This window comes from Lissotriton vulgaris, unplaced genomic scaffold (assembly GCF_964263255.1).
Source record: "Lissotriton vulgaris unplaced genomic scaffold, aLisVul1.2 SCAFFOLD_2511, whole genome shotgun sequence".
NCBI lineage: Eukaryota > Metazoa > Chordata > Amphibia > Caudata > Salamandridae > Lissotriton > Lissotriton vulgaris.
In genome coordinates this window covers 31498-319855 of record NW_028244933.1, presented here as the reverse complement: position 1 = coordinate 319855, position 288358 = coordinate 31498, and the positions used below count along the sequence as shown (strand labels likewise).

Here is a 288358-nt window from a genome sequence, read left to right as displayed (position 1 = left end):
AACAAATGAGCAGCAATGTGTCTGTAAGTGGCACACACTAACTACGCAGTATCTCACAGCCATTCCTTTTTTTAGGCACCGATACCTGGGCAGCTCACGCCTCCACAAAGGCTGTAGCAGGGATATTTCTCCTATGCAGCCTCCACAAGCAGGTTGGCTTTCTGTTTAACCACATTCCCTGCAAGGTGGGTATGAAAGGGTATTCCTTTATGCTACCTTATTATAAAACTACTGCGTGAAAAGTAAAAATTGGTTATTAAGACAGCAGGTATTAGAAGGACCTTAGTGATCAACATGCTTTCTACAGACTGTCAACAGATTTCAAATAAGAACATTTATGTTATCAACATTTTAAAGATAGAGGAGTCAATAATACACTATAGAGAATCATGCTGGAAAAAACAATACTAAATTGTGAGAGGATGAATCAGGGAAGTATGGGATTACTCCAAAAGCAGTGGAAGAAAAAGGAAAAAGTATGTATATAGCATGTCTGCTATATGATAGTTTTACTACAGAAATGTAACAAGTGGATTTGGGAAACACTGCATGTATGTGTTTGGATCTTGAGGTTCAACATTCATTCCCAGTGCTGTGAAATATTAACACTTATATTTTACATCCCTGAATCCTTTTGGAGCCGCTCATAGTCATTTAAGCAGCTCTAAGTCTCTTTAAAGCACATCTTCAAAACAGTATCCACCTCTTCAGGTTAACTCTCCGATTTAAAGCACCAGCCCTTTTTAAAACAAGCTTTTTGCTTAAAGAATCCGCCCTATTAAGCACTTCTGCCTTTATAGCACTGCATACTTCATTGTATATCACCTCTTTACAGCACATCTAATCTGTAAAGCACCTCTTTCTGGTGAACGATCTCTCTCTATCTCTCTCTGGCAAAGCAACTCTGTCATCTGAAGCACCTTTCTGCTGTAAAGCACCTCACTCTTGTAAAACACAGCTGTCATGTAAACCACCTTATTCCTGTAAAGCACACCTCTTCTCAAAAGTACCCTTCTTGTTTAAGAAACTCCCCTCTTCAGGGTCGGACTGGGACAGAAAATAGGCTTGGGCACCAAAATAAAAGTGGCCCCTTTTGCGAACAATATTACTGAAAAATTGGCCAATGCTTGAACATTGGGGCAATTATGACCTTGTAAAGACACACTGAATAGATATTTTGGAGACTGCATGCATTTGAGATTGCTGCAGGTATAAATAGTGGCAATTTCAGGGAAATCAACAGTAGAAGCCAGCCCAAAAACAGGCCCACAAAGAGCCAAACAAAAAAACAGCCCACGCAGTGACCTGTCAAACCAGCCCTTCTGGCACTGTTGGAAAGTACCCTTCTCTAAAGCATCTTTCTCTTCTTCAGGATCACCTCAATTATAGCTCTCTTTGTCTCCATGCACCAGTCTCCTATACTGCATGCCACACCTGTAAAGGTCACCTAATGTGAAGCACAGGTAATGTGAAACACCTTTTCTGCACATAATATCTTGATTATAGTATCCCTTTCTGGTTGGTAAAGTACCTATGTTTTAAAAAGAAATCTTCACCTATAAAGCACTCCTTTCCTGTAATGAGGCCATAAAGGATAAAACCACAGAGGTTCCACGCCACACATGGCCAACTGGTAACAGTGTTTTGTAGATCTGAGTTTGTCCCTTCCTGACATGACCCTTTATTTACTTGGTTTCCAGTCCAAGGCATTGGTCATTCTCTCACTTAGCAGCATCTGTGGCCACATTTGGAAGGCATTAGGCAGGCTGGAGGACACGTTCTTTTATGTTATCAGTAACTCACTTGTGTGCCTGCCTCAGACTAGGAAATGTTGTTCAGCATGAGTCTTCCATCATTCAGCTGGGTTACATGACTGCAAGACAGCAGTGGATGCCCACTGGCAGAGCTTGCCTATGTTGTTATGTCACACAGATTCTGCAGGTAATGCAGAACTGTGCCTTGAAACATCAGAATGTAGGGGCTGAATCTCTCCACAATGTCAGCATCTGTCAGCCCTAATCCTGGTTAGCTCACAGTGCCTCACCTGAACTCCTAAACTTCCCAGAGCAGCAGGTGAGTTGGGCAACCTAGAACATGACCTTCTAGTCCCTAAAGGATCCATGGAAACAGATCCTTACCTTTCTTCACTTACTAATGCTTTATTGAAACTATCATAGTCTATTATGAAGCAAATGTGCTACAATCACTAGGCAGATGAAACTAGAAAAGTCATCAGCATTACTATCAGGCTGAATAAAATAAACATCCCCACCATGGCAAATTATCTATCAGTCTAGGACTATCCTGGCTGTGTGAACACAGGGATATATAAGTGATCTCTGGGATTGGCAACAGACCCCATACCTGGTGTATGTAGTTAGGTGGTCTGCATCATGAGTGTAAACTCAGTTTATGCAAGGCTGCACATCAGGCTATGCAGATCAGATTTTCGTTCTTAGACAGGTCTCTCTGCCAGAATTCTCTTCATGAGCCCTGAAAGGGGATGAGAACAAACAAAATATGCCCCCTCACTCAATCACTTCAGTTTTGGGGACCCAATAAACGAAAACGTTAAATTTGGTCCGGTATATTTATTTATACCTTTTTCTTTAGATAAATGTTTCAAAAAACAATTTTGTTTGGCAGATAGATAATACAACATACACAATTATTGACAATTAACACTAACCTACATTTACACAATGATACTAACAAACTGTGTGAAGAAGACTGTGTGGAAAAAAAGATTTCAAATGTAACATCCCACAAATAATACAGTGCTGGACCATAAACATTACGATTAGACAATTTGATACAAACAAATCAAAATATACGAAAAAAGAGCCAATTCAATACAAGAGCAAACAAGCATGAGGCAGATATATTTTTAGTACACATTCAATGTATATAATTAACGCCGGATAATGCCGGTAGCGCCGTGGTACCAGGAAATCCAGTCGTGCCGACTGATCCGGCATTCCTGGTCCAGGACCCTAGCGCAACACGGCGCTACCGGCATTATCCGGCGTCTAAGGTTCATGCGAAAACGGAACACTAACCCTACCCGCCCCTGGACCTTCGCTATAAATGCATTCTTGGAAACTCAATTGGACCAAAATCTTAATTCGCTCCTGGTCTAACTTTTTGCCTGCATGCTCGTATATGAGCTATCTCCTCCCTGGAACATCAATTGGACCAAAAAAATGTATTCACTCCTGGTCTAACTCTATGTCTGCGCGCTCTTATATGAGCTCTCTCTCCCCCCTGGAAAACCAATTGGACCGAAATAATTATTCGCTCCTGGCCTAACTTCTTGCCTGTGCGCACTTATATGAGCTCTCCCTCCATATACCCCCTGGCTAAAGAGGCTAGTAACACAAAAGGCAACCACTGTTTTGTCCTGATGATGGACCCCATCATTTAGTAAGGGGGTCCGAAACGTCGTCGACCTACTGTGTACCATATACTTGTGGAATTTTCTATACAAAATTATGTAATGGTACCCATAAGTAATTCTCTGCTAATAATTTGGAAACTTACAGAGACTGTTGACTTTGCCTTATAAGCCCTTTTGTGTATGTTTTTTGTCTTTGTATTGTCGTGGGTTGGTACAGGCTTGTGCCCCACGTACGTGAATTGTTGAAGGTGTTATTTGTTTTGTACTTCTATATTTAAATATAAACTTTGAGGACCTCTGCCCGGCTGGGCACGTCTTCTCTAATATAGAACTGATTGGGTCTATATTCATTTTCGCTTTATTTCTCTTCCTGCAAGGGACCACTGTTGTGTACATATGACTAAGCTCCCCGAGGTCCCTCGCTGATACTTATTGGGGTCCCCTTGTTGTTTAAAATAGATCCTGTGGGAAAGTGAGCATTTTGATCCTCGGGGCTCTGTGTGCCTGCCGGCCTGTGTACTAATTCACAACTGGGGGCTACGGGGGCAGCCACATCTGTGCATTCCTGATAAAGGGTCATAAACAAGGGGGCCTTTCCGGGATGGTTAGGGGGGATTGGCACCTGCATTCAAAGGTGCAGGGTCTTAGTCCCACTACCGGGGTAGGTTGGCAGACAGGTTAACATTTTGAGAGACCTGTGCATTTCAAAGGTGGCCTTTCGAACTGATCGTATCTTCAAAAGCCATGTGGGTATAACTACTGGGGATTCAGCCTCTAAATGTAGAGATACTTTCAGATTTAGAACCATACTACGCTGGTACGATACTGGGACACTGACAAGAGGAATCATTAGGGCAGGAGGGACTGCAACTGGACTTTCCACAGACTTGTGGTGGCTTGGAGCTTGTTGTGCTCCAAGTAGGGGACTATCACTTGGTGTATTTTGCCTGGACGCTTCTGACCTGCACCTGAGTGCCAACTGTTGTGTCCTGGGTCTCAAAGTACTCTCCTCCTGTCCACGAGATCCCAAGAACACAAAGAATCTCACTTTCTCCACAAGATTATGAGGACTGGACTGGGTGCAGTGTAGACAGGTGAAATTGATCGTAGTTGGTACAAGGACTGTCCTGACATACACCATCATCTCGCTGTGCAAGAGGAGTGTGTGTGCAAGATCATCAGCCATCTGAGGTGCCGGGACGTGAGGAGTTAGAGGAGTACAGGGGAAGCTTTCAGAGTCTGAGGGACCCGTGTTCGTGAGTATGTGGTTTCTGAGGGTTGTTGGGGGAACCTGAGCCAGGAGCTGAGAGTGTCTTCGGCCTCCATATCAGGAGGATGACAGTACATGACATTGCGGCCCCTGTACGAGGTCATTGGCTCCCTCTTCCTGGACTCATGTCACAGGGTGCCTTGTTTTGAAAACACTGTGACAAGACCACCCGAGGGGTTTTGTGTGCCTTGTAGGCATCTGCAGCTGACTGCCAGGCGTCTACGTAAGTTCACACCTCCGCTTGAGGGGAAAGCATTTCTCCAGACTTGGGAGCGCACCAGCTTCCTGGGTCACAACCTTTTGTCTATAGGGAGATATTGATCCTGCACTCGTGCAGATGCTGGTGTGCGCCTTGAGGTCTAATCCAGATGGATGAAACTAAGTAACTCCCCTGCTTGAGAGGAAAGCATTTCTGCAGACTTGGGAGCGGGCCAGCTTCCTGGGTCACAACCTTTTTTCTTTTTTTCTACAGGGAGATATTGATTCTACACTCGTGCAGGTGCTGGTGTGTGCCTTGAGGTCTAATCCAGATGGATGAAATTAAGTTACTGTTTCTTCCCTTGTTAGGTGGTTTCAACTGTCTAGTCAACAGGGCATCAGCCGGGGTAACGTGTATCATTGGCTGGTGTCGTTGATGACAGAGGGTCTGGGTCATGTAGTGTAGTCAAAGTACTGTGACCGTTTAACCTTTCTGCTAATGAGATAGTCTGACAATTGCATATAACTGTCAATCAATCAATCAGGTAAATTGTAAAGCACAACTACTCACTTGTAAGGGTCTTATGGCACTATGGGGGAGGGAGCTGCTGGTTCGTGAAAGCGCGGTGGTTCATTCAAAGAGCCAGGTCTTGAAGTCCTTCCTGAATTGAGGCAGTGCAGGTGATTGCCTAGGGTGGAGAGGCAGGGTGTTTCAGGTCTTTTCTGCACAGCTGGAGAAGGATCTTCCACCGGCTGTGGTTTTGCAGATATGTGGGACTGTAGCCAGGGCCAGTTGGTGGAGCAGAGTCTCTGGTGGGCTTGTGTAATGAGAAACAGTGGTTGAGGTGCGCAGGTCTTATGTCATGTAGTGCTTTGTATGCGTGTGTGAGGAGCATGAAGGTGATTCTTTTGTTGCCTGGGAGCCAGTGGAGGTATCTCAGGTGGCTGATGATGTGGCTGTGGTGGGGGACGTTGAGGATGAGTCTGGCGGAGGCATTCTGCAGTTTCTTGAGGAGTTTCTGGGTGATGCCGCATGGAGTCTGTTACCGTAGTCGATTCTGCTACTGATGAATCCGTGGGTGACCATCTTTCTGGACTCGTGGGGATCCACTTGAATATCTTTCAGAGCAGGCATAGTGTGTGGAAGCAGAATGAGGAGACCGCATTCATCTGTTGGCTCATGGTGAGCGAGAAGTCCAGGATGATGCTGAGGTTCCATAAGTGGTCTGTGAGTGTGGGGAGTGTTAAAAGTGGTGCAGGCCACCAAGAGTCAAGTGATCCCAGGCATAGCAGGCGAAGCCCATGATGAGGACTTCAGTCTTCTCTGAATTGAGATTGAGGCAGCTGTTATTCATCCAGATGGCAACAGCCTTCATCCCGTCGTGAAAGTTGTTTTTGGCAACTTTGGGCTTTTTGGTGATGGAGAGAATCCTCAGCGTGTCGTCGGCGTAGGGGACAATGTTGAGTCTGTGGTTTCTGGCGATGGCTGTGAGCGGGGCCATGTAGATGTTGAAGAGATGGGCTCAGGGAGAAATCCTGAGGCACTCCGCAGCTGGCTTGAGCAACAAAGTCGTGTTAGCAGCAGTCCTTTCATTTCCTGAGTGCCAAAAGTAAACAGGGCTACAATCCCCGTTTTCATTCCATATCTGATATGCTGCCCCTGCTTCCTCTGTGGCCAGGGGTTGCAAGGGCAGTCCCAAGGGTGGCAAGGGGCAAGTCAGTGGTTGCAGCCATGTGTGTAACCCAACTTTACAACTTTTGTAAGTCTTGCAGGTCAGCCATGTATGCCTTATCTGCTTTCTACTATGTACAGTGTTTTCTTAGCACCATGATACTGGTTTCTGATGGACAGTGTGCTTTAGAAATACATGTATTCATTAATTTCTTATGAGTAGTTTTTGCCTGACAATTTTGCGAATATGGATGCATTATGTACATGTTCTAATGTGGGAAGTGCCCAGGGCTGAGAGCCAATTACTGACACCTCGTCACAGAGTGTAGTGGGGTCAATCAATCAATCAATCAGGGTTGGTAAAGCTCAAGTACTCACCCGCGAGGGTCTCAAGGCACTGGGGATGGGGAAGACGGCTCCGATGAGTGCTGGGGTCATCCAAAGAGCCAGGACTTGAGGTTTTCCTGAACTGGAGCAGTGTAGGGCTTGCCGGAGGTAGAGGTGTAGGTTGTTCCATGGCTTGGCTGTGAGGTAGGAGAAGGACTTTCCTCCCGTTCTGGTCTTGTAGATAAGTGGAATGATGGCCAGAGAGAGGTCAGATGATTGTTGCTGTCTTTTGGGTGCGTGGAAGGAGAGGCAGTCGTTCAGGTATGTTGGTCTGGTGTTGTTGAGGGCCTTTTATGCTTGAGTGAGGAGTTTGAAGGTAATTCTTCTTTAGATAGGAAGCCAGTGGAGTTTGTGGAGGTGTTAGATGATGTGGCTGTGACAGGGGATGGCTATTATCAGTCTGGCTGTGGCGTTCTGGACGGTCTGGCGTTTGTGAAGTTTTTTGTGGATTCCGGCCTAGAGAGCTTTGCTGTAGTCCAGTCTGCTACTGAACGTGCGTGACAAATTTTTGAGATTTGGATGGGATCAATCTGAAAGTTTTTCGGGGTATGCGGAGGGTGTTGAATAAGGCCGAGGAAACGGCATTCATCTGGCGGTTCAACAACTAAATTAAACAACCTCTCTTACCCATTTGTCCCTTTTCTCCATCCAGTGAAAGTCTCACCTGAATCCATTATAGCAAATAAACAATACTTAACACCTTCAATGCTAAAGGTATTTTCCTCCTGTGCTGCATTCCCTGATTTACCATTGTTCATGACAAGCTCAGCTCGTCATGAGCACAGCTCAACCGTGCCTCATGACGAGCTGAGCTCGTCATGAGCATCGAAGGGGTTAAGGACAAGAGAATAATAACTGGCATCTCTGCTCAAGATTTGATTACATTGTGTAACTCTCCGGTTAATGAATATGTTTGTCATAACCTGTTTACGTTTTTAAAAAGCTTCTTGAAGCTGTTTCAAACAAGAAGTGCAATCCAAAGATTGTATTCTATTCTATCAAATTCACTCTAATGTTGTCTGAGTTGGTGGCTGAACATTACCACTGTACCATCTTGTAGTGAGTTTAAAGAAAAAATATGTTTAGCTAAGCATTTTTATGAGTATTTGGAATTATTTTAATTTTGTATTTGTTGACCTCAGTAGAGGTCTGGATCAAATAAAGTTTTACTGACTTACTGACTTAACTGGCAGATTTGAATTTTATAGAGCTTTTACTTTAGATATGATCAACTTAACGAAGGGTCAAGTATGCAGCCCTTGCGGCACCTGTGGCATCTAAGCACTTGCTTGACCCACATAACTTCGTATTTAGACATTTTAGATCTACATTGCTCAAATGATGATTACTACTATGAGGCTGCTTCTTTTAAAGTAATGTTTGAACTTTTGGGAGAGGATCTTCCCTCAAATTAACTGTATTTTTGCACCTCAAGTTATCACCTGTTAGCTGTGATAGCTGGAATGAGAACCTTTTTAATATCTATGCCGTTGCTCTGTTTATGCCTGCTAGTTCACTGGCTGCTCCATCAAGGGCTCAATAATGGCATGAATTGTTCTCTAGGTTCTGTTCCGAACAAGCAATGGAATATGGAAAATGTTCTCTATCCTTTTTCAACAGAAAAAGAGACCACAATATTTCTTTTATTGGCATCATAAAAACTTTATTCCAATCACATAGATATTAAAAAGTACGTCTCACATTATTATTACACAATTTAAGTTCACTTTTATTGCAAGAAATACTTGTATAAATTTTCTGTGTTTCAATCACTACTGATAATGATATCAACATCATACTTTCGTTTTGATCATTTATTTCTATTCTCCTACAGCAAACAAGAATTTGCAATGTTATGCTATGTCATTTTAATTTATTGTACTCTCAAATCACCTGCAAAGGGGTATCTCAGCGCAGGACCAAGCAACGGGCAGCATGCAAAAGAAAAGGCACTCTTAAAACAATCTCACGGATAGTGAGACTGCTTGTGCAAGAGTGCCTAGGATGGGGTCACCATCCCACTCTGTGATAAGTGATGAACTGGCGCCTGAGAAAGGCAGCAGTCCCAGCCCTCCTTAGATCTGTGAGGCAAAACTCTGTACAGGTAAGTAGGATTTTTGTATTAATGTTTGGTGCTTGTGTACATGAATATCTTGAAGTGAGTGTTGTGAATGGATGTGTGTGTGTGTGTACGTGCTTGTGTGAATGTATGAGTGTGATAGTGTTTATGTGTACGTTTGTGCCTTGACTAGCCCCTTCCTTGCTAAAAGTACAGGCCATCACTGAGGAGGAGGCTCCAGGAAAACATCCAACTCGACATCCAGGTCTTTCAGCAAATGGGCTTTCGACGTGCGAAGAACCTGAATTACATCTTGTGCAGATCTGAGTTTGCTACAGCGCATCTACCAAGTTATTACTACTACAGCACGGCTCCAGAAATTATTTCTAATCATCACTCACCATTTCCCTGAAACCTTTAAACACTCAAAACATGCACCAATGGGGCCCATAACACTGCGCATTTACCCTGTTCACTTACTCTTGGCTTCAAGGCTTCTGGTGAATCGCAATAGAGAAATGCTGTAACATTTGGTGGAGCGTCTTAAACCCTTTTAATATTTACACTAAAAGTTCAAAAACAGTTTACCATGATTTCATATTAAACATTTATATTCAGACACACCACCATAATGGCAATGGATCTGCTAGAAGGAAAATTAGGTGTAGGAAGAAACAAAGACCAGCTTTTAATTCTTCATTTATCTAATATTTATTCAGAGCAAACCTTTAGTATGTCCGACATGCATTTATTTATTCTTTATTCAAAAATTCTTAAACTTTATTTAAAAAAACATGATCATTTTATTAAGAGCTCAGAAAAATTGCTTTATTATAGAATTCAGTAAAGTTTAGCAAGGAACAGATAGTTCCAAATTCATTCTCTCCTAACATCCCTGACTATCACCCTCATCTTATCCTAACAGTCCTGCAAAGCAAACAAATAAGAAAAAACATAAGAGTTCTTACATCCAGGAATCGGTCAGCTAACGGGCAGCATCTCCGATAGAAATGGAAAAAGCGACCCCAACCTTACAAGTCCAGGGGTTTTTATACCTTATTTCTCAACTTAATCTATCTAGAAAAGTAACTAACATCACCGTCTTGTGTTCTGATTGGACAAATTCGGGTGGATGTGCACTTCCTCACCATTGCAGCATTTGTTATTCACATGATTCAGCTAATATTATAAAAGTCTATTGTTTAAGCAGTCCGTGGCCTAGGCACATTGCATCTTAGCAACATTGCCCTTCTTTCCCATGGCTTGGATATTTGATCATTCATGCTTGGCACCCATCCTAGGTTCCGGGTGAGGCAACCTTGAACGTCTCCCTCAAGCACAGTCAGCTCACTTGCGCTGGCAGAAATCTTTGACGCGCCTGCACAGACCAATACCCACTCGCAGTAGCTCAGAGCAGCCATTTTCTCACTAGGCCTCACAGGCCACATTCGGAACTATCATAGAAACAAACAAAAATCCTTGTTAATTTATAGCAATGAAACCCATTCTGTTTACCTCCCCCATGCTAATGTTTCCCATTAGTCATTACCTAGCAATATGACACACAAATGCGTTTTATACTTACATAATCAACCCTCTCTTTTCACAAAACATATACAAAAGCACATTTAAATAGCATTTTGTTTATATTGAAGCTATGCATTATTCCACAACACAACAACAATACATATTAGCTAGTATTATTGCAACATGTAAGCAGAATTAGTATTCCCTGTGTGTAATTTAAAAATAAAAAATAAAAATAACGTGTGCATCTTACTCTATGGTTGATTATTTTCACAAAACATGCAATTAGTAAACATTATTGTTATGGGACATTGACTTCATGAGGGGTACACAAAATTTTCTGTTTGCCACCTCGCTCCATCAATTCCCTCATCTGGTGATTTTATCACCAAATACCTCCCAAAATTTTGTAAAATTTACTTGAACATGTTTCAGTTCCCTTCCTTGTTAATATCATCTACACTTTTGTCTCTTTCTCTTTTGAATCTTTGAAAAACTTTTCTTTTGTTTCTTCCATTTCTATTTCATTCTTTTCTCTCATTCTTGCCTGCTGTGCTTCATTTCTTTTCTTTATTGACCTTCTAAAATCTTGTCTACCTTTATATATACAACACAATCTTATCATGAAAATCACTATTACTAAGACTGTGATTGGAATTAGTATTTTACCTATAATTGAACTACCTATTTCTTGAAACCAATGTTTAATGCTGATAAACTTTTACCCAGCATTTCGAGGACACCCTCAATCTCCAGTGGTTCAATTTCTTCATGCAAATCTGTAATGTTTATAATATACTTTTCAATATTCTGACTTTTATCTGGGATATAAGTACAACAATGTTGCACCTTCAGAATCCCACAGACTCCTCCCTCTTTTGCTAAAATTATATCAAGAGCAAGTCTATTTTGCAAAACCATAGTTCTCATAGCAATCATTTCAGTATTCACCATCATGAGTCCTCCTGCAGTGTCTGTTGATAATCGATCAACAATTGTGGACAATTTTCTAATTATATTTGCATTGAACGAAATTCCCACTGCTGGTATCAGTGCTCCAAACACATCACCTATTATTTCTAACACAGTTTCTCTTCTTTTTTGACTTAGAACTTTACCTATCTCATGCTTTCCATTAGTACCTCTATCTACATGAAAAACTTTAGGAAAGACCAAACCCACATAAAATGTCCCATACCAGTGGTTAGGTAACCTATAATAAGCTCTGTTCCCACAAATAAAATACATTCCAGGAAAAACAGGATCTTTTCCTCCTTTAAATCCCCAACCCCCTAAAATTCTATAGGTATCTTCACATTGACTTGCACCAACAAAATAAATGTCATACATGGTATTGTCTCTTCTAATATAAAATGTTCCCATCATTGGCGCGGTACACAGACAAAATATCGAGTTTTAAATTTCGATATACAATTATATCGAAGTTTAAATTTCAAAGGGACAAAATAGAGAAGGTAAGTAATATCGACACTCTTAATATCGATATTAGTAATATCGAAGTTTTAAATATCGATGTCAGTAATATCGTAGTAAATGTTACTAATATCGATTTTTTTAATACATTTTGTGTATATTATATTGTATTTATTATGTTTTATAATTTATTTTTAATGTAATTAAATTAAATGTATTTTAGTACTGTAGCGGGTTGTGGGTTTATAGGGGAATAGGGAGGGAAGTAATTTAATTATGTTGAATAATTATTAATTAGTAGGAATCATACATTAATTTTAATTAATTGGTAATTAAATTTAATTAATTTGTTAATTAATTTAAATTAATTGATAAATTGATAAATATGTTCTGTAGCGGGTTGTGGGTTAAAAGGGGAATAGGGTGGGAAGTAATTTAATTATGTTGAATTAATTATTAGTAGGAATTTTTAATTATTTTTAATTAATTGGTAATTACATTTAATTAATTTGGTAATTAATTTAAATTAATTGATAAATTGATAAATATGTTCTGTAGCAGGTTGTGGGTTTATAAGGGAATAGGGTGGGAAGTAATTTAATTATATTGAATTAATTATTAATTAGTAGGAAATATTAATTAATGTAATTAATTGAGAATTATTATTAATTAATTTTAATTAATTGATTAATTGATAAATATGTTCTGTAGCGGGTTGTGGGTTTATAGGGGAATAGGGTGGAAAGTAATTTAATTATGTTGAATTAATTATTAGTAGGAACTATTAATTAATTTAATTAATTGAGAATTATGATTAATTAATTTTAATTAATTGATTAATTGATAAATATGTTCTGTAGTGGGTTATGGGTTTATAGGGGAATAGGGTGGGAAGTAATTTCATTATGTTGAATTAATTATTAATTAGTAGGAAGCATACATCAATTTTAAATAATTAGTAATTAATTTTAATTAATTGGTAATTAATTGTAAATAATTCATTAATTGATAAATGTGTTCTGTTGCAGGTTGTGTGTTTATAGGGGAATATGGTGGGAACTAATTTAAAGGTAATTAAGTAATGATGATTTAAAAATCATTGTTAATTTAATTTTTATAATTGTTAATTATTTATTAATTGGTAATTAAATATTATAAAATTGTATTTTTTAATTATTATTTTTAGTTACATATATTTTGCTAATCATGTTTTTAATAATTATGTATATGTATTGTAAATGGTTTATATTTATTTATTAGTTTATATTTGTATTATTTAAAAAAAGGCATTTTTTATAAGTATGTCATTTTAACCCCTACGCTATCCAACACTTTCCCTACTGTTGCACTCTCTGGAGTGGGAATAGTAATTTTAAGCCCTACGCTATCCAACACTTTCCCTACTGTTGCACTCTCTGGAATTGGAATAGTAATTTGTACCCCTACGCTATCCAACACTGTCCCTACTGTTGCACTCTCTGGAGTTGGAATAGTAATTGTTACCGCTACCCTATCCAACACTTTCCCTACTGTTGCACTCTCTGGAGTGGGAATAGTAATTTTTACCCCTACGCCATCCAACAATTTCCCTACTGTTGCACTCTCTGGAGTTGGAATAGTAATTGTTACCCCTACGCTATCCAACACTTTCCCTACTGTTGCACTCCATGGAGTTGGAATATTAATTGTTACCCCTACGCTATCCAACACTTTCCCTACTGTTGCACTCTCTGGAGTAGGAATAGTAATTTTTACCCCTACGCTATCCAACACTTTCCCTACTGTTGCACTCTTTGGAGTTGCAATAGTAATTTTTACCCCTACGCTATCCAACACTTTCCCTACTGTTGCACTCTCTGGAGTTGGAATAGTAATTGTTACCCCTACGCTATCCAACACTTTCCCTACTGTTGCACTCCATGGAGTTGGAATATTAATTGTTACCCCCACGCTATCCAACACTTTCCCTACTGTTGCACTCTCTGGAGTAGGAATAGTAATTTTTACCCCTACGCTATCCAACACTTTCCCTACTGTTGCACTCTTTGGAGTTGGAATAGTAATTTTTACCCCTACGCTATCCAACACTTTCCCTAATTTTGCACTCTCTGGAGTTGGAATAGTAATTGTTACCCCTACGCTATCCAACACTTTCCCTACTGTTGCACTCTCTGGAGTGGGAGTAGTAATTGTTACCCCTACGCTATCCAACACTTTCCCTACTGTTGCACTCTCTGGAGTTGGAATAGTAATTGTTACCCCTACGCTATCCAACACTTTCCCTACTGTTGCACTCTCTGGAGTGGGAATAGTAATTGTTACCCCTACGCTATCCAACACTTTCCCTACTGTTGCACTCTCTGGAGTGGGAATAGTAATTGTTATCCCTACGCTATCCAACACTTTCCCTACTGTTGCACTCTCTGGAGTTGGAATAGTAATTTTTACCCCTACGCTATCCAACACTTTCCCTACTGTTGCACTCTCTGGAGTTGGAATAGTAATTGTTACCCCTACGCTATCCAACACTTTCCCTACTGTTGCACTCTCTGGAGTTGGAATAGTAATTGTTACCCCTACGCTATCCAACACTTTCCCTACTGTTGCACTCTCTGGAGTTGGAATAGTAATTTTTAATTCGCGGGACCCTGTAAACCGCGAACTTGCTGCTGTCTTTCTGCTGGGACTCACCACTTGCTGCTACTGATTTTCTACCCCCGGGACCCTCAGCGCCTCGCCGGACCCGCTTCGCGGGTCCCGCAGCGTGCCGGTCCATCCGGAGCTGCTGACAGCGAGGGGCTGCTCCCTGCAAGGACTGGGGCTGTGTGGAATCGCCGGCAGGGCTGCGAGCATCGAGGCAGGGACTCCAGCAACCAGAGTCCCTGCGAGGCCCATTGAGTACACCTGGGCTGCTCTCCCTGCTGGCCACGCCCTCCTGCCCACGGAGTGAAAAGCGGACTCAGAGTTGTTCTTGTGGGACCCTGTAAACCGCGAACTTGCTGCTGTCTTTCTGCTGGGACTCACCACTTGCTGCTACTGATTTTCTACCCCCCGGGACCCTCAGCGCCTCGCCGGACCCGCTTCGCGGGTCCCGCAGCGTGCCACGTCCATCCGGAGCTGCTGACAGCGAGGGGCTGCTCCCTTCAACGACTGGGGCTGTGTGGAATCGCCGGCAGGGCTGCGAGCATCGAGGCAGGGACTCCAGCAACCAGGAGTCCCTGCGAGGCCCATTGAGTACACCTGGGCTGCTCTCCCTGCTGGCCACGCCCCCCGCCCACGGAGTGAAAAGCGGGCTCAGAGTTGTTCTTGTGGGACCCTGTAAACCGCGAACTTGCTGCTGTCTTTCTGCAGGGACTCACCACTTGCTGCTACTGATTTTCTACCCCCCGGGACCCTCAGCGCCTCGCCGGACCCGCTTTGCGGGTCCCGCAGCGTGCCGCGTCCATCCGGAGCTGCTGACAGCGAGGGGCTGCTCCCTGCAAGGACTGGGGCTGTGTGGAATTGCCGGCAGGGCTGCGAGCATCGAGGCAGGGACTCCAGCAACCAGGAGTCCCTGCGAGGCCCATTGAATACACCTGGGCTGCTCTCCCTGCTGGCCACGCCCCCCCCCGCCAATCACCCAACCCTCAGTTGCTTCAAAGGTATCCAGTGCAATCCGCCCGACATCCACATTTGAATTCCCCCCGCCATATTAGTATGGCGGGGGGGACCTCCGCCGCTTTTCCGCCCCGGTCGCCTTGAGACTGGGGCTGAAAAGGATTAATATACCGCCAGCCATATTACAATGGGTTTAGGGAGATGCCTTTTTCCGCCACGGAAAGGCATGCGATCTTCACTCTGTGGGCCCCCTGCTGGCCCCCAGAGTGAAGGAGAGGTGGGAGGTGCACACGGGGGCGTACCTGTGGTACCCCTCTGCATTTGCATAAACTAAGCGGCAGGCACCGGGCTGTGCCTGCCCCTTTGTTTATGCAAATGTAAAAGTGCATTTTTAGCATTGTGGCGGGCGGTGCTGAGAGCACCGCCTGCCACAATGCTAAAAATACAGGATGCGCCCGCCACAGTGGCGGACGCATCCTAATACCCCCCCACGGGACCCCGCCCTTATGGCGGGCGGTCCCGATTACCGATGGGATGGCGGGCGGACCTAATGGACCCCATAGTTTGAGTGTTTGTCTAGTGTGTATAGGTTTTCTAGTGTTGGGTACTTGTAGGATGTGTGTGTTTTAGGCGGTAGTTGCGATTTTCGTTTGCTTCCGGTTTACTCATTTTGGTCATACTATGTTGAGGTAGGAATAGTGTTAGAAATGTTAATTAAATGATATGTGTAATGTTTAATAATGTTTGAAGATGTATGTTGGGGTTCATTGTGTGTGGGTGGGTATGTTTTCTTTCTATTTTTCAGGTACTTCTCGTGGATGTCGTTTTTGGGAGATTGCTTTTTTTTAGTAAGAAGTGTGTAGAATAATATTTATTCTTTTTTAAACACACTTTCTTACATTTTCCCATGTTCAAGGAGTGTTTCTTTCATTTTTAAACTATTTTTGGGGTTGATTTTGGAGAAGAATAGTTATGGATGTGTTTTTATTTTTCATTTTAACATTTGCTTTCCTTGGGGCGTTTTTTAAATTTTTGATCACTATTTTCGGATTTTTAAGGGTTTTCGACTGGATGTTATCTCAGAAGAATATTTTTGGATTTGTTTGCATTTTTGCATTTTTTCTTGGGTTCCTTTGGATTGTTTGGATGGATGACTACTATGGAAGGATTTCTTTCATTACAAAAGTTTGTCTTCAGCAACAAAATGAGTATGTTTTATTTATCTATTTATTGGGTGGGATTGTTATTTTATTTGTTGAATTATTTTATGTTATACGTTAGAAATTATAAGAAAATTGTTCAGATATATTTAAATAAATTTTATTAAATATATATTACAATTTTGTTACAGTTTCTAACATGTATATAATATATATATTTTATGTTTAATTTTGCTTCGTATATGTATGTTAGATATGTTTACAGAATTGTTTTTGCTATCATAGACAGATATTGTAGGACTCTAATAGTAGGGTATAGGGTTACTTGGTCTTGTAAGGTATTGTACATTTTTTTAGTTTGTTTAGTTAGCTTAGGGCCAATTAGCATTACAGATTGTTCAATTCAAAGTTGTTGGTAACTTTGCTCCTTCTGTAATGATTGGAGTAGTTTATGTAGTGTAGGGGTACCTCTGCCTGTAGTTGCTTGGAAAGCATTGTGCCATCCTTCAACAGAGTTGTTAGTTTTAGCCTGTTTATTTAGGGTACTTAGGTAAACGTTCCACCAGGGAATTTGAAATGTTGGTTGTCTTCTGTGTCCTGATCTGTGTAGCTTTCCTACCCATGTGTCCTCGAAGTAATCTAATAGAGGGCTTAATTTTGTTTAGTTTTTTTTATAATAGGGGCTGTCTATTAGTAGGTTGTAATGTTCTGCTACATCTGTAACAGGAGCGTAGGCTAGCGCTATTAATTTTTTTACCTGGTAGGCAAAAGTGCTGTCATTGCAGTATTGGGAGCTTAGGGCAGATTTTTGTATATGTTTCCATATACATTGGTTAAAGTGGTAGTAGCAACCTTGGATTGCTGTGTGAGGGTAGGTTTTTAGAATTGAGTTTTCAAAGTTAATGATAATTTTTGGGGGAAGTAATTATTGGTTTGTTCTTTTATTTTACTAAGTAGCTCAACATAGGTTGTTTGCTGTTTGTTGGGTAGTAGGGTATATATGAAGGGAATATTGCAGTTTTGATAGTGTCCATGGAATGGAGTATAATTGATAGAAAGGTTTTGGGCAAACTGAGAATGTACCATCCATCATCCATGTTTCGCATTGGTGTAATTTTACCATATTGTCTGCTCTAGCAAACATTATAATTCTTTTTCCATTAGATGCGTTGTCGTATAGGATGAAAGGTTCGTCATTATGAGTTATTCTCAGTTCTGGGGGAATTTGGACTTGGTCAAATGTTTTTGGAGCAGGTGGAGTAGTGGAAGTTGTTCTTTTTTGCCTAGCTATTGTCCTTTTTAGAGATTCGATGGAAGGTAGTTGGCTTGATGCATGTTGGGGAAGAACTTTTAAGTGTTCTTTAAGGATACTTGTAGAGGGGAGTTCTGTGCTAGTGCTTGCTTCTTTTAGTGAGTCAATCATTTGTCTAATTTGTCTATTTTCTATTTCTGTCACGTTGGGAGGGTGGTTATGTTCTGTTGTATTGGTGACAGTTGTTTCGTGTGTTATAGCTCGACCATAACATTTGTTACTGTTATATTTGCTGCATTTCCAAAACACTTTCAATTAATGTTGTTTTTCTTGGGTATATGTATAGCTCATATAACATAAAAGCATTTTGCCTTTCTGTGAAGTTATAAATGTTGCTCTTTCAGTCATTTTTCTTTTTTCTTTCTAAAGTAAATAAATGTTGCATAGAGATATTTAGTATGGTTTCTAGGTTTAACATTTGCATTTACATCATTTTCAATATATACTTACCTTTTTCTTAGTTGTTTGGAGGGCTGTGCTGTGTTTTTGTATGCTTTATATCTTTTTCTTTTGTTGATGGTTCTGTTATTGGAAAAAAATGAGATTTATTGTATATGTTTTCTTTTTTTTACTGGATTTGTTTGCATAAGGACGTTTTCTTCATAGTTTCTCCTTTAAAAGATGTCTCAGTTATTTTAGTTTATATACTTAGGGGCCTCATTAGGATAAACCGGCGGCCAAATTAGGATGAACCGCCTCTAAAGACCGACCGCGGCGGTAGCGACCCTACCAAAACCACCCGACGCGGGCGGTGAGGTCTAAAATACCGACCGCGGCGGTCGGAAAAGCAGCGGAAAAGCAACAACCCACCGCAAGGAAAGCAGAGACACCGCACTGGAAATTAGGATATCCTGAGGGTCCCGTGGTCGGAACCGCTGTTCCCAACTGCCGCTGTTGCACACAGGAGTAAATGGGAGAGATAGCGGAAGGGCGGCAGCATTGCCACTGCACCGGACTGAACATGAAAAACATGGCGGACGATTCCAAAACACCGCAGTGATGCCAAACATTGCACAAATCAAAGTAGCCATGCCCCCCGCAAAAATAAACATACAAATAAAAATAAATAATGCAAATTAAAATATAAAAGCACAGGACTAGTCCCACAACACACCTGACAGCCAAATTCTACTTGGACACACCCACACAGCTGAGTATAAAACCACCACCTTCACTGACCACAATCCTTTGCAACACTCCAGAAGAGAAGGCCATACACCACATCTGACAGGAGAGGCAAAAGAGCACAGCACACACACACATCCACCACCACTATCACACCACCATCACACCAGCACCAACAATCCCCCAGCACACAACACACCTCACACACCAACACTACAACTCCCACCCACACATCTGCACCCACTCCACAAACACTTCAACCACCACACACCATGACATCACAGAAAATGCCCAAATTCACAGAGAGTGAGTTGACAGTCATGGTCAATGAGATAGAGAGAGTAGGGCCACAACTGTTTGGTAGCTTGGTCCAACAGAAGCCATTAGCCACGAGGACACAAATGTGGGAAAGGATAGTCTAAAGGGTCAATGCTGTAGGGACCACCCCAAGATCCAATAAGGAGATCATGAAGTGGTGGCATGATCTCAAGAGGGTGGTCAAAGAGAAGAGGAGCAAGAACTGGCATCTGGTGAACGTGACTGGCAGTGGCCCTCCCATCCCACAGAAAACATTCACACCATGGGAGGAGAAGGTGCTTGCCATACTGCATCCTGAGACTCTCACAGGAGTAGCCGGGGGAACAGAGGTTGGTAAGTACAAACAAATGGCAACCAACACACTGAGAACTACTCCCTTGCACAACCCAAACCCCATTACACTGTCTACCCACTCCCAACAGGTAGCTAGCCATCTTGCATAGGAGGCCTGTATGCGGGAGGGAAGTCTGTACAACAACTCACACCATACCCCCTCTACCACAGCCTACCAAGATGTATAACCCCCCAACACCACCCAGAAGCATGTGTCAGCCATTGCACTGTTCAACAAACAGACTTACATGTATGTATCCATCTTGTATTGGAGCACTGTTTGGGGGTTGGAGGCCTGTATCACTACTCCCAGCATGCCCCCTGTCCCACACTCCAGCAGCATGGAGGCCTCCCCACCCAGGAACATGTGTCAGCCATTGCACTGTTCAACAAACAGACTTACAGGTAGGTATCCATCTTGTATTGGAGTACTGTTTGGTATTGGGAGGCCTGTATCACTAATCCCAGCATGCCCCCTGTCCCACACTCTAGCAGCATGGACGCCTTCCCCACCCAGTAGCATGTGTCAGCCATCGCACTGCTCAACAAACAGACTTACAGGTAGGTAGCCATCTTGTATTGGTGCACTGTTTGGGGTGGGAGACCTATATCACTAGTCCCAGCATGCCCCTGTCCCACACTCCAGCAGCATGGAGGCCTCCCCCACCCAGGAGCATGTGTCAGCCATTGCACTGTTCAACAAACAGACTTACAGGTAGGTATCCATCTTGTATTGGAGCACTGTTTGGGGGTGGGAGGCCTGTATAACTACTCCCAGCATGCCCCCTGTCCCACACTTCAGCAGCATGGAGACCTCCCCCACCCAGGAGCATGTGTCAGCCATTGCACTGTTCAACAAACAGACTTACAGGTAGGTATCCATCTTGTATTGGAGCACTATTTGGGGGTGGTAGGCCTGTATCACTACTCCCAGCATGCCCCCTGGCCCACACTCCAGCAGCATGGAGGCCTCCCCCACCCAGGAGCATGTGTCAGCCATCACACTGTTCTCCCTCAGCTAACACGTAGGTATCCATCTTAACTCTCCCTGATGTGTGTGTGTGAGACCTGCATCCCTACACAAAGCAACGTTTTCATGCAATGCATCGACACCTGGCATGTATGAGTAAATGATGTTCGTCTGCACTATGAAATTACACACAGTGTTGCCATCAATAATACTAGTGGAGACTTCCTAATTGTGTAGTGAACAGACAGTCAATGAAACGCAGATGATACAATACTTGCACAGTGCACAACACTGACCATTCCCCATCTAGTCCACAGGTGATGAAGAACTCACTGCTGAGGACCAGAACATCGACCAGCAGAGCCAGTCTCCACCCCCGGTACATGGACTCTCAGATGTTGACTCCCAGGACAGTTTGGACGATGAGCTCTAGGCCGGCCCATCTAGTGTGCCACAGACCCAGAGGTCCCAAGACCCCCTCCTCCCCACCACCACGTCTGCTACAACAACAACAGCACAGCAGACCCCTGCAGTCACGGCCTCTGCCTCCACCACCACCGCCACCACTACCACCACCACCACCACCAGTACCACCTGCAGCACCCTCCCTGTCCCAGGGGTTGACCAGGCCACACCAGCAACTGTGGAGGGCAGGTAGAGTGTGCGTGGACCCAGAGTGACAAGGCAACAGGACCGTGGCAGCAGAGCAGGTGGGAGGGCCAGGGTCACCACCAGACCTCGGCAGGAGTGGACACCATCTCTGGATCACTTCACCAGAGTTGTGGAAGCATAACAAGAGGTCCAGGGACAAAGTGGCCGGTCTGATGAACTATTAAGGGAGCTCATCCTGCTGATGATGCCCATCGACAACCGCCTTGGACAGATGGTGGACCTCATGGGCCAGCAAGTAGCGTTGCAGAGGGACAGGCCTGTGTCCGAAAAAACACCATAGCCCCCTCCTGTTGTGCCACAGGATGACAGTGCACCATCCTCCCCTGCGCCAACAGAGAGGGACAAGTCCCTTGATGCCGCTGGCCAGTCAGCAGACCACCCACCGCCAAAAAGATCAATGGGGCATCCAAAGAAGAGCCTGGGAGTCTCCGCAGGCAAAGCACCTGCCACACGCCAGTCACGGAGCATGCCCTGATGGCAACCCTCTTCCCCACTGCATTGACTGTTTGGACTGTCTTTCCCCATATTTCCTTGGCAATGGCACTTGTCTGTTGGACTGGGTCACCACATCCATGTGGTGTCTACTCTTGCATCTCATCAACCATGACTGTCAACTCAATGCTCATTCCCCACCTTCATGTAAATATTCACGCACAAATCACATGTCCGCTTTACTAATAAAATACCTGACGCACCAGATTTTGTGCAGTATCTTTTTTAGTACAACATTTTCAGTGCTGACAATGTCCATGATGTGTCCAAATGATGTACTGTATGTAGGGCAGGATTATTCTGAAGCACCTAGGGTGACACAACAGAACCACAGTCACTGGTGTCATTGTGGCATCACAGACAGAACACTACACAAAACATACACAAACACTACTGCCACACAAGACAATGGGCTGCAGGTGTGAACAAATAGAGGCCAGCATACGTCCCCATATGGAATGTCAATGTCAGGTTAACCACACACAGGTGACTGGACGTGTGCCTGTCTGTTACATCTGCGCATAGCCATTCACAACAACAGCAACCACACCAGACAATGTACACGTTGTACGTCATCACCCACCTTCAAGTGAAGTAGCGGTCGATGAGCTGTTGGCGCCGGTCAACTCCTTCCTCCTCTCCACTGTCCTCATCACTGGACTCAGGTCCTTGAGCAGGTGGTGGCCTTGGTTCCTCACCATCGTCCAGGAGCAGGGGGATCCCCTTGTGGATGGCCAGGTTGTGCAGCATACAGCATGCCACAACGATCTTGCATACCTTCCCAGGCGAGTATGCCAGTGCACCTCCTGTCCTGTCAAGGCAGCGGAATGTTGACTTCAGCACGCCAAAAGTCTGCTCAATTACACGTCGGGTACTGCCATGGGCCTCATTGTACCAGATATCAGCCGGGGTCCTGGGATTCCTCAGCGGGCTAAACAGCCATGGCTTACTGGGATATGCTGAGTCAACTGTGAATGACAAACACCCATTGCAATGTTTCCCAGCCAGAGTGCAGCAGGTAACACACAGCACGCATCATCAGTAGACATACTCACCCACAATCCAAGCACGCTCAGGATGCAGATTTTCCATCATCCGGGGCACCACGCTGTTCCTCGTGACGTACAAATCATGTGCAGAGCCAGGAAATCTTGCTTACACATGGGAAATGGTCATGTCCGCAAGGCACACCACCTGCACATTGATCGAATGATAATGTTTGCTGTTCCAATAAATGTTCTCCGATGCCTGTGGTGGCACCAGACCTACATGGGTGCAATCGATGGCACTAACAACATGTGGGATGCGCCCAAGAGGATAGAAGTCACCCTTCCACCAGTCAATTCAGCTCCCCTAGGAAAATGAATGTAGCGATTCCTATAGAGCATAATAGCTGCAAGAACATCCCTCAGCACCTGGCTGAACATGGGCTGCGACATCCCTCCAGTGCTAGCCACGGTCTCCTGGAAGGAACCAGTTGCAAAAAAGTGCAGGGCTGCCATCACCTTGTATGTGGGTGTGAATGCAGTTGGATAGTGATGGCAAGGCTGCAGGTGGGGCTCCAAAAGATCACACAGGATCTTCAGTGTTGGTCTGTCCAGGCGGAATTTCCGAATTATTGCAACATTCTCCATGTCCTCCAGCACTGTCAGGTGACGTAGGAGATTTGGCCTCCTCCTAGTTGAGAGGTAAATTAGAAAAGGTCAGTGACAACCATCAGGTTGGAGAAGTGTGGCTCACTGGTTAGAGGAGGCAGACCCTGATGCAGAGGTCAGACCCGGGACCAGGGTTCAATTCCCAACGCGGCAGGGTCTTGAGCTCAAAATGTCCACAGACTTGATAATTCTCGCCTCTGTGCCTACTCGAATCATGGGTTCACACTCTGCAACTCTGGGCAATAGCTTGCTTAATCTCCACTACGGCCCTACCACGATGGGATGCCTGGTCTTCACCTTGGGGATGCCCAGTAGGGGTTATCTCGCAGGGAAAGCCAGGACGGGTTCCCAAAGCAAGCGCTAAGAGACCTGTCGGTGATTTGGCGCTATATAAATCGAAATTAACATAACATAACATAACATCATGAGATGGCCACATCACATACCATCAACGATGTCATGGAAATACAAAGACTGCCTGAGAGATGCAGAGCACACCAGGTTACATGGGTGGTCTTTTGATACCCTAGAGGGCACACCTCTTCACTAACAATACACGAGTGCCACAAACACATTGGTGAATGTGAATGCACACATTCTGAACCACACATGTCACTTGTGCATGCCAGGTGCTGTGACATCCGCTAATGTGTCTGAAACTACCATGACTGTATCATATCCATATGCTGTACCTGTCACACCTCAATACCTCATGTAAAGTCTGCACACATCCATCCACACATTCATCACAGTAGCAGGAAAACTTACAGTTGTGTGCATGAGCTGATGTGAAAGCACCAGTCTGGTAATAAACCATACAGTGACATAAGCCTTGTCAAGGTCAAAAGTGACCCACAACACATTGATTTCTTCAACATCATTGACACCAGCTCAAGAATGTCAAGCATCATCAACCATTGAATGCATAACTAACATGGCAGGGAACACAGACCAAAGTGTGTCACACAGAACGTGCGTCGACCTGTGGATGACATGGAAGAATGGCATTGTGTGTACAAGGATGTGCCCTTCACCATGTTGCTGCTGGGTACTGATACAGTGTTCACAATGAACATAGTCATTTAAAGTAACGAAAATGGCGGTAGCTACCGCCTGGCCCCGGCGGTGTGACATCAGCACCACCCCTTCACAAGTGCAGTAGCCATTGGCATGGAGACATGTGTAGATGGCGTTGGGCATGCTCCGCCGCATGAATCGCGGTAGCTACCACCTGGCCCCGGCAGTGTGATACCAGCATCACCCCCTTCACAAGTGCGGTAGCCATTGACATGGAGACATGTGTAGATGGCAGTGGGCATGCTCCGCCACCGCGGAGGCGGTCATTGGATACATTTGAATGATGCAGCATCACGGTAGCGCACCCCTGGCACCCGCGGTGCGTCTCCGCCATGGAGCATTGCCTACAGCCAATGGCAGCGATGATCGCGGTGGCATGATTCAGATTTGAAAATCACGGAAGGTGTGCACCGCCACCGCGCAGGCGGTCATTGGATGCTTTTGAAAGAGGCAGACCTGGACAAACAATTGTAGCAGCTTTTCAGCTTCCAAACGACCCCAGGGGGCTATAAATCTGTGGGAATGAGCCTCACATTTCGACTGCTCACAGAGCCTGCTGCCTGGGACCCTCTCCTGCTGCTGCCTGAAGAACCTGCTGCCTGAGACCCTCTCCTGCTACTGCCTGAAGAGCATGCTGCCTGGGACCCTCTCCTGCTGCTGCCTGAAGAGCCTGCTGCCTGGGACCCTCTCCTGCTGCTGCCTGAAGAGCCTGCTGCCTGGGACCCCTCACCACTCACTTCCACCACAGGTGTTCCATGTCCACAGGGATGGCAAGGACAGAGAATATCCGTGCCAGTCCATTTACAAGTGAGGAGCTGGAGGTCCTTGTGGACGAAGTGCTGGCACAGTACCTAAAGATGTTTGGTGGTAAGCATGGGCGAATTTTGCGAATCTGGCGTTCGCGAATTTTGCGAATTTGCGAACTCGCAATCCGCAAAATCCGCGAATTCTCGCGAATTTGCGGATTTTTTTTTGGTGTTTGCAAGGGTTTCTGCCAGTTCGCGAGGGTTTGGTACTAGTTCGCAATTGCGAACTTACTTGTCGGCTCGCAACGGTCGCGACTATGTTGTTTCTACGTCTGGTTCATCATCACAGCCACCCAGCACCCTCTGTTTCACCACTGCCACCCTCTGTTTCACCCATGCCACCCTCTGTTACATCAATGCCACCCTCTGGTTCATCATCACTGTAGATTATGGGGGGGAAAAGCAAGCACACCTGCCCTGCTTCAACTGACATGAATTAATTTGGGGTTAGTTTATTAATGTGTCACTGTTTTAAAATTCCAGGTCTGGCACCTGCTTCCTTATCAGTAATTTGCTTTCTGTTGCAGTGCAAAATTTTTTTCCAGGACCTTTGTGGCCTACTTCTAGCTATTCTATGAGCCTGCTGTGAGGGTCAGAGCAGGGTCATACAATTGTTGCAACTAGCAACTGAACTCTGGAGGGGCCCCAGTCAGGAAGCACTACAGGGAATGGTTACTAATGATGAGTTTGAACTCTTGCACCTGCTGAGTGCTTTCAGTTTTGCAAAACTCGTTTTTCTGCAATTTCGCGGGATTCGCGGGGCGCGAACATGCGCGAGATCGGATTCGGAAGCCGCGAATTCGTGCGAATATGCGATTTCTTTTGTTGCGGCGTGTTAGTTCGCAAGGTTTTGTGCGTTTTTCGCGAGCCGCTTGTAGCGCAAGGCGCGAAGTTACCCTCGCAGTCGTTCAAGGGCGCGGCCATCTTGTTTGCATGACGTATTTCCATTTCCGGGCGCAAAGTGTAATCTCGCAAAGTGTGCGGCTCGCCAGTACAATTTCGCGAGTGTTCGCGAGTAACATCTCGCGCGAACTTACCCACGCGGTCGTGAACGGGAGCGGCCATCTTGTTTCTCATTCATTGCTATGGTTCTGGGCATGCTTTTTGTGTCTTCTCTAAATCTCTGCCATCCTTTGCTTGTTTGAAGTTTTTTTTGATCTATTTTACTTATTATCTATCCCTCTATTTTTCTAGCCCTATATTTTTGTGTTTACTGCTACTTTTGGTTAATTTTAAACTACTTTTTTAAACTCTTTTCTTTTCTTCTCTTCCCTATTCTATTTTCTTTATTCCTTTCCGCCCAGACCATGGTGAAGGGAAGCATCCCGAGAAGGGGAAGGGTCCCGCACCCCGTGCCCGGCTCCCGTGCGGGCGTTTGAGGGGGGAGCTAGTGATGCCACGGGAGATCTTTAGCGCGGAGGAGGTGGCCGCACTAGTGTTCTATGTACAGCGCCACCTCCCCAGGACCATAATGGCAGGCGGCAAGATCGGAGGCGGGTACGGGATGCGGGAGCGCCGGAAGCGGTGGGAGAAGGTGTGCCGGGCCATGTACCACCACTCTCGGGTCCGGCGCACCTACAACCAGGCCACCCACCGCTGGACGGATGTCAGGTGCACTGCTCTCCTTCTCAGTAGTGTCGCTACTATGCTTATTTGTTTTCGATTTTGTGTTCATTTCATTGGCCTGTGAAATTATGTATGAGTGTAGTTTAAAGAACTGCGTAATGCTACACACTAAGGTTCAGATTTTTAATTACCGGCGCATCCCTGCAAAGTAGCAGGGATGCGCAAGTAATTGTGCGCCACGCCACTATCGCCCATGGTGCGCCGTATTTACAATGCGGCGCACCATGGTCCCAAAACTTCACCAAAGCGTTACGCATCTGTGCCGTAAGGGCGGCGCATTGCTGGAGTTGCGTCGCAACGATGGCGCAGCTCCATCAATGCTCTGGGGTGCCCTATCTCCCCAATGCTGCGTCAAGCCGTACGTCTGCTTCAAGCAGGCGCAGGGTTTGAGTCACGCATCATTGTCATTAAAGTGAGTGATTGAAATCTTGTAGATTTCCCTCAGCCACTTTTAGGATGCGTTCCTGCGCAGGAACGCCCTCCCTTGCGCCGGAACGCCCCCTGATGGCGCAGGGCTTTACAACGTGATGCATCTCCCATATGCGTCACGTTGTCAATATACGCCGCACCATTGCGCCTCTTTTGTGCTGGCGCTGCGTCACAAAAGTCACGCAACAATGGAGCAAAAGAGCCGCAAGGGGCTTCCAAATCAGCCCCTACAGACTCAAGTCCAGTCCTTCCTTTGTACACATGGCGATAAGAAGAAATAGTGGTGGTGGATTGATAGTTTGAGTATTTTAATGACTGGTTAATGTAGTAGGAAACTTTAGTGTTGTCGCTGATCTGCAATCACGATGGACTTTGGCTGTCACTTCGCGTGCTGTGGACTGCTGCCTGCCAATCCTAGGCAAACCTTTTTAGTACTTTGTTTAGTGAGTTACATAAGTTTCCAATTCGACGGTCCGCAAATCAAGCAATTCTAATAACGTAGTAGACCACATGAGATTGGTCAATAATATATCCTGTGGAATAGTTGTCTATTTGCTATTTCGCCAAAATATTTTGTTAGTTCTTTTGAAATGTTTGATTTGGTTGACAAATATCATCCATGTTTTCTGTTTTTCTTTCTTTCATGTTGTACATCAGCTTCCCCCAGGGGCATGAGGAGGACACAGGAGGAGGAGGAGGAGGAGGGTGCTGTTGAGGATGCAGGCCAGGATCGGGCAGGCGAGGGCTCCTTTACTGGCCCCAGTAAGTTTTAATTTTAATATAGAGTACTTATTTTTTCCAAGCGTTCCTCATTCGTTTTTTTCTAAATCGGCTTTGATCTTCTTGTAGACTGGATCTAAATTCTTATCCTGCCTCGACTATGACTCCGTGTGGTAATACTACATTATTCTTATTAGTCTGTCTGTGTAGCTAACTAAGATTGCACATTTGGCAATTCCATTGGACTCCCATTCTAGTCAGCAATAGCTCTATGCACTGAGTGCAGTCCTCTGGGATTGTCCATAATGTCTTTTCAAGTCTTCTAAATGTTTATGCTTTGACAATTGCCAACCAACAATAAAAAGGTGAATGACCACCAAGAAAGAATAAGATACTACTTTACTTTTGGTTTGGATAGGAGGACAATCCATTCTACTACTGTTGCAGGGACAAATCTGCACAAACAGAACTATGGACACTAAATAATGCATTGCTTAGCTTATCAATTATAATAGGTGCGGTTAGACTTTCCACATACCTCAGTGATAACAGACTTTGTAGTTGAACCCCCAATCTCCTTACTGACTAGATAATGTGGCCGAGTCATTTAGCTCCCAAAGTCACCGATGATTATTCCCCAATGATGTCAGAGGCACGGACTCATGCTTGCAAAAATTGCAAAACCTTTAGCTCATCCACTCTAGTCTGGAGGACCAAAAACCACAGAGTCTATTGAAGTTTAAAAGCTTTATTAAAGGTAAACACATTTATTAAAATCAAGTTTGTCATAAAAGTAAACGTTTAACTGAAAATGGAAAAGTGCTTAGTGCTGATGATTAATTGGACACATTTCTTGTGGTCGAGCCGAGCTCTCACCTGGTTTGAACTTGATCCTGCTCGTGTTCTTAGAAGTCAAGCTTCTGTCTGTTACGAGAAAAAGTGGTGCGTGTTAAAAATAAAAAGCAAGCATTCAACAGTTGTGCCAAAAAGTGCAGCAAGACAACAGCCTTCCCTGGAAAAAGGGACATTTTTACTTTAGAGTAGACAGTCACAAATTATTAAATTGTATACTGTTTTTTTCACATTTCTTTCTTCCTCCTAGACCAAATATTATATAGTAGTGAGTGGTGTATTCTAACATTATTAAATGTACTTTGTAGGTGGAACATCTGGAGGCGGGGCCAGCGCGGAGGTGGTGGTGGCATTGGACGAGGACAACTCTGGGGAGGAGGCGGTGGAAGTACTGACAATTCTGTGGGGGATGACACAGTGGTGGCGGGCAGAGGTAAGCTATATATTCCTTACTTATTGAGATTGAAGACTGCAGAGTGTGCTTTCTGCATGGGTGTATTATAAATCTAAATGTACTTCGACTTAGCTGTGAAGTTTTTGGCGAGAAGAATCCCAATCAGATCTGAGATGAACTTGATGGATGGGATGAACGAAAAGCGAAAGAAGGGTGTAAGTAAGTATGGAAGGACGAGAAATGTAATGATGACTGGCAAAGAAGAATGATATGTGTTTGCTTGGTCCCCGAGGTGGCTGGGAAGGAAAGAATATGGTATTGTGTATGGCTGGGTGAATGATGAAGCAAGGATGGGTGGAAGGAGAACAGCCTGTGTGGGTGAAACAGAAACTGTATGTGTGCATATACTTTGAATGGATGGATGACTGGATCATTCATGGTACTATTTGACTCTTAGATAGCATATGTGTATCTAGAGAGAGTAGACGGTCACTGGATGAACTAAGTGTTACTTTGAAGAGCATGTAACACCGCACCCGCACGTCCGTTCCAGTGTAGGAAAGGCAAGGAAAAGAAGTTGTAATTTTGTCCAAATACTACCATGAATAGTAGCAGTAGTTTGTATTGCAACTGCAAGCACAGCATATATCCGGTTATTACGGTGGACACTCCCTACCTCTCTTAATAACTTTAGTTTAGTAGTAGTACGTCATTCATGTGTGGGTGTATCACTGTTCACTCAATAATAAGAAAAAGCACCTAAAGTCATCCCATATGTCATCAAATACATCCCATGTGAAGTGATAGATAATCAGATTATTTAGCTTCTTCATTTTCCTTTTCTAATACTCATTTGCACTGTAGGGTAAAAGCTAAATTAATTAAGCAGTAGCCCTTTTAACAGAGTATTCTCAGTGCCACCCGTAATAGAAAAGTAAGAGCTTCACCACCTGCATATACTGGACCGGTACAGTAACGCAAGTCTGTCTCACTCACCATGGTGTGCGTCTGTTTTTCTCGGGTGCAAGTTCACTGCGCTGGCATTATGCCGGCTTGCATAAGATAACGTACCAAGAGAGAAGAAGAAGAATAAGACTGGTGTACTGTCATAGTCGACTGTAATGGAAGTCCATAGTGCTCGTAGAATTTGTTCCTTAAACTCCCACTAATGTTAGAGCAAGGATGAAGAAGTCGGAGGTTACATAGATACTGTCCTCAATAGTTATGTACTGTGCTTTCAATTTGCTACTTGTACTGTGACAACTTTCTGCTCAATCATTTTGTGTTGATCTTAAGGAGCATTGGTTACAGACTATGTCTTTCTTTCTTCATATAGTTGCTCCTTCCAAATCCAAGAGACCATCAAGGAGGAGGGAGCTGGCTCGAATGGCCCGGCAACGGAGGCTGGGTGCCACTGTCGCTGAATATCGGCGGCTGGTGGCCCTGGAGGAGAAGGAGACGCAGTCTGGTACTACAACAACGTCCACTGGGACAGCTGCATCCTCCTCCGTGCGGGCTGCCAGCCAGCGCAGTGCTCCAGCGGTACGGAGCCGGGCTACCAAAGCCAAACGCCACCGCCGAGCAGCAAAGACAGCAGCTGCCCCCCACAGGATTTGCAAGGCACGCCGGCGCCGCTTATCCCTCAGACTGTCCTACCTGGAGCAGGAGGTCCTGAACTATAAGAACTTGGTGGAGGGCCTCCGCTTCGAACATGCCACCCTCCGCAAGGAGCATGATGCCCTGACTGCTAAAGTCAACAGCACCCTGCCGTAGTGTCCCTTGCCCCTTTTTTAGAGACTTTTGGGGGGTGGGAATTGGGAGTTGGGTTTTTTGGGGACTTTTGAAGGACAATCGTTGGGGTTAGGGAGGGTCTTGCGGGAGATTATTTTGTTAGGGCTATAAAAATATACTTTTTGAAACTTTATCTGACCATACCTGTTTTTTACTGCTTTTGAGTCTGGTGGGTGGGGGTTTAACAGTAAGTTTGTTTTCCTGAATAGTCCTAGGACTTTAGTAGTACTACCGTCAACCTCTCATCTCTCCTAATACTCCATTATACTACCTCCAACCAAACGCTTATCTTACCTGTAATTTCTGTTTGAAAGTAGGGCTAGGCCCAGGGCTGGCTCCACGGGAATGGCCATTAAGGTTGCAATCCAGGGCGGCTGAAATTTCCTCCTCATTGCGGTGGTACTAGTGGTGTGACACAGTGGTAGTTGCATGGCTATGGAAAAAAAGAAAATGAAACCTGGTTTGTCCTTACTGTAGCATTACAACGGTACGATAGAGAATATAGCAGGTGACAGTACACTAGACTACAACAGTGCCACAATGTAGCCTAACAAATGGTAAAGTATTGATAGTATAACTTGTACTTGTGTAGGATTTCTTTGACATTGGCTACTACTACAAGAAATAGTACTGAAGCTGAGTAAGTCTAGAATATATCCTCGGATTCCTTCACCAGCCTGTTGCTATGACCTTATCCTCCCCAGCAAGTGTGTGGAATTATTGATGTCATTTAGTCACACATCAAGCAAAACCACACAACCCGGGGGAAGAGGGTTAGAGTTTGTAAAATGGATGGGAATGGGGGTTTCTTTTTGGGTAGGTTTTGTTGAGAGAAAAAAAAAAGCACAGCATGGACAAACAATAATTGAACATAAAGAAATTTTTGGGTACAAAGCTAACCATAAATCTTTTACGTGACATAAAGGAAGTGCATGCACTACTGAATGCATTGTTACAGAAAAGTAAGTAGAACTTTCGACAACCGTGAATGACAGAATGCGACAGTACAGGGCTACATTAAATTAGGTTTAAAAAATAGCCGAAGTAAAACCTATAGAATGGCTGTAGGGATAAATTTAGAAGCAGAGAGAGATCCAAGAAATGCAGTCACACACACTCATTGAATAAAAGAATGGATACTGTATCTGTATTGTTGTAGTTGTCCTGTTGAATTTGGTAAATAAGTTGCATGCAGCAAACAATTCCTCTTATTAGCAGCACTCCTCCATTCCAGCTGACGCTTCGTCCATCAATGGTGGTGACCAGAAGACACCTTGTCTACTGCCTGCCTGGCGGATGCTGAATTGCGGTTCGCTAATGTGAAGCCTGACTCCATCCTTTTTTCCCCATTGCACAGACTGAAACCCGGCCTGTAATTATTGAACGAAAAACAGCACTGATAAATAAATATACGGTATGTACGCTGTGTAGTGCAAAAAGTCACACTTTGATTTTCCTAATAGACAGTACAACATTTTTGAAAGTGCGTACTCTGTCTGAATCACCTTTTCAAGGATAAATAAGTATGGGCAAATTAATTTAGCGGATCTTTCCCCTCAAGCTAGGTGTACTGTAAACTGTGTTTTAGAACAAAATTAGACCTTCCCAGCAGAGCTTCCACCCAGACCCTTACTAAAGCCAGTTGCAAAAATGTAGAAGACCCCCAATCAGATCTCAAAAAACGAGGCCTAGCAGAAAACTGGTGACAAAACGTACTTCGAAAGTAAAAGTAGGCCCAAATACCCCCTTACCCACCGTGGATTGTATTCAAACCACTTGCAAGCAAGCAAAAGTATCCATAGCCAGCATTGCTCGAAGACTCGAAAACCCCCCCACCCAAACACATGCAATAGAAATACTGCTAACCCTAACGAGCCCTAAGTTAAGAATAGTGGCAAAGGCTTTCTTTAACTATGCCAAATCCCCCCTTTCCCACCATGGATTTCCTTCAAATGACTTGCAACCAAAATTACACATTCTCACAAGTGCTCTAAGACCCCAGAACTCAGTTGCAAAAATCTAGAACACCCCAAAACACATGCAATCCTGCTGCTAGGGCTAACCCTAACGAACCCTAAGTTACAAAAAGTGCCAAAAGGCTTTTCCTTATGGATTTTGTCCCAACCACTTCTATCCGGCATTAGACCTTCCCAGGAATGCCCCAAGACCCGCCAACCCACCCGCCAAAAAGCACAACACCCCCAAACGGCCCAAAAGCAAAATCTCATACTTACAATATTTCTCGGCCTTCGGTCCAAACGCGCTGTGCAGCTAGGCCATAACTCCAGTTTTCCACCACGGATTTCCTGAAAAGCAAATGCAATCAAGATTAGAGTGTCCCAGCAGTGCTCCCAGACCCCAAAACCCACCCACAAACAGCCGGAACCCCCACAAAGAGCTCCTCAAAGGCAAGCAAGTCAGCAAAAACACAAAAAGAAATTCCGCCTCCGATTTGGTCCAAACCACTTTTATCCGGTATTGGAGCTTCCCAGCAATGGCCCCAGAGCCGTCAACCCAGGAGAAAACGAGTAGAAGACCCCCAAACAGCCAAAAAGCAAAAGTACAAAAATGGGGACTTAGTCATTTTTTTGCCAATTTCCCAAATCACTCCGTGCGCGCTCTGCAGCTAGGCCCTAACTCCCCTCTGCCACCATGGATTTGCTTCAAACCTCTTGCAAACTAAAGTATCCATAGCCAGCAGTGCTCCCAGACCCCGAAACCCACCCACAAACACCAGGAAGCCCCCCAAACAGGCCCCCGAAAACGCTACATTGAGCAAAATGTCAGAAATAGCAAAAAAAATCTGCGTGGATTTTGTCCCAACCACTTCTATCCGGTATTAGACCTTCCCAGGAATGCCCCAAGACCCGCCAACCCACCCGCCAAAAAGCACAACACCCCCAAACGCCCAAAAGCAAAATCTCATACTTACAATATTTCTCGGCCTTCGGTCCAAACACGCTGTGCAGCTAGGCCATAACTCCAGTTTTCCACCACGGATTTCCTGAAAAGCAAATGCAATCAAGATTAGAGTGTCCCAGCAGTGCTCCCAGACCCCAAAACTCACCCACAAACAGCTGGAACCCCCCCAAAGAGCTCCTCAAAGGCAAGCAAGTCAGCAAAAACACACAAAAAATTCCGCCTCCGATTTGGTCCAAACCACTTTTATCCGGTATTGGAGCTTCCCAGCAATGGCCCCAGAGCCGTCAACTCACCCGCAAAGAAGTAGAACACCCCCACAAGTGCTGAGTCTTTCTTCATTGGGCGTAATCCAGCCCTCTGCTTTGATGGAAATAGGAGTCTGGAGGAGGAGGATAGAGGAGCATGTTCTTCTGAACTTGTGAACCTGAGGAATGCAGACTGCGGCACCTTCAAATCAATAAGCAAACAAGTGAAGACAGTTCTGCTGATGGGCTTGTTTTTGTGATTAGGTGATTAAAGTTTGAATTATATTAAATGTGCACAACAAAGAAAGACAGACACACAGGAATAAAAGTGAATAAGGACGAAAAAGAAAGTTATTGATTCATTGTCTCATTTTCAGGGCTCGGTGTCAGGGTCCAGGAATAAGAATAAGGCTTCGTCATCATACTCTGCGAATTCAGGCAGGGTGAGCTCAGTGTCACCTGACAGAGTAGAAATTCCCTCATCTACGTTGTTGTCCACCTCGTCTTCATCCGGCGTGCTTTCTCGTACTCTGTAATCTGGTGGTATGAGGTGCTGATTCATCTTGATCATTGTTAACCTCTCCACATTTTTGGGCGAGAGGCGGCTCCGTTTGGGAGTTACAATGGCACCAGCAGCACTGAAAACACATTCAGAAGACACACTTGCGAGTGGGCAAGACAAGTAGTTTAAAGCCAGGTTGGAGAGCTGTGGCCACAATTCTTTTTTCCCATGCCAATACGCCAATGGGTCAGCATTAACATAGACCTCTGTTGAGTCATTCAGATAGTCCTTCACTATTGACTCAAGGTCCTCCTCCAAGGTTCCTCCACTTTGCTTAGCTGTTGCTGTGACCTTTTGAGAACCAAACCCAAGCAGAGCTAGCCAATCCTCTTCAGCCTCCAATGTTTCTGTTGTGTCTGGTGCAGATGATCCGGTTGCCGGTGTCTTTAACGGCTGAGAGGTCACTTGTGCCACAGCCACAGGTGCAGAAGTGGATTGTTTTGACTGGGGATGGCCTGCTGATGCTGATGTACTGCCTTTTCCTTCAATTTTCTGCCGTTCTCTTTCAAACCTCTTGGCGGACAAGGCTAGCCAACGTTTGTACTTTGTAACATTTTCATCAGCAAAAGGAAAGAATGCTCGACCTGCCAGCGCCTTTTTGTAGCGTGGATCCAGAATAGTAGCACAAATGTAATGCTGGTTTGAGTGGATCATTTTAAGACGTTCATCACCTTGTAGGCGCTCTAATAATATCTCCGCCAAAACAAAAGAGTCTTTGTTTTTTTCATCTTTTTGAAACACAGAACACACCTCCTTCAGTTGGTGCTCCAGCATGTACAACAATGGGATAGCTTTTCCCAAATTACAGTCCTCCTTGCTGACTGCACGCGTGAAGACCTCAAAAGGACGAAGCATGCGTGTCAGGCTTTTAACTATGTCCCATTGCGCCGCACCCATCCTCAGGTCCTTCTGAGCTGTACCCTGTTTTAAGAAATAGTGATCGAGTACCGTATACTGCTCATACAGACGCTCAAGCATGTAGAAGGTTGAGTTCCAACGTGTTGCCACCTCCTGGATGAGTGCTTTCACTGGCATTCGACGTTCATGTAGCAGGCTCCTCAGATGCTTCCGGGCCTTAAAAGAATGGCTGAAATGGTTGCACATTTTTCGGCAGGTCTCCACTACCTCGTATGCTGGACTGTCTTTATCACTCATGAATTTTTTGACAACCAGATTTATACAGTGCGCCAAACACGGCACTCTGAAATACTGACCCAGCTCCATGGCCTTAACTACATTGGCGCCATTATCCGTGGAAACATAACCAATCTGGCATTTTTTTGGGGACAGCCAGTCAAGGACCTTTGTGTTAAACTCATCCAAAATGTTTTGTGCTGTGTGACGTTTCTCTAAACCAAACATGGCTAGTGTTGCATGTTTCCGAGCAGCTTTAAAAACTTGGTCCGGGTCAACACCTGCGTTTAGCTTTGCTTTAACCCCTGAAAAAGAGACCCAGTGTGCAGTGATGCACATGTAATCAGCGCCTGCGCCACTGGTCCACATGTCTGTTGTCAGATGTATAGTGTGAACAGCACTCTTCTGCAAAGCTGCCCCAATCACCTCCAGCACATCTTCATGTAGTGCTGGAACCGCAACTCTGGCAAAATAGAACCGGCTAGGAACCTTCCATTTAGGGCAGAGCGCTGCCACTAATTCTAGAAAACCAACCCCTTCTACAAAAGAAAAAGGGAGAAGGTCCAGAGCTAGCATTTTAGCCAGCTTAGTGTTATACAGATGCGTCAGTGGGTGGTTGCGTTCATATTGCGCTTCTGTAAACAACATCTTTTTAATGTTGCCCTGGACCAAGCATTTACGGGATGATGATGATATCTTCGACCCAGTTACGCTCGCTGATGGACTTTTTCGCATTGGTGTCTCACTCTCTCCCACACTCTTCATGTGGCTCACATGGGGTGTGCTGCTGACAGGGGTACTGGGTGTAAGTGAAGTGTTTGACACGTCTTCTTCCTCCTCGTCATCATCAGATGAAAAATCAACATTTTCATTACGTGCAATTAGGGCTTCCTTGATCGCCTGTAGGAGCGCAAACCATTGGACAGCGTGCTGTCTCTTAAGATGACCTCTCTGGACTTCGGTACCATAGTTGGTACCAAACTTACCACGACTAACTGCAACCTTACAAATGCTACAAATGGCGAAGTTTTCCCTTTTTGGACAAACACTAAAGAAGTCCCAAGCTGGGGACTTGAATTGTCTGTGGGGGCCGGAGGAGGAAGCGATACTGGTGGCGGTGGTCTTGCTGCTAATGCCAGATGAAGTGGAGGATGTGGATTGCCCAACTTTAGTACGTTGTGCACTTTCACCACCACTAATTGAGGTCGAGGTGGATGGAGGTCCCTTCTGGCGAGGAAGAAATATGGAAGCGGTACGTGTTGGTATACTAGTTAACTCCAATGATTGTTGTGTTTCCATTGCCTCCTCGTCGACATCATCATCACGCTCAGCAGCTTCTCGGGCTAGGGTCAAAATGTCTCTTTGCTGCATGCCCGCTGGGGCTGCAGTGACCTTTATGATGACTGGCTCGTCGTCGTGAGATGCTTTATCAGCAGCAGTATCCGCCACTTCTTGTTGAGCCTCATCACACTCCATAACTATGAGTTTTTCGACGACCTTCCTTTTACGCTTAAATACCTTTGTCAGATCATGGTGTGCCTCACTCTCAGACGGCCGTGCTGGTTCCCAATTATCATCCAGTTCACCAGAAGGAGGTGGGCTTGAAGAAGATGTAGACACCCCCCTTGATCTTTTCCTTGCAAGGGATGTAGAAGACAATGAATGATCATCAGGAGGAGTGGCTTCCTCAAATGATACCTCGGCTTGATTGTCGATTTCCTGATGTGCCCCTACTTCGGGAGGAACAACTATTGTGGGCACTTGTGACCCTCCATGCACCTCTGCTTGCGCATCTCCTTGCGCTGCCTCTCCTTCCACATGTACTTGGGCTTGTACTTGCACATGTGGTTGTTGTTGCGGCTGTGGTTGTTCAACACTTGTCAGATGAGTTACAACAACCTGTACTTTCTTGCGATGAGCCAACATCACTGGTCGATGGTGATTGAAGAAGTACACTGACTGCCTCTGCAGCACTCAAGGGCTTGGACTTAAGTTGGCGTGGTGGTGGCGGCACTGAGCCCAATGGAGCGGGGGTGCTGCTCCCAGCTTGGTCCCAAGCAGATCCCGCTGCTGCTGCAGGCGTACTTGTTTTTTTACTCCCAAAAAACGTGGCGGCCGGCACACCAGCCTCCTTGGTAACTTGCTTCTTCTGCTCCTTACTGGCAACTTTCTTGCTAGAGGAGCTACGGGGAGCTTTTTTTGGGGCCATGTTCTTCAGAGCAGGTCAGAACAGCAGGCCGCAGTTGCACGAGTTGCAGAGTTGTCTGTGGCCAGACGTGACGTCGCGTGACGTTATGCTGCACACACACACCGCTGCAGGACTTCTTCCTGGCACTGGTGGTTCTCTTGAGTCTTGTGCACCTAAAAGCAATGGAAGACAGAGGAACATCAGTTCAGTTATACACCCCAAAAAAATCGAAAAAACACAGAAAAATCAGCACAATCCCATGCCCTCCATGATGTTTAAATTCAAGACACCCCACAGAAAGACTAGGCCCATGCAACACTCACTACCCCTGGTGAAAAGGCCACAACAACAGGCCAAAAAATGAAAATCACAGAAAAATCAGCACAATCCCAAGCCATCCAGCCCCTCCATGATGTTTAATTTCAAGACAACCCACAGAAAGACTAGGCCCATGCAACACTCACTACCCCTGGTGAAAAGGCCACAACAACAGGCCAAAGAAACGAAAATCACAGACAAATCAGCACAATCCCAAACCATCCAGGCCCTCCATGATGTTTAAATTCAAGATACCCCACAGAAAGACTAGGCCCCTGCAACACTCACTACCCCTGGGCATGAAGGTTGAAAACTAGGCAAAATGGTTGCAGGCCTAACAACACTGCCTGCATTCAAAATGGCCCCCTCCCTCCCAGCACATGGCCAGGGCCTGTAGCAGCACTCAAAATGGCCCCCAGCCACATGGCCTGTCCCCATGAACACCCCCAAAAATCAAAAAACACAGAAAAATCAGCACAATCCCAAACCATCCAGACCCTCCATGATGTTTAAAGTCAAGACACCCCACAGAAAGACTAGGCCCATGCAACACTCACTACCCCTGGTGAAAAGGCCACAACAACAGGCCAAAAAAACGAAAATCACAGAAAAATCAGCACAATCCCAAGCCATCCAGCCCCTCCATGATGTTTAACTTCAAGACAACCCACAGAAAGACTAGGCCCATGCAACACTCACTACCCCTGGTAAAAAGGCCACAACAACAGGACAAAAAAACGAAAATCACAGAAAAATCAGCACAATCCCAAACCATCCAGGCCCTCCATGATGTTTAAATTCAAGACACCCCACAGAAAGACTAGGCCCATGCAACACTCACTACCCCTGGGCATAAAGGTTGAAAACTAGGCAAAATGGTTGCAGGCCTAACAACACTGCCTGCATTCAAAATGGCCCCCTCCCTCCCAGCACATGGCCAGGGCCTGTAGCAGCACTCAAAATGGCCCCCACCCACATGGCCTGTCCCCATGAACACCCCAAAAAATCGAAAAACACAGAAAAATCAGCACAATCCCAAACCATCCAGGCCCTCCATGATGTTTAAAGTCAAGACACCCCACAGAAAGACTAGGCCCATGCAACACTCACTACCCCTGGTGAAAAGGCCACAACAACAGGCCAAAAAAACGAAAATCACAGAAAAATCAGCACAATCCCAAGCCATCCAGCCCCTCCATGATGTTTAAATTCAAGACAACCCACAGAAAGACTAGGCCCATGCAACACTCACTACCCCTGGGCATAAAGGTTGAAGAGTAGGCAAAATGGTTGCAGGCCTAACAACACTGCCTGCATTCAAAATGGCCCCCTCCCTCCCAGCACATGGCCAGGGCCTGTAGCAGCACTCAAAATGATGTTTAAATTCAAAACACCCCACAGAAAGACTCAGTGCACCCACCACTGAGTACCCCTGGGCAAAAGGCCCCAAAACAGCCCAAAAATCGAAAATTCCAAAATTGTAGTTGCAGCAACTGTAATGCCCCAAACAAACTTACTTGTGAAATTTCTAATCCAAAAGTGATCCAAAGAAAGTCAAAAAGGCCTCAAATCCAAATATCCAGCAGCATCCACAAAAAGTAATCCTTCCAGCTCCAGATCCAAATGAAAAGTGATCAGGAGATGGACAAAGCACTGGGAGGAGCCTGCTGGACAAGAACAGGAAGTTGAAGACTGTGGGGCACTTCCTTCCTCCCACACCCCCCCCCTCCCCAAAATGGACAAAAAAAGTGCAGGCAAATGTCAACCTGAGGAGTTATTCAGATAAAAATCATCATTTCCAGAAGGTTTATGCTGCTTGCTGGTGGATTTCTTGTGCAGAATTGCAAATTTTGTATTTTCGTGAGTGCAAGATTGTTGCTGCTCGCCGCATCGACAAGCTCGCAATTGCGAAGTCCCGCGATACGTGATCACAAACTCTCGCTGTGCAAGTTGGCAAGCCGCGATGACGAAATCGCGCTCGCCAAATTCCCGCGGGATCCCGCAGCAAGATCCAAAATGGCGCAGCACTCGCAAAATATCGAGAAAAACAACTCAGCAAACGCTGAATGGGGGTAAGTAAACGCCGCGCGCCACAAAATTGTATCACCAAGAAAAAAAAATCCGCTGCGTGCGAATTTGCGGATTTTCGGTAAATTCGCGAGCGTTCGCGAATTGCGAATTTACTGAAAATCCGCAAAATCCGCGAGCGTAACGGATTTTCCGCCCATGCTTATTTGGTGGTCCCAATGCAGTGGTAAGTCTCCATGAAGGTAGCTGTAGGGCAGGGGGGTGTCAGACGTGTAGTTGTGCAGCTGCAGTATATGCCTGAGGGTGTGGGGTTGTGTACGACACCGACAGACAATCTGTCACCAGGGTGAGGGAGTGTGTGTGTGTCCCAATGTCACTCTTTTTGATGCCTGTACTTGTATGTGTGAGTGGGGTGTGGTACATTGTCAGCCATACAGAACCAACGGATGTTAGCCATGTAGGTGCCAGGACAGTAATTTGGTATGTGAATGTTTCAGTGTGCCCCTGTAGTCTACGTCAGTGTGACCCACAGAGTAGGTTCAGTGGCTGCCCACCCAAACGATAAAACATCACCAGACTCACATGCTCCTGTTCCTTCACACTGAATAGTAGATATGCCCCATCTGTGCCCTGTATAATTCCAGACTTAAACACTTCTGTCAATGCATATTGTGTTGAGGCATCCTGCATTTGTGAGATTATCATGGAGCCTATACGCCCAAATGTGTACCTGCAATCACAAATGTTTGGGCCATGCAGAGTGTCATTGTGAGGTGTTACCCAGTTTTGGAGGGAGGGAGTGAGGGAGGTTACAATGAGTCCAGAGTCTGGGTTTTGCCACTGTACTAATAGATGTTATCTGACATTGTTCAACTGTTCGTTTACCCTTCGTTTCTCTCATACCTGCAGCTCAAAGTACACCAGCGTAAGGCCCTGTGGAGGGCCATTGCAGTAAAGGTACGAGCCCTGGTGGTTTCCAACAGATGACGCACCCACTGTCACTAGAGGTGGGACGACATCAGCCGGCTGGCAAAGCAAGTGGCAGAGATGACCTTGGGGATGCTACCAAGCACAGGGCGATTGGCATGGCGCAGCATGACTCCACTGATAGGCCGCATACTGACTCATCCAGACCTGGATACACGTCTGAAAGAGCATCAGCAGCAAGGCAGGGGTGGTGAGTATCTGGGGAGAGTGACTTTAGCAGGGAGTGGATGCATGTGTACAGGGCCTGTGGCAGCGGTGACCCATGTGATGTGCGTGTGTTGCTATGCTCTGCTGTGTGATGTGAGTGGCTACTGTGATGTGTGCTTGTATGAGGCATTGGCCCACCCTGGCCTTCCTGAGCTGATCCTCCCTGCTGTTCTTTCACATTGCCAGATGTGTTAGGCTCCACATGGTCATTCATCATTGGGATAGTGTGGGGAATCTATATTGTGGTGAATTGCAGTGTCAACTTAATGAGTGTGACTTCATGTATGCCTACTCTGCATGCACCATGATGGTTGAGGCCAACACATCTGACAACAATGTGACCTAGATTACCACATGGTGCTTGCTGTGGCCTACTTGGCATTGTGGCATGTAATGTCATAATAGGTGTGTGTGTTGTCCCTCTTGTTCCCTGAAGGTCTGTCAGTGGTAATAAGTGTTGTACCCACATCATGTCCTTAGGGCAGGTCAAGTTGGGGGGTGGCGCTCTATCTACGGGAAGGGTGTAGTGCTGTGTGGCATCAACATGCCTCACTCCTGGCAGTTATTCAGCTTTACAGGCACTGTTGTGGTCTATGTTGTGTGTTGCTGCACAGTGATTGCAGGGAGTGGTGGTTACCATGTAGATTTGGGCCTCTCCTGTACTGCATTGATTAGAATTCGTATGACCAGATGATGACACTTACACAACCCTGTATCTCTCTCTCATGCAGATTCACAAGAGACCACGGAGGAACATGAGCCAGAAACCAGTGGTGGCAAGAGTAGCTTTACAGCTGCAGCGGAGGCAAGTGACACAGAGCCCACCTGCGCATCTGAGGGGGACAGAAGTATGCAGGAGCAATCCGTGGCTGAGACACAGAGTAGCACATCATCTGATGCCAGCGGGAATGCATCCATGTTGGCAGGCACAGGGGATGGGGGGTCTGCATCATCATCTACCACCCAGCGGCCAGTGCCCAGCCTCCCATCCACTTCCTCTGGGGCTGCCCGTATCCGTGTCACTAAGAGGGGACGAGTCACATTCACACCTGGCACCGCTGCCCCTGCACCTGTCCCCCCTGCTGCACTCAGTGCAGAGTGTGTTGAGCTCCTGCGCCAGCTTTGTGTGGGCCAGATCGCCCTGCTCAATGCCTTCAGTGACCATGACAAGAAATTAGGCCAGGTGATTACATACATGGAGGGTATACACTCTGACGTGGGTGGGCTACACCGTACAGTCCAGGCGTTGTCATCCACAGTCACGTCAGCCCTTCAACAGGCACATGCTCCCATTGCAGCTCAGGTGCCTTTGTCCACCCCCAGTCAGTGACCACATCAGATGACAGTGACCACGGTTCGCCTGCGTCAATGAAAAGGTACAGCACAAGGAGCACACAACAGACACAAGCCAAACACAGACACCATCCCCACAGAAGAGCATGTCCACCCCAGAATGCACAGACAAGAGCCAGTCAGGGAAGAGCAAGGGCAGAAGAGCAATCAGGCAGACATCAGGCTCACATGCCGCAGAGCCATCACCAGCAATAGACTCTCCTGTCACGAGAACTTCACACAAATCTACCCATGCAGTGTCTGTTCCCACTGAGGAGGTGTTGCATATCAGGGGTACACCTAGGAAAAGCACAGGGACACATCCACCCACCACATCTACCCCAATTCCACGGCCATAGCTGCAGGTGGAGGAGGGCACTGTGGGGACCACCCCTGGCAAGAAATCAAAGGAGGGCACTGTAGGGGTACACCTGGCAAGAAGGCAAAGAAGGGCACTGTAGGGGATACACCTAGCAAGATAGCAAAGGAGGGCACTGTAGGGGATACACTTAGCAAGAAGGCAGACGAGGTCACTGTAAGAGATACACCTAGCAAGAAGGCAAAGGAGGGCACTGTAGTGACCAGCCCTGGCAAGAAGTCGAAGGTGGGCACTGTAGGGGGTACACCTGGCAAAGAGGTGAAGGTGGTCCAGAGGTGTAGCCAGACCAAGCGTTCCGCTGGATCCAGCACATCTCCAGAGGTGGTGCCAGTATCTGCACCTGATGTGGGACAGTTGGGGTGTGTGACAGTTGTGTCATCACCACTTCCGATCAACCACAAGACAGGGAAGCCATTTCATATTCCCAAAAAGTGAAAGGGCACCCCTCCCACTTCTCCCACCCACACTGTGTCGGAGGTCTGCATGACTCCACCTCCACGTGCCACTATGCCACCTGGTCCACACATCCCCCCAGCTTGCAAAGCCACTGTTAGCACCAAATCACCTGGGGCTCTGTCAACACAGTCAAGTGGGCCTGCTGTTCCCAACACACAGCCAGGTACAAGTCCGCTTGACAGCCAGGAGTGAGTTGACATCCCCCTCATACGCCTGTGCCTCATACAGGTGTGCTAGTCCTAAACATTGTTTTGTATATGGGTGTGTTGCTGGCCCTGTTGCTCTGCTGTGCTGTACTCTCCCCTATGCAGCCTCTCATGTACTTGCTGGCTCACCTGCCATGGACACTGGCCCTGTTGCTCTGCTGTGTTGGCCTCTCACCTGCCATGGACACTGGCCCTGTTGCTCTGCTGTGTTGGCCTCTCACCTGCCATGGACACTGGCCCTGTTGCTCTGCTGTGCTGTACTCTCACCTGCCATGGACACTGGCCCTGTTGCTCTGCTGTGTTGGCCTCTCACCTACCATGGACACTGGCCCTGTTGCTCTGCTGTGTTGGCCTCTCACCTGTGCTATGGACACTGGCCTTCCTGTTTGTGTTTCACCTGTGCATATTACCTTGACTGTGTACATCATTTTGTGCCTTGCTGTTGTCTACTATTGTTCTACTGCTACATCTGTGCTATATGTGAATAAATACAGTTACCTCTGTTGCGTGTTTTGTCAGTGTCCTTGCTGATTAAAGTTCTTTTTGTGTTTGCATTTGATTGGCTGTGCTCCATGCTCTATGTATCACTTCAACATTGCAAGGCTCTTTGCAGGCATCAGATTATTAGACAGGGGTGACAGGGTCTTCAGTTCATTCTGACCCCGATTATGGAATAATCTGTGATGGCTATTTTACCTGCCATGCAGTGATTTGCTATTGTTGGATACACTGTTCATGTGTCAGGTTGTGGGACACAGGGTGTGATGCTGTGCTAAGGTTTTGGAGTAGGTTGGGATATGTCATGATGTATGTGTGTGGATTCCTTTATGTAAGACCAGCCGTGTATGTGTATGGTTATCTTGTGTTGGCCCTTAGTCCTGGTACCATGGCCTACATGAGATGCGTGGTCTTGGGTGTAGCAGAGGTGTGCAGTGTGAAGGGTGTAAGTTTGTAGTGGATGTATGTGTGCCCCTGTATTGTGAGAGACAAACATGTGTCACCCAGGATTTGTATGCCTGTTGTTTGTTTTGTCTTGCCCTTTGTAGAAGATTGCATGCACTTGTGTGAGCTTTTTGTAGTGTACTGTGTTGTGTGTTGGTGTGTCCATGCAGTTGTGAGTGACTCCTCCTAGTTGTTTTTGTAAGTTTGAAGTGTGCAAAGTGTGTGAGTTGCATATCATTGTTGTGTTTGAGTGATTCTCAATGTGTCTTGGGTGTGTTTGTGTAGACTGTGTGGCCCTGCTGCTCCACACTGGCATTGTGTTTGTGTTTGTGATGAATTGCAGGCACATGGTGGTTTTTCTCCTCCTGTATGGGATGGTGTGTGTGGTGTTACACCATCCTCTATGTGTGCCACGTGCGCATTGCCATTGTGTGTCTTCCCTCCCTCTATTTGTGTGTGGGACACCCAGTACATGTCTGCTACTGACATGCAGGGTATTTCACTTTGATGTCAGCAGTCCCCTTGGTTTCCATGTGTATGTGTCTCCCCATCACTTCGTTTGTGAGCTTGTGCTTTGTGGTGCAGTTCTTGGGCCATAAGTGTTGTTCCACTCTGGACATTGCCACAATGGTGTATGTGTGCTGTCCTTGTGCTATTTGTCATTCTGTGGTGGTCATGTGCACTTCAGCTGTGTGTGCTACCCAGTGCTCTGGTGGAGTTGAATTGGCTCTTGTGTCCCGGAGTGGTGCATGTGTAGTTGTTGTGTTGGATGTGTTGGTGTTGGATGTGGGTTTGGTTCAGTTCCTGGGTGTGCTGTAGTATTTGTGCAATGCAGAATTGTGGTGTGTGTGATGTGGTTGTGTTGATCATATGTGTGTGCGGCTGTTGTGCTTGTTCTGCACACACTGCTTGTTGAGAATGCAGTGCTGTGTGTATGTGCCCTGGGCATTGCCTGATTTGCATCCCCTGATGCCTTGTGGTGTTGGTTGATTGGTGTTTGATGTGCATCTGTGGTAGGTTTGATGTGGCAGTGTGTGTTTGTCCAGATGCATTTCTTGTGTGATTTGTGTTATGGTGTGTGTGTTTTGTTCCTGAGTGATGATGTTGTGTACTCCTGTTGTGTCTGTGCTCTCATTTCTTTTTCCCAGTTGGGTGTACATGGTATGTCTGTTTCTGTTGGAGTTCAGTATGTGTTCCTATAGTGTTTGTGTGCTGTTCTTGTGCAGGCATTTATTGAGGCATCCCTGTGTGTGTGTTGTGTTTATGGCTACACCCAGGGTGTGTGTTTGTTTGCGTGTGTATGTGCTGGCAAGGAGTGTGAGCCTTCAGTGTGTGTGGCACTGGTGTTGTGTGTTCCTTGTCAGCCACTGCTGCAGTGGCAGTCTCCCTGGTTGTGTGTTGTGTGGTGCAGGGTGTGTATTGTGCTTGCTTGTTGCAGTGCTTGTTGGTGTGCATGGAAGTGCACAGGATAGGCACCTGGCCTGTGGCTTGATGGGGTGTGTTGCAGTGTGGTTTGTGGTGGTGTGGCCCTGTGGTGTCTGTGCCCTGCCCATGCCTTGGAGTGGCCCTGCCTTATGCATAGTGCGCATGTGTCGACCGCAGCGGTGACGTGACCGGGACCGAGGCGTTGCTGCTGGTTGGCGGATGATGTGTGTCCCGGATGCTGAGGGGTGCCATGTTGTCAGGTGGGTGATATGTGGGTGCCCTTGTGGATGTGTTGTGACCCCCAGCAGGGTGTCTGTGTGGTGATTGGACACTGTGTTGGCCTGTGTGTTGCATTTGTGTAGTTGCGTACCTGCGGCGGTGTCTGCGGTGGCCCATCTGGTGATAGAGTTGTAGGAGGAACATCACCGGGTGCATATGGAGGGCTGGGTTCATGGCGTTCAGGTCCGGGTCTCGGCTATCTTGCTCCGCTGTCGAGTTTCCGCCTGCTTAAACTGGGCGGTGTCTCCGCTGCAGTGCGTCGACTTGTTTGGGCCATCCTAATTTGTTGAGTGGGCGAACGTCATTCCGCACGCGCACTTTGATGGTGGTGCGCGGCACTCCGCGGCGGACGGGAAATGACCTATGTTTTGCTATCCTAATGTTGCGGACGTGAGTTCCGCTGCTCGCGGGCTGAAAAAGCTGTTTTCTGCCCGACATCCTAATGGACCCCTTACTTTTGTTTTAGAGTTGATAGAGTTGTAAAAGTTGAGCTTTTTTTTGGTAACTTTTGAATTATCTGAAAGACATGGTAAGAAGGAAAGAAAATGTTTCAGTTATTGTTGTTTAAATATTTGTTTTTAGTTTTTAGTGCTAAGTTTAGTTGCTATTATAAAGTAGTGGTACTTACTTTTTTTGGTGTCGTTTTTTTTAATGTAGTAGGTTGCTCTTCTGGTGAAAATCTGGCAGAGTTGACCCTTATTCACGTTTTGTGGCGTAAAGTGTTATCTACTTGTGTATTGGTTGTATGTTTATAGTTTCTATAAATTGTTGGTGGTTTTCATTGGTCTGCCTATTTATATGGTGTTTTTTATTGGTTGCTTGAGAGTGTTTGAATTTTTTGGGTAGTTACGTGCTTTATATGGAAGACGCCAATTATTGTTTATTTTATCGTGGAGCCTTTTTTTCTATCTGTTTTTTTATAAATATTAAATAGTGTGAGATGTATAATGATCTAGATTTTAATATGTGTATGTATTATTGTTTCAAAATTTTACTTTTTAAAATTTTCAGGATGTTTATTTACTCAGTGAATATTGTATGTTTCATTTCATATAATTATGGTGATTTATGTAACTATTTAACATGTTTTTTGATGTATAATGTGTTTTTTATGTTGTAAAGTGAAATCGATAAAATGTGTTTTGCGATATTTTAGTGGTCTATATTTTTGTTTTTTATATTTTTGCTTATGTCTTTATATGTGTTGAAAATCGATATATATTGTTAACGATATTTTTTGTGTTCGATATTGTTGTAATCAATTTTTTTTTACTTGCGATATTTTGGAGTCGATATTTGTGTAGTTACTTGTTTAAGTATTGGTAGTCGATATTTTTGTAGTCGATAATTTTGCTTCGATATTTTAGGTAGTCGATAACTCGGTCTGTCAATATTGTTTCAGTGATCCGAGTGGCAGAACTGGTTTGAAACCAGGCAGCCTAATGTACATTTTATACAGTTACCTTCCTACTCAAGTTATCCAAAATCTGAATTCACCATTGAATCAGGTGTGAAAAATTAGGTCGAAAAGAACTTTAAAGGTACTTGATTGTATTTTCCCATGAAGAGATATAAAATCAAATATTTTAATTCCACTGATGCCTCTCCTATAAAAAAGAGCTAGCTGTATCAACACAGAGAAATAGCATTTACGCTTTCAGTCCCTAGGAGAGCAAATGTTTTAATATATATATTATGTCACCTTTGTTGTATATGAGGCACCCTGGAAAGCGGTCCTACAAGTCATACTGTAGGGAGGAGTTATTAATAAATAAATATACGTTTACCTACAAGGCACTGGCATTTTTGCTGCTCGTGTGTTACTGTCATGGCATTAAACTGTAGGCCGGCCAAATCTCAGCTGCGCTCCAGGCAGCCATATATTTTTTATCATATAAGAAGGTGGTGAAAATACACACTGCAGCCCACATATGACATTTAACTCACATGGCATTGGTGCATTTTTTATGATATGTACGATGGCCTTACAGGAAAATTAAATAGACCAATTGGGTGAAACCATTTTTACCATTACCATTTTAGGGCCACAGCACATGCACTGTGACACTGAATAGCAGCCATAAAAGAAGCAAACATAGGTTCCAGACAAAGGCAAAATATCTGGGTGACCATGCAGAAAACATGAATTTGCTACATGTGCCATTTGCATACTTCCCTCATATCCTGGTTACAAAAAGCATGTTTCAACGAACCCCCTTACATACCATATAGTTCTATGTACACTACCTCATGACTGAGATGCTCCTTCCACAATAAAATTTCTGTGCAAATGTCCTCTTTTTCTAGGTATGTGTCATGTTGAATTTGAGATTTGCTGCAACAGTTTATGAAAAATAAAAAGTGCAAGAGATGTTCTGGTTGCATTCATTTCTTAACAACATCTATGCAACACTTAAAGCACTAGTTGTTTAAATTAAGTCTCATTCTGTAGGCCCAACGGCAGATAGGAATCAGTTGAACCCTTACCAAAAAAAGGTGTGCCTTGTGGCTGGCAGTACTCCATTCACTCACTGTGGAAATTAAGGTTAGTATGTGTTCAACTCAGACACAGATTCACCGTCACAGTCATCTTGCTTGTCCATCTACATGAGTTTCATTTTGAGGATTTTTTGTGCTGGTTTCTAAAGCAATGTCTATAGGTCTGTGGTGGGACCTGTTCTAGGTATCTGACCAGTCTGAAGTGAGTGGAGGAGCCAGTTAAAGCATACCGAAGAATGTTTGTGTTATCATGACTTAGTCATAGATAGATGAGAAGTCCCTGGCAAATGAGGCCGCACTAGGGATATCATGGTGATACATGGTATTTGGGGCAATCCAGAATGTGTGATGGCAAATGCAGCACATAAAGGTGATACTAGGCATGTGGTGGCAATTTCTGTAACATTATGACAATACTTGCGATTTGATGGCAACACTTAGCATATAATGGGGAAATTTACTGGCATATGATACAGTCACTTGGCCACATGAGGTAGCACATAGGCATGTGATGCTCTACATGGCATGTGAGACGTGAGCCTAAATGTGGACTTGTAAAGGTGTTTTGGTATTTGGTTCTCATATGTGGCATATAAAGCAATGATGCTCTCAGATATTATTCTTCTGAGTAATTCCCGAAAAAGTCCATCGCCAACCCAATCTCAGATGTACCCTCTTCTCTATTCTTCTTCAAAGAGGCAAACACCATCTCCACAGACATCATTGCACATGCCTAAGTTTTGAACATTTCAACATGTGTGGACCTGAGCATCTGGCTCTGATGATGTGCCCAACACCTACACACAGGAAATAATATAGAAAATTTGCTTTGATCAACTTTTCAGCAATGTAAGACATGATATAGCTGTCTTTCCTATCTTCCTACTTGTAGTGAGGCACCCAGACACAGAATGCATTATTGATAAATAAAGGAGCACGTGACTGCTCGTGGTCAAAGTGCACTAGTATCCAAAGCACTGGTGTGGGCTCCGTCTGTGGGGTAATTCCATGTCCTAGGCAGGCCTATGCTGAGAGGGCCTGGCCATACTCTACACCTACTCAGTGTACTACCAACGAATCAAGGTCAACACAAAATTGAAGCTCAAACCTTCAGATTCTTCAAAGACTTTTCTATCAACAGCCTAATACTTGAACTTATCTTTCACCCCATCAACTCAAAGTCTGACACCAACATCATTCTAATCAATTTCAACAATTTTGTGGAAAACTATGTGAACATCCACCCTTCTAGTACAATAAGAACATGCAAGCATTTAACAGCCTGTGACTCTAAAGACCTTGCTGACAAAAACCAATCCATCCGCAAACAGGAAGCAAAATGGAATTGAAACAGAATTTCTAAGACCGTCTTGACACTAAAGTCTCTCCACACAACATGCAGACAGCTCAACAAATTAGCCAAAGCAAAGTACTATACCATCACCATCAGTGAAGCCACCTACCCAATCAGAACACTAGTCAAGATAATCAACCACATCATCAACCTCCTGCCAGACCCAGCTATTCTTCACTCTACTGAAACGTGTAGTGTGATCAATCTCTTTGTCAGTGAAAAAATACAGAAGATCAGACACCACATCAATGAGCCATAGCCTGTGTCATCTCTTGCACTCTTCCCTTTCTGTAGCATCCTGCAATGGTTAGCTTTCAAATTGCTATCTCTCCCAGACTGGCTGCCATACTCAACTCCCTCAAAGCCACTTCTAATGAAGACGATGTCTTACCGTTGTCCATCATGAATGCTCTCTCTGGGGATGCTCTCTAACCCTACCTTCCATTGTGAATGCTTCCCTCACCAAAGGCATCTTCCCAGGAGCTCTAAAGACTGGCTGGATGCTCCTGCTCATCAAGAAACCTACATTGGACCCTGGTTATCTCACCAACTACCAGCCCAATTCTCATGTACCATTCTAGGCAAGATCATTGAAAGAGCCGTCTATGTTCAACTCCAAGATCACATCAATGCCAACCATCTCCTGCACGACTACCAGTTTGGCTTCAGATTGCAGCACATAGACCACCACCTTTCACATCCCAGACAATGCCCTCTTGAGCACAGATGAAGATGACCTCTGCCTCCTAATATTGCTGGGCATCTTTGCTGCCTTCAACATAGTTGACCATGCCACCTTCATATGCATTCTTGAATTGAAAATTGGAATCACCATCAATGCCCTTCACTGGTTCAACTCCTACCTTTCCAACTAACAACAGTTCATTCACAAGGGCTTCTCCTGGTCACAAAATATTCCTATCATGTGGAGAGTTTCCCCAGTTCTGCACAGTCTCCTGTTATCTTCAACCGACCTCTGGGGTACCTATGCCCTGGGTACCTTAGTAGCACATACTAGGGACTGATAAGGGATGTACCTAAGTACTAACCACAACAGTTTAAGGGAGAAAGCAGATAGACTGGGGTCCTGATTAGCAGGATCACTTCAGACTAGTCAAACACAGTATTACATAAAGCAAAAAGTGGGGGTAACCATGCAGAAGGATCCTACCTTCCTACAATACCTCAATAATCGCAAATTCTTCCAGGCAACTCTTTTCGTCTGAACTCCTACTTGCATGTCCATTTCACCCCATACACTCTCCAGAGACATAAACGTTCAAGGGACCCCTGAGGTATCTCCGTACATGTCTATGGCTGGTCTATCGCTTCCCTATTCAATAACTAGCCCATAGGAGGACTGGTGAGATACCTGTCTGTTTCCCTGCTCTGCTGGGTCAGAGGCTATCCCGATTCTCGGGGGTATCAGAAATCTACTAGGTGCACCACCAAACATTTTGTGGAATCCAGCACTAATGCATCGTCGTTGTAGTGCCCTTGGTTTGTTTGAACTACTTAGATATACTCACCAATTATTTGTAGGTTAAAATCCAGGACTGAGAACAGTAGCCATGAAGATTTGGGCCCTGTAGCTATGCAGATCTATCCTCAAGCTGTCCTGAATACAGAAGAGTGGCCTCAGCTCTTGGCTCAGGGGGTGCAAAGCTATCATTTCCAAGCTCATATGAAGTTACAGGGTGAATGCCCTTTGCTACTTACTACATGTCACCTTAACAAATATAATACCAAACTTGAAGCTGGGGACAATTATATTGTAGGTATTACCACTGATTGGCCATCCTGTTACCTTTCTGAATCATGAGTAATTTTCCTGATAGAATAATAATTCCAGAATTACTTCAGCCATAAAACTACTCTTCCATTGGGTTGCTTAAGCTGTAAATTACAAAATATGCCAAACTGGAGTACCAAGAAGTTATGATGATCATCAGAGTTCGTTTCAACAGGTCCAACTTTCTTGCTCAGCTTCTGCATGTGGGGTTTGGGCTGAGAGAGCACTCTTGGAAGTTTCCTTCCATCCCAGTCCGCAAGCAGATCCACACGCATGCTCTGTACTTATGGTTGATGCAAAATGACTCTCAGTAATGGTGACACAGAACACAGAGACTGAAATCTGAAGCTCCTTAAAAAGAAGTAACGCACACCTGGGCGTATTCTTTCATTTTCTTCCTTAATTCACGCTGGCAGCAATCTCATGATTGAGAGGCCAATGTGTACGTACTCGCTCATCCTGGGACTTGTAGCCATGTTTATCTCATTATAAATCTAGGACAAGTACCAGAATGCAAGGAAGAAACCTGCAGAGCGGTCTGTCTGCTCATGCACGGACCGAGTGCACTTGAGCTCTGCTACTTGTCTTGGTACGAACATTGAGCATCGAAACAGTTAATGGAAAGGCAAGGGCTGCATGAATTGGGACTTGCTGTACCAGACCTAGTGAACTACAAAATGTACTCAGTGTTTCTTTTACAGCGTTATCAAAATGATTTACAGCGTTATCAAAATAATTTTAACTATTTTAACTGCCAAGTGAACTTCCCCCTCGTGCTCCGCGCAATAAACAACTGGTTACTGCATAACCCCCGCACTCTGCCCCATTCCCACATGTATACCACCTTCGCCCATACTGTATTCCTTACACGGACAAGAAAAGCCAACGTACACATTTGTCACATAGTGGTCATTTGTTGGCCGCAGTTTATTAGGAATACAAAGAAACATGTATATACTTTGCATATTTTGCATGTTATGTCTTGACAAAACTTCCTTGTTATTGTCTCTTGGCCCTTCTGGGTCGTTCTCCTTGATAGGTTGGTTTTTTCGCTCACTTTGCGCGGGGAGTGGGTAGCTTCTGTCCCGGAGTTAGGCCCCCTCGCTACCTTGTCCGACTCTTGTTGTGCCCTGCCTTCAGGCAGGGGCTGGGCTGCGAGCGCCGTCTCCGTTTGCTACCCCCCCATCGTTGGTAGGCCAACTTCCTTCCCAGCCGTGAGGCATCCCAGAGTGAGTGGTCCTACACACCTGTCCTTAGGCCAACTCACCCAGCCGTGAGGCATCTGAAGGTGAGTGGACCTATTCTGGCACACCGCCCTCCGGTGTGCCTCCGTACCAACCGATATCAGCGTAGTTCTTCGCCACGCTTTGCCTGTTCCTCAGCCCTGCGACATAGCTGTTCCTTAGGTGTGGGTGGGTGGGACAAGAATCTGTGCTCCGCCGCCGGTGCTGCTCCCCCGCTCCGATAAGATAAGAGCTTGCCTGGGGAAGCAGCGTTTATATTCCTCCCCCATTCGCCTTCCAGGCCAGGTAGGCCCCATGCCCATTGGCAAGTTCGTAGCCCGCCTGGGCCTCCATTGGCCGGGGGTGTCGGCGCCTCTTCGGTGGCCGTCGCTGGGGGAGGGGCCGGCATTTCCTTAGCTCCTGGTCACTTTGCGCGCCAAGAACCGGCCCCCACTAGTTTGTTTGTGTCCAGGGGCGCAGCGCTGGTTATGGCGCCGGCTCTCGAGCCCCCTTCGGGAGCAGCCTCTGCGATAACCCCCGCACTCTGCCCCATTCCCACATGTATACCACCTTCGCCCATACTGTATTCCTTACACGGACAAGAAAAGCCAACGTACACATTTGTCACATAGTGGTCATTTGTTGGCCGCAGTTTATTAGGAATACAAAGAAACATGTATATACTTTGCATATTTTGCATGTTATGTCTTGACAAAACTTCCTTGTTATTGTCTCTTGGCCCTTCTGGGTCGTTCTCCTTGATAGGTTGGTTTTTTCGCTCACTTTGCGCGGGGAGTGGGTAGCTTCTGTCCCGGAGTTAGGCCCCCTCGCTACCTTGTCCGACTCTTGTTGTGCCCTGCCTTCAGGCAGGGGCTGGGCTGCGAGCGCCGTCTCCGTTTGCTACCCCCCCATCGTTGGTAGGCCAACTTCCTTCCCAGCCGTGAGGCATCCCAGAGTGAGTGGTCCTACACACCTGTCCTTAGGCCAACTCACCCAGCCGTGAGGCATCTGAAGGTGAGTGGACCTATTCTGGCACACCGCCCTCCGGTGTGCCTCCGTACCAACCGATATCAGCGTAGTTCTTCGCCACGCCGTCTGGGAGGCTTCCGTCTCCCCGCGGCTCCCCCCAACTACGTCCTGATTTTCCTTGTTTGCACCCTGCCAAGACAATCGCCCCCCACAGGTTGGCCCGACTTGAGCATCCACCCTGTCTATTCCTCACGAGGCTGCCTTTTTCCGTTTTTTCCCTCTGTGCCCCTTGTGAGGCTTCCCGGGGGGCCTGCAGGAGCATTGCCTCTACTTTTTCCAAGGTGGTAGGCCGCCCTTGTCTTTTCTCCTTCCCGTCTGAGCCTGTATAGTGGGCGTAATTACATCTAATGTTGAGACCACCCCAGCTCGCATTCTTACCCTTGTCCCCGGGGACCAGGACACTACCAGCAGGCTGTCTGGGCCGGTTCTATTGAGGTGCAGCGATCACTCCAATTCGGTCAATGCTGCGTTGGTAAACATTTGCTCAATTTTGTAGCCGCCTACTCCATTGTAATCTTGTCCAAAGATTTATTTTGTTATTTAACGCTTTTGAATTGCCTTTGCTTATTCTAGTATCCAGTATACGCCCTCGATCGCGCCTTTCCTTGTGGAATTTCCATATGGGACCTTGTTTCATACCTGCCACCCCGCTCATCCACTGTACCCATGTTTCACTGGAGAGATGGAAGCATGGGTTGGCCCCCCCTCGGGTGGCAGAAAACCTACTATCTGTAAAGCTCATGATGCCACAGGATATATTTGCGCCGGATAACAGATGTTATAATGTTACCCCACCACTCACTGGTACTGATGTTATTGACCTTGAATACATGTCAAGGCACTTGGCTTTGTGCCACTTGTTGCCGTCTTGCGTTTCCTCGGTGGGAGTGGGAGTTACTAACCCTCTTTCGGACTTCGGCACCCCTCCGCCCCAGCTGACATTTAATTAAAAACTGGGCACACTTCAGGCCCCAGCCTACATCCATCTTATCCTCTAGTACACATACTGCCTGCCATTTCCACGGTTGGTTTAGCCAAAGGAGATAGCTGTGATGGGGGCAGTTGGCGCTAGGGGGGGGGCCTGTTGTGCCTCCTCTGCTTCCCCTTCCACCCATACTGCAGAGCTGCCGTATGTTTTTGACACAAACTTATTTTCTTTTATATATACATATATATATATATTTTTTTTTTTTAATTTTTTTTTTAAGCTCTACGCCAGCTCCTAGCTAACTGTATACTGTTACCCCCAAAAAGGCCTCCCCTTTGTGATCTGCGTTGTTCAAGTTCCTTGCAGCAGGGGGGGGGGGGGGGGGGGGAGTCGGCAGCCTGGCTCTTAATCAGAATTAAACTAGCATCCGCGCTGTACTGCTATCTAATGCCCAGACAGCGGGTCTGCCGTACCCTGAGGCCACAAAGCCTTAACATGAATCAAACCCTGTTAACTGGCCATGCTTTTCATCTGATGAGGCTCCCCCAGGTACCTGCTGCAGGATAGCAGGCCGGCGACCTACCTTGGGCCAGCTGGTTTTTGCCCTGCTTGCTCAACTGTGTCTCGCATCGTCCTCCTACCACAGGTTTTTGTGTCTGGCTGTTCCGTTCGGGCCGCATGCTTCAACCCCTTTGGCCCTCTTGGTGGACAGTAGAAATCCGGACTCCTACCAGACCTGTGGAGCTCCCTACCAATTGCACGCCAATATGGTCATTCTGTGTATTACCGTGCCCCCTGGCGACCATTTCTGGCTTTGCCCTACTAAAGGATCGTGGCTATCGGGAAGCAACTTTTGACTGAAACTTATACTCCGCATAGTGCAAACGATTACACTTCTGCCGATTCTGAGTGCTCTAACAGCGAACACTGTGGCCACCCTATTTATGGTCCTGGGCACACTGATTTGTGGATGTCCTATTCTGACTTCTGACCCCCCGGCGTATTCCTTGTCAGTGGGTGACTGAGGTCACTGAGGCGTGGTCCCATCATTCCTTGAATTGCTTTTCGCTGAGGGACTTTTTTTTTTTTTTTTTTTTTTGGGTTTAGGCACTGCCACTATTTAACTTTCTTGATAGCAAACGACAAGAGGCGGGGTAAGTAGAATATCAGAATTACTTTAGCTTTCTCTAAATTCCCGTCCCTAGAAATTGTCTTCCGTGCGTACTTGCAGACAATAATATTTTTCCACATATTGATTCTTAGTGATAGGAACCGAAGGCCCTGATTATACATTGAAGACAAAGCTCTACATTAAAAACAAAGCTTTGGACTCCAACCTTTCCAACTGCGAGGCAATAATTCTCCCCAAGAGCTCCCATGCCTGGCGTGTCATGCAGCTTGGTGTTTACTTCATGTTAGAGAACAGTGAATGTTTCCGCACCTAGGCTACTGTGTTGCATAGTTAAATATGTACACGGTCCCAAAGGTGAGACCAATTGCCTTAGAATTGCTTGCTTTTCTCGTCATTGCAAGTCACTGAGAATAAATGATGGGGATTTTGACATCAACGCCTTACTATAGATCAATTGAATGCTTCGCCTAACGATTCTCGCTCCAGGGATAGAAACGTCTGCACTGTAGTATTTCTTTGCAGTTTCAGCAAGTAGCCCTTTTTAAGAGTGCCGAAAATCTGCCGAAGCCTGTTTTATTTCAAACTGAACGCATCGCAGCTTAGAGACAACACACATTTGTTCCTCCATACATGGCACGGATCGCAAAGTTGCACCGATGCAGAGACTGCTCAGCGTATGCGCCATGAGCACGCCATATTTTGAAAAAACATCACTCCGAATCAAAAAACGCTGCTTAGACGCGCGCGAATGTTTTTGCCGTTTTAAACAGTCACTGACCTGAAGGTATTGGAGTGCTTTACCCGGGCACCTTGTGTATGTTACGCGTTCTGGCGCCGTGGGATTAAGAGGTTTGTTTGTGGGCGAAACCAGGTACCAAAAGGCTTGGTGATGGTGTAGCTGCCCCCCCGGCGAGGGGGGACTTTGCCGTCATCGGTCAGCGGTAACCCTTTACCGGGCAGCGAATTAGAAGCGGGTGCCTGGAATGTACTTGTGCTGATCACGTATCCTAGCAGTAGTAGTTATAAGCCTATCCGACATTCGTAACCCTGAATTTACAAAGGAAATGTAACCCTTGACTTAGAGCAACGGGAGATCTTACATATTATACCATTCTTTCCCAATATGTAACAAGGTGTTTTCTATTCCTGTGTCATATGTATCCTCGATTCGATGTACTTTAATGTTTCCTAGCATGTTGATGGTACACTGTGTATGAAAACGAAAACATTTCAATTTACAATGCAGCTGCTTACTTTCATCTCTCCGTACTTGCTCTCCCTTTTTTTTTTTTTGCTAGGTGTACACCTTCAGAGTCATGGCCCGAAAGAAACCCACAACGTAACGGACGCATTCCTCTCTCTGCTTAGCTGTCGAACTTTTAAGGCTGGCCCAGAAACTGTAAACATTTGCGCTGTACAGTGTGGATACCTTTGCAGCTATTGGGACCGCGGTTTGTGTGGGAGGGGGCCTTCGGGCCGAGAGTGTTCGAAGGGAGACTAATACCTCCCCAGCCGGGCCCCACCAGAAAGCGATCCATCCTCGCATTTATTTATCTATTTATTATTATTATTATTTTTTTATTTTTTATTTATTTATTTATTTATTTTACTCTCTTTGAGCCTTATTGATTCTTAAGCATTTTGCGCACTGTTGATTCTTGAGCATTTCTCGCACTATTGATTCTTGGGCATTTCACGCACTATTGACTCTTGAGCATTTCGCGCACTATTGATTCTTGGGCATTTCCCGAACTATTGACTCTTGAGCATTCCGCGCACTATTGATTCTTGAGCATTTCGCACCTTTCTATACAGCGGCAAATTTGCTCCCTTTCTTTTCAATCGTGTGTGTCCTCTACTACGAGGGCCCCGTATGGAGACAAATGTATTTCCTCCCTTTCCGCTTGTGTGTGTCCTCTACTACGAGGGCCCCATGACTTATTTTAAACCTGGCAACGCTCTCCCTGCCATTCTACCCTCGGGCCGATTTGCTAGGGTTTCCGCCGTGTCCATCATTCCGCCTTCTATGGCGCCATTCCTACTATGCGATAAGGTGAGTCTATCTTGCCTCAAACTCGGACGCTATTGGTGCGTTTTTGGATCACTGCAGACCATGGCAGCTTTTCGTCGCGGCTATGTTGCGCCCGCTCTGCTGAGCTCGCTTCCGTGACGATGCTGCCCACACGGCCTGGTAAGAGTCCAATTGCCCTTTCTCGTGCGTTCTCATCCTCCTAACGACGGGGCTGGCAAGTGACTACCCTAATCCTCCATTACTCTATTGCAGGTTCCCTTTATACGGAGCCCCTTCCTGCCTAACGAGAGAGCTAGCCTGTTGCTTTGCCCCGAACGCAATCTAGTATGCAGTGGCCGTTTTAAGCTATGCTGCCCCCCCCCCGATCTGCTGAGCTTACCTCTATTACCACGCTTCGGGGGCACCGCCGCCCGCACCGACCTGCCTCCTTTCCTGCGCACTGCCGTTCAGGCTGTCGGTGCTGGAAGTTGTGACTTCCTGGGCCTTTCTCAACTCCTGCCCCAAGACGTCCTCACTGACGATCTTCACCGCAGATGTCTCACTTTCGTCCCCCCTCTGCGGCTTGCTGGGAAGGCGGGAGGCATGGCAGGCAGCCGGGGCCATCAAGGTGGGTCTCTTCAGTGCTTCAGGCTCCCCGACCATTGCCGCCCCTCACGCTCCTTTGATCCCGCTGTTTCCTGTGTTTCCTTTGCTCCAGTCTGTGCTTGTTCCTTGCCATGGGAGAGGGTGAAGGGGTTCCCAGCCCTGCCCCCGTTCTTCCGCTCCTGCCACGAGGAAAAAGGCAATATGATACCTGGGTCAGCTCTGTGGCGGAGGATCCAATCATGCTGTCCGCGCCATTCGGACTTTGCCCCTCGTGCTTATGTTATGTTCTAGCCCGTGTTCAGGGCCGAAGATCGGCTGCGGGGCTCGGGTCCAACCTGCTTGCTGCAGTCTACCGTAATTCCGCCCGTGCCCCAACGCCCCTGATACGTGCAGCAGGGTTCGCCTGGCGGCGTGCGATAACCAGTAAGTTCACTGGCGCCGCTGGCCTCGGGTCTCCGGTTCTCAGTTTGCTCTGCCCCTGGCGGACCCTGCTCTGCTCCGGGCGGGGTGAATGTTCTCAGCGACGGCGGTTGCTCCTGCTGGCCCTTTCGTGCAGGGGTTCATCTTGACTCGACAAGAATCTGTGCTCCGCCGCCGGTGCTGCTCCCCCGCTCCGATAAGATAAGAGCTTGCCTGGGGAAGCAGCGTTTATATTCCTCCCCCATTCGCCTTCCAGGCCAGGTAGGCCCCATGCCCATTGGCAAGTTCGTAGCCCGCCTGGGCCTCCATTGGCCGGGGGTGTCGGCGCCTCTTCGGTGGCCGTCGCTGGGGGAGGGGCCGGCATTTCCTTAGCTCCTGGTCACTTTGCGCGCCAAGAACCGGCCCCCACTAGTTTGTTTGTGTCCAGGGGCGCAGCGCTGGTTATGGCGCCGGCTCTCGAGCCCCCTTCGGGAGCAGCCTCTGCGAGAACCCTCCGTACTTCGGTGTTGCTCGAGCGTCCTGCGGTGCGCTGCTTGAGTCTGGCTGAGACAATGGCGGCCGGACCCGGACCCGGACCCGGACTCCTGGCTGCGGGGCAGCTGCTCTCTCGGCACCGGACCGGCGTCCTCTGCGCGGCGGCGCTCGGGGTGGGCCTGGCCGCAGCCTGGCTCTGGAGGAAGCGGCGCAGGAGCCGAAGGGCGCGGCGGCAGGTCGGGGTGGTCTCACATCTCTTTATTTACCCCGTCAAGTCCTGCAGAGGGGTCGCCCTGGAGGAAGCCGAGTGCACCAAACTGGGCTTGAAGCACGGAGAGCTCCGGGACAGGTATCACGCTGTTTTTCGGAAAATCATTTAAGTGCTGGTAGGGACCATATTAGGTGGAGGAAAGCACGGAGGGTTTTTTCCCTTGCATTTTCCTGTTTTTTATTTTCTACTTTTCTCTTGAAAACCCCGTTGTCCCGTGATCTGTTGTCACGCATGACAGTTTCAGGCTGTCCGGGATTTTTAGGGAATAGCACATCGCATGCTTGGATTGTCATTCTCCTTTTACCAGAGCTAAGTATTGCTTAAAAGACAGAATACAAAGCATTGCTCACTGTAAAGCCAGGACTGTAGTAAGTGCCACGTGGTGGGAGGGGCCACCTGCATGCTGCAGTAATGCTGCAGGACAACAAGCACCAGCCATTCAATGGAAGCAAGCATTGTCAATTTTTTATTTATTTATTTATTTATTTATGCAATTTTATATAGCGCGAACTTTACCCGAAGGTGTCAGAGCGCTTTACATAGGACCCAGTTTCAAACATAAGGACTGACGGTACAAAACGAATTTGCAAATTTTTGACTTACATAAGAACCAGTTGAAAACATACGGACTTAGGATTACATGCGTTATAAAAAGGTACAAACAGAAAAAAAATTGCAAATGTACAAGAGATAAAGTCACATAAGGAGGAGATACAAATGGATATATTCTAGGCATATACTAGTGAAATCTCTATCTACTTAGGGAGGGGATACACATGGATATACTCTAAGAGTCACATAGGAATGGTAGAGAGCAGAGCGGACTCCTGCATAAACTAGTGATTAGAGTTATCTCTATATACATAGGGAAGGGGTAAGACTGGATATACTCTAAGAGTCACATAGGAATGGAAGAGAGAACAACGGTCTACTGCATATACTAGTGATTAGAGTTATCTCTATATACATAGGGAGGGGATACACCTGGATATACTCTAAGAGTCACATAGCAATGGAAGAGAGCACAACGGTCTACTGCATATACTAGTGATTAGAGTTATCTCTATATACATAGGGAGGGGATACACATGGATATACTCTAAAAGTCACATCTACTGTATATACTAGTGATTAGAGTTATCTCTATATACATAGGGAGGGGATAAGACTGGTTTTAAAGTCACATCACCAAGGGAGGGACAGAGAAGGGCAGGAAAGTGAGACAAACCAGAGAGGGAAGCAGATAGTCACAAGTAGGCATCAGGAGAGACAATAGAGAGGTCACTAGGACAGAGAGGGGGAGGTGAGAGATCGCTAAAAAGGCGGAGGAGAAAGGTAGAAGAAGAAGTGAGACATAGAGAGAAAATGGCGGGGAACACAGAGGTCCAGGTCTGAAAGTCCAGGAAGAGTGCTGCAAGTCCGGGGGGAGAAAGGCAGTCCAAAGCAACGGTTGGGTGATTACCCTCGTGTGTTGATTATGTCCTTGCTGCAGAGAGAGAAAATCCCTTTAGGTTTGTCCCTGGAAGCGCGTGGTCCGCTGCTCACCTCTGTCCCGATGGTGCAGTACACCCCCAGATATTCAGGATCGGCTCCGTCGGCCGTTTTTAACACTGGACGCCATTTTGGAGTCAGGCGATTGTTGCCGATCGGGGGCTATTTCGTGCTTCAGTGCGGTGTTGGGGGCAGCAATCGACTCTCCAGCTCCCAGATCGCCGCCGATGGATGGGTGGCGTCACGACCATGCTCGGAGTGACCGCGGGTCTGTGGAGAGGCGAGGCAGAGACCAGGACAGCCAAAATGGCGGGTGGTCTGATCTTCATGTGGTGTGCTTGGAATCCCATGCATGCAAAGCAGTGCAAGGCTCTTTGGGCTGTGTCGGTGTGTAACCTTCTGCATGGCACCAGCGACAGAATCCTGTAAAGGGCTGGGCGTAACTGGAGTAATACTCTGTAGCTTAATTACTCACAATTACAGCAAAGTTATTCGTAATTATGTGAAATTATGTGAGAAGCGTAGTCCAGCATTTAGCACTATTTTCTTAGTGCAAAATACACTCTCACGTTCAAATTGGGCCCAAGGATGCATTTTGCGCTAAGTAAATAACACAAAATACTGCAGCAGTAGCCAGCAGCTGCTCGCTCTCTCTAAATTCCTTGTTCATGAGCTCCTGCGGTGGGATCTTTGCCCCAAATTGCTCTTAATTACTCAAGCTGGCTTAATCCAGTAATTATGCATCACAAGGAATTTGTAATTATTGAAATTACTTTGATTACACTGGCGTGATTAAAAGTTCGCAAGGCATGTTCCTGTACAGTCATACTGTGTCGATGGACAGCACTAGGGATGGGCAACTCCTTTTACCTTAGAGTGATGGGGAACGAATATCTGGTTAGTTAGTAGTCATTTGTGACCATTCAGGCATAGTACTCGTGCAGCAGGAAGGAGAGCAAGGGAAAGTGCAAAGCAGTTGGACAGATTTAGTCTAGGGAAAGGGTAATAAGTGGGGAGAGGAGGCCAAGAGGCATAATTGAAGCATCATTTAGCAGAACTCTGGGAGAAGGAGGTAAGGCTAAAACTGGAGATGGTAGTTTTGAGGGAGAATCTTGGGATGCACTTTAGTGGAGCCAGCTAAAGGGAAAAGAAGGTAGTGACAGGGAAAGGTGACACAGAAGAGCAAGAATGAAGTGATAGGACGGAGTGAAGGACAAAGAAGGTGTATAGTGGTAAGAGTAGGAAGAGACAGAATAGTGAAGTGAGGAGCCTGAAGGGGATAAGGATGGAAGGATAGCTAGTACAGAAGAAGATGGAGGAAAAGGGAAAGCTAAGTCAAGATTAGGTAGACAGAACATTGGAAAGATTTGAGGTGAGAAAAAGGGAGAGTTCTAGGAGAAAGAATAGAAATGGGAAAGGGAGTGGGTCCTGGTTAGCTCCTAATGCAACTTTTGTACAAAAATAACAGGTTTAAGTTGTTGGTAAGTTGGCAGTAGGTCATCTTGGCATCTCGTTTCAGCTGAAAGTGAGTGCTAGAGAAATGGATCTGTTCCAGAAAAAGACTGGCAGCTGACAGGATGGGCTTTTAGGATTTTTAGATTTAAGGCGGAGGACATCTTTGCTTCTCAGTTGTTTTTTTTCTCCTGATATTTTAAGGTAGAGTTTAGGTAATCTTGCTGGACATAGCGAATGTTTATGGATGTTATACAAACAATTTTGAATTTAATTCTGTCCCCCAGTGGTAACCAATTTAGCTGTTTTAGAACCTTTGTCAGGACTCCCCTGCCGCAAGTCTAAACTCAAACCGGCGTGTGTTGTGAGCCCTCTGTTTTAGTGGATTTCATCCTGTACACATTCATAAGGACATCAACAAAGACGTTAAATGATCATAATAAATCATATCAGAAGGGCATTATGACTTAAGCAGTATAATATTAACATAGGAATCTCCCTACTCCAATATCTGCTGTTGTGATCTGCAGAAATCTGAAGAAACAGAAGTAGACTCAGTCAGGCAAACGCTACTCCTGTGGCACATCAGCATAGTCAGAATTACAAGATTAACTCAATCGGTAACACAGTTTGTTAAAAAAACGCCTTGCATGATTGGTTAGAATGCAGTTACTTGCTGTGCATGGGATTGATTTCCTCAGACAGAAGGGAGGATAAAATTATCCCTATCCAAGTACACGTTGCAGGTCCCAGTGCTTAATTCTTAAAAACCAAACTAGTGCCTGTGCCCTCATCAGGAGGCCTCTGTAGCTTGCACCAGATATTGCCACTGCCAGCACTGCCACTGGCAGTACCAACACAATTACTAATTATTGCACTCCTACAAGACTGAAAAATCAACCTATTCCAGGCCCCTAAAGTTATAATAATGGCTTTGGCAGAATTCAATAGTAATTAGGTTTCTTGTGATATCTATTGTCTTCAATATAAATTTAAAAGGGGCTTACATCCCGCACCCTCTCTTTCCGGTCTTTTCATTAGTTCCTGTGCTTGTCACTTACTTTTCTTCCATTTCTAGTGGCTGTAGCATACTTTCCTGCATTTACCAATGCTTGTTCTTTGGCTGCTTCTCCTCTCGGTTTACCGTAGCCAAAATACTGTTAACATCCGCTTTGATGGAACTATTTCTTTTATACATTCTTGCCTCTTTCTGCTTTTTTGTCTTGCAGTAGATTTATATAGCTCAACGTATCAGTGGAGAGATTACGTGATTTGCCCAGCCGAAACTCGAACTGGGATCTCCATCTCTCGAGTCAGCAGCTCTGGCAGCTGCGCCACATCCTCTCCACTCCGTGATACTTGTTTAATGAGTCGTCAGTCCTGCTAACAAAGACATGTTTTACAGCTTTGCTAAATGCGCTGTGTTTCTGTACCCAAACGGTTTCTCCAAAACTTGGGCCCATGCCCACTGAGAGAGGTTTCTACTTAATTACGCTTTTCACCTAGTTCCACCCTAGGGACAGCTCCTCTTTGTGACCTGGTACCATCGCACACTGGATAGAGGAGGGGTAAAAATTACTATTCCCACTCCAATGAGTGCAACAGTAGGGAAAGCGTTGGATAGCGTAAGGGTAAAAAATACTATTCCCACTTCAGTGAGCGCAACAGTAGGGGAAGAGCTGGATCACAAAACAATGAAAAACAAAAGCATCAACATTTTTAATAACTTTAATTTTCAATATTAACATAATTAATGTATACATTTAAATATATTATTTAACAAAGATAGTGAAACATAATTCATTACACATTTTTTAATACTATAATATCTACAACAAAAAACAAAAATTAATGACACAATTACATTTAATATTTACTAATTAATTAATAAAAAATAATGTATTATTATTTATAAATTAATCATACAAAATTATATACTTACCACCTTTCACACCATTTACACATATAAACACCACAACACACACCTACAATTAATTACACAATTGTAATTACTAATTAATTAATGGTAATGAATTAAAAAATGTTTAAGAATTAATAAATAAACATTTAGGGACCCATTAGGATGTAGGTCGGATCGCCACCGCCCGCATGGCGGTGGCAATGCGCCCTACATCCTAGCCCGCCCGCCACCCATTTTCCCCGCCATATTAGTATGGTTGGGGAGACCGTGGCAGACGGGAAGACTGTCTGCCACTTTTCCACCCGGTCGACAAGTCGACCGGGCAGAAAAGAGTTTCATATGGTGGTGGTGTCTGCTAGACACCGCCATCCATATCAGGATGAAGGCGGGAGGGAGAACGCCGCCATGGAAAGGCATGCGGTTTTTGAGGATGGGTGCCAGTTGCGGGCCCCCAGGATGTTGGGGAGTTGGAGGGGGCACATGGGGGTACCTATGGTACCCCCCTTCATGTGCATGCACAACATGGTAGGCATCGCGGGGTGCCTGCCACGTTGTGAATGCGCATGCACAACATGCATTTTTGGCATTGCGGCAGGCGGTGCTAAAAGCAGCGCCCGCCGCAATGTAAAAAAGCAGGATGCGCCTGCCAGTGTGACGGGACCCCCACACATATGGCGGGCGGTCCCTTTTACCGTGAAGATGGCGGGCGGACAAAGTCCGCCCGCTATCCTAATGATGCCCTATATTACTTACCGCCCTTCACACCATTTACACATATAAACACCACAACACACACCTAAAACTAATTAAACAATAAACATAAGTAATTAATAGTTGAAATTAATTAACAACAACTAAATATTAAACTATTATTAATTAATCAATTAACACATTATTTATTCAATACATTTTATATAATTAAATTACTTCACACCCTATTCCCCTATAAACCCACAACCCGCTATAGAACTAAAAACGCAATATTATAATTAAAAAAAAATTAACTACTATAAATTAATATTTAAATATATATAATTAAATCACTTCTCACTGTACTCTCCTGTCAACCCACTACGGAACTAAATACGCAGAATTAAACTTGAAATATATTAATAACTAGTAAAATTCGAAAACATATAATAAAATGACAAACAATTCTCATTAAAAACACTAAAATACATAACATTATTAATAAATCAATATTTTTTTGAACTAGGTTTTTGTAAATTATATTTATTACAACGATATTTTTGTAATCAATATTATTTACCTGTCAGGCGATATTCTTATCAACTATTTTTTTGTTGTCTATATTTCTTCCCCACGATATTTTGGCTGCAATATTTAGGTCCCACTATATTTCTCTGTCAATATTCCTGCTCTGCACCATGTGCACATGTAAGCAGGTGGGAAGCCATCACTCACAGTGCAAACTAATGCCTGAAGTGGGTTGATACATTTATCCATGCCATTTGTAGTGGTGGGCAGAAGCAAAATGCGAATGACATTTGAATAGACCAAAGGATGAAGAGGGCTGACATGACACCCTTCATGTGGCTTTCATTATGAGTGGCAGTATCCACCCTGGAGTGTATGTGTTTTGTGAATCGGGCCTGGCCCAATGTGTTGATTCCCAAGATCATAACATCGGAGAGGTCTGGCCTTTACCAGGTACAGAGCACTTAGCCAACCTGGGTACTCAAAGTAGCACAGCTATGAGTGACCCTTGGTTTTCAAAACATTGAGTCTGGTTACAAAGAGCAGACAATCTATTTTGTACATCCAGAGTTCCACTTGAGCATGAAACTCTCTGAATCGCCACTTACAGATATATTTTACATTGATAGATACTTTAAATAGTAATTTGTGATTAGGATCAGATTTGTTGCTGAACAAGACATTGAGCTGGGTTCCACTAAATCTATGTACTGACTTTTACAGCCTTGTGAGCCATTTAGATGGAGAACATGCTCCCTATGAATGTGTGTATTGTATTACTTTGAAAATATTTTGTGGGGAACATATGCCGTAGAATGTCTAACAGCCTTATTGTGACTGTGGTGATCCATGAGACCGCTGCAGTCGTGGTGGTGGTCCAAAAACCGCCACACTGCAGGACTGTCCGTAGTATTATAAGTGTGGCAATTGGACCGCCACTGAACCACTGCTACAGCTGCAGTTCTTGCGGTGGTCTGGCAGCGGACTGAAGACAAAATATGCTGATGGTGCCACATCGGCACCGCTGAACCCATTTTGATTTGCCATGAAAAGGGTGGTGGTGAGGTAACAAAGGGGTGCCTCTGTGCATGGGGATGCATGCAGGGAGGCACATGTTGTACCCCCTGTAGTTTTGCACCTCAGTTCCTGCTCGGAAAGGAATGCACAACATGGTGCATGCCTTCTTTTGTAGGAATGTGTCCTGGCAATCCCACGGCTGTGCTGTTTAAGGCTCACAATGAGCCTATAATTGGAAAAAGAGAAATTGGCACTGGGCAAAAGTGCTACTTATTCCTTTGTACTGCAAGTATATCATGGTTATCCAAACAATGAATGTAATGCACACATGTATATTACAAAAATATATCTTTTTTATTATTTTTCTCTTCACAAAGTTTTTTTATATGATTGATATCAAAATATATTAAAAAGACTCATATATATATATATATATATATATATATATATATATACAAAGTTAATGTCATATATTTGAAAAAACCTTCATAAATCATTTTCATTATTAATATGACCACACTGAGAAATTGACAAAAATAACATCATTTTGTAAAGTGCAATGAAATAATCAATACAACACTCCAACTGAATGTCAATTCCAAATAATTTAAGGGAAACACTGGTTATATGACATGGTTGTCACCAAAATATTTTAAGGGAAACACTGGTTATATGACATGGTTGTCACTAACCCGTTTCGGTGTTTAACCTTCCTCAGGGTGTTTCTACCAGTGGCATACTAAAACAGAAAAAGAAGCAACATAGACATATATCCATGATACAAATGCAAAAAAGCACTGTCCAAAACAATATAACTAACAAAAAAGTGAAAATCCCACCTTCCCACATAACTCAGGTTTCAGAAGACACAAAGCTAACAATAAGGCCATTCCATCATACTTACATCAAGGTGCAGTAACATACCCATGCATGTTTGAACAACTCATTTTACCAAGCATACTTTTATCGAGGTGCACTAGCATGCCCATACATGTTTAAACAACTAATTTTTCCAAACATACTTATAGAAAAAGGGGTGTACTGATTAACATGATCCTATGTCAGGTCCTATCTTTAGATGATGGCTACATAGGTCCTATGTTAAGTTGTCTATGTAGTCCTATCCTTAATTAATAACGGAAGGAACTTGTCATTAGACGGTAGGCAGTGATTTTTATGTAACTGCTTTAAAGAAAGATCCAACTGGACAATACAGATTTAACTTACCAAACAGGCATTCAGCTTTTGGTTTCTTTTCTTCTATCATGTATTCTAAAGTTATATCCAAAACCATTCTAATTATAGGGCAATGTACTATCCAGACATCTAAAAATGGATGGAAAGAATACTGTCAAAAGAGTAAAATCATAATAGTCTACAAAGAAATCTATATCTTGAAACAAGAGTGCTGTAGATAACTCTTGTTCTACATTAGTGCTTACCTAAATCCTATGTCAGATAGGGTTGCCAATGGTCATATGTTCTAGCACCTTTGACGATTTATACTTAGATTTTCTTAATGGAGTTCTTTAACTTTGTAGCTGCCAAAATATTAAAAGAGTGGATCAGCCATCAATCCTCCCTACAGACGTCGCTCTAGACAACTGGTATAGCAAAAAGGGGCAATATGAACTTACCCCCTAGCTATGACCTCAATCACATGTGGTATGTAGGTATATATCCCAATATGTCCATTAATCTTGGGTGACCACTGCATGGCTAATGTGAAGAGGTAGCTGGCACTTCTGATGCGAATTTAGTCAAAACCACAACATGATGAAGCCTATTAAGTAAGATGGCAGTGATCCAGCGCTCCTAATGAAAAACTGTCTCACAAACGCTACTCATCTCCACAATACTCACCATTAATCATAAATCACTACCTAGGCCCATAAACTAAGGAGACAATTTGTGAGCGACTGAATCATGTGACCTAAATAAAACACTCTGTTCAAAGATTATATACAACTGCAGTTCAATGTAATTAATCATGGTTTTGATCACAAAACATTAATTAAGTCACATAGGCGAATGGATCTAATAATGATAACTAGACCATGAATAAACAAGACCAGCTTGTCATTTCAAAATCTATTTTATTAACTTTATTTTAATTCAAGGAAAGAGTATTCTTTATTCAGAAATCATTATTTTATTAGCAATTTGAAAGCATCATTCAAGGATGGGCTTATTAGTCTGACATTTCAAAGTAAATCATTTAGCATGAATTAAAGCAAAATAAAGTTTCCATTCCCTAAATTCTATTTCCCTGTCTAAAACTCACTTCACCTAATAAAATGATAAAGGCTGCTATCTTTACGTGCGCCAAGAGTCTGTCATCACATCATTCTGGAATCGGGAAGCAAGAGCCCCCTTTCTGTAGGGCCAGATTTTATACCTTTCTTACTAGCTAATCTTCTCAAAAAGTACACTTTTCCTTGCCATCAGAGCTCCCATTGGTTGACAGATGCCAGACCATTTTCATGTCATACTTTCTGACCAAGTCCGGGGCACATCATAAGCCCCTATTTTTCTTAGATTCCATCCTTCTAGCTTCCTCTGAAAAGAAACATTTCACCGAACACGAAACCTTTCACTTCCTAATCTTGGCAGGTGATTCAGGCTTTTTTGTCCTTGGTGCTCTTCTCTAAGAACACGTACAACTAAACCAAAACAGTTCCGCTTATTATTCCATTGTTTGGAAAGAAAACTCTTTTTCTGTATATGAGTGAAGGCTTCACTCTAGTCAAGTTTTGCATTTTCCAGCACTGCCAGTCAACCATTTTCTTGGGCCCACACGAGAACTAGTATTTAAAGAAACACAAGACAGTAATTAATTAAAGAATTGAAACCCATACTGTTTCCCTCCCCTTTGCTAAATATTAACCAAGTTAATTATGTTATCTAGCCAAAGCACAAAAAGCAGCAAAATAAAAACCTTCTTCTTTTAGGCTTCCAGGATTCTCCACAAGTCAAGTCAAGTCAAGTCAAGTCAAAAGAACTTTATTCGAATGTACATAGTAACATTCATAAAAGCACAATTCAATAAAAAATTTGTAATTGTTGCGAATCTTTTAGCCAAGCGCTCTGTAAAACTTTTATCTTCAACAGGTTCTATTTCAGTATGTATTTCTGTTAAATTCTTTATATACATTTCTATATCGCTACTTTTATCTGGGATATATGTACAGCAATGTTGGACATGCAATGCCCCACAGACTCCTCCCTCTTTTGCTAGCAGAATGTCTAAAGCAAGGCGGTTCTGCATTACCATGGATCTCATGGCAACAAGTTCAGTATCAACTAATTGAAATCCACTTGCTGTGACTGATGACAATCTGTCAACAATTGTAGAAACGTTTCTGATTTTATTTGCATTCAGGGTAATTCCCACCATAGGTATTATTGCACCAAATATATCTCTCATAATTTCTGAAAAACTTTCTCTTTTAAATCTGCTCAGGTGATCACCAACTTCAAATGAGCCCTTTAAATTTCTATCTACATGGAATATTTTTTGGAAAACTAAACCAACAAAACAGGTCCCATACCAATGGTCGGGAAGACTGTAATAGGCTTTATTCCCACAAATGAAATAAATTCCAGGAAAAATCGGATCTTTGCCCCCTTTAAATCCCCAACCCCCTATAATACGATAGGTATCTTCACATTGACTTGCACCCACAAAAAATTTATCATAAAGTGTGTTATCTCTCCTAATACAAAGCTTTCCTCTATCAGGTTTATCTATGTTAATAGCAACATTTTTATTTCTTCCATTAAGTTTCTCATCCTCCTTTTGCCAAAACTTAGATTTAGTATGTTTCGTCATCATGTTTCTCTGGTAGATTGCTCTTCTCTCTTCCACCATATTTAGCAAAGTTTTTTCTTCAGTTCTCAGTTTACATGTTAGATTATTTTTATACGCATACTCATAATTGAGTTCACCAGTCACTAAGAAAAATTCCCTCATCTGTTTCGCAGGCCTCACTTTGTTTAAGCTATTTACAACTTTTAGATTTGCAAAGATTTCATCAAAGTCAGAATAATAATATTCCAACCGACCTGTTTCATAAAACAAGCTTGTTAATACACTACAAGTTATGCCATAAGTAAGGGGAAGCATATTATAAGTAACCCCTTCCAAAACTGAAGCAGGTAATTTCACACAAACGTAGCATTCTTTGACATTCATCACCTTGACATATTCTGACAAGAGTCTAGAGAAAGTATTGCTAGAAAAATCACCAACAGATCTATCTTGGTGGATCTGTGGTTTGTGCACAATAACTCTATTAGTTTTGCCTGCTACATCATGAACAGCTTGTTTAGTCTCAGCTTTACTAGTCATATTAGCTTTGTATATCTCTTTGTCAATTCCAAAGGGGAAAATGACAGCTATATTTAACCAGACCAAAATTAATAAAATCACACAAGTCAAGTCATAAGCTTTTATTCGATTTGAGAAATACAAATCATACAGGCAAAACAGCTAAAAACAATTCATTGCATATGTGGTAATTCTTAGACAAAGTGACTCAAAATATACTCAGGCGAAGTACATAAAAAAAAAGAAGGGAACATATACTGACATACACTGGACAACAATATATAATTAGAGATATAAAATGGAGCTAAAAAGCTATGGAAGAGGTCATGCATGTACAGACAGGAATAAATATAGTTATCACACCAAGTGCTTTTCCTGGCAGCTGTACATTTTAAAGCAAAAGATCAAATATGGCTCGGGCAAACACGGGGAGGTTAATTTGGTATATGAACAAAATGGACCATACGTTTACATACTGTGGGCATAAAACAGGGTTAAAATACTATATACAGCATAAAAAAGACATTCATGTACAGACAGGAATATATAAAGTTATAGCAGCACTATGCTCTTCCTGGCAGCTGTACATTTCAGAAGAAAAGTAGCAACAAAGAAACAAATATCCACGTTCTCTAGAGAAGATAATAGTACTAGAGCGCTCTTTGAAGATCGGATATTGTATTTTAAAAAGATGGGTTTTAGATACTTTACCCTTAAAAAGTGATAACATTTACAAAAAAGTAGAAAATGACAGCAGCTCTGGCGTGAAGTGTTGTCACACGGGCAGAGAGTCTCAGATCTTATTTTCTGGTTTGGGAATGCAACAAGATGGTGTACAATACCCAATCTGACTCGGGTTAACACAAATTGATGGGAGGGACGAGACACATTCGCAAGGTAGGTTTGAAACCCTGGGATTAAGTTCAGTCCCCTATAGAACTGCACGGTGGCTAACTTGCCATGCACCTTATCTCGCCCATTCTTTTTATAGTTTAAAAATGTTTGTTTAATTTCTTTTTCAATCACACAAATAGAAGACATTTTGCAACACCTTCTTAGGATTGAACATCTCAAATTATTATATTAATTAGGCATCTTTACTTGAGACAAGAGCCTTTCAGAAAAAACAAAAATCAAAAATTAAAATTCTTAAAAATCACTAAAATTAAAAATTACACCCCCCTTTTTATTTTTTGATTTTTTTAAGAATCCACTAACCGCTTTACTTCGACCTTACGTCTTACAATGTGTTTTATAGCTAACACAATTTCTTCGACCTTTTTGTCACCTAACACATTTTCTTCGACATTATATCAATCACAATTCTAACCTCAAATTTAAAATTCAATCAATATCACTTGTGTCATCTATTTCTTCCTGACTACTACCTTTCACTTTCACTACTGGTGGGATAATAATATAGGTCCATTCAGGTGACTTATACTTCTGGTTTGGCTTTAATGGTCTTTTTCCCCTACTACTAATCACTTCTATTTTCTTCCTGCTTGATTTTTCTTAATTCTCTCACCTTAGATTCTTCATCAGTTTCATCTTCTGTGCCTGAAATTTGAAATTTAGCTTCAGGTGCTACTTCACTCGGCAGCTTCACTCCGTTAGGAACATAATCCTTATAGCTGGTACTTGGTAATTCGTCTTCTTTTTCTTCTTCTTGAATTACTTCCAAACCACCAGTTTCAGAATTTTCGTTCCTTCTTCCAGAGCTTCCAGTGTGCTTTTCAATACTCTACTGATCTTGATTCACTTCTTGTTCAGACTCCTTATCTGCTCCTTTTTCTAGCAGATCCTCATCATTTTCAGAGTCTAGTATCACAATTTCTAGACCTTTTTCATTCGATGCCTGATTCACATCTGCATTTTCCAGATCTTGACTTTCTTGTCGATCTTCAATATCTGGATTTTCAGGATCTTCTTCAGAGTCTGAATCAGTTGTTGTATCTTCTTCTCCGTCAGAATTCTCAGGTGGTGGCACTCGAATAGTATGGCTGGCGTGTATCCACCTTTTCAGACCTTTACACTTAACTGCATTTGTTGTAACAAGTATCACTTGTCTCGCTTTCTGCCACCTGGGTACCAGACAATTTCTCCTTCGATGAACTTTTGTCCTCACCCAATCTCCTGGCAAAAGATCATGAGCCTGCTCCTTTTCTCTTGTGTGCACTTCAGTTCTCACCTGATGGAACACAGAAGTCACTACGTCAGACAGAGTTTTACAGTACTCCATAACTGCGCTATCATTAATGCTAAGTACCCTTCCAACTGGAACAAATGCTTGTCTCATTACTGTGCCCATGAGAATGTCATGAGGACTTAAACCAGTTTCTCTGTCAGGAGTACTTCTCAAAGACATTAAGACAAGTGGAAGTGCGTCAGTCCACTTCATTCCTGTAGCCAAGCACATTTTAGCAAGCCTATTTTTGATAGTACCATTGACTTGCTCAACAACACCTGATGCTTCTGGTCTGTAAGCACAGTGCAGCTTTTGTTTTATACTAAGTGCTTCACAAATCATCTGTGACAATCTGTTTTCAAAATGTGTACCGCGATCGGTTTCAACCGTCACTGGAAATCCATACCTAGGTATGATCTCTCTCAAAAGCAATTTTGCCACAGTAACTGAATCATTGTGACAAGTCGGGAAAGCTTCCACCCATCTTGAAAACAGACAGATTATCACAAGGACATATCTTAATCTGTTGTGGAGGAGGCATATCAATGAAATCCATCTGTAACCTGGTAAAAGGACCACCCTCCCGTCCTATGGTTCCCAAGCTTACAACTGTTTTTCTGTTCGGATTGATCTGTTGACAGATCAGGCATCTTTGGCAAAAAGATTCTGCAATTTATTTATTTTATTTTGAATTTTGTAGAGCGCACAGCTACCTCCGACGGAGGTGTCCCGGCGCTGAAGACATAGTCTCAAGAGGGTCGAGAAGGAGTAGAGTGGGATCTTTTAGATCTGTGAGAATAACCAGGTCTTTAGTTTTTTTTGGAATTGGGGTTCGGACGTCAGGAATCTTAACTCTGTGGGTAGCTGATTCCACAGTTTGGAAGTGGCTACTGCCAGGGCCCTTCCTCCTGTACGTGTAAGGCGAAAGCGGGGGCAGATCATGAGGCGAAGATGATTGGACCTCAGGTTTCTTGGTGCTTGGGAAAACCTCATTCTGCGACGTAGGTAGGTTAGGCCTCGGTCATTGAGTGCTCTGAAGGCCAGTGTTAAGGCCTTGAATTGAATACAGAGTTTTATTGGGAGCCAGTGTAGTTTGATTAGGTGGGGTGTGATGGAATGACGGTAGGGGATATTGCAGACTAGCCTGGCCGCAACATTCTGGACTTTTGCAAGTTGGTAGATGAGGTAAGTAGGGGCGCCTACGTATAGGCTGTTGGCATAGTCCAGATGAGCAGTAATGAGGGCATGAACTACCGTTTTACGGGACTCAAGTGGTAGGTATGGGATGATTTTTTTTATCATTCGAAGTTTCCCGAAACAGGCTGAGGTGACTTTATTGATTTGAGTTTTGCAGGAGAGGGAGGTGTTGAATTGAAAGCCGAGGTTGCGGGCGGTTTGAACTGGTTCTGGGGGGGGTTGAGTTCAGACGGCCACCAGAGATTGGAGGGTATAGGCGATTTTTGATTAAAGAACAGGACCTCGGTCTGGTCTGTATTGAGTTTTAGGTTGTTAGCGGACATCCAGGTGGCGATGTTGAGCATACAGAGGCGAAAGTTGTTGAAAGATTTTTCAGTGTGTTCTTTGAAGGAGAACACCAGTTGGGTGTCGTCAGCGTAGAAGGTTACTTTGACACCACAGGATTCAACAACTTTAGCCAGAGGTTTGAGGTACACATTAAAAAGGAGCGGGCTGAGGGCAGAGCCCTGTGGGACGCCCCAGATAAGCTGTTTTTTGGAGGAGAGAAAAGGTCCCAGCATCACTTGCTGTATTCTGTTTGTGAGAAAAGATTTTATCCATGCGAGGGGGGGCCCGCCGATACCAACTTCTTGCAGGCGAGTCAGAAGTTTGTCGTGTGAGATGGTATCAAACGCCGCGGATAGGTCGAGGAGGACCAGCATGGCCTCCTCTCCCTTGTCCGTGCATTCGCGGATTGATTCGGATACCTCGAGTAGCGCCGACTCAGTACTGTAGTCTGGTCTAAAGCCTGATTGGGTGTCGTGGAATAAGGAGTTGGATTCCAGGTAGTGGGACAGTTGTTTTTGGACGGCTTTTTCCAGAACTTTAGCGGGCTTGGGTAGAAGTGATATTGGCCGGTAGTTATTTAAACAGGAAGGATCAACGCCGTTTTTTTTTGGGAAGTGGAATTAACATGGCGTGTTTCCAGTCAGAGGGAACAACCCCAGTGAGTAATGAGGAGTTCCAGATGTCTAATAGGGGGTTAATGATGATGGGGGCAATTTCGTTCATGATAAGAGCTGGGGCTGGGTCCAGAGGTGAACCAGATTTACATTCCTGAAACAGCTTTAGAGCAAGTTCTTTGCTGAGTGGTTGGAATGCGGTAAATGCATGAGTGCTGTTGGGGGTTGGATCTTTGGTGGTATCGGAATCTTTCTGAAGGATCGCTGCCGCTATGTTGGCGATTTTTTCTTCGAAGAAGTTAGATAGGTTTTCACATAGTGTCTGTGACATGGGCACTGGAGTGGAGAGTGCGCTGGGGTAAGTAAATTCTTTCACTATATTGAATAGGGCCTTGGTCGAGTTTTTTGCTTTGGCAATTGTTTCGGAGAAGTATGTGCTCATGGATTGGCGTTTGAGTTTGCGAAACTCTTTAGGACTTTGCCGATAGAGGGTCTTAGCTCCTGTATCATAGTTCTGTCTCCATTGTCGTTCTAGCTTTTTGCACATTCTTCTGTGTGCCCGTAGTTCTTCGGTGAACCATGGGGCCGATGGTTGTTGTCTACGGGAGGAAAGGCTTTGAAGAGGTGCGATTTTCTCGATAGCGGACGTGAGGTCGCTGTTTAGTGTACGCACTGCTTCGTTGAGGTCGTCCGGGAGGGGCATTAAACTGTTATGGTAGTTTGGTTCTAGGGCAGTAAGTGTAAGTTTGTGCCATTTTCTGCCCTGAGATCTGATGGAGGACTCCTGTTTTGTAATTAGAGTCATGGGTGTCTCGAAGGGTATAAGAAAATGGTCGGACCATGGTAGAGGTAGGGAAGGGAGTATTTTGAGTTTCTCGCTGTTCGAGAAAATAAGGTCGAGGGTATGACCTGCTTTATGAGTGGGGCCTTTTAATTTTTGCGTAAGATTGATGTTTTGCATAGATTCGAGGAGTTGGGAGGCGCGGTTACAGCTACTTACATCAACGTGGTGGTTGAAGTCTCCCAGTACCATGAAGTGGGGGTGTTTGAGGGAGAGATCTGCTGTGACAGCCAATAGCTCTAGGACAGCAGGTTGTGGGGTGTTCGGGGGGTTATAGACCAGAATCCCTGAGCAAACGGCTGAGGTGGAGTCAGTGATTGAAAAGTACAGAGCTTCAATGGGATTAATGTTTGAGATTTTTCGTGAGGTGATTTTCAGGTGCTTCTTTAGGATCACCGCAATTCCTCCTCCTGTTTTGGAGCCTTCACGGCTGAGTCCCGTGAAACTGTAGTCAGTGGGTAGAGCTAGGGCGATATCAGGATTGGAGGAGTCTTTAATCCAAGTCTCTGTTAGGAACAGTGCGTCCCAGGATGAGGTAGACAGTAAAAGCCAGATGTCATTGGCGTGGCTGGGTAGAGAGCGACAATTCACCAAACCCATGGAGTAGGTGTTGGTGGGGGGGGGGTTGCCTAGTTGCTGGTGTACTGTTCCTGGTACGAGTCCAGTCGGGACAGAGGGAGAAAGGACAATTTGGACAATTGTGCCGGAAGGGGCAAGATAGAGGAAAGCTACAAGTGATGGGAGATGAGCAGGATGTCTTACCTAGGTCTAGTAGCTGTGTGCTGGTCCACGTGATTCTCGGGGCTGGTAAGGGACTGACAGCATGGCTGGCCCTAGGCCCGGAGCTGGGACGGACGGGCGCAGACGGGCTTGCCTTAGGCGCACCTTCGGCGCGCAAACGTCGCGCCCGCTGCACTCGCCCGCTGCGCGTTCGATACATGCACATATTTTATAGAGAGAGGAGGTCTCGGTAGAGGGGCGTGGCCTCGTAGAAAGGGGCGTGGCCTCAGAGTGCGGCGGGAAATGGCGGCAATGTTTGTTTACCCTGCGAGTCCTCGGCAGCGCTAAGATCCGCTGTGAGGTTGTGGGCGGGTGAGTGGAGCTGTGGGAAGGTGAGGTTTTTAAAATCAACACACACGCATTCACACAGGTTTGCCAGATCGTAATTTTAGCCAAAGTACAAGTTATCGTGACTCTCAAAGTATTTTAAAAAAGAGCGAGTGCACGTGCCTGTAGCTCCCGGCTTCCGCCTCAGGAGAAAAGGTCTTCTGACCAGACGCTTGGATTTCGCGGCTTAAGTACGCAGGGGGCGTGGCCTCGTAGAAAGGGGCGTGGCCTCAGAGTGCGGCGGGAAATGGCGGCAATGTTTGTTTACCCTGCGAGTCCTCGGCAGCACTAAGATCCGCTGTGAGGCTGTGGGCGGGTGAGTGGAGCTGTGGGAAGGTGAGGTTTTTAAAATCAACACACACGCATTCACACAGGTTTGTCAGATCGTAATTTTAGCCAGAGTACAAGTTATCGTGACTCTCAAAGTATTTTAAAAAAGAGCGAGTGCTCGTGCCTGTAGCTCCCGGCTTCCGCCTCAGGAGAAAAGGTCTTCTGACCAGACGCTTGGATTTCGCGGCTTAAGTACTCAGGGGGCGTGGCTTCGTAGAAAGGGGCGTGGCCTCAGAGTGCGGCGGGAAATGGCGGCAATGTTTGTTTACCCTGCGAGTCCTCGGCAGCGCTAAGATCCGCTGTGAGGCTGTGGGCGGGTGAGTGGAGCTGTGGGAAGGTGAGGTTTTTAAAATCAACACACACGCATTCACACAGGTTTGTCAGATCGTAATTTTAGCCAGAGTACAAGTTATCGTGACTCTCAAAGTATTTTAAAAAAGAGCGAGTGCTCGTGCCTGTAGCTCCCGGCTTCCGCCTCAGGAGAAAAGGTCTTCTGACCAGACGCTTGGATTTCGCGGCTTAAGTACTCAGGGGGCGTGGCCTCGTAGAAAGGGGCGTGGCCTCAGAGTGCGGCGGGAAATGGCGGCAATGTTTGTTTACCCTGCGAGTCCTCGGCAGCACTAAGATCCGCTGTGAGGCTGTGGGCGGGTGAGTGGAGCTGTGGGAAGGTGAGGTTTTTAAAATCAACACACACGCACTCACACAGGTTTGTCAGATCGTAATTTTAGCCAAAGTACAAGTTATCGTGACTCTCAAAGTATTTTAAAAAAGAGCGAGTGCTCGTGCCTGTAGCTCCCGGCTTCCGCCTCAGGAGAAAAGGTCTTCTGACCAGACGCTTGGATTTCGCGGCTTAAGTACTCAGGGGGTGTGGCCTTGTAGAAAGGGGCGTGGCCTCAGAGTGCGGCACGAAATGGCGGCAATGTTTGTTTACCCTGCGAGTCCTCGGCAGCGCTAAGATCCGCTTTGAGGCTGTGGGCGGGTGAGTGGAGCTGTGATCCTGAATTTTGGATTGTACCATGTCTGTCTGAACAACCTAATCATTGAATCTCTGCCTAAGTGACCTGGACCATGATACATTCTTGCCATGTCAGCAATCATGCAGTTTGGCATTACTGGTCTGTAATGTTTGTAAACCCAAATTCCATCTTCTTCTCGCTGCCTGCAGCCTGCTTTTAGCCATGTGTCTTTCTCCTCATCATCTGCCTCATCTTGTAAATCTTTTACTCCTTGCCATGTCTCAACTACAGATATTAGCATGAGTGAGTTCAAAACATGATCATTGTTTTTATCCTGATTAACTGACATATTGCTTTTCGCGCAAAACTTTGCGACCTCATCCGCGTATGCATTACCTTTTGTCATGTAATCGTTGCCTTTTTTATGAGCTGTGCATTTTACCACAGCAATTTTCTCTGGTAATTGAATGCCATCAATCAATCTTTTAATCAGTTTTGCATTCCTTATTGGAGTTCCCGCAGAAGTTAAATAACCTCTTTGAGACCAAAGCTGGCCATAGTCATGGACTACTATTTTTGCAGGACAAGGGAAAACCCAAAAGGAATAGCACTAGGGTCCTTGGGCAGTAATCTATTACACAAGACAGAAGACCCTAGTAATTTAGGATCAAGTAAATGATAGACATATACTGAATAGTATATAACCTCTGTCCAGCCGGACAGGAATTTATTTTTTAAATCTTTTTGTAGTAGTTCAAGTATTTCAACATTTATACAAAAGTGGGCACAACCTGTGACCCACAGGAGACAAGACAAAACACGTGACAAGAATTTATGTAAAAAACACACAAGGCGGTCTGTACTATTATTCAGTATAACAGACTGTGATTCATTTTAAGCAACCCATTGTTAAAGACATTTCTTTGATTTCATGGCAACATATGGTGCTTCTAAAGTCGACGACGTTTCAATGCAATTCAGAGATATATGCATCATCTTCAGGACAAAACTATTAAGTCATGTTTGTCTTGAGATTGTTTACATTGTCACATAACCACTGTTGCGAATTACATAAATACAAGCGAAGAAGGGAGAAAAACATAAACAAAAAGATTCCATTAGACACTAGGCATGACTGTATTTCATACTCTGGTTTCATCGGATTGTCATACTGTGAAAAGCTATTCAGTGCTACTGAAAACATTGCAAGTGACTTGGTGATGTTTAAAAACATTGGTGAAAGCTTTTCAGCTTGTTTTCTAATGCATGCGTCCCACCTGAGGGTTTGTTCGGTGTTCGGCGTTCGGCGCAAAAATACAAGTGACTTTGGTGACGTTTAAAAACATTGGTGAAAGCTGTTCTTCGTGCTTTCTCATGCATGCTTACCGCCAGGGGGTATTAGGTGTTCGGCGCAAGACTGGTTGAGCTAAGAGTGTAAAAATTGCGGGTGGAGGAGTTTCCAACGACGCGGTGCGGAAAGATTTGTGATGAAAAATTTAACGGCGCGGTGTTAACTGGACGGCGCAGTGAACTGTGGGGAATGGTGGGGGAGCGGTGAAGTTAAATCGCTAATGGGGTTTTCACTATGAGCAAGGTAATACCTGGTAAGGCTCGGCAAGATAGCAGTATTACAGTCAATGGGCCGCGAGAAACTTACATTGCATCTGTGAGGGCGGGAAAATGGAGAACGTTATTTGTACTAGTCAATTGTGATAGCTAGCCGTGCTCGTGAAAGTGCAATTGAGATACTCACTTAGGGTTGGCCAGCTTGAGGAAATTACCGGGTACTAGGAGATAAGGGGAGGAATAATCAGCTGGGTGTTGAATTAAGATAGAACGAGTGTACGTAAAACCAAGCTAAGTCTTACTGGATAAAAAATGGTTCCTAGGCCGGGAACGCGGCGCTGCAGGGTTTCCACATGGGATGCTAGGGAAACAAGAATAATAATTAGTTGAAAACCCAGGGTTAAGTATTGGGGTGCGGGGGAGAGGGAGTCTGGCACCGTAGGCTACTTACTGTGAGAGGTCTTGCTCGATGGCAGGACGGATGGGGTTCTGGCGGTGATCGCTACAGGTGGGTGGGAGGGACAGGGTTTTTAAGAGTGCCGAGAATAGAAGGGGGACTAAGTGGAAGGAGTTCGTGGAGGAGCGGCCATCTTGGAAAGGTGAATTGGATTTGTAATCCGTGACAGAAGGTGCTCCGTGAGAATAAGTGACATATGGTAGTACATACGTAGTTCATCTTTAAAAAAACATCAAGCTATAAGACATTTGCTGTGAAAATTGTTTTATAGTAACGAAGTCCAATCCTCAATCCTGTTCAGCCCTTTTCGTATACTGTCTGTTTTCAGGATCCAGTGCAACTCTTCTTTATTCAGGATTTGGGAAATGTCTGCTCTTCGTGGGGGAGCTTTGATCTGTGTGATGACAGTCCAAGTGAAGTCATCTTCTGTGTGTCCCTTTTCCAAAAAATGTTCTACAAGAGGCGCATTGGCGGTTTGGCAACGGATTCTGCTCCTGTGTTGTCCTATTCGGAGTTTGATCTTCTGGCTTGTCTGTCCTATATATATTAACATACATGGACATACAATTGCATAAATCACATTGTTAGAATTACAATTCGTAAAGTGGTGTCTATCATACTTAATTGTGCCATATGAGAAGGTCTTGCCCTCAATAGTTGAGTCACAGGAGACACATTGACCGCACTTGGCATGACCCTTGAGGGCCGGTAAGTTCCACATATCATTAAGCGTAATTCTTGTGTCAGGCTGAGGAAGTGAGGAACGGACCAAATGATCTTTTATATTTTTTGCTCTTTTAAAGGCGAACATTGGTCGTTCCAGATTGAGGGCCCCGGCATTAAGTACCGGCCAATGTTTTAGAACACTTTTCTTGATAGCATTAGATGCAGGGGAGAGCATTGTCACACAGGTGATTCTTTCTTGGTTGTTCTTAATATGGGGTTCTAGTAATGTCTCTCTGGGGCAGTACCATGCTCTCTTTAGTGAGCGACGTATAAATTTGCGTGGATAACCTCGTTGTCTTAATTTTTGACTCAATGTTTTTGCTTCTGCAAAGTAGTCTTGTTTAAAATAACAATTTCTACGAATACGTAGAAACTGCGAATATGGCAGAGAGTCTTTTAGGGCACGGGGATGGTGACTGCTATAATTGAGTAACGTGTTTCTTTCTGTAGGCTTTCGATGAAGACTTGTTACTAATTGACCCTCGCAATGTTTTATCTCGATGTCTAGGGAAGGTAGAGATTCTTTGCTGGTATTCATGGTGTATTTGAGACCACTGCTGTTGTTGTTTAGCCAGTGTAAGAATTGGTTTAGTGAGTCCTCTGAATCTGTCCATATCATAAAGATGTCATCAATGTACCTTTTCCACAGGGCAATGCCACTGCGGAAAGGGTTTGATGCATCAAGGATGGTCAGGTTCTCAAGGTGGTCCATATACAAAATGGCCAGGTTGGGGCAAAAATAGCCCCCATAGATGTTCCCCGGACTTGACCATAAAACTGCCCTTCAAAAAGAAAGACATTTTTCGTTAAGCATATCTCTAGCAGTTGGAGGATAAAAATGGATGGGACATTATGAGGCCGAGGACGTGTGTCTAGAACAGTTTCTATCACCCGGAGGGACTCAAATTGGGGTATATTAGTGTATAGTGATTCCACATCCAGCGTACACATCGTGCTGGATGTGGGATCAAATGGATGTTCTTCAATGAGGTTGATCATCGACATGGTGTCCCTGATATAGCATGTGGTGGTAGGGACATACGGTTTAATGAAGTGGTCAATATAGTGTCCTAAGGGTTCTAGGATGGAACCGCACCCGGAAACTATAGGTCGTCCTGGGGGTTGTTCAGAATTTTTATGGATCTTAGGAAGGCAGTATATGACCGGGGTCCTAGGAGCTTTGGTATTGAGGAACTCAAATTCTTTTTTAGAAAGGAAACCTGCTTCTAAACCTTCATTGGTACCGTCAGATATTAGTTTTTGGATTTCAGCAGTGGGGTTGCGTGGCAATTTGCAGTAGTGCTCTTGATTAGCGAGTTGGCACAGAATTTCGTTTTTGTATTGCTCAGTTGCTTGAATTACAATGCCTCCGCCTTTATCAACCGGTTTTATGACTAAAGATTGATTATTTTTGAGAGTGGAGAGAGCATTTTTCTCTTGGATAGTGATATTGTAGGGGATGAAGGATCTCTTGTTTTCTAGTGTGGCCAAATCATTGAGGACGAGTTTCTCAAATGTGAGAATTTCAGATGGGACCATGGCGCTGGTAGGCGAAAATTTGGATGGAGGTTTAAATGGAGTATTGGCATATTTCTGAGGGCTAGGATTCAGGAGGAAGTAACTATGTAGCCTTACCTTCCTGAAGAACCTCAAGAGTTCAGTCTGGGCATCTAAAAAGTTTGGGCGAACAGTGGGGACAAATGAGAGACCCTTGCTAAGCAATGAGATTTCACTACATGATAGTGTGTGCTTAGTAAGATTAAAGATAGGGAGGAGGGCGCTATTTTGGGCATTCTCATGTACATAGTCGTAATCATTTACCACCGGTAATGTTGACGACGGGTGAAGCGTTCTCCCGGAGGGTTCGGCCATCTCTGTGGTTGTTTGCCTCTGCCCTTCCCTGGTGGATCTGTTTGTCCTTGGCCCCTTGATAAAAATTTCCTATTTGAGGGGCCTGGGCTATCACTTTGATCGGAGTTTCCTGAGGATTCGGCTGAACTGTCTGAAAATCCCACAAAGTTTTGCCGTCTATTGAACCTGCCCACGGTCTCTGATTTTGGGGCCCGCTATATGCGTGATTGATATAGTAATCCTTAGTGAGGTATGGGTATGCCCTTTCTTGGCTGAAGCTTTTTATATCTTTTCTGACTTTAGTAGTTTTTTTGTCAGTTTCAAATTTGTGAAAATCATCAACAGTTTTTTGAATTTGATCTAAAAGTTTTTTTGCCTCAGTGTTTGTGTTATCATCATTTATTTGTTTTTCAAGGTCGCTGATTTCTATTGCCAGTTTTTTTAGTTCCTCTGTCGCGATATCAATCCCTAGCACCATCCAGTGCCGGGAGCATGTAGTGCTTATATAGCTGAATCGGTTGAGGTATTTAGGATTGTCTGTAAAGACACCCGGGATATTACGTACTTGTAGCCCGATAGGAATTATATTGGCCTTAAGATAATCTGTAAGGAGTTTTATCATTAAGGTAAGTCTGACTTTTTTTTTCTTTGCTTTCTCCAACTCGTCTTTAGTAGAAGGACTCGGTGCGTTGGGGGTGTTGCCTGAGTCAGAAAGTAGAGAAGGGCCTCCTAGGATTTTATTGATATCTAGATTGTAAAGGGGTGGGTGGGGGTCAGACATGCCTAGTAAGGAGTGATTTTATGAAAAAAGGAGAGTCTAAGTGAGGGGAGTGAAGGTTGGGACCCACTTTTAGCAAAAAAAGGGGGGAGGGATTCCAATCCCTTGCTATCCAGCGATTGCGCTAAATTCTATTTTTGCAGGACAAGGGAAAACCCAAAAGGAATAGCACTAGGGTCCTTGGGCAGTAATCTATTATACAAGATAGAAGACCCTAGTAATTTAGGATCAAGTAAATGATAGACATATACTGAATAGTATATAACCTCTGTCCAGCTGGACAGGAATTTATTTTTTAAATCTTTTTGTAGTAGTTCAAGTATTTCAACATTTATACAAAAGTGGGCACAACCTGTGACCCACAGGAGACAAGACAAACCACGTGACAAGAATTTATGTAAAAAACGCACAAGGCGGTCTGTACTATTATTCAGTATAACAGACTGTGATTCATTTTAAGCAACCCATTGTTAAAGACATTTCTTTGATTTCATGGCAGCATATGGTGCTTCTAAAGTCGACGACGTTTCGATGCAATTCAGAGATATATGCATCATCTTCAGGACAAAACTATTAAGTCATGTTTGTCTTGAGATTGTTTACATTGTCACATAACCACTGTTGCGAATTACATATATACAAGCGAAGAAGGGAGAAAAACATAAACAAAAAGATTACGGCTATCTTGCCGAGCCTTACCAGGTATTACCTTGCTCATAGAGAAAACCCCATTAGCGATTTAACTCCACCGCTCCCCCACCATTCCCCACAGTTCACTGCGCCGTCCAGTTAACACTGCGCCGTTAAATTTTTCATCACAAATCTTTCCGCACCGCGTCGTTGGAAACTCCTCCACTCGCAATTTTTACACTCTTAGCTCAACCAGTCTTGCGCCGAACACCTAATACCCCCTGGCGGTAAGCATGCATGAGAAAGCACGAAGAACAGCTTTCACCAATGTTTTTAAACGTCACCAAAGTCACTTGTATTTTTGCGCCGAACGCCGAACACCGAACAAACCCTCAGGTGGGACGCATGCATTAGAAAACAAGCTGAAAAGCTTTCACCAATGTTTTTAAACATCACCAAGTCACTTGCAATGTTTTCAGTAGCACTGAATAGCTTTTCACAGTATGACAATCCGATGAAACCAGAATATGAAATACAGTCATGCATAGTGTCTAATGGAATCTTTTTGTTTGTTTTTCTCCCTTCTTCGCTTGTATTTATGTAATTCGCAACAGTGGTTATGTGACAATGTAAACAATCTCAAGACAAACATGACTTAATAGTTTTGTCCTGAAGATGATGCATATATCTCTGAATTGCATCGAAACTTCGTCGACTTTAGAAGCACCATATGTTGCCATGAAATCAAAGAAATGTCTTTAACAATGGGTTGCTTAAAATGAATCACGATTCAGAAAAGGGGGTGGTGATGAACAGAGTGTCTGAATTAAGCAGACCACTCTTACCCAGTCCAAAGATCAGGGCTTGATCCATCACCGTTATTTATCTCACTGCCCCATCCCAGCTCAGAACCTGGCTATATGCAAATCAGTCTGTCCCTGGCCCAGTGCATCATGGGAACAGGGCAGACTAAACTACCAAGCCAATTCTTCACCAGAAAGGAGACAAGCTACCGGGGACCGGTTTCTGGCATTTCAGCCGTCTTCGGCCCGGCTTGCTTGAATCCTGATGGAGCAGTGAGAAAGGGACTCATGTCTGAGTATACCCTGCCACACCTATAGTGGCCAAAAACGATTCAGAAAAGGGGGTGGTGATGAACAGAGTGTCTGAATTAAGCAGACCACTCTTACCCAGTCCAAAGATCAGGGCTTGATCCATCACCGTTATTTATCTCACTGCCCCATCCCAGCTCAGAACCTGGCTATATGCAAATCAGTCTGTCCCTGGCCCAGTGCATCATGGGAACAGGGCAGACTAAACTACCAAGCCAATTCTTCACCAGAAATGAGACAAGCTACCGGGGACCGGTTTCTGGCATTTCAGCCGTCTTCGGCCCGGCTTGCTTGAATCCTGATGGAGCAGTGAGAAAGGGACTCATGTCTGAGTATACCCTGCCACACCTATAGTGGCCAAAAACGATTCAGAAAAGGGGGTGGTGATGAACAGAGTGTCTGAATTAAGCAGACCACTCTTACCCAGTCCAAAGATCAGGGCTTGATCCATCACGGTTTTTTAGCTCACTGCACCATCCCAGCTCAGAACTTTGGACTGGGTAAGAGTGGTCTGCTTAATTCAGACACTCTGTTCATCACCACCCCCTTTTCTGAATCGTTTTTGGCCACTATAGGTGTGGCAGGGTATACTCAGACATGAGTCCCTTTCTCACTGCTCCATCAGGATTCAAGCAAGCCGGGCCGAAGATGGCTGAAATGCCAGAAACCGGTCCCCGGTAGCTTGTCTCCTTTCTGGTGAAGAATTGGCTTGGTAGTTTAGTCTGCCCTGTTCCCATGATGCACTGGGCCAGGGACAGACTGATTTGCATATAGCCAAGTTCTGAGCTGGGATGGGGCAGTGAGATAAATAACGGTGATGGATCAAGCCCTGATCTTTGGACTGGGTAAGAGTGGTCTGCTTAATTCAGACACTCTGTTCATCACCACCCCCTTTTCTGAATCGTTTTTGGCCACTATAGGTGTGGCAGGGTATACTCAGACATGAGTCCCTTTCTCACTGCTCCATCAGGATTCAAGAAAGCCGGGCCGAAGACGGCTGAAATGCCAGAAACCGGTCCCCGGTAGCTTGTCTCCTTTCTGGTGAAGAATTGGCTTGGTAGTTTAGTCTGCCCTGTTCCCATGATGCACTGGGCCAGGGACAGACTGATTTGCATATAGCCAGGTTCTGAGCTGGGATGGGGCAGTGAGATAAATAACGGTGATGGATCAAGCCCTGATCTTTGGACTGGGTAAGAGTGGTCTGCTTAATTCAGACACTCTGTTCATCACCACCCCCTTTTCTGAATCGTTTTTGGCCACTATAGGTGTGGCAGGGTATACTCAGACATGAGTCCCTTTCTCACTGCTCCATCAGGATTCAAGAAAGCCGGGCCGAAGACGGCTGAAATGCCAGAAACCGGTCCCCGGTAGCTTGTCTCCTTTCTGGTGAAGAATTGGCTTGGTATTTTAGTCTGCCCTGTTCCCATGATGCACTGGGCCAGGGACAGACTGATTTGCATATAGCCAGGTTCTGAGCTGGGATGGGGCAGTGAGATAAATAACGGTGATGGATCAAGCCCTGATCTTTGGACTGGGTAAGAGTGGTCTGCTTAATTCAGACACTCTGTTCATCACCACCCCCTTTTCTGAATCGTTTTTGGCCACTATAGGTGTGGCAGGGTATACTCAGACATGAGTCCCTTTCTCACTGCTCCATCAGGATTCAAGCAAGCCGGGCCGAAGACGGCTGAAATGCCAGAAACCGGTCCCCGATAAGAAGAAACTCAACTGAATGGGGAACATATACTTTTACAGGAAACCCCATAATTATCCCTTCACTTTGTTCGAAGCTTACACTTGTTGCAGCCACTGCTTTTAAGCAACCTGGTAATGCTTTTGCAACAGGGTCAAGAACTGCTGAAAAGTAAGCAATTGGCTTTCTCAGTTTTCCATGTCTCTGAATCAAAACTGATAATGCACATCCTTACCTTTCACTGCAGTACAGCTCAAATTCTTTTTCGTAATCAGGCATACCCAATGCTGGTGCTTCACACAAGCTTCTTTTTAATTGTTCAAAAGCCTCTAATTCAGTTTTTGTTAGGACAATCGGGTCTTTTATGTCTGCTTTTGTCAGTCTCTGTAATGGTTTTGGAATTACTGAAAATCCACTAATCCATTGACGACAATAACCTACCAGTCCAAGAAACATTCTGACTTGTCTCTGTGTTTTTGGAGGTTGCATTGCTTGGATCATTTTTATTCTTTCAATTGTTACCTGTCTAATTCCTTTTGCAATTCTGTGACCAAGGTATTTTACTTCTTGTTTGCAAAACTGTAATTTTGCAGGAGACACTCTATGTTCCTCATCCGCCAAATGATTTAAAAGAGTAATTGTATCTGTTACACAGTTGTCTCGTGTTTTTGCAGCAACAAGAAGATCATCAATGTACTGAACTAATGTTGATTTTCCAGGCAGATCTAGATTTTCCAGGGATTTCTTTAGCAACTGATTACCCTGTGGGATACTGTATACCGTTGTGGGATATGACACCATGCTAATATGCGCTCTTGGAATCTGAACGCAAACATTTGTTGGCTCTCTGGATGCAATGGAACAGTAAAGAACGCGTTGCAAAGGTCTATAACTGTGTACCATTCTGCATCATACGGAATCTGATAAAGAATTACCGCTGGGTTTGGTACAACTGGGCAACATGGAACAACTATTTGATTAACCTTTCTCAGGCCCTGAACTATTCTGTAAGTTCCGTTTGGCTTTTTGATCCCCATAATTGGTGAATTGCATGGACTGCTCTCAATTTCTTTTAAAACACCTTGTTTTATAAATTTTTCAATTACAGGAATTACTCCCTCAATTGTCTCAGCTTTCATTTTATACTGAGGAATATTTGGATAATCTGCTCCTTGTTTTACTGTAATTTGTACTGGGTCTACATATTTCATTAAACCCATTTCATCACCAGTAAAATCCCAAACTTTAATATTGACTTTTTCTTTTAATTCTTCAGGTAAATCATTTTTGTCAAAAGTAGGAAATAATTTACTTTCTTCTGCTTCAACCATTAACATTGTTAATTTATAGTGGAGTTTGAAGCTGAATACCATCCAGTGAGCAATATATTTTGCAATTCATCTTGCAAAGGATGTCTCTCCCTAACAAGTTTACAGGACTGCTATCACAGACTACACATCTGTGTTTGTCCTAAAATTTACCAATTTCAACTTTAACTGGATCTGTTAAATCTGTTATAATTTGTTGATTAGCTACGCCAACTACTTGGATAGTGTCACCAGAGAGAGGCAGGTTTTCTATTTCCACTGATCTAACTGTAGAACGGGTAGCACCAGTATCCACAAGAAAAGTGATTTCTACATCATTCACTTTACCATTAATAAATGGACCTGACTGATCTACCTCAAGAGTGGCTCCAAGCACACACCCTTCCTCCTCTCTCAGGCACCGTCATAAGTAATCATCAGACTCCATCATTTTCTTTCAACCAATATTTTTGAGAAACATTCAACACATTCACTCTTGGTGATCTATTTACCTGTTCACCTCTGCAGAATCCTGTTTCAGAATTATAGCTCTGTACATTAACACAATTAGGAAGTGGTGGTTTTGGAATCTGACTCTGCTGATTCACTAACTGTCGCTGTAGCTGTTGCTGCTGATTTATTTAGTTTAACTGTCGCTGTAGCTGTTGCTGCTGATTTATCTCATTCTGCATCTGTGGATTTAATGATGTATTTTTGAAATTTCTGGGTGGATTTTTACACTCACGCTTCCAGTGTCCAATTTCGCCGCAATTAAAACATGGGAGTTTCTGCTTTAATTCTTCAATATTACCCATTAATTTTGGTTTATTAAAATTTCCCTTAAATTTTCCTTGATTCTGTTGAACATTTTTGTTCTCTAAAGCTGCAATTTGTTGTTCAGCTACTTTCACTTGTGCCCACATTGCTTTTTCTTTTAGCTTTTTCTGCTTAGCATCTATCTCATCACTGCAGTATTTTGCTTTTCTCAGGATGTCATCAACTGAAAGTGATTGCCAAACAACTATTCCTGATCTGATCATTTCACCAATTTCAGGTATTAAGCCAATAACAAATCTGTAAATAAAATGGCTCATATCCTTCTCACTCAGCTTCTCATAACCACTGTATTGTTTAAATACCAGGAGTAATCTTTCATAGAAGGAATGTACTGACTCTTTTGGCTCTTGATTTGTCCTATCAATTTTAACTCAATCTACTTCTTTTGGGGGAATCTTGTTTTTCAGCCACACAATTACTTTATCATATAGAGTTATAACATCAGCTGACTTTATCACCGGCTTACTTTATCTCGGGTAGGTTCTTCTTTGGGCCAATCTATAGAAATTTTACATTCTGTCTAAAGATCTGACGGAACAACGATGTCAAAAAATCCATCAAGATCAATCCACAGAACTTTTGAGACTTTAACAAATCTTTCTACCCGACGATACCATTCCGCTGGTTTTTTCTCTCAATTTTGGAAAATCATTTGTGAACAGTAAAATGTCCTGTCTTGACCAAGGAACATGAACATAACCTCCACCAGCTATTTCTCTCATAGGAAATTCAGTTGCAACTTCCCCTCTTTCTCTTTTTTCTTCTTCTTTTCTTTGTCCATTTCACTCTCCATTTGCTTAATTCACCTATTCTTTTTAGAAACACTATCAATTCTTTTATATGAGTTATCCTTCCAGTGGTGTTCATATTTTCAATATCTTTTTCAGAGAAATCTACTCTAAAATGTTTCTGCAAGTTTTTCTGTCTCATCAAATATACATCTAATTCAACAGCTATTTCTTCTAACAAATCATATTTATTTTTCGTTTTCCATTGTATGCTTTTACAAATGAACAACAATTCATCATCTTGATATAACTTTAAACTGTCAGGACCAATTGTGCCAATAATTAATTCCTCCAAATCTGCTTTCAATTTTGTGACATCAAGTAATTTAGATTCTCATGACCGTTTCATACTTCTTTCTCTTTCTGGAGTTCCAGAATCAGATTCTGCAACAATTGGAGATTGACCATTTGAAAAAACTTTGATTGAAAGGTAAGTCTGGCATCTTTTTCTCTCGGTGAATTTCTGATAAATCTGAATAAAATTTTTCAGCCATTTTCTGAATTTCTGTATTTAAAGGGACATTTAAAGCTGAATGTCTAATTTCTTTTTGATCAAAAACCGGAACAACAGGTCCAATTGTTACTGGTACCGTTACTGCTTCCATGCCTTTAGTTAACTGCTGTATTAGTTCTTCTTTTGATCAAAGATATTCTGAAATATCTTGAGTGTCCTCAAGTCTTTCTATTCTTATTACATTTCTTGGGATCTCATTTCTCTGAACTGGAGTTTCAGCATAATTTCTACTTTCTCCAGATGTACTAGAATTAGTTCTTGTTTCTACTCTCTCAGGAAAATTTGCATTATTCTGCTTTAGTCTAAATGGAGTTTCACCAGAAATTTCTCTAGGAGGAGCACTTGGAGAAGTTCCTTGAGGAATTCTCGGGGTAGACCATGAACAAACTGGTTGATAAGGTGGCGGTTGTTTTGATTTCGTAATGTAAATTTCTTCTAAAACTGGATCTTCTAATTCACTATCTTCACCAATATTATTTTTCTTTGCAGAACTCTTTTGACCAGATTCTTCACTAAATCTTGCTGGGTATAAACCATTACACATGTCTGCCTGTCTCCAACGATGCATTCTATCTTCATGAGTTTCTCGATTAATGTCTAATTTAGTGCCTCTTTTTACACCCCTGTTTTCTCGTTCTAATTCAAACATCTCATCTTCCCATTCAGCTAAAGCTTCAAATTGTGTAGGTTTGGGTTTCGGTACGAGAGACATAATTTTTTCTCTCAAGTTTTTCATAAATTTCATGTTAAATGATCCATCTTCTGACCATGCCAATACACCATCATCTTTGGTATATTCCATCCAATTCTCCATCCAAAGAACAGTATGATAACCAAATTCACCTTCCATATAGGCTGCAGGTGTTTTGTACTTATGAATTAATTTTCCACCACGCGTTTAAATTTTCTTGTCACTTTTGAAAATATTTTTCAATTTCTGAAACCATGAAGGCTTCTTTTCATCATACATGTAGTAATAACTCATGTTTTAAAACAAATCCGCTTAGTTAAAAAAGATCGTAAATATTTTCTTGTTTTTCCGCTATTCCAGCCAATCACTAACAAGTCAATCAGGTTAAGCCACGTCACTATTCTGTTCAACTAATAGAATTGCCGTATTTCAGAATGAGCCAATCAGATACGAGCCTGCAAAGTCACATGAGCCAATCAGTGCGCGAATACTGTGACGTAAGCTAGCCAATCACAGCGCAAACCTGGTGTCGTATGCTGCCGCTGCAGCTTCACTGTCTCCGATTCACTCCCTAAACTAACCCCTCCTTTACAAAATATTTTCACAGCGCCATATGGTGAAGTAGTGTGGCTCACTGGTTAGAGGCGGCAGACCCGAGAGCAGAGGACGGCCCGGGACCAGGGTTCGATTCCCGGCGAGGCAGGTTTCTGGACCAGGGTCAGCGGACTCGATAATTCTCTCGCCTCGGTGCCCACTCTGATCAGCGATCACACTCGGCAACTCTGGGCATTAGCTTGCCTCATCTTCACTAACTGCCCCACCAGACCGCCGGGGATGCCTGGTCTCACCCTGGAGATACCCATTAAGGGACCATCTCTCAGGGAAGCCAGGAAGGGTTTTGCAGCGGTCGAAGCGCCTTGGGACCCTACGGGTAAGTAGTGCGCTATATAAATGCCTATACATTTACATTTACATTTACATATTTTACAAATTTTTCAATGAAATTCAGTTAGTAACTTCACATAAACAAACCATTTGTCTGTTTTGCTAAAATAAAGAGATAACATTTACAATCATTCAAGTATCCTTTCGCGTGAAATAGACAACGCTATTTTCACAAAATATTTTTCTATCATACGCATTCATACAGAAAGAATCCCTAACCATTCATACATGAAAATTTATGGTAGGACTTTAACCCGCCAATAAAAGTCCTCACTTGCCAGTAAAAACAATACTTCCTTACCCTTCACTCAAGCTTGGATAAATTCTATTACTCTTCTCACAGTGAGTTTTAAAACAGGACAGTTGTCCCTATACTCGAAAGCTACAATTTCATACACAATCCTCACTAAACATCCAACAACCTATCACACCTAAGGTCCCTAAACTTGTGCTGTACGTCCACAACACTAGTGATATATGTCAATACCACTATTTTGAAACAGAACAAATGAACTATGTAACCTCACTTGTCACACTACTCTTGCCGGCACACTAGGAATTTTCTCACTGCTGGAAAAGACTTATCGACTACATATAACAACTGAACAAACTTAACATGTTTTAGACATGTAACCTATGTAGCTACATGTAGCATGTCAGTTACCATAGTAACCGGAACTCTGCTACCAGATAATTGATCCAGCGCTCCTAATGAAAAACTATCTCACAAACGCTACTCATCTCCACAATACTCACCATTAATCATAAATCACTACCTAGGCCCATAAACTAAGGAGACAATTTCTGAGTGACTGAATCATGTGACCTTATTAAAACACTCTGTTCAAAGATTATTTACAAAATTATATACAACTGCAGTTCAATGTAATTAATCATGGTTTGGATCACACAACATTAATTAAGTCACATAGGCGAATAGATCTAATAATGATAACTAGACCATGAATAAACAAGACCAGCTTGTCATTTCAAAATCTATTTTATTAACTTTATTTTAATTCAAGGAAAGCGTATTCTTTATTCAGAAATCATTATTTTATTAGCAATTTGAAAGCATCATTCAAGGATGGGCTTATTAGTCTGACATTTCAAAGTAAATCATTTAGCATGAATTAAAGCAAAATAAAGTTTCCATTCCCTAAATTCTAATTCCCTGTCTAAAACTCACTTCACCTAATAAAATGATAAAGGCTGCTATCCTTACGTGCGCCAAGAGTCCGTCAGCACGTCATTCAGGAATCGGGAAGCAAGAGCCCCCTCCTGTCTGTAGGGCCAGTTTTTATGCCTTTCTTACTAGCTAATCTTCTCAAAAAGTACACTTTTCCTTGCCATCAGAGCTCCCATTGGTTGACAGATGTCTGACCATTTTCATGTCATACTTTCTGACCAAGTCCGGGGCACATCATAAGCCCCTATTGTTCTTAGATTCCATCCTTCTAGCTTCCTCGGAAAAGAAACATTTCACCAAACACGAAACCTTTCACTTCCTAATCTTGGCAGGTGATTCAGGCTTTTTGTCCTTGGTGCTCTTCTCTAAGAACACGTACAACTCAACCAAAACAGTTCCGCTTATTATTCCATTGTTTGGAAAGAAAACTCTTTTTCTGCATATGAGTGAAGGCTTCACTCTGATCAAGTTTTGCATTTTCCAGCACTGCCAGTCAACCATTTTCTTGGGCCCACACGAGAACTAGTATTTAAAGAAACACAAGACAGTAATTAATTAAAGAATTGAAACCCATACTGTTTCCCTCCCCTTTGCTAAATATTAACCAAGTTAATTATGTTATCTAGCCAAAGCACAAAAAGCAGCATAATAAAAACCTTCTTCTTTTAGGCCTCCAGGATTCTCCACGAGCTTTTGCCACAGAAAAGACACGACAAAACATATGCACAGAAATATAGCACATGCCACTAATTAAACAGCCGCATTTAATACTGATAATAACGATAGACATGGTTAGTTTATTATTTTTCACAAACTTGCAAGTGCAACATGAAAGCATATTAGTCCCGCGTGAAGTGTGTGCAATTTTAATCTAGATTGATTAACTTTTTTTCAACACGTGCTATTAATACGGTTACATTATGGAAGTTTAACTTTGCGAGTTTTGAACAACATCTCGCTCCATCATCAGAAATAGAAATTCTATAATTATGTGGTTGTAACAGTATTATTGGAGCAGATAAAAAGTACAGATAAACTGTCCATTTTGATTGCAAGTGATGCTCTGTACAAAGGGCTCAATATAGATCTTACCTCCTGACTTTGTCATAAATCGCATGTGATTTATGGAGGCTGATAGATAGCTAATATCCAAGAACAGTTGACATGTCTGATAAAGATCGGATCAAGACCACAGCATGATGAAGACTAATGGGGAAAAGCCAAAGATAGAACTATAAGAAACCACTCTGTCTAAAGATTATCTGTGAACTGAATCAATCAATTGATGAGATTTTGCTTAAAATTTGGCAATTGTCCGCTTATGCAGTCAGGCAATAGACCGCTTCTAAGTTGAATTAAAAGAACAAGGAAGGAGCGTATGGTCCTTCCTTGTTCTTTTAATTCAACTTGCTTGTGGGGAGGCTGGCGGTACCTCTGTGGGGGGTTGAGCGTATCCATTAGACATCATTTTGCAAATTTGCCCTGCAGTGTGACCAATTCAAAACCCCATATCACCCAATCCGTATTAGTAATAGACCGCTTCTACCAGTTTATCATTATATACTTATAAAAACCACTTGCAACACGGGGCCAGTACAGGATGTAACTAATTGGCTATGTAACTAATTGGCTATGTACACCAATTGGGGTACATGTGGGTTGCGCGGTGTCTAAGTAAAAAGCAAAAATGTAACCAGCTTCCAAATCAGTCAGTACAAGGAAATGCGTAGTACCACAGAGGTACTATACGCCTATATGGTGCAGAGTATGGCTCGATCATTGTATGCACCAATTAAGATGCGCGTCGGCTGCACGGTTAGTTGAGTATTAAAAAAACTAACCCTTCCTTTAAAGAGCTGCAGCGCACTCGGAGCAAAAACTCTCTAGAAAAAGAACAATAGAAAGCTATTGTCAGATTGATATCTAATATACATATTGGCAACATGATATCATGGCGGTAAAGGCTCCTGCTATATGGTCTATAGCTCAAGGGTTGCAATCTATATAAAATCACGGCATTCGAAGCAACGCACACTCACCTGTGTCTATCAAGACCGATGGACCGCGTATTCCCGAAGCCTGACGAAATGGAATCACAGCCGATCCTCCTTTCTATTTGAAGGAATCTACCTCTAATTGTGCGTCCATGTTACTAATGACGTCATAATGGTGCACCCGTAATTGACCTCAATATAAACAAGATTAGTGGCCATCTTTGTAGTTGTATAAATAGAGGTTGTCTCCAGAAGTCGGGACAACGCAATGACTTTTTATGAAAGCGCCCGTGATCGGCCTGAATATAAACAAATGTAGTCATCATCTTAGTAGTTTTATAAATAACGACTGTCACCAGTATACGGGACAAAAATGTCCTTATTAAGCTATTATTAACTAGATATGTGATGAGTAAAAGATCACTAGAAAGATTAAGAACAGCCTGAATATGAAGTGTAATGGCCATCCTAGTAGTTTATTAATAAAGCTTGTCACCAAAAATCGGGACAACACAATGACGTCATATCTGGGCGCCCGTAATCGGCCTAAATGTGAACAAAAGTGGTGGTCATCTTAGTAGTTTTACAAATAAAGCTAGTTACCAGTATTCGGGGAAAAAAATTGTCCTTTGTAAGTTAATATAAACTGATATGCGACAAGCATAAGATCACTAAAAGAGATGAAAAAGAGGAAGACACGAGCTTGCAATTATGCACTAAACGTGTATCTCTTATGTATTGGATTGGATACGGATTTATAAAGCGCGTGGTTACCCAGGGGCGTCCCAGCGCTACAGAAACCAGACTACTACAGACGGAAGGTGGAATCAGAGGCCCTAAGGGAACAGGAAGGTTTTTAGGAGCTTGCGAAAACGAAGAAGGTTAGGTTCAACTCGGAGCTTGAGTGGTAAAGAATTCCACAGGGTAGCTGCATTGATGGAAAACCTCCGTCCACCTGATCGTGCCTTTTTTGCTCTGTGGACTTTGGCTCGACCTTCATGGTCTGAGCGGAGGGGCCTATTAGCTTTGTAGGGGAGCACTAAGTCCTTCAGAATGGGCGGGCCCTTCCCTTATAATGATTTGTGAACAATACAAAGGGATTTAAACTTTATCCTCTCGTGGATAGGTAGCCAATGCAGCATTCTAAGGGCTGGTTTTGCTGATGACCTTGCTCGAGTACCTGTTAGCAGCCTGGCTGCGGAATTCTGTATATGTTGTAGCTTGTTGACAGTCGCTTTGGGAGCGCCCAGGTATAAGGCGTTACTGAAGTCCAGCCTTGACAGGATCAAACCCTGAATCAAAAGTTTCCTTGAGGGAAGAGGAAGAAGAAGGAGAACCTTTCGAACTGAGCGAAGCAAGCCAAAACAAATGCCAGCAGTTTTCTTGGCTTGAACTTTTAACAAGAGGTCCTGGTCGATCCAAACTCCCAGACTTTTGATTTCACTTTTGGGAGACTGGGGATCACCCATGCAGGCCGGCCAAATGGCATCAGGCAGTGATGTCATCTTATGCCCCAAGAACATTAGCTCGGTTTTTGAGCCATTAAGTTTGAGTGCTGACTTACTCATCCATGTATGTATTTCGGCAAGGCATGAGTAAAGGGTTCCAGAACTTTGGTCCCGTTGGGTAAGTAATTGTAATTGTAATGGGATTTCTAAAGCGCATGGCTGCCCGTGAGCGTCCCAGCGCTAACAGATGATCCGGATGGTTCAGGCGAGTGAAGGAAAAGATGGTTACGGGAACAGCCAAGTCTTTAGAAGCTTTCGGAAGGGCAGAAGGTTGTGTTGGGCACGGAGGTCAAGCGGGAGGGCGTTCCACAACTTGGACGCGTGATAGGAAAAACGCCGGCCTCCGGAGCGTGCTTTCTTGATCCTGGGTATCTGGGTTAGATGGGCATTAGAGGATCAGAGAGTTCTAGACGTGGTATGCGGGACAACAAGGTCCTTGAGGATCGACGGGCTTTTCCATGAAGGATTTTGTGGGTTAGGCACAGGACCTTGAACTGCACCCTTTGCACCACGGGCAGCCAATGTAATGCTCTGATCGCTGGTTTAGCCGTACAGCGGTTCTTGATGTCAGTAAGAATCCGGGCAGCAGCGTTTTGCACAACCTGTAGTCTGGCTGTAACTTTCTTCGGTGCGCCGAGATACAGGGCATTTCCGTAGTCCAGTCTGGACAGGATAAGGCCCTGTAAGAGGAGCTTTCTTGACTGGAAAGGGAGCAGGGGGAGGATCTTGCGGGTAGTGCGTAGTAGACCAAAGCAAGTTCCTGCCGTTTTCCTTGCCTGGGTGTTTAGGGTGAGGTTATGATCGAGCCAAATCCCCAAGCTTTTGATGTCAGCTTTGGGGGTTGGGGGAGGACCCATGCACGGGGGCCACAAAGACTCCGGGCGAAAGTGGGACTGGTTGCCCATCACCATTATCTCCGTTTTGTCGCCGTTGAGTTTTAGGTGGGATGAGTTCATCCAGCTGACTATGTCCCCCAGGCAGGAGTACAGATCGACGGAGAGATTATCTTGCCGGCTGAGGGAGACAACCAGCTGGGTGTCATCCACGTAGGTCAGGAGTTTGATACCGTACAGGATGACAATTTTTTCAAGGGGCGACATATACACGTTGAAGAGCGTCGGGCTCGATGACGAGCCCTGAGGCATTCCGCAACGTATAGGGGTCTCCCTGGAAATGAAGTCGCTTCCGCCACCTGGAAAGAGCGGTTGTGGAGATAGGATTTTAGCCAAGACAGGGCCGACCCTGAGATACCAAGGTCTCTGAGCCGCTGAGCCAGGATGAGGTGGTGACGGTGTCGAATGCCGCTCTGAGGTCCAGAAGGATCACTGCCACTGATCATCCTGCGTCGATGATCTTCCTAGCCTCTTCGACAACCGCTACCATCGCTGTTTCCGTACCCTGGCCCGGGCGGAAACCTGTCTGTGACGGTTTTAACAGTTCGTTAGTTTCCAGGTAGTTCGACAGCTGACCGTTGATGAATTTCTCAGCCATCTTGCTAATGCAAGGAAGGAGGGAGATTGGCCTGAAGTTGGCCAGATTGCTGGGGTCAAGGTTGGGTTTTTTGATTAAGGCTTTGACTACCGCCTTCTTCCAGCTCGGAGGAACCGTTCTGTTTTCTATAGAAGTGTTTATCAGGTTCACCATTGGTGCAAGAATGGTAGGATCGACCTGTTTTAGATGTTTGACTGGTGCTGGATCATGCGGGGACCCACTTTTGAGAGATTGAAGGATGGGCCCTAGGGTGTCCTCACTGATGGGAGAGAACATATCAAGTTCTATGTTTAGCTTCTGGAACTGCAACGAGTGGGGAGGTGGGGGGTCCACAGGGGGACGAGGGGGGAGATGTTGGAGGATGTTTTGTATTTTTTGGTCAAAAAACGTGGCTAACTCATTACAGTGACTGTCCGAGAGATTATACGTGCATGTTAGTTCTGGGGTTTTTAAACGTTTTTTCACGATTTGGAAAGTTTCTCTGGACGAGCAGGATGCCGTGCTAATTTTTTCATTAAAGAAGGCTGTTTGTGCATTTTTGAGGGTTTTTTTGTAGTTGGGAATAGCCCGTTTATAGTCACTTTTGCTGTTGAGATCGAAGTCTTTCCTCCATACTCTTTCCGCTCTCTTGCAGTTTTTCTTTAGGAGGCGGACCTCGTGTGTAAACCACGGCGTGGTGGCTTTTTTCCTAGGTTTCAAATACGGTTTTTTGGGAATAACGGTGTCTAGGGAGTGTTCAACCCAAGATGTGAACTCCGCGTCTGCTGAATAAGGGTTAGTTTCAAGATGTGGCCTGGTATGCTCTAGTGCTTGTTTCCATTTGTCAAGGTCAAGTTTGGCCCATGGACGGGAGAGTCTACCCGGTGCTTGGATGGAAGGAGGAATGGTCTGAATCCGCCAGCTGAAAGGGATAAGCAGGTGGTCTGTCCAGGGCACTGGGATCGGTGTTCCCAACATAAGGTCAGGGAAATTGCAGAAAATGGGATCAAGCAAGTGCCCAAGATTGTGCGTGGGAAGATCGTTTTGTAAGTGAAGTTGGTGAGCTGCCAGGTCTAGGATCAGTTTTGTGGCAGTGTCATCTTTACTATTATCGAAGTGGACATTGAGGTCCCCTAAAATTAGGAAATTGGGCCAGATGCTGGCCATAACCAAGGAGCATTCCAAAAGTGAATTATGGAACTGCCCCATGGCTCCTGGTGGACGGTAAATGAGAACTCCTGATAGGGAGTTACGGGTGGAAATTTGGATAGTGAAGTGCGTATTTTCACAGTCCGTCAGAGGGCTGTCAATAAATCTGCATGGAAAAGACTCTTTATAGATGACAGCTATTCCTCCTCCCCTACCCTTTGGACGGTTCAAGTGTTGTATAAGGAAGCCGTGGGGCAGTGCCTGTACAATATCGACGTCTGAGTTTGGAGCGAGCCATGTTTCTGTAAGAAACAGGATCTCCAGTTGGTGCTCCTCAATAACTATTTGTATTTCATGGGCGTGTTTGGACCTGCAGTTGATCAGGACCATGTTATTGACCATCTGAGGGAAGTGAGACGACAAGTTGTGTGTCGTCAGCGTAGCTCACTATTTTTTATCCCGAATGGAGCAACCACCTCCTCCAATGGGGACATGTACACGTTGAACAAGGTGGGGCTCAACGAGGAGCCCTGTGGTACACCACACCGGAGGGGAATCAAACTAGATAGTGCATTGCCTTCCCAGACTTGATACTTCTGATTTTCTAGGAAGGAAGACAACCATGCCAATGCCATGCCTGAGACTCCGATGTTAAATAGGCGCTGGATTAAGATACGGTGGTTAACCATATCAAAGGCTGCACTCAGATCCAGGAGGATCACTGCCACTGATCCTCCTGAATCCAGAATGCACCTCACCTCTTCCATAACTGCAATCAGGGCCGTTTCTGTTCCCTGCTCCGAAGTTGCTCGTTAAATTCCAGAAAAGTGGAAAGTTGCTGATTCACCATCTTCTTCGCAATCTTACTGAGTCCTGGTAGCAGAAATCGGAAAGAATAGGACAGTCAGAACATAAAGGAGAGCACGTCAAGTCCAAAGACAAGGAACCTGCTCATCAAAGTAAAAAATTACAATTTCCCAGAAAGAAGATAGCCAGTATTAAAGTAAAACTTGCAGAGAATTCTGAGGACGCAACTGAAAAACGGAGAGTGGGCCCTGACAATGCTAGACAGCGCAGCAGAAGTGACCATAGCTCGCAAGATCCTGATGAATCTTCTGGAGACAGTGGACACGGATGAATACATTCAAGTGGAAACTGCAGACACCCGAATTAGCGTGCCCCATAGACTATATGAAATAACATTACATATAGAGGGAGATAAAACTAGGAAAATAAGAGGTCTCTTTTGGAAGAATCTATCTAAAGGCTATGATATCCTTCTAGCAGAAAAAGACTGGCCACTAGAGTTTGTCAGTGTGTGCCCACATGGCGAAAAAATGATTATGCCTGCCTTCTCAATTCACATTCCAATTCATAAAAAAATACACATTTGCAAGAAAATGGGCAGTGGCCCAAGCCCATACATTATATAAAAATCATGTAGGATGGGATGAGGATTCTCCTCATCATAAAATCCAGTTAAAAAATCAACCTACTGCACAGAGGCAGTATCCTGTTAAGCAAGAAGCTAAAAAACAAGTCAGAAATTTTTTAGATCAACTTGAATATCGGGGGGTGATTGAAACATGCACCTCACAAATGAATGCCCATCTAACTGTCCTTTGTTTCCTGTCTCCAAGCCAGACAATTCATATTGTCTAGTTTTGGACTACAGACACCTAAACTCCTGCTGTAAAACCTTTGCAGTACAAAACTCACACAGTGCAGCACTAATGAATAACATTGTGCGCAAGAAATATAAAAATATTTGACCGTTTTCTCCAGCATGGGGACCCAAAAACAATTTTGTCGTCTCCCACAGGGATTCAAGAACAGCCCAGGATTATTTTCAGCCAGGGTAACAGAGTTACTACGAATATATGATAATGAGGCATTATCTTATGTCGATGACATCTATCTTACAGACGATGACCTGGAGACTCACTTGAAAAGAGTGAACACCATCATACTTGGGTTCGCATCTGAAGGGTACAAATTTAACTTTAAAAAATCACGAATTGCCCATCTAACTGTCCTATTTTTAGGATATGAATTATCAAGTGAAGGCAAAAGCCTAGCAGACAACTTCTTAGAGAAGTGTGCAGTACTCCAAGCTCCAAAAGCGCTGAAAAACTTACAATCAATTCTAGGTTTCTTGAATTTTGGAAGAACATACATTCTAAATTATGCAGAGAGGGTTAAACCTCTCTACGAACTAATAAAACCTGATTTTAAACCAATTAATTGGACTCAAAAACACACAGAAATCTTAAGATTATTACAGACAGACATGGTAACTAAAACAAAACCTCAAACACACGCAAACTAACGCAACCTTGTAATCCGAGTCATCCCAGGAAGATGCCGATTAACATACCTGACCTCTAATGAGGGAGAAACGGTACCAATAGCTTACAAATCACACTTGTACACACAAGCTGAAATGAAATTTAGTTCTACTGAAAAAATTCTAACTGCGGTTCAAACTGCTGTAGCAAAAAAAAGAGCCTTCGCACAAGGTAAACGAATAAGAATCGTTACACCGGTACCTGCTCTAGAAGCAGTAACAAGAGCAAGCATTACCAATGCTAAAGCTTTACATCCGAGATGGATACAATGGGTTAATTCTCTTGCTGCACCAGACGTAGTATACAAATTTGATCCTAACTTAAAAACACAAGAATTTCTACAATACGAATATGAATGTCCTCTGCAGACCGAGATCATGCCTCTGGAACATTACGGCTGTATAATATATACAGACGGCTCAGCACACCCGCAGTTGGGGGTAAACAAGCCTATAGTGCTGCGTGCGCGATTGTTAAAGGTCGTTGGCACGATTGAAAATTTAAACCTTTGGTCACTAAAACTCAATCACTCGGAGACTGTACAGCACAGCGAGCTGAACTACAGGCTTTTAAGATGGCACTTGAAAATACCGATCGCGAATTCCCCACACTAATAGTGTGCGATTCATATTACTGTGTCCAGTCTTACAATGAATACTTGCAGAACTGGGTTCAAAACAACTTCAAAGATGCAACAGGTGGCACAATCAAGCATAAAATGCTTTGGGAACAAGTAGTTCTTTTACAGAAAGAACTACAAAAGAGTCACGTGATTCATACACTGAGTCATCAACGTGATGGCGTTCACGTTCTTAGGAATTCATTGGCTGATGAGGCAGCGAAAGCAGCTGTACAAACGGCTTCCGTAGCTGACATTACTCGGTCAAAAACAAAAATAGACAGCGAGATAATGCAAGCTGTCAGTGCTTCAGTAAAAGACAGTGGTAAGACACTCCCGAAGGGCTTTCCAGTAAAGTACTCATACAAAACTGATGCAAACAACGTTCTGTTTGCTCAAATCCCTGGAGTGGGGGATAGAGCAATTCCAAACACGGAACACAGGTTAGGACTAATTTTAGCGGCACACGAAGGGCTCGCTTCTGCACATGCTGGTGTTTCCGCCACAGTATCATTATTAAAACAGAAATATTGGTGGCCACGCATGAGAAAACAGACTAGGAACTATGTTCTAGAATGTGAAATATGCCAAAAAATGAAAGTATCAACAGTGAAACGACCAGCACAGACGCCCCTTCTAATCTCAGACAAACCATTAGCATGTGTTTACCTGGACATCTGTGATCCCTTACAAAGGGACGGTAACTATAAAAATATCATGGTCGCAGTGGATTCCAGCATGAGATTCATTTGGATGTGGCCCCAGCGCTCGGCTGATGCCAGAACTGTTATAAAAGATTTGCGAGTCTTTATCGGCACATACGCAATTGGCATGCTACATTCTGACCAGGGTCCTGCGTTTAGCTCTCGGGCTTACAAGGAGGCCATGGCCAGCATGGGCATTGCTTTGCGGTACTGTAGTCCATTCCATCCCGAGGGAAATGCAGTAGTGGAGAGAAAAAACCGTGACATAAAGCAATCTATAACAGCAAGGGTATTAGGTTCGGGTGACGGGTGGGTCAAACATCTAATAAGTGTCCAATGTAGTCTTAATAACATGCCAAGAAATTCTCTAGGAGGTATCAACTTTTATCATTGTATGTATTGTATATATTTTATCCGTTTTATGTATATGGCTCAGAAACCATATAAATGCTTTTACAGTATTATTTCATAATACTCCTTTTACTGTACGCACTTTACTTTATGATAAGTATTGCAATTGTGGCAATTCATTTCTCTTGCATGAGAAAGAAGACTGCTCAATAAATAACCACTTTTATTGAAAACGCCTGTCTTTTTATTTCTCTGCACTCTGGTGAAACTAAGCATGCACGATTGACTGAGCGAAATAGCTATCTATTGTTTTCACACAACTCTGGAGATATACTCCTTATTCTGGAGAGAGCAAAGTTGTCATGTTTATGCGGTTGTCAGAAACTAACCCCTTCTTGTCTAATCATGAAAGTTAACTCCTTCCTGTTCATTCGAGAAAGTTTCTAGTGACCTCTGAGCTAACTGGCATACCTAATTAAGTCTAACATATTCAGTAGAGACCTAGTCAACCTCAGTCCTACCGTTTATGTTATTTCAATGCGCAGAGCCTATTGGGCATATAGGAACTACACTACAGTATGGGGCACCATACTTATGCATTAGCTCCCATGAGCACCATGATAGGAGGACAGGACAAGAGCAATCAGCTGGACTATCTACCAAGCTGAGGGCAAAATCTTTCCTTTTAAATAGTTGTCTAGAGGTATGTAGCTTATTTCAATAATACCTCTAGTAAAAGGGTACATATGAGATCATGTACACTAATGCTCATCCTCCGCAGAATGCTCACAGATACCCTCTTCTATCCCTATGTGCGTCAATATCTAACTCCTTGACAAATCCTGATTCACACAAGGCCATGGTGAGTTCTGCATTTTGTCTATCAACTGTTGTTTTTGCATGGTGAGTTCAAAAGCACGGTGCATCCCATTGTGAATAAGAGATGCACCAGCTTCCGAGCCGGACATGTGCAAGACCATGCCCCTTCATGCATTGTGCATTTCCCATCTGTGCACATACTTCGAGCAAATGCCCTTCGTGATTAGGCCATGTGCATTTTTCACTTGAAAATGGAAAAATATTTTTTTTATCTGGTCCTCTGTTTTGAAGCCCTCAAACTATCAAAAACGTATCTCTGTTCTTCTCGTTAATTTCAGACATTGGCTTGTCACTACGGAAAATGGCGGCATGGTCACTGCTCCACAGGAGCCAAAGCTTGTTCTGATTTCTGTTTCCTGTGATGGGGCCTTTCTTACCTTGAAAGCACCAGAAATGGAAGAACTGCGCATTCCTTTGAAGCTGCCGAGGACAAACCCGGTGCTGAATTGCAGGTAACACAGGATGCAGTCTGAACTGATGTGCATATTAGTGATAAAGGCGAAGGAAATGGCAACATGCTTTTTCTAGTTATGCAAAGCCTTTGCAACGGATGCCAAATTTATTCGGACTAATGTTTTTTTGTCCTAAAAACATGAAAAAATATGACTCTTCATTGTGCTTTCTCTAAAATCCAGTGAGCGTGGCATACAATAGCTCAAAGAGTGACACACTCTTGGCAGAGATCTATGTGCAATAGGTAAGCCATAGATATCACCAAGGTCTACATTTATTGGCTCAATACTTATGGTAAACTACGTTAAGCTTTTTGTTTGTAGATTTTTGCAGTTCGCACATTATAAAAAGTGCTTCATGTCTGTAGTACACACTTTGTTTGAATTAGACAGTTAGATCTTACCAAGTTTGATCTCATTATCTCTCACAGATAGGGCCAGATGTACCAAAAAACTGGTCGCATAAATTTGTCACAATTTGCATCTCATCTTTTTGGGACCAGTATCTAATTTTGCAAACTGACCTATATATTAGTAGGTTGGCTAGCGAAATACTCAACTGGAGGGGTTGCATAGCAATCTGCTTAATTATTAATCCTTAGTTGGGTCACTTGGCTGTAACCACTGGGATGGTTACTTGCAAGGAGCAGCAAGCCACCATTCCTGTTTTTGCATTGCAAAACTGAAATATGTTTTTTTCATTTTCTTTTAACAACCTGATTTCTTTAAAGGAATTGATGTGGCATTTTTTAACAAAAAATGTTCAGCTTTGAAAGACTTCAGTAAGAGTTGGCAGTGGTCCCCTGAAGTTGTAGATTTGGTATTGCTAAACATAGTGCCCCCCCCCTGAGGTTAGTGCCCAGTGCGGCTGCACTGGTTGCACCACCCTAAAGCCGTCCCTGAATGAGAGCTCAATGCAAGGATATTTCTAAGGGTGGGTGGTAAACTTTGCTCCGCCTGCAGAGTTTTCAGAGATTTTGCCACTGTGTGTTGAGCTTGGAACGCGGAGTTCAGTAAAAAACTTTGCCTCCGCGTAGCGGAGTTTACCACCCCCCACCAAACTGCGTTAAAGAAAATAGCTTACCTTATTTCGTTTCTTGTTGCGTGGCATAGAATGAGGAGCTGGGTGCTAGGGCACATGCGCAGAGCTGCGACGGGACTCGCAGTCGCTGCAGGTTTCTAGTAAGCATGCATACAATAACATGCATGTGCACACAGGAGAATCCTCCAGAGACTGGAATCGGATGCAGGAGGCAGCAGGAGTGCATTGCCGTCAACTTTTCGTAGACCTCGAGGATCTGCATTCTGCAGTTAGAAGGTAGGAGACGTGTGCCGCACTGATCGAGCTCCGTCCCAGTCTAAGTTACATGGGGCGGAGCAGAATTCCACTGAGTTTTCATTCAAGTCCGTGGAATTTCGCATAGTGACATTCTATGGGCTATGCTCACCCTGGGCTATATCTAGTATTTGTAGAGCTATCGGTAGAGAAGGAATCAGTGTTGCCACACTGATCAGCACAATTAGGGAGTGCCTGGCCCCTCCCAAAGGAACCGTGCAGTGAAGAGAAATTTTCGGTTTCCCAGAACTGCAACACCAACAATCAGCAACAGTTAACATTCTAGAAAGTTGTTTTTATTGATGACGTCTACTGGGGTTTTGAGGGATATTTTCATAGCATTCACTTTTTTGCCTCTTTAAGGAGATGTAAAATAAATAAGGGTCTGATTACGATGTCAGTCTGAAAGGCTCTGAATGGCAGTCGGATTCCCCTAAACCATGTTGGAACCTATGTTTCCCGTTCAGAAAGCGAATCGTTCAGTCAGTCCGAATCGGTTCTGATTGGCATTCTGAAACTCCGAGTCAGTCTAAGCCGAATTGTACAGCTCTACGGACCGCTTTCTGACCGACGTATTACAATGTTGGATTTGGACAGCCTTTCGGCCTCTGTCCGTCCGACACAAAAAGGCTGTCAAAAACTGACTTCTGGGGCCGCTAGTAGGCTCTCCTTCATCCTGAGGCATCCTGTTGGGGGTGTGGGCGTAACCAAGGGACTCCCCTGTAGAACCATGCACTGTGTGACGGGCACCATATGGTACCCGCCACAGGGTGCAAGGTATTCCAAAACCACCCATTTTTCCAATGGAAGTCTGAGTTATTGGTTGAAACACAAGCTCAAATTGAACTCAATGGGAAACTCTCTGAACAGTGAATGGAAGCATCTTAATCTGTCAGTCGGACTTGCCAAACTTGAGTTAATCGGAACCGATTCCGACAAGGAGTAGGTCGGTTTGCTTTCCAACTGACATCGTAATGAGCGCCTAAGTGCCAAGGCCCTCATTTGGAGCCACTGCAGCTAACACTACCTATTGCCCCTGCTGGCGCTGCCAATGACAGTACCAAAGCAATTACTAACCATTACATTCCTATAAGTGGGACAATTCAGACTATTCCAGGCCCCCAAAGCTATATGAATGACTTTGGTAGCAAGTATTAGTAATTTTTAATGCATATTGAATAAATAACTGTTGTTGTGCACATCTCAAAATTAGATAAATCGTGCCACCAAGTAGCAAAATGTCATACTAGCTGGTGTTAATAATTAAGTGCTGGTGCCCAGCAGCGGAAACCACCGCCTCAAAATAAGCACTGAGATGTGTAGCCCTTCTAATTTCCAGAGTAGTGACATTTTGGGAAGTAACATAAAAACACACTCTTTCAGTGTTACCAGCAATCTGCAAATATTGTTCTATAGTACTAGTAGTTACTATATAACCATGAAAGTATTGTGGTGTTTGGATTCTTGCAGTAATAATGTGAATGCTGTGTTGTCTATTAGTGCGCTCTGGGTCATAGACATTAAATCTGTAACATTTAGAATAGTTTGGTGTCCGCTATAAACAGTGTGTGACAGGCAGATGGCTGTCCACCACAGTGGTGAAGGTCCCCCCTTCACCCATCCCAATTAAATAGGAAAGACAGGAGCTGCCTGTAATCCTCGGAAAGATGGGTCAAGTTTTATAGAAAACAGTTCAGCTAGATATACCTCAAAAGAAAATAAGAATTCACTTTTTTAGATAGTAATGACTCCTATCTATGGCAAAAGATGTGTCCACAAGATGGAGACCCAGTTACTTGCATCTTTTTCTATATTTTTCCTCCGTAGCTGTATAGAGACTTCCCTGCACATAAGGAGGTCACTGTTTTATGCTGACATGTTTTCTGCTGACACGTAAAGGGTGCACTTTGATCAAAAATGTAATAGCGGGCAGCGTGCAATATCATGGTGCCTTGACTGACATTATTTTTGTATTACAGAAACAACCCATCAAAATGGGTGTTTGTTTCTATAAAAATAAATAAGCACAGAAATCTCCTGTGCATGTAGGGAGTTTTTGTGCTTTATGGTTTGGGGATATATATTTGTCTTTTCATATGCCATGCATCATGTGAGAGACCAGAGCAAGAAAAGGAAATGGTGGAATGCCTGCGCTAAATAGGGTGAATCTTCGGGCATTCATACACTAGTGACCTAGTGATGGATGGGATGCTAGTCAAATACAGTGGAGCTAAAGCTTTCTTGTTGTAAGCCTGCTAAACCTTAAATAATGCTGTAAAAGAGCATAGGCCATTGTGATGCATAGAAACTGTGTATCTGGACCTTTGATACAGTGACTGGATACCTGCCAACTCACATGGTGCCACCGTGTGACACACGATATCGGCTCCCATCACACGGTCATCTGGTTAGGAGCCGATATCACATGGTGGCAGGCAATGCAAGCTGAAAATCATCGTGAATAGTGGATTTCCGGGTCTTGTTCCGAGGCTTTGAACTGCCAACATCCATTAAGGGGTGTGAGAACACCCTAGAACATTGGCACCAGACCAAGCAAGCTATTTTGCTTTTGGAGGAAGGGGCTTGGGGCCTAGGTGGGGGCAATAGTGCCTCTTAGGTACTTCTTGGCACGAGGCCTCGTCCGCTCGTCAGGTATGTGACTGCAACCCTGAGAGTGCTCCAGTAATATCCATATTGTGAATGAGCGAGAACAATATAGTGTTCAATGACATCGTCAGGCAGGCAGCTGCAGAACACAAAAATACAGTATTTTGATTGACACCTTGGTTGATATCTCATTAGTATCCACACACCCCTAACCATTGGTTCAAACATATCTGCCTGAGATTATCACATAGTTCTTATAAAGAACAAATGTACAAGCCCAGCATGCAGAATATACTAGCACTGGGAAATCTATTGCTGCACAAGGCACCTTAGATTAATATTACTGTGGTTTTATAAAGTGCGTACCTACCCAACAGGGTTTCCCAGTGCTTACTTAGCATGAATACGGTTGTGACATGATTCCTTCACTGAATAAGCCTGTTCAAATGGACTCCTTCACTATCCTCTGGAACAGGCTGAATATAACAGGAAATCAACCCTCTTCTCTGTTGCTAGATGTCCATGAACTAAAGCCATCCCAAAACATTGTGTACTTTGTCCTGTATGTTTAATGTGTTTCCAGTCTATGATCAAATTTTGAATTGTACAGTCTCTTGATATTCACACTTTGTTTTAAAATAGTTGCATTAATGGTTTCACATAAGGATAAAAAGGATATAAAGGTCTTTAGAAAATGATGCTTTGTTTTTATTAAAAATGTTCATTTGTTGTTTTACTCACGTTATAAAGTAGAAAAGTGTTAGTATGGGTAATTGATAGCCATCTCCTTTTGATGTTTTCAAGCCAGAAACATCATCATATTTAACTAACAGAGGAAACACATGTTTGCAGAACGATATGTACTCCACACTGCATCAGGAATTACAGACTAAGGCCCTAATTACAATGTTGGTCAGATTTGCCTCCGACCGACACCCTTGCGGATTGGGAACTGAACGACCTCAGGTCGGCGGTTCGTCTACATTATTTGGATGCAACCGTACATGGTGTGGTCGGAAACAATTTCTCAATGGGAGCTTGTGCAGTGGGTGGAAACTGTTTGTGAACAGCCCTGCACCATATGGCAGGCACCTCAGGGCAGGCACTACAGGTGCCCCCCAAGCACAGATAGGGTGGGCCGACATGGAAAGGCTGCCAGAAACTGACATCATAATCCTGACAGCAAAAACGCCATCCTTAAGGGATTATGGTGGGTTTCCGTATGACTGATGGGCTCCATGAGTCCACTGAAAAGTGTTGGTAGGTCCCTTCGACTGCTGCCTCCAACCGCACGCATCGTATTTACAGTTGGACCATGGCAGTAGTTGCGGTTCGGACCTCAACGACAAGCTGCCGGTTGCGGTTCGAACCGCATCATGAGGCCCTACGTATGAGAAAAAATTAAATGTAAAGTGCCACATTAATCACTGTAACAGGTGTATTCTAGTACTGAAATAGCAAGATATAGAATGAGATACCATGATGTCCTGTTTTTTTGACTAACAAACTTGACTTCCTATCAGTAGGTTTTAACTCTCTGTTTCGTGTGAGCTAACTAGGCCAAGTGTAATAGCGTTTGAATACATAACCTAGTTTGACCAATAATATTCCTTTTAAAAAGAGAAGAAAAGAAAAATAATTTATCTTGAATAAAGTCATTTCTAAAATTTATAAACAGACACGCTTATATAGACATGAAATATGTGCCATGGATAAACCACATTGTGTCAGTAGAGTGTGCAAGCCCTCTAGGCTTGTCACGCGCTGCACAGCTAGATCTCAGGGCCATGCATGAGTAGCTCCTCCAAGTCAGATTTTGCCTTTGCATTTTGGAATTTGTACTTTTGACTTTAAACTAGATTAGTGGACTAAAAGACCCAGAATGCAAAGCATGAACCTGGACAGGATGAGCTGCTTATACAGGAACCATTTTTACGAAGTTTCTGCCTTGCTTCAGTTATCACCAGGGAGTTCACAGATGGCATCAATATAGTACAAGTGTGCCGGAACGCAGTTCTAAAACACCACCTTTGGATGAAGAAAAACCTGTGCTCATCCTTAGAAAAGTATTGTCACTTCATATATAACCCTTCTGGTCACACTCACACTAATACAGTTCGCAGCCAGCCATGGCTTCATCCTTTTACAATCATATAAGACATATACGTTAGACATCTTGTCCATCACCCAGTTCTGTACCTGCCAATAAACCAGCATCACCAACTGAACATGCATAGATTAACTAAAGAGTTTGTTGCATACTGCTAGCCAACCAAAGGACTCTAATATAGTCCACCACTGCAGATCCTGAGTAGCTGCAAACTATGACCGCTTCTTTACACCTCACAATGACATCTAGATATGACAATAGTAACATAAGTCCAGTCCAGCATATCTCCTCACCATTACTCTCTCCAATCATGCCTTCTCAGGACCAAAAAGTTTATGGAAAATATCAAGTTGGACAAGCCAGTGCAGTAATCAGTTAAGAAGTCTACGATCACAAGAAAAACCATAAAGGCATCTTCAGAGCTGCTCAAATTTGCCAGCCTACTTGAAACCACAAACTGTGCATCTCTCTCTCACACCTCTTTGTCCATCGCACTGCTAAGCACGGCGTCTCATAATACGATAACCACACCTCGGTGGTCATCACACACAACAAGAAATACTTCCCACATATGATGAAAAAAGACAAAAACAATACCCTTACAACTATACACCCTCTGCACTGTAGCTTGCTCCCTATGTAGGCAAGAGTTTCAGTGCCCCCGTAAGGGTGGTGGGACCAAATAAATGCTGCAGCACAATACAATATACGTTTTGAAATGTATTAATATATTTCCCTTGCATTTTACTCTCAATGAAAATGATTTTAAAGCCATTTCACTTTCAAATAGGAAGATACGAAAGAAAGGTACTGAAACAGAGAATGGCAAACACACATGGAATATGAAATGCGCACCAATTCAATCCAATCAAATCTAAACTGTTACTTGTAAAGCAGACGTACACATAAAGGCCCTTGAAATAAACCTCAAAGGGCCTTTACCAGCTGAGCCGAATCAGAATTAGTCAGTTAAAGTCTATGAGCAGGCACAAAGATTTGTACCGGAAAGAAGGAGAAGATTGGTAGAACACTCTAACTTATGTCGAGAAGTGTGGCTCACTGGTTAGAGCGGCAGACTCTGAAGCAGAGATCAGGACCGGGACCAGAGTTCAAGTCCCGACGTGGCAGGGTCTTGGGCTCAATGTCCGCGGACTCGATAATTCTTGCCTCAGCGCCTACTCTAATCATGGGCCCCACGCTGCAACTCTGGGCAATAGCTTGCTTAATCTCCACAACGGCCCCTACAACACTGGGATGCCTGGCTTCACCTTGGGGGTGCCCAGGAGGGGCATCTCACAGGGAGAGCCAGGAAGGGTTTCACAGCGTTATACAGCACCGGGACGCCCCGTTGGGGCAGCTGTGCGCTTTACAAAATACACTACATTTACATTTACATTTAACTTATGCACATTGACCCAAAAATATGGACTTGGTTACTGGAAGTCAGAGCAACTGCAAAAGGATTAGGCAAACATATGATCATAGTGGCCTTTGCGATACATTGCAGAAACTAATTCTTTGTACTTCCTCTACAAGTGTGAGCCATTATCTCATGTAGGAAGTCAAATGTTTTGGGCCTGTAGGCGATATCCCATAAGTGTCAATAAAGCTCTGCTTAGAGGGGTTCAATTTTAGGGAACTAGCAGCCATCCAAGCTTTAAAGAAAGAATAAGCACTGGAAAAGAATGGATTTTTGGTGCCAATTCAGTATTCTTTTGAATCAATACCAATATGTCAGTAACACAAATGAAAGACAAATGATAGACTGAGCAATTTCATAAAATGGGGTCATGTAAAGATTGAAAAGGAATGGGGGGGACTTTTAATATGGAGATGGAGTAGATGAAGTGAAAATGATTTGAGGTCTATTTCTCTAAAAGTAATCCACCCGGTTTAAGGTAGAGATGCCGCATTCCTCGAGGTGACTGATATAGAAAGAACTGATCATGTTGATGACCACAAACAAGTATAAAAAATGGTGCTCTAACACCACCACCATCAACCTCCAGTCTGTTTGACATGGCAGTGAGTGCCATCAACTCCATGCCCATGACAGCTATAAATACGGCTTGATTTGGATCAATGATGCTATTCTGCTTACAGAAGGCCTACAACTGACGGACTACCACTGTCTCTCTTACTTTGGCCAGAAAAAGAATCTGGGAAATGGGCCAATAGTTACTCATATCTCATGGATCCAAACTTGTTCTGTTCAGCAGAGGTCTTTATAGTGCTTGTTTCAACATTTCTGCATAAGCTGTTGAGAACTTCATCAACAGACTAGGCAAGTACTGAAATTGGTATCTGAGCGAGCTTGGGAGGGTGAAGGTCAAGAAGTGAGCCCGAACGGTGGGTGAAAAGTAATGTGGAGGTCCATTCTCCTACTGGTAGAGGTTTGACTATGGGAAATGAACAGGAACCATTGTATTCCTACACCTTAGAGAGTAGCAAGGGTCACTCGCAGAAGCAGCAGCATCTGAAATGTTAGATCAGATGTCATAATTTTTCTCTTGAAAGAAAGTTGCTATTTTGTCACACATTTCTTTCTTGATGAGTAGCACTTGGTTATCTGCAATGCTGGAATTAAAATTAGCTTGGAAAAATCCTTTGATTGATTTGGAGCTCGCCTAACATGCTCCAGGCACCCAAATACGATGAAGGGTGTAAAGAAAATAAATAAAGGGAAAGGGTCTCTAAAATGAATGAATGGCATCCCTTTTATAGGGTCTGGCCACATATTTGGGCATAAAATCATAAATTCTAAACATGACACCTGACTGCAAATAACAATTAACCCTTCCAGAAAAGCATACTCTCATGTTTTACAAAGGAATATAAAAAAAACCTTTAGTCTAGTCCTTCAAAACTGTACTATGCCATAAATGACTAAGGAACCATGCATCCACTCCCATTTTGGGGAGAGATTGTTTAAAACCTACATTAATAATAATATTAATAATAATATACACAATTCATTTCTTTATTTGCAGCCTGTCCCATGTAAAATGTTATACATTCAACAGATTCTACTCCAGCAACATAGCATTCAGGCGTGCCTCACTCTTCTAATAATTTACAATGTTCCATTTGTTCTTTAGGAGTCTATGGTGAAGCTAAATATAGGAACACTATGGTATCAACTGGAAGAGTGCTGTTCAAACTATATTTATTTCTCGGCATCTCACTCTTTTCTGAGATACATGATGAAGATGTTTGAATTTACAAAACGTATGTCCTCATTTCAGATTTCAGTATGACTATATGAAGAACCCAGTTGGTAGGTCCTCATCTGCCCAACAAAGAACTTCAGTGACTACCCTGCCCTTTCTCAAAGTCAGTATTTCCTGTCCCAGACGTTGCCATAAACAAGTGCCTCTCAACTAGAAATATTGGCTAAGGGTATGCTACTTCATTTGTCTCTGCCAACATCACCATCTGAACATCTAGTTCCTCAAATAACCCATCTGTCCCACCACAGCATCACCAGTAAATGCTCCTCCTGATCTGATTTAAAGCATTATAGCATTTTAAGAGGCATATCAATTTATCTTAGATCACTCAAGGTCATCAAAGTGTATCAACCTGCTTAATTGATATTACATTTAAAAAACAAATACTCCCAAAATGAATCTAAAGAAAGCAACTTAAAGACAATCTACATCTACTGAACAAATGAAACTTTCCCTGGAAGCCAAAGCTATAAAATCCCTAACAAGTAAAACCAGAAAACCAATGCAGTGCAAACTGCTTCTCTATATATTGCTCAACTTCTCTGAACCTTCCTACTATTGCAATTTTGGTTCAGTTCTGGCCTTCACTTCTGCAGCCAGTTTGTAATCCACAAAAGAAATAGGAAATTGTAGGGAGATTCAGGGAATCTTAAGCACTACCAGGTTTTCACATTGGTTTCTAATCCATGCTGAACCTCAGAAATTACTTACCAGAGTGACTCCAAGGGCTAATTGACTGGCCATCCGATCAGATCCCCGGGGACAAAAAAGACTCCAACCTCCTTGAATCTGCACCTGGACTCAGCCTGAGTTCTAAAACCCCAGAAAAGGTGACCCTCCAGTCCTGGACCCTTGAAGGTGGTGTTAAAAGTGCCCAGATTGCCAAAACCCAAAACCTGCTCTGAGAACTAAGAGCAGAGCGGGGCCAACCTGCTCGTCTATCCTTCCAAGGTGGCTTGCCAGTTGGCCTGACTTCGTGGCAACTCCTGATATGTTCTACTCCACAGCAGCAAATCCTGTTCAGCAGTCCTTTGCCAAAGGGGTATCTGGCCTTGTGGAACTCCTATCGGCTACAGCCTCCAGCTTCATCCCGCTACATATTTTTGACTTCCAAAATATAGACTAAGTCCGAATCTATAAATTCTCACTGCGACTTAGTCCAGCGGCTCCCCAACAATTACGCCCCCTCCTCGCACACTGCCTGCAGATTTGCCCTGCTGAACTCATAATTTTTTGTAAGTCTGAAGGTAAGAATCAAAAGCGCCCAATCCCCTTTTTTGTACCCGGCCGACTCTCCATTGCAGTCGGACATATTTTCTGACTTTGACCCAGTTTCACATGACTAGATGTTGCCAATTGATGCTTTGATCTTTTAGACACTAGTTTTTACCTTAAATTGTAAAATGTATTAACTCTGGTTCTACCAATTGTATTTTTGCTGTTTTGGTGTCAATTAGGAGGAGTGGCTAATATCATATATAGGGGAGGTAGTCACCAGGGGCAGGTGGTAGAACATGCCCTAGTCTCTCTTAGTTGGGAGATAGAATCAGTGGTGGTTGTTCCATGTCTCATGGCTCACTGTTGGTATAGGCTGACAACAGTAGAAAAATAGAAGTTGTATCTGTCCGCCATCGCGAGGCCTGGTTGTCTTTGAAACATGTAGCAAATGGTGCTTGAAAACGGATAACAGATGCTTTTTACAGGTTGCTGTTCTTGTTGAAAAAAACCTAAAGTGACCAACAGTTTCCAGTTTGTCTTTTTTACTGTTGCATGCACTGGTATTACCTTCCTAGGATACTATTTTATGTTTTGGCACATACCCGTAAAACCCCAGGTCTGAATTTTAGATACCAGAAGCATTGGAGCTCAGCGGTTCTTATATCAAGGTATGGTTCAAGTGCTGTTGGCTAATGGGTCTTACTCAATATCAAAAAGTGGTCTTTGATTAGGGCTGATGTAAAGTCATTTATATTGCTCGGTTTTCCTCAGAGGTTCTTGGTTGCTATTGATTTCAGCTATAAATATGATTTTAGCTTGAAATCAGCTAGCCAGTTACATTTGCTGGGGTCTTTCATACTCATAATATGCTCATCAGGTTAGTTCTAGCCTCAGGACTGCTAAGGGTACAGAGCTAGAATATCAATGGTCATATATTGTGGGTCATAAATATCGATGGAAAAAATATGGTGGACAAGAATATCAATAGTCTGGTAAGTAATATCGATTATAAAAAGTGTTAAATATCATTTACAAAAATATAGTTGTTAAAAATATCGATTTTTTTTATGAATGTTATGTATTTTAATATTTTGTATGAGAATTGTTGGTATATTTATTACGTGTTAACATTTTAGTAGTTAATATATATATTTTTTTATACAATTTTGCGTTTTTAGTTCCGTAGTGGGTTGGGGGTTTATAGGGAAATAGGGTGGGAAAAATGTAATTATATAGATTTTATTTATTATTTATAGTAGTTAATAAATTATTTTAAATAGAATTTTGTGTTTTTGGTTCCGTAGTGGGTTGTGGGTTTATAGGGGAATAGGGTGGGAAGTATTTTAATTATATGAAATGTTTTGAATAATTTATATTTATTCATAATTGTATAATTGTGATGTTATTAAGTTAAAAGTGTACAGTAATTAATTAATACATGTATGCTAATTAGTTGTTAATTAATTTAAATTACTTAATTATGGTAATTGTTTAATTAATTTTAGGTGTATTTTATGGTGTTTATAGGTGTAAATGGTGAGAAAGGTGGGAAGTAATTTATTTTTTATTGATGAGATTAATTATTTGTTCATTTATTTGTATTAAATAATTAGTAATTGTAATTGTGTAATTAATTTTAGGTGTGTGTTGTGCATCCTATAGTGTTAAACAATGTGTAATTAATGAATATGTATTATCTTTTTTAATAATATATTTAAATTTTAATATTATTTATGTTAATAATGGAAATAAAATGTATTAAAAATGTAGAATTTCTTTTTTTATTGGTGTGGTATCCAGCACTTTCCCTACTGTTGCACTCACTGGAGTGGGAATAGTCATTTGTACCCCTCCGCTATCCAATACTTTCCCTGATTTTCATTCACTGGAGTGGGAATAGCCATTTTTACCCCTCCGCTATCCAACACTTTCCCTGATTTTCCCTCACTGGAGTGGGAATAGTAATGTTTACCCCTCCGCTATCCAATACTTTCCCTACTGTTGCACTCACTGGAGTCGGAATAGTAATTTTTACCCCTCCGCTATTCATCACTTTCCCTGATTTGCACTCACTGGATTGGGAATAGTAATTTGTATCCCTCCACTATCTAAAAGTTTCCCTACTGTTGCACTCACTGGAGTTGGAATAGTAATTTTTACCCCTCCACTATCCAACACTTTACCTGCTGTTGCACTCACTGGAGTGGGAATAGTAATTTTTACCCCTCCGCTATCCAATATTTTCCCTGCTATTGTAATTATTGTGTTGTGAAATGTATTTTTTATTTTTGTTATATTCAATTAATGTGTTAATTTATTATAGGATGTTTTATTTTATTTTAAATTATTGGTATATGTATATATTACATTTTTATATATTTTAAAAAGTTTATAAATTAAATAAAGATAATACTTAATAGAATGTATTGAAGTAAATATTTGTATATGTACACATTTTTGTGTGTTTACTTTTTTTGTTACATTTAGTTGAAATATATGTTAAATGTAATTTATTTTATAAAAAATATTAATATTTTTTAATGTTTTGTTTAAGTTATATATAATTTTAAGTCGATACTTTTTAGATCTATGTTTTTTACTTCAATATTTTTTATTTGATATTATTATACTTACCTGTTTAAGTATAGGGAGTCGATATTTTTGTAATTGATAATTTTACATCGATATTTTGGTAAATTATAATTTTTACCTCGATATTTAAGCATGGAACCCTGCTAAGAGGGTGCCCGGACTTAGACATTTTAGGCCTGTGAGGAACCGATTCTCTCCTTTTTTTGTTTCCAGAATTTTGTAGGAGCACCAGATGGCTGATTCATAGAATGCAGAAGCAACTGCTTTCATCCTATAAATTTGCTATATTGTCTTTAGCAGGCCGCTTCCAATGCTGGACTTACAAAGTATTTGGCATGGGTCTGTGTGGTTTCTCCCTTTGGTGAACCCATGTAAGCTTATGATCGAATATGACTGAAAGGTTGTTAGTAACTCTTTCTAAAGGAGCATCCCTGTCTGAGGAATTTTCTGTAAGTTTTGCTCTCTGGTTCTTGATCATGAATATGATCTTAACATCGATAGTAGGTCCTTTTTTCGTGGCAGTGCTGTTCAAAGCCTTTCAGAAGAGTATGCATTGTTACTTTGGTTGTGGATAATAGTGCTACATCCACAAAGAGGTGATTTACTATTTTCACCCCTCCAATTGGTGCATTTGAGTTCAGGTCGTGGATGAAACTAATGACGTTGTTTAGAATCAGGTTAAATAGTAACGGGTCCAGAAGACACACACTGTTAGAAGGGCCGATCCCAGAGGGGCAGGATATGCTCTCCTAACCACTCCGTGACCCACCTCTCCCAGGAATACTGCCGAGCCCTAGCGTGAGTTCCTCGCCGGGGAGGACTTCGGGTCTAAGATCGTACACACTGAGCTCACACCACACTCATGAACGGACACCACACCGTGGACTTCAGTAAGAAGTTCTTTATTGACAGTAGAATGGAAGCCAGATAAACACGTATTTACAAGCGATCGAGAGATCGTGACGTCCCGGTTGTAAGGAATAGGGAAGCGGGACAGTCTCAGTATTGGGCCAGTACGAATCGTACCCTGCGCACAGCTCTCAATCCTCAAACCGGGGGATACGGATGATGGTGGTCGTACTAGCTGCTGTACTCACTCCTCTCGATCCAGGTCGTGTTGGTAGCGTCGGTGGTCCAGCCGGACCAGAGTACTCCTCGAGCCGCGACGAGGTCAGCAGGGCTCGATCCGGAGTGAACAGAGTGTCTGTCAGTTCTTGAAGAGCCGCGACGATGTCAGCGGGGCTCAGGGAGTTTAACGAATGTCCTTAGAGTTCAAGGATGAGCCGCGACGAGGTCAGCAGGGCTCTGAGGTTCCAGTTCCTTCTTCACGAGGATGAGCCGCGTCAGCGTCAGCAGGGCTCGATAACTTCCAAAGTTCAGTCTTCTCCCCAAGGGTTGAGCCGCGATCAGATCAGCAGGGCTCTCTTGTCCAGGATACAACTGCCCGCTAGTTCTTGGGCGGGCCTTGATATAGCGCCGTGGCCCTTTGATGTCCGGACCCTCACAGGCGGAGATCTCATGTCTCGGGGCTGGTTGTCGGAGTGTTACGTCGGCTGGCCCTTTGATCCTTTTGAAGATGCGTCCGGGGATCCCCAGATGCCCAGCAGGGTCTGGAGCCAGCTCTCGGGGAGGCCAGAGGTGTGATCGAAACCAGCCCCCAGGGGAAGGCCAGAGGTGTGAGAGACACCAGTCTCCCAGGGGAGGCCGGAGGAGAAATTGAAACTCTTTGGTCCTATCTCACTCAGGAAGCCCTCTACCCCCCCCAGCCGGTCATGGCACGTCTGCAGCCTAAGCTTCACTGGGACCGGGGTCCTGCAAGGGCTATGGAGTCCGGGACCTCGGGTAGGGTAATGGCGGCCGGTGTCCCTGTGGGGTGATGCAGGTTCTGGCCATCCGGTACCGGGAGGAGCATGCGGGGATGGTCGTCTGTTGGTAGGGTCGTGTAGGGAGCGGGGCGGACAGGGAACGGGACGACCTGGGGTTTCGGGGTGTAGGGCTGGGCTAACCAGGTGCTGAGGAACGGGGGTAACCACGCCACGAGGCCAGGTCCAACACGCGTCCTCCCCAGCTGAAAGGCAGAGAGAACTACCCATCCCCTTGGGGGTTCTCTTCACTGAGGCGGAAGAGCCGGGACAGGCCGTCCGTGTTGGCGTGGTTAGCACCGGGACGGTGCTCAACAGTGAAATCCATTCCCTGGAGGGAGATGGACCAGCGTAGCAGTTTGGGGTTCTCTTCTCTCATTTGCATTAGCCACCGGAGGGGCCGATGGTCGGTTTGGACCCGGAAGTGAGTACCGTACAGGTAGGGCCTCAACATCTTCAGGGCCCAAACCACCGTGAAGGCCTCCCGCTCGATGGTGCTCCACCTTTGCTCTCGAGGGAGTAACCTCCGGCTAATGAATGCCACTGGCTGGTCTAGGCCCTTTTCATTCACCTGAGACAGGACCTCTCCGATGCCATGCTCGGATGCATCCGTCTGGACCACGAACTCTCGGGGTTAGTCGGGGGCCTGCAGTACTGTGGCGGTACACATGGCGACTTTGAATGCTTCAAACGCCTTCTGGCAGGCGAGGGTCCAGCTAACTCTCTTCGGCTGCTTTTTGGAGGTCAATTCTGTGAGGGGGACTACAATGCTGCCATACCCCTTTATGAATCTTCGGTAGTACCCCTGTGTGCCCCAGGAAAGCCCGCACTTCCGTCTGGGTCGTGGGGGCCTCCCAGGCAACGATTGCATCGATCTTGGGTTGGAGGGGGGCCACTAGGCCACTCCAGACCTGGGGCCCCAGGTAGACCACTGACCCTTGTCCGATCTGACATTTGCTGGCTATGATGGTGAGGCCCGCTCGACGCAGGGCCATCAACACCTCCCAGAGGTGTTGTAGGTGTTCGGTCCAGTGGGAGTTGAACACCGCGATATCATCGAGATACAGCGCTGAATCCCTCCAACCCAGCCAGTACCTGGTTAACCAGCCTCTGGAAGGTGGCAGGGGCATTTTTCATTCCGAAGGGCATCACCCGAAGTGGTAGTGGCCATCCGGGGTGGAAAAAGCGGATCTCTCCTTGGCCCCCTCTGTGACTGCGATCTGCCAGTACCCGCAGGTCAAGTCGAAGGTGCTGAGGTAGTGAGCAGATCCTAGGTGGTCCATGAGCTCATCCGCTCGGGGAATGGGGTGTGCGTCGGTTCTTGTGACTGCGTTGAGGCCACGGTAGTCCACACAGAACCTTAGTTCAGGAACAGCGCCGGAGGCGGCTGCCTTCGAATCCAGAACCACAGTGCTGGCCCATGGACTGTCAGAGGCCTCGACCACTCCCAGGGCTAGCATCTTGGAGACTTTGGTCTTGATGCAGGTCCGGACTCTGTCAGGGATGCGGTAGGCTCTGTGCCGTACCTGAGGACTGTCCCCGGTGTCGACATCGTGGATGCACCAGCTGGTGACGCCGGGGACGAGGGTGAAAAGGTCAGAGAACTGTCCCAGTAACTGACGATAGTCCTCGCGTTGCTCGGGAGTGAGTGAGGGAGGAGGAGAGACTCACTCCCTCTACGGAGTCATCTTGTTCCTTCGCACACAGGAGATCGGGGAGAGGCTCCGTGTCCTCTTCCGCTCCGTCGTCGGTGGCGAGGAGCAAACCCAACTCGGACGGTACGAAGTGGGGTTTGAGGCGGTTCACATGGAGGACCCGCAAAGGGTTCCTGGGGCACTGCACATCTACGAGGTAAGTGACTTGGCTCTTGCGCTCCACCACTTTGAAGGGCCTGGTCCACTTGTCCTGGAGGGCACAAGGTTCCACCGCGCCATCACCCATACCTGCTGTCCGGGTTGAAACTCGACCCGAGTGGCATTCTGGTCATACCAGCTTGTCATCTCCTCTTGGCTTGCCTCGAGGTTTGCCTCGGCAAGCTCCTGGAATCTCCGAGTCTGGTGCCCGAGGGCCAATAGAAATGGGTGACCAATCGGTGATAAGTTTTGTCTTGCCCCAGGTGTCCCGCTAGGGGCACATCGAGGGCCAGGTTCAGGAGGAAGCTGCGGAAACGTAGGGGTACCACCAGCACCTGGGCTGACCCTAGTTCGGCAGACTTCTGTTCACTATATAAGAGGCCATTTTCCCAATAGACAAAGTGGGAGCCGGACTGGTCACCGGCAGCCTGGGCGGTGGCCTGCTGCCGTGGTCCAACTAAAGAAGGGCAGGAGGTCTGTTCCAGGCAGAACTCCTCGCGGGAAGGCCCCCCTCCTGGTGCCACTGGGCTAGCTCAGGGAGGTCGTCCAAACTCTGGGTCTGCTCGATGGCAGGACCTAGGGGACCTGCGTCGGGGTCAATTTCTTCAACGTGGGGTAGCTCGAGGACCTCGGGTCGCTCGCTGCCCTCCTCGTCGTCAGGGACCTGGCTAGGGGTCTCCGGTTCCAGCCCCCCGGCGGTGGACATTCTGGCGGTCATGGCTCGTTTGTTCACGCAGGCCCATTCGGGCAGGCCCACCATCTCGAGGTGAGTTCTCTGCTCCACCTGCTTCCAGGGGGAGCTCTCCAGATCGTTGCCCAGTAGACAGTCCACAGGCATGTCGGTGCGGACCGCTACCTGCAAGTCCCCGGAGACTCCCTCCCACTCAAACGGGACCTGAGCTATGCAGCAGGTGCGGACGGAATTGTCGGCTGAAATCACCCTGCAGGAGGCGTGGGGTATAATCTGGTCTTCTGTGACTAGGTGACAGCGCACTGCGGTGATGCTGGCCTCTGTATCGCGGAGGGCCCCTATGCGGTGCCCGTTGACCGTCGCCTGTTGATGGTATTTCTCAGTATTGTTGGGCAAGGGGGCTCCGGGGACCATCTCCCTATCCCCGAGGGAGACTAAGGTCATGGCGTGTGGAGTGGTGTGGCTCACTGGTTAGAGGTGGCAGACCCGAAAGCAGAGAACGGCCTGGGACCAGGGTTCAATTCCCGACGCGGCAGGGTCATGGACCAGGGTCAGGGGACTCGATAATTCTCGCCTCGGTGCCTACTCTAACCAGCGATCACACTCGGCAACTCTGGGCATTAGCTTGCCTCATCTCTACAACGGCCCCCCACATTCGCCGGGGATGCCTAGTTTCACCTTGGAGATACCCAGTAGGGACCATCTCACAGGGATAGCCAGGACGGGTTCCTCAGCGGTCTACAGCGCCACAACGTCTCAGGGCAGCAGTGCGCTTTACAAGAACACATACATTACATTACAAGAACACATACATTACATGGCGGCTGGTTCCCACACCTCTATGTCCTCCACCTCTTCCTCTTCTAGGGCTACGGTAGCTATCTGGCGTGCGGGGAGACTCACAGCAGCGGGTTTCTTATTCAAGGGGCACTGTGGATCACTGGCCTAATGCCCTGGTTGCTGACACTTGTAGCAGGCTATGCTGGCTTGGGGACCCTGTCTACTTACGGGGGGCCCTCCGCTAGTTATGGGAGGAGAGCTTTGGGACTGGTTTCTGGGAGGGCTACGCTGGGGCCCGGACTGGGATCCTCGCTGCCTACCCTGACCTTCCCCACCTCTCTGGCAGGGAGACCCATGTTCGTTCCGGCCATAGTCTCCCATGGGCCCCCTAGGGATTCGGGTGTTCACCCATCGATCGGCCTCGACAGCAAGCTTCCGAGGGTCTGTCAATTTGCTGTCCAGAAGGTGCTGTCTCAGTTCCACAAAGCAGTTTGTGGATAGGTGCTCATAGGCTATTAAGTTGGATAGCCCCTCAAAGCTGGTAACCTTGCTGCCCTTGATCCACCCTTCCAAGGCCCGGCTGTAGAAATTAACATATTCCACCCATGTGGTGCCGGGGAGCTTTTTACAGTCTCGGAACAGCTGCTGATACATCTCTGGAGTGAGCCCATATCGGGTCAGCAGCGTGTCCTTCATGTACTTGTAGGAGTTCCGGACATCGAAGGGTAGGTCCAGCATGGTGTCTCTTCCCTCACTGAGGCAGCGCCCCCACAGTCCGGCACCCCAATCTTTTTCGGGCACCCGGTGGGAGGTCATGGCGATCTCGTAGGCCTTGAACCACTGCTGGATGTCGTCGCCCTTGTAGTACTCTTTTACTACATCCTTCGGGATGTGTACTTTGCCCTCCACCTCGGAACTGGTTTCTCGGTTCCCCGGGAGTCGTGTCTCCTCACTTCTGGCTTTTAATTTAATTTCCTTCAGGCTGCGCTCATGCTCGAGCTCGAGCTTCTTTCCTCTTTCCTCGTGCTCTCTCTGGAGCTTCTTTTCCTCTAGTTCTCCTTGTAACCGCAATTGTTCGACGGCCAACTTTTTCTCGGCCAGCTTGAGCTCACCTTCTATCTTGAGGCGCGCTAGCTCTAGCTTGTGGGTGCGGTTTCATTCTCGGTCTGTGAGCTCTTCTCGGGACAGACCCCTCTCCGCGCTGGGACCCCGGGCCAGGGAGTCGGTTCTCTCTCCTTCTTGAGTGTTGGTCTCGTTCTGTGGCTCTCCCTCTCCGCTGTCTCCTTCTGGTGGGGGGAGGGGGGCCCGGACTCTACCCTGGCTGTCAGGGCTTTCTGGAAGTCTTCTTTGGTGCCCAAACCTGTGGTAGCGATGTGAAGTTCCTTGCAGAATTGTTTCAGTTCTCTGTGGGTATAATCCTCCAAAAGGTCCTTTTGGAATGTGGGCTTCTCGCTCGTTCCGGTGGAACTCATGATTGCTCTTTTCTTCTGTTGTTCGTGTGTCTTCGTTCAGGTAGTGTGTCAGTCGTTTTCCTGTACGATCTCTAGATGTAGGCTCTTATCCCGTCGCTTGCCACCAATGTTAGAAGGGGCTATCCCAGAGGGGCAGGATATGCTCTCCTAACCACTCTGTGACCCACCTCTGCCAGGAATACTGCCGAGCCCTAGCGTGAGGTCCTCGCCGGGGAGGACTTCGGGTCTAAGATCGTACACACTGAGCTCACACCACAATTATGAACGGACACCACACCGTGGACTTCAGTAAGAAGTTCTTTATCGACAGCAGAATGGAAGCCAGATATTTACAAGCGATCGAGAGATCACGACGTCTTGGTTGTAAGGAATAGGGAAGCGGGACAGTCTCAGTATTGGGCCAGTATGAATCGTACCCTGCGCACAGCTCTCAATCCTCGAGCTGGGGAATACGGATTATGGTGGTCGTACTAGCTGCTGTACCCACTCCTCTCGATCCAGGTCATGTTGGTAGTGTCGATGGTCCAGCCGGACCAGAGTACTCCTCGAGCCGCGACAAGGTCAGCAGGGCTCGATCCGGAGTGAACAGAGTGTCTGTCAGTTCTTGAAGAGCTGTGACGACGTCAGCGGGGCTCAAGGTGTTCAACGAATGTCCTTAGAGTGCAAGGATGAGCTGCGACGAGGTCAGCAGGGCTCCGAGGTTCCAGGTCCCTCTTCACGAGGATGAGCCGCGACAGTGTCAGCAGGGTTCAATAAGTTCCAAAGTTCAGTCTTCTCCCCATGGGTTGAGCCGCGATCAGATCAGCAGGGCTTTCTTGTCCAGGATACAACTGCCTGCTAGTTCTTGGGCGGGCCTTGATATAGCGCAGTGGCCCTTTGATGTCTGGACCCTCGCAGGCGGAGATCTCATGCCTCGGGCTGGTCGTTGGAGTGTTCCGTCGGCTGGCCCTTTGATCCTTTTGAAGATGCGTCCGGGGATCCCCAGACGCCCAGCAGGGTTGGAGCCAGCTCTCGGGGAGGCCGGAGGTGCGATCGAAACCAGCCCCCAGGGGAAGGCCAGAGGTGTGAGAGAAACCAATCTCCCAGGGGAGGCCGGAGGGGCAATTGAAACTCTTTGGTCCTATCTCACTCAGGAAGCCTTCTACCCCCCCCCCCCGCCCCCAGCCGGGCATGGCGGGTCTGCAGACTAAGTTTCGCTGGGACCGGGGTCCGGCAAGGGCTATGGAGTCAGGGACCTCGGGAAGGGTAATGGCGGCCGGTGGCCCTGTGGGGTGATGCAGGTTCTGGCCGTCCGGTACCGGGAGGAGCATGCAGGGATGGTCGTCCATTGGTAGGGTCATGTAGGGAGTGGGGCGGACAGGGAACGGGACGACCAGGGGTTTCGGGGTGCAGGGCTGGGCTAACGGGACGCTGAGAAACGGGGGGGGAACCACGCCACGAGGCCAGGTCCAACTCACACCATTGATGCATTGATGCTAGGGTATTCACTGGTACATTTCCCTGCCCTTTCATATGTAACATTGATGGTGTTCTAGAAATGTTAGCATTTTAAAGATTGAAGTAGATTATCTGGCAGTTACTGATGTTCCAAAGAGCACAAATGGACTGGTTGTTCTACTGAGTTAAAAGTTTTCAAGCCAACTAAAGTTAGAAAATGGAAAATGTCTTTACTTTTCCTCATTTTGTGCGAATCAGAAGGAGCCTTGTGGCCTGTTCTATGGTGCCCAGACCATTTCTGAAGCCAGCTTGGATTCTGCAAAGTATGTTCTTTTTAGACCAATCTTGTATTTTGTTTAGCAGGCCGTTACCATGAATTTTTCTTGCACCATCCAGTAACAAAATCAGGTGATAGTTTGCTTGGCCCATCAACTGATTTTCTAATGCTGTGGAATGTTTATTCTGCCTACCAGGATTGAGGTACATAGCCGCTGCTGAGGATGCTATTAAAAGCTCTGCTCACCCACAGATGTACATATGGCGAGTAGAACTCTGCTGAAAATCTGTCCGGATCAGGGACGTTGTTGGATTTATTGTTAAGGGCAGCAACAGCGATTTCCATCTGTTTCTCCACAGTCCCATAACCTGCCTGATTCAACCTGCGGTCCACATGAGTGCAGGTGGTGCTCTCCCTACTGGCTGAAACAAATATTCCCCAGCATACGCCCATAAATGGCATCCTGAAGATGCCACCATGGCGGAGGTTCCAGTCGCATTGTTTTTTCTGTTGTGGGTACAGCAATATTTGCACTTTTTATCCTCACCTTTCCAACAATTCCTGCTTGGTAAATGTGCAAGAACAAGCTATCAAATCTGGAATTTGGGATAGCCATTTCCTTCGATAGGGGCATTCCCACTTCCACAACATTGCCTGGGTAAGTAAATACTAATGTGCCAGGGTAAGTAAATACTAATGTAAGTGTAAGTAGAGGTGAAATGAAGTTAAGAACAGTAGAACATAGCTATTTCAACACTTATCTTTACTATATGGTATTGGCTCATATTTTGGAATCCAAGTGGAAAAACTATTTTCCCTCCTTTGAGCGAATTGATCATAGTGCTGTCCCCTGTGCTGCCCTTAACATCTCCTTATCAGCCCTGATTCCCCAGTACAGCTCTTGTCTCCCTTTCCGCTAGGTGCTAATTTTACAAATGCGTACATTTATCAAGTATAGTAATGGCTAACTTCACGTTGCTTTTGCAGCAGCCATTTGGCACACCCATGTTAAACATAGCTGCTCAGGGTCTCCTCTCTCACACAGGAGCGACTCCTCTATTAGGGTGGAGGAGCGTCGCCCCACTAACAACTAGAAAAGCCACAGAGATGAAAAATAAAATGGTAATAAAATTAATGCCTCACCATTTTATTTTTCACTGTCCTGTCCGGAACAGTGTTAGGACACAGCGGGCCATTGCTGCTGTCACTTTGGCCGACTGTCTTGCGACGACCAGCCAGATATGCGCATTTTAAACTTCTCTAACCCAGCTGTCTTAGAAAGCTGAGTTAGAGAAAGCACACATCTCTAGTGCTCTTGAGAGCACCAAGAGAGGCTTCTCCCTTAAATCTTGGTGCTTCTCTCGTGCTGGTTACCAACATGAGAGCTGTGCCAGCATTGGCTAGGGGAGTTGGCTGGAGCCTAGAGAAGACCGAGAAGTAGAACACTGGACCGGAGCGAGGAGAACGTGAACTTCTCCAATCCAGCGGTCTTAGACAACTGGGTTAGAGAAAGCACACGTCTCTAGTGCTCTTGAGAGCGCAGAGAGAGACTGCCCCCTTCAATCCTGGTGCACCTCTCATGCTGGTTACCAACATGAGAACTGTGTCTGGATTGGTTAGGGGAGTTGGCTGGAGCCAGGAGGAGATGGAAAAGAACACTGGACTGGAACGAGGAGGATGTGACGTGCAGCAAGCAAGTTAAGTGACTATTTATTTTTATTTATTTTATATATAGTCGCCTAGCATGCATGCACCCACCCACCCACTACACATTTGCAAACCCCACCACTCTCCGTAGTTGCCAGCTATTGCTGCTCTCACATATGTAACCTCTTTGACATGCTTGGCAATCTAAGCGAGGATTTGGGATTGCCTAACTCAGCTTCCATGAACTACAGTTCTTGTATCTTTTCTCAAGGTATTTTGCAAGAATACTGTGCCCTTGCTGGACTATTTAAGTTTCGGTTTCTTTCATGCATGATGTTTTTGTGCAAATTGTCTATAGAAAGCCCATGTATAGGGGAATGCTGTGAGGGGAAAATGTTGACGCTTTGCATTATTTTTTTCAAAACTTAAAGTAGGCTTGATATAATTTTCTCTAACACATACATAAGTGTACCTTGAACAGTGAACATGGATTACTAACCATAAAACATGTATTAACTGTGATAACAGATCTCTTAAAATCAGTGCTACTGTGGAGTCCTAGCCATTCCAGTTACCTAGAGCTGATTGCATGCAATTGGAGCTCTTTTTGAAGGAGATGATTCCCTGAGAGGCTCTACATGGGTATACAAAGTGATGCCCCTTCTGTGGCAGCAGGTCAGTTAAAGAAAAGTTGTCAGTGGTCGCTGGCAATGGGTTACCTGTCTCATGGTGACCAGGCTGAGAACCAGAGTAACAGGCTAATGCTGCCAGCATCATCCTAAACAAAAGCACAACATTCTTAAAGGAAGACGCCCTCCATATAATTTTCCAGGAAGTCTCAACAGGTCAGCAGTCTCTGGTGCCCAGCATCAATTGCTGTGATATCTGACCTCTGCTCTTGGGGTGCATCTTGTGAAGTGCTCTGTCTGAGCCCTTGCTGATAAAGCAGAAGCCAATTGTAAAATCATGAAAGTCTCTAGCTGAGCTGCACTGAAGGCATATACAAGCTTCTTACCCCTGGTTGATGTGTTCTTGATTGTTGTATTATTTTTATTTCGCAACTGTTTATTTAGAGGTTTATGGCAGAAGAACAGTATACACAAAACATTCAAAATGGTTTTGATAATACATGCATGGTACAGCACGTTATTGACAATGTATACATCACATTTGCAAGATGAAATATAATGAGCAAAAGCAAAAGCAAAGGAGGAGAAAGAACAAATGGGAATAGGATAGAGGTTGAAGGAAAACCCCATAGGTGAATGTTTTGAAGGGGTGCTGTAAGACCATAAGCCATGCTAGATAGGCATTGCCTGTAAGGGTGAAGATCTAGAAAGGCATTCATGGTCCTATAGGACCATGAAGGACTTCAGCAGGTCTTTCCAGCTCCTAGAGTCCAAAGCTTAGATGTCCACCCCAAGGCCTAGTCCAAAATTTGGTGGACCCATCAGCTGTGCATCAGTAATTGGTCAAAAGGAGCTGGCTACTGCCCAGGATATCCCCGGGGAATGTTCTAATGGATGTTTGGAATATGCCGACAGTGCGGGCTGCCCTTCAGCAGCGTAGCCTATTCCTTAAACATATGGATATTGAAATAGTGGAATGGGGAATTGTATGTGCCTGTTCCTAGTCTGCTGAAATGGTCAATTTGGGCGTGGGGTGCACCAAGCCGCCCAGTCATATAGCAGATGGGGGGAAAACATAGGTTAGGTAAGTGTCATCTCATTCAGAGGTCCAAGGCACTGGGGGTGTTAAAGGCCCCAGTGTCTGAGAATAACACATAGCAAAATAGTGCAAGCTGTGGGGCAAAGTGGGAGAGGAACCCTGCACAAGAAGAGGATCCTTTTGCGGAAGAAGTGCAGAAATGGTGACTATGCCAGAGTCCAGGACAAGCAGTTTTGTGTGGGCATATGGCGGGACGGGGCGGAGGAAGGTAGAAAGGCGAGTAGGAGGAGGTAGCAGCAAAGTAACGGGTGTCATAAAGGGGGATGGAAGTATTTTTCATGTGTCAGGGGAGAAACATCTCCAAGGGTGCCTAACTGAGTCATGGTCGATTCAACCCATCCTGCCCTGTGCCGGGCTATGTGGCTTGAACTATCAGGGCCTTTTGAGTTCAGTGTGCCTCGCGGGGTAAGGCACTGGACCGCAGATGTGACAGAGTGAGGTGGGATAGGATGAGGACGGGTGACGTGCAGTGTGGAAGAGGAGGGGAGGCAGAATATGATCAGTTGACACTGCTCTATTAAGGGGTTGCCATGTAAGAAGGGCAACCATGTGTGGAGCAAGATCTCTGCCTTATCTTGCAGGTAGGTAGTGTTTTTATACATTTCTATGATCCACTCATCATGCGTTGGCAGGTGTGGGAAATACCAGTGCCGAAGGATGCAGAGTTTAGCTGCATTGAAGGCCATGTTGAGCAGTCAGTGTTCATGATTAGACAAAGAAAGTACCGGAAAGAAAGTAGTAAGGGAAGAAAGCATAAGAAGGATGTCATAGATATATGCTTGATGGGCTTCCCGGGGTGGGGATGTCTGTGGTCATCTCTGACTAGGCAGTGCTGCCGCAGGGGTTCTATGGCTAGGATAAAGAGGATGGGGACAGCTGCTACCTTTGTCATGTCCCCCTTTTGACTGGGAAGTGTTCCAATAGAAAACCCCTGCAGTTGAACTGTGCTTAGGGGAGTCATAGAGTCAATGAAGCTTGGCAATAAATTTGGAGCTGAGTCCAAATTTGTGTAGTGTGGCAAAGAGGTAGCCACACTCCATTCTGTGTCGAAGGCCTTCTTGGCTTGGATTGATAGGTTCAAACACTTCCTCTGGTAGATAGTTAGCCAGCACCAGACTGAGCCAGCGTGTGGACGTGACTCTGAGACGATCTTCCAGGGATAACCACCACTTGTGTGTGACAGAATAACCCATTTTAAGTGAGCTGCCAGGATCCCAGCCAGTATCTTGGTTAGGTCCAGGCGGAATCTTTTATTCCGTTTGCGGAATTGGAGAAATTTGCAGACTTTGCATTACTCTTGTAATGCGGAGTTCCCACCAAAGTCTGCCAATCACCGCACGGAGGAATGTTTTTACAGTTCGAGGAATTTGATGACAACAGGAGCAATGCGAGGCTCCAGAATGGGAGCTGGCAAGTGAGATTTGGCATCCCCTAGTATGATTTCTAGTCACTAGGAATTCTTCCAGTGAGATTTTCTAATGTGGGTGTCCCAGTCAGAGGGCTAATTTTGGAGTATATTTATTGCTCGAGAATAAGCAAAACTAACTAAAACTATCTTTACAGATAGGTATTCTACCCAAATGGATGGTTGAGGTATTTTCTTTTAGCGCAAAACACATTTTGTTTTAAGTTATATTTTTAACAGGAAGAAAGTGCCACAGATTCTCTAACTTCCTTTTCCTTTCTAGAAAGCTCCTCTCACTGCTTTGTCCACCCCTTGCTCACCTTTCATTTAGTATTAGGAAGGAAATGATCACTATTATTTGCTGTGATCCTTGCTGCATGTACCATTAGATTTTGAGGTTTTGTGTGTGTGGGATCAAGTAAGTTAAAGAACTTTATGACAAGTTTGTTGTTTGATGGAGGGCATGAACCAGTATGTTTTTGACCTTTTTCATTTTTTCGTACATTTTTACATTTGATTGTGTGTGGCCTCACTTGGTAGGGTTAGATGTTGCTGTCACTTTTGAAATTTTTGTAAGGTAATAAGTTTGCACATTTTTGTGAGGGCCTGGGTTTTAAGTACTTTGTCTCCATTTTACTGTGTGTTGTTTGTGACTTTTACATTATGTTGCTAATTTTACTGTCTTTGACCTAGACTGCCCATGGGCCATGGCCAGCTAGCACTAGGCATTGGGTGTATTTTGAAAACCTCTTTCCGTGCTAGATGTATTTTTAAAACATCTATTGAATTAGTTTTTATTGTATTTTATGTTTTTCTGCAAAATGTTAAAATGTATTTTGGTGAGGTAATTTTTTATGCCTTGGGATGTTTGTGGTTGGGGAATTTTTAAAGTTGACTTATTTTTCGTTTTTAGCATTGCTGAATTAATGGTAGTGTTTTCTTCTTTGGTTACCATGCCTCCTTTCTTTGCTGGCAAAGTCGCCATTTTTGTGTGCTCAGTGTGGTTTTGTGTTCTTTTTCCATGCCTACTTGCTTGTTTTTGTGAACATGTGGCCGGCAGACGTTTTGCGCAGTGTTCTTTTGCCACAGACCTTCATTATGTTTTCTTGGGTGTGTATGACTTCACCCTTGGTGGCCATGAGGCAGGGTGACTGTTTCGTGGAGCCAGTGGGCTTGCTTTTGCCAGAGGCCTGCATGTTTTCTTTGTTGTCCATGCCTTTGCCCTTTGTTGCCATGTGGCAGGGAGGCCATTTTGTTAGCTAGCATGCTTTTCTTTATCAATTGGCCTGCATGTGTTGTTTGTGTTCCATGCTTTCGCCCTTGGCGGCCGTGTGGCAGGGCAGCCATTTTGTGAAGGCAGCGTGCTTTTGCTATAGGCCTTCATTATATGTTCTTTATTGTCCACGCCTTTGTGGGTGATGGGCTTGTGGCAGGGAGACATTTTGTGTAGCCCGTGTGCTTTGCTTTTGCCATAGGCCTCCATGCGTTCTTCTCTGCTGTCGATGCTTTCTTGACTGTTCTGAACATGAAGCCCATGGCCATTTTATATTGCCAGTGTGTTAAATCCTTTTCTTCTACTCTTCAAAGTCATTTTCTAGGGACATTGAGAGAAGCGGTCTATGCCATTTTTGTTTTTAGTTAATTTTTTATTTTTTCCCCGATATGAGTTTAATGTGCTTGAGGATGATTGTAGTACAATGTTTTTTATGCATTTTTTCCATTTTCCCCTTTGCCTCATTGGCTCCCATAAGATTTCTCATAGTCCCTAGGGAGACACTAGCAATTTTTGGTTTTATTATTTGCTTTTTTCCTGCACCCAGGCCACAGGCGCACACAAGCAATAATTCTGTAAGAATTATTACATTTTCCCCTGCACCTCCTGCCTGTCCTAAATGTCTCACAGTCCATGGGCACACACAAGCAATATCTATATTTTTTTAATTAGTCCATTTTACCATGCACCCCTGACTGCCATTGGTGTCGCATAGGCCAAAAGCGCACATCAGCAATTCATTTTTAAAGCATTTTTCCATTTTCCCCTGCACCATTTTTAGGATTACTATATTTTCCTCTGCACCCCCTGCCTGCCATAGGTGTATCAGAAGGCCATAAGGGCACTGTACACCAGCAATAATTTTGTTAAAAATGATTACAATTTCCCCTGCACTGCCTGACTGCCACATATGTCTCATTGGACATCGATAGAAGTGAAAGGTTGGAGGAGCACACCTGTTGGCTGCTTTCTGGGTTGTGACTGAACTGATAATTTTAATCCAAATATGAACTACTCAAATTATATTGAACATTGTGAAGAGGTTCAGCTTGTGTATACAGGGTGGCAGGATCGTCGGAATCTTTCCAGTTTACTCCCATTCTTTTGAACATTACGCACGTTCTTTCCACATTAGTAAGGCACAGCCCTAAGGTGATCGAACTGTCTGTTATAGTAACAGACAGTTACATATGTTTCTGTGTCATAATTTTTTTATCTTTCAGGGTAAGATACACACTTTCTGCCAGTATTCAACGGGACATATCTATAAGATTGGCCCCTGATAAAGGGACATACATGTCCCGAAATGCATTGGGCAATGATATGAATGTTGTATGAAAATTATTCATGGATCATGAAATGAACAGTAGAATTGTTAATGCATAATACATAATTGTCTATAGAATGTGTATTTCTGCTAATGTTTATGTTGAGATTATGATGATCATTATGATATGAGAAATGTGAATATCATGCATTTATAAAAATGACAACGTTTATTGAGTATTGTTTTGAGTAGTTCATATTTGGATTAAAATTATGGGTTCTGTCACAACCCAGTGAACAGTACACAGTGTACTCAAGTTTTCATAGCTCATTGGACATAGAGGCACATAAAGTAAACTTTTCAATCTGTATGTTATTGAAATATTATATTTATGAAAGGTTTGGAATGGATACACTATTCTTAATTATTTATGATGCCCTTATAAAATTATATTGTCTGTAGATTAAAATTGCAAATGCCCATTTCCCAGAATCTTTTTCTTGTTTGCTAGCTTGTAGGTGACCACCTGAGCCCCCCTCTCTGCTTTCCCTTGTGCTGCTAAGTGGCAACTGTCAGAGATAAGAACTTGAAGATGGCCCAAAGAAGGGTGCCAAGAAAGTGACCAGAGAGTAGGCGAAGAAGAGTGCCACGACTGGTGTGCAGCTCTTCACCTTTTTCAGGAAATATGGTGCACGCTCCTCTGAGAAGCACTCTCGCATCAACGGCACTACCCCAACCTAAGCCCAACACCATGTCTCTCAGCGATTCAGCCACTGCAGTCACGCGGTGAGCTCTGAGTCTCAACTTGATTTATCTCAGCCTCAAAGTACCCAATCATCACAGGAAAGTGGGCAACAGGATTGTAGCCAGAAACAGTTCTTTCTGAAGTAGGAACAGAGCAGGAAATGGAGCTTCGCTTCCTGCTGATGTTGCTCTTCACCCATTCATGAGAAATGCAATATTTACTGTGCAAAGTAGGCGTGCGAAAAAAAAGATTATAAATAAATCACACTTAATACTGAGCCGAATATTTAATCAAACCATATTTTATATATCAAAATCATTCATGGTATATACAATACCCCTAGAGTTTATTCTATAGTTGTTCCAAATAGAGTGAAAAGAAAAGTGTTTATAGAATAGTTAATAACTTAATAACTGTTTACACAGTAATCCTAGTTCAACATCAGTGGCTATGAGAAACTAAAGTTAGCCAAGGCCCAGAAGCCTGTCTGAGAGATTTATATACAAATATTTGTTCTCCTTGTTCAAAAATGGGTGGTGACTCAATAAAAACACGCCTCTCAAAACATGCCTCTCAAAGATATATTACATACTGGAGATAGCCAGTAGGTATATATAGTTAGGACCTAGCTACCATAGGAAATCCGCAACATTCTATTGGGAATAACTTTGGCGCCGGTTGAGGAATTTGCATGTAATTTTCCAAAATTTAGGCCAGCCCCGCTCCGCTCCTTCCCTAAAAGTTTTGGGGGGATTCGTCATGCGGGGGCCGAGAAAAAAGGGGGTTCCCAAAACGTGTTTTCCCCATGTTAATTTCCATAGGACGATTAGACACGGCTACAGCCCGAACGGCTGAACGGAATTACACCAAACTTGGCAAAATTGTAAGACAATCTAAAAAAATAGACAGTCTTAGATGGTCAAAGTTGCCGATGTTTCGACCTGACTGTTGCATGAGGTGAATTAAGCCCTTGCATGAGCGTCTTCATCATGACCGTAGAGAGTGGGGTGGTTTACGCAGGGCAACTTCACAATGGTGCAGCGCACCACATGTTTGGCAAGGTGTTCCTTCACTATACACCCTTCCCTCTTGATCAGAAATACAATTACTAAAGTCTTCCATGTCTCAATCTCATAGTGTGAGCGATTCCCTGAGGATAATTAGCAATTGTGCATTAGTGATGTCCAGTGTTTCAGAGAACTTTAGGGATAGACTTTCTAGGAGTCCGAACAGGAGACAGGAAATTAATTCCACAGTGGCCGTGTGTCAACAAAATTATTATAATGGGGAACTCTCCTATAGTCCAAGGTAGAGTGTCCGTGCAAGCACGGGTACTCTAACTGGAACCACAGGAGAATTCTGGCCGTCACTAATAAACAATTCTGCTGGACCTCCTCCCTTTTTTTCTTTTAAGGAAGGAATGGGATTTATAGAATTTGTAATGGACATCTGCCCGAAATTGAAGCGTCCCAGATGGAACTATTTTGCCAAAGTTCCAGTGCTCCATCATGATGTGCTGCATTTGGTTGGCCAAGATAGTGCTGTTAACACTATCTACATGATGACAGACATGTGGGCCAGTTGGTTAGCAACTGATTAAATGTGTATCACTGCACACTGGGGGCCTTATTTATGAGGCCTTGCGTCACTTTTACGCCACTGGTGCGTCACTTTTTGTGACGCACCAGCGGTGTAAAAAATGCGCCATGTTGCATCGCATCTAGGGAGATGCATCAGTTTGTAAACATCTGCGCCACATTATACCTGCAACAGGTATAATGTATGTGGGGGAGGGGGGGTTCTGACACAAGAAAGAGTCGTAGAAGTGACACAGTGAAATCTATGAGATTTCATTACACAACCTCTAGGACGCAAATGAGTCAATATCTTAGTGCTGCCTCATAGTAGGCGTAAGACTGATGCAGGCACATTTAACATGGGACTTGCCCATGTGTAATGACCTATTGCTGGAGATGCGTCACTTTTGTGACACACTCAAGCAATGCATAATTTTTCCGCCTACAGATACATCAGAAATACTGACGTTTCTGTAACTCCTTGTGCCATGATGCGTCATACTATAAATATGACGCATCATTGATGTCGCAAGGATGGCGCAATGAAAAGTGACGCATCGCTGTTTTCTTGCAGGGATCTGTCACTTTTAATGAGGCCCTGGAACTCTTTTGTGGGGGTTAGGCAACAGCTATCTGCAGGTCTAAGCACTAGAGAAAGTTTTAAGGGTATTTGGCGGCATGCAACAGTCGTGATGTTCATCATGGAGAAATCCCATACAGCTGTAAATATCTTGGAAGAATTTAAAGCAAGGTGCTTACATGGTTTCAACCCAGAGGTCTCAGAAGTGGATTTCTTGCCAGACAATGGCAGTAATATAGTCAAGGCCTTGTCAGATGGTGGATATTTCAGGGTCCTGTGTAAGAGGCATTGCATCAATGTGATTGTGCAGGACTTTCTCAACAAAGACGGCAGCAACATGCTAGCCACCTGCTGAAGAAAATGTACTCACTTCTGGTATTCTTTTAAAGCCCGGAAACAGTTAAGGATTCTTCAGGGTGATAATAGAATACCAGTTAAATACCGCAACAAGGAGGTGGCAGGTGGCAACACATTGGAACTCGACCTACTACATACTGAAACGTCTGTTTGAGCAGACCAATCACAGAATAAGTCCTTCAAAGAGGAGGTTATGCAAGTGGAAAAGCATGACAAGTAGGTGGACAAATGGGGGTCAGCCAAGTGTTTGACACAAATGCTACTTCCTTTTGTGGTTTTCAACTGGAAGTCAGCAAGGAGAACAGTACAATGAGCCAAGCAATCCCGTTGTCGCATCTGCAACAGAACCAGATGAAAAGAGAGGCATAAAGAATGGAAACGCATATGAGTTGTTTCAGAGCTAAATCCTTGGTTTGGCTGTTAATCCGAAGTTTCAAAACGAGATTGTGTCCTCCAAAGAGCACACATGTGCCACAATACTTGATCCAAGGTACAAAAGAAGGCCTTGCCACTTTCATTTCCTTTTCAGAAGGAGATGTTTCACTTTACAGGACTTGGATTGTCGATCAAGCGAGACCTGGAGGAGGAACGGCTGGAAGCTAGAGGCCTGGGCAGAGGTTCTGTTGGGCAGCCTTTACCCTCCCGAAAGGGCAGTGCTGTTGTCTCATAGCCTTTTTTAAATAGAAAAGGGGCCAACTCAGTGACCCAGGGTACTGGGCTGGACAATAACTAAACAATAAACTGGTCCCTATGGGGCTAGTGTATCCCTGACTACCATGGCAATAGTGTTATTTTAGGGAAAGGAGATAAAACCTCTCAAATGAGCATGTTTCAGTTATGCATTTAAGTGCATTTATGTTTACATATCTCCTTTATGAAGATATTGATAAATTCACACAGTGTAATATAATACTTGCACAAGGTGCTACTAAAGAGTTACGGCGCAGGAAGTGTGATATATAGTGATTGAATAGTGCATTTGTGCTATGTACAACATATATACATGTGGCTGATAGGGACAGTAGATTGTTTTGAAGTCCACACCCATGAAACAAGTGTTGACATCCACCATCAAGATTCTTAAAAACACAGTCCAGATATGTTATTTATCGACATATCGAACCCTAAACATAGTCATTTTGACCAGGGTCATCATCAGGACGAGAATTATCTAAACTGAGACACCAAAGGATTGGGGCATAAATTCCTTCAATCAAATAAATATCAGACTGTTGGTCCTGAACCAACTTCAAATTAGATATTTGACATGCCCTAATTTACTTAGGACATTTAAATTCACATATATGTAGAAGCTGGATTTGACAGTATACCATTGCTGCACCTACAATAGGGATGTATTTAATCCAGGAGGCCAGGCACGGGCAGCGTTTTATTAGCATGTATACAAGCCGAATAGAGAGCTGGTCTTGAAAGGGGGCCTCTCACTTCACATCGGATGTTTTTTTATTTTTTAAGTTCTTTATTGCGGTTTTGATGGTCCACTGCATAGGATAAGACAGTAGTATTTTACAGACAGCTCTGAGCAGTAGGTCTTTCAATCTCTGCACAGCAACAGGTAGTCTAAGTTTAGTTGCAGTGGAAGATTATACCAAACCAGCAAGAAATGCATACATTGGCTATATCAACCATACAAACATTTTACCTAGAGCCCCCCACACCCTCCCAGTACCCCCCCCCCCCCCTCTACCGGGCCCACTTATCCAGAGGATCCTTTATTACTTTTTCAGACTGGGGTGACCTCCCGTTCCTCCTCCCGTCTGGGGGATGCGGTCCTCTCGTGGCTAATTGCAGATGACACCGTCTGCGTAGCATCCGGGGAGCTCCTCCCAATCTCCTGACTCATCAACCCCCATGCCTGTAATACCTCCTGGAGTTTGGCATCTCTCCATGTGCTGCGTATGTGTTCACTTCGGATGGTTAATGCAGCCATTGTTCATGCTGGTCTAAAATTTCAGACCTGATACCATCCCATGCTAGTTTTTATGAAGCAATTTGCCTCTTGTTTAAATGCATTCCCATTGTAGGTGCAACAATGGTATACTGTTATATCCAGCTTTACCGTTTTTTAATACCTTGGGTGCGCAAACTAAGGGCCTCATTAGGATGGCGGATGGGCCTGCGTCCGTCCGCCACCCCCGAGGTGGAAGGACCGTCCGCAGGGGCAGCAGCAGTCCCTCCGTGCGAATTAGGATGTGACTGCCACCCTGGCGCTCACATCCTGTATATTTAATATTGCGGCGGGTGCTGCTTGAAGCAGCACCCGCCGCAAGGTTAAATATGCATGCTTTCCATTTGCATGCACAAAACGGCAGGCACCGCGCGGTGCCTGCCACCTTGTACATGCAAATTCTGGGGGGTACCATAGGTACCCCCCATGTGCATCCCCCACCCCGACACCCTGGGGGCCCGCAAGGGCCCCCCAGAAGATATTTTCCACATGCTTTTCCACAGCGGTGAGTCCGCCGCGGAAAAGCATGTTTTCACACACATTGTAATTTGGCTGGCGGTGTCTTGAAGACACCGCCACCAAATTGCGGCCAACACCCTGCGGATCAGCGGCGGACGGAGTTGCCGTCCGCCGCTGATCCCACCGCCAGCCTAATCTGGCGGTGGGTGTTTTGAAGGGCCGCAGCGGTGATTCCACATTCCCCGGGCCGGCGGTTGCTTCCCCCGGCCATAGGATGCGGAATCACCGCAATCCTAATCGGCCCCTAAATTTTGAAGTGGTCCTTAGGAACTGTGACTCTTCTACATATATATGAGTCTTTCAATGTCCAAAGAATTTTAGGGTGTGCCAAATATCTACTTTGTAGCAAACTCGTGCTGCATTGGGGCAGCGCATTCACGTGAAATACAAAGCGGCTGCTTTGAAGCCGCTCCGTGTTTCACTGTGCAGCCTGCAACCCGCCTGCACTTTTAAAGGGGAATAGAGATCCTCTTGCAGGCAAGTGCAGTCAGTGACCCCGTTTACCCCCGCCAGAGGGCTGCTCTCAGGGAGCGCACTGACAGTGCGCCATCTTTTAGGTGGAGCACTGTCAGTGCGCCTCCTGAGGGCTTCTTTACCTCATCGGAAATACTGCGCGGGCACAGAGGCAAAGGGATTCCCCCATTTGCATGGAGCACACCCCCAAGCAAATGAGGGAATGTCCCCTTGAAGATAACGCTGGTGATTTATGTGCACACAAGCGTCTGCTGCCTTTTTGTAATACCAAAGTGCCTCGAGTTGTGCAAAGCGGATGCAAACGCCTGCTGCGCCCTTTGGCACTTTACGTCATATGGCCCCTGGAGTCAATCATGGCTTACTACCTCGTCTCATGCCCTTGCCAATACTTCTTCTTGGAGAACCTTTCCTGGCTCTGGACTCCTTCCACACCAACACTGCAGATTGGTGTCCTGTTCAGCCAGTGAGCTACTTCACATTGGGACTGTGCCCCACCCTCAATGATTGGTTGTTGGAGATTCAATTGAGCACAACTGTCATCAGGATGGAGACTCCCTTCTCGGTGGGTAAGTATTTTATTCAGACATGTTGGATGAATTTAACAAAGATTTTTTGTCAGATGTAATATAGTCACCATTGCAAAATGTCAATTCCTTTTGAGTGTACTAAGCATGCATATACATTTGACACAAGCATCTAATGCCTGTTTCTTCAAACTCTAAATTCACTTATCTATGCTAATTATTTATTTCAGGGTACATGGCCATAATGTGCAGGGTAAAGACTGTGGAGATGAGACTTCCCACTGGATTAATGCCTTTGTGCAAGGCGCAGAGCCCTATAGATTGGTGCATTTTGAGAATCACATGAAGCTGAGAAACTCCAAAGAAGAGTTTGCCCTCTACCATCGAAACGATCAGGTGATGCCTTGATTTTAAAGACATAGATTGTGATAATCATTTGTCTGTTGCTTCCTGCAATCTGGTTAGATTGTCTAGAGATTGAAATGTTACTCATGTTGTAATCACCATGGTATACCCTTCTTGTCCCCATGTTGTCTGTACCATTATGTGTTCTTAGCCCTCATAATATGGGTACCAGCCTCTTGAGTGCTGTTTCTAGCAATATAATTAATCACTGTTTTTGTCTATGTGATTGAGCATGGATGGATACATTTCTTTATTTACCAATGTAAACTCATTTGCTATTCGCAAAATGTAAATGTATCCGCATATACAAAACCACCAATGCAGTATAAATGTGAACGTGAGGAAATCTGCTTTCAATGTCAGGTTAAGTTTTTTCTAGGATAGTGTGTGGGTATTAAAAAAACTTTGGCAGGCACATTCTCACACTGGATATGATTGGAGATTTACTCCTGGGGCAAGGACAGGAGTAGATGCTGAGCTGTAGTAGAAACAGGGAAAAATCATCCGCAAAATTAGGGAAAGGATTTCTCTACGGGAAAACTATTTCCACCCATGGATAAACCTTATGTGGCACATTCATGCATGTGCAAATGTACACTTGTGCTATTACGCATGTTAAAATAATCAAGCATGAGAGTAATTAGTAATTCGCTAGCAATTCTAGAAGTACTCCTGGGAATATACATCTATTGCAGATCACGGAATCCTTGGAGAGCTTCATGATAGACAATAATCTAGTAGGCATAAGCCATCGGATTTCTCACCTCATTTTGTGAATCTGGCCATTTGATTTTTCGGGTTAAGCAAAAAGTGGTTCTGTTGGGTAAGACACATTACTTTGACAATGCTTATTATTGCAAACAACAACACGTGCTCTCTGGTACACAACTAGATTGAGAAGTAAATGCTCAAACTACAAAGTCATGCGATCAAAGAATTGTATTGCATAAATCAAAACATAACTCTTTTTGCTTAACCATCAAATAACATGGTTCTGAGGGACACAGGGTTACCCCGTTGTTTGAATTGCATTTGATTTTGCTACCACAATAAATTAATACGGTTAAATATATTTCTAACTTTGTTGAAAATGTGATCCCTAGGCTGCAAGTGTATTTCATCACAGTTGTGGAGATAAAACCCTTGTGAAGTGTAGCCCGGGCAACCTATGATAGCGCTGTCAGTGCTCTTGGGTTGCAGCAAGTCCAGGAAGGGGAAATGTCTGTGCTGCATGCTTGTTATTGTCGCTTGTTATGTTGTGCTACTGAACACTCTTCCTGCAGTTACCTGAATTCCCACATGCTGACCAGGAATTGTGGTAAGAACACTCTCAATGGTAACTTAGTTTCAAGATTACAGGACGACCTGGAAAAATGTGAAAGGACCTGGGCAACTAAATTAGTTGACCCGGATGTGGATTTAGATAAATCATTACAGTTAGCCGATAGAGTATTCCGGTCGTCAAATCTGAAAGCCCAACATTATAAGACGCTTTTTAATTTGTATTTTACCCCAGCTAAATTGTTTGCTTGGGGGAAAAGAGAGGATGACAAATGTCCAAGATTCAACGAAGGTCCAGCTAATCTCTTACATATGTTTTATAAATGCGACAAGTTAACTGTAATCAAGGGAGAGATCGAAAAGTTCTGGGAGGGGCTGCTAGGCTTCAAAATCGACCTATCCCCTACCCTAATGTTAATAAGAACTGACAGTAACTTGGGCCTCAATAAGGAGAAGAAAGCTCTCCTATTTATATGCGTAGCTGTCCTCCGGCTACTGTTAGCTGCCGGGTCGAAAGATGTAGTACCCTCGTCTTATCAGATGTGGCTGGCTAGGCTGTTAGGGATTTATAGTATTGAATCTGCTCTCTACTCTCGTAGGGGTAGAATGATGAGGGATTGGGGCAGGCTATTTGGAGACCAATTACTGATTGGGTGGCCCCTTTTACATAATGTCAATGCTCTGTTAAATCAATGTGGTATAATTAAGATAAGACCTGTGATTTATTGTTCAGTGGTTTTAATGAACTACCTGTTTTCCTCCGTTTTACTCGCTGTTCTAATCACTTCTCTCCGATTAAGCACTACTTTACTCTGGAACTTCTTATCAGAATTGATTTATACACTTTTTCCGTGATATGTGTGATGGTATTAAATAAGATATATGATTGGAAAAAAATGTATTTATTCATGTTTATACCAGGTCTTTTTCAATAACAAAAAAGAAGAAAAAAAAACATTCTCAAAAATGGTTAATGGTGCAAACGTGTAGACCTACATTTCTCAAATGTCCTAAATCATATAAATGCATTTTATGAATAGTTTGGTCCAATAAATGGAATTCCCTCCCCTTTTTTTACCAGTCGACCAAGGGCCAGATGTACTAACATTAGTGTTTGTGATTACCAAATAGCAATTTTTTGGCGATTTGCTGTTTAGTAATCATGAACACTAATGTACTAAAGTGTGTTTTACACTTTTTGTGATTCCCAGTGGGTCGCATATAGACTTTCCTCATGAATATTAATGAGGTATGTCTACATTTGCGACCCATTGCGAATTGCAAAAAGCACATGGATGGTGGCGTGCTGGAGTCAGCCGATCACCATGTCTGTTATTGCTTTAAATATAACTATCTTTTTAGTTTTTTTTAAATGCAGTCCATTTTCCTTAAAAAAAAATGGGATGCATTTCAAAAACAAAAATGATCACTGCCACCTCTTCAAAAATATTTGTTTCCGATTCCCATTTTCAAATGGATTACCACCAACTTTGAGTTGGTGGTAAAGGTCCAAATGAACAAATCTTTTTTACACTTGCATAATCGGGCCGTTTGCAAACACAAAACGGCATTTTTAAATGTACAGTGGCCCAATTAGAGCTGGGTCTGGTGGCTTTGAACACAGGGCCACTGCAGGGCCCTGTGTTCGACCTCATGGTCACAGGTTCAAATCCTGGATGGTCCACTCAGCCTTTCATCCTTAAGAGGGCCAAAAAAAAAATCCCATTGAGTCGTATAACAATAAACATCTGTCATTCAGTGCCAAGATGCCCTTGGGTGAACGTGCGCTTTACAAAGACACATGTTAATTGCATTTCGGAACCTGCTACTGAATCGCAATTTGTGTATGCGATTTGGTATCAGGAAGGCCAGGAGTAAAGTAAGTAAGTAAATAAATAAAACGATTTACCTTGCGCACGCTGCATTGTGGAGTTAGCAGAGAATACCATTGTGCCCATGCAGTTCAAAGGCACTGCCAAGGGCACGTGGCAGGGAAAAGTGTTTTTGTCATGTAGTAAAGCACTCTTTATATTAGTTGTCAGTCCTAAAGTGTGCCTTGTAAGGACATGGTGCTAGTTTCTTAATATATAAAGATGTGGCATGGTTCGCATTGGGAATGTTCTGACCACAAAGTAAACACTTACCTAAGAGCTGTTTCCACTGATTACGTAAAGTTTAATTTTCTGGAAAAGGGCCTAGCCATGAGTAAAATCATTACATTGCACACATTGATGTAATTGGAAGATGCTACAGCATGGACTAAAAGGCATTCTTCTCTTAGTTTAAAAGGTCCCATTCAATGGTGAAAGTACTTATTTGACAACTTTAATGGAAAATCACATTTAAGAAGGTATGGATTGTGCTGCCAGTAAGTAAACTGGTTTATAAATTGGCTTGCCTCTCAGGCCAACTGTAGAGGTGCAGTTCATATTTTTTGCTCGCCTGCTAGTGACCCCCCTCCTGGAAGACAATGACTAGCCTCTGACAGCAGGAAGTCAGGAGTGTTGTTAGCAGGCTGCTACTTAGTAAGGGCCAGCCATTTGGGAGGAGGTCAGGAGCAGCTGGCCATACACGGGCAGTGTAGTAAATGTCCTCTCCATTGTTCTTCTCTGGATAGACTGTACTATGATATCTGTGACATCATAGAATGCCTGGATGTCCCTCTGGCTCACAGTGCCTCTCTCTAACTTACTGTGGCAGTTGCTCATCTCAGGCTGAGCTGCTAACAGCTGGCTCCTGGTGGGGTTTTACTTCTGTACTTATTACCTTGGAAGGAACTTACAATAAAGGATCTTCACCTACACAGTGGACTGTGCATCTTTCATTTACCACAACTTGGCGACGTTTTTAAGAGGATGAACTTACGAAGCTTCTACATGTAAAGGAACTAAAGACATTTTGGAATTATACATAAGCAGAAAGGTAACGCCCGGCTGACCCCACCAGTGTCCTGTTTCATCTTGGACAGCCTGCACCTGGACGTTTGTTTGTGAAGGAGCCAACTGCTTTCAAGGAACTTATTGTCATCTTGCTGTCATCTGGATTGTTTCCAGCAACAAAAGCATCTGAAACTCAGCTGGCCTGATCACCCTTCTGTGTTTCTTCGACTTTTGAGCCTTGACAGTTCACAGTATGGGCATGGTTGGGTATCCCAAGAGCATGTGATGTGCCTACTTTCACGGATGTGCCCAGCCCTAGCAGTATCCTTAACAACATCTACCATCTGTGAGTGTTTCATCAGTAAGTCAAAGACCACTCCTTGTGTTTGCGACATACTTCAACTTATCGCTCTGTAGCTGAGCTAATTTGCATTTTGGAAGAAACCGGACTACATCTTACCGATGCATGGGGGACATTTCAGTCACCAACCAGCACCATTTGGCTTGCATTGGACGTCAGCGCCAACATTTGTGGAGTTTTACAGAGGTTGCTAACTTGTTTCGGTGCTCAGGAATTGCCAACAACTGACTGTTGTGGAAACACCGACAGACACCCCTAGTGACCCGTTCTGGAGTGTGAAGAGTTAAACGGGCTATTACGCTGATTTGTTTTAAATGCAGTGCAGCTTCGGCGTCCTTTGTTGACTTTCTTTTCTTACCTCATTGAACACTGTTGACGGTTGGCCGACTGTTGGTTGGCAGTGATCTTCTAGTTCCTCTGCTACCATCTGAATGATGACGTCTTTGGAATGTTCGTGGGAGTTAGCGGTGATCTTCATGTCCTAATTCTTTCCTCTGGTGACGTTTTCCTACGAAGACATGTCAAGCGCATCATCACGCTGTCTCTGCCTGGTAAACACTTTGCTCTAGACGTCTTCGCCATGAACCATCCGGCGGAGGCGTAACAGCGTGCCGCCATCTTGGATCGTTTCTGTGCTGTTCCAGTTATGTCTACGAGCGTGTTTGGTGCTGCGCATTACGACTTTATGACAGAAGCATTCATGTGGAGTTCCGCCTCTGGTGTAACAATGGTAACTGTCTTCTGTAAAAGCCTTTGTGCACCGGGCTGAACAAAGGTGGGACCCGAGTTAAGAGTTTCCAAGACCAGCACCATGAACAACATTGCGGAAGTCATCACTGTTCCAGTGTTTCTTGCGGACTGTATTAGGTACAAGGATAGCATACACACTAGTGAATGGTTCCCGAAATCAAGTACTTATTGCACTCAAGACCTCGGGTGAGAGATCGCTCACCGGAGCTGATGTTATCTGTTATTTACAGTTGTAGTTCTTACCTCGCTGCATGTTTTGTATTTGTCAACACCTTGCTGTATGCTTGGAGTGTGCCAATGTATTGGTTCGTCTTGGACCACGGCGTGAAGTCTTGTGTGGATTTGGGGGGAAAGGTTGAGACGAGTCTTACAGTTTATTTCTGTCTGCAATGCCTACTTTCATTTTGTTTTGTGTGTAAAAGGTGGGTGTACCCATTGAGAGAAAGTTTGAGAGGAGCTTTACTATTTCACTGTTATTACAATGCCTGCTTTCATTTTGTTTGTGAGTTAGGGGTGGGGGCACACAGTGTTTGTTGTTGACACTTGTGAGGGCGGTTAGTAACAGTACTCTGAATTTGTCTTTAGACAAGGTGTTGTTTTAAGGGTCAGTACTCTTAGGTCATTGTTGTCCTGGTGTACCCTATTTAGGGTAGGTTGTCTGCATGTGGGTAGTCAATGCCCATGTTTGTGTCCTAGGGTCATGTAGAAATGTAGAACCTTATGGTGTACCCTATCTAGGGGATGTTGTTGTTTTGAGTTTCAAGGGTGAGTATCCTAAGTTGTACTCTTATTGGATGAGGTTGTGTATTTGTGGGTAGTCAATGCCCCATTTCAGTTCCCAGGTTTACTATCCTGCGGTGTACCCTACTTGGAGGAGGTGGTGTATTTGTGGGTAGTCAATGCCCCATTTCAGTTCCCAGGTTTACTATCCTGCGGTGTACCCTACTTAGGGGAGGTTGTGTATTAGGGAGGTGGTGTATTTGTGGGTAGTCAATGCCCCATTTCAGTTCCCAGGTTTACTATCCTGCGGTGTACCCTACTTAGGGGAGGTTGTGGATTTGTGGGTAGTCCATGCCCCGTCAATGCCCACGGGGTAAGGTGTTTTTATTTCTGGGTAGTCAATGCCCCGTTTCTGTTCCCAGGTTGATTATCCTGTGGTGTACCCTACTTAGGGGAGGTTGTGATTTTTATGGGTCAGTACCCTGTGTTGTTCTCTATTTTTGGTGGAGATTGTTAAACATTGTCTCTTTTTTGACACTCTGCTCCTGTCAAAGTCTACCTGCCTGAGATTCGAGGCCAAGGGTTTCATGTCGGTGGGACTTTGTCTGAGGAGTTTAATCACATTTTTCTCATCATGTTTTTGTCATGGGAGCTCGTAAAGGGTCTGTGTCTACACTCGCCTTTGTTTATCTAGGTGTTTATCCTCTGGTGTACCCATTTGTGAGCGTGACCACCTTTCTTTGCTAATTTGGTCCTCATTCATCTAAACCATGCTTTTACCCTAAGGGAAGGGGATGTGGCATATAGTAGCATTTAATGTTTTTTTGTTCATTTAACATTTAGTATGTTTGTATTTCTGCTCATGCTAATGATATCTCATGCAATACTTGTTACTTTTATGGTATTTTGCTGTTTGTTTCTCTATTCTGTTCTTTCTCCATAAGGGAAGAGGATGTGTAGTAAATGTCCTCTCCACTGTTCTTCTCTGGATAGACTGTACTATGATATCTGTGACATCATAGAATGCCTGGGTGTCCCTCTGGCTCACAGTGCCTCTCTCTAACTTACTGTGGCAGTTGCTCATCTCAGGCTGAGCTGCTAACAGCTGGCTCGTGGTGGGGTTTTACTTCTGTACTTATTACCTTGGAAGGAAATTACAATAAAGGATCTTAACCTACACAGTGGACTGTGCATTTTTCATTTACCACAGGCAGCTTTCAAAGTTCTTCCTTTGACTTGGAAATGCCAAATGGGGCCGCCAGGAACTGCTACTGTTTATCACCAGAGCCACTGTAGACTATGTGGCTCCATCCGCACCTTGAAGGAAAACATTTCCAACAAAGCAGAGGGATCCTCATCTCTACAGAGGCAGAGGAGTAACTGGGTAAAATGCCAGAGATCGTTCTTGTGGAGGAAGATGGGTGCCATCTTGGTTGAGTGACTCTGGATAGGTATGCAGTAAACTATGAGAAGAAGTGTTGAAAAAGTAGCTGGGAATTATGTGAGAACAATATCATGATTGGATGTAGGGATTTTCCGATCTCTAGCTAGAGCACAGGAAACGACTGGCTCCACAACACAACCCCTTTACAACACTCATGACATGGGAGGGAAACCTCTTTCAAGAATATGACTCTGCTTGAAAGCTGGAATAAAGAACACTGCTACAGAGAGACAGCTGACAACTGAAAATGGATCCTGCAGAGCCCTGGCTGGTGAGAGGCCTGGTGCCTAGAAGTATGCTCCAGGACCGCGGAGCTGCAGGAGAGACTATAGGTGTAATATTGTCAATTTCTTCACCTGTGAAGAAGTGATAAAAGCCACTGAGGTTTCCTGAGGTAGGATATACAGGTCACAGGCAAAAAATAGCCGGTGAAAGCTGGAAACTGGTTCCGCAGAACTTACGGTAAAGGTTTCTAGCCTTGTGGGTCCTTGGCCATCTACATCTTCCAACCTTGCCCCGCTGGTGGAATCTGAGAATCAAAAAAGTAATTAAGTCTGATGGTAAATCCTTGGACCAGTGCAAAGAAATAAATCTGTCTCAGTGGTGGAGCGAGCTCATAGCCTATATGGAATACAGCATTGTCTTGCTCGGAAATGTTGGCTCTAAAAGCAATAGATTCAGATAAAGCTTGCTGATGGCATATCAGACTTTCATGAGCTATCGCAAGCTTCAGCTTCTGGTATTTCCCTGCTGGAGTATGTGGAGAAGGGCTTATTTTTAGTTGGGCTGGTGGGAACATTGCCAAAAAGTGGTGCCATATTAAGAGTGAATTGATGTCAATGCCACTTTTTAGCAGGTGTTCTGCTCTGCCAAGCTTTAAATACTGTTTCAGGTCGTAAGGTAAAAACTTTCACTGGTGTGATTTACCCAAACCCAACATCATTGCAGTCAGTTTGCCATTGCACCTTGGTCCTAGTCAATCAGTAACTGAAGCTTTGTGTTTTCTTGGTGCTATTTGCCCCCAAACATTTAAAAATTAATATCTTTGTTTTTCCTTTTTTGATTATGATGCTTTAAGTGTTCTTTTGCGTATTCAGCTTTTCTCTTATTTGTAAGTATTTTATTGTGGTTTTTTTTTACGTTAACATGTTGGTATTGTTTGAATCTAATGTGTTTCTCTAGGAAATGCAGCTTTTGTCACATTTACCAAGGGTTGAGTAGAGTTTCTCTTGGAACTGGTTCTAGATCTAACCAGGATGTTTGTATAAAGCTGGAAAGGGTAGTTCCTTGCTAAATTAATAATAACCTACCAATAATAATCATAGCATTAGTCAAGGTCCTAAACATCCATACCTATTTTAGCACCACTTCATTCCACAGTACATTCCCTTTTACCGCTCATTACATGGTTCCCTTCACTACTCTGATATAGCGTTCTACCAGTATGTTACTACAAGGACTGTACAATAAATGCTCTGTATCCGCATATTCAAGAAAATATTTCATTTGATCGCATACAAACTGTAAGCCATTATCAATTACAAGAATACACTGTGTTCCTTCTCTGAGTAGTCCACTTCAGCAATGGATAGGCACACTAGAAAAACAGTCTTCACCATACCAGTCTATGGCCACTTGCTAAAATATTCCATGAGCATGAAAATACCTTTCTTTGCACGTGCATCAAATATTAAATGACATCCATTGTGCTAAGTACTATTTAGAGAACACAGTATTGGAAAACGGTGTATTTCTAAGTCATCAAGTTTTAACAGTCATATTTTGAAATCTTAAGTTGCAAGTCATTTTCTTTTAGACCGAGTCTCCATTACTGGATATGATTATTATTGTGTCTTGTAAAGTGCTCAGCTAACCCATGGGGTTTTCCTGGTGTTAAACTCATGTAAAGTGAAATCAGCTCCCAATTTAAAGCAGCCAGATCTTCAATCCCTTGCAAAAAAACATTGAGGGAGGATCAGCTTTGCAACGATTCCGGAAGGTTGTTCCATACCTTTGGGCCAAGGTACACAAATGACCGCCCCAACCCATGCACACTAGATACATTCTTGGCATTTTATAGAGGTACTGGTTTGATGATCAAAGAGTACATGCGGGCTGATAAGGTGCCACCAGATCTTGAATCTAACGTGGGGCTGTGCCAAATCTTGCCTTGTGCATATAGCACAATGCTTTAAACTGTATTAATTTGTCCATGGTCAACCAATGAAGCTCTTGAGTAGATTTGACAACGATGTATGCTTTGAAAGGCGAAAGAGCAGCCTGACCACTGCATTTTGGACTACTTGTAAGCGCTGAATGACTATAGAGGAGTCAATCTACTTGAACGCTGAGATCAAAGACGGACAGCCTCCCTCTCACCAGTCACAGCCCACCAGCCTAACAGCCTTTGCATTTATGTATTTAGCAATACTTCTTGCAGCTGCTCAGCACCAGTTGGAAAGACCTAATTTTATGATAAAAGAGGAGAAAAAAATGTAATGCCATAAGCCAGTCAGATCTAAGGCATGGGCTGTTTCCCACTCTCTGATAACTGCAGGTACAGAACTAAAGCTCCCAGAATTCAGTGGTGTGGTACCACCAGAAGCCCTTTTGTAGAGTGCTTGTGCAAATTCACCAAACTTATTGTACAAAGCTGTAGACTGTGGTGCGCGGAGTCCCACTTAAAAAAAGATATGCTATGGTGTGACTTGGGTATATACAAGCCATACATTGTGGATGAGGCAATTCACAATGTGTTAAACATCTGTGCTGCACATGCATAGATATTATTTATGGCTTTGGAACTTTTGTTAAGCATGCCTATCTTCTACAGTAGTCAAGGTTGAATGCGTAGTAATCCGTTCCTAGGTAAGCAGATGATTAATAGTTATGAAAAATGCAAAGTAAAGGAGGTTATAAAATGTAACACCCTTTGTGATCTATTTTGCACACTTACTTGCAATTCTCATCTTACTCCAGAAGGAAGGAAGTTGTGCAGAAAGAATATATCCCATTTCGCATGCGGTGTAAAAGGAAGATTATCAATGAACATTGTTTTCTTATTTTCCATGAATTAAAGAAAATAAAAAGAAAGATATTTGTTGATGTTGAAGCTCATTATTTCTATATGTTTATGCATGCAACATCTCCAAACTGCAGTGGCTTTAGCCTGTACAAGTTGAGTTAGGGAAAAGATACCAGGAAAGTTACCAAACCTGCAACTTTCTATGCCTCTGCCTTTATATCTTATGAAGCAGATATGCAAGCGTAATTCTTAGAACTACACCAAACAACCTTTCATTTAAGCTTTTTACTTTGGAATCAAGCCGTAACATTTTCTGATTTATATAGAACTTGGGAATGTATTTAGAGTTTGGCAGGCTGTACTTAGTTCTACCAAAAACGATTCAGAAAAAGGGGGTGGTGATGAACAGAGTGTCTGAATTAAGCAGACCACTCTTATCCAGTCCAAAGATCAGGGCTTGATCCATCACCGTTATTTATCTCACTGCACCATCCCAGCTCAGAACCTGGCTATATGCAAATCAGTCTGTCCCTGGCCCAATGCATCATGGGAACAGGGCAGACTAAACTACCAAGCCAATTCTTCACCAGAAAGGAGACAAGCTACCGGGGACCGGTTTCTGGCATTTCAGCCTTCTTAGGCCCGGCTTGCTTGAATCCTGATGGTGCAGTGAGAAAGGGACTCATGTCTGAGTATACCCTGCCACACCTATAGTGGCCAAAAACGATTCAGAAAAAGGGGGTGGTGATGAACAGAGTGTCTGAATTAAGCAGACCACTCTAATCCAGTCCAAAGATCAGGGCTTGATCCATCACCGTTATTTATCTCACTGCACCATCCCAGCTCAGAACCTGGCTATATGCAAATCAGTCTGTCCCTGGCCCAGTGCATCATGGGAACAGGGCAGACTAAACTACCAAGCCAATTCTTCACCAGAAAGGAGACAAGCTACCGGGGACCGGTTTCTGGCATTTCAGCCTTCTTCGGCCCGGCTTGCTTGAATCCTGATGGTGCAGTGAGAAAGGGACTCATGTCTGAGTATACCCTGCCACACCTATAGTGGCCAAAAACGATTCAGAAAAAGGGGGTGGTGATGAACAGAGTGTCTGAATTAAGCAGACCACTCTTATCCAGTCCAAAGATCAGGGCTTGATCCATCACCGTTATTTATCTCACTGCACCATCCCAGCTCAGAACCTGGCTATATGCAAATCAGTCTGTCCCTAGCCCAGTGCATCATGGGAACAGGGCAGACTAAACTACCAAGCCAATTCTTCACCAGAAAGGAGACAAGCTACCGGGTACCGGTTTCTGGCATTTCAGCCTTCTTCGGCCCGGCTTGCTTGAATCCTGATGGTGCAGTGAGAAAGGGACTCATGTCTGAGTATACCCTGCCACACCTATAGTGGCCAAAAACGATTCAGAAAAAGGGGGTGGTGATGAACAGAGTGTCTGAATTAAGCAGACCACTCTTATCCAGTCCAAAGATCAGGGCTTGATCCATCACCGTTATTTATCTCACTGCACCATCCCAGCTCAGAACCTGGCTATATGCAAATCAGTCTGTCCCTGGCCCAGTGCATCATGGGAACAGGGCAGACTAAACTACCAAGCCAATTCTTCACCAGAAAGGAGACAAGCTACCGGGGACCGGTTTCTGGCATTTCAGCCTTCTTCGGCCCGGCTTGCTTGAATCCTGAAGGTGCAGTGAGAAAGGGACTCATGTCTGAGTATACCCTGCCACACCTATAGTGGCCAAAAACGATTCAGAAAAAGGGGGTGGTGATGAACAGAGTGTCTGAATTAAGCAGACCACTCTTATCCAGTCCAAAGATCAGGGCTTGATCCATCACCGTTATTTATCTCACTGCACCATCCCAGCTCAGAACCTGGCTATATGCAAATCAGTCTGTCCCTGGCCCAGTGCATCATGGGAACAGGGCAGACTAAACTACCAAGCCAATTCTTCACCAGAAAGGAGACAAGCTACCGCGGACCGGTTTCTGGCATTTCAGCCTTCTTCGGCCCGGCTTGCTTGAATCCTGATGGTGCAGTGAGAAAGGGACTCATGTCTGAGTATACCCTGCCACACCTATAGTGGCCAAAAACGATTCAGAAAAAGGGGGTGGTGATGAACAGAGTGTCTGAATTAAGCAGACCACTCTTATCCAGTCAAAGGATCAGGGCTTGATCCATCACCGTTATTTATCTCACTGCACCATCCCAGCTCAGAACCTGGCTATATGCAAATCAGTCTGTCCCTGGCCCAGTGCATCATGGGAACAGGGCAGACTAAACTACCAAGCCAATTCTTCACCAGAAAGGAGACAAGCTACCGGGGACCGGTTTCTGGCTTTTCAGCCTTCTTCGGCCCGGCTTGCTTGAATCCTGATGGTGCAGTGAGAAAGGGACTCATGTCTGAGTATACCCTGCCACACCTATAGTGGCCAAAAACGATTCAGAAAAAGGGGGTGGTGATGAACAGAGTGTCTGAATTAAGCAGACCACTCTTATCCAGTCCAAAGATCAGGGCTTGATCCATCACCGTTATTTATCTCACTGCACCATCCCAGCTCAGAACCTGGCTATATGCAAATCAGTCTGTCCCTGGCCCAGTGCATCATGGGAACAGGGCAGACTAAACTACCAAGCCAATTCTTCACCAGAAAAGAGACAAGCTACCGGGGACCGGTTTCTGGCATTTCAGCCTTCTTCGGCCCGGCTTGCTTGAATCCTGATGGTGCAGTGAGAAAGGGACTCATGTCTGAGTATACCCTGCCACACCTATAGTGGCCAAAAACGATTCAGAAAAAGGGGGTGGTGATGAACAGAGTGTCTGAATTAAGCAGACCACTCTTATCCAGTCCAAAGATCAGGGCTTGATCCATCACCGTTATTTATCTCACTGCACCATCCCAGCTCAGAACCTGGCTATGTGCAAATCAGTCTGTCCCTGGCCCAGTGCATCATGGGAACAGGGCAGACTAAACTACCAAGCCAATTCTTCACCAGAAAGGAGATAAGCTACCGGGGACCGGTTTCTGGCATTTCAGCCTTCTTTGGCCCGGCTTGCTTGAATCCTGATGGTGCAGTGAGAAAGGGACTCATGTCTGAGTATACCCTGCCACACCTATAGTGGCCAAAAACGATTCAGAAAAAGGGGGTGGTGATGAACAGAGTGTCTGAATTAAGCAGACCACTCTTACCCAGTCCAAATATCAGGGCTTGATCCATCACCGTTATTTATCTCACTGCACCATCCCAGCTCAGAACCTGGCTATATGCAAATCAGTCTGTCCCTGGCCCAGTGCATCATGGGAACAGGGCAGACTAAACTACCAAGCCAATTCGTCACCAGAAAGGAGATAAGCTACCGGGGACCGGTTTCTGGCATTTCAGCCTTCTTCGGGCCGGCTTGCTTGAATCCTGATGGTGCAGTGAGAAAGGGACTCATGTCTGAGTATACCCTGCCACACCTATAGTGGCCAAAAACGATTCAGAAAAAGGGGGTGGTGATGAACAGAGTGTCTGAATTAAGCAGACCACTCTTATCCAGTCAAAGGATCAGGGCTTGATCCATCACCGTTATTTATCTCACTGCAACATCCCAGCTCAGAACCTGGCTATATGCAAATCAGTCTGTCCCTGGCCCAGTGCATCATGGGAACAGGGCAGACTAAACTACCAAGCCAATTCTTCACCAGAAAGGAGATAAGCTACCGGGGACCGGTTTCTGGCATTTCAGCCTTCTTCGGCCCGGCTTGCTTGAATCCTGATGGTGCAGTGAGAAAGGGACTCATGTCTGAGTATACCCTGCCACACCTATAGTGGCCAAAAACGATTCAGAAAAAGGGGGTGGTGATGAACAGAGTGTCTGAATTAAGCAGACCACTCCTATCTAGTCAAAGGATCAGGGCTTGATCCATCACCGTTATTTATCTCACTGCACCATCCCAGCTCAGAACCTGGCTATATGCAAATCAGTCTGTCCCTGGCCCAGTGCATCATGGGAACAGGGCAGACTAAACTACCAAGCCAATTCTTCACCAGAAAGGAGACAAGCTACCGGGGACCGGTTTCTGGCATTTCAGCCTTCTTCGGCCCGGCTTGCTTGAATCCTGATGGTGCAGTGAGAAAGGGACTCATGTCTGAGTATACCCTGCCACACCTATAGTGGCCAAAAACGATTCAGAAAAAGGGGGTGGTGATGAACAGAGTGTCTGAATTAAGCAGACCACTCTTATCCAGTCCAAAGATCAGGGCTTGATCCATCACCGTTATTTATCTCACTGCACCATCCCAGCTCAGAACCTGGCTATATGCAAATCAGTCTGTCCCTGGCCCAGTGCATCATGGGAACAGGGCAGACTAAACTACCAAGCCAATTCTTCACCAGAAAAGAGACAAGCTACCGGGGACCGGTTTCTGGCATTTCAGCCTTCTTCGGCCCGGCTTGCTTGAATCCTGATGGTGCAGTGAGAAAGGGACTCATGTCTGAGTATACCCTGCCACACCTATAGTGGCCAAAAACGATTCAGAAAAAGGGGGTGGTGATGAACAGAGTGTCTGAATTAAGCAGACCACTCTTATCCAGTCCAAAGATCAGGGCTTGATCCATCACCGTTATTTATCTCACTGCACCATCCCAGCTCAGAACCTGGCTATATGCAAATCAGTCTGTCCCTGGCCCAGTGCATCATGGGAACAGGGCAGACTAAACTACCAAGCCAATTCTTCACCAGAAAGGAGATAAGCTACCGGGGACCGGTTTCTGGCATTTCAGCCTTCTTCGGCCCGGCTTGCTTGAATCCTGATGGTGCAGTGAGAAAGGGACTCATGTCTGAGTATACCCTGCCACACCTATAGTGGCCAAAAACGATTCAGAAAAAGGGGGTGGTGATGAACAGAGTGTCTGAATTAAGCAGACCACTCTTATCCAGTCCAACGATCAGGGCTTGATCCATCACCGTTATTTATCTCACTGCACCATCCCAGCTCAGAACCTGGCTATATGCAAATCAGTCTGTCCCTGGCCCAGTGCATCCTGGGAACAGGGCAGACTAAACTACCAAGCCAATTCTTCACCAGAAAGGAGACAAGCTACCCGGGACCGGTTTCTGGCATTTCAGCCTTCTTCGGCCCGGCTTGCTTGAATCCTGATGGTGCAGTGAGAAAGGGACTCATGTCTGAGTATACCCTGCCACACCTATAGTGGCCAAAAACGATTCAGAAAAAGGGGGTGGTGATGAACAGAGTGTCTGAATTAAGCAGACCACTCTTATCCAGTCCAAAGATCAGGGCTTGATCCATCACCGTTATTTATCTCACTGCACCATCCCAGCTCAGAACCTGGCTATATGCAAATCAGTCTGTCCCTGACCCAGTGCATCATGGGAACAGGGCAGACTAAACTACCAAGCCAATTCTTCACCAGAAAGGAGACAAGCTACCGGGGACCGGTTTCTGGCATTTCAGCCTTCTTCGGCCCGGCTTGCTTGAATCCTGATGGTGCAGTGAGAAAGGGCTGAAATGCCAGAAACCGGTCCCCGGTAGCTTGTTTCCTTCCCAGTATAAGAATTGGCTTGGTAGTTTGGTCTGCCCTGTTCCCATGATGCACTGGGCCAGGGTCAGACTAATTTGCATATAGCCAGGTTCTGAGCTGGGATGGTGCAGTGAGCTAAAAAACGGTGATGGATCAAGCCCTGATCTTTGGACTGGGTAAGAGTGGTCTGCTTAATTCAGACACTCTGTTCATCACCACCCCCTTTTCTGAATCATTTTTGTCCACCATAAGCGTGGAAGGGTATACTCAGATGTGAGTCCCTAGCTCATTGCACCATCAGGATTCAAGCAAGCCGGGCCGAAGACGGCTGAAATGCCAGAAACCGGTCCCCGGTAGCTTGTTTCCTTCCCAGTATAAGAATTGGCTTGGTAGTTTGGTCTGCCCTGTTCCCATGATGCACTGGGCCAGGGTCAGACTAATTTGCATATAGCCAAGTTCTGAGCTGGGATGGTGCAGTGAGCTAAAAAACGGTGATGGATCAAGCCCTGATCTTTGGACTGGGTAAGAGTGGTCTGCTTAATTCAGACACTCTGTTCATCACCACCCCCTTTTCTGAATCATTTTTGTCCACCATAAGCGTGGAAGGGTATACTCAGATGTGAGTCCCTAGCTCATTGCACCATCAGGATTCAAGCAAGCCGGGCCAAAGACGGCTGAAATGCCAGAAACCGGTCCCCGGTAGCTTGATTCCTTCCCAGTATAAGAATTGGCTTGGTAGTTTGGTCTGCCCTGTTCCCATGATGCACTGGGCCAGGGTCAGACTAATTTGCATATAGCCAAGTTCTGAGCTGGGATGGTGCAGTGAGCTAAAAAACGGTGATGGATCAAGCCCTGATCTTTGGACTGGGTAAGAGTGGTCTGCTTAATTCAGACACTCTGTTCATCACCACCCCCTTTTTTGAATCATTTTTTATCCACCATAAGCGTGGAAGGGTATACTCAGATGTGAGTCCCTAGCTCATTGCACCATCAGGATTCAAGCAAGCCGGGCCGAAGACGGCTGAAATGCCAGAAACCGGTCCCTGGTAGCTTGTTTCCTTCCCAGTATAAGAATTGGCTTGGTAGTTTGGTCTGCCCTGTTCCCATGATGCACTGGGCCAGGGACAGACTGATTTGCATATAGCCAAGTTCTGAGCTGGGATGGTGCAGTGAGCTAAAAAACGGTGATGGATCATGCCCTGATCTTTGGACTGGGTAAGAGTGGTCTGCTTAATTCAGACACTCTGTTCATCACCACCCCCTTTTCTGAATCATTTTTGTCCACCATAAGCGTGGAAGGGTATACTCAGATGTGAGTCCCTAGCTCATTGCACCATCAGGATTCAAGCAAGCCGGGCCGAAGACGGCTGAAATGCCAGAAACCGGTCCCCGGTAGCTTGTTTCCTTCCCAGTATAAGAATTGGCTTGGTAGTTTGGTCTGCCCTGGTCCCATGATGCACTGGGCCAGGGTCATACTAATTTGCATATAGCCAAGTTCTGAGCTGGGATGGTGCAGTGAGCTAAAAAACGGTGATGGATCAAGCCCTGATCTTTGGACTGGGTAAGAGTGGTCTGCTTAATTCAGACACTCTGTTCATCACCACCCCCTTTTCTGAATCATTTTTGTCCACCATAAGCGTGGAAGGGTATACTCAGATGTGAGTCCCTAGCTCATTGCACCATCAGGATTCAAGCAAGCCGGGCCGAAGACGGCTGAAATGCCAGAAACCGGTCCCCGGTAGCTTGTTTCCTTCCCAGTATAAGAATTGGCTTGGTAGTTTGGTCTGCCCTGTTCCCATGATGCACTGGGCCAGGGTCAGACTAATTTGCATATAGCCAAGTTCTGAGCTGGGATGGTGCAGTGAGCTAAAAAACGGTGATGGATCAAGCCCTGATCTTTGGACTGGGTAAGAGTGGTCTGCTTAATTCAGACACTCTGTTCATCACCACCCCCTTTTCTGAATCATTTTTGTCCACCATAAGCGTGGAAGGGTATACTCAGATGTGAGTCCGTAGCTCATTGCACCATCAGGATTCAAGCAAGCCGGGCCGAAGACGGCTGAAATGCCAGAAACCGGTCCCCGGTAGCTTGTTTCCTTCCCAGTATAAGAATTGGCTTGGTAGTTTGGTCTGCCCTGTTCCCATGATGCACTGGGTCAGGGTCAGACTAATTTGCATATAGCCAAGTTCTGAGCTGGGATGGTGCAGTGAGCTAAAAAACGGTGATGTATCAAGCCCTGATCTTTGGACTGGGTAAGAGTGGTCTGCTTAATTCAGACACTCTGTTCATCACCACCCCCTTTTCTGAATCATTTTTGTCCACCATAAGCGTGGAAGGGTATACTCAGATGTGAGTCCCTAGCTCATTGCACCATCAGGATTCAAGCAAGCCGGGCCGAAGACGGCTGAAATGCCAGAAACCGGTCCCCGGTAGCTTGTTTCCTTCCCAGTATAAGAATTGGCTTGGTAGTTTGGTCTGCCCTGTTCCCATGATGCACTGGGCCAGGGTCAGACTAATTTGCATATAGCCAAGTTCTGAGCTGGGATGGTGCAGTGAGCTAAAAAACGGTGATGGATCAAGCCCTGATCTTTGGACTGGGTAAGAGTGGTCTGCTTAATTCAGACACTCTGTTCATCACCACCCCCTTTTCTGAATCATTTTTGTCCACCATAAGCGTGGAAGGGTATACTCAGATGTGAGTCCGTAGCTCATTGCACCATCAGGATTCAAGCAAGCCGGGCCGAAGACGGCTGAAATGCCAGAAACCGGTCCCCGGTAGCTTGTTTCCTTCCCAGTATAAGAATTGGCTTGGTAGTTTGGTCTGCCCTGTTCCCATGATGCACTGGGCCAGGGTCAGACTAATTTGCATATAGCCAAGTTCTGAGCTGGGATGGTGCAGTGAGCTAAAAAACGGTGATGGATCAAGCCCTGATCTTTGGACTGGGTAAGAGTGGTCTGCTTAATTCAGACACTCTGTTCATCACCACCCCCTTTTCTGAATCATTTTTGTCCACCATAAGCGTGGAAGGGTATACTCAGATGTGAGTCCCTAGCTCATTGCACCATCAGGATTCAAGCAAGCCGGGCCGAAGACGGCTGAAATGCCAGAAACCGGTCCCCGGTAGCTTGTTTCCTTCCCAGTATAAGAATTGGCTTGGTAGTTTGGTCTGCCCTGTTCCCATGATGCACTGGGCCAGGGTCAGACTAATTTGCATATAGCCAAGTTCTGAGCTGGGATGGTGCAGTGAGCTAAAAAACGGTGATGGATCAAGCCCTGATCTTTGGACTGGGTAAGAGTGGTCTGCTTAATTCAGACACTCTGTTCATCACCACCCCCTTTTCTGAATCATTTTTGTCCACCATAAGCGTGGAAGGGTATACTCAGATGTGAGTCCCTAGCTCATTGCACCATCAGGATTCAAGCAAGCCGGGCCGAAGACGGCTGAAATGCCAGAAACCGGTCCCCGGTAGCTTGTTTCCTTCCCAGTATAAGAATTGGCTTGGTAGTTTGGTCTGCCCTGTTCCCATGATGCACTGGGCCAGGGTCAGACTAATTTGCATATAGCCAAGTTCTGAGCTGGGATGGTGCAGTGAGCTAAAAAACGGTGATGGATCAAGCCCTGATCTTTGGACTGGGTAAGAGTGGTCTGCTTAATTCAGACACTCTGTTCATCACCACCCCCTTTTCTGAATCATCTTAGTTCTACCAAGGCACTTAAGACAATGAGCCGCTATGAAGGTGCATCGTTTGAAGGCACTGTCAATTTACTGAGTGGCTTCCATGTTTCATGTGATCTCTCAGCAAACTTAGGTTCTTCAAAAACAAACCCAACACTCTTAAAGTTGTTAATAAAACAAAAAATAAATGGCCCTAACATCCTCAGAGTTTTCTCCCAGGGTATGAGGATCAATGTTATTTTTCCCATATGGGACCACCACACCATTTCTGGATGTGCTGAGCAGGAAAAATGTATGTAAGAATTTCTGGTCCAAATAGGGTGCATGATCTGGGGTACTTAGACTGAAGGCCCAAACTTCACCGGGCTGTTGGTCTAAGGCTTCCGCCAGCAGAGGCAATGGGGCAACCCCTGGTGAAAACATGACGATTTGCCCATTGTAAATAGAGTGGGTATTCAGAAACATTTGTGGTGGAAAACCCTGTCTGTCAAACTCTGATTAACTCCATAGTGCTCATTCATGGATAGATTTTAAATATGAATGTAGTTTGAATCATATATTTTATTCATGAAATATAAAACCATTTCTTATGTTTTCTGCTGCAATTTGTTTGAACTCTTCTCCTTAGACCGCTTATGCTGACCACGCACCTCTCCTGATACTTTCTGAAGCTTCTCTGGATGATCTGAACACAAGGCTGGACAAGAAAGTGAAAATTCAAAATTTCAGACCATGTGTTGTAGTCTCTGGCTGTACCGCTTTCGAGGAGGTGTGTAAGTGTAACAATAGAGCATAGTAGACTTGATTCGTTCATTAACTTCAGTATTTCTCCTAAACATTTCTTACCTGTGGAGATCTATGGATCGTTTATCACTCAGCTGACCATGTGAGTGAAGTAGAAAGTAGACTCCAAAGAGAATAACAAAATAGCAAAATGCTATTGTTGCGGCATGAAAACTTTACTCTCAACAGTTTGTATTGGCTTGTTTTTCTCTCCGGCTTGTTTTTCTCTCCTTGTCTTTCTCTCTGTGAATCACAGAATGCTAAAATCGATCAATTTTCTATTATTTTTGTGTCCTTTGAGTTTTTGGCTGTTTGCTGTATGCTGCTATTTTTGTTACCTATATATTCTACCAATTATAGAGAAATGAATCAACAACATCACATCAACATTATTTGATTAACTGATACTGGTTGCTAAATACTCACTGACCAACCACCAACCCATAAAACTATTGGCACCCTGAATATCAATGCCACTAACTCAAAACACATAAATCAGCATTAGCCATCTGCTTCAAATTCCTCCTGACCTGTCTAGCCCTATTCATCTTTCTTGCCATCATTCTTCATTCGATTATGCAGGCCACATAGCTACAACTAACATGTCATCTCAGAAGTCCATGAATTCATAACCACTGCCATTTTGCCTATTCCAATAACACCTAGTAGAATTGTAAACTTGCTGTTGATAACAACACACAGTCTATGAAAGACAACACTCCAGAAACAACTCGCTGACTCAGTGACAGCTGCTGCCAATCTGATGTGGGGGGGCGACAATAAAATAAAATAATAAAAATATAAACGTACCTTTCCTGCAGGCCGCCCCGATCTCCTGCTCCAGCACCTTGCTGCTCCTCTGCTCCCGTCCTGGCACTGCACTTCCACAACAGCAGCTTTTCAGCGGGGACAGAGAACCAGGTAGTGAGCCAGCAGCAGCTGGTCCGTTGGACTCCATCACCCAGACTCCTTTGCTCCAAACAACCCACGTCACCGGATAGTGCCCGGAGGTGCATTTAAGCCCCTTTGACATCCCGCAGCGGGGGACGCAACAGCAGCTTCGTTAAGGAATCAATCACATCTCAATCACATCTGGAGACAAACAAGCTCTTGGACCCTTCACAATCAGGTTTTAGGGTGTTCCACAGCACCGAGACTGCCCTCCTTGAAGTTGTGGATAACATAAGATTGACACTAGACTCCAACCAGTCAGCCATACTGGTCTTGCTCGACCTGTCTGCGGCCTTCGACACACTCTCGCACCACATTCTTTTAGAATGTCTGGCTGAGGTTGGTGTCGAAGGCTCCGCACTTTGCTGGATAAAAAGCTATTTGACAAACAGACGGTCCAAGGTCCAAGTTGGTGCCCACTCCTCCAACCACCATGACAACGATAAGGGGGTCTCACAGGAGTCCATATTGAGCCCTACGCTCTTTAACCTGTATGTATCCCCTCTTGCTAAGGTCATTCGAGCACACGGCTTTGGAACCGTGTCCTACGCGGATGATACGCAAATACTGATCACTATCAATCAGAATCCGGACGTAACCAAACTGAGTTTTAAAAACTGCATGGTAGACATTCATGATTGGATGACCAGAAACTTTTTAATGATGAATGCAGGAAAGACGGAGGTTCTGCTGTTTGGAAAGGCAGATAAATTCTGGTCTGATGATTGGTGGCCAGCCCCCTTGGCCCGTGCCCCACGCCCAAATCCTCAGTGAGAAATCTAGGGGTAAAAATCGACAATAAACTATCCATGTCTGAACATATCAACAAAGTAGTAGGCACCAGCTACGGCCTCATGCGTAGCCTGAGAAACATCTTTAAATGGCTTCCCCTCTCAGCTCGTATGCCTCTAGTACAGGGACTTATTGTTAGTAGAATTGATTACGGGAACGCACTCCTGGCTTCAACGAATACGACCTTGCTGGCCCGCCTACAGGTCCTACAAAACACCGCTGCCTGATTGGTGCTTGACCTTCCTTCCCGCACCCCCTCATTACCCTGCTTAAAAACCTTGCACTGGCTCCCAATACAAAAACGTATTAAATTCAAATGATGCTGCCTGGTCCACAAATCCATTAATGGGCATGGCCCAGCTTACCTAGAACAAAAACTAAAGGTCTACCACCAGGTGAGAACACTTAGATCATCCACCAAGTTCCTCCTAAGTGTCCCCAGAGTTTGTACCGCCAGAAACGGTGACAGAGCCTTCAGTAAAACAGCTCCTGAAGCATGGAACTCCCTGCCCCTCCAGATTAGGACGGAACCTGACTATCTGAGATTCCGCAGACAGCTAAAAACATGGCTCTTTTAGATCTGCCTATGCCTTGTCTGGGTTTCTGATAGGACTTTCCTCTGCAAGCGCTCTGAGACCTTCGGGTGATTTATGCGCTATACAAATGAAATAAAAGTAAAGTAAAGTAAAGGAAGGTTAGGTGGGAGCAAATCCAACAGTCACCCCACAAGTTGGCAACAGTTTCCCAACTAATAATTCCATCTATGGTAAAAATGTGTGAGGTAATATCCGCGAGGGTTCGACACTGGATAATGGGAAAGTTGCCATAATATATCAAGAGTTATCATCAAAACGGGCAGATATATTTTTCCCAATAGCAGGCAGGAGGCCAAATACTCAGTTTAAATGTACCTGGTACAATTCCAAATGCCATACAGCCAAGCAGGCCCTATTGGACACTGTGAAGGCAAAGGATAAGCCATGTATTAAACTAACCTGGGCACAGTACAAAGAGACCATACAGCAGGAGAGGAAAAATTGGGAAGTGGGGAGATAGGACAATCTTAAACTTGCACTATTGAACAAAGACATGAAGTCCTTTTGGGCCACTGTGAGCTCCGGTGACATTAAAGGGGAACCAGCAATTGAGCCAAATATTGCTTCTGAAGTGTGGGAGAAACATTTTCTTACTCTTTCCACGAGTTATGAAAATGTAACTGAAGCTGCTGTACCTCGAAAAGTAACCACAGAGTCTTGTCAGTGGGCGGCGGGGGAGATTACTTTATCTGATGTGGCAAATGGCATAAATAAGCTCCCTAGCAATAAAGCACCAGGCTCAGATAAATTACCAGGGAACTTATTACGGGAGGAACCAACAATCTGGGGACCAAATCTGTGGACCCTATTTAGTGTCATTTTGAATGGCATGGATCCTCCCAATACTTGGCGTGGGGCAGAAATTGCCCTAATGTACAAAGAAGCTTGCCCCTTCTTCCTACTAACTATAGGCCGATCAGTTAGATTGATGTTTCCCAAAAACGTTTTGTGCGGGTTCTACTTGATCGCCTCCAGGTATGCATGGAAGAAGAGGAGATATTGAGCCCCTACCAAGCCGGCTTCAGAAAAAACACCTCAACCATCGACCAGATATTTAGACTAAGGGTGGGCGTAAAATCCGTTTCGCAGGCGAATTTGCGGATTTTCCGTGATTTCCCGATCCGCGAATCTCGCGAAATCGCGGTAAAATCTGCGAATCAGCGGGGACGAATTTTCAGCCAAGCAAGGGTTACAGCAGCAGGTGCAAAAGTTGAACCTAATTTCTTTGTAACCTTTTACAAAAGGGTTACAAACACATTAACTTCAACTTGGACACCTGCTGCTAATTGCTTCCTGGCGCCTCGTTGCCTACTTGCAACTATTCTCTGACCCTGCTCTGACCCTTGAAGCAGGGTCAGAGAATAGTTACAAGTAGGCAATGAGGCACCTGTCCAAGGAATTAAACCTCATCAGGAAGCACTTACAGATATAAAAAACAGGAAGAAGGGAGAGGATGCAAATACACCCATTTTTAGGTGTCAGGAGGGGTTAAACTAAAAGAGACCTTTACAGCACAATTTTCATATGCATTTTGCTAAAAATAAAAAGCTGTATGTTCTGTAGGGGTAACTCAGGAATCTGGCCCTTCAGAGATCCGGCCTCTCTTTCTTTCTCTCGTTCTCTCTCTCCCGCTCTCTTTCCCTCTCTTTCTCTCTCTTTCTATCTATCTATCTATCTATCTATCTCTCTCTCCCTCTCCCATAAACGACTGCATGGGTAACTTCGCTATGCAAGCGGCTCGCGAAGACGCAAAAATCCCCGCGAACACGCAAAAAACCCCGTGAACACGCAAAAAAACAAAAATCCGCACATTCGCACAAATTCGCAAATTTTGCGGATCGCGAATTTGCAAATCCGCAAATTCGCGAATTCGCAAAATTCGCCCATGCTTAATTTAGACTCCAACTCCTTTTCTGGAAAATTGTGGTAATAGAGGGTGGCCACCTCTATTCAATATTCATAGATCTGAAGTTGGCTTTTGATCTTGTACTCAGAATGAAACTCTGGACTGTACTTAGAGACTTGAGGATTCCATTTTATCTCCTTACCATTCTAGTGAGGCTCCATGCAGAATATTTTGTGCAAGTGAGATTTGGGAAACACTATGAACTTACTCCCCGCTTTCCTGTTAATAAAGGGGTACCTCAGGGTTGCGTTTTAGCGCCTACCCTATTTTGCCTATTTGTTAATGGTCTTATTGAGCAACTTAGGAAAGTTAAGGACAATGATGCCCCTAGGCTAGCATCGGACAAGGTCCCAGTGCTGATGTTCGCTGATGACACCCTCCTACTCTCAAATAAACCTATTGGAAGCCCGCGCATCCTAGATTGCTTTGACATCTTCTGTAAGACTCGGGGGCTGGAGATAAACATATCTAAGACTAAATATATGGGGCCCGATGTGGGTAATTCCGATTTACCGTCTGTTAAATACCGAATCATACCGATTCGGTATTTAAGAGTAGGTAAATTGGAAGTAGGCAGATGTAGGTAATTTTTCTTTTTCAAAATCGGTAAATTTACCGATTCTGTAAATCTCAAGCCCCCTACATGTCAAACACCAAATACCGGTTGGTAACGGCCGAAATCAGCCGTTACCGACCGGTATTTGGTCTCCTACATCTGGCCCTAGATCTTTAAGTGATCTGAAAAACTCGAATAAAAGTATTTTTTAGCATTCTGAGCTTTAAGAATTTTGTTAACAAAGGAATTGAATTTGGCAGTCATGACTTGCTTTTTATACCTTGTAAGGGAAACACTTAATTGAGTTTTCAAGACAGTATCATAGTTGCGAAGCCACTGGCATTAAACTTTCTGATGTTGAAATGTGCCTGTCTTCAGCTCATCCATTTACCAAGGACAGGAGAGGCACTTATGAAAGAAAGAAATCCTGGAAGTAGACTTGGCTGTTAAATTGAATCCAGTTATTTCATGTATCCGCCTCCTGCACAAAGGGAGTAGCTCAACCCACCTTACTGAAACAAAGAATGATTCTAGTACCTCTGTAAATGTTTTTCCTCTTAATGAAAGTAAATCTTTCTGAAATCTAAGCTAAGGGTGTAATAAAATAAGGAAATAAATAGTGATTGGTCCATTCTTGGGGATGAACACTTCAAAATTGTCAGATTCAGCGGGATGAAAACTAAATCTAGTATGTGCCCACTAATATGAGTGAGAGCTATGACTAATTGTAACAGGTACAAACCAGTCAATGACTCAATATCCATAAACACTGTAGTATTAGCCGTTTTATTTGCCCAAACTATAAAGTCACCCACTGTCATTAAAGCATAGTAGGAGACAATTCATGGGGACAGAAAGGTTAGCAAGTGCCTTACCAAAATTGGAGCTCGTTCCTGTGTGGTGGTGGCAGTGAACTCCTGAGGTAGCATGACTGGCAGACCAGCTTATGGAGAAACTCATCATAATATAGATAGTCCCAGGTTGCATATTATATCTATCTGCTATCAAAGATTCTGGATAGGTAGTGTTCACCTTGGGCATTATTCATTAGCCTGATGAGTAGATGGCATCTGAAGTATTATTAATGGAATCTCTGAATTTCATGTGGTGACGTGAACTAATTATAGTTTTAGATGCCATGGTTGTAGTAGTGGTACTTGTGGTGTGATGGTGGTGAAGGCATCAGTGGTTGTGCTGGGTTTTTGGACCCAGTCCAAACCTGAGATCTGAACGCAACTTGCTTTCATGTCAGACACTGTTAGTTCCAATCTGCCTGCCTTTGATCTTCCCACATATTCCTTTTGTGTACTTGTTCACCTACCTGTCAAGTGCACAGAAGTACTCAAAGAGGCATGTAATGCTCTTTAAGGTGTCTGAAATAGTGAGATGGATGAAGGAATGAATAAACAAATGAATGAATGAATGAATGAACAAACAAATAACTTACAAAATGTTGCACATTGGATCTAATTAGCTGGGTAGCTTTGCAAACGGTACCCCTTGCAAATACAGTGCTGCAAAGCAACAATCTTTATAATATGCATCTATTCCACTGAAGGAAGATATATTTTCCATCACATATCGCAATCCATTATTTCCCCCGCAGGTATGTTCAGGGGTGTAACTTGGTCAGTAAGACAGGGAGGGGGTAAGGAGAGTGTGCTTCACATTTTCCAACAATCACGCATAGACAAGCGGCGCATGATGGGGGCTTAAGAGCCAGTGGAAAGGGAAAGAAGTGCGGACTGTAAGGGGACATTAAAACATAGTATTTTTAAAATAACCATGTATTAAGACCTTCAAAACAGAGACCAGAGTGTGTGTGTGTGTTTGTTTTGTCTGAGCTTTTAAAAATCCCAGGTGAAATACAACAGACACCTCACCATATCCAACTGAAAGCTCCTGTACCCAACTATTGAGCTATGTTCATTGGTATGTTAAGATACTATATAATGAGTTCAATGCTAGCCAAAGAGATGTGAATACATGTGGTTCCACACTGACATAAACTCAGTAGGATGTGGTGTGACGGCTGAAGCTGCTGACTTTAGAACTGGGGAACATTGTTAGAGTCTGGAATCCGGCTCAACATACTGTAATTGTGTCTAAATCATTAAATATCCCTGTGCCTACAGAAATAAATGGGGCATATTCTCAAGGTGCTATTGCCGAGTTAACAGCACTTTATCGCAGCCAAAGTCGCAATAAATGTATCGCCCCATTCACAAGCTGGTGCTAACAGCCCATAGCACCAGTTTACCTGCGATAGCAGCTGCAAAAAACATTGCCACAGATGAACCCCACAACTATCTCTAATGAGATGCAGAGTAGGCATTCCTGAGCAAAAAGCTGTGACAACACCACTCCCCAACATTCTCAATGACCAGCTAGATCGGCGATAAGATCCCAAAACATGCGAAAAAGTGTGTTAGCAGCAGGAAACTAACACCTGCTCTGGTGTAAAGTCGGACCACAGCCTGCACCACAAATGGGAGCCAAGGCCAGAGCCACACTTGAAGAACAACATATGCCATGGAGCCACTGATTATGCAGCCCGGACACCCAAGAGGGCCACGACAACCTCCGCCACCTATCCTAGGATTCTCCCCCCCCCCGTAACCCCCCCCGGACGAAGACATGCCACATCAACTACACAGAATAATGTACCAAATATTCCACCTGATGTCGCACAATCACATCTGGTTACATGCATGTGTCGACACAAAAATGAGCATCACACATTCACTTTCGAAGCAACAAATGAAAATTTATTAAACCAAACACAGAACAGAAACAGGACACTCCGTAGGTCACAGCCTGCAAGACAAAATTCATGATGAGAAGATGTGTCTTGCTCACATCAAAGGTCAGTGAGAGAGCCAAAGTGTGAGAGAGAGAAAGAGAGAGAGAGAGATAGACGGACAGAGAGGGGGAAAGAGAGAGATAAATGGACAGAGAGGGGGAGAAAGAGAGACAGACAGAGAGGAGGAGAGAGAGCCATGCGGACAGAGGGGGAGAGAGAGAGATAGATGGACAGAGAGGGAGAGAGAGAGATAGATGGACAGAGAGAGGGAGAGAGAGAGATAGACGGACAGAGGGGGGAGAGAGAGAGATAGATGGACAGAGAGGAGGGGAGAGAGAGAGAGAGGAGGAGAGAGACACATAGGGACAGAGAGGGGGAGAGAGAGACAGACAGACAGAGAGAGGGAGAGAGCGAGATAGACGGACAGAGAGAGGGAGAGAGAGAGATAGACGGACAGAGAGGGGGAGAGAGAGAGATAGATGGACAGAGAGGGGGAGAGAGAGACAAACAGAGAGGAGGAGAGAGAGAGATAGACGGACAGAGAGGGGGAGAGAGAGAGATAGATGGACAGAGAGGGGGAGAGAGAGACGGACAGGGAGAGAGAGAGATAGACGGACAGAGAGGGGAGAGAGAGACAGACGATCTGAGAGGGGGAGAGAAAGATAGACTACAGAGAGGAGGAGAGAAACACAGATAACAGAAGAGATGGAGGGGAGAGAGAGTGCCGACACTGCGCACCCAAGCCACACTGCTCACCTACTGCCACTGGTGTGTCTCTCACCATGTGTGTAGTGAAGTTCACCAGGTCCCACAGCTGAAACAGATCCATCATCTGAAACAGAGTCCAGATACATGAACGGCACAGTACATACAATTGCACGCAACATCATCGCCTGTCCGCCCCTGCGCACCCAAGCAGCTTCACCACATCCCCTTCAACCGGCAGCGGTGCATGCCTGCCCCTGCGCACCCAAGCAGCTGCACCCCAGCCCCTGCCGCCCAGCGGTGCATACCCGTCCCTGCGCACACAGGCCTCACTGCTCACCTTCCGCCACGGCGTGTAAAAATGAGGACCCACCACGTGCTGGTGCAATCCCTGAGCCCGGGCCCGCGGACATGTCACCCTCCACATCATGCAGCTCCGCTCCATGGGCTACCAGGTCTCACATTTGGTGCTGGGTCTTGATTTCTCCATGGAACAGGACATACATGTGCACCCGGCATCATCGCAGGCTGCAAACCCGCTCAGCCTCATAGATGCCACTAACTCTGTGATTCAGGAGGCGACGCCACGTGGTGGTAGGCCTACGCCGCCCACTGGCTCAGGTCTATACTGCGGTGCAGCAGGGCATACAAAACCTGAGCTGTCTGGACCGCCAGTACAGGGCATCATCGCAGGCTGCACACCCACTCAGCACTTAAGGTGCCCCTACATTAGTGCACCGAAAGTCACCATCCCGTGGCGGTGTGCCTGTGCCGGCCGCAGTGTATTTGGTGCCGCCAAGTCTGTGCTCCGCTAGTCATGGACCTACTATGAATGGGTATCGTGGTGCGGACGCCATCATGTTGCAGGCTCCTAGGCCCCCATGCCTACATGCACACCATGCGGATACATCCCGAGAGAGGATGGAAATGGCGTTGTGCACATGCGCCCAGCTCTTTTTATTGGCAGCGTCACATGTGCTGTGACGTGTGTGCTGGATGGGTGTGGTGTGGGTGTATACCAGCCGTGAAGGAGTGGCCGTGGCATGCTGACAACAGACACCACAGGGAAGTCCTGACACATGTAGCGTTTTTGTCCCCCCTGGAGCGTAAGCATAGTGGGCTGACCTGGCGTATGCCAGTCCAGGGTAAGGGTTATGATGTCTTTATATCAACAAGAGAGATAGGGCGAACACTCCTGTACCCCAACCAGTATATCAAGAACAACTAAGGAGTGACTCTGTGTAACGTTACACAGAGTCACTCCTTAGTTGTTCTTAATATAAGGGTTATGATGAACAATGACCCCGGGGCGCTGGGCATGGTTCCGTACTGGGCTGGACAAAGGAGTAACTAATGTGTATCGCTGTTGTTGCGTCGGCGCCACCCGGACAACATTCAGCAATGTGTCACCCTGTGACCCAAGTCCAACGACATGAGCCACATGGAAATAGGGGGAATTCACTGACCCTACATTCATCAATACTACCACACATGAAAGACCATAGACACAACACATCTGTTTGATTCGGAATGTTTAATGCACATTCAGTGGAGTGTTGCATCTTGAGCAGTACAGGGCCATGCAAACCCCACTTTACAATGTTGGCCTGTGGAGGGCCAGCCAGAGTCCTTTAGGGAATGGCAGTCCAAAGGAAGAGGAAGAGGTCAGTCTGCAGTCTGTTTGCTGTGTCATTGGTGATCAAACAGAATATGGTAGTCCATTGTGAGGTCCAAGGTGAGTGTTGCAGAGTGTATCAGGGGACAGTGGAAGGTGATGATGCAGAGGGCAGAACAAAGCTGAAACCGGCCATATGGCGGAGATGAATGCTACTGCGTCCTTCTTACCACGATGGCCAATTCCTCCACATCTTCATCCTCTGCTGTTCCATGTGCCTCATGTGTGGGTGGTGCGGGCCTTTCTCCAGCCCTGTGTGGCAGTGACACCTCAGGGGCCAGAGGTGGAATGTCTGCAGCACTGTGTGGCACTGACACTTCAGGGGGCGTAGATGTGTATGTAGTGGTAGCAGCAGCAGCTTGCATCAGAGCCAGGCCTTGTGGCAGCAATGCCATGAGGATGGTTTTGAGGTCATTGAGGAACCCAGCTACCACTTGCTGGTGTGCAGCCGTGGCAGCCGCTCTTTCCGCATTGGCCCGCTCCATGGTCTCCCTGAGCCTCTGAATGTTTCCCACCTCCAGGGCGAGCTCGATAGAGCCACTCTGACTAGTCAGTCGTTCTTGTCTCTGATTCAGAACTCTGGCAATGTCAGCCATGGTTCGTTGGAGAGCATGGAGAGGACTGTGGGTGTCCATTAGGGACTGTGAGTGGTCCCTGATGGGACTTAGACACCCACGTATGGCATCTAGTTTGTCTGCCATGTGGTCGAAGCCTACCTGCACCTGTTCAGCCAGCTGCTCCTCGCATCCCAACACACGGCGTTGGAAGGCCATGTGTTCTTTGTGGGGGTCCTGGGAGGCAGCCTTGGTGGTTGGTGCTGCCTGCTGTGTGGTCTGTGCAGGGGGTGGCGTGTCCTTGTTGCAGCTGGGCTGCCCTGCTCCTGGAGGTGGGCTGCTGAGGCTGTCAATGAACTCTTGGAGGGGGTCGGAGTCGAAGCTGTGGTGGTCCTCTTTGTCATCAGAGAAGAGAGGTTCGGGCTGCTCTGCAGGAGGTGTTTATTGTCCCTCTGAAATGTGAAGGGGAGATGCAGTTTAACAATGTGTTCACATGTGTGTTGTCGCATTGTACATGTTTACATACAGAGTGCATGACTGTGTACATCGTGGCTGTTTGTGAGGAGCTACCTATTTGATGGGGGACAGTGGACATTTCGACAACAGACGTGTGTGTGCTTGTACTTGTACATTGTCATCTCACATTTCCCTGCAATGCCACTTGTGATTGGCCAGTCTCTACACCCAGTCTGTACCAGTTGTGTCCTGTGTTCTGTTGTGGACGTGTTGCGGTTTGTGCCACATTGTTGTCAGTGTTGCTGTGCTCTGCATGTTATGTGTGTGTGCTGCATTTCGGAGGTGTGGCTCCTGCTGCTCTGTTTTGCTGTCCCTTATTCTTTTGCTGCAATGTGACTTTGACTTCTGTGCTTATATAGTGCTCAGATGTTGCATACTTGGGTACATTGGTCTCTTGGTTGGAGTTGGGGTCTGGGGCATGGTTTGTCCGCAGATGTGCTCAGCTCAATTGTGCATGTGTGCCATTGTGCCCATCTCCCCCCGCCCCCCATAGTCCCTGGTTGTTACTGACCCTGTTGCTGTTGTGTCCGGTCATGTTGAGCAGTATCCAGTCCCCAGACTCCAGTCACTGTCTCCCCACTGATGGCTGTGGACACCATTCTCTCCATCTCATCCAGCTCTTCATTCCAGCACCTTTTGACCTCTTCCATTGTCCTCTTCCGCACTCCCACTCCATTCACATTGTCCATGATGGACTGCTAATGTCCTTTTTTGGTTGGCAATGACACAGTGGAGCTGACGAACAGTTGTTGATGGTGTTCAACCACCTCTGTTATCAGGATCCTGTTTTTCTGCAGACTGAAGCACTTTTTCCTACTCTTCTTCTCCTTGTCCTTCCCTGACCTGAGGTCCCAGGCAGGTCCTCCGGGGGTCTTGTGGGGTTCTGGTTCTCCGCCGTACTTGCTCCGGCAACATTCATTGTGCTTCGCTGTTGTTTGGCATTTGTTTGTCAGTTTTTTTTTCTTCTTTATGGTGATCTTTCCCGCATGACACGTTTGAATTGCAGGCCTGTTGCTGGTTTTCTCTGATTTTAGTATTGCGATTGGCCTCATCGCTGCTTTTTTGCGTTCACGTTTTGCATTTTAGCGGTGTGGCGTCGATTTTAATACGGTCAGTTGACGCGTTACCTGGAGCCTATAGCATGGTAACGCCATGTTGAGATGCTTGGTTAACACAGCGTAATTTCCCGCAATAGACTGCGTTGTTAGAAGTTGCGTTATGTAACTTTTGCGATGGTTATCACACATTCTTGAGAATATGCCCCAATGTGTTTAATGTAACTAGTGCTAGTGTAAAACTCCTATGCCTTCAGGTGAGTTCTGTTACATAAAACTGCAAAAAAAGTAATATTTCACTCTCACTAAGAGTGATTCCTGACTGTTTAAAAGCTGGACAATTGTCTACTTTCATGAAAAACAAGCATCTGCAATGCAATAGGTCTCACATTTACGCGAGTTTGAGCTATTGGCATTGTAAATGACAATGTCTTTTATTTATGCTTTGGATTTTAAAACATAAATAAAGGCATTGTCATTATATAATGCCAATAGCTTAAACTCTTGCAAATGCAAGACCTATATTGTTCCAAATACTTGTTTAAAAGTGTGTGGTGGAGAAGGGGGGTTGCGAACAGAAGGTAGCAGAAAGAACGCAGACGGGAGGGTGTGGGGAAGGAAATCTGAGGGTGCGGTGTGGGGAAGCAAAAACTATGGTGCGGTGGGGAAGTGGCACAGAGGGCATAGGGAAGCATACGATAGAGCAGTGTAGCGGGCAGGAGGAGAAAAGCAAATAAGCGAGAGCAACGTTAAGCTGGAGGTGAAAGCACACCCTTTACAGGTAATCTGAGCCGAATAGCAAAGCGCAGCGAGTGGTCACTTTGGAACTGCAGAAATGCTCAGTAAAGCGTTCCAATACCTTCCGGTAAGGTTCGCGGTTGCGGGAGAGTGTGTCCAAAGAGACATTTGCAGCCAAAGAGTGCCTTTCTTTTTTGGATCCATTTCATAGAGGAACAAATTGAGAAAAGAGGGTGAGAGCCCATTGTTGAAGTCATGGTTTTTAGCAAGCGAGGAGAAGGAGCAAACCTATAGCATATTCATATTTAACATAGATGTTTGTTCAGAAAATAAACAAGCCAGATCTAGCGGAATTTATATCACGCACCTTTGACCTCCCTAAAGGCATCGCTGAGTTGCCCTCTTCTGTCTCCCATGGCCCCTGAAGAGCTCCCCATTTGCAATGAGTTAAACAAGCCGGTGTTTACAACTGCGCATGAGAGACCCTCCTGCCCTCCTGCAGTAAGATAAACTCATTAAAGAAAACAGTGCTTACAGACTAAAGAACACATGCAGTGTAACAACTGAAGTAAAAGGGCCAGTCCTCATGGGAGTTTACAAATGAACGTATAATCAATTGGAGGAGGGAGAGAGAGATCGGATCCTTTCAGTCTACATTTAGTTTCATAATCAACAGGGGAAAGGATCACTAGTCCTGCGTAAACCAAGGTCTGCAGGTAGGTAAGTAGGTGTCTCCCAATAAAAAGACCCTCATACACGCGTTTTTTATGATTTCTCGTAGCGGTATATGATGTGTCCCCGCTCTTATTAACACGTGAGTGCGTAATCCTTGGGTCAATTCTTTTGTGTGCACCCTCCGCCAGGAGGCTTTACCTTTGGTTGGGGCAGTAGTGATCGTAGAAAAGTGAGTGGTGAGGTGGTGACATGTTAAAAATGCCTGGACAGCCAGAAATTGAACTTTAATGAGTTTGGATTCGGACAATTATAGAATTAATTTGTGCAGCTATGGAATTGGTTATGGATTCTAGCGCACTTAGATAGTCTGATAAAAAACGGTCAACATGTTTCAGCCTTTGTCGCCAATTGGTCAGTAGGCTTTCTTCAGGACCAGTAAGTGGTGAAGTGAATGAAAGTGAAAGAATAGGTAAAACTATAACCTGATTCTTCTGGTAGTAGAAGGTCGCATTGTACCTGTAAAGAAAAAGGGACGTACACACAACAACAAAGGGAGGAAGGGGTAGGGGAGAACACATAGTTATGTACAATTGTACATTCTCAAAATCACTAGATTTTGAAAAGAAACTAAAAAATGGCAATACCTTGCGCAGAATCACGGTTATTTCAGGCGTCAACTCTCCCATTCTCATGCTACAGCGAAGGAAAGTGATTTTGCTATACTGTAGTGCGGTGCCCTTAGCGTTAATTTTCTCGGTGTCATAATAACCCGTGAATACTGGAACATTGTGCTTATTCACGAAAAAACAAGTGGTAATTATCTGCTCATTTGTCGGTGGTCATTATGTTTGCCCTGTATTAGTTCGATAGTGTCTCTGTAATAGTCTCTGTGATGTGCTAACCGTATAGACAGACCACGATGACATATTGGTCATGTTCCTGTGATATGTTTAGTATACGGCGTGCTTAATTTTATGCGTGTATTTCCCATTTTATTCCCGGAGAGTGACGCGTGTCTAGGCGGGCGTGCTTGAAAGGAATCGCACTCGATATCTGGTGCTCCCTTCGTGTTCGTGTTGTTGTAAGACTCTCATGTTGTTTAGAGGGTTACAGTAATTATGCTAGGTGCTAGGTCACGTGCTGACTTGTAAATTAAGTGCGTGGTAAATATTAGAGCATACCTCTACGGATTACAAGCTTTGCTTCTTCAGGGATGTACTTGCGATTTGGCCTTAAGATGTCGGGCAGTCCTACATAATACCTCAGACCTTCGCCTCCGTTCTTGCAGCATGTTCTGTCTCTGCCACTCTTCACCCGGAAATGGTCATGGGTTTGGATCCGGTATGTTTATAATGCCGATTCATAGAGATAGACGAAAGATGTTCGTCGTGACTATAAATGCGATGAATTGTCGCGTTATGCAAAAGGTGTACTAATTAATGTTCCGAATTCAATTTAGGTTGACATAAAGTAATTTGGACTCGAAAGCATTATATTATGTAGGACTTCCCGACATCTTGAGGCCAAATCGCAAGTATATTCCAACTTAACTAATGGTTTACTCCTTCACCTCCAACAGTACAACCTCCCTCTGTACACCACATCCCTGAAGAAGCAAAGCTTGTAATCCATAGAGGTATGCTCTAATACAAAGTCATTGCTAATGCTCTATGCATTTTGCATAATGGTGACTCCTGTCTGCGTGCTTGTTTCAATGAGGTGGCCATCTTAGGTGAGCGGATGGCCATGTTAGGTGAGGGGATTCCCTGTGGGAGTTAAATGACTGTGTTACAGGGATTCATTTGGCAGAGGCACTCACATCTTCTACCCAATGAATTGCTGTAGTGAAGACGATCAACAGTCCTTGTAGAAGTTTTCTTCTGTGCTGTCAAGCCAGACCTAAAAAGAGCTCAGGCAAATCTTTTTCACCTCCCTACCTACACCCTCTAATTACCACCCACTTTCTTTGAAACCCAAAGGCAGACTTTTCTGATAGAACTTTTGGAATTTTCTATTTCGGAATGTGCTTGTATCTCCACTGTTATCTGCTTATTACTTCTTATATATAGTAGGTACCAGGTAGGCACATTACCTGACGCTATCTTAATAATCATTTTTGTATCGTTATGCGGAACGCTCTACTGTTATGTTACTGCTTACGTTTTTGTTCTGTTGCTCTGTGCACTATAGACTCTGTGCCAAGTAATTTGCTGCTCCTGGTCCATCAAAGGCTTTGCAGGCTATTGAACAAAAAAAGGAACATTTATTTAAGGCAATGGCGCCACCTAGTGGCACAAAAAAATTAATGTTCAAGAGCTGAAAATATTCTCGTGGACAGACCATAACATTTGAAAAACAACCGGACTGTAATTGCTACCTGCTATCCTTCCTAGATTTAACTTGTTATGTTACAGTGCAGCAGTGAACAAACAACTGACTAGATATCTGTAGGAAAATGACATCTTGCATCCCAACCAAGCGGGTTTAGGGCTAAACACTCCACGGAGTCGGCATTATTGCACACTGTGGAGACCCTGAAGACTGCTATGGACCAAGGAAAAAAGGCTGTTCTGGTTCTGTTCGATTTATCGGCGGCCTTTGATACGGTCTTTCACTCCGTATTGATTGGCCGCCTAGCAGAATCAGGAATAGCAGGAGTTGCTCTTGAATGGCTAAGAAACTTTCTCAGCCATAGGAAGCAAGTCACGGCACTAGGGAAATACCGCTCAGAGAAGAAAGCATTAAAAACAGGGGTACCACAGGGCTCAAGCCTGAGCCCAGTACTATTTAATCTGTACATGACCCCCCTAATAGAGCTTATAACATCTTTCAACATCAGCATTATATCCTATGCTGATGATACTCAGCTTATCCTTGTATTAGACAGCAATACAACAAAGGCAGAGGAAAATCTGAGAGATTGTCTTACCGCCACATTCGACTGGATGAGAAAACACCATCTCAAATGTAATTCGGGCAAGACCGAAATTTTACCATTCGGACAACAAAACTTATATTCCCCCAAAGCATGGTGGCCACAAGATGCAGAAGTCCCCCCAAACACCATTACTACGGCCCGCAACCTTGGGATTAGGTTCGACGAGGCCTTGTCATTTAGGCAACAAGCAGGTGCTGTGGCAGGGTCCTGCTTTAGCATAATCAAAGGCCCTGAAGATTCTTCGACCTTCTCCCGTTGACAGCCAGAAAGACGGTGGTGGTGGCTCTTATTACATCTCGTCTGGACTACTGCAACAGTCTATATGCAGGCTCCAGTAAAGCAGTACTGCATCGACTGCAGATGGTCCAGAATGCCACCGCCCGCCTCGTACTGAGATGGCCCAGGAATTCGTCTGCATCAGCAGCGCTTAAGATCCTGCACTGGCTGCCCATCCACAAAAGGGTGCTATTCAAAATCTTAGTAATCACCTTTAGGTCCTATCACCAGCTGGGTCCTACCTACCTGTCAAAAAGGTTCAGAAGATATGTGCCCTCCCGCTCACTCAGATCCTCCAACCTGAACCTGCTGATGACTCCCAAATTTAGACTAGCTACGAAAGGAGGAAAGTCCCTTGGAATGCCGGGTGCTAGGGCCTGGAATATACTACCACTCCAATTGCGCCAGATCCCGTCAGAGAACCTTTTCCGAAAGGCACTAAAGACATGGATTTTTAAACTCACAGACACAGCCTGTTTAGCCCTAGTCTAAATCCAACCCCTAGAGACACCAGATCCTGTCTTACCGGTGCCTCACTAGCTCCCCGGCCAAACCCCTTCTAGACATGATTGGCCAGCGCCAAGATGCTCCAACATTACATTACATCATTATAGGATTTTTGCAACTGTAATGGTTATACCAATTTGTGCTCTTGTACATTGATTTCACCCATTTCCTCCAGCGTGCATATTTGAACATGTGCATCCCTGTTTATTCCCCATTTGAGATAGACTTTAAGATTCTGACGTTTTTTTAAATGCTTTCTAAACATAAAAAGAACGAAAGCATAAAGAACAAAGGCAAACTAAACCTAAAAATAATGGCATACCATCAACAATGTAAATGTGCCCCTTTAAACATCAATCTTAATAAAAGTGAAGGAATTAACAAATCGGTATACTTAGCTAGACAAACTTGAATTTCTTACTTCAAGTACCCAAAAGAGGACACAAAAATAAGGGCCTATTTACAAAGGTCAATCTAACTTGTAGATTTACCACAAGCAAATGTACTCTTGTATTTTGACTAACTTTACTAACATTGGCTATTCCCTGTTTACGAGTCTAAAGTTGTCTACAAGTGAATACTTCTGTATCCTCACGCCCTGAAATAGGGGATGGTGTAGTCTTTAAAAATGTCAGATGTGACTCCAAAGTTACTACTAGTAGTGACTTTATGACCTTATTTGACGTTCCTCACTCTTGGAGCAAACCTCTGCAATCAGGGCAGAGTTATCTTTATGACAATATGTAAAAAAAAACTAGTACGAATATATTTATGTTAAATATTAATGTTAATTTTATATATGTATTTTAAATGTGAGACTCCTTCTGGCACCAAGGGAAGTGCTTGCAAACGGTAAAGTGCTTGGCCTTCTGTTGCTGGTACAGGGACACAAGAAAACAAAAGGACTCTCTATTCCAAGAATGTCAAGCTGATCACTATTATTATTATTATTATTATTATTATTATTATTATTATTATTATTATTATTTAAGCTTGTAGAGCGGGCGGCTACCCCCAACGGAGGTGTCCCGATACTAGCGGAGACAGAAAAGGTGACGGCACGTTATCGGGTGCCACAGGGTACTAAGGAAGGCTAAAGAGCTAACGGCCACATGCATCATTGCATCCGTTTGTGATTCCAAAATTGCGAAAATTAAGGAATCGCGATTTAGAAATCGCAAACGGCAATGCATGAACAAATTGCATTTATTTTTGCGATTCGGTATTTTTCCTTAATTGCGATTCACAATTTGCGAATCGCAATTAAGGAAAACCCTTCCCATTGATTCCTATGGGCCAAAAGGCCCATAGGAATCAATGGGAAGGCATTCACATTTTGCGAATTTCAAATTGCGATTCGCAAAATGTGAATGCAATTTCAAGGGTGCAGGGGGGGGGTCCAAAGAACCCCTCCCTGCACCCCTGAAATGTAACTTTAAATGCAATTTACACACACACATGCCCCAAGGGCATGTGTGTGTAAATTAAAACTTTCAAAAATGCAATTTGTGCATATTTTAAGGTTTTCGGTAAATTATCATGAAGTTCAAATTTCATGCTAATTTACCACTTCCAAATTGCGAATTCGCAATCAAAAAATTATCATGCATTGCATTTAAAAAATCTGAAATTGCGATTTCTTAAATGCAATCGCAATTTTAGAAATCGCAACATGGTTGCGATTCCTAAAATTGCGAAATGCATGATGCATTCCAAATTAGTCAATTGCATCCGCAAACGGCCGAAAATTGCAATTCGCTCCGTTTGCGAATGCAGTTGCCTTTGATGCATGTGGGCGCAAGTCTTCAAGACTTTCCGGAAGGGAGGTGGATTCCGAGTTGGCCTTTCTGATATGTTCGGTCATGGAGTTCCACAAGGTCACGGTTCTGACGGGGAAGGAACGTCCTCCTAGCATGGCGTTGGCAAAGCGGGGAGTGACTAGGTGTTCAAAATGATTCAACCTTAGGTTCCTTGTCTGATAGTATTTACGGAGTCTCTTCCTTAGATATTGAGGGCCAATGTTGTTGATTGCTCTGTAGGCAAGCGTCAGTGCCTTGAATTTTGTTCTCCTTCTAACAGGCAGCCACTGAAGGCTACGTAGATGAGGGGAAATGTGATGCTATAGGTCGACGTTTCTGATAAGCTGGGTGGCTGCATTCTGTATATTTTGCAGTTTCCTGATCAAGTATGATGGTAGACCCAAATACATACTGGTTGCGTAGTACAACTGCGAATTAATCAGCACGTGGACCATTGTTTTCCTGCAGTCCATGGGTAGGAAATAAAGGAATCTCCGTAGAGCCCTCATTTTCCTGAAACAGGACGAGGAAACATGGCCTATCTGGGTCTTGCATGAAAGGGTGGTGTCGAATTAGAACCCCAGGTTCCTTGCAGAAGGGACAGGAAGAGGGGGAGGATAAAACTCTGAGGGCTACCAGAGGTCGGTTTGTGGAGGTGAAGGCTGATTGAAAAACAGTACCTCCGTTTTATCGGTATTCAGCCTTAGACACTTATCAGTCATCCAGGCTGAAATGTCCATGAGACACTGCTTGAAGTTTGTAAATGCGGCCTCAGAGTGATCTTTGAAGGAGAACACAAGCTGGGTGTCATCAGTGTATGAGATAACATTTACACCATATTGCTCTACGAGTGGGGCAAGGGGGACACAGTAGATATTAAAAAAGAGTCGGGCTGAGGGCCGATCCCTGAGGAACTCCACAAATCAGGGGACAAGGTGCGGAAATGTAAGGATGCAACCGTATTCTCTGGGACTGGCCTTCAATAAAGGATCTGAACCAGGCTAAGGTGGTCCCTATCACTCCCAGCTGCCTGAACTGTATGCAGCAGTAGCCATCGCCGTAGAGAGACCTGAGGCCAAGAAAAATGCACTGAGGACCTCAGGCTTTAGAAGTGAGTAGGAGTGTTTTTGCAGCCCATACATTGGATAACAGTAATTATCTTCACACCTCCCGAGGGGTGGGACATGGTGCTCTGGCTTCTTCAGGAGAGGTCACACCCTCAGCAGGTACCATATACAAGATTGTTCTGCATGGAGCTTTTTGCCACAAAGAAAGATATTTCAGAGTGATCTTGTGTGAAGGTTTCAGACCTTGTGGAACCCTGCAGAGCTACAGCTTCCAACCTTTAGGGGAGAGAATGTGGCCTAACGGTTAGGGCAGTCGACTTCGGAGCTGGGGAACCGGGTTTGAATCTCGGCAGGGACGCTCATCATTCTGTGATTCTGGTCAAATCACTTAATCTCCCCATGCCTAACAAAAAAACAGAGTGTGTCCGTCTGTAACATAACTGGTGCTCATGTAAAGCGCTCTGATACCTTCAGGTCTAGTTAGCGCTATGTAAAACTCCACAAAACAAAACCATGTCGCACCATAAGACTTCAGGGACCAAAAAAAGGCCCAGTTCAAATATAGGTGGTCAGGCTGTCCTCTGCCAGGTGGATAGAGTATTTTACTCCATCGCCCTGGTGGAGGTACTGACAACTGACAGCCAAGTTTAGAAATATCTATCACACTGAATGACATTTCTAACATTCACAGGAACCACTGTGAATCCATTGTAACTTTGACATATATGGCTGTCAAACATGGTGGATTAGTACTTCAAAGTTACAAAGATTTTTTTTATTTTCATTAACAAAATCCCAAAGTTGGATTTTGTGTCTGAAAATGAAAAAAGACAATTTTCCTCTCGCAATAGGAACCTTCTTCCACTGTGAGGGGGCATGTTTGTGTTTTAATTGCCCCTTACCGACAGGGCTTTCCTGGCAGTGATGTGCAGAAAAAACTGCAATGTGCCTGTCCATCTAAATGTGGCAGGTTGACATATAGCCAATTCTTCGTCAGTTTTTACTCTGTTTGGCTACAGTGGAGACTGAGGCCTCAGAATCAGATTTGGGTTTCCCGGATCCGATTCGTAGCCCTTGTTTCCTACCGAATCGCACCAAGTACGATGCAAAGATCTTGTCTGCGTTGACTGAATTGTTCCTGAACCAGATCCTGTCCTTACAACTCTTCGTAGCTAAATCGTGCCACGCAATGGAGCTGGATTCCGAACAGCGAGTACGATGCACAATTTGGACAGCTGTATAGACTCGGTCTCAACAAGATGAAACAGATGTCAGAATCGGACTTCAGGGGGCCGTAGCAGGCCCCCCTTCACTTGGGTGCCCTCCGTATCAGTCATAGAGATGCCCATGGGTCCCCCGACCCGAGCATGCACTGTGTGGCGGGCACCATGGGGTGCCCATCACAGGGTGTACGCTTTCCCTCCACCAACCCTTTTTTGCAATAGGAGCCTGTGTACGCGTTCAGTACACAGGTTCCCATATAGTTCAATGGGAGTCCTAGTGAACGGAGTCCATCAGCATTCGGGAGCATCGTACTCACTCGGTCGGACTCCAGCGCTCTGAGTCGTGTGGAAAGCATTCCGGATCTGATTTGGTCGGGATGCTTTCCTAACAGTCGCGGTGCGTCCATTGGGGCGTGGGGGCGTCGCCCCCCACCCACAGCTCCCTCGGCATCTTTGTACTTAAGTAAACTGATTCAGTTTACTCAAGTTCAAAGATGCCGAGGGAGAACTGACAATCATGTCAGTCAGCATGACGTCGGACCGCCCACCCCTTCAGAGTCTGAAGGGGGTGGGCGGTCTGGCGTCATGTTGACTGACACAATTGTCAGACAGTGGGGGGCAACAGGCAGCAGCACAACACAATTGCGCATGAGTGGGGACGGAGGGTGAATTTTCTACCTACTCATGCGCACTTGTGTTTTGACTTGTTGGCGCAAGCGCATTAGGAGCCCCTCGGGCTCCTAATGGGCGTGCTAAGGGCGAAGAATAGCGTGCCCTGAGATAATCCTGGCGCTGCTGGCAGCGCCAGAATTGGCTGAGAGGGGCTGTAGGCGCCAACGGACGCGGGGCGGCGCGGACGTGCTTAGGACTTCCTCAGGTAGGATTCTTAAATGTATTTTATTAACCCCCCCGCCCCCTCCCCCCACGAGCCGCGACTGGAGCGCTAAGGGCTTTGATCATTGGTGAGCTGTCAGTCTCGGGTCAGATTAAGGGGATTCTTGGGTGGGGGCTGAGGTACTTGGACAGAGCTGTCCGGCTTTTGTGACCTTTGTTACTGTCCATGTGCGTAATTTGTCACTGTCTTTTTGTTAGGTGATGTCTTCCCGGTGCTTTAGTGCTAGTATTTTATTCTGTATTCTGTCTGTCTGAGATTATGTTTTTTTTTCTTTCTGTTAGTTACATACATTTTTATTCTGCTCTTTGTAATCGGCCCTTTTCACGTCATTGCTGTTCCATGTCTACATTTTGTGGCGCCTGTGGTGCGTGATGTCTTCGTGGCGCTCCAGTTTTAGTGTTTTGTGCCATCCATCCACTTGCAGTTCTAACGCTATCCTGCTAGTTGGATAGTTCTTATTGTGCACAGAGCCACTTGTAACCCGCCGTCTGACTTCACGCTCCACTCTTATTGCCTACTTTGTAATGTGATGTTGTCGCAGTGTGTTGCAGCCGCTGTAGGCATTGTGCCCTCTGCCACCAGGTGCCTCCACGATGCTCTTGTGCCAGTTGTAGATTTTGCTCCGTGCCACGTGTTGCCGAGTCTCATAACGTGTGAGGGTGTATTTTTGCCTACGTTTTGAAAATAGTGCTTTAAAATGCAGGATTTAGCCTCATTTTTTCAGAAATTTCATTGACAAGTATGTCTTCTTCATCACTTATGTGGGAGGTCAACCTAAGATGTCTGCCCTTGTAACTTCTTAGTCAATTTAATTAAAAATGGTGATTTAAAATGCTCTATTTGTACCATTTTGTTCAGAATTTCCTCTGTGCATTTTGCGTTACAGATGGAAGTAGGGGGTGTTTTACGTTATAGGCATCTACCTCTCTTGATGTCACCTCAGGTGAACTTCCTATTGTTGTATTAAAAAAAAAATGAAGTCCGATCCCATAAACAGTGCTTTGAAGCCCGTTTTTAGTGACTGAGTTGCCAGTGGTGATGAAGGACATCTAGGGGGTAATGGTTGACTGGAGCGGTATTCAAAGGGGGGTAGAGGGGGTGCTGCTAACTGGCCTGTTTTTTCACTGCTGGACTCAATTTTCAATTTGTATTTCTATCGCCAACTGCAGAGCATGTGAATCTGACAAATGTGCATGATTTCCATTCTAGCCAAGGGTGGATGCACATGTACAACAGCAGGGCATGTGGTGAGTGCCTGCTCTTGGGTTGAACAGAGGGCCCCCTGAATGTGTCTGTCCTGCAAGAGCCCCCCTAAGGGGTTGTCACTGGAATCAGTGAGACATGCGACCGCGGGCTTCTGGGTACTAGGACACAAAAATAACATACACAGTGAGGTTTTTAGAGCAGCATAAGAGTCACAAAGTCACAAGCTTTTTAAGGCTTAAGGCATCATGGGTGGATTTAAACGAACAATATCCAGTTATACTGCAGCATGCAAAGCCATTCTGCAGGCAGGCCATGCAGCTTACTCTTGGCAAAAGAAGTGCATTACAATGCCCGTTTAGTGGGCCCCTGCCCGGGAGAAGGCGTGGGGGTGGTATATACAAACTGTTATTTTTTATACAAACTGTTACAACTGAAGGGTGAGTGATGTCTGTGTGAGTGCAGGTTGAGCAGTGTGCCTGTGTGATTCCAGGGTGAGTGATGTGCCTGTGTGAGTCCAGGGTGAGCGATGTGCCTGTGTGAGTCCAGGGTGAGTGATGTCTGTGTGACTGCAGGTTGAGCAGTGTACCTGTGTGAGTCCATGGTGAGTGATATCTGTGTGACTGCAGGTTGAGCAGTGTGCCTGTATGAGTCCAGGGTGAGTGATGTGGATGGGTGAATGCAGGCATAGTGATGTGTCAAGGAAGGGTGAGTAATGGGTCCATGAGTGCTGGGTGACTGTGCCTATGTCAATGCAGGGAGAGTGATGTATCTGTGCAAGTGCAAAGAGACTTGTCTGGCTACTCCCAGAGATGTGTTCGCCAAGCCACCTATTTTCTTTCTCAAATTTGCTTGAGAATGCAACATTTGCCCACTCTTTTTTTCAAGATTTTCTCGGGGGAGACCCCCGGAGCCCCCGATAAGTGGTTCAGGCTCGTTCTCTCGCCACAGTGCAGTATTTACGCCCACCACTTTCAAATGTCACCAGCCGCCCCTGTTTCCTAACTAGATCGGAATCGACCCCTGAGTTGTTTGCTTTAGAATTTGGCAGGCGGACTATTATGTTGGCAGAAAGGTTACTCCTTTGTCATAATCAACACATTGTCCAGATACACTCCTCTCGATCTCAAGCAAGCCATTACCAATCTCATGACCTTCATAAAACACCACAGAGTCAAGGTCAGTCCGAATGGAAGGCCCTTGACCCTCCAACGTATCCCTTTCCAAAGAAACTGAAGATAATCCATGTGTTCCATACACACTGGAACTGCCAAATAAGCAGCCTTGAAGTCCAACTGTGTCAACCAATCCCCTTTCCTCAACAGGCCATTCAACATTTGTATACCCTTCATTTTGAAATGAATGTAACACACCCTATCATTCAGTTCTCTCAGATTGATGACTCACGTCATACATTTGTCTTTTTTCTCCCCCTGAAAAATGCTGCTTACAAAACACCCTGGACACTCCTCTTCTCTCTCTCTGACTGTCTTCATATGAAGTGCCTCCACCTCTTGAGTAACCAACTCCTCTTGATCTTTTGAAAAATGTAATAACCCTAGACAAGCTTTCTGTACCTTGACTACAACACAATCTATCTGATATCCCTGCACCATCCTCAATACCTATGGGTCTTATGTTATTTCTCTACACCTCGACACAAACTGGGCGAGTTTGCTGCCCAGGGTCAAAGTAGGGTCTTTTCTAAAACATACATGTTCCTCCTCGGTTTACTGACACAACATCGATATAATAAATATCAATGTACAAAATATCGGGTAAAAAATATAGTTATAAAAAATATGGACTCCTATCCTTCAACAGGTCAGTACAAAAATATCGACTAAAAATATTGATGTAAAAAAAATAGATGTATAAAATATCGACTTTGATATAAACCTAAAATAAAATAATATATATTAAATACTAAATGTAATTTTAACAAAAAACAAATGTAACATATATTTTAATCAAATATAACAAATTAACTTAATAAAAAAGATAAACACGCAAACATAATTATTTGAACATATATCTTTACTTTAAAACTTTTAATAAACTATTATTTTTAATTTATGTTAAAAGATTGAAATTATATTAAAAATAAAAATATATATCAATGATTTAAAATATAAAAAAACAAAAATCTATAATAAATGAAAACATTGAACTGTAAAAAAAATATTTAAACTTACATTTCACAATAGTCAGTGCAACAGTAGTGAAAGTGTTGGATGGTGGTGAGGTAAAAATAACTTTTGCCACTCCAGTAAGTGCAACAGTAGGGTAAGTGTTGGATAGCGGAGTAATTACATTTACTATTCCAACTCCAGTAAGTGCAACAATAGGGAAAGTGCTGGATAGCAAAGGGGTAAAAATTACTATTCCCACTCCAGTGAGTGCAACAGTAGGGAAAGTGTTGGACAGCGAAAGGGTAAAAATTACTATTCCCACTCCAGTGAGTCAACAGTGGAGAAAGTACTGGATAGTGGAGGGCTAAACATTTTTTTTCCCACTCGGGTGAGTGCAGCACTATGGAAAGTGGTGGATGGCTGAGGGGTACAAATTACTATTCCCTCTCCAGTGAGTGCAACAGTAGGGAAAGTGTTGGATAGCACAGGGGTATACATTACTATTTCAACTCCAGTGAGTACAACAGTAGTGAAAGTGTTGGATAAAATGTACTATTCCCACTCCAGTGAGTGCAACAGTAGGGAAAGTGTTAGATAACAGCGGGCTAAAATGTACAGTTCCCAATCCAGTGAGTGCAACAGTAGGGAAAGTGTTGGATAGCGGAGGGGTAAAATTTACTATTCCCACTCCAGTGAGATCAACAGTAGAAAAAGTGTATGAGAACAAAGAGGGAAAAATGACTACTTACACTCCAAGAGTTAAAAAATATATATATAAAAAAAAATAAGAATAAATAAATAATATTTAAAAAAATAAAAATCAAATACATTACAAATATAAAAAGAAAACATATTACAATATTAATTACATATAACAAAAACCTACAAATATTATATGAAATAAAATAATAAATAAATAAAATCTTTTAAACTAGAAAATATTTACAAACAAAAACATTATTTAATACATGTATTTATTTTATTTCCCACCCTAAAACTCCACACTAATAACAACACACTTCAACATTTTAAATTACATTTACTTACATAATTAACATAATTAATAATCAATTAAAGAAATATTATTATTAAAAAAAACGAATAAACATGAATTAACTACGCACACTTTAACACTATAATGTCCACAACACACATCTAAATTAAACTATAAAATGATAAAACACAATTAAAGCCTATTTTTAAATTAAAAACTATTACTATTAACAACTAATTATAAAGTAATTACAAATTATTCAATACCCACCCCTTCAAAAGTAAAAACAACACAAAAAGATAAACAATTACCCAAAATAAATATCAAATAATAAACATTAACAACTATATATGAATTAATTAAACACAAATTACTTCCCATCCATAACCCAGATAAACACCTCAACACACACCTAAAATTAATTAATTTAGTTAATATCAATTAACAAATAGTTATTAATAAGAAATAAATAATCTACTAACAGCCTTTACCCACACAACCCCAAAACACAAACTTAAGATTATTTACACAATTACCATATTTAATTACCAATTCATTATTATAAATAATTAACTACCAACTATCAATAAATCAATTAAAAATATATTACCTCCCATCCTTTAAACCTGTAAACACCAAAACACACACCTAAAATTAATTACACTATTACCATAATTAAATACCAATTAATTAATTACAATTAATTAGCAAACAATTATTAATTCATCAATTAAAAATAAATTACTTCCCACCCTTTACACCTATAAACACCAAAACACAAACCAGAATTAATTGTACAATTACCATAACTAATTACACATTTAATAATTATTATTAATTAACACATTATTAATTAATAATAAATTACTTTGCACATTTAACAACATAACATCTCAATGAAACAAATGTTAGTGCATAAAAAACAATTAATTTAATGTAATTAAATTACTTCCCACCCTATTACCCTATAAACCCACAACCCTCTACTGTACAACTAAAAACGCAAAAATGTATAAGTATCACAAATGTAACACATATAATAAAAATACAAAAAATTCTGATACAAAAAGCATACATCACATACATTTAAAACGTACACTAAAATACATAACATTAATTAAAAAATCGATATTTCTAACAACTATATTTTTGCAAACGATATGAAACACTTCAATATTTCTAAAATCGATACTACGTACCTTAAGTCTGAATTCTTGACCACGATATTCTTGCAGTTGATATTTCTGAACCACGATAGTTCTGACTCGATATTTGTGCAACGCAATATTTTAAACTCAATATTCTGTCTGCACACCTTCCTACTCTTGTTCTTCTCTCACTTCGAACTCCTCAAGTTCTTGGCCTCTGTGGACAAAATCCACCCTGCTCTGCCTTGTACTCATAACAATAGGGTCTAAACCCTTGTGTAAAAGACCCACAAGCTATTCCCTGTTCATGGCAGAGGAATTGATCCAACATTCTCCCAGCCCGTCCAAAAACCTTTGGGATGTTTTTCTTGACTTCTTGTAAGGAATTATATGTGCCCACAAATCAGGACATATCTCCCACAGATTCCTCTCCAAACAGCATTCAATTGTCCTCTATTCCAAACTACTTGCTGGCCAACACTGCCAAATTTGCATCAATTGTCATTAGAATGCTTTTTCGCCGTTCCATACAGAAAGTGGCATTGGCATTGCCCAAAAGGCATAAAGCCCTATGGAACCATTGATGCAACTCTACCACATCAACCCCCGTATTAGTATTGTGAACATCCTCACACATGTCGAACACCTTTGTCAAAGGGCCTTAATATCTAAAAGTCTATCTTTAAACCCTTATGTAAATACTTCCTAGGGTCTCATCCTGATTTATTGAGAAAACTCATCATTTCTGGGTCTAACTCTGGTGTATATGCCATCTTTGAATCCAGTGTAGGCCTTGGGCACTCTGATCTTAACCATATCTATACTTCCTTTGGCATCTCCCACTAAATTCAGTAGGATATATACTGAGCCACATGCTCAGTCGGAGTCCTCTGTGGTGATAAGGGGTGTTGTATCAATTGGGGGTCATTCATTACCTCGCCGAAAGGATCCACAAATTCACTTTTCTCCAACGTAATCTTACTATGCTCAACCTTTCTCCTTTTTGGCTTCTTGCATTCCTCCTCTGTTTTATCCAGGCCGGATGAGCAGGTCAACTCCACATCACCACTACTCAACGTTCTGTCACACGTGACTGCATTGTGACCGTACCCTTTTGCCTCTATAGCTTTCTCTGAATCTGGAACCTTACACCAAGGCCCTCTTACATCGATATGCACTTCAACATGCATCCTCTTTTCTGTTTTCTTCTGCCCAATCACACCAAAACCAAGGGCATAGGTTCAACCTCCACCACAGACCAGTACCTCTCATCCTCCAACACATTTTTATTGGTTCCTCTATTTTTATTTTGTTTCTCCACACAATCATCTATCTTCCTATCTAACCTTTGAACCAAATCTATTTTTTCCACATAATCTCTGACCTTTATATCCAGAGCCTGCTCCTCAACTGTTTCCATTGCACTATATTTAAATATACTCAATACCTATCCTCAGTACCTCAAACCACAACCTTCTAACATGTGATACCCCAACAGCTGATAATCCATTGATAAGCTACTGTCAACAAGATTGCTCTTTCACAAAATATGGCTTTTTCCCCAATCTGTCAAAATGTTCGTCGCACACATACGGCCACCCCTCTGATCCAAAATGGTAGTTTTGTGCCCATTGTGAGCCAAGTATCAAGCCACAACTCGTGCCTCCTGCCATGTGAAGAGTCCAGCGGCACACGCTCTACCTCAAGCTGACTGCTGCACTGCCTGCCGTGAGTTCACTGTTGCGCTGCCAGTCATGCGCGTAGTCTAGCTCACGCTGACCACCGAACACCGTCTGAATGGATGCATGTGAGTACTTTAAAAAATAGATGAAACCATTTATGATGACAAAAAAGAACCATTTACTATGTACGCCGTGCTAAGCTAAATAACGTTGCACCTTAAAATCAAAGTTTCTCAAAGTAAACATCGCCCCACTTATTTCAATTAAACTCTCCTAGATCTGACAAGATCATCCTTTCCTCCACGAACGGCACCCAAATCCCTCATTGCATGTAAATAAGGTTACTAAGTACTTTATTGAGGCCACTAATGCCCTTCAACCTAGCGAGTCGGGTTTTAGGGCAAACTACAGTACTGAAACAGCCTTACTTGAGGTTTCAGAAAGCATCAAAGCTATCCTTGACAGAGGAAGTAAGGCAGTTTTAATACTGCTAGACCTCTCGCCGGCCTTTAATACCGTGCCCCATGGACGCCTTCTTCAGAGGCTTAAGGAATGTGACTTCGGGGGCACAGTTCTAAAATGGTTGTCTTACTTTTTGGAAGACCGTCAGCAATCTGTTGGGTCGCCACCTTTTTCAGCCGATATCCCTTCGCTGAATGTTGGAGTGCCTCAGGGCTCAGTTTTGAGCTCCACTCTTTTTAATATTTATATAGCACCTCTTGCTTCTTTAGTAGAGAATCTAGGGGCCAAGGTTCTTACTTATGCAGATGATTCTCAACTTTTGTTTACTTATGAAAAAGATGAGCTATTCAACGAAAGTCCAGTACATCTGTGTTTGAATATCGTATTTGAATGGTTCCAACTGAATCAACTATCATGCAACTCCGCCAAGACCGAAATTATTTTCTTCGGACATACTCCGGATGAATAATGGTGGAAGTGGTGGCCCTATGATCAACCAGCCCCTTCCTGTCCTGTTACTGCTGTTAGAAATCTTAAAGTTATGCTGGACTCAGATCTTTCTATGAAGATGCAGGTTCAGTCAGTGGGTTGGTATGTGCTTTAAGCTTTTAAAAATGATGAGGAATTTTCTCCCACTGCTGCCACTGTCTCATAGAAAGACAGTGGTTCAAGCCTTAATAATGTCAAGGCTGGACTATGCTAATGTGCTTTACTTGGGTATTCCCAAGTATTTACTGAGCCATCTTCAGGTTGTTCAAAATTCAACCGCTAGAGCAATCTCCATGGTTGGGCCGAGAACACACATGACTAGCTTTCTGAAGTCACTACATTGGTTACCAATACAAAACAGAGTTGATTTCAAGTCTCTTGAGTTGGCCTTTAAGGCTCTTCATAACAGTGGGGCTCAGTATATTAGAAAATAATTATGCCCTATATTCCAGCCAGGACCTTGAGGTCATCAACCCAACATTTGCTGTTGGTGCCAAAATGTTGTCTGGCCAGGAAGGGTGGCCGCTCCTTTCAGGTGGTAGTGAGTAGTCTACGGAACTCGCTGCCTCTATCCTTGAGACAAGAATCTGAGCTCCTGAGCTTTAGATGCCAACTTAAGACCTGGCTGTTCCATCAATAGTGAGAATTGTGTATGTCTAAGAGTAAACTGGGTCCCTCTTTTTCAGGGTCTTCTTCTCTCCTTTTCTTTAGCACCGGGACACTCCATGGAGTATCTGGGCGCTTGTATAAATATCCCATAACATTAACATTAACCAACCATCGGCGACATTCCCCAGTTTAAGACTACATCAGGCAAATAAAATTCCTCTAGGCGTGAATACCTTACAAAAAAGATAATAGCGCCCTAAACAAAAATGCATGACTAAATCCACCTTCAGCATTTAACCTCAACCAACTTACATTCCTCATAAACACTCTAAGTAAACATTTCTACAAATAAATGATCCCTCATGCATCAAATATATTTCTAGACGTTAACCTTCCAAAATCCTGCCTTATTATAACCATTTGAAGCATTTCATACACGCTCAGAAATACATAATTCTAAGGATGTACTAATCTGTGTATGAACAGCAACAAAAGAATGAAGATGGCTATGGGTTCCTGGGTAATATGGAGTTCAAGTATCTTTTTTGTACTCTATTCTGATTTTGAGTTTATTGTTGCTGCTGTGTATGAGGGCAGGAAAGGGTATAGTGCATAACATTAGCCTCTGGTCCTTGACATAAAATCTCAGGCTTCAGTGGGAGCTGGGTGATGACTTGTTCAACTTCAAGGGAGTCTCAACAGCTCATTTGAAGGCAAAATGTTTACCACCGTAACTACATTGGCTTACACTACCTCAACTGCAGTTAACCTTGAACTGTGACTTTCAATTGCTTTGTATTTTCTTGGAGCTTTTTGCTTGCAACTTCAAAAATTCCTATCTCTGATATCTCTCTGTTTTTCTGATTTTAGTGTCTTTTTTCTTTTTAATTTTTTCATGAGATTCCTAAATTTGTTGGTACTGCATGACCCTATCAAACAATTTTCTGGGACATTACCTTCTGTTTACCATTAGAGGTTGAGCAGAGAATCCTTAGAACTGTGGTGTTCCCTAACCAAATAGTGATTATTGGATTACTTGGGTCACCTCCCAAATAAATAACCCAGTTTCTGACAGTAACTACTCTTGAGTCTAAGGATTGTAACCTATTTTTGCAATAGTATGTTTCCCTCTGTTCTATGACTATCGGTATGAACAGTCCCTTTGGTAAAAGTAGGCCTGTGTGAAATTAGAATTATTCAAGTGTAAGTCACATAATTTAGTGAATTCTGCATTATTTTTATTACGTGAAATTCCTGATATAATGCCATTATTCTACGTTGCATAATTACACCACCGTAGCCTATTAGTACATCAACAACACAAACTTTGATAACTGTACTCCATGGCAGTTGTGGTTGTTTTTGTCCTTTTTTGCAAGTGCAGAATGCATCCTTGCAACAAGGAATTTAAGCCCTTGCACTAAATGTTAACAAATGATATGCAATTTTTACCAAAATTTAGCATAAATACACAAAAGCAAGTGTGAAAGTGACGCTTTCACCACCCTATTTGAAAGCACCGTAATAAATAAATCCAAAGGTGGGAGGCCGTTTTAGGGACCAGGCTGGTTGGGCATTGAGAATAGTTTTAGGCTTATCAGTCACAATACTTCTTGTGTGTGGCAAAATTCTGGCAATGGTATCATTTTAGATAAAACTTGTTGTGGTAAGTATCTGTACACAGCCTCTCCTCTCACCTGCATGCTTTTATAATGATTGCCGTCCAGTGAGCATGCAGGTGAGAGGAGAGGCTGTGTAATCATTTTGTGAACTACTGGCAAGCCTTTGAGAAAGGAGCATGTTGTTCTGAAATGCGTCAGGCGGATAATCGACTGGGAAGAGAATGCAGAGTTTTGGAAATGAATGTCGTTGGACTTGTCCCTTTTGGCAGGTTCACCCCTAAACTTTTTGCCTTTTCTGTGACATTATATTGGTAGTTTTTTAGCACTGTGGCCCAGTGTAAAGTGCGTGCGCGCTCTGAGTGCGTGTGGTGAAATTGGCCTGCCCTTCCATAGGAATGCATGGGGGATATGTGTGTCCCTGTTAATTCCTGGTATGAGAGGAGTGCGGGGCGAGTTTAGTATGTATGAACTCGTGAGAATAAATGCTACGCAATGGTGTGCACAGATTTATGGTGACTGGTGGAGAAATGCCACTTTTAGAAGTTGGCACAATTCAGCAGTGCGACTGGTTGGGGTGAGATGTTGCCCCATTGTGATGGCGATTTGATCAGAGTGCTTTTTGGGCATTGCACTTATCAGTCTGCATGCAAAGCAAGGAAATGTGGAAAAGTTATGGAAAAATCATAAAAATGGTGTGCATCCTGTCCCCACACATGAAGACTTTTAGAAGTTGGCATTTCTGTGTGCTGTGTGTATGGCTGCCTGCTGTGAATTGCATGTCTGGCTTGTGATTGACAGGAGCTGAGAGGTGTGGGTGGCTCCAGGAGCCAGGGTGAGTGAGCCCAGTGGTGAAGGGAGAGATTTGCATCTAGATGGGAGGGAGGAGTTGCACCTGGGACCTGAATATGACTGTGCCTTCCCTCCACAATGCTGGCTCTGCCCCCTGTGGTGCGTCTGATCACTGAGCCCCAACCTAACAATAGGGAAGAGGAGCCTGGTAAAAAGAGTGCTCCAAAACCAGGCGCATCTGATTTCTCAAGCCCTGTGCTGGGACACAAAGGGAAAGGGTGTATAAAAGAAGGGGCTGTGACCCCATGAAGGTGGTTGTGCTGTTCCTGACTTGAGGGGGGACTGCTGCTGCAGCTGGGCTCCAGGAGGAACAGCCACTAGGGACTGCCTCCCTGCTGGAGAGCCCTGTGAGCTGACCTGCCTGGGCCCAGCCTTTGCCCCCCTTCCTCCGGAAGGGCTTTCCCTGGACTTTGGACTGCAGCACCTGTGAGCGCTTTATTTTTCATTTTGAAGAGCGCTGGTGGGATTCCCCCACACTGTCCTTTAATTTCAGGGAGCCCACACCGCGTTTCGGCAGTCTTTGGTGCGCATATTTAAAAATATTCGTGCATTCTCGCTTATTTAACTAGCGGGTGCCAACCCCGCATCTGCACTCCGCTAGTGGGAGCCCATCCCGGTTATTTACACTTTTTTTGACCGAAGCGGGAGCCAACCCCGCCGGTTCTGGCTCCTGTGTGATGCCGCCGCCACAGAGAACACTGAGGGACGCTGCGCTGCCCGCGGCGACCCGGACGTCCACAGAGCAGCCTTGTTGTGGGCGGGGCGCTCCGTGAGCAGCAGGAAGCTCGTGAAGGGAGCCAAGAGTGGTGCCAAATGTGAGGCGGCCGAGAAGGGGGCTCCCGTAAGCTAGGGGGAGCCCCGTATGCCAGGAAGCAAGGCAGGAGCCTACCCCGCTCTGGCAAACCCCCAAGAGCTGCCGAAGACGAAGAGAGAGGCAGCACGACGCTGCTGCCCCGTCAACGGTGACCAGGAGCCTGTAAGTACCTGAGCTGGTCTCCTGTGTGGAGAGGAGAGCCCCAACGGCAAAGAGGGAGAAAGAAGGAGCATCCACGAAGACAGGTGAGTGAGGGCTTCACTTTTTGGACACTCCTAGCTGCCCCGAATTCCAGTGGGCAGCTGGAATATTGGGGACCAGTTCATCCCCAGTGCTGGGGCCAAGTTTTCCTCAGTGGCGCTGCCGTACCGGGCCACTGCAATATTGGGGGCCATTCTGTTTAAAGTCCCTAAGTAGGGCTTTAGTGGCACAGTGAGTGCTAGTGCCGGTTTTGTTTCCAGCTGCACCTCAGTGGGGGGCAGCTGCAACATGGGGAAATTTTCAGTTTAGGGTCCCAGTGGGGGACTCACAGGGCACAGTGGTGCCCGTGCCATTTCCAGCTGCCCAGCGAGTGCGCAGGCAGCTGCAACGTTTGGGTACATTTATTTTGTTTAGAGTCCCAGAGAGGGGCTCCAGGGGCACACTGGTGCCCGGGCGAATTTTTACAGCTGCCCAGCAAGTAGTGGGCAGCTGCCACGTTTAGGTTGTGCAACTGCGCACTTCGCTTTTGCTGCTCCTGCAGCCAGCCCTGACTTTTGCGGGACATCAGGCCTTTTGAGCCCCTCAGAGAGGCCAGTTGGCCTGGGGCCAGTCCAGTGTGTGGTGCCCCCGATTGGGGCACACTGTGTTTACGCTTAGGAGATTTATGCGCAGTGTTCTGGCCTAATGGTGATGCCTCATGTATAATGCGTTTATGCTTATGAGGTTAGTGCACACTGTGGGTCTATGCTAATGTGGTCTATGCTAATGTGATTCATGCCTGGCATGATTTAAGCATCCTACATTTTATGTTACAGGATCCAGTTCTCAGTTCAGTATTTCTCCACTATTTACTGGTTGTGCTCTATATTTACTATTTGTGCTACATTTACAATTGGTGATTTGTGATGGTTTTGACTGAGGCCCCATTGGCCCTTTCGCGTGTAAATAGTCCCCTGTAAATAGTGCCTAGTGCCAGGTGGCACAGTGTACAGTATGTGATTATGTTTCTAATGTATTTATGAAAATATAAAGGCTATTTTTTATATAACCTTGTGTGAGTTCCTTTTGTGGTGTGCCTAGTGTGTTGCTGCTGTGGGTGTGTTGCGCAAACGCTTTACACATTGCCTCCAGGATAAGCCTGACTGCTCGTGCCAAGCTACCAAGGGGGTGAGCAGTGGTTATCTTTGGCGTGTAACTCCCTCGCCCTGACTAGAGTGGTGGTCTCTGCCTGGCTTTGGCGCAAGCCTTAGCCAATCAGAGATCCCATTTCTACCAAATGTTTTGTATGAACTATCAACTGCGAGTGCGTCTTCACATTAGGGCACAACTTGGGAACATTAACACACGGCAGTCCGGCCGTGGAAGACTGCGGTGGCTGCTGCTTTGAACCATTCCAAGCAGGTACAGCACAGGAGATTTTCTCTTAAAATAAAACCGGATTTCCTTCCTGGGACCCACTGCCGGGTGAAATAAAAAGCTCTAATTGTGGCATCACTCACTAAACCCACTGAAGGAAGAGAACTGGATTTACACTTACTTCAAATCCCAGCATGCAAGAACATTTTCACTCACTGAGAGGCCCACTGGAGGGCAATCATTATAAAAGCATGCAGATGAGAGGAGAGGCTGTGTAATGATTTTGTGTACTGCTGGCAAGTCTATGAGGAAGGAGCATGTTGCTCTGAAACGCGTCAGGCGGATAATCTACTGGGAAGAAAATGCTGAGTTTTGGAAATAAATGTTTTTTATGAACTATCAACTGCGAGTGAGTCTTCACATCAGGGCTTGGGAATATATATATATGGTGGTGTGTGAACAAGACTACATCGTTAGTCGAAACGTTGCATCTTTTGGAAGGCACAGGAACTAAATAAACATCTTGCCTGGAAACACGTGGGGTCTGTCTCTTCTCTCGCCGCAGTGGAGGTTTGAAGATTTATGCAGATATATATATATATATTCACTGAAAAAACCATAGGTTATAGACCATATATAGTTAGGAATTCACATTTACAAAACCTTATTTTACTCACACAAAACCATTGAAATTCCATATATAGTTAGTTGCACTAACTATATATCGCGCACCCGCAATCCACTGCTGATGATGTCACATATTACATCATTCATGACATGGTCAGTGACATCACTGATGACATCACTGATGACATCTCAAATGACATCACTGATGACATCACTGATGACATCTCATTTGACATTACTGATCACATCACTGATGATATCATTCATGTGATAATACGATGAACCTCTTCAGACTCTAATATAACCTTAGATACAATCAGTGTAAACAGACACTCACAGACTGTCACTCATCCATGGAGTTACTCACACACCTAGTCAGTCATGCAAAGAATCAATCACACCTCCATTTCCTCAACTATACAGTTATACAAACTTTACCTATTCAAACATATACTAACACATATTTACTCTCTTATACAATCCCTGATACAAGTTCACAATGATCCATACAGCCACTCACACATTCACTGGCTCTTATGCACAGTTATTTATATATGTCAACTCTCACTTGTACTGTGTTTTACATATGTACTTACTTTGACATGTAGCACTGAGATATCCATTCACTCACCAATACACTCATGCACACAGTCAACCGCCCATACAGCTGTTTCCACATGCACTTTTCAAACCATACATCTAGTGAATCAACTGCTCACACATCTATGCACAGAGTAATACACCTCCCAGCCACCCACACACTCACTCAGTCTCCCATACAAATACTTGGGCAACCAATCAATAACCCATATAGTTACTCATATAGCTACTTATCAACACATGCAACAGTTTACAGAACAACAGACATAATGATGCACAAATTAAGACAGTTTAGTCACTAACCCATGCACTCATTGAGACACATTTAATCACTCACTCATACAGTCAGTCATGCACCTACTAAATCCTTCATCCAGACACTTATACATCCACTCATTCTTCAATATGTAAGACATATTTTAACTTTACAGAAACATACAGTTACTGGATGTTGTCATCAGTGATGTCATCAGTGATGTCATTTGAGATGTCATCAGTGATGTCATCAGTGATGTCACTGACCATGTCATGAATGATGTAATATGTGACACCATCAGCAGTGGATAGCGGGTGCGCGATATATAGTTAGTGCAACTAACTATATATGGAATTTCAATGGTTTTGTGTGAGTAAAATAAGGTTTTGTAAATGCGAATTCCTAACTATATATGGTCTATAACCTATGGTTTTTTCAGTGAATTTTCAAGGTTTTGTAAATGCTAATTCCTAACTATATATGGTCTATAACCTTTGGTTTTTTCAGTGAATATATATATATACATACATATATAAACATATATCATCTGTATATCTATATAAATACAAACATAAATGCATGCATACATATACTTATATGCATACAGATGCATGTTATTTACATGAAAGTTGAAAAAACACAAAAAAAAGCAAAGCTAAAAAGCCACCTCATTACAAACAGAATGGCTTTAACTTAAACGAGGGCGAGATCTATTGCATTTTCAATGCTTGTTTACTTTGGTTCCATCAAGAAGGCATTCAGTTGTGTCACACATTTGCCATAAATTCTGAATGTTAGCACTCTAGTTGCACATTAGATCACTGTAGTAAAGCTACTGCTCACCAGGGACGTCTGCTGCTGGTATTCAAAGTGCATGTTTCAGTCTGCATGTCAGAATTTTTTTAATGAAATAGAAGAGGATTTGAGAAGTCACTCAAAATGATCCCTAATTTTTCTTTCTGAAGCACTAATCATACTTTCTATGGCAAAATTAACCCCCTCATGTTGTTCCTTTTTAAATTGAGTGTTTTCAGACTTACCACTTCATTCCAATCAAGATGGCTTCTGGTGTGCCATACTTTTGTCATAAGTAAGACTGTTAGCGCTCTTGTTGTTCTTTAGAACACTCTGGGACATTCTGTCATTGGGCTATACTTGGGGTACATCTGGGTGATATTTGGGCTACATTTAGGCTCTTTTGTCTCTGGTGGCCATCTTGGGAGACTGTATGTCAGAATTTTTTAATGAAATTGAAGAGGGTTTGAGAAGTCACTCAAAATGTGCCCTAATTTTTCTTTCTGCAGCACTAATCATAATTCATATGGCAAAATATACCCCCTCATGTTGTTTCTTTTTAAATTAAATGTTTTAAGAGTTACCACTTTTTTCCAATCAAGATGGCTTCAGGTGTGCCATACCTTTGTAATAAGTAGGACTGTTAGCGCTCTAGTTGTTCTTTAGAACACTCTGGGACATTCTGTCATTGGGCTATACTTGGGCTACATCTGGGTGATATTTGGGCTACATTTGGGCTCTTTTGTCTCTGGTGGCCATTTTGGGAGACTGCATGTCAGAATTTTTTTATGAAATAGAAGAGGATTTGAAAAGTCACTCAAAATGTGCCCTAATTTTTCTTTCTGCAGCACTAATAATACCTTCTATTGCATAATATACCCCCTCATTTTGTTCATTTTTAAATTAAATGTTTTAAGAGTTACCACTTTATTCCCATCACGATGGCTCCAGGTGTGCTATACCTTTGTAATAAGTAGGACTGTTAGCGCTCTAGTTGTTCTTTAGAACACTCTGGGACATTCTGTCATTGGGCTATACTTGGGCTACATCTGGGTGATATTTGGGCTACGTTTGGGCTCTTTTGTCTCTGGTGGCCATTTTGGGAGACTGCATGTCAGAATGTTTTAATGAAATAGAAAAGGATTTGAGAAGTCACTCAAAATGTGCCCTAATTTTTCATTCTGCAGCACTAATCATACTTTCTATGGCAAAATATACCCCCTCATGTTGTTTCTTTTTAAATTAAATGTTTTAAGAGTTACCACTTTATTCCAATCAAGATGGCTTCAGGTGTGCCATACCTTTGTAATAAGTAGGACTGTTAGCGCTCTAGTTGTTCTTTAGAACACTCTGGGACATTCTGTCATTGGGCTATACTTGGGCTACATCTGGGTGATATTTGGGCTACATTTGGGCTATTTTGTCTCTGGTGGCCATTTTGGGAGACTGCATGTCAGAATGTTTTAATGAAATAGAAAAGGATTTGAGAAGTCACTCAAAATGTGCCCTAATTTTTCATTCTGCAGCACTAATCATACTTTCTATGGCAAAATATACCCCCTCATGTTGTTTCTTTTTAAATTAAATGTTTTAAGAGTTACCACTTTATTCCAATCAAGATGGCTTCAGGTGTGCCATACCTTTGTAATAAGTAGGACTGTTAGCGCTCTAGTTGTTCTTTAGAACACTCTAGCAGGCTGCAGTAGAACACAAAGGAATCAACTGACAGTCTCTGTCCTTGTTGGATGTACATGTTTTACTGAGAATGTCAGACTTCATTTTCACATGACTGAGAAAGATAATGTGAATTTACAGAAAATATGCTTTCAGTTTAGCTTATAGATCCCCTTCCAAACCACTGTGGGAAAATCATGAGATATTAGTTTTCTTTCAAACAATATTCATGATATCACAGCAGAAGGTTTTTTCACATGGTAAAATCACCTTAGAACCCACCACAATTCCTAAAACGAGTATGGTACCATCAACAAATGATTTATAATGTAACTAAAGTCCTAAAACCCTCTATTAACTACAATGCTTTTTAATGAGGTGCTATCATGTATATTGGTCCCAAGATGGCTGCCAACACTTCTTGGATGAAGTGCTGACAGCCAATCAGATCAGATGTGTGGTTAGGCTCCGCCCAGATATATATCTTTTTTTGAACCTAAATTACTCAAAATCCACTGGAGCACATATATTGAGACCTAGCAAAGGCACATCGGGCTAACAGTCCCTACAATTTTGCCAAGTTTCGTGCAAATCCATTCAGCCGTTCGAGCTAAAAGTGAGGCCAACCGCCCTATGGAAATTAACATGGGAAAAACGCGTTTTGGGACCCCCCTTTTTTCTCGGCCCCCCCTTGATGAAACCCCCCCAAATTGTCAGGGGCTGCTCAGAAACAAAATGTTCCATTTTCCTGAAAATTTCAGCCAATTCCGTCCACAAACGCCAAAGTTATTAGACATAGAATTTTCAAAAATCCCATAGAGAAAAAATCCTAACTATATATACCTACTGGCGACCGCCAGTAGGTAATTTATACACACACAATTATATGTATATTTATAGTGAAAAAAAACATTTTGGAAAATATTTTTATTGTCTTTCAGAAAAAAGAATAACAAAACAATCCCCCCAGCAAAGAGGTCATGTGGACAAGCATGCTTCCATTTACAGACACTACTACCCTTCAAGTTTGGACTGGACCACCGGTTTCTGTGATCTTACATCAGTCTTCCAACGTTTCTTGAGCCCGAATGGCCTGAGTCAGACGTATCCTTTCAACTTGTGTCACCCCTCCTATGGAGCCCTACCCTATCCCCTCCCTCATTTCCATCCCAGGCCCCAAATCTTATCGAATTTGCCGGGGCATCCCGTTGCACGCTAAATCAACCGCTCCATCTCCATACACCAGTCCATGCCTCCCTCCCATTCTCACCTAGTCGTCTGCATTTTCGCTCCTCAGTGTTTGAGGAGATCCCTACAGGCCATCATCAGGGCCCGGTTGCTAAACAGCGGGGCACATCGATTCGGCGATTGGTCCCCTCAAATGCCCAGGGAGAACAGCTGGGGCGTGAGATGCACTTTGTATCCCAGTGACTCTGACGGTCGACCACCTATCCATTCCCAGTAGTCCCAGCCATCCGGATATTCCCAAAGTTTGTGGATCAGGGTGCCTATCATCTGACTGCCCCGCAGACAGAAATCATCAGTCACCTTCTCCATGGAGAATAGGCGGTTCCGAGTATAGTATGCCCTATGCAGCAATTTCAACTGAATCGAAGCCCTGCCCTGACTACCACATTGCTCGGGTGTCTGGAGACCTGACTCCAGTCATCATTCTCAAGTCTGCCCAGATCTCTCTTCTACTTTTCCCTAAGATTATCTATTGGTGGAAGACTGTTCTGTAAAGTGGAGTGAATGTGGGACACCTTGTGGTTTATCAGTGGGGCACCCAGCACTCAAAATTCCTGTGAGGACTCCTCTGTCGCCTCAGGGGACCCCACATTTACCCAGGATATGTCTCATCTGGGTGCATCTTTAGACCTGAGTACCCGTCAGTTCATAGTCTGCCTGCGTATCATCAAATGAGATCACCATCCCCCCTTTGCCATCTAAGATATCCCCTAGCTTGGCGATGCCCAAGTCCAATTTTCTATGGCCCTCAACTTTTTACAGGCAGCTCAGGCAGTTCAGGGCATCCAAGTCTCACAGGGGGGTCCTCAATGTCAACTTCTTTTTCCATCCCAAACTGTGTGTAACCTTTTTCCATGCTACATCACAGACGCCATAGGGTAAGATGGGGGAGGCAATCTCCTCCCTCTGTAGAGTCTCTGCACTTATTTTTCTGGGGCCATAGGAACCCTGTACACCAGCAGGGATGGCTCCAACTGGATTGAGAAGGCCCGATCATTAATCACCAACAGCTGCGTCACCCAATATTAGATGCAGATATTCAGAAGAGCAATGTCCCCCTCTGCAAGGCATCTAGTCAGGAGCAGCAAGGTAATCCTGGGTACCCCACCATCCAACACAAGAACGTTCATTATCTCGTCTAACATCTGAAAGAATGTATTGAGGATCGGGAAGGGGTTGTCCTGCACCACGTAGAGAAATTTGGGTAAATAAATCATGTTATAAAGGGACCGCCGTCCCAGCAGGGACAGGGGGAGTTTCCTCTACTTCTCCACATCATGACGGTAAGATCCGATAACTTTTAATGGGTTCTCTCTGATAGAGAAATTGTGATCCAGGGTCACAAAAATACCTAGGCACCGAGACCTCTGAGTCGCCTGCAGAAGCAGGTAGTCTTGCTCTTGATCTAAATTTTCCTTTCTTATGGGGAATTCCACCGATTTGATTGTATAAGCTTCTTTTCTAGTCTTCTAAATTCCATGTCTGTCTTTCACCACTTCACCATCATGTGCCCTATAATTTGCCATCTTAAGATCACTTATTAGGCCTCCCATAAGGTCTTCTCATATTAGACGGAACCACTGTTCTCTCCAAAGTATTGTTTATTGGCAGTGACCTTCAGCTGTCTGGGAGTTCTGTCCGTTGGTTCCCAGGTATCTAGCCCCCATGTGCTCCGTAGCCTAGGTGAACCCATATCGACAACTGTAGTCAATGGTGAGTGGTCCAATATCCCTCGGGGGAGGAAAGTTGTATAGGTGAACCTCCCCGTTTAGTGTCTAGGAACCAGGATGTAGTCCAACCTCCACATGATGCTCATGGAGTTGGCCACATAAAAGTATTGGCATTTTCCCAGTTGTGCCCCTCACCACAGATCAAGTAGTCCCATTGTCCCCTATGAAGGTAGGCATTTGTGTATCTGTCTTCGGCTCCTCCCCCATTTGCTTCAGTCTGTCTAGGTTTTCCTGTAGTTTCAGGTAGAGATCTCTCCTTATGATTGTCAGGGTGTCAGGGGGCCTGTCACCCAGGAGCCCAAATGTTGCTGGCCCTCAGACTGCAGTCCCGGAGGAAAGTACCATGAGCCCGGCGCTAAGTCCTTGCCATAACATTGCTACGGAAGATCTTCTGGTGGATCCCCACCGAAACCAGGAAGACAGTCACCCAGGCGCTCGTCACCAGCCGACTGGACTACGGGAACTCCCTTTACGCCGGAACCACAGCCAAACCTCAGAAAATACTCCAGCGCATTCAGAACGCCTCAGCACGACTCATCCTGGACATCCCCCGACACAGCCACATCGCCGGACACCTGAGAGACCTGCACTGGCTCTCCGTCAGCAAGAGAATCACGTTCCGACTCCTCACCCACGCACACAAATCTCTACACAACCAAGGCCCCAGATACCTCAACGACCGCCTGACCTTCTACACTCCAACCCGCCAGCTACGATCGACCAGCCACGCCCTCGCCGCCATTCCCCGCATCCGAAGAGCCAAAACGGGAGGAAGATCCTTCTCCTACCTGGCGGCCAAGACATGGAACTCCCTCCCCATCCACCTCCGCCGGACCTAAGACCACCTCTCCTTAAGGAAGCAACTCAAGACCTGGCTGTTCGGGCAGTATTGGACCACCCCCCCAAGCGCCTTGAGACCCTCCGGGTGAGTAGCGCGCTACACAAATGCCTTGATTAATTGATTCATGTACCCCTGCCTGGCACTCAGTCTCCTTGGTCCATGTTTTGATAACCTCTAATGGAGGGGACCTATGAACCAATACACCCACTCCCTGGGAGTCCTGTAAAAATTCTGTGTGTACCAACAGAATGTATCTGCCTAGGTCCAGAAACCTACAATTGTTCCCTAAGAGATGAGCCGCCTGCAGCAGGACTATGTTGAGTTGTATCTCAGTAGGTATTTCTTTACCACCCCTCTCTTTAGTTTATCCCCCAAGCCATTCACATTCCAGGAGAGGATCTTCAGGGTCAAGCCACTATTTGGGCTCATTTGTCATACTCCCCATGTAACTTCCGTCTCACATCCTGAAATATCAGTCCAATTCTTCCTGGACCCACCCTTTATCTCACAAACCCTAAACAAAACTGGCCCCAGAGAAACCCCCTGCCTCATCTTCTCGCACTGTGGGTTTACAACTACCCACTTCTCCAATGCCTGAGATGCCTGTCGCTCCAATTGCATAATTATAAATAAATTAGAGACTTGTCTCTACGTGAGGGCAGTGATATCCTGCAGATGTGGGGGGGTGGGCCTCTGAACCACCACTTGACCCATGGTGTTTGCACCAGGGAAATGGCCCTGCTAGCTGACCACTACATCGGAAAGTTCCCCAAAGTCTTACCTTGTAGCATCCTTATCAAACCAGCACGTCTGCTGTCAGAGGGCTCACTGCAGGCATATTTCCTTCATCCCAGTTCCATTGAGGACCCTCAGATTCTACCTTCAGTGTCTCCCATCTGCTGATCATGGACAAAGGTCAATCTTGTTGCAGTTCGGCTACTACCTTTGCCCTCTCACTCTCTGCTTGGTCTTTCGCTGGGGCAGCCATTGACCCGATGTGTGTCCCATGCCGTGATTTGGGTTGTTGCCAATCATCCCACCCCTGGTAGTATAGTTTGTCCGGTGTTACATAACCCTTTGTTCTCCAGCCATGTACACACCTGACTAGCCATGTTGAAGAAGTGAGAGCAGCCCTGATTACTCTCCCTTAGTCTAGCAGGGAAATTGAGCACGTCATTCAGATTTAAGGCGCACAGTTGTCTTATTACGGCCAGGAACGTCTCCCTCTGGTGTTGGACCATTGGAGTGTAATCCTGGTAGATATTTACTAACCATCCCTCCAACTGCCATGGTCCATGTGTACGAGTACGCTGCAGGATGTCATCCCTGTCTTGAAAGCGAAGGAGTCTGACCATCACCACCCTTAAAGGGCGCTCCTGGCCGCAGCGGGCCACCAGGCACCTTATGTGCCCTTTCTGCTGTAAAGAGCTTGAAGACCTTGCCCTCCATGACCACATTAAGCATCCAATACTCCATGTGTAGTTCTGCCCTGAGGCCCTCAGCCAGCCCTGCCAAGCACCATGCAGCAGACATTAGATTAACGCATTTTAGTTTGGTGGTCTGCATCACCACTCCGAAATGCAAAGTCATGCATTATAGTGCCTGAGCAGTCAAGCCAGAGCGCTGTTAGGAGCACTGTCAGAAAGTCAGGCTGCATTGTGTGGTCTGTGCTGCTTGTGGCAGGCTCAAGGACGGCTGACTCAAGGAGGTTGAGAGGCTACAATGTAACATGATTCACCACCACAGTAATGGATTTATATTCACTGTGATGTCTCTTGAAAATGGCCAATGGCAACTGCCGAGAGAGACAGCAAGGAGAGGACAGACTCACTCCCTGTGCCCCAGACACATTGGCAGGTAGGGCAGTCTGGCTTTTATAACCAATGGGATTAACCCAGTATCCCTTATGAACCTGGGCAGCAAATCAATATTAACAACAAATGGTTCATACGGGTGCCACGTATTTCTTTCAATATCTCAATGACATTTATGACATTCAATTAACACTTTAACAATTAATGCATTTCAACAAAAGATTCTTCATGAAAACCACTTACTTCAGAAACAGAATCCAAATTATCTATATATTCATATTATGTTTTATGAATTGTAGTCATTCATGTATACTTCAATTATACAATTTACAAAAAGGCTGAAAGGTGAATGAACAGTGCAATAAGTGACATAAAGTGCTCAGTGCTCACGGTGCAAGTGTGACCAACAATTTATACAAATATTATTTACAAGTGAAATGTAAAAAGAGGATTTAACAAGGCCTATATTGTTCAATATTCAACTGTATACTGCCTTTATCAATATTCAATACAGGGATTTGCCATTATAGGTCCAATATACTATACGTCGACATTTCGACCCTCTGAAAGCGCCCTTTTTGGCGTCAGGGCGGGTCTTCCTCAGGACTGTGTGGGACGGGGGACATAAAGTGCTCAGTGCTCACGGCGCAAGTGTGACCAACAATTTATACAAATATTATTTACAAGTGAAATGTAAAAAGAGGATTTAACAAGGCCTATATTGTTCAATATTCAACTGTATACTCCCTTTATCAATATTCAATACAGGGATTTGCCATTATAGGTCCAATATACTATACGTCGACGTTTTGACCCTCTGAAAGCGCCCTTTTTGGCGTCAGGGCGGGTCTTCCTCAGGACTGTGTGGGACGGGGGCAGCACGGAGCTCAGGAGCTCAGCATCAGTTCAAAATGCAACCTGCTAGGGTGCGGCTGGTGAGGAGTCATCAACTTGACTCCTGGAGGACTGCGGCCGAGCCTATGAAGGGCCGGGAGTCATCGTGGTGGGCTGGCCTGCCGTCAGACTGCACTGTGCGCTAACAGTAAGTGTCGACACTAGTACCTGCTGTCCTTCAATCCTCAGTTCTGGACTTGTGTAAATAATGTGGAGGCTGGTTTCCGTTACAGCCAAAGAGGTCTGGGCGGCCCTCATGGTCACACATTTGTTACACACTCGATCAGGTAACAAGGGCACTGGAGTGCCATTTCATTCCTGATGCTTTGCAGCAGTTTTAAAACCTTCTTCTCATTTCTCATTACTCCAATGGATGTAACTTCTGATACTTATGTGTTTCCCTCATCTTCATTGCTTGATTTTGCTGGCAAGAAAAGTATCACTCATGGTCGTTCAATGTCAATCATAATTGCACTGAAATTATGGAACTGTCAAACATATGCCTCAGCCTGCTCCAGCAAGCCTACCACTCACATATTGTTGCCCTTGGAGTGACCCTCTGGGTCTTCCACTCTCTGCTGCAGAAGTTGCACTGATTGTCACAGATATCTTATTTGCTGCACTTGGTCCTGAGCGATATGCTGCCGAAGGGCTAATGCGGACTCAGTTTCCTCCACTCTTTTGACCCAGATCCAAGGCCACTGCATCTATTAGCACAGATTATGAAAACTTGAAGCAACATGGATTACCAAACGTAGGCCAGTAGACCATGGTCTAAACATGGATAGGGAACTGTTTGTATTTCTAGAAGAGTGAAAGTGGTGACTCAACATTTGAGCTAGATTCCCTGCCGACTTAACAGTTTACCGGACTACAAATTTTGAATGGCAACTTACACAACGGCGTACTTAAGACTGGATTGTACGACTTGCATATAACCATAGGACAGTTAACACATCATAGGTCTTTTTTATGTACTCAAAAGTCATTTGAGTATAGAGATATGTAGCTTTATCCCTACATGATTGACTTTTACACTTTTCGTGTTACCGCTTCAAAATGGCTCTCATGTTTCAAACACGTTCTTTTCCTTTACTCCGTCTTCTGTGTTTACGTACTTACGTGGCTGCTGGTGAATTCATAAAAGAAAGTTAACCATGCGGGCCACAAGATACCTACACGCTGAGTTACTTATAGAGCTGCAACGGGTGAGTCTTCTCTTAATATAACTTTGCTCTTGGTATTACCACAAACTTTAATTACGGTCCGTTTGCCTTGGTGCTAACTCTGCACCAATGTTTTGTTGCAGGCTCCTTTGTGTACATATTGGACCAAATAGAGCCTACATTCTTCCTCAATACTCCCACCATTAGTGGTGGTGAACTGCCGACCAGTGTGAGGTGTGCTAGTTCTTAGTCACAATGCACATTGCTTAATGGTTTATTTTTCACACGCAATGTTGGTAGTAGGGACTTTTTATCAAGGGACAGCAGCTGTATAAATGTAGGCAAGTGGAGTTTGAAACTTGCCTTTTTCACGTAATTTTGAATTTATTACAATACCTGATATGCCACAAGGCCTTCTGTCTAAGAGCGCTTATTCCTCTAGATTAGGGTGAAGTGTATTATTCATTAGAGATGTAACTCGACAGCTCAGTACCTCAGTTAAGTTACTTGGTGGAGGATAATATTAGTGTTTGGGCGAATTCACAAGATTACATCAAGTTGTGTCCTTGTCTTTTTATGTTTTCCTTACTATGAGGAGTTTTTTCAAATGACGTATTTGTTTCCCCCTCTTTCCAGTACCTGGTATACACCGGAGGTTCATACTAGAGACCATTTCCCAGTTTATCTAGTCCTTGAGGCTCCAAGGACTGGGCTTTTTGTCCATTCAAACCACTTAAGAGATGAGGTTTTGATGCTGACTTCCTAGCTCTAAAAGAACAACCAGGTGTCTCGCTGTTTTTTAGTTGTTAGTGCTCAATTTATTATTTAGAGGCATGGAATGGTGGGGTTACTAGCACTTTGATTAACTGTATGTATTAACAGCCGCGGTCGGTAGTAGGAGTTCCTGCAGGGCGGTGATGTGGGGAGGGGGAGGGGCAGGGTGAAGGGTGGTAATGTTGGGATTACGGAGTTTAACAGGTAAGTAAACATATAAATAAATAAAACACATTTTGTTGCGCGCACTGCATCGCATTTGGTAATGTACCATATGGTACAATATTTACAAATGTTACAAAAGTCCTTTATAGGCGGATGTTTATGCCCTGTATTGAGAAACTACTGTTTAAAATATCTTAATTTCAGTTTTTTGTATATCACACTTATATCCTAACAATTTAATTAATGTCCTGAATTCAAATTTACTTTGTTAAAGTCCTTGAAAAAGTCATCAAAACGACGAAACGCATGTCGGCTGTCGGTTCATACATTGACCTGCAATGTCAACAAACTTTGGTTGTCACTGCTGTTCACCCATTGACTTATGTATCAACAAGTGTTGGATTTATATGTTTGAAAAATTACAATTGGATCTGGAAATGGTACAATATTTACAAATGTTACAAAAGTCCTTTTTATAGGCGAATGCTTATGCCCTGTATTGAGAAACTACTGTTTAAAATATCTTAATTTCAGTTTTTTCAATATCACACTTATATCCTAACAATTTAATTAATGTCCTGTATTCAAATTTACTTTGTTAACATCCTTGAAAAAGTCGTCAAAACGACGAAACGCGTGTCGGCTGTCGGTTCATACATTGACCTGCAATGTCAACAAACTTTGGTTGTCAGTGCTGTTCACCCATTGACTTATGTATCAACAAGTGTTGGATTTATATGTTTGAAAAATTACAATTGGATCTGGAAATGGTACAATATTTACAAATGTTACAAAAGTCCTTTTTATAGGCGAATGTTTATGCCCTGTATTGAGAAACTACTGTTTAAAATATCTTAATTTCAGTTTTTTCAATATCACACTTATATCCTAACAATTTAATTAATGTCCTGTATTCAAATTTACTTTGTTAACATCCTTGAAAAAGTCGTCAAAACGACGAAACGCGTGTCGGTGGTCGGTTCATACATTGACCTGCAATGTCAACAAACTTTGGTTGTCAGTGCTGTTCACCCATTGACTTATGTATCAACAAGTGTTGGATTTATATGTTTGAAAAATTACAATTGGATCTGTATTCTTGACAGATCGAAATCACTATATCTGTGTAGTGCTCTGGATTGTCAGTAAGACACCCTATATGTTAATGTTGAAAGCTTGACATGTAGTGCCTCTCTCCTGTCAGTAGTACCATTACCACTGTTGTCATTATCACCACCATTACTATCACCACCACAGTTAGACCGCCAGCCTTATGGTGGTCTTCCATCAAACTTTTTTCCTTCACCCACCTAATTTTCTGAATGTGTTTTTGATGGCATTAGGATTCTGTGCACTTTACCACTGCTAACCAGTGCTAAAGTGCTTGTGCTCACTCCCTAAAACATGATACAATCGGTTTACACCTGATTGGCATATTTAATTTACTTATAAATCCTTAGTAAAGTGGTATGCATTATAACTAAGGCTCCCGGTTTTTTGTTTAAACGGATTTTTATTTATAAATGCAGACGGAAAACTTTTTGTCCTTCGTCTGTATTTATAAATAAAAACGGAAAAATACTGCCAAAGTACTTTAGCTCAGGGTTGCCTGTTCTGAAACATAGAATGCAGGCTGCTCTCTGCACATGAAAGGTGCGCACTACTAAGAGGCCGCCCTCAGCGCAGCATTTGGCACTCTCCCTTCACAGGTCATTACTCAGGACCCCTAGGGTAGTCATCCCCATCCAGCATGCTCTCACTTCTGGACAGAGGCGCAAAAAAAATTCAGGGGGGGGGATTAATTCTTCCGACTGATGGGGTGAAAATAACAACAAAGCCTTGCTAACAAGTGAGGTAATGGCCTTTTAAAGACCTGTGATGTACCTGGGTGCGGCTGTGTTTCTCAGCCCAGGCAGACAGCAGACACACGAGACAGGGGGGCGGGTGGGAGGGGGGCTATGCGCGCCTGCATTGGACAGATAAGATTGGAGAGTAAAGAAAGATAAGGATCAGAGACCTGGTGACTGCAGTGAAAGAGACCAAGGTTAAAGGGTACGGAAAGAGAAGTGAGGGCGGGTAATGAGAGTTTCAGGAAGAGATGAGAGACTGTGTAATGGGAAGGGTAGAGAGTAAATGGGAGGCACTGGTTCCAGAAGAGGCACTGAATAGGGCACAGCCAGCAGAATCCAGACCCCACCCACTTGCTACTGTGCCTCAGCTGTACCTAGTTCAGTACTGTATGTTATCTTTGCCAGGCCAGTACATGCTGTGGACTTGAAGCTATGGGGATGGGTGAGGGGCCGAGAACTCGTGTCAATGGCACATTAGGTACTCGGTGATGTGGCACCCCCTCGGCTCCTATCTGGCCGCTTTAGGGGTCGAAGAGCCTCTCTGGAGAGGGGCCTTTTTGACATCCTGGCACACAGAGATGCCAGAGGCCATAAGAACACCATCCGAATCACGACCAGCTCCGACGATAACCTCGCTACCGCCGAACACCTCCACTTCCAGATCCACACCGACCCCAGGACCACACTTAGAGGCACACTCATCTATAGACCACCAGGAACCCGCACACAATTCAGCGAAGACATCACTGACTTCATCAGCCCACGTGCCCTCAACTCCGAGAACTACATCCTACTGGGAGACCTCAACTTCCACCTGGAAAAGAAAAACGACAGCAACACCACCTCCCTTCTGGACAACCTAGCCAATCTCGGACTCAAACAACTTGTTGACACCCCCACCCACCTTGCCGGACACACGCTCGACCCTATCTTCACCTCCAGCAAGCACATCTCCTTCGATCACACCACAGCTCTCCATTGGATGGACCACAGCTGCGTTCACCTCAACTACAAAAAGACCTTGACCCACAACCCCCCACAACTTGTTCCTCGAAGAAATTGGAACAAAATCACCCCCAACCAACTCCTCACATCGCTTAACCAAAACCCTCCTGCCATAGCATCGGATCCAAACCAAGCTGCCACCAAACTCACACAATGGATCACCCACAGCGCTGACGAACTAGCACCCTTGAAAAACCACCAGATCAAACAAGGTTGCAAAAAGGCTCCCTGGTTTAACGATGACCTTAAGAAATCCAAGAAGCTATGCCGTACTCTCGAGAAAACATGGAGAAAAAACCCAACAACTAACAACCTGTCCACTTTCAACGCCGCCACCTGCAAACACCACCAATTGATCCGATCCACCAAGAAATCAGCATTCAAGGATCGACTCAACAATAGCGCCCACAACAGCAAGAAACTATTCAACATCGTCAAAGAATTTACCAACCCCACCGCAGGCTCAAACGACATTGCTCCCTCCCAAGACCTCTGCGACTCGCTATCCTCTTTCTTCCACAACAAAATCGCCGACATACATAACAGCTTTGAAAACCTGTCCAAAGAACAGTCCACTCCACCCACCTCCGAACCAAAACCGCACTCTAACAACCTTAGCACCTGGAACCCAATCACCACTGAAGGCACCATCCGCCTAATGAACTCCATCCACTGAGGATGGCCAACCGACCCATGTCCCCACCACATTTTCAACAAAGCAGACTCCATCATCGCACCCCATCTCATTGATGTCATCAACTATTCCTTCAACTCCGCCACCTTCCCAGAAAGCTGGAAACACGCCAAACTCAGCGCCCTTCTGAAGAAACCCACAGCAGACCCCTCTGAACTTAAGAACTACTGCCCCATTTCTCTCCTCCCATTCCCTGCCAAAGTCATTGAGAAAGCCGTCAATAATCAGCTCGCCGCCTTCCTTGAATCCAACAATTCCCTCGACACCTCACAGTCCGGCTTCCAAGCCAAACACAGCACCGAAACCGCCCTCATTGCGGCAACAGACGACATCCGAACTCTACTGGACAACGGAGAAACAGTTGCCCTCATCCTACTAGACCTCTCCGCCGCCTTCGACACAGTCTGTCATAACACCCTCATACAACGCCTCAGCAACATCGGCATACAAGGAAAAGCCTTGGACTGGATCATCTCGTTCCTCGCCGGGAGAACCCAGAGAGTCCACCTCCCCCCATTCAAATCAGAGGCCACCAAAGTCATCTGCGGAGTACCACAAGGATCATCACTCAGTCCCACCCTCTTCAACGTTCACATGAGTCCCCTCGCATCCATCGCGCGACAACACAACCTCAACATCATCTCCTACGCTGACGACACCCAGCTGATCCTTTCCCTCACCAAAGACCCTAACACCGCCAAAACCAATCTACAAGAAGGCATGAAAGAAGTAGCCGAATAAATGAAAAACAGCCGCCTAAAACTAAACTCGGACAAAACGGAAGTCCTCATCCTAGCATCATCCCCCTCTGCCTGGGACGACTCATGGTGGCCACCGGCCCTGGGCACAGCACCCATACCTACAGACCATGCACGTAACCTGGGCTTCATCCTAGACTCCTCCCTCTCGATGACCAGAAAAGTCAATGCCGTCTCATCCTCATGCTTCAACGTACTTCGCATGCTCAAAAAAATCTTCTGTTGGATCCCCACTGATACAAGAAAGACTGTCACCCACGCACTGTTCACTAGCCGACTGGACTATGGAAACACCCTCTACGCCGGAACCACAGCCAAATTACAGAAAAACTCCAACGCATTCAAAACGCATCAGCCAGACTCATATTGGACATCCCTCGTCAAGCTCACATTACCGGTCACCTGAAAGACCTCCACTGGCTTCCCGTCAACAAGAGAATAACGTTCCGTCTGCTCACCCACGCACACAAGGCCCTCTACAACCTAGGACCCGAATGCCTCAACACCCAACTGTCCTTCTACACACCCACCCGCCAACTACGATCCTCCAATCAAGCCCTCGCCGCAATTCCGCGCCATGGGAGGAAGATCCTTCTCCTACTTAGCGGCCAAAACCTGGAATTCTCGCCCCACTCACCTCCGCCTTACACAGAACCACATTTCCTTCAGAAAGCAACTTAAAACCTGGCTGTTTGATAAATAATGCACACCCTCCCCCAAGCGCCTTGAGACCCTCTGGGTGAGTGGTGCGCTATACAAATTCCTGAACTTGAACTTGAACAGATGGGGGGATGCTTGTCTCTTGGTCATTATGAGCAAGTTTGGGCCCCTGGAGCCCCGCCCCCCGACTTCCAGAGGCTTTCATCCACTCTCAGCTGTACACCCCACTTCTCCTTGCATTCCCTCACTTCACTCATGCACGGCTGGCACAAACATGGTCTTACAGCTTCTAGTCACAGTACAGAGTCCTAGGACTAAACGGGCATTGAGTCTGATGGGCAGTGGCAGCTATTGGCATACGTAAACAATGTGACGAACCGACCCTGTCGGGCAGTGTGAGATGCTGCCACTGATAGACAGCATGAGGGACTGGCAATTGGTGGCATGTGAGAATCTCCCCAAGTGGGCAGTATGAAGAACGGGCAGTGGGGACAAAATGTGTAGTTGCAAGTTGATGGGAAGTTTAAGAAGCTGCCACAATGAACATTGTGAGAAAGGGGCTGTGGGGTTCAGAATAGTAAAGTTACACTGGTGAACAGTGTTAATATGTGGCATTGTTGGGTAATGTGAAGAACTGGGATGGGCATTGTGAACGTCTGGCACTTGTGGCCAGGGTGAGTAAAAGACAATTATGTGGGGGGGAAAGGTAGAGGCTGAAGCCAGTTGAGCCCAATGAGTGTTGCGCGCCTCCTTCTGGGTGTGTGAAGCGTCTCATTGTCTGAGAGTGCTTTGCTTTATTAAGGTGAGCTTGGGCAGTGTTAAAGACTCTTGCTCCTGCCTCCGGGTGCCTTCCTCTATAGAATGTGCGTTGCTTTACTTGGGTCCGCGCTTTCAGCAGCCCCTTGACTCCAGGTGGAGTGCATTGTGTTATTGTGTACACATTTTCGCAACCCGATTGTTGCACTTGCAGGGGGAAACACTTTGGGCCAGTTAATAAATGTAAATGCTTTCAGTGGGTAATCCTGGACGCTGCATCAGAAAACAATTGTGATTCTGAGCATATCACTTCATTTCCACATGCCTGTAAACAATGCATATGAACAGGTAAAACTGAACAGACGCTCGGGTAAAGCTCCCCAATACCTCCGGGCCCAGTTCCATTATACTTTGTGTTGGCTCCGGGGGAAGACTGTTTCGAAGCGGACACAAAGCATTTTGCACCCTCCTCTCCTCAAAAATATGAACAGTGACCTTGCATTTTAGCAAGTTATAAATAGATATTTATCATAGTGTACGTTGGAAAATTATCTCCTCCGTTTAAAATAAAAGGTAGAAAAATCGATCAAAATAATTCCTATGTAGGCCTAAATAATCCCAGGGAAATTGTTCTGCAATGAGAAAAAAGTGGGTTGCTCCCTCAAAGACACAGCTTGACATTGGACCTCTGTCTTTGAAGGCACATCAACTATGACAAGAGAAGAACATGATTTAAATGTCCCTAGGTTGTTCAGCCCCGCAGTAAAGGTTTCCTCATGCAAGTTACACAAGATCTGTTTAGCCCTATGTTCTCTTTAAACTATTTTGGCAAAGTTTTCAGATGAATATATTGTGTTTACTTAATTTGATGTATATATACATATATCTAAACCTATCACAACTGAGTGCAAGTGTGCAGTGCCTATTTAAATAAATGTGGAAAAATACTGGCTGCAGCGTCTTCTTTTGCTTGCGACACAAATAAATGTGGATAAATACAGATAAATTGACCAAAAAATAAATGTGGATAAATACAGACGGAAATGCCAAAAAAATAAATACCATAAAACCGGGAGCCCTAATTATAACACGGGTCTGTAAATTAAATGCTACCAGTGAGCTTACAGCTCTTATTGTGCCTCCCACTTAAGTAGCTACTTAAAACGTGTCCCAGGCCTGCCATTGCATCCTGTGCGCAGTTTTAATCTATCAATTCGACTTGGCAATAAAACTCCCTTTCCTTAATTAATTTATCACTACTGTGAGGCCTACCTCTCCCTTAGGATAACATAGGATTGCCTTATTAAATGTAATCAGTGCTAATTTTATAATTGGTAGCAAGTTTATAATTGGTAACAAGTAGGACATTTGTGTTTAGTGTCTAAGAAGTTGTAATTTAAAATCCTGTTTAATGGTAAAGTCGAATTTTTAATCACAGTTCTAAAAATGCCACTTTTAGAAAGTGAGCCAAAACAATAGGAAACCTCGCCTGACTCACTTAAATTTGTGACCCCATGCAATGATCAAGACAATACTTTTCATGATAAAGATGAATATTCAAAATTAATATAATTAGTTTCACAGTATTTTTGAACAGCGATTTACAAAATGTGTGCACGTCAATTCACCATTGTTAACTTTAGTCAAGTCCAAATGTATTTCCACATAAACCAATAATGAACACAAATCAATAGTGTGCTCAATTGTGCTGACCCAACCTCAAAACGTATGGGAAATGTTATTAAAAAACAACTAGCATAAGAAGCAATAATAATACGAGAAACTAATAAAAAGAAAGCAATTTGTTCCAGTTCTATTTTTTTTAAAATACACAGGGCGATTAAAGTCCGTAGTCTAGTGTCTTGCAGTCTGTACTATATCCATTTTATTTTTATCCACCAGGGGTTATGACAGGTTAATTAAGCCGCTATGTGAGAGTCTAGCCTGCACACCTTTTTTTCCAATTTTCAGCTATGTTTGAAAAGTTTGTGTCTGTGTTGGGAGCTTCCCAGTGGTGAGTTGAGCCCACAACTGTGTGTAAAACTGCTATGTAGAGGCCTAGTATAGACTAGGTCTGGCCGGGAGCTCACCCTAATGTCCCTAAGGTTTCAGAACACTTTTGTGATTAATCGAAATTACAATAACCCAAATGTTTTTCAAAAAATGATAGTCACATTGCTTTGCAAAAAATTAAACTTTTTTTGTTAGCCATTATATATACACATACAAGCAAAATATTTAGATGCATATAGTCGTAGAAACAAAATTCAACTTAGCAATCAAATTGTGTTGTAATATGTCGTTCCACATGAATCAATTCAATAAACAAAAAATGTAACATTTCCCAATGCATTTCGGGTCATGTCCGACCCTTCTTCAGGGGAATTCAAACATAGAAGCGAATCCAAACTTGGTTATCTGTACCATTCACATCAGTTCCGTTATGGGGCACTGCAAAATTAATAGGAAGTAATGTATTCCTGCTTAACAGGATGAAATGTACATTATAATGTAGAATTAACACTGTTTCCCATAAGTGAGAACGTGCAGGATAGAGATAAATGTGTATGAGACAAAAACGTAGAAGTGTATAATAAAGAAGGTACCAGCACCCACCTATCGTGAGAGAGGGTCCTAGTAACAATATCTAAACCCTAAGTGCCTACGTGTATAACCAGTATTAGAGCCCGGTGTTTAAAACAAGTGCTCTGTATACCTGTATACCTGACTAGTGCTTGAATCCGTATATGCGGATCTCGCAATGCAACAACGTAATGGTGAGCAAAGTGTTTACACACCCCCACACTGGCAAAGACATTCAATTGAAACATAATGCAGACTGTAACACTACCGGGGCAATTTATGCCATACTTTGCCCATGTGGACTCACTTATGTGGGAAGAACCTCCCGAAAAATCAAGACTCAAATTATCGAGCACAAAAGTACCATACGCAATAGGTCTACAACATCTTGCCTAGTGACACATTAGATTAGGTTAAGTTATACCATACCACAACTCAGATTCACTGTTTTAGAAGTGGTAGAGAAACATCGGCACTGATGTGCGAGCCGGTTCGGTGTTCATCTCAGTGCAGAAAGGAAGCGTTGCAGGACGCGGTGTCTCTCGATGCGGTGCAGGGAGCGGCCCGTTAACAGAGTTGTTGCAGTGTGGCAACAGAGCCAGAGTTCGGGGGCTGGCATAGATCAGTCCGGACAGTGGTGCGAGTGGGGTACACCAAGAAGACAGACTGGTAGGGACACTGATTACAGATGTCCCTCCCTTCAGGTCAGGTAACCCCTGTACCTGACTTCCCAACTCAGGGACCCAACCCTGCAGGTGAACACTTGCCTGGTGCGCCAGGACTTCCTTGGGAGCACGCATGCCCCCCCTTGAGGGTAACGCATAACTCCTGTGTTGTGTGATAGTCTGCCTGGCTCAGATCTCCCATCCCCTGTCCATATGACAGTGCGCGAAGATCCCCCAGGACAAAAGTTCTGTCACCATGGTCATTCACTGGTGATGCAGCCCTTCTGGCTGGCCCCTGACCCACTGGTTCTTACACTGGGGACTCTTACCCGCTCTCACTCCTCCGTCTGGACTTCTGCACCCTCCTAACTGGGCGGCACTGCCAGATACCAGAACTACTGGAGCTCTGCTTACAGAGTCTCCACGTTCTCTAGACGCTGGGAGGTCCTCCTCAAATGGCCTACAAGTACAGCCTAGGCACCCGACCTGATGTTCGCTTAAGAAACCATCCAGGCCCTGAGACTGGGTTTCGGGTACCTTGGGACAGAATCCACGCTCATCTGAGACAGGACGTGAGCCCCTACACCTCTCCCACTACACTTGGGCCTAGCTGGGCTACACTGCACCTTTTCAATCACAGAAGTCTGGAGGATACCTGAGCCACTCTTGTTGGAATCACTCCCCAATGCTTCTTCAGACCCTCTGGAATCCACCAAAAGGTCAGCCTCCAAGGTGAGCTCCCTGGGGTCAGAGAACTCACTCTCAGGTGTTGGCATAGCTCTGGAAAACAGGGACTTCCAATATGCTCTCCCACAATTGGATCACACAGCCCCCTACAAGGGTTTACCAAACTATCCTACACCTCACCATCCAGTGCCTCACACACATACTCCACACCACTCTCCTGAGATTGGCAAGACAATATCTGACTGTCTCTGTCACACCACCCACACTCTTCTGGGCGGTCTCCACAATCACATTCCAGGACTTCAAATTTGGGGGAACCCCTCTCCCTGCACCTTTCATCTAGAGTAAGTAGAGTGTCCCTCCCACAACTAGGACCATGAACCCCTATGCCAGTTGCCCTATTTCCCTCAGGGACACTGTGCACTACTGGAGCTATCTCATGTCCTTGAACCTCCTTGTGTATGTTAACCCCCTCCAAGTCAGGTGCCACATCTCTGGGTGTATGTACTACTCCCTCAGCACTAGATAACTGAATATCACTGCTACCATCTGAGCTGGATTCCACCTCCAACTCAGCAAAGCTCAATCTCTGAGCTACACACATTTCTTGTTCCTGGGCTGAGACAGTTATGGCCTCAAGCCCCTCTAACTCTAAATCAAGCTCCCTCATTATCAACTCATGCTCCATTTGTATTCTCATTTCCTCTAGAGCCATCTTCTTGCTTTCTAGTTCCACCTCTAGAGCCATATTCTTGCTTTCTAGCTCCAGTTGTACACTCAACTGGAGCTAAGCCACCTCCATTTCATGCATGCTGTTTTCTCTCCTGTCTGCCAACTCCTCTGGAGACAGTCCTCTGGCAGAAATACTGCTACCCACTAGGGAGGTTGCACCCCTCCCTTCTGGTCCCAGTGGTCCTTCAAGCTGCTGCTCTGCATACTCATCCTCATTCTCATTTCCAGGGGCATTCCTTGCCTCGACCCAGGCCCTCAGCGCCTTTTGGAACTGCTCGCTCCTGGAGAGTCCAGTCACGGATATTTTAAACTTTTTGCAGAAGCTCCTGAACTGCTTGTTGGTGTAGCTTTCTAGTTTCTCTTCCTCCCAATCACAGTCAACAGATGCATCGGATACTGTCTCCTCCACAATGACTGAATCAGGCATGATTTTGTAAAAATGGAGGTCAATGTCCAAAACAAGTATCAGAAGTACGTGCTTGCGTTATTGTCTGCACTCACTAAGTAGTGTTCACCAAACACTGTACAGGAGTCACAAATGCAAATTCGAAATTCCTTCCGCTGATCACCAATGTTAGAATTGGGGGTCTCTAGTGGCACAGGTAGGTACTTGTGACAAATAGGGACCCTCTCCTCTAGTCAGAGTAAGGGGTATTACACTCCTAAAATAATCCCTGCTTACCCTCTAGGTAGCGTGGTGGAGCAGTCAAGACTTATTTCAGAGGCAGTGTAAGTTAAGCATTTGTGACCACATACAGTAACCCAGTGACAACACTACAAACGACACCACACAACATTTTATATAAAAAAAATAAGTATATTTTATATAGAGTTACCACAAGACCAATAAACGACAAAAAGAATCCACAGTACTATTAGATTTCAAGAGTTCTTGTAAAAAGGCTTAAATCAAGGTTCTGTGCGAGTCGGTAGCCTGGTCCGGCTACAGCATTATTGAAAATAACACAGTGTCTAGCAGATCTAGCAGACCGCGTCGGTACGGGCCCACTCAAATGTCGACAGACTCAGTCACAGTACCTTTTAATTGAGGCGGCCGACACGGATGTGCGAGCCGGTTCGGTGTTCATCTCAGTGCAGAAAGGAAGCGTTGCAGGACGCGGTGTCTCTCGATGCGGTGCAGGGAGCGGCCCGTTAACAGAGTCATTGCAGTGCAGGAACAGAGTCAGAGTTCGGGAGCTGGCGTAGATCAGTCCGGACAGTGGTGCGAGTGGGGTACACCAAGAAAGCAGACTGGTAGGGACACTGATTACAGATGTCCCTCCCTTCAGGTCAGGTAACCCCTGTACCTGGCTTCCCAACTCAGGGACCCAACCCTGCAGGTGAACACTTGCCTGGTGCGCCAGGACTTCCTTGGGAGCACGCATGCCCCCCCTTGAGGGTAACGCATAACTCCTGTGTTGTGTGATAGTCTGCCTGGCTCAGATCTCCCATCCCCTGTCCATATGACAGTGCGCGAAGATCCCCAGGACAAAAGATCTGTCACCATGGTCATTCACTGGTGATGCAGCCCTTCTGGCTGGCCCCTGACCCACTGGTTCTTCCACTGGGGACTCTTACCCGCTCTCACCCCTCCATCTGGACTTCTGCACCCTCCTAACTGGAGCGGCACTGCCAGATACCAGAACTACTGGAGCTCTGCTTACAGAGTCTCCACGTTCTCTAGACGCTGGGAGGTCCTCCTCAAATGGCCTACAAGTACAGCCTAGGCACCCGACCTGATGTTCGCTTAAGAAACCATCCAGGCCCTGAGACTGGGTTTCGGGTACCTTGGGGCAGAATCCACACTCACTCCTCCTCATCTGAGACAGGACGTGAGCCCCTACAATTCTCCCACTACACTGGGGCCTAGCTGGGCTACACTGCACCTTTTAAATCACACAAGTCTGGAAGATACCTGAGCCCCTCTTGTTGGAATCACTCCCCAATGCTTTTTCAGACCCTTTGTAATCCACTAAAAGGTCAGCCTCCAAGGTGAGCTCCCTGGGGTCAGAGAACTCACTCGCCAACAGGTGTTGGCATAGCTCTGGAAAACAGGGACTTCCAATATGCTCTCCCACAATTGGATCACACAGCCCCCTACCAGGGTCAACCAAACTATCCTACACCTCACCATCCAGTGCCTCACACACATACTCCACACCACTCTCCTGAGATTGGCAAGACAATATCTGACTGTCTCTGTCACGCCACCCACACTCTTCTGGGCGGTCTCCACACTCACATTCCAGGACTTCAAATTTGGGGGAACCCCTCTCCCTGCACCTTTCATCTAGAGTCAGTAGAGTTTCCCTCCCACAACTAGGACTATGAACCCCTATGCCAGTTACCCTATTCCTCTCAGGGACACTGCACACTACTAGAGCTATCTCATGTCCTTGTACCTCCTTGTGTATGCTAACCCCCTCTAAGTCAGGTGCCACATCTTTGAGTGTGTGTACTACTCCCTCAGCACTAGATAACTGAATAGCGCTGCTACAATCTGAGCTGGATTCCACCTCCAACTCAGCAAAGCTCAATCTCTGAGCTACACACATTTATTGTTCCTGGGCTGAGACACTCATGGCCTCAAGCCCCTCTAGCTCTAAATCAAGCTCCCTCATTATCAACTCATTCTCCATTTGCATTCCCTTTTCCTCTAGAGCCATCTTCTTGCTTTCTAGCTCCACCTCTACAGCCATTATCATGCTTTCTAGCTCCAGTTGTACACTCAACTGGAGCTTGGCCATCTCCATTTACTGCATCCTGTTTTCTCTCCTGTCTGCCAACTCCTCTGGAGACAGTTCTCTGGCAGAAATACTGCTAACCACCGGGGAGGTTGCACCCTCCCTTCTGGACCCAGTGGTCCTTCAAGCTGCTGCTCTGCATACTCATCCTCATTCTCATTTCCAGAGGCATTCCTTGCCTTGACCCAGGCCCTCAGCGCCTTATGGAACTGCTCCCTTCTGGAGAGTCAAGTCACAGAAATGTTAAACTTTTTGCAGAAGCTCCTGAGCTGCTTGTTGGTGTAGCTTTCTAGTTTCTCTTCCTCCCAATCACAGTCAACAGATGCAACGGATGCTGTCTCCTCCACGATGACTGAATCAGGCATGATTTTGAAAAAGTGGAGATCAATGTCCAAAACAAGTATCAGAAGTATGTGGTTGCGTTATGGTCTGCACTCACTAAGTAGTGTTCACCCATCACTGTACAGGAGTCACAAATGCAAATTCGAAATCCCTTCCACTGATCACCAATGTTAGAATTGGGGGTCTCTAGTTGGCACAGGTAGGTACTTGTGGCAAACAGGGACCCTCTCCTCTAGTCAGAGTAAGGAGGATTACACCCCTAAAAAAAACCCTGCTCACCCTCTAATTAGCGTGACGCGAGCAGTCAAGACTTATTTCAGAGGCGGTGCAAGTTAAGGATTTGTGACCACATAGAGTAACCCAGTGACAACACTACAAATGGACACCACACAAGGTTTTATATAAAAAAATAAGTATATTTTTTAAAGAATTACCACAAGACTAATAGACGACAAAAAGAATCCTCAGTACTATTAGATTTCAAGAGTTCTTGTAAAAAGGCTTAAATCAAGGTTCTGTGCGAGTCGGTAGCCTGGTCGGGCTACAGCGTTATTGAAAATAACACAGAGTTTAGCAGATCTAGTGGACCGCATTGGTACGGGCCCATTCAAATGTCGGCAGACTCAGTCACAGTACCTTTCACTTAAGGCGGCCGGCACGGATGTGCGAGCCGGTTCCGGTGTTCGTCGCTGTTCTCAGGACACCCCTGTGCCGCACGGCCCCCAGCTGTGTGTGTGCCCCTCGCTGCTGCTCGCAGCCTCGTTGTGCCATCTGCCTGCCTCCCTAGCTGCCTGCCTCACTGTTCCTTTCCCCAGCTGTTCCGCCGTATTTTTGTCTCAAGTTGTTATATTGTGTGTGCCTCTCGCTGCTGCTCGCAGCCTCGTTGTGCCGTCTGCCTGCCTCCCTAGCTGCCTGCCTCACTGTTCCTTTCCCCAGCTGTTTTGCCATTTTTTTGTCTCAAGTTGTTGTATTTTGTGCCTTAACTGTTAGTGGTTGTATTTAGTGTTTTTTCACCTTGTGCCTGCCCACCCCGCTCCCCGCTTCCCGCCGCCGTTCACGCGGCACGCCCCCTTTTGTTCCGGGTCCTCCCCACTTCCACCTCCCAGCTGCTCCTCCCTCCCACTTGGCCTTAAATGGCGACCGCGCGGCGCAGGTGAGTGTGACCTGTTCTCAGGACACCCCCGCGCTGCACTGCCCCCAGGTGTGTGTGTGCCCCTCGCTGCTGCTCGCAGCCTCGTTGTGCAGTCTGCCTGCCTCCCTAGCTGCCTGCCTCACTGTTCCTTTCCCCAGCTGTTCCGCCGTATTTTCGTCTCAAGTTGTTATATTATGTGTGCCCCTCGCTGCTGTTCGCAGCCTCGTTGTGCCGTCTGCCTGCCTCCCTAGCTGCCTGCCTCACTGTTCCTTTCCCCAGCTGTTTTGCCGTTTTTTCGTCTCAAGTTGTTGTATTTTGTGCCTTAACTGTTAGTGGTTGTATTTAGTGTTTTTTCCCCTTGTGCCTGCCCGCCCCGCTTCCCGCCGCCGTTCACATGGCCACGCCCCTTTTGTTCCGGGTCCTCCCCGGTCCCGCCTCCCAGCTGCTCATCCCTCCCACTTGGCCTTAAATGGTGACCGCACGGACGCGCAGCGGTCACGCGCAGCGGGCGCGCCGATTGTGCACCGAAGGCGCGCCAAAGGCAAGCCCGTCTGCGCCCGTCCGCACCTGGACCGCTCCCAGCGCCAGAAGCCCTGGCCCCCGCCGAAGCCTGCCCACACGACGGACCTACGTCGCCGCCACCCTCAACACAGTCAACGCCGGCCCTACCCCTGCCTGCTGCCGAGCCACCCCGAAAGGCACCCACGGATCCCTCACCTGCCAAGCCTGCAAGTTCACCTGCCTCCGGACCTGTACCACACCCGCCAAGCCGAGCACCAGCAGCAACCACCTGAAGTGCATCCTGCTCAACACGCGCTCCGTCCACAGACACGCCGTCGAACTCTGGAACCTGCTCGACACCACATCAGCAGACCTCGCCTTCCTCACGGAAACCTGAATGAACGCCTCCTCAGCGCCCGACATCGCCATCGCCATCCCGGACGGATACAAGATCATCCGGAGGGACCGCGTGAACCAGACTGGAGGGGGCATCGCCATCGTACACAAGAACACCATCCGCATCACGACCGACTCCAGCGACACCTTCCCCGCTGCCAAGCACCTCCACTTCCAGATACACACAGACCCCAAGACAACTCTCAGAGGTACCCTCGTCTATAGACCCCCGGGACCACGCACACAATTCAGCGAAGACATAACGGACTTCATCAGCCTGCACGCCCCCCCCCTCCGCGGACTACATCCTCCCAGGGGACCTCAACTTCCACCTGGAGAACAACAAGGACCGCAACCTCACCGCCCTGCTGGACAACCTCGCAAACCTCGGACTCAAGCAACTGGTCAACACCCCCACTCACTACGCAGGCCACACGCTTGATCCCGTCTTCTCATCCAGCAAGCACATCACCTTCAGCCACTCCACCGGACTTCACTGGACCGACAACAGCTGCGTCCACTTCAGCTTCAGAAGAACAACGACCCACCACCACCCGCAACAGGTTCCTCACAGGAGCTGGAGCAAGATCACCACCGAGCAGCTCACCACCTCCCTCAGCCAGAACCCGCAAGCATAACGGAACCCAACGAAGCAGCCCGCAACTTCACACAGTGGCTGACCGCCTGCGCAGATGACCTCGCACCACTGAAGAACCCTCCCAGCAGACCCAGAAGCAAGAAAGCCACCTGGTTCACCGAGGAACTCAAGCACTCCAAGAAGAACTGCCGCACCCTCGAGAAAGCCTTGCTCCTCAACCTGACCACAGACAACATGACCACCCTCAAACAAGCCACCCGCAAACACCACCAGCTCATCCGCACTACCAAGAAGAAAACACTGAAGGAACGACTGGACAACAACGCCCACGACAGCAAGGAACTCTTCAGCATCGTCAAGGAGTTCTCCAACCCCAGCACCGGCAACAACGACATCACTCCTTCTCAAGACCTCTGTGACTCACTCGCCTCGTTCTTCCACCGCAAGATCGCCGACATCCACAACAGCTTCGGCGCACCAGCCACGCTCCCACCGTCGAACCAACGCCCCCCACCGCCACCCTCCGCACCTGGACCACGGTGACAACCGAAGACACAGCCCGCACGATGAACACCATCCACTCCGGATCTCCGACCGACCCCTGCCCCCACCACGTCTTCAACAAGGCCGACTCCATCATCGCACCCCAACTGCGGGACATCATCAACATCTCCTTCAACACCGCCACCTTCCCGGAGAGCTGGAAGCACGCCTAGCTCAGCGTCCTACTGAAGAAACCAACAGCGGACCCCACCGACCTCAAGAACTTTCGCCCCATCTCGCTCCTCCCTTTTCCTGCCAAAGTCATCGAGAAGACCGTCAACAGACAGCTGGCCGCCTTCCTCGAGACGAACGGATCCCTTGACCCCTCGCAGTCCGGTTTCCGAGCTAACCACAGCACCGCCACCGACGACATCAGAACCCTGCTCGACCACGGGGAAACAGCGGCCCTCATCCTCCTGGATCTCTGCGCAGCGTTCAAGACTGTCTGCCACCACACCCTAGCCCAATGCCTCAGCAACACAGGTGTCCAAGAGAAGGCTCTGGAATGGGTCATCTCGTTCCTCGCTGGAAGAACACAGAGAGTCCGCCTCCCCCCGTTTTGATCCAAGGCCACCGAAGTCATCTGCGGCGTACCGCAAGGATCATCACTCAGCCCCACCCTCTTCAACGTCTACATGAGACCACTTGCAGCCATCGCACGCCAACACAACCTCAACATCATCTCCTACGCCGACGACACCCAACTGATCCTCTCCCTCACCAGTGACCCCGCCAACGCCAGAACTAGCCTACACAAAGGGATGAAAGACGTCGCCTAGTGGATGAAGAACAGCTGCTGAAACTGAACTCAGACAAGACGGAAGTCCTCATCCTGGGATCATCGTCTCCGCCTGGGACGACACCTGGTGGCCCCCGGCACTAGGCAGCGCACCCAAGCCAACAGACCATGCACGCAACCTGGGCTTCATCCTGGACTCCTCCCTCTCGATGACCAGACAAACCAAGGCTGTCCCCTCATCATGCTTCAATACCCTATGCACGCTCCGTAAGATCTTCTGATGGATCCCGACCGAAACCAGGAAGACGGTCACCCAGGCACTGGCCACGAGCCAACTGGACTACGGAAACACCCGCTACAACGGAACCACAGCCAAGCTACAGAAATGACTCCAACGCATCCAGAACGCCTCCGCCCAACTCATCCTGGACATCCCCCGACGCAGCCACATCTCCGGACACCTGAGGGACCTGCACTGGCTCCCCGACAGCAAGAGAATCACGTTCAAACTCCTCACCCATGCACACAAGTCCCTCCACGACCTGGGCCCCAAGTACCTCAAAGACCGCCCGACCTTCTACATGCCCACCCGCCAGCTGCGTACGACAAACCTCGCCCTCGCCGCTGTACCACGTATCCGAAGAGCCACCGCCGGAGGAAGATCCTTCTCCTACCTGGCGGCCAAGATGTGGAACTCCCTCCCCACCCACCTCCGGCTGACCCAGGACCATCTCCTTCAGGAGACAACTCAACACCTGGCTGTTCGAGCAATAGCAGACCCCCCTTCCCCTAAGCGCCTTGAGACCCTCCGGGTGAGTAGTGCGCTATACAAATGCCATGATTGATTGATTGATTGAACCTAGTAGAGGCAGGCCTGAATGATTAGGCAAGCAAATACCTAATTTCTAAAAGTGGTATTTGCAAACACAGAATATTAAAATAAACTTCACTAAAAGATGCATTTTATTACTCTGAGTCCAGGCATACTAAAGACGAATTTCTACCATGTTCTCTGAGTCAGTTAGGATTATAAAATGTAATAATTCTAACAGCCCATTCTGGTCTATGGAGAGCAGGTAGCCTTGCAATAGTGAAAAACGAAACTGGCTGTAATTCACTATTCGGACATGCCACACAAATCAGGGCTTATCCTACCTTATACTTACAATGCACCCTGCCCGTGGGTCTACCATAGGGGTGTGTGATATGAAGAAAAGGGAAGGTTCAGGGACTGGCAAGTGGGTGCACTTGCCCAGTCAGCATGACAGTACCAGACTGCATGCAGGTTCTGCAATGGCAGACCTTGGACACATTTTACAAGGCCGCTTCTGTGGGTGGCACAACCAGTGGTGCAAGCCCACTACTATCATTTGCATTTACACACCCTGGGCACACTCAGTGCACTGTACTAGGGTCTGACAAGTAAACCAAATAGGCAATCATGGAATCACCAATTAATGCATTCATTCACAATAGGGAGAGCAAATGCACTTTAGCACTGATCAGCAGTGGTAAAGTGCCCACAGTCATAAAAATAGCCAACAACAGGTCAGGCAAAATAGAGGAGGAAGGCAAAAAGTTCAGGGATGACCCTGCAAAAAGAGCCAAGTCCAACAGTGACAAATGCAAAACATGTTGCTTTATTGGGGAAATCCACTCATAGAGTTTGTATTTCTGACATTTAATTTAATCCTGTGACAGTTGTATTGAAGCAGTATAAGATTCATCTCTATTCTCATTAGAATACCTTCGAAGTCTCCTTCTTTGAAGTGATGATTGATAACTGATATTACAGCCCATTTAAAATCATCTTAGTGTGGACATGCAAACACAAATAATCTACTAGTGGAGCTGATGTAACTTTTTGCTGAATGTGTGATTTATGTTGAGTTTTGCTTTGTCGCACTTCTTGGTTTGTCTTACTACATTCAGTTTGCCATGAGGGGATAAGATTTTATAAATGAAGATTTTATGTTTGAAAATTGGATGGGAATCTAGTTAATAGAGTCTAAACACTTGGATGCAGAAAGTGAGATGGATCCACCTCGCTTCTGTACACCCAGGTAACTTTGGTCACGGTTGCACCCGCCCGTCCTCTATCGCTCCTGATCTTTGGGAAATGAACCGATCCGTCCTCCCCTCGATTCCCCCCATCACATCGCGCCACAAATGGCCCCTCATTTATCTACACCCGCTTGGGCCGGGTTGGAAATATCACTGGTCCTACGATCTTGTTCTAATTTGATCTCCATTCAGCCCTGAAGAGTCACGGGTAACTACCCGATTGACGAAACCCGTGTCGGCTGGTTTTCCTTTGATGTTACCCTTTGAAGAAGGTCCATAATATATATCCAAAAAGAACATCCACTGGTGTCGACTCTGTCATCATTCTTGCTCGAATATATGAACACTGTTGATAGACATTTTAAAGACTAACCTAACGTGTGCACAGGACTTGTTCTAAAATGTACAAGGTGGGCCCTTGCCCACTTGTTTCAGGAGTTGTTTGGGTTTCCCCTGACCTAGTAGCACCGTGTTTATTCTGTATATGTTTCCTACTTCACCACTATCCGTTAAGAGCGCCATTCTTCCTGTATACCCGAAACCCCACATAGAACCCTCAGGACTCAATTACCCATTTACTTTCTGTACTTTCCAATCCTTGCCATGCATTTGCAGCCTCAGCAGTGAATGACATGCTATTGAGGAGCTAATGTAATGGTGGGTCATCAAGGGTCACAGGTTATATGATTTCAACTACCCATTGCCTTTTAGTAGATCCACGAACATGGAAATAAACACATTTTTCCTTTTGTATAATTGTGTTGATATGTCTTTTGAATAGACCTCACAGACCACATTGCAGTGGCTTTAGGGACTATCTGAGTGTTCCATAATGGTAAACAAGAGCATCTGTTTTTTTAATGGGACAGGTAAAGTAACCTGTTTATCTGCTGCATGTGACTCCTTGATTGGATATCCTTGGATGACAATATATCCTTATGCATGCACATAATATTTGCATAATGTACAATGAAAACGGTTGCAGGAGGCCTGGCATGTGATCTTTTTTAATGTTTCCTCTAGGATTTGTGGGATAAAGTTATGATTGGTGACGTGGAACTGAACAGAGTCATGGCTTGCTATAGGTAAGGAGAACACTTTATTCTTATTGTGTTATTTGTACCAGTTTGATGAAAACATGGGATGTTAATGATTACTAACGATCTAACAGGAAATGCTTTGGGCTTTTTTCATCTATTTTACCTCTGCTTGAGTGACTTTATTTTCATGCATGCTGTGTTTCTTATTTTTGTAGATGCATTTTTACGACTCTAGACCCAGACACCGGGATCTTTAACATCAAAGAACCACTGGAGACACTCAGAAGGTATGTGACATCTTTGTACAATGAAATATGTTATAATTATTAATATTGTATGTGCTTCCATAGCAAACTATTTTAACGTGTATCTATATATGTGACAGATAGATAGATAGATAGATAGATAGATAGATAGATAGATAGATAGATAGATAGATCAGTCACTAAAAAACCAAAGCTTACAGGGACGTTATAGTTAGATTCAGATTTTACACACACAAAACCATTGAAATGCAGCAATTATAGTTATCTCAAGTAGCTTTACCTTGTGTCCTAAGGTAATTATAAGGCATGCACAGTTTTCTCATTAATTATTTCATTGCAGAAATATTGGCAATGATGTCATGGAAAATGTAATGAGTGATGTAATATGTGAGGTAGTTAGCAGTGCATGGCGAGGGTGCAAGTTATAGTTACTTGCGACCAGGCCCTGTGGCCAACAGCAGACGAGCAGCCAACCTCACACCCCACATGGCCTTTGCCCGTGCGCAGCAGGGGTTGGATGCATGCCGGGTGTTGGCCGATGCAACTACCCCCGCATTCAGCATACATGACTGTGTGAGTGGGTGTGTGAGTGCCACTGTGAGTCTGTGATTTGGTGTGTGAGTGGTTCTGTAAGTCCCTGAGTAGATGTATCAGTGACCATATGGGTGTGTGAGTGACTGTATGGATGTGTGTGTATGGTTGTGAGTGGCAATGGGGTGTGTGAGAGTGTGATGGGTTGGTGTATGAGTGTTTGTGTAAGTGGCAGTGTGGATCTCTGAGTGGTGTGTGAGTGGGTGTCAGTCGTTTTGCAGTATAGGTCTGTGAGTGGGTGTGTAAGTGTCTGTGTGGGTGTAAAAGTGGCTATGTGTATATATGTGGATGTGTGAGTGGGTGTATCAGTGCCTGTGCAAGTCTGTGAGACTGTGTGTGAGTGGTTCTCTGGGTTTTTGAGTGGATGCATCAGTGACTATATGGTTGTGTGGGTGACTGCATGGGTGTGTGAGAGGGGGTCCGAGTGGGTGTATGGTTGTGTGAGTGGGTGTGTGAGTGGTTGTGTGGGGGTGTGAGGGTGTGTGAGAGTGTGTATTTTTTAAATTGGGATCTGGATTTGCAGATTCGGATCCGTGGATCCAGCACATATTCACATGGAGACTGTGTTGAGCGCCTCAGTGGATCAACAGATCCTTGCACGACCCAAAAAAATGCTTTTGGGTAATTTCTTGCTCGTTAGGGTCCCTCACAGACCCCTCCACCAGTTCCATGGGCTTAGAATACCGCTATCCTAAACCCGTATAACCTATTTGTATTTAATTCCCCTCGGAACCTTGTCCCGATTCACAAAATGGCAGTTGCAACTTTTCTCTCAGGTTGGGGCCAGCCAATCATGGCATTGCTGTGGTGCATGGATCTGCGGATCCTCAGCAGTGAATCAACATCTCTAGATGTACATACATTTTTCTTATTTAATAACACCAGAACTACTGAACAGTTTTACACCAAATTTCAAAAACCCTCTTTCTGGACAAAAATCCAGCTTTTTGCCAAATTTGGTGCAATTGCATTCAGTTATTTAAGCTGTAGTTGTGTCGAAAAATTGCTATGGAAAATTGCATGGACAAAATTTATTTTGGGACACACCGTTTTCTCGGTCCCCGCTTGACGCTTTCCTCCTGAAACTTTCCAGACACCAGCTAAAGTGAGTGGCAAACTAGTTTGAAACTTTTTTGGAAGGTTTATCAAACGGTGCTGAAATTATTAGCAAAACAAAAACCCACTCTGTCTATGGAAACTGGGTTGTAAATATAACTATCTATTGGTGACCGCCTGTAGGATATATATAACCTATTGTTTAAACAACTCAGGGGTGTCGCCATGGGAGCCAGCTTCTCCCCCAGCTACGCGTGTTTACACATGGGCTGGTGGGAGGAGCTGGTTCTCCGGGTGGAACACCGTGAGATTATGTCGAACCACATTATAGCCTGGTTTAGGTTTATTGACGACTTGTTTATTGTTTGGAATGGTGATATACAAAAAGCAACTGAATTTGTAGACTGTATTAACAAAAATGATTTAAATCTACACTTCACCGCAAACATAAGCGCCAAGTCAGTAACATTTTTGGACACAGAAGTTTATATTGAACATAACAGAGTAGAAACTAAACTCCACCGAAAAACCACAGCAGGGAATTTGACACTACATGCCACAAGCTCTCATGTACGCCACTTAATTACCAGCATCCCCTATGGGGAAATGCTTTGGTTGAGGCGAATACATAGTAGAGATGAGGATCTACTCAAAGCCCAAACTGAGAGCTCAAACAGATTTCGAGAACGTGGCTATAGTGATAAACTCATTAACACTGCCATCAGAAAATCCATGGTTAAAGAACGTTCATCCCTACTTTTGACAAGCAGCAACACCCAGGGCATCCCAGGAATACCTAATTGTACTTTTAACACTGTAGGTACAACATCCACTAAGGATAAAACCTTTAGAATAATACTACAGTACAGCCAACAACACAAGAAAATTGAATCTATAATTAGGAAACAGTGGCCCCTGGTATTGTCTGATCCGGTCATTGGTCGTAACTTACCAATGAGACCGTCTATTATTTACAGCAGAGGCCGCTCAATGAGGGATGAACTCATAAAAACTAGCCCTGAGGTAATAGAATCCACAGACTGGTTAAAAACTCACAGTGGTTTCTCCAATTGCAAAGTGTGCAAGGCCAGCAAACAGGGTGTGAACACTAAAACATAAATCTCACCATTTGATCACAAAGAACATAAGATTAAACAGCTATTAACTTGCAAAACTGAATTTGCAGTCTGTGTTGTCCTGCCCCTGTAAACTTATGTACATGGGAAGTACCAAACTCCAGGTACATAAACGCATACTATAACATCTCAGGGCGATAACCAACCAGGACAACACATATCCGGTTGCCAGGCACTTTAAATCTGTGCATAAATCTAACAGCCGTGAGCTCAGTTTCTATGTAATTGACTCGGTACCAGCCAGTAGAGGGGGAGGTAACCGTGAGGAAAAACTACGTCAACTAGAAACTAGATACATCTTGGAGCTCAACACCAAACAACCAACCGGTTTAAATATGACGGAGGATTTATCTACATGTCTTTAATCCCCCTCTTGTTAGATTTACTGGCATATAAACTCTAAATGTTTCTTTTTGATCAAATCCAAACACCTCTCTATGTAAATTCAATCAGATCATTGCACTCTAATTTTTATTTCACTTATAGTAATCTGGATTGGTATTTATGATATATTTATGGTTGTCTATATAATATGTATGCAATTTTAAATCCTGTTTTATTTATATTTATATTGATATTTATATTTTTTATGAATTTTAGGATGTATATATGAATTTTATCTGTCATATAGAGCCTTATATATTAGCATGAGATCTTCCAATGAATATCCATGCGGCTAATAAATGCGGACAACTACATACCATTAGAAACCAGATGGGCTTAAATATGAGTGCAAAAGAGATGATGAGATTACTGTTATGACATAGACACTAAGACCACAAAACTGTCTAATGGGTGTGGTTATGTATATTCTGTCCCTTCCTGGGGTGTTTTATAACACAATAGATCTTAATCCTCACATTAAGCTTGATTCTTCAAAATCAATTTTTACTGGGGCTCCAATCATCCATCTATGTATGTTCATCTTAAGTGATGTTACATTTTGGGTATTTATACCGTTATTGAAAATATTAATGCGCACAACATCTGACCAATTTTGGGCTCAAAATTGGGATTACTCTTGTAGACTCTATTGCGCTTTTTATGAGAGGTAAATAATTATGCACTTGCACTTTGTTCAAAAATGTAATTTTATTTATTTTTAAACACTACACTGAATTATGTAAAAACCTTTTTAATATCATTGGTTTTATGTGCCTTTTAAATAACATATTGAGTTAGGTTATTTAATGAATCATGGTTGTGTTCAAATTTAACTCTTCCATGTCTATGGTCACGTTTACAAAATGTACTGTGCTGATGACATTTCCTCCTGCATAGTATTTAAACCGATGGTTATCTTTGCACTGTGTCATGTGATCAAGGTCCAAGGCGGGACCGAAACACGTTGTGACGCTCAAGCACTAAAATAAAGAAGAAGCACGATATTTGTGGTCCGTGTCCGTATCTTTTGACTACTTGGATTGTGGTTTTGTGTTCTACGATACGGAAACTGCGTGATATATATATATCTATATATATATATATATATATATATATATATATATATAGATATATATATATATGAAAAGTGAGTAACGCAGGACTCAACGTGGGATGTATCATTCGTTTCCCTTTTAGACCAACGTCTACGTTTACCCCGCTGATATGGCATAGACATTTTTGCGGACAATGTCATCAGAGACTTAAAAAAACCTGGCAATCAAAAGCAACACAGATTTTGTCACCACACACAATGTAGAACAATCTACAAGAATACTATAGCAAAAATCAAGGAACGCCAGGATATCGTTGTAAGATGGTCCGATAAGGGAGGAAACATAGTTCTATGGCCCTTGAAAGACTATAATGCTGAAGCCCAGAAACAACTAGGAGACAGAGAATGCTACAGTCGGGTAGCCCCTACTTGTTTAGTGAGCATAAAGGAAAAATACCATAAAGCACTCTACGAATGGAGGAGAAATGGTCTTCTATCCAGAGCAGAACTAGAATACCTGAAAACGGACTGTCCTGTGACCCCCCAATTGTAGCTAATCCTTAAAATTCACAAATCAGCCACAAATCCACCAGGGAGACCGATAATTGCAGCTATCAGTGGACTGTTTGAAAATACCTCCCATTTTATTGACTATTTCCTACAACAACTAGTCTGTGAACTACCATCCCACATAAAGGACATGGGGGACTTCCTCACTAAAATATATGATGTGAACTGGCAAAATGATTATGTTCTGATGACATTGGATGTCAATACCCTATACACTAGTATTAGACATGGGCACGGACTGAATACCCTTAAACACTAGTTGGAAAAAAGACAACTAGATCAACACGAACATTCCCGGATGTTACTTGAAATGGCAGAATGGTGCCTCGACAATGGTGTGTTTATTTTTGACAAACTGTTCTACAAACAGCTAAGGGGCACAGCCACTGGTACTTGCTTCGCCCCCAGCTATGCTAATTTGCATATGGGCTGGTGGGAGGAGCAAGTACTCATGGTGGAACATGAAAATGTTATGAAAGGAAATGTAGCACTGTATGTCTGTTACATAGATTACATTTTTATATTATGGCAGGGGACTATTGAAAGTGCAGAAATGTTTGCCATAGAGCTGAATAACAAAAGCCTCAACCTGTAATTTACTATTCACACCAGTGAGACCAACATACAGTTCTTAGACATAGAGCTATATATTGAGCATAATCAATTACAGTCCAGAACATATAGGAAACAACTGCAGGAAATGCCATCTGCATGCTAACAGTTTTCACCTTCACAGTGTCAAAGAGGGAATACCATATGCTGAATGCCTGAGGATGAGGCGTAATAGCAGCACAAAGGAGGGCCTGGACCAATCCACCAGAGAACTCTTTGACAGACTAAAAAGGAGAGGTTACAAATCTGAAACACTGACTAAAGCCATATGGCCGGGATGCCCGCCACCCCCTCCCAACACCAATTCCCCAAGGGGAGTAGACAGACACTGGTTTGAGCTTTTGGAAGGCGGGGGGGAGTTACCCCCCCGGCCGTATTTATTAAAATATAAAAACAAAATTTAAAACATTAAATTAAAACGTTTCATGAATTATGTACAATTTTACTTTCGTTACATTTTGATGAAGACATGTTCTTTGGCTAACCTTAACAGCTCTCTAATACAAAGGTTTCCTAGCCGAGTCTAGCATCCTGAAAATATATACATTCTAAATTAAAATTGTACATCCTAGCATTAAGGGCCAACGGCAAGGTCTTAACCGTTGTCAGATCCCTACTACCAAACTCCCGCCCTCACGGTGTGAGTGGCGCATGCGCAGAGGACTTTACCCTCTTTGCCAACTGTAACTTCCCTTGTCTTGGGGGCCCCCTCTCACTCAACACCATCTTAAAGGTCGTCCGAGTCCCCGTGTGAGGTATCTGTAAGAAGGACAGCGTGGACTCCCCCCCTTCCCCACACTCTCTTCCGCCGTCGCGGATATCCGGCCCCCGGGAAATTCGTAGGAGGGGCATCTAGCCGTCTCCCCCCTGGGAGGGGCCTATGGCCGTCTCCCCCTAGGCGACCCATGCGTAGTGGGTGCCGCCTACCCGTGGGAGGGGTCAATGGCCGCCTCCCCCCGGGCGCTCCCATCCATTCTGGGTGGCGCCCCCCCTAGGGACCTTGAAATTACTGCTCACCGATCATGACCTTACCGCCCGACCAAAAAATAAATACGACAGTTGTTTTACCTACTAAGGGAAGAAAATTCACCGTTCTTTTATCCGTCTGCGGGAGGGCGGGGACCCTCCTCAGGTACGCCCACGGGGCGCGGTATTCGGGGTGGGTGTCTAGGACAACCCCTTCTGGGCGGGAAGGGCGTGCTCCGGCTACGCCGCTTTGGGCATACCAGCCGAACCACGCCCCGCCCAAAATGGTTTCCCGGGGGGACCGGGGCGCCCATCCATACGTTCGGGGGAACCGAGTGGTCTTCCCTTTCCATATGGCCGGGATGCCCGCCACCCCCTCCCAACACCAATTCCCCAAGAGGAGGAGACAGACACTGGTTTGAGCTTTTGGAAGGCAGGGGGGAGTTACCCCCCCGGCCGTATTTATTAAAATATGAAACAAAATGTAAAACATTAAATTAAAACGTTTCATGAATTATGTACAATTTTACTTTCGTTACATTTTGATGAAGACATGTTCTTTGGCTAACCTTAACAGCTCTCTAATACAAAGGTTTCCTAGCCGAGTCTAGCATCCTGAAAATTTATACATTCTAAATTAAAATTGTACATCCTAGCATTAAGGGCCAACGGCAAGGTCTTAACCGGTGTCAGATCCCTACTACCAAACTCCCGCCCTCACGGTGTGAGTGGCGCATGCGCAGAGGACTTTACCCTCGTTGCCAACTGTAACTTCCCTTGTCGTGGGGGCCCCCCTCACTCGACGCCATCTTAAAGGTCGCCCGAGTCCCCGTGTGAGGTATCTGTAAGAAGGACAGTGTGGACTCCCCCCCCCCCCCCTTCACCACACTCTCTTCCGCCGTCGCGGATATCCGGCCCCCGGGAAATTCGTAGGAGGGGCATCTAGCCGTCTCCCCCCTGGGAGGGGCCTATGGCCGTCTCCCCCTAGGCGACCCATCCGTAGTGGGTGCCGCCTACCCGTGGGAGGGGTCAATGGCCGCCTCCCCCCGGGCGCTCCCATCCATTCTTGGTGGCGCCCCCCCTAGGGACCTTGAAATTACTGCTCACCGATCATGACCTTACCGCCACAGGCCGGATAGTTGACCGACTATCCGGCCCCCCCACACCTCCTAAAGGTCATGCCTCCTCAAACCCCTTAGCCATGCTATGAAGTCTCCTATGAGTAAATCATTCCCCTCCCTGGACAGGTGCACCCCATCATTCAAATAAAAGTGATCACCCCGAATACACCCATGTGGAATGCTATGCAGATGCGCGGAGCGAAACAGTTTCCCAATTTTATTGTTGACCCTCTTAACCGAGTGGTTCAACGCTGACACAGAGAAACCCCCCCGCCAAACTCTCCTGGGAATCATGTGAGACCAGGCAATTGTATACCCCGGGAGCCTCTTAGCCAACCAGCTGACTGCCGACAAAATGTGTTCCACTAACACTCGTCTTCCCAGTCTTACCAAGTCATTGCCCCCCAAGTGTACTATGATTATAGATGGCGGTGACCTTTGCCGCCCTAGAAGACCCTCCACAAACGATTGAAATTGGTCAAAACAGAGGCCTCCCTTCCCATGGAAGGACACTCTAAACCCGTATTCCCCAGATGCGTGAGCCGCGTCACCTGCCATGAATACGTCCCCGGCGCGCCTCATGTATGAGTGGCCCACAACCCATACCACTTGCTCTCCAGTCGGTGATCCTCGACCGCTGGTCCTCCGGTGATGGGTTGATCCCAGATTCCGCCCCGCGTCACAGGCTCGCAAAACTGTAATACAAGCAAAAGACAACAAGCGTGAGTGCATTTCATCAGTCTTTTACAACATGTGCAGCCGCACATACCTTTTGAAACAGTTCGAGGACCAACGGCCTAGCTGTTTCACCTCTTCTGCACCCAGACCCCGAGCCGTAGCCTCAGTAGCGGCCCCTATTCTGAAGGAGAGGGTCCCAAAATCGCACGGGTCCATGCCCGCCTCGGCGATTGTCAGTGCTAGCACCCTCTGAAACTGAAATCTCGTCAAAGGGGTGCCATCTTTGTGCCTAAGCATGCTCCCTCCCCATGTCGCCGGCCTCTGTGCTAAGTATTCCTTTAAACACTTTATCGAACAAGTGGGGCACCCTCGAGCGCGCTGCACAACCACACTATCTCCCACAGCATCCTGGTCTGTCTTGGACCTAGCTATCGAGATTAGCATCGAATCACCCCGTATTTGCACGTGATCCCTGCAAAGGCCTCCCTCCATATCTTTCTTGTTCCTCGCCACGAGTTCGCTTACCAGCATGGCCCCATGAAATGACAAGGCGAAAGCTGCCCGGAACAGAACTGCTTCAGAAGGGGAGGAGCATGTCTCATCCAGCTTTGCTAAAAGCCGAGACAATCTTTCTAAACCAATCGGGTGCCTCGTATCTTGTTTGCGACCCTCCAGGCGTTGCCAGCCGCGAAGCACCTTTCTGACTAAAAAGGAACCCGTTGGATCCCTTATACCGTGGAGCTGTGCCATGAATGATATGGCCGCCCTATGTCTGTTGGCAGTCGTGGCTGATCGGCCTTCTCTGTGCAGTGCTACTAGGAACCCCAGGAATGATTCCTCCTGCCCCCAGCTATGTCTCCCTGCCGGGCCCAAAAAGGCGAAGTAAGAACGAAATGCTCCCTCATAAGCCTTCCTCGTCCTGGGCGCTAAGCTGGCTGCCACGGGGTCTTGTAATCCGAGGCACCGATCAGCCACAGTGCTTCGGGGAACGGTGCCGCCACTAGGTCCGCTGTGGGTAGATAGCCCCTGAAAGCCTGCATGTGTGAACGAGAGAGGGCATCAGCTGCATTATTCAGTACACCCGGCACATGTTTTGCCCTGAACTGTACATTCAATCTCATGCAACGTAACACAATCTCTTTCAACAGTCTCAAGATCCACTTGCAGCGAGCCGCTTGCTGATTGATGCACTCAACCACAGTCATATTGTCCGACCAAAACACTACTGATCGGTCCCTGAAATCGTCTGGCCATGCCAACAGAGCCACCCAAATGGGGAACAGCTCCAAGAACCCAATGTTACCTGTTAGGCCACTGGAGTGCCACCACGTCGGCCATACTTGTGCCGACCATCGGTTACCAAAGATGGCGCCAAATCCCACGCTCCCGGCTGAATCGGTCCAAAAACCCAGTTCATCCGATGAAGCTGGGGGTTTGTTCCACACTACTCGACCGTTGAAGTCTGCCAGAAATGCCAACCAAATGCGCATATCCTGGCGAACCTCTGCCGACAGTCTCGTGCGGTGGTGTCCCTCCTTGAGGCCGACCATAGCTTGTGCAATGGAGCGGGAGAATGGGCTAGCCATTGGTATTACTCTCAAGGCAAAGTTAAGCTGACCCACTGTTTGTTGTAACTGGTGCAGGGTCACTTTCTCTTTGCCCAGGCATTGTATTAAGGAAGCCCTGAACTTGGCCACCTTCTCCATTGGCAGTCGGAAGCATCCCTCCACTGAGTCGAGCTCAATTCCCAGACACTCGAGTGAAGTAGATGGCCCCACCGTCTTACCTGGTGCCAATGGGACGCCAAACTCCTGCATGAGAATGCAGAAATCCTGCAGTGCCTGTGCACAGTTTGCATTGCCTGCCGGCCCCAAGAACAGGAAGTCATCTAAATAGTGCATCACTTCTTCATGTCCTGTGGCCTTAGTGAATGCCCATTCTAAAAAACAACTGAACATCTCAAAATAAGCACAAGAAATTGAGCAACCCATGGGCATGCATTTATCCATGTAATATTTCCCTTGGAACGTAAATCCTAGCAAGCGCTGGTCCCGTGGGTGTACCGGGAGCAACCTGAATGCCGATTCGATGTCCGATTTCTCCATCAGAGCCCCAGGGCCCAGGCGATTCAGCAGGGTCACAGCATCGTCAAACGATGCGTACCGGACTGAACAGATATCCGGATCAATGGTTTCATTCACCGAAGCGCCCTTCGGAGCCGACAGGTTGTGAATGAGTCTATACTCCCCTGGGTCTTTCTTCGGGACCACTCCCAGAGGTGAACACACGAAATCCGCCACCGGCGGGCATGGAAAGGGTCCTGCTACCCGCCCCAGGCTGACATCTTTGGTAATTTTTCTGGCTGCCACTGCAGGGTTGTGTTGGACGGATAGCTGATTCTTACAAAAGGGGGTCCCTTGAAAATTTCCCGCCGGGATGTTGAAGCCATGTAAGAAACCATTCCTCAACCTCCCAGCGGATATATGATCAGGGTATTTGTTCAACCAGGGAGTCAAAGCCATGATGTCAACGGGTGAAGGGGATTGTTTACCTAGCATCACCTCACTCTTGCTTGGACCCCCCCTTTCCTCCCGCACCACCGTTCTTGGATATACAGCTATTCTCCGGGTGTGAGGAGTTCCCACAGCCCGCACAAGCATGCCGGAACCTACATGTTCCCTGGGGTCTGTTACAGCTTCCTCTGTTGAAGCCCCAACAGACCCCGCGCTTGCCCCCATTTCCGCCGGTCTTGGGCTGTGATTCCCCACCGGCGCTTGCTCGAAAGGGCTGTGCTGGCCTTTGCTGAACTGTCCCAGGCCAGCTCCCGCCCGGCGAGGACGTACCTGCCGATCCAGGCAAGAGCTGCCTGTGCCACGATACCGTGTCAAGGCAGTCCCATGTCAAAGTTACATCAAACTCTTTAGACTTTCGGAATTGCATGTCATATCCTTTCCACTCATTCCCCCCGTACATGTTATGAAAATCCATGATCCTATTCTGGTAACAGGATAGCTTGGTCAACACTTCAGGCTTACGCACCCCCATTACTGCCGTAAATATCGAGAAGGCCTTCACCCAGTTCGTTACGGTCTCGTCGACCCTAAATTCCGCCATCTTGGCCCGCCATACGCTGGGGTGCCATAGATCTTTCTGGGTCTTTGCGTATTCCATCTCACGATGGTTGGTCAATAAAGAAAACATATTCACATACTTGTCCCCCCATATCATTTCCTTGGTGGCCGCTGGGATGTGCTGGGCCACCCTCTCACGCCGCGAAGGCACTGAACTTTCCCCCACCATTGGCAATGGGTTCTTACCAGGTTCAACCGCCGTGTCTGTTGTCTTTTCCCGGCTAACCGTGGTTGCTCCTGGCGCCACCTGTGGGAAAATAGAAGGAACATTCTCCGTCCCGGCTTCCCTCGACTGCCGTAACTGCTCGATTATTAATCTTGCCTCCTCGGCCGGATCCCCCGCAGCCACTGACCCCCCTGCTTTCTTTTTAAGCCAGGGCAACACTGCCGCTAACTGAAGAGCCAGTTCCGGGGGCATCTGATCATCATTAACAGGGGTAATTACAACCGGGATTGGTAGACCTATATCTAGACTTGGTACCGGGCTGTCCGCCGGTGTGATGGGGGCGGATGGGGGCACCTCAGGAACCGGATCCTCCCCGGAAACCGCCCTCCTCTTAATACGCTTCCCCCTACCCTCAGGGACGACTCCCGGCAAGGCCGGGCCTATTACCTTCTTAGGGCGGCCTGAGGGGTTGTTCTGGGCCGCTAACTGCTTCTTAACTTCGGCCAAACCTCGGCCGATCGAATCAACTTTACCGAGTTTTCGGTCCATGATTGCTATTCGGTTCGACAAGGTGCGCAGTACCTTCTCCAGCTCGGAGCTCTTTCCCGCTTTCTTGCCGGCCATAGCTTCGTTTACTCCGCTCAAGCCGATCAACGAGGTCCCAGATCCTTCGAACTCTCGATAACTGAAAGAGAAAAAACAAGATTACAAGTTCTCAAAATTGCCGCTTGTTCCGTCGAGGGCTCACGAGCAACGAGTGGTGCAGCCTTCAGAGCACTGGAACAAGAGGACGCTTCTCTGGATTCCCGCTCTTTTATCCGTCTGCGGGAGGGCGGGGACCCTCCTCAGGTACGCCCAAGGGGCGCGGTCTTCCGGGTGGGTGTCTAGGACAACCCCTTCTGGGCGGGAAGGGCGTGCTCCGGCTACGCCGCTTTGGGCATACCAGCCGAACCACGCCCCCCGCCCAAAATGGTTTCCCGGGGGGATCGGGGCACCCATCCATACGTTCGGGGGGACTGAGTGGTCTTCCCTTTCCAAAAACAGGAGTGAGAAAATAACGAGAAAAGATCTTCTTTTCAAACATGACACAGAGGTTACTGACATATCGAGATTAATCACAGGGTTCCATGCATACCACACTAGACTGAGGCAAATACTCTAAAAACATTGGAATTCGGTTAGGAATGATCCGGTATTAGGCCCTATTTGTCCCAAAGTACCCTCTATCAGTTTCCGAAGACCATGTGTCAACAGCTGGTAAAAAGTGCACCAGCTATAACCAAACCCCCAAACTGGTTACAAACACCTAAAGGATTTGTCAACTGCAGTAGGTGTTAAGCCTGCAAACATGGCTCTAACACAAAAACAGTTAAAATGCCATTCAGACAAACACCATACATCATCCGTGGCAGTTTCAATTGCAAAACTGATTTTGCGATATACATACTGCAATGCACATGCAAAAATCTCTATGTAGGAAGCACCATTCATCCAGTGCACATACGCATACTGCAACACTTGAGGGGTATAACTAATGATGACCAGGCCTACCCCGTAACGCAACATATCAATTCATGTCATGCAGGTAAAACCCAAGACCTCTCATACTTTGTCATTGACAGTGTACCAAAAAATCTGAGAGGTGGAGATAGCCAGCTAGCCTTAAGAAGGCTAGAATTGAGGTACATCATTATGCTCAACTCCAAACTCCCGCACGGGATGAATGCTGATGAAGCCCTCAATGTACATTTGTAATATTTTTCTCAACAGTGTCCCTCTAAAGCTCTTATCCAGTCCTCTTAGCATTCGAGTTTCTTTAGAATTTTACTTAATTTTAGTTTTCTCCACATTTAGTTTGTCCCCATATCGACAACATCACACTAACCACTAGAGACCAGGACCGCAACATTTCCCAGACACATAGTGCACACATATACGGTCCAGAGAGCCAATGCCCATATGGGCATAATCCACAGAATCCATAGCATCAGCCAGCAGGCATCTCTGGCCCCACTAGATATTCCCCACTATTACCGACTGTCACAATCTCTATACAGATGAGGAAATGACTTTTCGAGTATGTCCCCCTGGAGACATTAATTAATGTGTTCAGATTCCGCACAACCAACACACGATTAGACATCAGTATAGTCCTACTACCAATAGGATTGTCTACTGCACTGTTAGTACTCAGGCACTCATGTTATTCAATATACACAATAGCCGGACATCAGCCCACGGAGGCTAGACGGGTTAAATGCTCGTGGGGGCATAGCCACATGATAGAGAGATCATTTTGCTATGGAAATATAGACCTAGTGCAACAGTGTTTCAACCAATCATTATATAAAAAATGGGACAATCAAAATGTTTCACTATATATTTGTTTTGATAATTCTGAGTGCTGATATCCAACTCATTTGTGTAATTATCTTTCTACACGCTTTACGTTTAATCTGTTTTCTTATGTTTTGAAACTGCATTATCATTCAAGTAAAGCCTGATAAAACTTCTATGTCTATGGCTGACTGTGGTTGCCCAGGCAACCAAGGGAGAATCCTTCTGTATATATGTAGGAGCATACTTACAGTGCTCGGAATGCAGTGACCAAGGCGGCTTTGCCGCCGAAACGTGTCTGACATTGTAAGTAAGGACTAAAAGCTATCTGTGTCATCAAGTATCACGGAGTTGGTGCCTCTTCTGCACACGCTGTCACGATGGGAAAAATATATATATATATATATATAATTATATGAAATGTAATTTGTGCTGTTGGACGAGGATGAAAGATTCAAACAAATTGATTTTGTGAAGTGACAATTACCTTTGGCTTTAAATGGAGTGGAAAGACTGTTACCAATAGACCAAAATATGTAATTTATTATTCATACCATACGACTAGCATCCACTGTGGGTTACAGATTGACAACAATGAAAATTACAATTACGTAGGTATTTCCATTGGGACTTACTAATATCCGTGAACACATGCTGTGATAGCAGAATGAACTAACCAACTCTTGGTGAATATGCAATCCTCTGTTTGTAGCCATGATTACTTGTATCGAACATGCATCTTTGAATAATGGACGTATGCTGTGTTCATGCTATGCCAGCGTACGACCACTGAAACCTTAGAAAGCTATAAAACATCACACATGGAAGATTGTTCTCCGGTTCACAACGCATGATTCAACAGATTTCTGGAGTACCTATGCGCACCATAGACGCCAGATATTATTTAGCTTGGCGCCTAGACCATTGATTTATACTTTGGTAGATGGTTGCACCATACGTTTATACACTGAGTTTTGATCTAGCAAAGACTATTGTCCTGTTGATGGTCTGAAGGACGGAAGCCACAAGATCGAAACGTCAACCTTCTCTTCTATTCCGAAGAAATTGTGTTAAATCTCTTGCAACTTATATTTTCATTTTGAGATTTGTCGTTTTTGTACTATTATGGAATAGTTGTTGGTCATGAATTGTTAGAATAATTGATTTGTACTTTCTTTTTATGATCTCTGGCTGACTTCATTTATGTGTATGTACTCCTTTTTAACGATTACACTATATAAATACTTTTGTACTTCTAACAGTATAGATTCTCCCATGTTTTTTATTATTTGTGCTAAACATCTACATTTAGTGAAGTTGTCTTATGACACATTGGGGTTTGTTACAGATTGACTAATCCTATAAATAATTAAATATTTTATTGAGTTACTAGCAAACAAATTGCCTTGTTGACACCCATTACTTCTCTATTGTATTGCCCAAGCCTCAAGGGTTTATTGGGTTTCCTAATTTATTGTTCATGTCTCCAAAACTTGTCTGCTTGGTTTAATAAATTGTATTCTGAAACCTGCTGAGTGCTTTGTGCCGTTTCTTGTGAAAGTTTGTTTCTGTATTATTAGCCGAGGCCACTACCACATCGGAGGCACCTGTCCTGTAATTAATGTTCAGGATCATTAGTGGCATTTGTCTCACATATATATATATTACCTACTGGTGGTCGCCAGTAGGTAGTTATAGTTAGGACCTAGTTTCCATAGGAAATGCGCAACATTCTATTTGGAATAACTTTGGCGCCGGTCGTCGAATCTTCATGAAATTCTCTAAGAACATGGGGCGCTCCGTTCCGCTCCTATCCTGAAAGTTTCAGGGTGATTTGTCAAGTAGGTGTTGAGAAAAAAGGGGGACCCAAAACGTGTTTTCCCCATGCAATTTTCCACAGGTACCTTTAAGTGAGGCTACAGCCCGAACTGCTGAACGGAATTACACCAAATTTGGCAAAAAGCTAGAGTTTGGTTTGCAGATTACGCTTTTTGTTAAATGGTGTAAATCTGTTCAGTAGTTCCTTAGAAATCAAAAGAAAAGTCATAGATATATCTATAGACAAAGTACATTACGTGTACCGTCCGAGAACAGTACGCGTACCATTACGAGCACGAGCTGCATGCTAATTGGCTAAAAACTGTCTGTCAACACTCCAAAACAGGAAGTGTTGGCATCCATCTTGTGCCTCAGTAGAACTGAGGCACAAGAAAACAGAAAAAGAAATGTGAAAAAGGCAAAAAGGGGGCAGGGTAGAAACACCCTGACCCCCTAGGCCTGATTAGGGGGTCTCTCAAGGACCCCCAAGGCCCCCTCAAATGTAAACATTTTTTTTTAAATCACGGGGGACGCGAAGGTACACGTACCCTGTCGATAAAAAAAATAATTGAATATTTATTTATTTTTTAGCCCCCGGGGGGCCAAATCCCGGGGGCAATTGATTGTTTCTAAATGGGGGCCCCCAGCTCCGGGGACCACCACCCGCCGGGGTTTCTTTTTTTTATGATAATGGGGGGCCTAGAGGGGCCCCCCAGCCCCAGGACCGCCACCCCCCAGAGCTTTAATATTATGTATGCAGGGGGTTCACGGCCCCCCGCAGCCCCGAGGACCGCCACCCTCCGGGGCTTCTATTTTTATTTTAAATTTTAAAAAAAACCTGTGTGGAGGGGCTGAAGCCCCCCAAACGCCCCGGGGACCGCCACCTCCCCGGGGCACTAATATTTAAAATAGGGGGTCTGTGATGGACCCTATAGCCCCGTGGACCACCACCCCTTGGGGCTTTTAACTGGTGGGAGGGGGGCCATGCAGCCCCCCTCCTGAAGCCCTTGATGGCCCTGGGAACCACCACCCCCCACAGCCGGCTCCTGCAGTGTTCCAGGGTTCCCAACCCCGGGACACTGCTGTTTGCTATGCTCCCGCCCTACCATAGCAGACTGCTTTGGTTTTTTAAAGAGAGAGCAGGAAAACTGCTCTCTCTTTCAAAAATCAAAGCGTATTGCTTTTCTGCATGGGGAGCAGCATGTTAGCTGCTCCCCAAGCAGAAAAGCAGTGCCAGCTCCCGCAGGATGCGGGGAGCCAGCAGTGGCCGTAGGGGGCTTGGGATCCCCCCACGGCCCCCAAAGAGGAGGGCCAGGCCCTGAGGGATGGGGTCCCAGGCACCAGAAGTGGCCCAGGAGGAGGGCCACGCAGCCCCCCTCTCCCAATATATAAAAAAATAATATAAAGATGTAGGCCGGCCCCGGGGGATGGGGTCCCCGGGGTCTTAAGTGGCCTGAGGTGGGGGGGTATGCAGCACCCCTCCTTAAAATTAAAAATATAAAGTGGCATGCCCTGGGGGATGGGGTCCCTGGGGCCTTGATTAGCCATGAGAGGGGGGCCACGCGGCCCCCTTCCCCTTAAAAAAAATATACTTTTTGGGGTGAGGCCCTGGGGGATGGCGTCCCCAGGGCCCAAAAAAAGAAAAAGAAGGGGGGTTACACAGGCCCCCTTCTTAAAAACAAACAATTTTTTTTTAACGGGATTGGGAGGAGCCCACGCCCCCTCCCTGCACCTTTCTGCAAACGCGTCCCCTGGCTCATTTGCAGAGGGGGAACTAATTCCCCGTTCATATTGGGGGTCCCTGGGGGCCAACTAGCCCACTAGGAGCCTCCAGTATGGGCCAGGGGGCTGCGTTACAGAGAGTTGTGAAAAGGGGCATGACCTCAGAATACCTCTCTGCAACGCAGCCCCCTGGCACATACTGGAGGTTCCTGGAGAGCTAGTTGGCCCCAGGGACCCCCAGTATGGAAGGGGAATTAGTTCCCCCTCTGCAAACGCGCCATGGGGCTGCGTTGCAGAGAGGTGTAAAAAGGGGCGTTGGCCTCATTACGCCTCTCTGCAACGCAGCCCCCTGGCCCATACTTGAGGTTCCTGGTGGGCTAGTTGGCCCCCAGGGACCCCCAGTATGCAAGGGGAATTATTCCCCCTCTGCAAACGTGCCAGGGGACTGTGTTGCACGCCCCTTTTTACACCTCTCTGCAACGCAGCCCCCTGGTGCATACTGGAGGTTCCTGGTGGGCTAGTTGGCCCCCAGGGACTCCCAGTATGCAAGGAGATTTAATCCCCCAACTTAGAACACGCTACGGGGCGCGTTTGCACAGTGGTGAAGGTAGGGGACGGGGCTTGAGGTGATATGAGTCCAAACATGCCCTGTGGCGCGTTTTAAGTTGGGGAATTAATTCCTCTACAATCCAGAGGTCCCCTAGGGGTCAACTAGTCCAACAGGTACCTCCAGTAAGCGCCACGGAGCTGCGTTACAGAGTGTTGTGAAAAGGGGGCGCGCCCTTTGAACACCTCTCTGAAACACAGCCCCCTGGCGCATACTGGAGGTACCTGGTGGTCTAGTTGGCTCACAGGGGACCTCAGGATTGAAAAGGAATTAATTCCCCAACCTAAAACGCGCCACAGGGCGTGTTCGCACACATGTCACCTCAGGCCCCGCCCCTTCCTTCACTATTGAGCAAAATATTCCTCTAAAATCAGCTGAACTACGAATTCCGATTTACTCACCTGTTATCAGGAGAGACGTCAGTGCTGCATCTTCGAGTGCAGTACGGACTCTAAAAAGTAAATCTAATCGTACTTACCAGTAACTTGTATTTCCTTCCATAGGCTAAAATTGACTGGTTTCACTTGGAAATTATTTTAAGTGTGGAGTTTTGGAACTAAAATTATTCTAAAATCAGTCGAACTACGAATTCGGATTTACTCGCCTGTTATCAGGAGAGACCTCAGTGCTGCATCTTTTAGCTCACTACTGAGCCTGAAAAGTGATTGTATCCATAGTTACAGTAACTTGAATTTCCTTCGATAGGCTAACATTAACTAGTTTCACTTTGAAATTTTTCTATGTGTGGAATTTTGGAACTTTAAAAAATTCTTTAAAAATCAGCTGAACTACAAATTCCGATTTACTCACCTGTTATCAGGAGAGACCTCAGTGCTGCATCTTTCAGCCCACTACTGATCCTCAAAAGTAATTCTAATCGTAGTTACAGTAACTTGAATTTACTTTAATAGGCTAACATTGACTGGTTTCACTTGGAAATTCTTATGTGTGGAGTTGTAGAACTTTAAAAAATTCCTCTAAAATCAACCGAACTACAAATTCCGATTTACTCATCTGTTATCAGGAGAGACCTCAGTGCTGCATCTTTCAACTCACTACTGTTCCTGAAAAGTAATGCTTACCATACTTACAGTAACTTGAATTTCCTTCCATAGGCTAACATTGACTGGTTTCACTTGGAAATTATTTTAAGTGTGGAGTTTTGGAACTTTAAAAAAATCCTCTAAAATCAGCCGAACTACGAATTCCGATTTACTCACCTGGTATCAGGAGAGACCTCAGTGCTGCATCTCTGAGTCCAGTACTGATCCTGAAAAGTGTAACTTGAATTTCCTTCCATAGGAATCCATTATCTGGTTTTCACCAGAAAAGTTTCTAAGTGTCTATTTTCACAAACTACAAATATTCCTTAAACATCATCGCCTGTATGACTTAAACACATTCTTGCAACTGTTTACAGGAGATGCACCAGTGCTGGAACCAGGATCCACCACTGAGTAAGAAAAAGTAATGATAACACTACTTACCTGCTAAGTGAATTTCCTCCCAAAGGATAACATTGTTGATTCTATGTGAAAACATTTTTAAGAGTCAACTTTTAAAATACAATATTAGTCCTTAAAAATCACAACTGTAACTTAAACACTTTTACTCAACCGTTTACAGGAGATTTCCAAGGACTGAATCTAGGATCCAGTCCTGTGGTTAGAAAAGTAATCCATAAAGTAACTAATTACATTTAACTAGAAAAACCTATTGAGGTCAATGTTGCGTTGTGTTTGAAATTGTGTTGCCCATTGCAACAACTGTAACTACTGTACTTACAAGTCTATTGCCTATTTGCAAAGTATTTAAACTAAAGTAGTTCATTCTGAGAAAGTATATTTTGTAATGTAATGTATAATGTAATTTAAAAAATAAAATATCTAAAAATAAATAGTTTAAAAAATGTAGTAAATCAGTATAAAAAATAATATAACAATTAATACATTCAAAAATTGTCATTTACAAAACCTTCGAAATTCACTGAAAAAACCAAAGGTTTCAGGCCTGATATAGTTAGGAATTAGCATTTAAAAAACCTTTGAAATTCACTGAAAAAAACATAGGTTTCAGGCCTGATATAGTTAGGAATTAGCATTTAAAAACCTTAGAAATTCACTGAAAAAAACGTAGGGTTTAGGGGTGTTATAGTTAGCTGGACATTTCCCTCGTGCAAAACCATTGAAATTCCTCCGATACTAACTATATCTCGCACGCCCGCAATCCACTGCTGATGATGTCACATATTACATTATTCATGACATGGTCAGTGACATCACTGATGACATCTCAAATGACATCACTGATGACATCATCCACGTGACGATACACCTCATCATACACTAGTATAACCTTTCATCACTCACTGTAAAATACAGAGTACCATATTTGAATCCATTGACACACCAATACAAGTTTATAAAAACCCACTCAGTGATTCCTAGATCTATACACACATCTAATCAATTACCTACAGATTTATTCATACATGCAGTCAATAATCAATAGAACACTATCAAATATAATTATACACCTATATTGACATTACACACATCCTCTTCACTTATGAAGTCATCCTATTCACTTATGCAAACAATGGTTCAAACTTACATTTACTTAGCTATACACTTATACAAACACCACTTTATCTATTCATATAGATAGTAACTTATACTTAGTGTGTTTTAAAATCACTATTACAAGTATACAGTTATCCATACAGTCACGCATACAATCACTGAGTCTTATGTATACTTATTTATAAACAACAAACTGATACGTACATTGCCTTTTATTTTTCTACTTTGTTGGACATGTACCATTAAGAGAGATATTTGCTCATCACCTCACCCATAAGGATATTCACTTACCCAAACAACTGTTATAACATGTAGTCTTAACGTCATATACCTACTAAAACAACTATTCACACATATTTGGGCAGTCACACACCTCCCACCGAACCGCACACACATTCACTCTCCCATACAAATACTCAGTTAACTAATCAATAACTAATATAGACTTTCAAATAGCTAGTAACCAACTGGAGAAGTAGTTTTTACAACAACTGAAAAAGTGATACAGATGTTCACAAAGTTTAGTCACTATCCAATATATTTAGAGAGACACTTTAAATTAGTCAAGTAAACAGTCAATCACACTGCTACTAAATCCTCCATTCTGATGTTTATATTTATATATACACTCATTCTTCAATGCAAATTGCTATATATATAATACATATTTAAATAACGAAGCAAACCACATTCACTGGATGATGTCATCAGTGATGTCATCAGTGATGTCATTGAGATGTCATCAGTGATGTCACTGATTCTCGAAGGAGATTTTTAAAGTTCTCGACAAATTCACTTCTGACTCCAGGACGCTCCCGACCCAGGCTCCTACGCAGGAATTATGCAATGCTCTCCGCACGTTTTTCTTGGAGAAAATTGTTATGATTAAGGACACTATCCCGGTCACCTTTCCTGCCACTGATTCTGTTTGTCCCCCTCATAATGCACTCTCCCTCACACACTTCCCTTCTCTTGATCCTGAATCCTTGGCCACACTGGCCGTTCGTGTCAAGTCTGGCTCACCGGACGACTGTTGTCCACCATCCATACTACGGGACATCTGCCTTACTTTACCTGACTGTATCCTCCCTCTGCTGAATTCTTCTCTCTCTTCTGGCACTGTGCCCAGCTCTTTTAAGGAGGCCGTCCTGGTGCCTCTACTGAAGAAGCCTGGAGCCGACCCCGCTGTCCTGGCGAACTACCGGCCTATCTCCCTTCTGCCCTATTTCTCTAAAATCCTGGAAGCCCACGCCACCATCTGCCTCTCACAGTTCATTGAGAGCTCCAACTTTCTCGAAGCCAACCAGGCCGGCTTCAGACCCGGCCACTCCACGGAGGCAGTGATCTTGGCCGTGTTGGACGCTCTGAGAGAGGGCGCTGACAGGGGTACCCCCCAGGCCCTGGTACTTTTAGATCTGTCGGCCGCCTTCGACACGGTGGACCATAACATCCTCCTCCACCGTGTCGAGCAGGCCGGCATCCAGGGCCTGGCGCTGGCATGGGTCGAATCCTTTCTGACCGGGAGGTCTCAGACAGTCAGCTTGGGTACCTTCAGGGCACCTAGGGAGCGTTTACTCTGCGGGGTCCCCCAGGGCTCCTCCTTATCCCCTCTTCTCTTCAATCTGTATCTCCGACCTCTTCTCTTTTCTCTGAGGCAGTGGGACATCACCGTCTTTAACTACGCTGACGACCTGCAACTCATCTTTCCTCTTAACTCTTCTTCTGCTATTTCTTATTTTTAGGCGGTCATGTCCCACATTCTTCAGTGGATGAGCCAGAATCAACTTAAATTGAACCCCGGGAAGACGGAGCTCCTTCTCCCGGGCAAGAGCTCTACCCACTGGGGTCCGCACTTCTGGCCGGCAGAGCTTGGCCCTCTCCCCTCCCCTGTGGCCTCGGTGAAGAGCCTCGGGGTCACTATTGACTCCGAGCTATCCCTTAAGCCCCAGATAGGGATGGTGGTCTCTTCCTGCATGTACCAGCTGTGCAGGATCAGGAAGGTGGCCTATCTTCTGACTCCCGAAACCCTGATTCAAGTCATCATGGCTCTCGTCCTCTCCCGCTTGGATTTCTCGAACTCACTCTACTACGGTCTGCCTAAGGTCCTTCTCTTTAGATTACAGATCGTTCAGAACCAAGCGCGAGATTGGTCTTCGGGGTCCCGAAATGGCAATCCGCTAAACCCCTTCTTGCCAAATTGCATTGGCTTCCTGTCACTTCGAGGGTAGCCTTCAAGATCGGCTGCCTCACCTTTAAATCTCTAACCGGTCCCTGCCCTGCCTTCCTGAAATCCCTCATCAGTCCCTACTGCCCTTCACGCAACCTCAGATCTTCTCACCTCCACCTCCTGGTTGTTCCCTCTATCAAACTCTGCAGAATCGGAGGTCGGAGATTCGCACATTTGGCCCCTAAATTCTGGAACTCTCTTCCTCCCCTGCTTAAATCCTCCATCTCGCTCATTCAATTCCGCAAATCTTTAAAAACATGGCTCTTCCCACAATCTGGCTAATCTCCCTTGCCTCCCTCAGCACCAGATCAGCGCCAGGAAACCCACGGTGACAGAGTGCTCTATAAGCTCACCTTAACATAACATAACATAACAAGTGGACTTACAAGTGTCTATATGTTACTTCGCGTCAATACTTATAATGCACACCCATTTATGTTAATACGGTAAATTGTTACATTATGTTACTCCAGGGACAAATCATTATCTTGATGTCGATCTGTTGATACTGATCCTTGTTACTGTGTACCAGTGACACGTTTAGACAGTTACCCGTTGATCATATATGGTTCCATGATGGAATATCGTTAACATAAATATCGTCAGAAATAAATATCGTCACTAAAATATCGCTTACATAAATATCGTCATCCTATACTTAAACAAGAATTCACACAAATATTGATTTTTTTTATCGACAACCCTAATATTGTTCACACTAATATCGACAACATAAATATCGACTACTACAATATCGACTTTATTTTAAATAACATTACCTTAGACATATATATCGACTACACTAACATCGACGACCTATCTGCTTATAGAAAGATACAAAAAATATCGTCTTTTTATTACCAACTCGATAAGCACTATTCTTTTATTTTACTAACTTTTTTTTACTATTTTACTTTACAAAACTATTCACACATATAATTATTTAGTTTTCCTATTACTTATTTATATAAAAATAAATAATATAGGTTAAAAAAATTTACTTTTACTGATACTATCATACACTCCGATGGCCTAAATGTGAAACACATTTCATTAATTTCTACTTATAAACTATTTACATATAACACAAAAAAGCACATATAAAACTTTTTACTATGTACTTTAACAAACAAATAGTGATGCAACAAACTCTTACGAAAATAACGGTTTTCTAATTCAAAATAACGTTCTCAACCAATGATTTTGAATTTTCACTAATTGAACCAATCAAAAGCTACCAATAATTAACTCACTAATATAAAAACAATTACACACTTAACGTAATTTACCATTTTTGGCCCAAACTTGGAGAAAAACGGTTACCTTGCTGAGAGAAGAGAATACAAACCTACGACTACAACTACAAAACGTCATACTACACTTCAAGTAAGTTAAATCCCATTGCTTTTTTCATTCGAACTTAGCTAAAAGTAGATAAACTCCCTAATTTAAAAACTGTTGTTCTTTAGAGTGAAAACAAAACATGTTGAACTTATCAACAACGACCAGAAACTTAGATGTAAAAACATTTATAAACTACCTCATCCATGTCTACTTAGATAGCTGATAAAAATTATTTAAACTTGCTAAGTAAATGTACAATTTAATTCATATGTTAACAACTACTATCATCCAAATACTACAAGTAACACAATGATAATTTTTTCCACAGACTCTACAAAATTATTTGCCTATCTACAACTACACTACCAACATCTTCTACTACATCAAGTAAGTATAGTCACTGTATGTATAACAATTCAGAAAGTAAAATCAAACACCTATTACACTAAATCATGTCTTTCAATTATTCTTTAACACTACTACAGAACTTAAAAAGGAGAAAATTCTGAAAGAGAAATAAGAATAAAAGATTTACCAGTGAAGCCACATAGTAAGTATATGTTCACGCTTTTTCCTGCTCTTATACACACCTCTATAAATCGTGTTCAATGTTCTTAAAAATACATATATATATTTCCACAGATCTACCTCAGACATGGCAACTGGAGCTACTTTCATTACTTCGCAAAAAGGGAAACTAATGCTGAGCTACATGGGTTACACCTACACCCAAGAAAGAATAAAAGCGAATAAGACCCATTGGAAATGTAGTAAATATTACTCAAGTGCATGCTATGGTAGAGCAACAACTGTTGATAACAATGTGGTAAATGTACGTGAGCATAACCACCCACCAAATGTAACTGAAGTGGAAGTTAGAGAAGCACTGGAAACATTGAAAGATGCTAGTACAGGATCACAAGAAACAAGCACTAGTATTTTGAAAAATGTTTTAAGCAAACTGCCAGAACATGTGACAGGACAGCTACCTTCTATTCCCAACTTAAAGGGATTAATTGCAAAAACTAAACGTGCTTCAGATCCAACTCCACCAACCCCAGAAAGTTTTCAGGATATAAAAATATATCCTGAATATACCATTACACATAATGAGGATAAATTCTTAATGTATGACAACCACAGTCATGACAAACAAATTTTACTTTTTGCTACTAATAGTAATTTGCAAAAACTTAAGTCATGTGAAACATGGATGATGGACGGGACTTTTAAAGTTTGTCCCAAACCTTTCTATCAACTTTACACCATCCATGGGGAATACCAAGATACAAATATCCCTCTAATTTATACTCTGCTGCCAAACAAAACAAATACTACCTACGTTGAAGTTTTAACAACGATCAAAGAATTAACTGATAATTACTATCCTCAAAGAATTATAATTGACTTTGAAATGGCCATGATTCAAGCTATCCTTAAAATATATCCCCATACCTCAATACAAGGTTGTTATTATCACTACAACCAAAGCATATGGAGGCACTTACAAAAATCTACTTTAAGCATTGAATATTCTACAAACAGTCACTTTGCTTATCAAATAAAAAAGTTGATTGCATTGGCATATGTACCAACAACAGAAGTAGCTAACTACTACAATTTATTATTTGACAGCCCTTTCTACCGCACCAATGAAAAAAAACTAACTCCCTTCTTGGACTACTTTGAAGATACCTGGGTTGGAAGATTACATCGTTCAGGCGACCGTAGACAACCTAAATTTCAAATTCCATGGTGGAATGTGTATGCTAGTACAATAGCACAGAAAGCTAAAACTAACAACGCAGTTGAAGGATGGCATAATGCCTTCCAAGCCACTTTAGGAAGAAGTCAACCAACACTTCACAAACTAATCCAAAGCATTAAAAAAGAGCAAAGCTACCAAGATCTCAGAATAGAGCAATCCCTTTCTAAAATTGGCCCTAAACTAAGTAAACACACATTAAATATGTACGAATATCTCCAGCAAAAAACTAGAATGTACCCAAGTATAGAAGGTCTAGCATACTTAGACCTAATAGCTAAATCCATCCTTTAAATATAAATACCAAAAAAGTGAGCAAAGCATAACAAAACATACTATGTAGTTAAATTTAGTAACATTATGTCATGTAAAATTATAAATAATATATTATTACAAGACATAATAACATTACATTTAACTAAATAGTACACTATAACACAATGCAACCCAAAAGTAAATATCACTTTTACTTACGGTTCTGCTGCTGTAGAATATGTTCCATGGTGATTATTTCCACATGAATTATACCAAAAGCTATCCATATAGTGTTTAAAAATCCCAACAAAATGCAAAAACATACAACTGTTTGATTATACTCCCCGTCGCAATCCTCTCGAAATTGAAACCATAAAAAAGGTGATAAATGTTCACAAGTAAAAAAGTAGAAAACCCGAAAAAGCACGGAAAGAAAAAAAGTATGTACCTGCTTTAAAAAAAACCCATTACAGTCCATCTGCTCCCCAAAACGAACACCTGTAAATAATCGAAACAAAACGCACCCTCAAAACATAGGAAATACACATAGCCTACACATAGCATATAAAACATAAGAAACAATCTGAATTCATCCATTAATACAACAGTAAACGTTACTTGTGTTCGAACTACCTCACAAAGTACGTTCTCCATAACGACGCTAAGTAACACGTAATTCGCACATAATGAGTAAAGTACTACACATATCGACACGTACACACTACAACTATCACTAAAATGAAATTAAATATCTTTAAAAATAATGTAAAATAAACTTACCTTCACCAACAAGAAACAGCTCCCAACCGCGAGATTCCGTTTTCTAAAATGACCCAAACAACGATGTTGATAGAGTAAAAAGTGAAGTTCCAAAAACAAAATGGCTGCATAATAAAAACTAAAATAGGACTAAATACCCTTTAGCTCAAAAATAAATTGTATTAAATAGCATAATATTTTCCATGTTTAGTAATAATTTACTTTTTATTGTTAATAAACATATCAATATTGTAAAATATACATTAATATGTTCAATAGAATTATTTATTAATTGTTTGTTATTAAAAATGTTTTTCATTGTAAAAATTTTTTCTCAGATGTTACAAAATGTAAATTTATGTTATGTACATATCTTGATAAAAACAATTACATTTTTTTTGTAATATATTAAATTTTAATAAAAATTATTAAAATTTAATATACTAATTTATGCATAATTGAAACTGTATTTATGTACAAAACTGCTATATAATTTGTTACCAAAAATTATGTAAATTGTTTTATAAAATGTTCAAAATATTTGCAGTAACAAAGTAAACAATGAATAATTTTTTTTTTTTTTTAAATTTTGTTTCTTAATTTAGAAACTTGTCATATGTATGTAAAAATTTATATTGTTGAAATGAATATTACAACATGACATATATGATTCTTATTAAAAATAGTAAATAGATACTGCTGGATAGTAAACCATAATAAATTACTATTCTAACTCCAATCCAACATAAGTCAGGGAAAGTGCTGGATAGTAAACCATAATAAATTACTATTCTAACTCCAAACATAACATAACTCTGGGAAAATGCTGGATAGTAAACAATAATAAATTACTATTCTAACTCCAATCCAACATAAGTCTAGGAAAGTGCTGGATACTAAACCATAATAAATTACTATTCTAACTCCAAACATAACATAACTCAGGGAAAGTGCTGGATAGTAAACCATAATAAATTACTATTCTAACTCCAATCCAACATAAATCAGGGAAAGTGCTGGATAGTAAACCATAATAAATTACTATTCTAACTCCAAACATAACATAACTCTGGGAAAATGCTGGATAGTAAACCATAATAAATTACTATTCTAACTCCAATCCAACATAAGTCAGGGAAAGTGCTGGATACTAAACCATAATAAATTACTATTCTAACTACAAACATAACATAACTCAGGGAAAGTGCTGGATAGTAAACCATAATAAATTACTATTCTAACTCCAATCCAACATAAGTCAGGGAAAATCCTGGATAGTAAACCATAATAAAGTACTATTTTAACTCCAAACATAACATAACTCTGGGAAAGTGCTGGATAGTAAGCCATTATAAATTACTATTCTAACTCCAATTCAACATAAGTCAGGGAAAGTGCTGGATAGTAAACCTTAATAAATTACTATTCTAACTCCAAACATAACATAAGTCAGGGAAAGTGCTGGATAGTAAACCATAATAAATTACTATTCTAACTCCAATCCAACATAAGTCTGGGAAAGTGCTGGATAGTAAACCATAATAAATTACTATTCTAACTCCAAACATAACATAACTCAGGGAAAGTGCTGGATAGTAAACCATTATAACTTATTATTCTAACTCCAATTCAACATAAGTCAGGGAAAGTGCTGGATAGTAAACCTTAATAAATTACTATTCTAACTCCAAACATAACATAACTCAAAGAAAGTGGTGGATAGTAAAACAAAATAAATTACTATTCTAACTCCAATCCAACATAAGTCAGGGAAAGTGCTGGATAGTAAACAATAATAAATTACTATTCTAAATCCAAACATAACATAACTGTGGGAAAGTGCTGGATAGTAAACAATAATAAATTACTATTCTAATTCCAATCCAACATAAGTCAGGGAAAGTGCTGGATACTAAACCATAATAAATTACTATTCTAACTCCAAACATAACATAACTCATGGAAAGTGCTGGATAGTAAACCATAATAAATTACTATTCTAACTCCAATCCAACATAAGTCAGGGAAAGTGCTGGATAGTAAACCATAATAAATTATTATTCTAACTCCAAACATAACATAACTCAGGGAAAGTGCTGGATAGTAATACATAATAAATTACTATTCTAACTCCAATCCAACATAAGTCAGGGAATGTGCAGGATAGTAAACTATATACATTTTTCTATCTAAATTAATTTTTATACCCTATTCCCCTATAATACCAAAAACACGCTTCTTCAATATTAATTTAATAATTTTTAATAATATTAAAAAATAAATTTCGTGTAGAAATTTTAATTTCGATGTTAAAATTTATTTTCATGATCATTTTCTAATTTATTAATATTTTATACAATTTTTTAACACTACATCTTTAAATTACTACCCACCCTAATCCCCTATAATACCAAAAACCCGCACCTAAAATTTTAATTTGAAATATTTAAATTTAATTATTATTGTAATTTCGTGAACAATTCTTAATTTCGATTTAAAATTTCGAGTTCATAATAATTTTCAAATTTATTATTATTTTATAAAAAAATTTAAAACTACATTTTTCAATTACTACCCACCCTAATCCCCTATAATACCAAAAACCCGCTACTAAAATTTTATTTTGAAATTTTAAAATATAATTACAAAATAAATTTCGGGAACAATTCTAAATTTGAATTTAAAATTTCGATTTCTTAATTAATTTAAAATTTGTTTATATTTTATAAATTTTTAAAAAACTAAATTTTAAATTACTACCCACCCTTATCCCCTATAATACCAAGAACCCGCTACTAGAATTTTAACAAATCTTTTGTAGAAAATATTTTTTTACACTTATTATTACTAGTAGGATTTTTCTAAGTTTTTTAAAAACATAATACATATTTTTTTATAATTTTTATAACACCTTATATTTTTTTGTTGATATTATATACAACGACATTTTAGTGGACGATATTCTGTTCATCGATATTTTTGTTTGACGATATTTTTGTCATTCTCACAAAACGATATTTTTTACAACGATATTTACTAATACAATATTTTTAACAGTCGATATTCTTACCACGATATTTATGCTAGTCGATATTTTCCCGTCGATATTCTATCTTTATACCATCATATATATCTTAGTAACTGTTGACCAATGCACTAATTTCAAGATTACTGGACTGAGTGTCCCTAATCTTTAAATGCACGAATATTACAGACCCACTTTCCAACTCTATGTCATGAGTTAGTACGTCAATTTCATGTTTCAGAAGCACTTATATATACACCAAACATTCTTAATTGCAGAGGAAGAAAAAGAAAAATGATGAATGAACATGAAACTAATCACAGGTGAATGTACATTTCTTCATCCCCATGCAGCCTAGTGGGGGTCTTTATTTTGAATCTTATGATTAGTCGTGATTCCACGCATCTCAATTTGAGCGTCCTGTTACTTTCTCTCTCATACAGCGGCACAGTGGCCAGGCCAGAGTATGTCATGTTCAGCTGTTTTTTCCCTAATGTGTCATCACGTGTTTGCTACTGTCTATGTAGTATTCTTGTTTTGAGGTGCCCTTATATGCTCCAGGATACGTTTCTTCAGTGGGCATATTGTGCTGCCTATGTAACATTTCTTACAAAGGCATTCAATTAAATACACTACATATGTTGATTCACAAGGTAAAGTTTAATTTTAGTTAAAAACCTTTACTCGTGTGTCAGTGATGGTTTTCCTGTTTTTCCCAATTTTGCATGCCTTACAGCTCCTACATTTGCTGAATCCCTTTTGCAAATTCTGTAACCAAGTCTCTTGTTTCCTCATCACAAAATGGCTGTTTACCTAGTTGTTGGACAGTGATGCCGCTTTTCTGTATGTTATTTATGATCATGCACCCAACTTCTCTCTGATGTCAGGATCTTTTTTTAACATGTTCCAATATTTATACAGTATTTTCTGTATTTTGAAACTCTCCTTGCTGTTCGTTAGAATCATTCTGATTGTATCGTCATTTTGTTCTTCCTTCCTCTTTTCTTTTTTTCTCACCAGAGTTTGAGCTCCTGCTACATATCTCTCTTTAGTTTCACCTTTAGCTTAGGATGTCGCTGTATTTATACCCTCTTTGCAGGAATGTCCATTTAGTTTCCTGGAATTTGGATTCCATTTCTTTGACCTCAGAGCAGTTCCTTTTTATCCTTATGAACTCTCTGTGGGGTATGCCATTTTTTTAACGAGAGTTCCTAAAGATAAAAGGAAATGCTCTGAGGTAAAAAAAAATGGAATCTAAATTCCAGGAAACTAAACAGTTAAGGATGTGTGATGAAATAGGATCAGGGCATATATAACGTTTTCTTTGATTCGTAAATCACCTAAAAAATGGTCACAGCACCAAGAAACCGGTCTGTGTATTTATGCTATTTAAATAATTTTAACAAAACACAACACATTATCTGCAGAATTGTTTATACTAAATATGATCATTCTGATGCACATGATTTGTGGACAAATACTGCTAAATAAAAAAAATGATTGTCAAATACCAGTCATTGTGTGTTCATATTGATTTTGAGTAAAAGAGAATGGCTCCATTTATCATCACCTAGAGATATAGATTCTGTGATACATCTGTCTGACTCCTAACACTTCATGGCTAACACAGCTTTACTCGCTAGAAAAGAAGTGGGAAATACTATCCAGTTCCACTTTTCTCAGAAAAGCACAAACAAATTGGAATCAGCACACATCAATTTACAATATTGTTTAAAGTTCATATGATATAAAGTGTCTATGATGATCTGAAGAAATTGCCAGGTTCAGATTTTCCTTCGTAAACAAAATTATTTTCTTTAGTGATAAATAAGTGCAGTTGTTAAAATCCAATATTCACACATTTCATTTAGCCATTTAGCCAACGCATTTCGTCTCAAAAGAGACTTCTTCGGCTAATAGGAAACATATAAATATCTTTTAAAATCTATACAAATGTATATATGAATATAAGAAAAAATAGTATTTGTTTAATACTTCTATTCAGATTAAATTGTTATTAGGTCGGCCAACCAAGATATTATACAGTTATTATAATAATATAAACATAATAAACAGTTGTTAGCTGAGAGATTTCTTGATTTTTAAGCTCTATATCAAGTTATAGATGGCTTTGGAGGAAGATGGAAATGTTACTAATGCACTTTTGTGCTTATAACTGGGTAAGTGCACATCCTAAATACTTATTAGACACAAATATTTGTCCTTTGCTGAATTACATTGACACATAATCATTAGGGACATTATTCATTTACTCGTGTAGTATCATACCCATCAATTAATATTGTTTGAGCATTATATGTCCATTTACAAATGAAACGGAAAATTCATTGCTGGTTAAATGAATAAATCACCTTTGAAGGCATTGTGATTACACAGATGTCATATTTGACACATGCCTTTAATTTATGTAAATATTTTCTATTCAAGATTCAAATAGCAATAAAAAAAGTCACTAAGGACTCATAAAGGTATAGTGTTTAAACAGTATATATATCTATTAACAAATGCAACAAAATGTTAATTGCTGGTTATATAGATAAAGCACCTTTGAAGACATTGTAAATACACAAATGTCATATTTAACACATACCTCTAAGTTGTGTGAAAGTTTTATATCCAAGTTCCAATTGCAATAAAAAAAAGTCACTAAGACGCATAACGGTGTAGTGTCACAATAGTCATCTGTAAGAAAAGAAAATATTCACCCTTAATTTACAGCTTGCTATTGTTTCAAGCATTTGGCATTGATGTAATATTCTCTAATCTTATAATTCTTGTTGAAACATTCATTGATGTGAAAAATATAAATTACTGCTCTATGCAAAACATGCGAGTGAACTCTTAGCCATGTTAAATCCTCTAAATATGTGCCATTGTCATACTCGGAAGAACAAACCACGGCGTGTGCGGCCTTTCAAGAAAAGAGAACAGCAATGGCTGTGTTGTGAACAGCATGCTCAACAACCAAGAAAACGCTAGGTAATATATATGGGCACCATTTCTAACTGGCACGTTTAAAAAAGAAAGTCGCATGAACGGACACAAAATGTGACCACTATGGTGCTCAAAGATGTATGGCAGCGCCATGTTTCACAGTCAGCAAAAGCAATATAGAAAGGCATATATACTGCGTTATAAACAGCATACTGAATACGCAGATACGCACTTAATAATATATGTAAGCGCCATTTCTAACCGTCAAAAAATATCTGATAAGGACAAGAGCATTAAAAATCATAGAGAAGGCAAAATGAACGAGCAAATTACATAGTTAATGAGGGCTCAATGAAGTATAATAGCACAATCTTTGAATGTCTGCATAAGCAATATAAATAAGCAGACTATACTAGCAAATCACCATATATACATGTCAAAGGTAGTAATTTGTAAAGAAGGTACCTTAATACGATGGTCATAAAGTAGACATTGACTGCAATACAAGAAAACACGAGAAAGTGTTTTAGTTTAGTTAAAAAATAATAAGAGAATTTAAATCGAATACTCTATAACGAAATAAGGAGTTGAATACTACGTACCATTAGCAGACAAGGTGGCCAGCAGCAATCGTATGTCTGCAGAATGTGCAAACCGGACAGCCTGATAACGCCCGGTTTTATACTGAGATTGTATGAGTTCACAAACCTGTGTGGTTAGAAACAGAAAACGGACTGGCACCGCAAAAAGAATTTTTGGTGTTGTCCATTTTGTAGAAAATCAATACGAGTCAACCTGTAAGCCATGGCCGCCATTTTGTTAAAGGGAGATACATTGAAAAAGTGATCTCTATAAACATAATGTGTTCAAATTTGTCTGGAATTTTATGAATTGATAATATTACACGCGCTTGCCCACTATGTAAAAAACGCAATATTAAAGTTAAGTGCAAAGATTTAATAGGAAAAGAAAAATTATTAATGCGGGCGTTATGCTCAGGTTCACCTCATTAATTATTATAACAAAAAGTATGTTTTTGGTACTGGCAATAACTTGATTTAAACTTTATAGAACATGTACAGTGATAAAGAAAACAGCCATATAATTCAATGTATCCGCTAACACGAAGTAGTCTGTCATTGTTTGGTATCATTTGGACAAGTGAGTAAAATGCGGCGGCCATGTTGGTTAGGGGTACTGTGCTAAAATTGAAAAAGAATTTAATAAATATCCATTGAGTGAAAGGATTTGATAAAGAGCACTATAAAAGATCGAAAACAAATATTTTTTTAAATAAACTAAGTATCCAAAAATAGCAAAAGGGCTTGAACCAGCCGTCATCTGCCGTCATCTGTAAATGGAATCAAAACGCAGAGTCTATTTGTGAAAGGAATATCACAGAGACGGCATACCCAGCCATCATCTATAGCTAAAATGATGGCATGAGTCTATGCGGAATTCTTATTGTCAAAAAACTGAATTTACAAATAAATAAAAATACTAAAGTAGAAAAACAAAATGTATTTTGACGGTATTATGCACCAGGGATTGGAAGTATAGATATTGGTGGGGTCCCTTATTGTGTGCAAAGTGTGCCGGTGTCTGTGCTGGAAATGGGGCCACTGTGCTGGCTAGATTCCGGAGATAGTTTTCCAAGGGGTCAGCTTTAGAGTTTGGTTTACCAGTGGTGACTGCTAAGTCCTTAGGGAATAATGTGTTTATTTTTTTCTGAATGCTGTTCCAAGGTACATTGTCATTGAGGCCATGTACGTGGGTAGATAGCCTGTACACATAACGTTGTTCTTTTTCGAATAGCAGATCATGTATATTATCATTGTGTTATTCAAGCTGTTCAATTATTACCCAGCTCATATCATTGGTTGTGTGTCCCACTGTGAAGTAATGATCAGTTAGTTTGGTGGTGTTCCTTTTACAGCAGATGTTGCTGCGGTGTTCACATGTTCTGGTTTTTACTTTCCGATGGGTCATTCCAACGTACCGCAATTGGCATGGGTACGTAATTAGATAAATGACGTTGGTAGAGTTACAATTTGTATGTTCAATTCATTTTGTTGTCTAGTAGCCTAAACTAGTGTGTCACATTGTATTAGCCTAAATGTATTACTCCTACTAATCCCCATGACTACAAATATGAGAAATGCACAAACCTAACGGCGTGCTTATCACTTAACACCCCATTGTGACCATCATATTGAGGTGAGTTACCGCGCCTACTCTTGTACCATCCTGCCGGTACTTACTCGAGCGGCTCACTGTTGAATCTAAATCTAATGAAGCAACACACATTTGTGGCGATTTGGTTGCCCTTCAAATACGTACAAATCAGATGGTAGAGTAACAACCTATCGCACTTGATTCACCTTTTACAACTAAAACTTTATTCGCCAACCGGTACTCACACATACTACCTTATGCGCAAGCGTACAAGGGTGAGCGTACTAGTCTTCCACAAACGCCCACGGCTCACACACATGTGAAGCACAAGGACGCCCTCCTGCATCGTATTATAGGAAGCTTTTCAAACCGATTAGGGCAAACCAGCAGGACTTCATCGGCTGCCTAGGTCAGAGCGACTTTTCCATCGACTAAACGTAAGTACCGGCTACCGTTTTACAACGACGTCGCGTGTCACGAACTACTGATATTCTGTAACGATTACTCTTTAATGTTCCTGCCCGCCCCTGGCCGATATTTTTCCTCCCCAGAGTCAGGAGGGTTAAAAGACCACGATCGAGTCCATGAGGCAAAACTAACGTAAGTCAGAGTGAGCCAACTATTGTCAGTCTTCAATGCTGTCTGTCATAAGTCTGTCGAAATTTATGTTAAATGTGTTTCCGTAAGAAGCTTCACGCGCATGCACTTGAAAGTAGTGATAAATATCCACATCAATGTGCCAATAAGCGACGAGTTTTACAACACATGTAAACTCAAAATATAATTATAAAGCAGTCTAACACGACCAAACAAGCACTTGCTAGACCCATTATACATCTTAAAATTACCAGGGCACATTGTAGCCACGCTTGGTAATCTAGTAGGTAACAGACATGCATGCCCCCATTTGTGTCATGTGCATGATGTTAACACCTACACATTAGAGAGCACGCATATCTTTCACAAATGTTTGAATTTACAAACGTTCGGCAACTGTAACTTTTTCCTCCACAGGTACTCCATGCCGAGGATTTGTGAGTGAAACAATCCACTACACTCACAGCACACTTTAGGGTGTGTGCTGATACAATCACCCCTGTGACCCTTTGTTTTTGGTCAGACACTTTTTTTGGTCCGGACGAAAGCCTTATGATCGAACTAAAAGGCTGAAACTAGTGGACCTAAACAATCTTTTAAAGGGATACTGAGGTACATTAAAAAACCTCAAGCCGATCCCCTCACCGTTTTCACCCATGTCCTAAGGCCCTTTCATTAAAACTTTTACAAGGGTTATTCCTAAAGACATTTTTACAACATAACTGCGCTTCACTTATAACTTCACTTTCTACACACAAACAACATGCTAAGCTGTAACTCAGGCGTTGAAGCACAGCTGGATTGCGCTAGGTAATCCAGCTTGGCCCCAATGATGAAGCATGCCACCTACGAGGGAGGTGGGTGAGGGGTTTCCTAAAATATCTTGCAGTTGTTTGTTCTTACATATATTATTGAGCGCGTATCTGCATATTCAGTATGCTGTTTATTATACAGTATATATGCCTTTCTATATTGCTTTTGCTGACAATGAAATATGGCGCTGCCATACATCTTTGAAAGCCCTAGTAGTCACGTTTTGTGTCCGTTCATGCGACTTTCTTTTTTAAAAGTGCCAGTTAGAAATGGTGCCCATATATATTACATAGGGTTTTCTTGGGTACTGAGCATGCTGTTCATAACACACCGATTGCTGTTCTCTTTTCTTGAAAGGCCATGGTTTGTTGTTACAAATATGAAGATGACACATATTTAGAGGATTTAACATGGCTAAGAGTTCATTTGCATGTTTTGCATAGAGCAGTGATTTATCATTTTCACATCAATGAATGTTTCAACAAGAATTATAAGATTAGAGAATATTACATCAATACCAAATGCTTGAAACAATAGCAAGCTGTAAACTAAGTATGCATCTTATATTTTCTTGTGTTACAGATGACTGTTGTGAAACTACACCGTTATGTGTCTTAGTGACTTTTTGTATTGCTATTGTAACTTGGTTATAAAACTTTCACACAACTTAGAGGTATGAGCTAAATATGACATTTGTGTATTTACAATGTCTTCAAAGGTGCTTTATCTGTATAACTAGCAATTACATTTTTGTTGCATTTGTTAGATATATACTGTTTAAACACTATACCTTTATGTGTCCTAAGTGACTCTATTCATCGCTGTTTGAATCTTGACTGTAAAATAATTAGATAAATTAGAGGCATGTGTCAATTTGACAACTGTGTATTTACAATGCCTTCAAAGGTGATTTATTCATATAACCAGCAGTGAATTTTCCGTTGCATTTGTAAATGGATATATAATGCTCAAACAATATTGATTTATGGGTATGATACTACACGTGTAAATTAATAATGTCGCTAATGATTATGTGTCCATGTAATACAGCAAAGGACCAATATATGTGTCTAATACGTATTTAGGATGTGCACTTATAATTATATATAATTATAAACACAAAAGTGCATTAGTAACATTTCCATCTTCCTCCTAAGCTATCTATAGCTTGATATAGATCTTAAAAATCAAGAAATCTCTCAGATAACAACTGTTTATTATGTTTATATTATTATAATAATTGTATAGTATCTTGTTTGGCCAACCTAATAACAATTTATTCTGAATAGAAGTATTAAACAAATAATATTTTTTTCATGAATTCATATGTACATTTGTATAGATTTTAAATGATCTTTATATATGTGTCCTTTTAGCCCTGAAGAAGTATCTTTTGAGACGAAACGCGTTGGCTAAATAGCTAAATGAAATGTGTGAATATTGGATTTTAACGACTGCACTTATTTATCAATAAAAAAAAATTGTTTACAAAGAAAAATCTGTACCTGGCAATGTCTTCAAGATCATCATGGACACTTGGGGGCCGATTCCGATCTGGTAAAAAGTGCTCCGAATAGCCGTTCTGAGCCTTTTTCCCGTACAAATCGTACCCTGCAACGTCCCCCGTACGTACGCCGAAGTACGATTTGTACCAGGAGCTGGACTCCGTACGAATCGTACAGAGACCGTACGACTCTAATCTCCGTATGAGTCTCACTCTGAACCCGCTGTACGCGTCATCTGTACGGTTCGCGGTTGGATTATACGACCCAGCAAGTACGATACGTGTCGGGTACGCACCGTACGACCCTTTTTCTAAGGGAGCTGAAAACAGCCGTAAATGCAGAGTTTGCGACGAAACAGGTATGGGACGCCCCCCGGGTACAGAGCGTACCCCCCATGATCGCAGGGGTACAGCGCATACCCCTGTGATCATGTAGGGTACACACCGTACACCCAGTGTACATGGGGTACGGCGCGTACCCCATGTTCGCTGGGTGTACAGCGCGTACCCCCATGATCGCAGGGGTACGTGCGATCATGGGGGGTACGTGCCGTACGGTGTGTATGTGATTGTGCGCTTTTCCGTATGAATCGCCCTTACCTGACGTGGACAGTACGACTCGCGTCCTGATACCTCGGTCTGGATCGTACTCGTCGGGTCGTACGGCGTGTGTACGAGTCGTACGGAGACGGCTCCGGATGCGATTCGTACGGACAGTAATTTTACCGGATCGGAATCGGCCCCTTGGTATCATATGAACTTTAAACAATATTGTAAATTGATGTGTGCTGATTCCAATTTTTGTGTGCTTTTATGAGAAAAGTGGAACAGGATAATGTCTCCCACTTCCTTTCTAGCGGGTTAAGCTCTGTTAGCCATGCAGTGTTAGGTGTCAGACAGATGTATCATAGAATTTATATCTCTAGGTGATAATAACTGAAGCCATTCTCTTTTACTGAAAATCAATATGCACACACAATGACTGGTATTTGACTATCATTATTTTGTATTTAGCAGTATTTGTCTACAAATCATGTGCATCAGAATGATCATAGTTAGTATAAACAATTCTGCAGATAATGTGTTGTGTTATGTTAAAATTATTTGAATAGCGCAAATACACCGACCATTTTTTTTAGTGATTTGTGAATCAAAGAAAACTTTATATATGCCTGATCTTATTTTATTACACATCCCTAACCATTTAGTTTCCTGGACTTTAGATTCCATCTCTTTGACCTCAGAGCAGTTCCTTTTCATCTTTATGACATCTCGTTAAAAAAATAAAGCATACCCTATGGAGAGTTCATAAGGATGAAAAGGAACTGCTCCAAGGTCAAAGAAAGGAATATAAATTCCAGGAAACTAAACGGACATTCCTGCAAAGAGGGTATAAATACAGTGACATCCAAAGCTAAAGGTGAAGCTAAAGCAAGATATGTAACAGCAGCTCAAACTCTGGTGAGAAAAAAAGAAAAGAGGAAGGAAGAACAAAATGACGATACAATCAGAATGATTCTAACGTACAGCAAGGAGAGTTTCAACATACAGAAAATACTGTATAAATATTGGAACATGTTAAAAAAAGATCCTAACATCAGAGAGAAGTTGGGTGCATGATCACAAATAACATACAGAAAAGCGGCATCACTGTCCAACAACTAGGTAAACAGCCATTTTGTGATGAGGAAACAAGAAACTTGGTTACAGAATTTGCAAAAGGGATTCAGCAAATGTAGGAGCTGTAAGGCATGCAAAATTGGGAAAAACAGGAAAACGATCACTGACCCACGAGTAAAGGTTTTTAACATAAATTAAACTATCACTTGTGAATCCACATATATAGTGTATTTAATTGAATGCCTATGTGGGAAACATTACATAGGCTGCACAATATGCCCATTGAAGAAACGTATCCTGGAGCATATCAGAGCACCTCAAAACAAGGATACTACATTTGCAGTAGCAAACACGTGATGACACATTAGGGAAAAACCGGACTGAACATGACATATACTGGCCTAGCCACTGTGCCGCTGCAGGAGGGAGAAAGTAACAGGATGCTCAAATTGAGAAGCTTGGAATCACAACATAAATCTGGACCTGGCAATTTCTTCAGATCATCATATGAACTTTAAATAGATGTGTGCTGATTCCAATTTATTTTGTGCTTGTTTTGGGGGATACACCCCCATGGGAAGTGTAGAGGGGTGCACTTCCTGGTTTACTAACCCCATCATAACACTAGCCAGCTATTTGAAGTGACAGGTGCGTTCTTTGTTCTTTTTTCTCAGAAATGGTTACATTTCCTTTTGTGGCTAAGGGGAGCTACCAGGTTTGAACCCAAAACTATTTGGGTGAATACTACCTGGCGCACAATTTTGACCTGGCCTGGCCTGAGCTCTATGGGTCCTGACCCCCAAAAATTTGTTGCATACACAATTCCAACTGGAGATGCCCGAAGATATTTTATGATCCTCCTCAATTATTGGAAAAGAAGTCACTTGTCCAAAAGAGGTTTGTTGAGCATTTAACAGATGAGAAGGATCTGCCAAAACTGCTAGTAGCTGATGTCTTTTTTCAATTGATTAGGCACAGATAATAATTTTCTGGGCTCCCTAACCAAAATATGTGGATTGGCCACTGCTAAATTCTAGCCCTATTTTCAAAGTTGAAGATTTTTTATCCTTCTTTCTTGCCACTTACGCGTGTGTGCTGTTTACTTCAACACTGTTGTCAGAGTAGGGATTATGCACTCCCACTAACACTATTAAGGAAGTCACATTATCACTCAGACATTTCTTAACCAGTAGAGAAGTAACAAAGTGTCCATGATGTTGACCATTAGCCTCTTTCTTATTCATTCTGATTCTCTGACCCAGATAAACCTATCACTAATTAATTTCACATGGGTGAGAGGCGTCCAAATTAACATGATATAACTTTCTAGATACTATTTGTGGCTGCAATGGAAGCAGATACCCGTCCCACTCTTATAGTGCGAGATGATGAATGTGCCTCGGATTCTCTTCATAAAAGTTCAAGAAGTCACCAAATAATAATATACGTAGATCCCTCTTTCACTTCAGCTGTCAGAAACTGAAGGAGTGCTTCCTTCCCCTGACTTTGTTCGTTTAGCACCTTTTACCATCTTAAGTTTCTGAATGTTTAAAATGCTTTGGATCAATCAGCAGGGTTACAATTTGTCAACATCTAGGCTATCAATTAGATACTTTGTGAGCTGATGTGTTGTTGACGAGCCATGTTAGACTGTGATCCTGAAATATCGGTAGGGGAGAGGGTCAGTCTCTTCTGCGGTACTTATTGAGTGTGGGTAAAATGTTCATATCCGGGCCTTTAGCAAGCATAGTCTCTGGCCTTTTGCAAAGATTGAATGCCTGAAGTTATTCTCCACCTTTGCAAAGTGCTGCATCAGATTGACTCCAAGGCTGATTGGGAAGGCTGATACTCACCAAACACAGTCCCAAGGGGCCAGCTGTGATTTTAAATGGGGATAACCAAAACCTTAGAAAATGTGTTTATGCCTCTGCAGGGTGTGGTGTCCAAACACCGTGATGTGTGAACGCTTGTGTTCAGTTTTTCATAAAATGCACTGTCAATGAATCAACTGTGGTGGACGTAATACTAACTACTTGTCATTTATTGAAGCAGTTAACACATTAGATTTGCCTTTACCAAAGTGTGTAGTACTTTTGCTATTCCACAGTACGGTATACAGTCATAATATCGAGTTAAAAATATAGAATTGCAGTCATATCGAATTAAAAATATAGAATGGACACAATATCGAATGGACAGAATATAGACAACAAAAATATCGAATAGAATAGCAGTAATATCGAATTCAAAATATAGAATGGACACAATATCGAATGGACAGAATATAGACAACAAAAATATCTAATTTGAGGTAAGTTAATATCGATTTTTTAATAATATCGAATTTTTTAAAGTGTTTTTTATGTTAGTATATGTGTGAAAAGTGTATATTTATTTTATAATTTATTTTAAGTAATTTTATGGTATTTAATTTTGCGTAATATAATTCTGTAGCGGGTTGTGGGTTTATAGGGGAATAGGGTGGGAAGTAATTTAATTATAATTAATTAAATATATTATTTTATTTATTGGTATTTATATTGAATTAATAGTCAATTAATTTTTAATTGGTAATTAATTAAAATATAATTGGTAATTAATTTGTATTAATTGAATAATTGATAATGATGTTAATTTTATTATTTTTTTTTCTGTTGCGGGTTGTGGGTTTATATTAAATATTATTTAATTGTTAATTAATTGTTAATTGGTAAATAATTTGTATTAATAGGTAAATATTTTTAATAATTAATTTTTATTTTTATTTTTAATTGATTAATTATTATATTATATTAAATTGTTAATTACTTTTAATTAATTTGTAATTGGTATTAATATTTAATTTATTTTTACTCATATATGAAGTATTTGACGCGCTTGAGGAAGGTACTGTTCTTCAATAGCCTAAGAGGAGCGCCGAAGAAGGGCTCGCTCTGATTTTTAAAAATCATTTTTAAACAAAAATCGATCTTTTTAAACATTGATGTTATTTTATTTGCCACTTATTTGCTACCTAGAGGCTGTAGCCGACTGAATGAAACTCTCCCATCTAAAACTAAACAGCGATAAGACCGAGCTTATGTTTTTAGGAAAACCACCTTTACCCCTATCATCACAGCTATGGCCGACCTGTCTGCACCCAATGCCCATTCCAAAACAGCAGATTAAGAGCCTAGGCATATGGCTTGACAGCTCCCTGGGTTTCGGCCACTATGCTAGCTGCTACCTGCTATGGCCTGCTTAGGATGCTCATGAAAGTTCCGACCCTGCTTCCTTTCAATGCCAGAAGGATCATGGTACAGGCCCTAATTTTGTCACGCCTTGACTATGGGAACGCACTGTACCTGGGTGCCCCACAGTCAACCCTTCAAAAAGTCCAGGTGTCACAGAACAGCGCAGCACGCCTTTTGCTTCAAATTCCCCGGAGACACTCAGCTAAACCCGCCCTGAGGACGCTGCACCGGCTCCCCATCTGTGCCAGAATCCAGTTCAAATCCCTGTGTCTGGTCCATAGAGCCATGTGGAAAACAGGTCCAGCCATCACACGGTCCCTTATTACACCTTACCAACCCTCAAGAAGCCTCCGGTCTAGCTCAGCCTTTCTCGCTACCACCAGGAAAATCTGCCGGGCCAAGTGGGGTGCCCGCTCCTTCTCTCTGAACGCATCAAATCTATGGAATTCCCTGCCCCCCCTTCTGCGCAGCGAACCCAATATTATGGCTTTTGGCAGGCTCCTGAAGACTCACCTTTTCCGCAATGCCACTTAAATCACTCAGCGAATCTCAAGCAATCCACAAGCGCTACGAGGCCTTAGGGTAGAATGTGCTATACAAATACAATTTCATTTATTTCATTTCATTTCATTTACTTTCCCTACTGTTGCACTCACTGGAGTGGGAATAGTAATTTTTACTCCTACGCTATCCAACGCTTTCCCTACTGTTGCACTCACTGGAGTGGGAATAGTAATTATTACCCCTACGCTATCCAACGCTTTCCCTACTGTTGCACTCTCTGGAGTGGGAATAGTAATTTCTACCCTCCCGCTATCCAATGCTTTCCCTACTGTTGCACTCACTGCAGTGGGAATACTGTTTTTACTCCTACGCTATCCAACGCTTTCCCTACTGTTGCACTCTCTGGAGTTGGAATAGTAATGTTTACTCCTACGCTATCCAAAGCTTTCCCTACTGTTGCACTCTCTGGAGTGGGAATAGTAATTTTTACCCTCCCGCTATCCAAAGCTTTCCCTACTGTTGCACTCACTGGAGTGGGAATAGTCATTTTTACCCCTACGCTATCCAATGCTTTCCCTACTGTTGCACTCACTGGAGTGGGAATAGTAATTTTACTCCTACGCTATCCAACGCTTTCCCTACTGTTGCACTCTCTGGAGTGGGAATAGTAATTTTTACCCCTACGCTATCCAACGCTTTCCCTACTGTTGCACTCTCTGGAGTGGGAATAGTAATTTTTACTCCTACGCTATCCAACGTTTTCCCTACTGTTGCACTCTCTGGAGTGGGAATAGTAATTTTTACCCATACGCTATCCAATGCTTTCCCTACTGTTGCACTCACTGGAGTGGGAATAGTAATTATTACCCCTACGCTATCCACTGCTTTCCCTACTGTTGCACTCTCTGGAGTGGGAATAGTAATTTTTACCCTCCCGCTATCCAACGCTTTTCCTACTGTTGCACTCACTGGAGAGGGAATACTAATTTTTACTCCTACGCTATCCAACGCTTTCCCTACTGTTACACTCTCTGGAGTGGGAATAGTAATTTTTACCCCTATGCTATCCAACGCTTTCCCTACTGTTGCACTCTCTGGAGTGGGAATAGTAATTTCTACCCTCCCGCTATCTTATGCTTTCCCTACTGTTGCACTCTCTGGAGTGGGAATAGTAATTTTTACCCCTACGCTATCCAACGCTTTCTCTATTGTTGCACTCACTGGAGTGGTAATAGTAAATGTTACCCTCCCGCTATCCTACGGTAAGAATATTGTATATTTTTTATTGATATTATGTTCATATATATATATATATGTATTAAAAAATTAAATTGTATGTTTTTTTTCTTACAATAATTATTTATTAATTTTAAGGTTATTTAAGTATTTTAAGTATGTTTAAGTTAAATATATTTAATTTTTCATTAATTTTCAATTACTTTTAAGATGTTTAAAAAAATTCGATATTTTGATTAACTATACTCTTTTACAACGATATTTTTGATTCGATATTTTCGTACTTACCTGTTTGGAGATAGGGATTCGATATTTTTGCATTCGATATTTTTTCCTCGATATTTTGGTAAGTCTATATTTGTGTCATCGATATTATGTCAGTGATCCCACAGTACATAGGGCAAGATGTACACAATTATTTACCAGTCTCTGTCACTTTGATTCACTAAATAATAGGGTTTGTGAACTCTAAATGCCTTCTTTCAAAGCACTAAACCAATTTTTTGATCCGGTAACAGGTTTCAAATTGTAAAATGTGTTCTGAAGTGCCTAATGAATTTCCTTTTGGAAGTGAAGTGTTTAGGACATTCCTTTTAAAAAGCAATTCATTATGTTACGTATTTGTGATAAAAATCCTGTCTGAAAACATTTACATTTTACTCCCAACATGGGGTGGTAAGATCCCATTGTTGAGACCTCTTTCCCTTTGTGAATGTAAAACGTTTTTTAGGGTGTAGGGGGTCACTGTCTACTCTCAAACAAACTTTTGAAATGTTTAAAGTTTTTTTTTTAATGCAGCCCTGCTTCAATTAAGAAACTGCATTAAAAAAATATTTAAGAGGCATTCACAGATATGGTGGTCTGCAGACCCCTCTAAGCTCTTATCTCTATAATGGCAACCAATAGAAGTTAGTCGCAATTTGTGGTCTAAATCATGAATATTAATGAGGTAGATCAGATTGTGATCCACAATGAATTGGAACTTTGAGAATTAGTAGAAGGTTTGCAAAATTCCACAGTGGTCGCAAAATTATTGGTTGCAATTTGTGACTAGTATTTTCATACTACTGTTTTGTACATTGACCCTCAGTACTTTATGGTCTGAGCATGATGTTAATTTGATTTCTTGAGAAATTACATTGTGAAAATAGAAGACTCATTTGATCTTTTGGATTTTTAACCCAAAGTAACAGATGAGTGGATTATATCAGATGTGCAGATTGATAAACTCCTTTCAATATGTTCTACACTTTGGGGTCGATTCCGATTCGGGAAAAAAAGCGTCCGTCCAAATCGCATCCGGAGCCCTCTCCGTACAAATCGTACAAGTCCGTCCGAATCGCGTAGTACGATTCGTACGGACAGTTTCCGTCCAAATCGTCGCGATCCATACGAATTGCACCGGAGATTCCGTACGACTCGTACCCTCACAGTGGACCATACGATTCGTACACATGCTGTACGACCCTGCGAGTACGATCCGGACCGTGGAATGGAGACGCGAATCATAAGGTACACGTCAGGTAAGTGCGATTCTTATGGAGGGTCACACATTTACATACACACCGTACGGTGCGTACACCCCATGATCTCAGGGGTACGGTGCGTACCCCTGCGATCATGGGGTATACGCACCGTACCCCATGATCGCAGGCAGTACGCACCGTACATCTTGTGATCATGGGGTACGCACCGTACACCCCTGCGATCATGGTGTACGCACCGTACACCGCATGATCGCAGGGTGTACGCACCATACACCTTGCGATCATGGGGTACTCACCATACAGCCTGCGATCATGGGGTATGCACCGTACACCCCATGATCGCAGGGGTATGCAGCGTACCCCTGAGATCATGGGGTGTACGCACCGTGCCCGGGGGGATCCGTTCCGTACCTGTTTCGAGGAGTACTCTGCTTTTCCAATAGTTTTTAGCTCCCGTGGAAAAAGAGTCGTACGGAGGGTCGACGGGACGAATCGTACTTGCTGGGTCGGGAAAACCTGCTTCAAACTGTACAAACGTCGCTTGCTTGCAGTGGCGATTCGTACAGGAATTCGAGTCGTACCGTTCCTGGTACGATTCGTACGGGGAGCTGCATTGGGTGGGAATCGTACTACGTCGTACATACGGGGACGTTGCAGGGTACGATTCATACGGGAAAAATACTCCATACGGCTATTCAGAGTGCTTTTTCCCCAATCGGAATCAGCCCCCTTATGTTTTGCATCAAGTACTGTTACTATTATGCCAGCTATACACCACAAGATGGTAGCGTGCACCTACTATTTCAGAGGCTTGATGAACGAATGTGGTGCAACCTTTGGGGAAATGTTCCCTAGCTTCACGTAAAAACATTGATCAGAAATACTTACTGGCACAGGATGGGAGCCCATTTTACTCTGCTGATTACCGCAATGCTTCCAAAACCAATGAAGTTTGCATTTTAATGCGTGTGGCCACCTCAACCTCCATTTCATCAATTTAAGTCCTGGACTCTACAGTAGCTAGTTGTCTGGTGCATCAGTCAAATTGGTTAAATCTAGACTACAATTCCTAGACTGCACATGACTGTCAAATTTAATGTCAGGAGTTAAAACATGTTGTCCTACTGACATAGGGGGGCCGATTCCGATCCTGGAAAGTTTTCCGTACAGCGATTCGTATTTGGAGCCGTTTGCGTACGAATCGTACGATTCCATCCGAATCGTGCAGTACGATCCGTACGCAAGAAGTCCGTATGAATGTCTGCGAACCGTACGAATCACAAGCCTAAATTTGTACGACACGGACCCTCACAGTGATCCGTACGATTCGTAAACATGCTGCCTGACCCGACAAGTACGATACGGACCGGGGTGTTAGATCGCGACTCGTACGGAAAACCTTGTATGCGCGATTTGTACGGAGTGCCACTCACCCACATACGTGCCGTACCCCTACGCACCGTACCTCCGCGATCTCTGGGGTACAGTGCACACCCCTGTGGTAATGGGGAGTACACGCCGTACCCCTGCGATCACAGGGGTACGCTTCGTACACCCGCAGTAATTGGGTGTACGAAGCGTACCCCTACGATCCTGGGGTGTACGCACTGTACTCCCCAGGATCGTAGGGGTATGCTTCGTACATCCCATTACTGCAGGGGTATGGCACATACTCCCCATTACCGCAGGGGTGCGCACTGTACCCCAGAGATCACCGGGAGTATGCAACGTACCCCGTCAGTTTTGGGCTGTACGCACCGTACCCGTAGGGGGGCCGTCACGTACGCGGTTCGTGTCGAGATGTGTGTTTACGGGTCTTTAATAGTGCCGTACGAAAAGAGTCGTACAGAGTGCTGAAAACCCGATTCGTACTTGCCTGGTCGGGAAATGCTGCTTCGATCCGTACGATCGTCGCCTACCGCGTCATCCTTGTGCGATTCGTACGGATTCTTGATTCGTATGGACCTTGTAAGATTCAGACAGAGATCTGCTATGTGTTCGAATCGTACTAGCTCGCACCTACAGTGACGTCAAGGGTGTACGATTTGTACGGGAAAATCACTCCATACGACGAATCGGAGCGATTTTTCCAGGATCGGAATCGGCCCCAGAGTGTGGTGGCAACCTTAATGGCATGTGTTAAATTATGTGGACATGTCTGCTATGGTATTTTCTTTAAAATTCTTGTTTAAAAAAATGTTCTTTGAGAAAGTAACACTGAAGTATAAATTCAGTGCTTTTTCTAACAATGCCCTTTTCCAATTTCAGTTACCGCCTATGTGAGACTGCGGACAAAGTACATTACAAAAAGTCCCCACTCTTTGGGCAGTACTTCGGAATCGAAAAAACAGGAAGAATTAAAGTTGGTGATCCAGTGTACATGATTGTCTCCTAATGGAAAAAAAACGAAAATGCTTATGTGCAGACACATTTTCACTGTGTTATCTTGAAAATTAGAGGGGTGAAGAGTGTTGTCTTCAGAGTATGACCATTCGTGGTAATTTGCCATGCCTTTTGTTTTTTATACTATCTAAGCATTGCTAGGAATTATGACATTGTTCATTCTGTAGGCTTTCTTTTTTTGCTGGTAAACTGGCATGAAAATAAGTTGTGACCTGATTACTGGTTTTATGTAGTTTAATAAATGGAGAAATTGTTCACTGTTCTCTGGTGATTTTCATCTATCTGAATTTGTTCCAGAACGTCTACCTAGTTTCTGGTGTTCCTTAAAGACTCATATAAGTATCTATGCAGGGAACTATCATTTTTTGAATGATTATTTTATTAAAATGTCAGCTGTCCTTAAATGGGCCATCCAGTGTAGAGACAAAAATAATTTCTCTTTAATCAGTCCTACATCTTAAACAAACACCAGCAACAAACAGGCCTTGTTCGATTATATCTGCTTGGGTTTTGAAATGTACTATGACCTCACTTATAGCTACTTTAAAGACAAACATTAATTGAAAACCAGATTTCCAGAAAACTAGATTTTCCAAACCTAATTCCACATGTATGTACATTCATGGTAAATATATCTCAAAGATACGTCACTGTGGAGTTAGGAATAGTAAATCCTTACTTTTGTATATGCCCTTACCTCGATATTAGTATCCCAATATATTGTTGGTGTTGATATTCAGTAGTACAGTTGAGGAAAGATGTTCTGAATATGAAGATATCCTGGAGAAACTGATTGGCAATGTAAAATATTAGAAGTGATAATTCAAGGAAACATTTGCAGATGGAAGTTTGTCGCAATTCACTTTTCAAAATATTGCCCGCCGTCTCAGAGATTACAATGAATTATGTATTAATAATTATAAGTTCCATTAAAAGGTAATGATATCCATGATAATCACAAAAACAAAGAATTTATACTGCTATAGATGTATAACTGTCAATAACAGAGATGTCTTTCACTTTAAAGTTCTAACTGACATCAAATAGACAACAAGAGCAAAGCTTGAGTGGTCTATGATATCCCTCACCTCAATGTGAAAAGAAACTCGACTCATAGTTATCCAGCTACACTGTTCTATTATCTGTAGCCCTGCCAGATCATCTTCCTGTGCTCAGATCAGCAGCACAGGCATTGAGGATTCATGGGGGAGAAATCCACTACATAGCCTCATCTCTGCCAACACCCCACTAATGGCTATCCAATGTGAGCTACACATACTAATTCATGTTTTCACACTTTTTTAATCATTCCATGGCAAACAGCTTGATTATGTCCCATGTAGTTAAACACTATCTAAACATCCCTTATTACGTGGATGGGACAATGATACTCAATGGAAACAACAATTCAAATACAAAGCAAAACAATGTATTTACCTGGTCTTTCCTAAGCAATTTACTCCTGAGCATTTTGCCTGATGCATGCATTTTGCATAAATAATAGTGCATTGATCCATTATGGTTATATGTTATCCTTGTGTTGTGCACTATTTTGACAGCATACTATTATAGAATGCTATTGCGTTTAATTGCCAATATTTAAAAAGCTTTCAAAAATGCAGACAATTGATGTAAAGGAGTATGGTGTTCCATGGAAATGACCATGTGACTTCCGGGCATTGCTAGTCTTAGGAAAAGACTTTAGTTTTATGAAAGTTGGTGTGTTGGAGAAGGTTCTCTTCATGCCAAATTGGAGTTTTTCGATGAAATCATCGCTCCTCCATTGAGAAGTCATTCTGTTTCCTTTCAGATACTACTTCTACCCTAAGCTCTCATCATCACAATTGACCCCAGATTCCAAGTTCCAGAGAAATAGGAACAATATTTTTGAGACGTCTAGCTGTTGGTAATAAATGGGAGCCACAGTGGGTGGTGTGCAGTGCATGCCCCATTGTGAGCAAAAAGGCTCGATTATGTGGTATGGTAAAGGCTGGGTCTGCCCTGTAGGTCTCTTTCATTGGATTAGGAACCTGAGGGCAAACACCTCCACCGGTGCATGTCAACACAAACGAATAGGGAGTGCCATAACACAGGGTGAACAATTGCTTTAGGGACCTCAATTTGGGGTGCTCCTCAACCTGTTTAAGTAGCATTGTCTGGTGTATAGAACAGGGTCCCCAGGATCTCTTTATGCAAAGTCCAATAAGCATAACATGTGTGCATTTTTCTGCTGACTTAGAATGAAGCACATTAAATTAGTAGAAAGTGAGCTTGTGCTAAAGATTGTAGTATTGTGTTACATGTTGCTTTGTGTAATGCTGTAGATCACTATATATATGTATATATATATAGAGTCTGAGGTTGTGGCTACACTCTATGGACCCCTTAAAATGAATAATTTGAATACAATTGCTGTGGTTTGTCATTAAATAAAGCTGTGTAAATGAATGCAACAGGTGTCAATGCCCATATGTCTCTCTGTTCTTAAGGTGTGCATCTAGAATGATGCTATGTTACTTCACATGACATCTAATGTACATATTATTTGTTCCATTGTATGTTGTAACATCATTTTGCAATAAGTATATTGACACCTTCCTTTGAGTGGGCAGAACTGGGATTGTGGTAAAAAAAGGTGAAGAGCGGTAGAATAAATGAAATAAACCATGTGCTATGAATGTTGTGTTTTCTCTTGGTTGAAGAAGTTCCTGTGAGAAACTACCTCATTTTGCATGGGCACACCCATTTTTGTGGATTGATACTGCTTTTTTTTTAACTCTGCACGCTTGGGCACTGTTGTCCAGGCCCCAGAGTACATGCTCTGACCTCTAAAACATGTCAGAATTAGCTAATTTCCAATTCACATATATAACTTTCCAGAAAGGCAATAGTATAGTATACGATGCGGGGAAATACACCAATCACAATGGAAATGTTACCTGTGGATTACAGCACATATACTAGAATGACAATGAAAATATTACTCTAGGTCTACCTGTGTAACCTGACTGCTGTAGCTTTTAAACCTGCCGGAAACTTGTCCAAATAATCCTTTGTGATGGGAAGAAACCCTCCTTTTAAAAATTAAAAAAGTAATCGCTAAGTAGGCCTTGCAGCCCACAATGTTGGCTAGCATTTAAAAGTGGTACATGCAAGAATTTATGGTTGGCATTTACTTACAGTGACTAGCCTCCAAAATATATTTTCACTGTACAAGGCTGTAACTGCTCCAGTGAGGAAAACTAAACTTCTGCTAAAATAATAATTCTGTTATCTTTGTCTTGGGACAAGATACTTGAATGATTCAATCACTCACTGTTGAAGTTGAACTGTACAATCAATGAGAATTTGCAGAGTGTGGTGCTGTCACCCCTGGGGGTATGTTTTCACTGGGGCGTGAGGTCTCCATCAACAAGCCAGGTCTTGAGGAAAAGGCGGGAAGAGGGAAGAAACTAGCAGAAAAATGCAAAACAGAGGACAGAAAAAAGAGCGATCAGAACAGAGCAAAACAGATGGTACAAAAACTAGCAGTAAAGGCAAAACAGAGCAGAAGAGGGCAAAACAGCGGGCAGAAAACTGAGCAGAAAGTCCTAACAGAGGGCAGAAAACTGAGCAGAAAAGGCAAGACAGAGGTCAGAAAAATGAGCAGAAAAGGCAAAATGGATGGCAGATAAACTAGCATCAACAGGCAAAACCAAGTGAGAAACAAGCACAGGAGGCACTAACAGAGGACTGCAGGTAGACAGGCATCAGAAGGTAGCAGACTGCCGGCAAGCTGGACAGGAGAACTGTTGCAGGGGGAGCTGGCACGAGGACCTAGCACAATTTTTCAGCCTGACCTGCTATTAGGCTAAAAATTACCCTGCCACCAGCTTAGACCTGGCAGTACTTCGCTTTAATCAGGTGTGAAAACTGCTCTCAAAGCAAGAACAGGGGCTTTGACCTTTTAGTAGGAAGACTTAGGTGTGAGGTATGTGACTCCTCCCATTTCAGGGAGAGCAACTGGGGCGGGTCAGGAATTTTATTAACTTGAAAGAAACTGGGTGAGGCCTGCCTATTCATAGTTTAATGTATGGGGAGAACAGGGGAAGAGAAGCCTTTGTTCCCTGAGCCATATGTAGCCAGCTTGACACCATTCCAGTGAGAGGGGGAGCTAACCTCAGAACCAATTTGTTATAGTTGAGGAGGATGGTACTGCTCATATCCCTAAACACACCACTGGCTATCATACCAGCAGTCTCCAACAGCATAAGGGATCTGTAATATTATATTGGCCTCCGAATAATGCACTGTACAATAGTTTGTAGTAAGACAAAAGAGGGAAAGGTTGTCCCAGGATCTTTTTCTCATTTGTTAGAGAATGTCAAGTCTACCCGCTGGCCAGTGAATCCTACAAAAGTGGCATCTCGCCTGCAGATCATCAGAACTCTTTCTGGACCTGCAGAAGAACAGAAGAGAATTGTACCTTCAGCGTGTGACCTGTAAGGAGACCTGAGGATCTGGACCTGCTTACACTGGTACCCGGTTTCAGTTGGCCGACATACTGTGTGACTACAGGGACACAACAGCTTTTAAGAGACCATTTTCCTGAAGTGACCAGCTAAGCAGTAGCAGCTGTACATGAAGTGGACTCTTAGGGTGGCCTCTACTGGGGTGAGTTCTGGTCCCTAAATCCTGTACCTGAGGTAATGAGAGCCCCAGAAGAGACAAAGATGAACTATTCTAGAAACTCGCAAAAGTTGGGTCTTAGGAAGATTTTGGACTTCCAACTCCTACGAAGCGTTAGTGGGACCTTGTCACAGTGGTGTGCGATTTCAAATGGACTTCATTGGACAGAGCTTCCAGTCTTGCCCCACTAGAGGATTTTGAGCTTCCAAAAAAGAGTAAGCCCAATGGTAGAAATCTTGACCAGGAGCATGTGCAAAAAGTATTCACCCAATGAGAGGACTTTTCCGTCCACACAATTTTAATTTTCCTGCATGGAGCTTTTACTGCCAAAATCAGTTGCTTCGGCTGTACCTTACAGTTCCCTACTAAATATGTTTATGTTGACCACAGACCACTTTATTCTGCAAATTGGCAAATAGTAATTTGCACTAAAAACACTTAAACAATTTGTTCATGTTTCCCTGTAAGGTGAAGGATATAGGGTGCAAATACCAAGATCCAATCAGCATCAGACCCCATGTAAAGGAACTTCAAGAACCGGGACATCCATTGTTGGTAGGGTTACTCTACGAGGAGAAGATGAACCCATATTTAAATCACAGGAGAGTGCCAGACAAGAAGAAAAGAATAGGTTCACATATTGCTCTGACACAGGAATAGAAGGCCCTTACCAAGGGGTAGGTAGGTATAAAGGCCTACTTACCTGGCAAGTGGAAATTGGGAAATTCCAGGAAAGGGGAAGTAGGCAGCTGCTGGCATCTTATACGAGGTGTGGCCACTGGAGACTGAGACCAATTGTGGAGGGAAGGAGAGTCAAATGAGGTTTTGAAGGGACCTCCACCAATGGTACTGGAAGAGAGTGAAGGAGGCAATGGAAGGTGGTGAAGGAGGGAAGGGGCAGGGCCTGAGTCTATAAAAGTCAAGTCTTTGTCAGTGAAGGTGAAGACCAGCTGAGAGGCAGTACCATTCCTGGTCACGGGCCCTCTTCTTTCCAGGTAAGAATAAGGGAAGGAGGAAAGAGAGACCAGCTTGGAGACAGAAAAATATGTGACCATGATTCTCTCTTCTTTCCAGGTAGAACGTCCCAGATAATGGCATGAGCTGAGAAAATACCAGGACTTTTGACAGCTGGTGTCAGGTCAATGACAGTTAGCCCAGGCTGTGCAACTTTACTAAAAAGTGATGGAAGATTGTCAAAACCTGCAGCAGGCGTTGCAAGCCCAGGGAGAACTCCATGTAGCTGCCCAGGAGAAAAGGCAAGCCCCCAGACAGATGTAATCGCCACTTCCGACATGGTTCCAAATGTGCCTTCCATTGTAGTACATAAAATATACCTCAGAGAAGGCCCCAGCTATTTTGTTACTATTTCTGAATGAGTGACACATAATGCAGCCAGGCAGGTTGAGCGATGGGGTCATTATATAGCTCCATTACTGAGAGATGCAGGTGGCATACATTTGAGACAACCAAGATGAAACCACACACAGAGATATTGGGAATCCCCCTCTTTAGCATCTTAAGCGGGACCTGACACTAGGCCTGATGGACTGGTGAATTAGCTTTCTACAGACCTCTTCTGTCTGCAGACAAAATGCTTATAAAAATCCTCAGGAAACCGAAAGAAAATGACTAAAATAGAGGAAAACAGAGAGAGAGTGGTGAATAGCCTAGAACAGCATGAACAAGAAAGGGAATAAACAAAACACAAAGCTGAGAGAAAAAGATGGGTAGATAGAAAAGGAAAAGAAACAGAGGAGGTGGTAGGAAGGGTGACAGAAAAGAAGAAAACATGAAAGCTATGAGGATTGATGGGTGGAAGAAATTCTCTTTAGATGGGTCGCATTTGCTCACTTTGCCTCGGTGAGATTAGAGGGGGGGGATTTTAATTCTCTGGCAACCACCTTGACTACATCATACAAAGAAATAAAGAAAACCATTCTGGAACAGATGGGGTTTGCTGAAGCATTGTATAAACAATATTTCTGGAGTCTCAGACTTAAAAACTGTGCAAATCCCAAGACAATTATGTCACCAGTGAGTGTTGTAAAATGGCCCTCTCTGATGGGTCACTCCAAATGCTTTGTCTTTCTCCTCCTATTTTTCTGACCTCATTTTTTGGGCTGTAGGACTCTGGGCACTTTACCACTGCTGACCAGTGCTCAAATGCATGTGCTTCTTCCCTAAACATGTGTGTAAATGGTGTATACATGATTGGATTATTTGATTTACTTGTAAGGTCCTTGTAAAGTGGTATACCTGATACCCATTGCCTGTAAATTAAATGCTACTAGTGGGCCTGCAGCACTGATTGTGCCACCCACAGAGGTAGCCTTTCAAACCTGTCTCAGGCCTTAGAACTACTTGACAGGCTTAAAACTCCACTTTCATTACACATGTCACCCCTAAGGTAGCTCCAAGGTATCTCTAAGGGCAAGGCGTTATGTACATGAACAGTAGGATATGTACTGCTATGTTTTGCATGTCTTGATAGTGCCAAATAGCCTATTTTGTTTTTCACTACTGTGAGGCCTCCTTCTCTCATAGGTTGGCACTGGGAATTCCTTGATACACTTTAAAGCTGCTGTTCCTGATCTGAAAATAGTAGCTTTTTAATTTTATATATGTTTGGAATGGTAATGACAAATCCTCCTTACTGTTAAAATTGGATTTAACATTACTGTTTTAGTAATGCCACTTTTAGAAAGTATTTACAACAAGGGGTGGTGAGGGACAGAGTCTCTGAATTAAACAGAATACTCTCACCCAGTCAAGAGATCAGGGCTAGATCCAACACCGTTTTTTAGCTCACTGCACCATCCCAGTTTCAGAACCTGGCTCTATGCAAATTAGTCTGTTCCTGTCCCAGTGCATGATGGGAACAGAGCAAACCAAACTACAAAAGCCAATTCTTACACTGGGAAGGAAACAAGCTACCGGGGACCGGTTTCTGGCATTTCAGCCGTCTTCGGCCCGGCTTGCTTGAATCCTGATGGTGCAATGAGCAAGGGACTCACATCTGAGTATACCCTTCCACGCTTAGGGTGGACAAAAATATTTACAACAAGGGGTGGTGAGGGACAGAGTCTCTGAATTAAACAGAATACTCTCACCCATTCAAGAGATCAGGGCTAGATCCAACACCGTTTTTTAGCTCACTGCACCATCCCAGTTTCAGAACCTGGCTGTATGCAAATTAGTCTGTTCCTGTCCCAGTGCATGATGGGAACAGGGCAAACCAAACTACAAAAGCCAATTCTTACACTGGGAAGGAAACAAGCTACCGGGGACCGGTTTCTGGCATTTCAGCCGTCTTCGGCCCGGCTTGCTTGAATCCTGATGGTGCAATGAGCAAGGGACTCACATCTGAGTATACCCTTCCACGCTTAGGGTGGACAAAAATATTTACAACAAGGGGTGGTGAGGGACAGAGTCTCTGAATTAAACAGAATACTCTCACCCAGTCAAGAGATCAGGGCTAGATCCAACACCGTTTTTTAGCTCACTGCACCATCCCAGTTTCAGAACCTGGCTGTATGCAAATTAGTCTGTTCCTGTCCCAGTG

At 44.1% G+C, this 288358-nt stretch overlaps 1 protein-coding gene across 1 annotated transcript; it reads left to right on the top strand.

Moving 5' to 3' along the window:
- Positions 1-60386: 60386 nt before the first annotated feature.
- LOC147666690 (mitochondrial amidoxime-reducing component 1-like) lies at positions 60387-281096 on the top strand. The gene is made up of 7 exons (XM_086948963.1): positions 60387-60700; positions 105996-106169; positions 141930-142095; positions 162414-162554; positions 231413-231474; positions 231645-231716; positions 279994-281096. The coding sequence occupies exons 1-7, from the start codon at positions 60429-60431 to the stop codon at positions 280118-280120; spliced, it is 1014 nt and encodes a 337-aa protein (XP_086805089.1). The 5' UTR covers positions 60387-60428; the 3' UTR covers positions 280121-281096.
- Positions 281097-288358: the final 7262 nt, after the last annotated feature.

Coding starts and splice junctions, on each gene's coding strand:
- LOC147666690 (XM_086948963.1), top strand. CDS start 60,429: ATGGCGGCCGGACCCGGACCCGGACCCGGACTCCTGGCTGCGGGGCAG. Junction 231,475..231,644: donor AGAGTCATGGCTTGCTATAG/GTAAGGAGAACA, acceptor TTATTTTTGTAG/ATGCATTTTTACGACTCTAG. Junction 231,717..279,993: donor CCACTGGAGACACTCAGAAG/GTATGTGACATC, acceptor TTCCAATTTCAG/TTACCGCCTATGTGAGACTG.